Below are 284,965 nucleotides of genomic sequence, written 5' to 3' on the forward strand. Positions count from 1 at the left end.
TATCAATATTTCCGCATCATCACGACAGGGGACACAAATGGGCTCCAAACATTGTACCTATGTGGACAACCGAATCCACCCTCGGCATGACCAGTGAACGCTGTAACACTACAGCTCACCACCCGAGTAGATCAGAATGTGGAACCTGTTAGTGGCCAGCCAAACACCTTACATAACACCAGAGACCATATAATATCTATTATATGGTCTCTGATAACACGCATCTGTTAAGTATGCAAGACCCTATACTAGTAGTCCAATCAGCCAGTGTAACATATTGACTGCACCCTTTCCACTCAGACGAATTCATGGCTACAAGACAAACTTCTCACTCAATAAAGCGACAATCCCTTTCCATATCCAATAGAAATATTTGCATAAAGCAGAGTCGATTGTACGATTCCGACTATATCACGACCATGTGTTTATGAATCATATCAAGTAGTAACTCTAAAGTTAGAGTATCCTGCCCCATCGGTGGCACCCGTCACAAACACATGCAAAGGCAAGTCAAATGTTCACCTAAAAAAAACACGGGATTGTATGGTACATGTCAAAATAGTGAATTGCATCGGCCATCATTTTTGGAAATGTTCTCCACATGTCATAAAAATGTTTCGGAAGGTTTACTGAGGCCTTGAATGTTGTAACCTTGATCAAATAACTTCTGAGCAAGAGTCGTATGACGCTTTGAAATCTTGGTAGAAAGAGCATGCTCGATTATATCTCAAAAAGTGTGAAATGTGAACACCAAAGGCTGGAGCTGCTGGAATATTGTTCGAGATATATGCAAAGATCTAAATATGATGCAGTCTCACTGGTCTCCTATATTTCTAGTTCAGGTGGGTAAATCAGTGGAAGGGAATTGTCTATTTGATTGTTATTAAACGATCATCGATCAGATAAGATCATCGATATACCTGAAGCTTAAGTTAAACTTATTGGCCAAATTACCTTGTTTTGACTTTTTCAATCCGAACACAAATTCCGATTCATATGCATAAAGAAACAGATCCGCAAGGAGAGGATCAGAGTTGGTGCCCATTGGGATGCCTACGTCTTGCCTTAATGTCTTAACCCCAAATTGTACGTAGATGTTATCAGTGAGGAAGTCAAGCATTCCACATATTGTTTTCTCAGAATATTTGAGTGGGCATTTGCTTTCATTTTTCACAAATTGTCCTGAACCTCTGAATATAAACTGACGTCCAAAAGAAACTTTACCAACTACAAATATAAATTTCAGACAAAGTATTTTTTTTTTCGATGAAGTCTGTCTAAAACACATAACCTAAATACAACAATAGTGTATGCAGAAATTGTTAATCGTCTGTTACATGTTTGCGAGATAACACGCTAAAAAGTGAAAAACACGTGCACCACGGACAACTGCAAATGCACGTGCGGGTAAGGGTATAAAACGATTGCAACGGCAAGTCAGACATCCACAGTGATAAAAAAACACAAAAGACTCACAGTCGAACAAGGTGAACGAGCCTTGGGTATGGTACAGATGGGAGCCACCCACGCCCATATTGCAAGAACCTTCGGTTGCTCCCGTGTTGCCTTTACCAACTTGATGCAACGTTACAGACAGACAGGGCGGACCGCTGACAGGCCAAGAATAGGCAGACCCAGGGTGACCACGCCCCATGATGACCGGTACTTGCGTACCTTGCACCTCCGAAATCGCTTCCTGACAGTGACGTCATCGGCGACAAATGCCTTAGGTCACAGGGTTAGTCGACAGACAGTGGCCAGGAGACTCAGGGCTCATGGAATCAGGGCTTTTCGACCATACAGAGGACAGCTATTGACAGCACAACATCGTCGTCTGCGATTGAGATGGGCCCGGACTGTACGACGTTGGCAACGACATGACTGGAAGAGGGTTGTCTTCACTGACGAAAGTCGATTCTGTATGTTTAGGGCTGATGGAAGACAACGTGTTTACCGCCGAATGGGTGAACGAACGGCGGCGTGTTGCGTGCAGGAGGTCGTACCATATGATGGAGGGAGTGTCATGGTGTTGGGAGGGATCTGTGGGCAGGAGGGGACACCGCTGGTCATCGTTGACGGAAACTTGACAGCTCAGCGTCACATGGATAACATTCTTCGTCCAGCTGTCCTACCATTTCTCCAACAGCAGCCACTTGGTGTCATTTATCAGCATGACAACGCTAGAGCCCATACAGCCAGAATTGTCACTAACTTCCTCGCAGCCAACAACGTCAACGTCCTGCCGTGGCCTGCACGCTCACCCGGCATGTCCCCCATAGAACACCTCTGGGACTTGATGGATCGTCGTGTTCGACAACGACCACACTCTCCAGCCAACCGGCAAGAAATGATCTTGGCCCTCCAAGAAGAATGGCGTCAAATCCCACGTGACCTCATCAGACGACTGACTGAGTTTTTGCGTGTATTGAGGCATTTGGTGGTCACACACGCTACTAATGACTTGTTATTGAACGTGAGCGATTGTTTATGTACTCTGCCTATTGTCCATGATTCTGAAAGCTCGAGTTTAGTACCACAGCCAACTTTTGGGGGCTCTGACGTCATTCTCGGTAGCGGTATGATTGTCATTTTCAGTGTTGATTATGTTGATGTATTGATCTTCTCGATACACTTTACTTCATGCATGTATGTTTTGTTGTTTTTGAGCAAGAGTGATTTCAAACTCTGGTAAAGTTTCTTTTGGACGTCAGTTTAGATACGTAACTGTATCTATGTTCACCACGTTTTGTAACAAAAGCCCCATGGATCAAGGAATGAAGCTTTTTCTTAAGTTTGTCATGTTGGATAGTGGTATACAAAGTTCAAAAATCAAATGTTATGACAGAACGGAACTTGGTTCTTTACTAAAATTGCAAAAAGTCAAGCAAATCCTTTGAGTTTTTGAGAATCCAAATGGTATTAATTACACTTGTCTCAAATACTTCCTGTGAATCTAAAGAAAGTCCTTCCCTGATTGTTCCAAGCATTTAAGGATTATGGATAGTCTTTGAGACAGGGATTTGGTGGCACATTTGCTTGACCCAGTAATATATCTCTCTTTGTACGGATTCTTATGGAGCTTTGGAATCCAGTACAAAAGAGGAATGGACATGTCTTCTTGTTTTTGAGTCAAGTAAAAAGTTGACATTATTGATTTATGGTTTTGGCAGATTTCTTTCTCAGTTAAAGATAGGAAGCTGCAGATGATTTAACATTAGATTAAGGGTACTCTCCTTGAGGCTCCTCCTTTAGCACAGGCGTTTTCCTGCTCAAATAATCCTTTAAAGCCTGAGCTGAATCGCCCTTAGGGTCTAATATTGCCTTTCAGAATAATGAGTTGGGTTTAACGCCGCTTTTAACAGTATTACAGTCATATCACGGCGTGTCAGCTTAATGTGCTTGGAAAGCCCGAAGTGATGCAGGTAACAGACGTTTACCACTTCGGTGAAACCCACTAGCAAGGGTATGGTGCTGACAAACCGAGAAACATAATCGGGGCGAACCGGGATTCGAAACCACTATCATAGGGTTCTGGCCCAAGGGACGCTACTCTGCACAGCGAACTGGACCTTTTTGTAAATTGCGTAATTGCAGCACTAAAAAGTTATTACTGGTGTTGTTGCCATCTGCAGTTTATAATATGAGTTTAGAATAAGTAACTGTATTAGTAATGAGTTGTTTTATTACTTAAACAATTACCAGAGAAGTAAGGGAATTCTTTACTTAGAGATCAATGAGAGCAGGGGTCACCATGAGGTGTACTGAGAAGTATAGCGCCAATCATCTGATGATCTGAGTAGTAGACTGGAGTCTGGAATGCTACAGCACTGGCATGATCAGTAAACAACACGTCCAGTGTAGCTCCAAGACAATGAATTGGAGAATGAATGAGTTGAGTCATTTTCCACACATTAATGAAATCTTACAGTTTCAGTTTTTCACTCAGATCACAGTTGAATCCTCAGTAACTAGGACATGTTCACATTCATGCAGCTTGGAGAGATCCTGGAGTTTCTGCATGAAGTTAGTAAGTAATGTGACAACCATGTCCATGACACTTTTGGAGGAACATACACACAAGCAATGCAGAACTTGCCAACAAGAAAGGAAATGTATTCAATACTGCGAGATGACATTACATCACAAAGCTGGACGCTGTTCTTGAAACTTGTTGAAACATACACAGCAATACCATGTGTAGTGTCCCCTGGATAGACTTGATATCCTGGCAGGTCTCTTTCACTGTAATCATTGATGTGTGTTTCTGTGAAACACAAAACATCAAGCACAACAACAAACTTACACTGCGGGTGCCCCTGTTTACGTTACCGGCATGCACTGTGAGAAGGTAGGCTGGTTCGGGTGCCCCTGTTCATGTTACCGGCGTGCACTGCGAGGAAGTAGGCTGGTTCGGGCGACACGATTCATGTTACTGGTACCCTGGTTCAGGTACCAATGTTCATGTTACCGGCATGCATTGTGAGGAAGTAGGCTGGTTCAGCGTGCCCCTGTTGATGTTACCACTACCCACTGCGAGGAGGTAGACTGGTTCGGGTGTTCCTGTTCATGTAACCGGTGCCCACTGTGAGGAAGTAGGCTAGTTCGGGTGCCACCATCTTCCCAAGGCAAGTGAGTTAACTGACTATAGAAGTCCAGTTTCCACCCTTGCCGAACTAGGCTGGTATTATGGAGTTAGATTTTGGCTGGACTAACGAGTCTATGCATAGTCCAATCAAAATCGCGCAGCGAAATCGAAATCCGGTTCGTAGAGTGTCATGCAGATTTCGGTCGACTGCAGGATTTGCAAAGCATGTGCACCGCTAACTCGTTGTCAACAGATATTTTCTAAATCTTTTCATGTTTTTAATCAAGGTGCTCGCGTGATGCACTTCGCGATGTAAGACTCGTTTTATCACAATGCAGATCTTGATTATCGATCAGATCGTTTTGTTTGAAACAAATGCATGTGATACGAGAGGTTGAATCTGATTGGTCAATAGGAGAGGCATAGAAAGGACATAACTCGTAATTTCCACTGGTGGCGCTACGATCGAGTCCAGGAATTCCAGCCTAGTTCGGGAAGGGTGGAAACTGGTCTTTTAAAGTCAGTTAACTCTCTTGCCTCGGGAAGATGGGTGCCACTTGTAAATTGTGTTTTCACAATAATTCACCCTGTACCTTGACCAAGCTCCTTTGTCAAGTGGTATACATCTCAATTAGGTAATTATGGTAACGGTTCTCAGACAACCCTGAGTAGATGTTTTTGTAAAATATGTAAACGGTTTCCGAGTTATGCTCTTGCTAAGGAAGCATTCGTAAAAACTCCCAAACTACCAAAAGGCACCAGTTTACCACTAGATCTATTAATATGCCAGGTTTGGAACAAAAATATTGTACGGTTTTCAAGATCTGTGCCAAGTTTGGTAATTTTCAGTGTCGTTGCCATGGAAGCTCGAAAAATATTTTTTCAAAAATCCCAAAGTATCAAAAGACACCAGTTTTCCACTAGACCTATTTATGTGCCTAGTTTGGTGAAGAAATATTGTACGGTTTTCAAGATCTGCTCCGGAAACGAGGACTCCCGCGCGGTGTAGATCGAAAGTCCTGCAAAGCTTGCTGCGTTTTCTTTTGGGATGCCCACCCCATGTTAGCTTACCAAGTTGCCGTGCTTATATGCTTTCAATGACATTCACGTGGTCGCGTGAAGTATTGCGGTGTAAACAAACTGCTTGAGCAAATACAGCGAAATATTATGTTAACAGGCTATTGTCGGTGATTCCGTAATTCAGATCAACAACCCACAACAAACACTGGACTCAACACATGCCGCTTCATTCAATTTATTTGCTGACTGTGTTTCCACTAGACCTATTAATGTGCCAAGTTTGGTGAAGAAATAATGTACGGTTTTCAAGATCTGCTCCGGAAACGAGGACTACCGCCATGTTCAGTCTAAGTCAAAGTCGTTGCCATGGAAACTCGAAAAATATTTCTTTTAAAAAATCCCAAACTATCAAAAGGCACCAGTTCACCACTAGACCTACATATGTTCCAAGTTTGGTTAAGATATTTCTCATGGTTTTTGTGTTCTGAGGTTTTGCAGTAAATTCATCCATCATGAGGTTGCAATATATGTATTGATTTGTACCATTTTGGATGAAGGTACAATGCAGAGCCTTTTGGACCCGTGAAGATCCGGGTTAGAATAGGTCTTCAGCAACTCATGCTTGCTGTAAAAGGCGACTATGCTTGTCGTAAGAGGCGACTAACGGGATCGGGTGGTCAGGCTCGCTGACTTGGTTGATGCATGTCATCGATCCCAATTGCGTGGATCGATGTGCATGATATAAATCACTGGATTGTCTGGTCCAGACTCGATTATTTACAGACCGCCGTCATGTAGCTGGAATACTGCTAAGTGCGATCTTAAAAAACAAACCAACCAAACAACAAGAGCCTTTTGGTGAAGCTGGGGACGTTATAAGTCGAGAAAGTCGAAGATTTAGGCCTTCTGCAGTTTGAAGATCTAACACATCCTTATCCTAAAGACAATACAAGTTGGAAAACTTAGAAGGTAATAAGTTATGAATATGTTTTGGACATTAGTTTCAACACGTTTAATTAAGTGCAAAAGTCTTCCTTATAGATTTAAATATTAAAGATACATGGTCCTGATTGACTGTACTTCTCTCAAGTGATTTTTCCTTCAGGATTTCGTATCATTGATTACATCTTGTTTGCTGCAGAACCAAGTGTTGGGAATAACCCAAGCACATATACTGTGTCAAGCCCTCATTCTACAAGCCCGACAGAATCAACAGGATCTTCGAAGGCTTGAAGTCCAATCATCTTCAAACGTGTGTGCAATCAGGGTCCTAACTGGGCATACAAGCTTCCAATACCAGGGGATGAGCTGCCTGAAGGAGGCCTGCATTTGGACCATGAACAACGATAAGAATCAGAACATGCAACCAAGAAACAATTTGCCTCTTATTGCTCAAAGAATAGGTTCCATACAGTACAGGATATGATTCCATCAAGCAACAAATGATCACCAGAAAGGAAAATTTAAACAAACTTCAGGACAATGTTTATTCCTTAAACTGTAGTGCCAATGACTGTGACAAGGAGTCTGCCATTTCTACAGTTACTTGCGGGAAACAGTGTACAAAGCCAAAGAACTAGACTGATGCCTATGGATGTGTAAATCGGGATCCAGTTGTGCATTCCACAGATCTCCCGGAATTGGAAAAGGTACAGAATGACTAGTTTCTCGGGGACCCAAAAGCGTTTTTATGGATAAACATTGAAGAAATGATGGACAAGACATTCGGTTTACAGAGGGAACTTATCAACCATTCTGACAAAGGTGTAGAAGGCATTCTTCAAGTATGGCCTTTCCTCCAGGCGGAGAATGGGATCCTAAGCCATTCCAAACACTTGTTGGGGTAGATTGCAGAACAGCAATAGCTAATGCCCATGCTGCTATGGGTCCACGCCTTAACAGATTCTTCTTCACTAGTAATTTGTGTCCAAGGATGTAAAGAAGAGTGAGTGAGTGAGTTAATGCTTTACGTCACATCGTGTAAATAAGAAGTGGCTGGAAGTGACAAAGTGCTCAAGACAATGTTTAAGCCTACACCCCAGTGCTTATTTTGTGCTTAATTGAGAGCCTGCAAGAGAAAGAGGAGTGACTGTTTATGGTTGTTGTTGTAATATGTTAATATGTTGTAACAATTTTGTTGCGTTAATTAGAAACCACTAGAGGTGTTGGTGAACACGAAGCATGTCAAATATAAAATACATTTACTTTGGATTTTCTATATAGTTTAATGGGGCTATATTTACGTGCTCATTCAAGGAGCATCGATCCACGCAATTGGGATACGATAGCATGCATCAACCAAGTTAGAGAGCCTGGCCACCCGATCCCGTATGTCGCCTCTTACATCAAGCAAAGTCGCCTTTTGCAAGCATGGGTTGCTGAAGACCTATTCTAACCCTGATCTTCTCACGGGTCCGATGGAAGAGTAGTAATAGAAAATGACAGGTTTTCTCAGTTGTCTGGCAGTTCTGTTTGCCAGCTGTTTCGTGTTCAACATTCAGTACCCCACAGAAGCAGCAGCATCCTTCAGGGGTAATCGTTTTTCTTGTCATCTTCAAAAATTCCAAGAATCAATAATTATTCTATTTGACATAGAAAACAGGAAAAAACATATTTTTCGGAGACTATTATTAGAGTGATGAAAGACTGATGGGACCATATCAAATCCCTTTAATCTCAACAAGTTATTTTTATCGCTGCAAATTTATCTAATACAGTAAACTACGGTTATAACGAAATCAAAGGGACCACCAATTTTAGTTCGTTGTAACCGTAGTTCGTTTTTAACATATATACACCATATATACAGCGAATGGCTTGGACCAATAAAACCAGTTCGTTATATCCTCCAGTTGGTTATAAGCGTGTTCGTTATAAGCGTAGTTTACTGTAATTATAAACTATATCATAGCTCTCATCTCGTCCTTATGTATATGACATTAGTAATTCCAGTGTTGCTGACCGCCTCAGTGGTCTAGTGGTAGAGCGTCTGCCCGGAGAGCGGAAGGTCCGGGGTTCGATCCCCGGCCGCGTCATACCAAAAGACGTTAAAAGATGGTACTTGTTGTTACCCTGTCTGGCGCTCGGCATTAAGGGGCTAAAACAAGGACTGGTCGGCTCGGAGTCAGTATACTGTGTCTGAGTGGGGTATTCATGTTAAACTGCGGCATGGTATCTCAGTGGGCTAGCACTATAAATCGGCATCAGTCCGGACTAGTACAAGCAGCCACACAAACACACACACATACATGCACGTCGCTATATAAGTGCACTAATCTAGGACGCGACGTTAAACCCCATTCCACCACCATCCAGTGTTGCTGAAAAGTGCATCAACCAGTGACAGATTTCACGTTTACTGAATTTGTAATTATTACGTTGAAATAAATCCTAACAAGGGAAACAAGACAAACAAAAAAGTTAATTGTCTGTCAACATAAAGGTCCTCAAAACGATACAGCCAGCTTTGAGTGGAACGTCTGAGACCTGCACCACTTCGGGCTTTCCGCCCACATAAGCTGACATGCCGTGAATCCCCAGAAAGAAGGTGTGTATGTAGCCTTTTCCTGGGTGGCGGTGGCAGGAAGTCCTCTGTGTCTGCCTGAATTACGCCATGTGCGTGGTGACGTTATCTGGCGGCTACAGCCAAAACTCCTTACGACAGGGTCATGCGTTGCTCACTGACAAACAGCTTGTTCTCTCTGTTGTAGCGTTAATCTTAGCATGTTTTTTTGTCACCGCCCAACGGTTTGGGTGTGAATGGACAGTACATTGTTCCTTATATACCGATATTTTTTTAACCAAATTTTCACTTAAAGGTCAAGTTTAACGGAAATGAGGACAGTTGCACGGGCAACAATTACGTGACACTATTCGGGGTTGGTTCCTACGCGTCCAAATTTTTTTGGGTAACGTTTCTTCGTCAGTTTACATCAAAACTTATGCTATTTATTTCTATCATCCACAATCTTAATAACGTTGACCAATTTTCTTTCAATTTGAAGAAGACTGCGCACTGGGCTTTTGCTACACATGGTGTTGAAAAAATAGTTTGTTTGATGTTTAACGCCGCACTCCGGCTATATGACGGCGGTCTGTGAATAATCGAGTCTGGACCAGATAATCTAGTGATTGGCATCATGAGCATCGATCTACGCCACTGGGATACGATGTGTCAACCAAGTTAGCGAGTCTGACCACCCGATCACGTTGGTCACCTCTTAGACAAGCATAGTCGCAATTTACGGCATGCATGGGATGCTGAAGACAAATTGTTTTACACACATTAACCTTGAAGGGATATTCCACTCAAAGCTGTGAAGATTCCGAGGTAGAATAGGTCTTCAGCAACCCATGCTTCTCGAAAAAGGCGACTAACGGGATCGGGTGGTCAGGCTGGCTGACTTGGTTGATGCATGTCATCGATCCCAATTGCGTGGGACCCGTGAAGATTTAGGGGTAAAATAGGTCCTCAGCAACCCATGCTTGTCGTAAAAGGCGACTAACGGGATCGGGTGGTCAGGCTCGCTGACTTGGTGATGGCTCGCTGACTTGGTTGATGCATGTCATCGGTCCCAATTGCGTGGATCGATGCTCATATCAATCACTGGATTGTCTGGTCCAGACTCGATTATTTACAGACCGCCGTCATATAGCTGGAATATTGCTGAGTGCGGCGTTAACCAAACAACCAACAACCAATTGCGTGGATCGATTCTCATGATATTAATCACTGGATTGTCTGGTCCAGCCTTGATTATATACAGACCGCCGTCATATAGCTGGATTATTGCTGAGTGCGGCGTTAACCAACTAACAACCAATTGGGTGGATCGATTCTCATGATATTAATCACTGGATTGTCTGGTCCAGACTTGATTATTTACAGACCGCCGTCATATAGCTGGAATATTGCTGAGTGCGGCTGAGAACAACAAATAGAGCAAACAACCAACAAGAGGAGGAGCAGCAGCCAGGCACTTCATATCAACCACGGCAAGATTGTGCGTCTCATCTCAATGTCCCAAGCTCTGGTTACTCCTAACCAGAAGATGTGCGCCCATATCCTAAAGCAGAAGCACGCAAGGAACGATTTAAAGAGAGGCAGAACACTCATTATGACAAATACTCCTGTAAAGAAACAACTTGAGGAGGAGCTTGCTAAAAAGGAAAATCGAAAAGGTCCCTTAAAGGTGTACACACACACCCAACCCCACCCCCACCCCTCAAGTGTGCAAACGGCAAGCTTCACAGGAGAGTGACACAGACCATGAACCCCTGCCTTCAGAATCCTCTGATGGTGACATTGATGCCAGTGACATGGACGTGGCCGACCCAGATGTTTGGACATTCTGGAAAAACCGACTTGATGGAAGGTAATTTTCTTCTGATGAAATTCAGTGAAATATTACGCTGGGAACACGATACAAAAGGATATATCTTGTCCGACAGCCTACCAAAACAAAATCATCCAGTTCATCTTCCCTGAGAAGGAAGACACTGACACTGCTGCCATTGAAGCTATTGTCGCTAAACTTCCCACGCCACTTTCTGTTGGGGGAACAGCCCGTCCTGCAAAGCAATTTAGATTTGTGATACATGTTTAATGCTACTGGAATTCTTTTCTACAAGCAGTTTGTTGTTAAAAACATGGTCACATGAAAAGAACATTAGAATGTGAATGTTGCTGAATTTCAGTTTGATAAGTAGAGATATTTTGAGCTTATCAAGTAGTTATATGACATGATTGGTTGAATATTTGTCAGGTTATTAACTTTTAGTTAGTGGTTTGTGTAGTTACGGTTTTGAAAAGAACTGGTTATATTTTGACATTTAATTAATTGTTAGTGCAATTAAGGTTCTGAAAAAGAACTGGTTATAATTTGACATTAAATTAGTTGTTTCTTTGTGAAGATAGGATTCTGAGAAAGAATTAGTTCTTTCTTTGTGAAGTTAAAGAGTCCTGAAAAAGAACTAGTTATATACAGACACGATCTGTCCAAATTTCAAACTTCTGTCGCCATGACTTTGTTAATGTCCCAGGATGTGGCCCAATGCACCCCAGGTTTGTTTTGTTTTTAAATCAATGTCTCAGTTAATTTCATGTTTGTGAAATACATTTTTTGTTCAGTGATTTGTTATTTAAGCGTTCATTAGAAGATTTTTATCAATCCATTTCAAGAGGGATAGACTGGACAATACAGATTTTGTCCCAATGCATCCTGGTCTCCCCTATATTTTTGGCAACCAAACCAATATTACGTACTGTTGATCAAATATTTGAGTATGCTCATGGCCCCTCTCTCTCTTTTCGAGGAACTCTTAAATTCCGCGACATATGTGACTGCGGTATGTTTGCCAGTGTCAACATGTCACACGTTCTAAATGAAATTGTGTACACACACTTCAAGGTATAAAATAGCGATTTAAAAATTGTAAGAATTGACATTCCCATTGTTTGAGTTCATTGGGGTTTGCACCTTCATTGAGTGAGGGACAACTGTTGGTTGGTTGGTTTGTTGTATAACCCCGCACTCAGCAATATTCCAGCTATATGACGACGGTCTGTAAATAATCGAGTCTGGACCAGACAATCCAGTGATTTGGACCGATGACATGCATCAACCAAGTCAGCAAGCCTGACCACCCGATCCCGTTAGTCGCCTTTTACGAGGGACAACTGTATGGACGTCGGAACTTTATTGAGACTCACACAAAGTGAAAGTCTATTCTTAAATATGTTTCATATTTATTTAAACTAAGTTAATTACAGAGAAAGCGGTGATAAATATACCAATCTGACTCTTCTGCCATTCCATGCATGTTCCGGTCTCACGAGGCACCGAGAGCGTGAGACCGCGAGATTAGGATGTGAGCGTCACCACTGAACGCGCCACACTGAAGGTAAGTAACGTTTGCCAATGCATTTTAGCAAAGACATTTCGTTTTCAACATGGCCAAATGTCCTTCAGAAACGACCAACACGACGGGTTACCGAAATGAGAAATCATACTTTACGATCGCAAATGCCTCCATAAACCTAGGAAAGAAAATTACCGCTGATGGACCGCTCCTCAACATTGGCACTGGCCGGGCATTTGGCTAGCGACCTTCACACTATGTGGGAGACACAAGGTAGATAAATTGTGTTGTACTGTTCCTTATTTATGAAACAAGTTGAAACGTTTTAAGGTGATTGTATTGGTAATGAGTTCTTGTTTTTATTGAATTTAATACGATTATTTTGTTGATCTAAGTGCACGTTTGTTTCCCCGTCTGTAATCATTTCCTTTTCTCGTGCAGAATTCGAAAATCATTCAGTGTATTTGATCGAAACTTGGCAAATCTATCCGGCACATACTGAAGTGGTGCCTTTTGATATTTTGGGATTTTTCTAATTTTTTTTTTTTTTTTTTTTTATGGAATGAAGCAGGACATAGACTCAATTGGGGATGGGGTTCGTTTCCGGGGCAGAATTCGAAAACCATTCAGTGTATTTGATCGAAAAACCTGGCAAATCTATCAGGCACATACTGAAGTGGTGCCTTTTGCTATTTAGGAATTTTATAAATTTTTATTTTTTACGTTTCCATGGCAACAAGTTGGACTTCTATTAGATTGAAGCCGAATATGTGCTCGTCAGATTTCGGGATCACAATTATGTTCATTAAGTTGCATGTACATTATGCAAACAAAAGTTGTACATGTACACAGTTATGTTTCCCTTACAAAATACAGATGAATTATGTCTCCCCCAGAATGGAGGGAGACATATTGTTTTTGGCACGGTTCCCGTCGGCGTTGGCGTTGGCGTTGGCGTTCCCACCATTTCCTGACCATAACTCAGAAACCGTTTAATATTTTTTCGCGAAACTTTGTATACACATTAACCCAGCACTGAAGTGGTGCCTTTTGCTATTTAGAGATTTTTGACATTTTTATTTTTTCTTGTTCCATGGAGATAAGTTGAACATAGGCTCTGAATGGGGGTAAGCTTTGTTTCCTGACCATAACTCAGAAACCGTTTAATATTTTTTCGCGAAACTTTGTATACACATTGATCCAGCACTGAAGTGGTGCCTTTTGCTATTTAGAGATTTTTGACATTTTTATTTTTTCTCGTTTCCATGGAGATAACTTGAACATAGACTCTGAATGGGGGTAAGCTTTGTTTCCTGACCCTAACTCAGAAACCGTTTAATATTTTTCGCGAAACTTTGTATACACATTAACCCAACACTGAAGTGGTGCCTTTTGCTATTTAGAGATTTTTGACATTTTTATTTTTTCTCGTTTCCATGGAGATAACTTGAACATAGACTCTGAATGGGGGTAAGCTTTGTTTCCTGACCCTAACTCAGAAACCGTTTAATATTTTTCGCGAAACTTTGTATACACATTAACCAAGCACTGAAGTGGTGCCTTTTGCTATTTAGAGATTTTTGACATTTTTATTTTTTCTTGTTCCATGGAGATAAGTTGAACATAGGCTCTGAATGGGGGTAAGCTTTGTTTCCTGACCATAACTCAGAAACCGTTTAATATTTTTCGCGAAACTTTGTATACACATTAACCCAGCACTGAAGTGGTGCCTTTTGCTATTACAGTTTCCATGACATCACATATGTCATTGTGTAGAAGACCTGCAGAGTCAGATACACGGGCAATTACATAACAGAGACTTTCCTTTGTGCCATATAACATTGCTACATCATTTCTGATATGTTGGGGATATTAATATATTTGTGTCCAAACTCTATTAGTACTTTAAGTGGATTTTCTACAAATACTTCAGTAACAAGAAAACTGTGCTACTTAGATGACTACACTGTCAGGTGGGTAAATGATTGAGGGATTAGTGGTGTTGATTAGACGCTGAAGTGGTGCCCATTAGTTGTTTGAAATTTCTAGGAGTTCTATTTTTGTCTCTGTTATTTAGTAATGGAGGGTGGGAATGAAGAGATGGGGTTTAACGTGAAGTAAACGAATGAATGGGGGTTAAGGGAATGGGGGGAGATATGTTTTTACGAGTAAAAACACTTTCTAGTTAGATATATGTCTCTACCTAAAAGACTTTCGAGAGCGTCATTAACCCGTAACCCCATTCCTTGGACAATAGAAATGAAATGCGTTGTAAATATCTTTTAAAAACAACTCGTTTCTTATGACTTTCAATCAAACTGTCGATTAAATTTAATACTGAAGTGCTTGTAAAATAAAGTTTAACTTTCCCGCCAGGAGAGACTAGATATCCAATTATAGTATAGGCTCAGGCAGGAATATACATATTTATGTAGCAATTCTCTATCCATTTAAACTGTATGGTTAACAATTGTGTGTTCTGATGTGAGTTATGTAGTTATCTACTACATTTTTACACAGACAATGAGTCGGACACACACACACACACAGACACACACATAATTTTGACAAAACTATACTTAAGATATACATAACATATTACAATGATAGCTGATTTAATATATGTTATAGATAACACTATTTATTATGTCTCTCCATATGTGTAGTTTACACAAGTACACATATCAACTGTGGTAACGCCAATGGGGGCAGTGGGGTAGCCTAGTGGTTAAACCGTTTGATTGTCAAGTCGAAGACCCAGTTCGATTCCCCACATTGGTACAGTGTGTGAAGCCCATTTCTGGTGTTCCCCGTGATATTACGTGACGTGACGTGAAACCATTCTCACTCACTCACTGACAGAGGTGTTTATCGATTTACTATATGCAAGTACATATATTTGTAGATTTGCACAAGGCAAGAAACACAATTCAAGTTAAACATACATCAAATGTCAAAAGGAACATTTACGGACAACCTTATGACACTAACAATGCATTGGTCTGACGTTGATTAATGAATAATTTGCATACTCGTATTTATGCAAGGGGCCAAAGTATGGTTCTCAGTAGGGAGTGACAACTTGGAGACGATGGCTTGCGGTATATACAGTTTTACTTTATACATGTTGATATATACATACAAAAGACACTATGTGCCAGGTCTGCACATGGTGGTAGTGGTTGTTGTTTAGGTGCCCCGGAGCACCCAGCCTAACCCTAGCTAGGCTAAGGGTAAGACCTTTCTTTTCTCCTTCCTTTACAATCTCTGACTGACTGACTGATATAGAAGATTTAACGTGCGCTTTCCGACTGCAGCGTATTTCGCACACGGGCCTGGCCGGACCATTTAGTGTATTCCGAAAAGGGTGAAAGTGGTGTGTGCAACCCAAGAGGGGACTTTTAGGGGTTGCTTATATTGATTTTTTGAAATTTTTAAATTTGGAATAAATGACGAGGTGGAGGTTGGAGGAGGGAACTAAGGGAGCCGGGTGAGGTGCGTGTTTGTATGTTTATTGGATTTGGGATTGGTAGATTAATTAGTTTTTAGATGCGCTTAATTAGGTCTGTTTTGATTAGGAATACGCCTAGGGCCTTGAAGTTTTCTAGTTTATTTTGAGGGTTTAGTATTTCATCTAGAGTAGGAACCTTATTTAGATTGAGGTTGGTTTGTAGTGTGGTTCTGTGTGTTTGGTAATGGGTGCAGTGGATGAGTGTGTGTTCTGTGGTTTCCGGTTGCTTGCAGTGGGGGCAGTTGCCTGTGGTGAGTCTTTAAGTTGTTTTAGGTGGTTATTTAGGTTCGTGTGTCCTGTTTGGAGTTTTGTAATTAATCTGTCAATTTTTTTAGAGGGGTGTAGGATTTTAGGTTTGGCTAGTGGTTTTCTGAGCACTTTTTTTATTTGGCTAATTGAGTTTTGATATTGATTATGCCATTTTTTGGTTATTTTTTGTTTGTTTACACCGATTTTGAGATGGGTAGGATTAGGCTTATTTCTGTTATTTTGAGAGATAATTTAGCTGCTTTATCGGCGCTTTCATTGCCGTAAATTCCTTCGTGGGCGGGGATCCACAAGAAGGTTATTTGTTTGCCTGCTTTTGTTAGGTTGTTGGAGCTTTTAAGTATTTGGTTTATTAATTTAGGTCGTTTTTTGGTATTTTTGTTTTGGAGGGCTTGTAGTCTTCTAAGGGAGTCAGTGAGAATTAGGATGTTTTTGTTGTTTTTAGATTGTTGGTTATGCAGGGCTGAGGCCATACCCATAAGTTCGGCCGTGAATATAGATTGGTTGTTAGGGAGTCGGTAAGATGGTGTGGATATAACTGGTTGTGTGGTATGGACTCCGAAGCCTGTGTAGTTGGAGATCGGGTCTGAAGATCCGTCATTGTATATGTGACACCAATTTGGCCAATTTTCGTGTATGTATGCAAGTGTGGTTGTTTTAGCTATGTTTGGGTCGGTTTGTTTATTTGGTTAGCTAGCGTTGTGTCTATTTGGGGTATTTTGAGTTTAGGGGTGAAGATATTTGATTTTTTGCAGTTTTGTTTAAGATTTTGAGTTTGGTGTTCATTGAGGTAGTTAGTTATTCTTTGGGATATTGGGGTGAGGAAGGGGTGTTTGCGAGCTAGAGCTTGGTTTCTTGGGCTAATGTTTTGGTTAATTAGGTTTTGGATGAGAGGGTTTGTTTGGGACGCGGCCCAGAAATTAAGGCTTAGCTGTTCCCTGCGTAGATTTAGTGGCACTTCTCCTGTAAGGGCCTGAAGTGAGGTGTAGGAGGTGCCATGTTGGGTGCCGCGTGCGTGTAATTAGTTTAAGGGCTTGGTATTGTATTGAGTCAAGTTTTTTAGATAGAGAGTTGTTTAGGGTATTGTATATGGCGCAGCCGTAGTCTAGTTTTGATCTAATTAGTGTTGTATATGGTGAGAGGAGGGTATCTTTGGAGGCTCCCCAGTTAGAGCCGGTGAGACATCTTAATGTGTTCAGGTCTTTGCTGCATCTAGTTTTTAGGTTTTGGACGTGAGCCTCCCAGGTGAGATGTTCATCGAAAATAAGTCCTAAGAATTTGGCTTGTTTTTGGAATTTGATTGTTTGGTTGTTTAGCTGGAGGATTGGGTAGGCAGGTTTCATGTTTTTATGTTTGAATACTACTCCTGTTGTTTTATCTGAGTTAAGGGAGAAGCCCCATTTGTCTGCACATTGTTGTATTTTATTTAGAGATTTTTTGATTAAGTTTTCTGCCATTTTAATGCTTTTAGTGTGGATCCATAGGGCTCCGTCATCCGCGAATTTTGAAGTGTTTAGTTTAGGGGATAAGCCCTCGAATAGATCATTTAATATTTTATTGAAGAGGGTTGGGCTGAGGATGCTGCCCTGGGGAGTGCCATTTTCTAGGGGACACTGGTCCGATAGCGTATGGTCTGTACCCACGGTAATTTTGCGATTGTTTAGGAAATCTTGGATGAAGTTTATTATTTGGCCTTTTAGTCCTATGTTTTTATAGTTTTTGTATTAGCCTGTGGTGCCATACCATATCGAAAGCTTTAGAGAAGTCGAGGAATATGCCTATGGTGTATTGCTTGTTTAGCTGTCCTGTTTTTATATCCTGTTCTAGTCGGGCAAGGTTATCGAGAGTTGATCGGCCAGGGGTGAAGCCGCTTTGGTCGGGGTTTATGATGTTGTTTTGGCCTAGGTAGTGCTGTAGACTATTTTTAGGCATAAGTTCCATTATTTTGCAGAGATTTGAGGTTAGGGAGATGGGCCTATAGGAGTTTGCCTGATCTGCTGGTTTATTTGGTTTAGGTATTGGGATTACTAGAGCTTCCTTCCATGAGGATGGGACCTGTCCGTTTAGGTAGACTAGGTTGTATAGTTTAAGTAAAGTTTGGAGTAGTTAGGTAGGTAAGTGTTTGATTATTTGGTAAGAGGTGAGGTCTAGGCCAGGGGCTGTTCCTTTTTTTCTATTGTTTAGTACGTGATTTAGTTCTTCTATGGTGTAAGGTTGATTTATTTCTAGGTTGTCTTGTCTGTTTTCTTTGGAGAATTTGGTTTCTTTATTTAGTTTATCTTGGAATTTCTTACTGAAGTTACTGTTGCTACTAACTTTAGAGAAGTGTTTGGCTAGGTTGTTTGCCTTTTGGGTGGGGTAAGTTGAGTTGTTTATATTGGGGCTTTTTTTGTGCCGTTTGATGCCTCGGATGGCGTGAATTTTGTGCCACACCTTCCTAGCGTCGGTGTGGTGGTTTAGCTCCTCACAGAATTTTTTCCAGTTTTTGTTTTTTTGCAGTTTTAACTAGGTTTTGGACTTGGTGGTTAAGTTATTGAGCTGTTTTGAGATGAGAGGGGTCTCGTTTAGCTCTGTTGAAAGCTGATTTGCGTTTTAGTCTAGTTAGCTCTATTTCCTCATTCCACCAAGGGACAGTGGGTTTTCCTGGGTTGGATGATTTGAAGGGGATTGCGGATTTGGATGCGTTGATTATGAAGTTAGTTAGGTTTTGACAGAATGTTTCAGGGTCTGTTGTTTCTAAATCGTTTAGATTAGCTTCGTTGCATAATTCTTGGAATTGGTCCCAGTTGGCGTTTTTGTACTGAAATTTAGGTTCCTGTTTAGGGGTTTGATTTGGTATTTTTAGATTTCCTAAGGTTATAATATATTTATGGGAAAGTGGTTGCTGCCTAGAGGTACTGGGTGGACGTCCCACATCAGACTTTGTGCTAAGTCTGGCGTACATATTGTTAAGTCGATAACCGACATGGCGTTGTGGATTTTGTCGTATCTAGTTGGTTGGTTATTGTTTAATAGTATTAGGTCATTTTTTTCGATCCACTCTGATATTAGTTGTCCATGATTGTCTAGTTTATCTGCAATGCCCCAGGTAGGATGATGGGCATTGAAGTCTCCTAGGAAGATGGTTGATTTATTTCCTAATTGGTAAAGGATATCTAGGTCTGTATCATTCATTGGTTTTAGTGTTGAGTGATAGATGTTAATTATGCTTATTTTTGGGTTATTGATGGTGACTTGGATTCCATTAGCTTCTAGATTAGGAGTGTTTACTTTAACTTCCTCGTAGTTAATATCCTCTCTAAGGTAGATGATTAGACCTCCTCCTGTTCTGCCTGGGATGGTTTTGGACCTGTCGGTTCTTACTGCGTTATAATTTGGTAGGTTGAATTTAGTTTTATGTGAGAATTTGGTTTCTTGAATACAAGCTACATGGTGACCTTTATCTATTTTGAATTTAGCTTTAAGTTCAGAACCATGGCCGGCGAGGCCATTGGCATTCCATTGAAAAATGTTAAGGCCTTCCATTTCAATCTCTCTGGACCAAGGCTTATATAGCCAAGGTCACCTGACATTTAGTAAGTAATAAATATAAATGTAAACAGTAATTCATCAGCAGGATGGCAGATGGTCGATGTACACAAAAATGGGGATTAACAATTAGGATTAGCATCTTATAAATAATAGCAATTAAGTATTTCAAGGCATATAGATGTCATGGCTCCAGGGTAATGAGCCTTTGCAATTAAATGTTCTTCAGACGATGGGTGTCGTAAATCCGTCGCTATGACAACACACTGTAACATCAATCATATACTACCAAAAACAAGTTATAGAACACCAACAATTATAAGATTGTATTTTTGCAAAACAATCAGCCATGACTAATTAACCATAGTCTTCTTAACTTCTTTTGAAAAGTATATATTTAGATTTTAACCTGATTTATTTAGAGCGTATTGCCATGATCTGCCACACGCTTTCGGCGTGATGGTCACATACAACTGAATAGGGCCATAAATATATCATTTACATTTTACGCACAAAATCTGTGGATTGTTTTAAAATTTCCTACGTCTCTACAATAAAATTTTGTTTTAAGTAAATAGTGACAAAAGTTCAACATTACCTCCCAATTGCAGCAGATATCACATGCCCCTATAGTGGTCAAGAGGGGATACTGCTTAACCGCGAGAAAGGGATAGAGCGAGAAAGCGATGTCCCCTCTCGGCCACCATACGTTCTGGATGCACATTTGTTGCGTCTCATAAAACCTTGCTAATGTCTGTTACAAGGTGATTTCCAAACAGAAATTCTAAGGTTAATTCACAGGAAAATTAGTTAAACACCACTCAAGATCAAGAAATAATTAATTATATATCGAAATCACATGGTTTTAGGTATACAATCACAAGAGGCAACACATTGGGTCAAATAGGTGGCAGCAGAAGTAAGAAACAAATGTCAGTGCACTCACGAATGTCCAGAATGTTTGGCAGTCAAATGTCTTGAGAGGCCCGGGCTCCGTTCTTGCATCGGAAACAGCTGGCAGGAAGTCCGAGTTTTCAAATATATATATACAGCAAGTCAGGTCGTAGAAGGCATTGGATCACTCTCTTGTAGGTGGGGGCACGGGTATCCCAGGCGTCTAAGGTGCTGTGCAGAGTTGAACCGGAAACTATGTGGCTTCGAATCAAAGTTCTCCCTGATTATACGTCTAGGTTTGACAGAACCATACTCATGCTCGTGGGTTTCACCAAAGTGGTAAATGTCTGTGACCTGCATCACTTTTGGCTTTCCTCCCACGTTAAGCTGATACGCCGTGATATAACTGGAATACTGTTAAAAGCGGCGTTAAATCCAAACTAATCTAGAAAAAGAAACATTTGACATTTTACGAGCGTCTTATTTGCCACCACTTCCAATAATCTCCTACCACTTATCAATACTGTTGTCTCCAGACATGGCACTGTGAAGGTTAGTACTGTTCAACTGAGTAGTACTTGTTTTTTATCTCACTCGTCATCAACTTTCTAACTCACCCACTCACCCTTAAATGTCAATCTTGCTTATATTTAAGTTTCACAGTTTCACTACTCTAAGGTCTATGTAGGTAATTAGCAAACCTTTATTATGGGCAAGGTGTAAATGGGCCTAGTTGCCCAAACACCTATAAAACCTTTTAATAATCAATCAATCACCCAGCCTTTTTACTTGAATGCAATTAACAGTTTTGACAGCGAATTCCACCTCTATCAAATTTGTTATGATATTCCAAGCTGTAAATATTTCAGTATTACATATATTCAAGAAGCCTTTTCATAACACCCATCCATACTATGATAGTGACGTACAAGTATAGCAGTGTAATCGTACGCTGTTTCTTTGTTCAACTGATAGGTGTAGGTAGATGGATGAGTGACCATCTGGGATCTTTTCTATTGTCGAAATGACAATTAAGGATAGAATAATCTATTTTCTTTCATATGAATGTATCAGTTATAGGAACATGAAGTGCGTTTGACAAATGCTCATGCACAGGCGAGGTGGCATAATGACCGGTTATTGGAAGAATGGAAGAATGGAATTTTTTATTATTAAGGTTTGTGCGCGCACTTGTGATGTGTTTCATTCCAGGTCGCCTTATACACGGAGTATAGGATTTTGGGTTGATTTCGAAGGCCTGTACAGGGGGGTCGTCTTATACGTGGGGTCGCCTTATACACAGCGATATATGGTATAACCTGGTGATTTTAAGATTTTTGAGCCTATCCTATTTTGTTTTTGTGTGTGACAATATTGTTCCATGAAATGCCGCCATTAATATCCAGACTTTCGTAACACAGCTGACGATGTCTGTTTTTGTCAAACTGAGAATCTCATAAATATGAACTAATTGGCAATTTAGTGTGAGACACTTTTAGGGCCTGTTCTATATCTGTCCAATAATTCTCCAACAAGTGAATTTTTCATGGGGAGCAAAGCATTGGCCAAACACTCTATGTTTGCTTGTTTGTTGTTTAACGCCGCACACAGCAATATTCCAGCTATATGACGGCTGTCTGTAAATAATCGAATCTGGACCAGACAATCCAGTGATTGACACCACAAGCATCGATCCACGCAATAGGGATACGATGACATGCATCAACCAAGTCAGCGACCCTGACCACACGATCCCATTAGTCTCCTCTTACGACAAGCATAGTCGCCTTTTACAGCAAGAATGGGTTGCTGAAGACCTACCCTGGATTTTCACGGGTCCCAACACCCTATGTGTTTATTTTGTTGAGATAGTTGGCATGTCCTAATTTGACAGGGTTACCTAGCCTGCCCAGCGGGTTGCAATATTCCACCCATATCAGCCTGTAAATTGAGTCTGGTCCAGAAAACCAGTGAATGACATTGAAGGGTCCAAAGACACTCGATCAACTAAGTCAACTACCCTGGCCATCTTATCCACATATTAATGTTGCCTTTTACGACAAGCTGTGAGAGAGGTGGACCATATTCAAACCTGGGTTCCCACAGGTTGTCAGGAAATGATTTGTTTGTTGTATTTGTCCGCAGTTAGCAATATTCCAGCCTCATCATGACTGTTTGTAAAGGACTGAGTCTGGTCCAGACAAACCAATGGACGGTATAGAGGGGAGCAATGACAGACTGTCAATCAAGTCACTGACCTGGCCATCTTATCCACATATTAAAGTTGCCTTTTACGACAAATATAAGTGATGTGACCTGTTGTAACCCAGGTTTTCTGTTGTGCAAACTAGTTCAGCTATTACCTGCTGCTTATGTCACTATATCATCACTGAACCAGTGAGGCTCAAAGTTGGTCAACAAATATACCTCTAATCATGGTGATGTTGTGGTTAAAAAAAATAATGCAAACCAATTATTTTGAATTTATTTCCTGAAGCGTGAATAGTTAAATAATTATGTAAACATGAGAGATGCAGTACAGTTCTGATGTAAGTAGGATTTGTCTTACACTCAAAATGTTACAAATCGTTTTCGACCGCAAGTATGTCGTATGCCTAACCAATCGACCCTCATTAATTGACTTTGAGCAGAAAGATCTGAATCCCTACTGTGAATGAATGGGTCAAATACCGCAATGAAGCCTTTCTGAAAGCAGGCTGCTGACAGTATTTGTTCCGCATCAAATATAAGATGTTTGGAGACATATCACTTTTGCAATCTATTTCCAGGTGTCGATCCAACTTGGGATATCTGTTTTGTAGTAAATGTGATTGTTTACAGTTTGTCGTGTCATTTCAAATCTGTTTACATAAATTGGATTCAGTACCATTAATGACCTAACTGCATTTCTCAAGTTTTGATTATTAAAGCAAATTAACACAATAAAACGAAATATTATAGAGACACTAAAAATAGATATGTGTTTTAACTAACATCTAACATATTTTGAATTTCAAACAGTTATGTTGGTAAATTTTTAGCAAAATTACCATATTTTCTTGTGTATAGTGCCCATTCTTTGGTACATGTGTCAGGACAAATTGCTGTTTCTTATATTGTGTGCACTGAAAATGTGAAATTGCAATAAGACATCACTAGAAGTGGTGGTATACAATGAACACTTTTTTATAACCAGACAAGGATTTGTTGACATGATACTTCTGGTGTTTCGTGGGGAAAAGTGCGCACTGTACACAAGAAAATATATCACTTGACACTGTTGAATATAATCCAGTTATCCAAGATGGTAGTCTCCTGCACAGTTCTCAGTTTACAGTCTGATAGTCTGAGTGAGGCACCTAATCGCCAGCACACAAAGTCAGCGATCTAACCCCATTCAGCCACCGAGGCTTCCACAAAAATGAAAGCCCGACAACTGGTAGTCTAGATCACATACTTTGTGTACCCCTCTGACAGTAATAAATTGACATTTGTATGCTGGCGATTAGGTGCCTCACTCTTGGGACGCAACCCATGAAAGTATTGGAATCCCAAATATAACTTATGTTATATACATTGTATGTTCAGTTGATAAAGGTAATGTAGAGTCTTATAATGACACATATCAGCTACATTTAGATAATCTCTCAAAACATAATATAATTCTCTTATTAAGATAGGAAATAGTTGAGCACAAGAATTGTTTGTTGCAAGTGGAAATTGAATGTACATGCTTTGGGGCAGAGTAGTACTCGGGTAGACACAATTGTGAATTTCCAGTTTCACCTAAAAATAGAACTACTAGGTTCTGCAGCTCACCTTAATTTTTCTGGAACCTGATATCAGATCAGTGAGGTCACACAATGGTGAAGAAGGTTAAGCAAATAAGCAATATCAGTAACAAACTCTCAAATACAAATTTCCAGGGTAATAAACTCAGGTTTCTGGACAGATGCTGAAAATTATTATTCAAGGGAATATATACACAGAATTTCAGCTTGTTAACCATGTTAACAAAGGAGGTTTCCAAGATGGTTAAACTGCAGAAACACTGGGAAAATAGTGTTATAGATCAACAGTTTTCAAAAGAAAAGACAGACACTAAACAAAAGTTGCTGTCAACATTGATATTCCTTCGAACCCTTAATTCAACACTTAACAAAATATGTTGTCATCATAAGGAGAAACATACGTGTCAAAGTTTCGCGCCCTCAGGCTAGTAATTTCAGAGGAGAAGGTTACAGAGACAATTATGCATTTTGAGATAATTTATGTTAAATTAGGCTCAATATTTAAAATATTAAAAAACAACGGAACATATATGCTGGGCCCAACAACTAACTACATGTGTACCAAGTTTGATTCCATTTTGTATAAAAAATCGGATTACAACACGTTTAGTTGTCATCACTGGTGAAGAAAAGCATGTGAAGTTTCAGCTCCATTGGTTCAGTGGTTCCTGAGGAGATGATTTTTTCAGTGAGACGAAAGGCATTGTCAGACATTTTGGAGCATGTCCACAGTACCAAGATGAAATAAGAGTCAAAATGTGAAAAATAGCAAAAACAAAACATTCATGTTGAGCCACAACTACACATGTACCAAATTACATTCCATTTTGGATAAAAATGGGTCAGTAATGACTAAGAGAAGTTTCAGCTTTTAGTATTATTGATGTGGAAATTTCAAATATCGCAAATAAACCGTAACATATGTTGAGCACTACTACTGACTACACAATACCAAATTTTATTAATACATTTAGAACATGTTGAAAATAAGATTTGAACCTATGAACAAATTGGGGTGGCGAGTAATAAATGTGACGTTTTAGTTATAGTTTCTAAATGTTGCTGAGGAGCATATGTTGATGATGCACTGAGCATGAAGCACACCAGACAAACAGGCCATGACATAAGCTCGCTTGACTTTCAGTCAGGTGAACTTAAAATGAGAGTATGTGAAAATCAAAAGTCAAAGCTGGATCAAAAATCAAAATATACCAAACAACATAGTATTGGGGATTCTGCATAACTAAGAAGAAACAGGTCGATCTGTAAAACATAAAACAAGTAACTAAACGGATGTGGCCTATGCCACATTTTAAGTATTATTTGGCTGCCTCTCAGTGGCCATTGAAGAGACACATCAATGATCTATTTTCAATTCAAAATGAAACTAGAAAGGAAAAAGTTACCAAACACATTACACTGGGCCATTTAATTATCTGAGTGTTTGACCAAGCCATTTTTATATGCCTTTCATGGCCTATTTTTTCATACATTTACAGGGATAATCCAGATAACAGTAAAGGCCCGTCAGTTAAAGAGTTGTTTCGGATTGAGATATGGTTATATTATTAGATCAGAAAGGGCCATTAAAACAAAGAGGAGCTGCCAAGATGTACATTTTGAGAAAGTGAGATACAGATAGGAACCAATAATTTGTGCATTTCTGATAGTGCTCAACTATATCCTTGATAAATGTAACTATGTGGCTCTACGATAAGGCTGCAACAATGATGAATAATACATGTGATACAATGCAGATAAGTCATGACACAATATGTTCTCATCGACATGCGTACGTTACACGCTAATTATTCATTACAAACTATTAGAATCTTCTATTTTTCTAGATCCGGGGTAGAATAGGTCTTTAGCAACCTATGCTTGCCGTAAAAGGTGACTAACGGGATCGGGTGGTCAGGCTTGCCGACTTGGTTGATACATGTCATCGTATTCAAATTGCGTGGATCGATGCTCATGATGTCAATCACTTGATTGTCTGGTCAAAACTCTATTGTTAACAGGCCGCCGTCATACAGCTTGAATATTGCTGATCGCAGCATTAAAAAACACATAACAAACAAATCTATTTTTCAGATTTAGTTGAAATAATGTATGCCCTTGTATAGATGACCATTTGGCTTGTTGAATTATTATATGTTAATCCTTAAGTTGTTTTCCTACCCAATATGTCTGACAATTATCAAAATGTCATGAATAAGCTTTTTTCTGAACTGAATATATCACATTAGATCCAAGGGACATAACTCTATATACTTTGTTGTTTGAGTGTTGGTGGTAGGTTGTTTGAACAGAGTCTAACAGAGGCTTAGTAACAGATGAGAACATACTGAGTGGTATATGCAACTATAAGAATATAAGAAAATATGGAGATAAAACTACACACTACTCAAATATGGAATATATACTTGTCACAATAAGAAGTAAAAAATGTAAAAATATATTCCATGAAGACGGGTGTACGATTGACTTATGGATTTCAACTTCTTCGTTCTTAATGTTCAATGTGATGTTGAGGTACAGAAGCTAGTACTTGCTGGATAAACAAGAAATATATGGTGAAGCTTAAGAACTGCATGGCTGATAGCATTTGAGCAGTTGAGACATGGTTCTTCTTGTAACTTTACATTGCATTGAAAGAAAATGGAAAAGAAGTTGAAATCCTGTCTTCATGGATAATAAAGGTTCATAAAATGACACTCCAAGATATTAAATATAATTATTTGTCAACTATCAATCTCAAATTGCATCGAAGATTTGTTGCAATCTGCTTTGTTTTAATTATGGTCACATCTTGACAAACATTTGGCCTCAGGCACATATTTATGACAAAGATAAGAAAACATCTGCTAACAAGTCACAAAGGACTTGTTTATTTTTTTTAATTCTAGCAAATTTGAATTTATGTAGATTTGTATTTTCTTCTGATTTTCGTGACTTTTGTTTACCTAAAACATATACCCTAAACCTTGTCTTTAGATACATCATGTCAAGTAGAGTGTCTTATTTTGCTCCTTTAAATGTCTTAAGTAATCATAATAGAATTCATTTATAGAATAACAACATATCATCAGCATTAATTAACAAAATCGTATCAAGACATAACTAGCAAATCCCTCAAAGTTGGTAGCTTTACAACTTCAAGTATCCAAATAGGCTAATCAATCTGTTATTTGTAATCATCTACACAGGAGAGAATAGGAAGTTACCAGGACTGCCCGTTTTTTAGTTTCCTTATTTAGCCCATGGGCTTAAAACAGAAAACATCTAATGCTTTTAAGCCCATGGGCTTACAGTAAATTGAAAACTTGATTGATCTCCCATACCAGATGTTCTTCAACAACATGTATTGTATTGTATTGCTTCTATGTGTCCAATTTACATTCTAATGCACCTTAAACACCGTTAAAGGTATCCAGATTTACAAGACCCATGGACCCCTAATGTAGGTGAAATTCTGCTGGTCAGTGTGATATTTTAAACGCATATGACAAACCCGCATTAACTGCAATATTGGTATGTTGTTACTCAACTAAGTAGTCAAAATACGTAATTAAGCCCAGGGCTTAAAAAACGTGCATTTCCGGTATTTGCCAACTGGTAGATATGTAATGTTAATTTAATTTTGAATGAATATATATGATTTCCTGTAAAATGATTTACAACATTATACAACTGGGGAAATCTTGTTTAACGCCATAGTCTGCAGAATTACTGCTTTGTCAGTCCTGGACCAGGCAAACCAAGACTAAAGATGAAATAATACCAAACTAATGTACTTCATCAGGGTATGATGACACAACCAACCAGGACATTTAGTAACCATCAGAGTCACACTGTAGTCAGGTGTTACAACAGGCATTGGTACTTGGTATTGGTGCGGCACCATAAGCCCCACAGAGTAACTAAAATGTTTTGATACATGACAATTACTCTCACAATTAATACATGTTCCTCTGAACTGTTATACACACATCGTAACAGGAAATCCTTCCTATTGGTAAACTTTCATCATCATAAACACATGTGTGACAATGTCACAAGAATTTAATTAAAATAGGCTTGTTATTTACATGGACATTTCCTTAACTTATGTTTTACACAAAATGGAACACAAGTCATCAAGGAAATCCTTCCTTCTGGTTAACTTGCATCATCATCAACACATGTGTAACAATGTCACAAGAATTTCATCAAAATAGGCTTGTTATTTACATGGACATTTCCTTAACTTATGTTTTACACAAAATGGAACACAAGTCATCAAGGAAATCCTTCCTTCTGGTCAACTTGCATCATCATCAACACATATGTAACAATGTCACAAGAATTTCAACAAAATAGGCTTGTTGTTTACATGGACATTTCCTTAACTTATGTTTTACACAAAATGTTTTACACAAAATGGAACACAAGTCATCAAGGAAATCCTTCCTTCTGGTCAACTTGCATCATCATCAACACATGTGTGACATTGTCACAAGAATATCAACAAAATAGGCTTGTTGTTTACATGGACATTTCCTTAACTTATGTTTTACACAAAATGGAACACAAGTCATCAAGGAAATCCTTCCTTCTGGTCAACTTGCATCATCATCAACACATGTGTAACAATGTCACAAGAATTTCATCAAAATAGGCTTGTTATTTACATGGACATTTCCTTAACTTATGTTTTACACAAAATGGACCACAAGTCATCAAGGAAATCCTTCCTTCTGGTCAACTTGCATCATCATCAACACATGTGTAACAATGTCACAAGAATTTCATCAAAATAGGCTTGTTATTTACATGGACATTTCCTTAACTTATGTTTTACACAAAATGGAACACAAGTCATCAAGGAAATCCTTCCTTCTGGTCAACTTGCATCATCATCAACACATGTGTAACAATGTCACAAGAATTTCATCAAAATAGGCTTGTTGCTTACATGGACATTTCCTTAACTTATGTTTTACACAAAATGTTTTACACAAAATGGAACACAAGTCATCAAGGAAATCCTTCCTTCTGGTCAACTTGCATCATCATCAACACATGTGTAACAATGTCACAAGAATTTCATTAAAATAGGCTTGTTGTTTACATGGACATTTCCTTAACTTATGTTTTACACAAAATGTTTTACACGAAATGGAACACAAGTCATCAAGGAAATCCTTCCTTCTGGTCAACTTGCATCATCATCAACACATGTGTAACAATGTCACAAGAATTTCAACAAAATAGGCTTGTTATTTACATTGATATTTCTTTAGCACATATAATCATATATGCAGAAAGTGATATGCAAAAGTCATCAATAAACTGGTTATCTATACTACAACTCTTCAACCTGTTTAAGCAACAAATAAATGTAATATATACAAAGTTAAACAATGGCTCCAACCTAAGCAATGTTAGATTCACAATGTAACACATTGTAAAATAAATGAGAGTGTGGGCTGCAGTCTGATTGGTTGGAAACTGAAATTTGAAGCAGTAAAATCATCTGGAATATTTGCTTAGTATAAATACTTGAAAAATATGGGTTTTTTTTCCTTCTCACTATCATGGGTAGGTTCTGCAAGACATTTTAGAATAGTTTCATTGAAATCATTTAAGTGTGATAACAGCAAGTAAAGAATGTTTTTGTTATTCACTTTTTTATTTAAAAGCTCAATTCAAATTACTTTTGCTGGCTAAAACAGAAAGCGAGACCACACCATAGACGGTATACATTGATAGTTGAGCTAAAATATAGCTTATAAGTAATTAGTCATGTTTTAACAAATTTCAGCATGATTCTTAGGCAGGTATATTTTCAGGAAAAACATTGTGAATATTACTTAAAGTTGTGCACTGGTATAGTATTGTTTTCACTGTGCAACTGTAAAATGCACTCAAACAGACGAGTGGAAATCTCAGTTCCGTTGTTCAAAGCAAACTTAGCGCTACGACTGTCATAAGTCTATGTTAAGGTATAGGAGTTACGATCACCTTAGTGGTAAGATCACTTTGTACAACGGCACCCTGAACTGCAGAAACGATCATGGTGAAAGTGAAAGCTGTAAGACTCAATGCAGTTTTTTCTTGATCAATGTTTCCATGATCCAGTGTATCCAGTTTGGTATTCCATCCGTCTGAGGCTTGGAAATCCAGGCAAGGAAAGAGGGAGACATTCTGTACATTAGACGGACTGGCCACAGCAGTGGATGAGCCCAGTTGGGTGGAACACAATCTACATAGCAGGAGGCCAGCACACCCTCAACAACTAGTGTACCAGACATAGTGAAGGGGGCATACAGGCCTTTTTCAATGCAGAAACAAATATCTGTCACTTCATCTTCTACTAATCTATTATTATTGCTGTCGAGTCTGAAGATGACATTTCCTCTGGTGATCTGTCTAGAAGGAACAGTTACAATCTGGTTGTCATACTTAGTGTAGATATGATGGTCTGGAGAAAGCTTGATAGAAACTTGTCGGGTGATGATGTTGATGAACTCGCTGGTGACATTTGAATTAGCATGACCAAACAAGAAAACAGGGCTGTATGTGATTTCACCATTAGACGATACTGACATGAGTTGTTCTCCAATTTGAATGTCTTTCATAAGAATGGAGCCGTTGGTGTGAGAAACCACTTCAGCATTTTGAGGAAAACAAGCCGGAAATCCAGGAATACAATATCCAAGCAATGACAAGCGGCTCCTGCCCGGAACCTGTGATATGGTTGGTTCATCTTGAACTGTTACATTTGTTGCCTTTACCATAAGATTATCAATCTGCTCAATAATGAATGCAGCTTCTCTCAGTCTTTTCAGCTTGGAGATTTCCATGTTGTTGACAAGGATGAAGCGACCACCAACCTTTTCCAATAACCTTTTAATGATGCCTTCCTCTGACATCATGTGTTCCTTGAACTTCTGTATCTTTGCATCATGTGATTGAATTTCAGGATGAAATGTATCTCCATGTGTAAATACCAGTACAGTGTGATTTGACAATTCCCCTTTGGAGGACACTTCATCCATAATGGCAAAGATTTCCTCTTGTTCTTGAGTGAAGCGCGTGTTCCAGCGCAAAACTACCAAAATTGCATTAGGCCGATGTAATTTGTAGAAGTCCTCAATCTCTTTTCGCAAATTTCCCTGCTTGTTTGGATTTACATGAGGCGTGTCAAGGACTGTGATTCTCCTGGCTCCATAAAATGAATATTTTTCTTGACATAACTTTGTAACAGTCTCACTACATGCATGTGCATCAAATGCATTGTCTCCCAGGATGGTGTTACCAGTTTCACTCTTCCCTTGACCAGTAGTTCCTATTATTACAATGTTCAGGTCTGTAAGTGTTCCATCTGAAATCTAGACAGTTGTACATATTAATTTAAAAGCTTCAAGTCTTATTAATTCTTAATACACTTTCTGGTTAGATTTAAAGAGATTAGTGTGTCTACCAAATAAGATATTATGATGCTGTTATTTGTGCATCTGGTTACACCTAGTTTAAATACAATGCTTTTTCCCCATTACATGTGAGAGGCATCAACAGAATTGTTAATTTAAGTAGAAGAACCTTTGGATTGATGACATGCATCAACGAAGTACGCGAACCTAACCACTTGATCCCGTTAGTCGCCTCTTTCGAAAAGCATAGTCGTCATTTACGGCAAGCATGGGTTGCTGAATACCTATTCTACCCCAGATCTTCACGGGTCCATTATGCTATTGACAAGGCTAGCTCACCTGGTAATGTGTGAGTAATAAATTATTTGATGTTGGAAAAATCAACATGCATGCTGTTACCATGGTTATGTATCAGATGTAAGCAGTGATAAATTGCATTCTTTCTAGACCAAGATCATCTGACCAATAGGCTTGTTTATCGTCTGTAAACATTTGCCATCACAACCAATTTAGCTGAATGTAGTGCCCATTGTACATATTCACAATTCATCATTCCTGTCTTTTCAAACCGTAATGAAGGAAATGTGGGGCCCAATGTTTATAATTCTTGCAAATTCAAAACCTCTATTACATCAGTGCCATAAATCTTGTATTGTGGCTGTCATCACACTATAAAATATTCAGATTTTCAACAGAGGTTCTCTTCACTGTCAACTATCCATAATTAGTTGTGAAACTGACAGTATCTTGCTTCCCAAGCCTTGTATCAACAGCTTGAAGACAGAAAGCTTTAAGTCCTTTGTCTGAGGTTGTACAGTGCACCGACGTCGTTGTATATCACACTGCATTACAGTTTAGACTGGCTTTTTGACCTCTAGTCAACTAGATCATTCTTCACTTATGTGAATGTTGAGTGGTTGTAGTTGCTATTTAGGGCTTAGGTGGTAGTGCAAGATGGAGTCCTCCTTATATCTCCCTAGTGACGACTATCAGAAGTTCATGAAGTTTTAATCCATGGCTAAGAGGAAGGAGGCAGCCAAAAAAGAAGAGGCCTGGATCCTTGGACTGGTTACAGCTTTGATGTTCCTGAAGCCTTCCCTGCGGGCCTTCTCCATCGAAATTGAAAATTTGAGGAAGGAACGGATGCCATCCCAGCTGACTCATTCTCGGATTTAGAGCAAAGGAATATTACGGTGTAAAATTGTTTATGTACTGGTGACATTAGTGACATGAAAAATTTTACGTTCATAAAAATCACAGAAGGAAGTATGCCAATACTGACAAATGAGAGCCATGTTTCAAGTCACACAATTTTATGATGACTTACTCAGCGAAGCGAGATTACTGATTGGTTGTTAATGCAAAACAAGAAATGCGCATATTCATTCATTTGAATGTTTTTCCACAAGAAATATCTCCGATTCTGAGTCAACGCCTGCTGTAATGAGTCTAGGTTCTGCCATTTCAGGATATTCACCACACTTTGGCTGTTCACTTGGCAGTTTGCTCTTATCCAACTCTCTGTCAGCCTATCAGGACAGGATCCAGATTTTTCTGCCCCAAATGATTGTTGGAACCAAGTTGAAAATTCACCCAGTACAGGATATGATGTATCTGGGAGCCAGATTCTAACTACATTGTACATAGAAGAATCGTTTGTTCGCCGAAGGGTCTCAAGTGGTTGCAGATGGTCACCAATATGGCAGATTGACCCAACCAGACTCCTAGAAGGTGGATGTCATTAAAACATGATTTAATGTATTCGCCTGTGTCCCATTAGTATAGTCAACAAACTTGGACATTCTAGTAACCTTCCCTCCAAACTTTATTGGATCGGCTCATTTGGTGGATATGCTGGGCATTGCATTTCTGTTTGCAGAAGACAAACATCACCTCTACAAGAGTGCTTCCAACTTCAGCTGGGGTGCCCATATGGACAGTCTAGTGATACAAGAGATGTGGAGAGCTCACGAGAGACCTTCATATGAATGGTCTAGAGGTGTGAGTGATCTATTCCGCAATCAATGAATGCTCTTATCCTGATGGCTATAGACAACACCATGGTGGTAGTGTACTTACAGTACTTAGTCAAGTGGAGTGAAACACAAGACAACACGTTTATTCGACTTGGTAGACTCAATACATTGCAGGATGTCTGCCCAACACATGGTAAGTAAGCTGAACCTTCTGGTGGACAGTTCATTTAGATAGATCTCTAAACTACAAACTCATGACTTCTCAGGCCTAACGCATGCTGAGGATTGGAGTTCCATTACTATCAGAACCTTATCAGAGTTGGTAGCAAGAATCAATAAATTCTGGAATGGTTAGGACATTGACATTATACATTTCCTGCTCAAAGCAAAGGGATAGATCCATCGGTTTGACATGTATGCCCTATTTGTTCTCTGATTCTATCCAACGGCTACATTGTAGAGGCTTGAAATGTCTCTATTTTTTGCAAAACGGCTTCAGATAGAGATATCGCAAAAGAGTCTGGTAAGATGGTTAAAAACTATGATTTTAGAAAGTTATCAAAACGAAAGGAACTTCCTGTGTTTGGTACTCTTAAAGCCCACAAAATTAGAGCTCTGTCTAGCAGATGACAAGTTGCCAATGGAAATCACCAAACACATTCACTAACCTTTTATCTGGGGTAAATACAGCTAGATCTGAATGGTATCTACAGTCTTGGTCCGGTAATGGAAGAACAGGCCATTATTATAAAGTAGCTCCCCTAGCCAAAGGCTGGGAAAAAAGGTTGTGCGAGGCATGTACTTCCCATGGCAAGTCTTCGAAAGGAAAGTTAAATTTTTATTCCATGTTTTCTAATAAGTGTTGGACAGGTCATAGGTTAACGTCAAGTGATCAGGTCACAGGAATGATGTCAAGACCAATGAAAGTGACATCATCAAAACCGGAAGTGACATCATCAGAACCTGAAGTTACGTCACGGACCTCAGACGAGGTCAGATAGGCGTAGGTAATTACTGTTCAATTGATGACGTCCTAACAAATTGTGGAATGATTTCCATGTATTTGCAAACATTTACATTCAAATGCGTTTAACATGCTTATAACGAACTGACGGATATTGCGAACTTAATTTTTGGTCCCGGCCATTTGCTGTATAGATGTTGTATATATGCTTATAACGAACTAAAATTAGTGGTCCATCGTATTGCAAGGAATACGTGTGCGTTGGGGAGGGCAACAAACACTGATTTTTTACTGCAAATTGTGTGAGTGGCAAATGCTTACTCTGAGAAGTTGGAAGACCATGGATACATGACATTTCAGCTTCTATTTGTCAAGTGGGCGGTCGGGTATCCTAGTGGTTAAAGCGTTCGCTTGTCGCGCCGAAGACCTGGGTTCGATTCCCGACATGGGTACAATGTGTGAAGCTCATTTCTGGTGTCCCCCGCCGTGATATTCCTGGAATACTGCTAAAAGCGGCGTAAAACCATACTCACTCACTCACTATTTGTCACGTCGTGTCAGTACTACTTCCCCCTTCAGTTGGTGAATACTGAGTAAGCACATAGAGTTTAAATATATGAGGATGTTTACACAAGGTGGGATCAATATACAAAGAAACAATACAATGACGAAGGCAATGAGATTAAAGGGAGAGAAACTGAAAACATTGATTGCGATTTTTGGGGGGGAAAGTCCCAGATACATTCAGTCGATTTCCCAAAGAGAAAAATTTGTGATATTCATAGAAAGTATTTAAATGTCTTAGTGAAAGTACTGAAATCACACGCTCCACAACCGGCTTCCAAACAAACCTATTTGGGGGCGTGGCCTAAAGCTACTGGCGCAGCGTTTAACTGATATGTTTGCCGTGTTTATCTATCTTGTGATTCTTAGATTTAATGCACATACTGTTTCTGCTGCTTTCTGTTAATCCTTCTAAACTAACAGCATTGTGTACATTGTTAAAGTGTGAAAAGATCTTTAATCTTGACAGTGTAAGTAATTAAAAATGAATAATCGGTAACTTGCATTTTATTACTAACATCTTGTTTAGGTAATAAACCACACGCTGCCCTCGGTCCTAGATGACAACATCCACACTGCCACCTACCGTACACCCAGTCACACGGACCAGTACATTCACTACATGTCCAACCACCATTTACAGATCAAACAAGCCATACTTGACACCCTCACCCGATGAGCCATCTGCAATCCTGACAGTTTTTTCAAAGAAATCCAGCATCTTTCTCAGCACCATTCATAAAACCCAGAAAAGATCCTGTTTCAAAGTCAAAATCAGCCCCAGTACCCATCTTCATCAACATCCTATACAAAGGCCCTACCAGGGCCTAGATTTTCGAAACGATCTCAGCTGCGATTAATCTTAACAACTTACGTTCAAAGATAAGATATCTTAAGTTGAAGATTAGATACATTTTCGAAATGATGGTAAACCTGTCGCAGATCGCACAAAGATACAATAGCTATCGTGACAGAGAACTCATTTGTATTAGAGATTGAAAACGTGGGGTGTTTCCCAACGATGTCCCAGGGATTTCCAAGCTGCTGACAAAAACAACAACATAGATAAGTGACACGGAATTCATGATCAAATGGGGGCACGGGTGGCCCAGTCTTCTAACGCACCGCGATTTGCTGTGCAGAGTTGCGTCCCTTGGGCACGCCAGAAACCTATGATCGTGGGTTCGAATCCCGGTTCGTGCCGATTATGTTTCTAGGTTTGTCAGCACCATACCCGTGCTCGTGGGTTTCACCGAAGTGGTAAACGTCTGAGACCTGCATCACATCGGGCTTTCCTCCCACTTTAAGCTGACACGCTGCGATATAACTGGAATATTGTTAAAAGCGGCGTTAAACCCAACTCACACACTCACTCACTCATGATCACATTCTCAGGTCACATTGTTTAACACGCAACTATTTGAGTGACGTTCTGTAAATCCTGCATTCGTCCTACATGTAGATATTTTGTTATTATGATAAAATATGCCATGACCACCCAAACACAAATATCATTCGTGTGCCATTTTTCAAACCCAATCAAAAAGTTTAGTGTTACCACACTATATCTTTTAGAAGTGAAATAATGTGCAAAAAGATACTTCAATATTTTCACTTCAAAGTCGAGGACGAAAGTAAGGGACATTATTCTAAATGACATGATCGAACAGCAGGCATTCAGCATTTGAGATGCGTGTTCAAGTCTGATGTTACATGATGTATACTGCGTCAGTTTCACAATGCTGCTTGTTTTTGCATTTATGTCAAAAGTAAAGTTTTTAGAGACGACACCAACAATATACCTGGAAACACTCAAAACAAAAATTGTTCAGATTGAGCGAGTTGTAATGACAATGTAAGCTTAAGTTTATTTGTTATTTATATATCCAATGTGTTTCAGAAATAAACCAAGGACTCAAATACAATAACAAGCTATTTGTATGATGTAATTATTATTTTTTATCTATCTAGATCCATAATTCTTTTCAAAATTTGAAAGTGACACTAATTTTCGTTCACAAAGGGAGATAATTTATGAATTGTCAAGTTATATGTTGTCATATGGAACAGGCCACATACAAATAATGTAATCCTTTTCTATCCTTTTAAATTAAGTAGAGCTAATATACTGATTTGTCTGATTTGATTTAAATCTGGCTGAGGAGCGAAATATCTACATTGTAATGTGTGAAATCTATTCTTGAACGTAGTTCGATGATGTTTGGCATGTCTGATATCATTGCTGAGGGTCATTTAATAGTATTTGTCCAGTATTTATGTTTTTTTAATATAAAACTGGTAAATGTACACTTAAGTTTTATAAAGACCAACATCAATTATTATTTTAAAATCAGTCCATTGAATGTAAAATTCAAAGATTATTTTGGTGAACATGTCTATTTTATATTGGTCAGTAAATTTCATTCATGTCAACATTTTCTGCAAAGATATATTGGAAAGTGAATTTTGGACAATGTTCAAAATATGTTATTATTGACGAAATTTGAAACCCAAACGCGCATGGGAACCCATTTTTTACTTGATTTTTCAAATCGTCATTCTCGAAAATACAATACCAAAATATGTGCTTAACTTTTGCTGTCAAAATATATAAATAATTCTATATTTAATGGCATACATCTATGCATTTAAAGAATGCAGTTATTCAACAGACAATATTTAATCACTTGTTATCAAATATTTGTCTTTCAATAATATAGATAACAGGTGTTGTTTTTAAAACAAAACAAAATACAATTACTTTTGCCAGAAAAACATTAAATTTACTCTTTAAACAAATATACTATATACATATTTGATCAGATGTATTTTCTTGTTAAATCAATAAATTTTAGATGTAAAACCTGATGAGAAACGCTTGTAGTTTTGCACTTCGTCACATATGTAGATTGATAAAATTTTATAAAATGCGAAAATAAAGATTAAGACATTGTCACAAATGCGATCCAGAAAATATAACAGTGGAACTCTGCGCTTTATGAAAACTGTAATACTGAGCAAGGTCTCGCCGGGCGAATACGAAATGAAGCCACTCTCAGAGTATGAACTAAGATAAGCTGCCCCCGAGTTATCAATAAAGTCACGGTCATTACTATAGAACCTGCCCACACCTTCCGTTTTTATCCTTCCCAAATTATCGAAATTTCACGCTTCTTCAGCATGGACTCCATAGTTATGTGAAATCTTTGATGTGTTCTTCGTGTTTTTGAAGTGTCAATTTGAATCACACAGTTGAACCAAAAGAAATGTCAATGTTCGAGTGTACAGCAGATTATTTGTTTGAAAAATATCAATTGCAAAGTATGCCGCCTTCTTGGATGAAGATAAAAGAAATTTACCATAGATATGAGGCTAGATTTGTGACAGTCTTACGATATCTTAGGGATACGACAGTTTCGAAAATAGGCTACGATAGCCTATGATTGCCTTACGACAACTTTACAATATTTTAGGGCTATGATCGTTCGGAAAATCTTGGCCCAGTTCAGCATAGTTCTCACAAAAAACAGCCAACATTGGTGTGACTTTCACCTCCAACAGGGCTTTTAAAAACACTTTACAAGCCAACATTAAAGTTTCGATCCAGCTTACCCCAAACCCCAGGGGAGGTGTGTATGAGATCTCATGCAAATTCGGAGACTTCATGCCACAATAGTAAGAGAAAAGAAGACCTTTATTAAAAAATCTGACATGATATCTCAGGGATCGATTTCGCTACATCAAGCTGCATCAGTGCAGGTAAAACATTTTATCATATAATGGGTAGGTTTCTCGGCAGGATAAACATGATAAAGCCAACAGATAAAAACGTGTCCGTTTGGGTCATATGCGGATAGAGATGCAAATATCAAAGGTCAAGTAGGGACTTCTTTCAGTGTTTATAAACAAACATGGCATCGCCCTCGACATTCAGCGATCGAGTCAGAATTACCCATCGGGAATCTGGATAAACTACAGAGATAATTGCTTTCATTATCAAAAGAACAATCTAATATACTGAAAATCAGTGTCTAACTGCGACGTAGCTAAGGCATTTTATAAGTTTTGGCAACTTTTGAGATATAAATTTCGACACAGTCCACGAGGCCTAGCCAAGTGGGATCAGAAGCCATATCTGTACTTATAGACCTCTTTGGCTTGAACCTTTCTCGACAAATTAAAATAGTTTGAATTGTTACCTTGTTTCGTTTTGTCGCTGTGTGTACTTCTGACTACACTTCTTAACGTTATGACAGGACAGACCGACTGTCAACAACGTCTGACCGTGGCCGTGACGTCTCATACACTAGGGTTAGAGTAGCTTCCCCTTGACAAAGGGCAGTTAGTCTAGCGGACAGACCGATGGATTGCCGCGAAAGACAATTAAGAACAATTGTTGTTTTGCGTGTATGTTGCTTCGCCACTGTATAAGAAAGAGATTTCTGTTGGAACTATTTTTGCTACTGTCAATGTCCGACTGACACATCACTTACCCTGTGACGTAATAAATATTAATGTGTGCATTCCAGGAAAACTCGCAATGTTTAGGTAATGTTTGTGAGAGAGGGAAAGCGATTTTGAAGCACAGAATTAAAGAATGGCATTATATGATAAAGAGGTTATCACGCTTGTGTTTGGGGATGGTAAATATCTTGTATTAGGAATAAACACTATGTATTTAGCTCGCCAAGGCTCGCTAAATACAATGAAAAGCCATATCCGGATTTCCTAAAAATAAAATACTAGACCACATTTTCAAGTCTATTATTTCTTTGAATTTATTATTCAAAATTACTGAAAATACAGTGTTTCAATATTTGATAAAATGGTGCAGCCAATATTTTGGTGATGCAGCCTGATTGATCGCTTGGCTGCACATTGGCCGGGTGGTAATACAGAAGGAAATTGTACCCTGGATCTGCCCTTTCGGAACATCTCATAAAAAATCATGGCAACAAACCCAAGATTCCCCATACCAAAGACGTATATACATCTTTGCCCATACTAACACCAGTCACTGGAAATAGTGGAAACTATTGAACTTTCAAGAAAGTAGCAAGCCATGTATTTTATGCTGGAATATTGCTAAAAGTGACATAAAACCATACTCCCTCACTCACTCTTCGGCATTGTTGTTTAAAGTTTGTATTCTTTAACATCAATTCTAGGTTTGCAAACATGTTCTCTTCTCAGACTGATAACATTCACATTTTCTACCATATCACTGGATCACTGGAAATCATCAGGTGTTCATTAAAAGGGTAAGAATATCCTGCCACTCACACAGTTTGCATAAAAAGATAAGTTTTTGAATTTGGCCAAGAAGTTTAACTAAAGCTTCGGGTAAATTATAATGATCTCCACTCATTTACCAACCTGAACAAGAAACATGGGAGGCCAGTGAGACCACCTCATCAGTTTCATATTTAGATATATGCATAACGATTCAACATTAAGGGGATAAAACATGAATTGTCCAGCTGTGATCATATGGCTGATAAAACTGCACCCAACTACATACACACATACGCATGCACATCGCTATATATGTGAAAATTATCTTGAATGTGACGTTCAACCCAATTTCACATCATGCCCAAGCAAAGACATTACTGATCAATGTGTCAAAATAATCCCAGGGCAGTAAAGGCGATGTATTTGATGTGACATCTGAGATGTGCAAGCATGGTTTCAAAGTCCTTCAAAGTATATAATGCGGGGGGATATAGCGATCAGCCAGTCTGTCTGTCCGTCTGTCCGTAATCATTTCCTTTTCCGGGGCAGAATTCGAAAACCATTCAGTGTATTTGATTGGTGCCTTTTGATATTTTGGGATTTTTCTCATTTTTATTTTTTTAAATATTTATGGAATGAAGTTGGACATAGACTCGATTGGGGATGGGGTTCATTTCCGGGGCAGAATTCGAAAACCATTCAGTGTATTTGATCAAAACTTGGCAAATCTATCAGGCACATACTAAAGTGGTGCCTTTTGATATTTTGGGATTTTTCTCATTTTTATTTTTTTAAATTTTTATGGAATGAAGTTGGACATAGACTCGATTGGGGATGGGGTTCGTTTCCGGGGCAGAATTCGAAAACCATTCAGTGTATTTGATCGAAACTTGGCAAGGCAATCAGGCACATACTGAAGTGGTGCCTTTTGATATTTTGGGATTTTTCTGATTTTTATTTTTTTTAAATTTTATGGAATGAAGTTTGACATAGACTCAATTGGGGAACGGGTTCATTTCCGGGGCAGAATTTGAAAACAATTCAGTGGGTAAACAATGTATGCTTCTTAAAGAACATTCAACTGTTGACTCATTACATACAGAATTGCACATTTACTAGTGGTTACTTTACAGACAGCTGCCGGGGGGATATTATTATTCAAGGCACCTGTGTATATGAACTGTGGACAGATTTCAGTTATGAATGTTTCCACAGTGATTATGGTGTATTTTATGATTAAAGAAACATAGCAACACATGGAGAATTTTGTTCTGATGGTATTTTTGGACAATAATGTTATCTGGAGCAGGATGTAGTTAGGCTTGCGGGTGAAAACAAATTTGAGAATAAAATAATTATGACCTAATTGAAGACTTTTACAAGCAACAATTTGTTAATATCTGTATCTTGCAAAAGTGAAGATGAAAGAGTGGGAAGATGTACCTTCACTTAAATGTTAAAAGCACGACGTAGAAACTGTATCCATGTTGGAATTCCATTCGTCTTTGGCTTGCTCACTGACGCCAGGAGAGATGGACAAAGTCTGTACAATTGTCTAACTGGCCACAGGAGAACATGGGCCCAGCCAGGGGAGATGCAGTTCACATAGCAGGAGGCCAGCACGCCATTGACAACAATGGTTCCCGTCATTGTGAATGGTGCATACAGACCTTTTTCAAAGGATGTACTTATTCTTGTCACCTTTTCTTCCTTCATAACATTGCAATGTTCTGTGAGGAGAATGTCCCCAGTTGCAACATCTTCTGCTGCAGTTTCTACCCAGCACTGGTTCTTCCTTGTGTACAAGTAGTGATCAGGTGAGAGTGTTATTGTGTGATTTTCAGTTTCTATATTTATAAACTTGGCAACAGAAGCCTCCTGCAAGTGTCCAAACAAATAGACTGTGCTGAAGTCATATCCAGTTTTGCCCAACGAAACAAGGACTCTTTGCCCGATCTGCAGACTTGAAAGAGGGATTGTCTCACCAGTCTCAAGTGAGACTCTTGCATCTGCTGGAAAACACTCTCCACTCTTTGCCACTACAGTGTCTGCTACCTTGGCAGCAACCTTTTTTGCAATAACCTTTTTATCCTGGTTCATTTTCTCTTCAATCTCCCACTGTTTCTTAGCTTCTTCAAAGTATTCATTACTGTATTTGTCTTTGTTGCCAATTTTGTCAATAGTGTTGACAATTTCGATCAACTGTTCTCTGAGTTTTCCTGGATCAGAATCCATATTGTTTATCAACACCCACCTCTGTTTGCATTCAGCTAGATACTGTTTTAGATGTCCAGATTGCGACCCCAAATAGTCTTTAAAACTAGTGTGTTCTTTAGTTTTTTTACGTTTCTGCTCAGTGACATATGTATCACCATAGGTAAAAACGAAAACAGCATACTCCATAAGTACTTTCTTTCCAAACATTTTTTTCATCAGTTCTATTGCCATGACTTCCTCTGAAGTCATTTTTGTGTTCCACCTCAGTGTTATAAGAAATGCATCAAATCCATCTGAACCATAGGCTATTGCTTCACCTATTTCTAAAAGAGTTTCTCTTGGATGCCTTGTGTCCATAGTTCCAGGTGTGTCAACCACACAGATAGTTCTTTCTCCAATTGTCTGCTGTTTCTTGTTACAGTCTTTGGTACCCGAGGAAGAAGACGAGAAGACAGTGCACCAGTCCTCCCCTAGAATAGTGTTTGCCAAAGAACTTTTCCCATGTCCAGTTTTCCCCAGGATGCATAAAGTAAGATCACTTCCTTTTGGCATGTCCTCCTCTCGAGTTTTCTGCGTGAAGAGAAATACCGGTTTAAGAAGAAAAAATTAAACTGTGTTCCATAGCTCACCAAGTTAAGTTGTATTATCCACCACAGTCTGTTGCCCGTTTTCAGTCTAAGGATATAAGTTGTAAATATGTGCCCTGTGTGATACTGCGACATCATCTCTGTGGAATAAGTTCAATCAACTATTATTATCCCCCACCCAATGAAGTTGGCGGGGGATATAGAAACGGGCTCTGTCCGTCCGTCCGCCCGCCCGCCCGTCATGTTTCATTTCCGGAGCATAACTCAGAAACCTTTCAATTTATTTTCATGAAACTTTGCAGGTCTGTCAGGTACATGCTGAACTGGTGCCTTTTGCTATTTTATTTTTTTAATTTTTTTTGTTTCCATGGCAACAAGATGGACTTAGGTTCTGTGAGAGTAGGGTTCGTTTCCGGAGCAAAACTCATAAACCATTAAATATATTTTCATGAAACTTTGCAGGTCATTCAGGTACATGCTGAACTGGTGCCTCTTGATATTTAGAAATTTTAGATATTTTTATTTTTTACGTTTCAATGGCAACAAGATGGACTTAGGTTCTGTGAGGGTAGTGTTCGTTTCCAGAGCATAACTCATAAACCGTTAAATATATTTTCATGAAACTTTGCAGGTTAGTCAGGTACATGCTGAACTGGTTTTGTCAGTTTGTACTTCCATCATGTTTTTTTGTGGAGAAGGTTTCATTTTTTTCTTGAACTTCATAGAAATTGTGCCTTGCAGCATTTTATTTTGTTTCTTCGGTATATTTTGCATTTACATCAAATAGATGCTCCCCTGCTGCCTTTTACTCCTTACAAAATTTTGAATATTTTCAAATGTATGTGTTTGTGTGATCAAATGTCACTATTGTTGACATAATATACACTTCATTTCCTGGGCAGGAGACTTGGCCATGTTAGTGGCAAACTCTTCTCTTTTTACAATTTCCATGACAAGTTCCACCTCGGTTAAAAAAGGTTAGGGTTTGTTTCGATTTAATTATGTCATAAATTCCGCAACAGGGGCGGGGGATATAGCCAGGTTAGTTGCAAACTCTTGTAATAATTTGCACCATGAAATTAAGTTGGCAGAAACTGGCATGGACTACCAGTTTGCTCGAGTTTAGTTACCCTCCAATAAAATCTCATGTTACAACTGTGAAAATACTCCAGGGGAGGTTACATAAAAAATGCAATAGGTAGGTGTATATTATGAATTTCCTTTCGTCAAATCTTTGCTTCCTTGTTGCTGAATCTGGATGTTATGAATGTGTTAGCTTACGTTTTTTTATTTAAAATGAACTTAACTTTCCTATTTATTATGGGTGACTACTGGTCTGGAAATCACTATTGCGATAACTATTGATATTGAAAGAAACTATTGCGATAACTATTGATATTGCAAACAACTATTGCAATGAATATCGATAGTTTTCAGTGTATCATTTTAGATGGATTTTAGAGTTGAATCAAACCTTGGAACTGAAGTTTCCTTTGAATGTGATAACCATAACAACAAATAACAAGAGTCATCCGAAGATGACATATCCCCCTGACGTGGCATGTTGGTAAACTGTGTGTACCTTCAAATGTATTTAGATTGGCAAGGAAATCTTTTTCCTTGATGCCAAAACCAGAAATATAATGAAGGTTATAAATATTGGTTCATGTAGCTCAATTTCTGATGATCTCATGAAATTGTAATAACAATAACTTCGCAGATTCGCATATGAATAGCACTGTAGTAGCCTCATGACACAAAGGCATAAAGAGAATGTACTAGGTTATGTAGCTCACATCATATATAGTATATGATATCGGTAAATAGTACACCTTAGAATTATATGTCAGGGGCTACAAAGTAAAAAGACTAAAATCTATAAATAACAAACTGCACTACTAGTGAACATGATTGATATGTGCATAAAGTTTGGTGAATCTCTGTCTCATGGTTTAGAAGATATGCCCCAGATGAGGACATTACCCTAAGTTCATAATTTTTCAATTTAAATTGAAAAAAGAAAGAAAAAGAAAAAATCTGTTAATAGCAAAGGCACCACTACATAAGCTGCTTGATAGGTGTAAAAACTTTTGAGAAGCTAAGTTGTATGGTTCGGGAGATATGGTCCGGACAAGAGCACTACCCTCAAATTCCCTAAGTTCATCATATTTCCATGGAAACGACAAAAATATAACATTCTAAAAATCTCTAAATAGCAAAAGGCACCTCTACTGAGCCTGATTGTTAAGTGTACAAAATTTTGCGAAGCTAGGTTGTACTGTTTAGAAAATATGCTCCGGACAAGAGCACTACCCTCAAATGTCCTAAGTTCATCATATTTCCATGGAAAAAAAATAAAAAATTCTAAAAATCTCTAAATAGCAAAAGGCACTGCTACTGAGCCTAATTGTTAAGTGTACCAAGTTTTGTGAACCTTGGTTGTACGGTTTAGGAAATATGATCCGGACAAACAATGATTACAGACATACAGACGGACGGACATACTGATGGCTATATCCGCTGGTCATTATATGTCGGGGGCGATAAAAAGTAAAGTTTGAGATATGACTGATTTGTTTTTTCTTTACCCAGAAAATTTAAGAAAAAGAAACTTCCACATTACCATGTGTAAATTACTACCACTCATGATCAAAAGAAAAACAGATTTGAACAGCATTGCATGTACAGTAAAATCCCGTTAATCCGACATTGTTGGTTGCATATGATTATGTTGGATTAACAAAATTAGGTAGTATCAACGTTCGTGATCGAAAATCTGACAACTACACGATAGATAACGATTCAAAGATGTTATAATAAAACAAAAGGAACAAGAAAGAAGTGAGCAAAGCTCACATACCCCTGTTATCCCCACTGGTCAACAACAAATAGTAAATAGTTTGTTAATTAATGAAATATTACATATTTCTAACTGATTTTAACTTCAATTTTTTAAAAACTAAGATTGAGTTCCAGTGATAATTGACCCCCCCCCCCCCCCCAAATCTCCCATGTTGCCAGTGTTCACTACGAGGAAGTAGATCACCATGAACACCATTGAATAAAAATTTGATTGAGGAGTTACATAAGAAGAATTATCAAAAGGACCAAAAATTGTTGATATAAAAACACATAAAAAATGGAACAATATCATATAAGAAAATCAATAAATTAATAATTTCCATAATTTCATAAATTCAAACTATCACAAAGCACAGATTCTTATGATGATCTACATGTGTGGAAACAATTTTTGAAAATATATTACTATTAGCTATACAAAACCAGTCATCAAAATTTCTAAATTCCATCATGTTTCCATGAAAACAGCAAAAGAGAAAACTTTCAGAATCTTATCAAAGATAAAAAACATGTAGATAAAAAAGATATAGGCCGTACAAAACACCCACCCTAAAAGTTTAAGTTTCTTAATGTTTCCATGGAAACGGCAAACATTAAAAGTTCAGAATCTTCAAACTAGCAAAAGGCACAAGTACTCATTGTGGTTAATGTGTGTAGAAAGTTTGGTGAAGCTAGGGTGCATAGTTAAAAAGATATAGACCATACAAAACACCCACCCTAAAAGTTTAAGTTTCTTAATGTTTCCATGGTCACATTTCCTTGATAAATGTAGGCATCATCTGTGACCACAGTGTCTCATGGAACTCGTTGTAACAGCAGTAAAAGCTTCTGGCTGACTGATGTGGAAAGAGTTAGAGAAATCAATTGTATTCCACAATTCTGCTGTCACAGGATATTTTCCTGAAATTTCCACTCAGTGCAGAAATATACCTATCTTGCAGAAAGTCACTTTTTGTGCAGAAATTGGGCAGAAGCCGGTTCTTAACATGTAAAAGTTGCATAGGCTTTCTGAAAAGAACAACCGTTATTTGAATTGTACTTTGTTATAATTAAACCATTCCAAATTATTCTTTGAGTTTTTGAGTTATTTTGAAATAAGCAAACAATTTACAAACAATTTTTTAACATTAAGCACGTTGCAGTGATCATTGACACCTCTTAACCCGAAATGGATTGTGTTGTAGAGCCATAGATACATTGTTATGCTCCTTGGATTATTGATTTCAATGGATGCAGACTGCCACAGGAATTCTCCTTGCTAAGTTGCCACGCCCTTTTTTCTTCAATTTTCCTCTCCTTTAATACCTCCCATGATCTTGAAAATTCTAAGGATGACGTGAGGGAATAGCCATACTCCCTTCATTTTAGTGATCTCTCATTGCTGCTCCGAAGCCCTGTGAGACTGTTTGGTTCATAATATTCCCATTTGTTTTTCTAACACTGATGGAAAACTTGCTTAGATGTCAAGTGCGTTTGGGTGTATTTCATGCATTTGGTGAATTTCATTTTGGACTTTTGGAATTTTATCAAACAGTTCCAAATCATACAAAGTTTTCTTGGCTGCGTTTTTGTTCTGATTGTCTAGGATCATATCATCAACCATGCCGTCCTCAACAGCGACAAATCTACCTTGACCATCTTTAGGCTTTGTGTTTAGTTGTCTGCTTTGCCATGCTCAACGATGGTGTTTCGATGACGAAATGTTGTTCAAAGGAAATATTAGATAATCTGCATTCATCACAGTCAAATTCAAATTCAGTACCATCAACCTGTAACCTGTATTATCCATTTGCCAACACTGATATCACTGTAGCACTCCCCCTTTGATACATTGTATCCAACATCAAAGGTATCCATGTTGTTTTTATACACCTGCTGTCAAAAAAAGTCCCACTTCAGTTATCTCATTTACATACTTATGTCATTGGGGTAAGACTCATGTTTTTATGTCATAAGCTTATTTCATGGATAAATGCTTTAGTTAAATTTTATATATATAAAATTAGGAAATATTAATAAAAAAAATGTTTGAATAGAATGTTGATTGAACTTGATTCTGATCTTGATAAAATGCTCTTGGGCGGAAATATATTTCTGAGTGAGAGAATAAATCCCTTATAACCTGCCATGATGAAAACAGGCCCCATATGGATTTCTGAGTGGGCCGGTTCGCCCGATTATGTTTCTAGGTTTGTCAGCAACATCCCCGTGCTCGTGGGTTTCACCGAAGTGGTAAAAGTCTGAGACCTCCATCACTTCGGGCTTTCCTCCCACATTAAGCTGACACGCCGTGATATAACTGGAATACTGTTAGAAGCGGCGTTAAACCCAACTCACTCACTCACTCACTGTCTGATAACCGTTACCATAATTAAACTAATTGAGATGTATACCACTTGACAAAGGAACATGGTCAAGGTATAGGGTGAATTATTGTGAAAACACAATTTGAAAGTGGCACTAGCCTACTTCCTCACAGTGGGTAGTGGTAACATGAACAGGTGCACCTGAACCAACCTACTTCCTCCCAGTGCATGCCGGTAACATGAACAGGGGCACCCGAACACATTGATTTGTTTTACCCCGCACTCGGCAATATTCCAGCTATGACGGAGGTCTGTAAATAATCAAGTCTGAACTAGACGATCCAGTGATTGATATCATGAACATCGATCCACGCCATTGGGATCGATGACATGCATCAGCCAAGTCAGCGAGCCTGACCACCAGATTCCGTTAGTCGCCTCTTACGACAAGCATAGTCGCCTTTTACAGCAAGCAAGAGTTGCTGAAGACCTATTCTAACCCGGATCTTCACGGGTTCAAAAGGCTCTGCATTGTACCTTCATCCAAAATGGTACACATCACTACATATATTGCGACCTCATGATGGATGAATTTACTGCAAAACCTAAAAAATGGCTTCTCAATCATTATTCATGTGTACACTTTTCTACACTTGCATGAACAATTATGTATTGTTTCACCATAATATAGCAAAAAAATAAACTTAGATCATTAGTGTTAACACTACAGTTTGAGATGAGTTAAATAATTATATATTAAACCAGAGTACGACAGGTTGGTTGGTTGGTTTGTTCTTTTACGCCGCACTCAGCAATATTCCAGCTATATGACGGCGGTCTGTAAGTTATCGAGTCTGGACCAGACAGTCCAGTGATTGATATCATGAGCATCGATCCACACAATTGGGATCGATGGCATTCTTAAGTAAGTCAGCGAGCCTGACCACCCGACCCCGTTTGTCGCCTATTACGACAAGCATAGTCGCCTTTTACGGCAAGCGTGGGTTGCTGAAGACCTATTGTACCCCGGATCTTCACAGGGAAGTACGTACTGAACCTCCTTTGTATTCAGTGATGAACATTTAGTAGATAAACGTACTGTGTTTTCAATGTAGAGCTAGGTTACCTGTAGATTTAACCCCGCTAAATTGAATTTGCAACCAAACGCGCAGCTCTACATTGAAAACACAGTTTGTTTATCTCCATTCTACCATGACTAAATAAAAAGCTAACTCTTTGGTGTCAGCAAGTATACTGAGTGAAGCGGCATGTGTTGAGTCCAGTGTTTGTTGTGGGTTGTCGATCTGAATTTCTATTGGATATGGAAAGGGTTTTGTCGCTTTATTCACATTTACATTAAGCTGACACGCTGTGATATGACTGGAATACTCTTAAAAGAGGCGTTAAACCCAACTCACTCACTCCCATTCTGAGTGGGAGAATACAACCCAAAAACCCTGCCTTGAAGCAAAAAGCTGCAATTTGCTTACAAGTCAATGAAAGTCTCTTCGCAAAACAAGTAAACTTCATCTCACAGATATTTGCTATCAGTTTTCAATTTGTTTTTATTTAATGAGTGAATATGTGGTTTTCTATGTCCCGCATAAGGTTTTATACCACAAGCCGTAGGCGGGACGCATGACACCACATATGCTCTCCTCCGTCTTGTGGTATAAAACCTTACGCAGTACGAATAAAACCACATATACCCTGAGTGATACTGCTACAACTTATATATATACACACACACATGGAAAGGAGCACAGCCACAGCTCTAGTGACTTGTACGAGGACAACCTTTTAACAAAATGTGTTATCGATCATACTGGGAAGAGTTCTGTTTGTGATCACTCAACAAAATCTTTCAAAAACGTCTTTCTCTGAAAGCTGAACTAGGCACGCAAGCTGGGAGACAGAAGACTTTCGATACAACTCTACTTTCAAAAACTGTTACAGAGAAAGAATGTATTAAACTGTGACATGAATGGGTGAAGATGGAATATTTCAATGTCTAAACCTGATCATCCTGCAGTAAGAATCTTGAAAGGAGGAACTATTCCAAATGGAAAGTGATTGCAGGATGCCTGTTTGATGGATGTCTATGTAACTGAAAAATAAGCTTTGAAAGAGAAACTTTAAGTTGAATGTGTTGCTGAAATATTTGATGAGCTAGGTGAAAAAGAGGGGCCATCTTATCCTCAATATTTTGCTTGCACCTCTTGATGAATTGCATTATGAAAAAGTATCATCGTATTTGGCAGCGACAGTGTTTCTTGACAGAACAATTCATGCCATAGTTTCTCAAAGTGTTGTGAGTTTGCTTTTATCATTTTAATAATGCCATTCACTTGTAGAATGATTTAGTATTTGACTTGATAAGGGCTGTTTATACTGTTTTGAGTAGACATAGTACCAATGCTATCCACATTTCCTGTCTTGCTAATATTATGAGTCTGATTGGTCAAGCTTTCCACAAACCTTTTCAACTTGTGAATAAGTTTAAGAGGTTCAGCAAGCTGTCATTCATTTCTTGCGTACAGGAGATCCCCCAACAACAATTTTCTCTTCTAGCCTGTAAATCAAGTGGGAAGTTCATGATTACAGGGGATCCTCAACTGGCTTGCGTGTAGAAAAGCCTCAAGCAGAGAAGAGACTAGGTGTGAGTCGTGCACATCCCAAACCCAAGACAGCTTTCAACAAGCTATCTCTCTCCATCAAGTTGTCTAAGTGGAAGGAGGCAGTCAAGAAAATGGTGGATGTTATTTCATCTCTCTCTGTTGCTACTCCAGCTGAGACACCCTCCAGATCGGGAACGCCAAAGACTCCTACTCCACCCATGCTAACTCCCGCCGTAACTATGGATCTTCTAGAACAGATGTTCTTAAGACAGAAGACAGTGAAGGAAGGAGCTACACCATGTACACACCTGCACCAGATCTAGCCATTGGGACTCAATTTCCGAGGAGGGAAAAATTCATAATATTCGTAGAAAGTATTTAAATGTCCAAGTGAAAGTGCGGAAATCATAGGCTCCATAATCGTTCCTCAAAACAAACCAAAGTTATGACGTACTCAAGACACTACCTTCAGGGAACTCTCTAGAAAATAAAGCACAAAAAACCCCTTGCTATATCCAATAGAAATCTCTGCATAAAGCAGAGTTGATTGTTCCATTGGGGAAGGAATCTTTTCAAGCAATCTGATGGAACGATCCACCACTTCATCAACCTGACACTTCAAGACAATTGGGCTTCAGTAGCTGAGGGAGTGGCCGCAGAGAATCCAGACTAGGGGGTCAGGGCAATCACGTTGTATCTACCCCTTCGATCATTAATCGCAAAATTGAAGTTATCATGGTTATATTTACTACTTGAGCGCACACCATAGTGAGGAGCACACTCCGGCGCAGTGATACATAGCATTATGCCACTGCCACAGACCAGACTTTTCTCATGTTTGTAAACAAGCGTGCTTATTCTCTATTCGGAACAGATTGGCCTAATGCAAGCCTTTTGGTGAGTTTTACTTATTATTTTGCATAAAGTTTTTATTCATTATTAAATTGGATTATCGATGTTACCTCCCCTTATGTCATGCTAGAGTTCTCCAACCTGTTAAACTGCTATGGGAGTTACGTCCAATTCTAGGCAGAGTGCCGAGGTGGTCGCTTTTAGGCTTTGCTCCATTTTAGCCATACCCTCCCACCTAGTAGAATTACTGAGGGCATTTTGTATGGGAGATATTTTTGATATGCTTATGAACATATAAAGTTCAATTGTGAGTTTGGGGTTACTCTAAAGTTTGGGAACTAAGTTATTTGTACTACTACTTCCTGTCCTTGCATGGATCACATTGCTAACCCCACTTTGGCAAATTATAAATTTTAGCCTAAAAAATACTCAACAACAAAAGTTCATGTGACACCAATATTTTAGTGTATTTTTCAAACAAGTAAAGTTTGGTATTCAGTATTGTAGTACATGTATGGAATCAAGTCACAAAAACGCAACTGCTACAGAAAAGCATGCATTTCATGCAACAGTTGACTTTCATGCAAGCCCCATGCATTTCACTACTCAAGAATGGGTATTAAAACGTGCGTTAACGGGATTCCATATGCATTGTTTAGCATCGTGCTGGCACACAACCACTCAGAAAAACAACAAAATTACGCAATTATTCAACATTACCAAATGCCACGCCTGTCCGAAAATGAGCGTCTGCGAGCCAATGGTATGCTTGAAGCAGGATCGAGTCAACGTGATGTTGCAAGACAATTTAACATCCACAGAAACACCATTCGGTGTTGTTTATGGCAATGTTGGCAACAGACGAATGCAGTCAGAAACCATCCTCAGAGTGGCATGGTAACGCGTAACCAATAATCAACAAGACAACTGGATTCGAACAACACACTTATGAAATCGATTCCAGCCAGCAACAGTGACTGCAAGAAGCATCCCTGGCCTTCACCTCAGCGACAGCGATAGACGGATTCGGGTGTACCGACGTTGAGGTGAACGTTACATCAATCATTGTGTCATGAAAGAAGATCAGTTCGGGGGCGGCAGTGTTATGGTATGGGGTGGGATTACAGCAAGACAGAGGACCCGTTTGATAGTGGTAGAGGGAATTCTCAATGGACAGTGCTACCGCGACGAGATGATCGGCCCTGTTGTTCTACCGTTTTTGAGTCGTCATGGCCCAGGCATTACCTTTCAACATGACAACGCCCGGCCTCATATTGCTTGACTTGTTCAGGATTCTCTTCAACAAAACAACGTGAAGGTCATACCCTGGCCGGCTCGCTCCCCTGATCTCTCACAAATCGAGCACATGTGGGATGAGATGGATCAGCGCCAACCACGTGTTCGACAGACACTCCAGGAACTTCGAAACATGCTCCAGCAGATATGGACAGATATCCCACAGGACTTTGTGCGACGCCTGGTCCATTCCATGTGACGAAGATGTGTTGCTTGCATCGCAACCAGAGGTGGACACACACGCTATTGATTTTTAAATTGACATTTTGGCATGTTCATGTTTTTTTTATGAAATCACACATTTTCTGAAGTCAGTATGGCAAATTAAACCATTTGAACACTTACAGGAGTCTTTTATCTGTTGCAAACCGAAATTGTTTCAGATTTGGTAAAAAACATATATTTGCATTAAATCTTATTCAATCTCACAGGAACTTTTGTTGTTCAGTATATATGATTGTGTTTGTTTAGTAACTATGCAATGTATATTTCTATGGTGTTGTTTTAATCCACCTGGGTAATACGAGTAAAGCTGATAATGCATCTGTAATGAGAGGCATTCACAAGGGAGTGATTGTGTCCCTTCAGAAGAAAAGTCACAATAAATACATGTTAGGTTCGTAACTTGCAACAATTTGTCAGTTTGTGAATGGTTTTTACAGGCTTCAAAGTTGCAACAGTGATCCCTTGCTGCAACACTACCTTGGGGGTCCAAATAATTGATGAGAGTTATAGACGATCAGCGGTTTGGCCGAGGTGGAGTCGTAGGGGGTAAATGACCAACACAACAGTACATGCTTGCTCTGCCTACCTAACACCAACTACCCTATACGTTTGATAAAATTAGAATATGGTAGTAGTTTATGATTCATAGTGTAACAAAAGATTTATTGCGTGTTGTTTCTAAAAATACCCAGCAAATTCAGGTGAACGAACAGATATAAAAAACTTGGTCAATAACAAATTGAAAATATTTAGATAAAATATTAGTAGACATGATGATTTACATTGTATTGTCTTGGAAACAACACTTGACTGCACACATTTTTTTCTCCCAATCTTCAGATGATTCGGTTGAAAGTTCCCCTATAATATAATTTTAAAGAATTTTGATGAAATGATCGGAAGAATTGTATCTTCAACTACTATTTTATCAGGAGTAATATATTCCAATATCATGTTAATTTAGTTGCAGCTTTACTTCATATATATATATATATATATATATATATATATATATATATATATATATATATACAACCCTAAGCATAACCATTTGGTACAGCTGATCGCTATTTTTCGTATGGAACATTTTGACCTGTCAGCGTCGATGCTCACACGCACTTGATTGCGAAATTTTTGTTGACATATAACAGTCAAACTACAACAAATATGACTTTTAACGAGTCAAAGTATGGTATTTCTGATATATGTATCCATTCTGTCAACTAAAGTTTGTTTCAATGCGTCCATAGTTGTAATCTGACCGTGGTGGCTGTAAATAACGGTGAGTTGTGCGATCTACCCATCTCTTCACACACGATTTTGCCAAAATTAATGTATACAATATTAAATGAAATTTTGAATAAAATTATTAAAATATGTTACAAACATAAATCTAGATATACAACGAACATGTTTTTATAACCAGATAGTATAGGCCTAATAATAGGATTAAATTGCGGATTATAGTTCGCATTTGTTGATTGGTATTTCCAGTGTTGTGTATTCGCAGTGATCAGCTGGTAGACTAAAATTGTGCTTATATTTGGGAGCTATAACCGATTTTTTGCGCTATATTGAAAGGCGCAATAGCGAGTGAAAACGGTAGTTAATTAGTACACAGTGCTACCTCAATTTCAATATATCTAGTGTGAAAAATTTATAGGTAGGTATATGGTGTGGCTACTAAATTTGATGACATTAAATTAGTTAACAATTTAATAATATAGAGGTCCTGGGTCAGATCATAGCACAGCCAAACGCCCATCCACTGAATTAAAATGGATCTTTGATATCAAAACTATCCACCCGCAAGGCACAAACGATAAGATCTAATCCTTGAGTTCCCCCCACCCCTTCACTCTCCAGCTTTGTGTATTGTTGACAGTTATTGATTACTTTTTGATAACATTTGAATTTAGATAAAATTGTAATGGACCAGGGATTTAAGCAAAGTAGATATGTACGTCCAGTACTCACAAATGTAAAGTATGGATGCAGAAAGAAAATATATAGCGTCCTGAGGGACACACATTAAAAGTCATTGTACCAAATCTTGACAAGAAATATAAAATTCCTGTAATTGAGGTTATTATTAATCTTGCATTTCACTACACCATTTCATTGCTTTCAGAACCCTTATTCTTCCTGTAGGAACCCTAGAAATAAGTAATTGGGGGTCAAGGTAAAACCCTGCAGAATATATATTTGACTATGTAGTTATGAAAGATTAATATGATTACTATTTCAGATTGCTGTAGCAATGGAAGTCCCACACACACACACACACCCCACACACCCCCACACCCCACACCCCCAAGAATACTTTGGGCATGAGTACCGAAAGATCTACCCCAAAACAGGTACATGTTCAGGTTGTTTGTGGTCAAGTTACAAGTGCATGAGAAACCTTTCCATTGTAAAATAACAGGGTTGCAGACTAAATATAAATTTCCCCCTGACCACAGGACTGGTTACGTTAAAATCTTACCAGTCCTTATAAAAAAATGCCAGTCACAATTTTTCTGTTGTTTTAAGAAAATCTTTAGGCTGCTGTGCATATTTGAGCCTCAATACTGCTTAAGAAATTGGAGGGCATCATAAAGTGAAGTAGAACAGTTCATTAAAATAGTATTTTTAGTATCTTGATTAAGTGAAGTTATTGGAGGAAGGGAGAGAGAGTTCACAGACCAAACACAACAACATTTTTTTCTACAGTCCGTTTGACTCCAAATGAGAACGATGAATTGCAAAATAACTCGAAATCCAGAAAAGTGTATGAAACATCAATACGGTACTTGACCATGAATACCCTGTACCCAACAAAATCTGAATTTTGTTTATTTTAAGACCCATGACGGATGACGTTCTTTAAGAAACTATCATGTAATTTTGTATAGAAATGTGTACATGACACGTAGGGGGGACAAACCGTGGAAGGCACAGCGCAAGCACGCATGCACTGCACGTTCTGTGGTAGGGGAAATGACAGAGCGTTAGAGGGGCCGTCTCATGATAATTTCAGTCGCAATCTGACTCGCTCATGCCATAGATCTCGTCGTCGGAACTGCTGGTGCCTGAACCGATTGCCACTATTATAGGTTGGACTGTTGCTGGCCATAGTCCATCTCGTGACCAATAACGTGGCTCTATCTCGTCAACGACTATGGCCACACAACGCCTCCATCTTTCTACTGTTACCCGACCAAGGGATTCCATTACGAGTTGATCAACATCTCGTAATTTGAACGTTGTGTTCGATCGTCCAACGTCACCCTTGACGATGCCCCATACCAACTCGATTGGATTCAGGTCGCAGTGATAAGGTGGCAGTCGTAAGACAGCGTGACCCGGACCCTTGATGTAACTGTCAACTTTATACACGGGGTCAGGTTTCATAGTTTTGATGATTTCATAGAGCTGTGGTTTCGTTGCTCTAGAAGGAAAGGTAATGTTCCTCGGTTGTAGCCAAGTAACCATGTCTCCTTTACGGTTATTAGAGGTTGGAGTCTTGCTTTCTGGATCCTGCACACTATGATACGGTGCATTGTCCATGACAATGAGAGACTTGGTAGGCAAAGCAGGGACTAATATACATTGCTGTTCATTTCTGTGTGGTAGTCCCTGTTGTCTTTGGGCTTGGCTCTAAAGACGAGGTCACAGTCTGGGAGAAAACCCTGACTAGCAGAACCAGCATGGAGAACTATGAGCCTTTCACCCTTTCCCATTGGGAACTTTCTACCAGACTCCTTACAGTCACCACTGGGTACCCACTGACTGCTGGCTGTGTGTGACGCATTTACCCATGTCTCATCTAAGAAGACGGGCTCATATCCTTCTTCACGTTTCTGCTTGATGGTACGACGGTAATGATTTCGGTAATGACACAACACAGCCCTATTTTCTCCAGTTATCTTTTTGTATTTGTAACCAAATGTATGCAACAGCTGCCATAGTTTATACTTTGTAACACGTAAATCATGGTCAGTTTCAAGGTGTTTCTTCAAAATTCTTAGGGACTGGTACTTATTTTCTGAGTGCAGTTTAACAATTGCACGTCTGACTTGATCCCTCTGAAAACTGTCTAATTTATCAACCTTGCGTGGTTTTGACATGTTCCCTACCTCCTTGGCCTGACTATTTGTATCTCGTCGACTAACAACATTTTTAAGTTTCTGAGGGGACATACCAAGAGCTTTTGAAGCTCGTTTCAAGAATTTATTAATTGCATAAAAAGGCTTTGCTCTTTCTGCTTCACTTCTAAAGAAATCATACACATTCAACATCAATTGTTTAACATCTGCTGAGTAGCGCATCTTGTCATTGAATGAACACGGTCACTGTGTAGCACGTGCAGACCGTGCTTGCGCTGTTCCTTCCACGGTTTGTCCCCCTACGTGTCATGTACACATTTCTATACAAAATTACATGATAGTTTCTTAAAGAACTTCATCCGTCATGGGTCTTAAATTAAACAAAATTCAGATTTTGTTGGGTACAGGGTATTCATGGTCAAGTACCGTATTGATGTTTCATACACTTTTCTTGATTTCGAGTTATTTTGCAATTCATCGTTCTCATTTGGAGTCAAACGGACTGTAACTCCACGCGGTTGTAATGACCAAGGGAGGTAACTCCCTAGTCATACATGAATATAATATCACTAATTACGGTGGTGACCACCTTTTTCTCTTCTTCTTGAAAAGAATTAGGCAAAATGATAACGTGCTAAATGAGTACTGAAACAAGTCCAACCCTGACACTTTGACTAGAATACATAATGTTGACATGGAATGAATTAAGACTGTCTCTGTAAAACTTGAAATGAACACATAAAACACTGAAAAAATTTGTCCATCATGTAATTTTTAAACCTGCTTGGAAGTTGCCACTCACGTCCGGGTCAGTCAAAGTCATTAGGTGAAGCAACAGCTTCTGTTGCCGAGACGTCATCGCTGCTGGCCACAGGAGACTTTGAAGCAGGGGGATCATGAAGAGGTGTGGATATTTCAGGTGGAATTTCGAGTGTATCTCATCACATGAACCACGCTTATTTGGAAGTATGTCATCATTGGAGGCAGGTACAGGTGTGTCATGTGTACTTCTGTTGGCCCCACAAATGAAGCTACTTTGTAACATTCCAAAGTTTTTACTCAATATGAGGAACTTCGCAGTTGAGAACCCCTAAATTTTTAAACTTATCCTATCTCACACTATGCATTTCTCCCTCTTCTTTCAATCCTTAGTGGAAAACATGCTTAAAAAAGGTTTCCAGCTTCTAAAAAAGAATTCACCCGAACACACCTAGCTTCACCATAGTCACTTCCGAACAAACTGAGTCACGCACGTTCTTCATGCTGGTTGACCTACACATGCTGAACATGTGATTTCCCAAGCCAGCTCATTCATTCTCTTTCCAATCGCCACGCTGTGGTGACGTGCTTGTTGGAGATTCTTTGATTTTCTCTTACAAATTGACATACGGATGTTTCAAGTTCGATATTGCATCATGGATGAACAATCTGCACACCGTCCTCCCCGTCAACGAGTTTTTTCACCGTCTGATCTGCATGATACTTGCTCCGACTGTTGGTGATGCTAAGGAACATCTTCACGATGTGCTCAGTTCATCGATTTGTCCAATGAGTCGTTCAGTCTTCACTTGCATAAATGAGAGCAAGAGTGCGTGAGTATGGTTTTACGCCTCTTTCAGCAATATTCCAGCAATATCACGGCGGGGGACACCAGAAATGGGCTTCACACATTGTACCCATGTTGGGAATCAACCCGGGTCTTCGGCGTGACGAATGAACGCTATAACCACTAGGCTACCCGACCGCCCCCAGAGAGCAAGACCACCTTGAGAAATCAACAGAAAAAACGGCTTAACTGAAGAAAACACCTTCCAAGAAATCTAATAAGTTGGCAAAACCTTCAACTTCGACAAGTGAGACTGATTCACACTCTTTGATTCCTGTCTTTGATTCCTTCAATTGATGACGAAGGCGTGTCAGTTTTTTATCCAATGACGTCTGACTGCTCAACCAGGTTTGATGAACCGCCCTTTGACAATTTCGGCAAACCAACCCTTGGGTGCGGACATTCCAAAGGTTCTCTCGGCTCTTTTGGATCCTTCCGAACCTGCCTGCTGTTTACTATCGGCCACAGTCATGCTTGCTTAAACGAAGCCTACTGGGCTTCTGGAATTCCTTGTCACCCTCTTCTTCGGCCGTTGATAATCTGAAGCAGGTTTCATCTTTGGGTATTCTGTCCGTCCCTGATCCATGGTTCCTGTCATGAGACGTCTCCACTAGATCTATCTTCAGATTCATCGAACTCCTTTCACAACCATGCGAGTCTCACTCTCAAGAGGGCTCTCGCAAAGATCTGCCATCCCCCAATCAAGTTCAACCTACGAAGTCTTGACATTCGGGAAAACTTCCTTCTTCAGTTCAAGTGTTGGACTTGAATCAGCGATCTTCGATGGATTGGCAAACCCAGGATCGGGATCTGTACTCTCTGGCTTGTTGATCTCAAGATCAGCAAATCCTCCCACACTCGCCATACTTACTTCTTAGGGTCAGGACTCCTCTTCGGATTGACGCAACACCAGGGTTCGACGAACGTCTGCAGACAGGCATTCATCGAAGATTCAGCCTTCCTCCAAGGATTGACGAACTTCACAGGATCACCGTGATTCTCCTGATCGATGTTCTCCCACGGTTCATCGAACCTCCACCAAACAATACTCCTCCAAGCATCGGCGATCTGGGCTCGGTCCTCTATCCTTCGTCTCTCTACCCATCGAGACATTTTGGACTAATGGTTTGACTCGGTTGCCGAACATAATGCAGACTCACTTGGACAATCGTTTCAGTTTACTCCTTTCTCCTAATCCAGTCATCCGGATTCTCGCCTGCATGACTGATCACGCTCCTTTGATTATCATAACCAGCAGCGTCAAGATTTGCCATGAAATACCAATGCGGTGCACGATTGGGAATTGTATCCACAGTATATGGTCACCTTTCCTCCTTGGTGAGGATATTCTTATGATCCTGCCTATCCGGAATACCGTCTACAACCGACCTATGCCTCCCATCCCCTCCCTAGCAGAAGTCCTTCTCCCCTTCTAAGAACATGCATGACGCTTCTGCTCCTTTACGTTACTTGCGTTCCCCATCTCCTCCGGTTTTGGCGTACTCCTGCCACGACTGTACCAGATCCTACAGTTTTCCACATCATCACTTCCTACTTCGCAGAACACTACTGATGTAATAACCAAACAACAGCTTCAGTCTCTTCTACAAACTATGACCTCAGCTTGTCAGACTGGTTCCCCTCTGGACATTATGGCTCCCATTCCGGATCTGCATTAAACAATGACGTCGACAGCCACCTCTGCCTCGCTTCTTGATTTGGTACAAGAGGACGATCTTTGAAATCGTCACACTTCCCCTGACTCTTCCTCCGGCAGTTTGGACACTGTAGAAATGGCTACGGCCCTAGTCTGGGTCGCGTATAAACTTTAAAGAGTACTTCAACTGAAGAAACTTTGTCTTCCTTTGTTGTCTCTTGGCTATGTCGCCTACCATGACACTGAAGAATGATTGAATCAGATTGGTTTAAAAGTGTTTTCCTTTTTGCTACGGAAACCCTTTTAAATATATACCGATCGTCTACATTTCGATTCTTAAAAAATGGCTGCCGATCAATCACCCAAAGGCACTGTAAAACGAATCGATATTTCCTCTATGACACAAGCCAGGTCTCTAATACACGCTCGGTCAACAGCTCTTGTGAAATTCATAGACTGTCTCACCGTCTCATAGAGGAAATATGGTTGTTTGATATCAGATGCTTTTGGCGACGATATGATGTTCTAGGACATAACCCTGTTTGCTTCGATGATCAGATTTCAAGACTTTACGGAGGCATATCTTTTGCTTGCAAATGAAATGTGTATGAAACTGTCAGGGACATGTTAGATGGTGAACAGACTCGGAGCAGGCAATTTCGTCATTGACACAACCGACAATGAAAGTAAACAACATGTTATTTACAAGCCTTTTAATGATCAATATTCATTTAGTGGATTGATGCTTATGATGTCAACCGCTGGATTGTCTGGTCCAGACTAGATTATTTACAGACCACCGTCATATAGCTGGAATATTGCTAAGTGCAGTGTTAAACAACAAACATTACCATCTCCGTGAACCACCACCGCAAGAATTTGGCAGGACGGGATTTGAAAGTCCTCCCTTCAAAAGGCCACGAAAAAAGTGGCACGACATCACCGAAGGCACTGGATCATAACTTATTGTTTGTTTGTTTGTTGTTTGAGAGTGGTCTGTAAATAATTTGTTGTTTGAGAGTGGTCTGTAAATAATCAAGTCTGCACCAGACAATCCAGTGATTAACATTATGAGCATAAAACCACGCAATTGGGATACGATGACATGCTCATTACTTATCAAACTTAATGAAATTAATTTCAGAACATGCACAATTAAGAAAATCATACAAGAACCACTGTTTCTAGTCCTCAGCTGTCTAATTGCTTTCACTAGCTGGCTTTGAATCCGTGAAATCTTGAATTTGATAGGTCAAATCAGATTCCTCATTTCAAAATAACCTGATCATTTGCAGCAAAAAAGCGGCTGTTCAGTCATACTCCAGTTCTATTTACCAGCAGGCTCATTCCCAGTAAATCTAAAGCTCTCAGTTTCAAATTAAGATAAGAGGTATCTACTCTAAATCAAATTTCAAAACACAGTAGGTTTATCTCCTAATTACACTCCCTACCAGGCCGTTCCTAGCGTCTAATTTGGACAGCGCTTTTGGATCTTTCAGTCGATTACGCGATCGAATGCAGTCTCCTCATTTTGTGTCAACCGAGATGGGTACTCATGGCCAATCTGCCCATGGAACGTTTGTTCTCCTGGTCTTCAGTGGATGACAGGGATTTGGTTCACCTTGATACTATGGTTCGTAGAATGCTGCCCCTAGTCTGTACCATTCTTTTGATGACGGAGGCTCTCCACTCGGTACTGGATCATACCTCTTCGCTGGAAGAAGCCTGCAATCGTGCTGCAGTTGACCTGATCTAGAACAAGGTGGCGGGCATTTTGGATCTAATGGCCCATCATGTGGGGTCCATCACCACTTCAATGTTGTGTACCGTATTTTCTTGAGTATAGTGCGCACCCAAGTATAATGGGCATCCCCCCTCTAGTGGATTCAGTATTTTGGAGGTGAAAAAATCAAAAAAATTGCGCAGAAAAAAAATACTTCAGCAAATTCTGGTAAACGAACGGGTGAAAAGAAAATTGGCCAGTATAAATTTTAAATTTAAGATAAAAAATCACCAGACATGTTGAATTACCGTTTAAATTGTCTTTTTTTGTTCTGCTAGGCATTGTTTTACATGCAGGGATTAAGATTATGCCTTGTGTATATTCTCATAAACTAAGCCGGAAAAGCAATGAGCTGTACACACATTTTCTTAAAATCTACCAGTGATTTGCTTAAAAATTACCCAATGATATAACTTTAAAAGATTTTGATGCAAGGATCGGGAAAAAATTGTTTTTCTGAACAATTTATCTCTTCTGCCCCCAGCTGTTACAGTATTTCCAACACCTGTCGGTGGAAGATTGAGTTTCTTCAAGGGCAATCCTAGATGATCCTTTTGTACTTTGCCTGCTATGAGATGGTAATTTTCTGCCCCTCATTGCGACGCCATCTACAATGTGCTGGCTTCTTCCTTGCCTAACAACTTCCCATGCTCACGAAAGCCATAGATATGTTATTAACAAAAAACGCAATAGAATGTCTGGGCACCGCGCTGACAACTCAGGGCATCTATTCTCCAATCCTTCTGGTCCCATGAAAGGACAGTCCTCAGCTCTGTCAATTTTCAACATGAGACTTTCAGTTGATTTGCCACAGTTGATCTCTTTGCGACCCGCTATGGTGGTTCTTATCTCCCATTCGACACCCTCAGGCTTGGGACCATGAAGTGTTAGCAATATCGTGGGAGGGCCTACACCTATACGTCTTTCCCCCACAGGTCCTGCATAAGATAGCATCCACTAGTCACCTCACACTGCTTTTGGTCATGCCTTATTACCCAGCCCGGAGTTTGTTCAGCATGCTCATCCAACTCGCAGACAGAAGGTTTAATCACCTACCTTTAAGGGTCGAAACTCCTTCAGCCTCACTCTCAGCTGCTTCACTTGTTGCTTGACACCGCAATCTGTGCATTTGGCGCATTTACAGAAATCCCTTGTTGCAAATGGTTACTCATTCTCACTCACTCACTCAACCATCTTTGTGAAGTGTTATATCCCTATTCAAGAACCTTGTCTTATAGACACTAGACAGTGATACCAAACATGGTTTCGTATCCTTGTTTGGCTCCAGATTCTTCTTGTATAGCCTATGCTTGTTACCTTTGTTGTTAGGTTAGGGAGTTGCGCCCCACCTTCCAACCATGGGACAAATGAATAGTGTGAGATTGGATAAGTTTTAAAGATTGTAAATTTTACAATAAGTTGTATATTTATATACTTATCCTATCTCAAATTCTTTCCAAATCAAGATTTTGGCTTGATGTATCAAAACTTCAGCATGTTTTTGGGGTTGATCACGTTTGAATATTTTTGGGCACAGCCACATGTTGCACAAATGCCGAAACTGTCGCTATTTTCAGTATGCCATACTTCTGTAAGTAACGGTAATTTTTAATGTATGATATCTCGATGAAAAATGCACCAAATTTAGATATTTTGTATCATTTTAAGTGTTTCAACACCAGTCAACAAGAAGTGTTACTGCTATGACACCATGTTCCCAGAGACGCTTGTGTGATAGATGAAGCCAACATTTATCAAAGAAAATATCTGCTTGGAAAACATCTTTGATACTACATGTCATACACCATTTGAAAGGTCTACCTGTTGTTTATAAATATGAAGGTTATGTTTATCACATTATTTAAATAATGCATTTACAACTTAATTAAGTTCGTTGTAAATAAAAAATGTAAGCTAACACAATTATAACGTCCAGATTAAGGACCAAGGAAGCGGAAATTTAACTATTTTCGGCAAATATAAAATTTAATAAAATCCACGAATAAGAACTTAAATGTAAGTTTGACAACTTTTACATATCTTTTTTTAGTTTATTTATTACTTTGTATATTCTATTTAAAGATTTGTTTGAAAAGTCTTTATTTTGCTCTTTGACATGTTCGATGTGGACCAGCTGTCGAAGTGTGTGAGAATTTATTTTCAATAGTGAATAAATTTTTATCAATGAAAAAGGATAAATTGAAATGGAATACATATTTCAGACATTCTGAAATGTGATAGATTTCATAAATGAATGATACGGCAGGTCTGGGGACTCGGGGGACTCGAGGCCAATGGTATTTAACATGCCTCTACTGAATATGGCCATGCAATTTTCCAGTTTCGTGGGCGACAATTGTCGTAACACACACTCCCGTACTATTGTTCCAACACGCAGTCTAAAGTCGAAATTGATTTAGGGTTATTTAGTTTTTGTACACCCATCACAGTTTTTGTCCAATCATGGACATATGTATTACTAGTAGTAGAAAATATATGACCATCTGCAGGATGGCTGGGACAAAAAAAGTTTGTTATATCCGTCAGTTCGTAATAAGCATGTTCTTCATAAACATAATTTACTGTAGTTGTAATGGAAATTCTACCTGTTCATACATATAATGGTCAAAAATATTATGGTATCAGAACAATTTCTAGAAAATTTATGCAAACAACTAACTGTTGTTGGTTCACATTAAAATTCATTTGACTAATCTGTGATCATGGTGATTGGATAAGACATTTCAATTATTCATTCACAGGACTAGACATTACTACTAGGGCAGCACCTGACAGTAAAAGTAAACCCACTTTCCCAAAGAAGTCAAGATCTTCAAATATAACCAGTTATAAAGTGAAGAAATCACCAGACAAGTCATTATCGAAGAAGAAGAGGAGTGACAAAAAGTCCACACAGAAGTATCTCACCAGCAGAGTTGCAGATTTGAGAGACGTAATGGCAGTCTCTCTGACAAAACATCAAAGCTCTGTTGCCTATTCCTAACATCAGTCCTGCCTCGTTTCAATGGCCAACACCGAATTTAAGGAGGAGGAACAAGTTGCATGGTACCCAAGATCAGTTCGTAAGAGACCTGATCAGCAGATTGGTGACGATAGATGCAATCAAGAAGGCTGGGAGCCTGTCCAATGTGAAATTGACAGATCCTAATAATCAGTAATCTAATGACCACCTATTCCATAGGACCAAAGGTCAAGAAGTGTAACACAAGAACTGCATCAATCTCAGAGAATTTAAACATGATGTCAGGAAGTACTTGGAGAAAGCAAGAGTACACGTTAGAGAAGTTCCTTCTTGGTGATGAGGTCCTCTTCCATGTGGCTGACATCAGGAGAAGAACAGAGTTTGACTTAAACTCTATTGTTTATCTCACAAAGAGATTTCCATGCCTCAAGTTTGATCTGAGTCAGCTTGAACATCGGTTTGTGACTTTTCAGGTAACTATGATTAAACTTGTGATAAGTTAGCTTGATAAAATTGATGTGATTGAGAGTGATTATGATGAAAGTAATGTGTGATTAATGTTCAACAATGAGCAAGTCTTGTCCTGAATATATTTCCATAATGTATTAACATTTGTGATTCATATAGTTATTATGTACATATTAAAATAAAAAAATGCAGCAAAGAGGGTTTGGGTGATCCTGGCACAGTCAGGCTGGTTAGGCTCATCATCAGCTCAGGGCCCTTGACCCCTCTACATGCAGCCCAGACAGCGAATGGGACTTCTCCCAGGAAGCGCTGCCTAGTCAAACCCACCCAGAGCTTTTGGGAGACTGTGAAGACACCCCAACACTGCGGCCTTCTGCATTACCCAGATTGTCAGAGGGGCTGAATTCCTGGCAGCAAACCCAGGTACTCTCTTCCAATGTCAGTCAACAGATTGCTAGGTACCAAACCTTAGGCACCTACAAAAATGGGAGTCAGACAACATGGTACTTGGGATGCAAGTGTGACATTTCGAAAGCGAGGTTTGCCTATTTGCCATGTTTTTTCTCAATCTTGTCAATCACATTACTGTCAAGAGGGACAGAAAAGTCAATGATATAAATGATTTCATTGGATTTATGGAAAAGGACAAGATCAGGTTTGTTGGCCTGGATATGTCTGAGGCTGTATACAGGCCTATTCCAAAGGATTTTGTATTTATCGTTTTCCATGACGCCCTCTACATATTCAGGACTTGTGAAGATCCGGGGTAGAATAGGTCTTCAGCAACCCATGCTTGCCGTAAAAGGTGACTATGCTTGTCGTAAAAGGCGACTAACGGGATCGGGTGGTCAGGATCGCTGTCTTAGTTGATGCATGTCATCAATCCCAATTGCGTGGATCAATGCTCATAATATCACTCACTGGATTGTCTGGTCCAGACTAGATTATTTACAGACCACAGTCATAAAGCTGGAATATTGCTGAGTGCGGCGTGAAACAACTAACCAAACCAACTACATATTCAGGGTCGTAACATGGGTGGACCTCTGTGTCAAAACTACAAGCATGGTGAAGACGGTAATAAATTGATCGAGCTACAAGCATGGATAAGACGGTAATAAATTGATCGGGCAATAAAATTATTAGGGCTCCAAGCCGAAAGGCTGTAGAGCCCTATTGTAATCGTTCGATTTATTAGGGCTCCAAGCCGAAAGGCTGTAGAGCCCTATTGTAATCGTTCGATTTATTATTATTAGGGCTCCAAGCCGAAAGGCTTTAACCACTGGCTCGATTTGGTTCAAATTTTGTATGTGTGTGCAAGTGAGGTGAGGTGAAATTGGGTTTAACGTCGCGTCCAAGATTATTGCACTTATATAGCGACGTGCATGCACGTGTATGTGTGTGTGTGGCTGCTTGTACTAGTCCGGACTGATGCAGATTTATAGTGCTAGCTCACTGAGATACCATGCCGCAGTTTAACATGAATACCCCACTCAGACACAGTATACTGACTCTGAGCCGACCAGTCCTTGTTTTAACCCCTTAATGCCGAGCGCCAGACAGGGTAACAACAAGTACAATCTTTTAACGTCTTTTTGTATGACGCGGCCCGGGATCGAACCCTGAACCTTCCGCTCTCCGGGCGGACGCTCTACCACAAGACCACGGAGGCGGTCTGTGTGCAAGTAGTTAGGTACCAGATACCACAAAAATTCCAAGGCCGTAGGCCCAATGGCCAAGGGCAGATAACTGAAAAACAAGTATTTTTGGAAGATATATTTCGCCTTATTGCTCCGCAACCGCTTGTCCGATTACTTTCAAACTTTACACATGTCTGCTGCTTCGGGTGCTTAACATTTTCTGTTCTTTGATCTTGGTCATTGGTCACGTGGTTTGGCAGCCATATTGGATTCAAAGTTTTTACAGGGTTTTGGGGGTACCTGTCTTCAAATCCTATCTCCTCTGAATCCAATGCATGAAATGCATCCAAACTTTCTGAGTACTGTCTCCATACATATCACATCAAACTTTGTTAGCCGATTTTGGATATCTTTTTTAGTTGCTGCCATATTGGATTCAAGGTTTTCAAAGGGTTTTTTGGGTACCTGTCTTCAAATACTATCTCCTCTGAATCCACTGCATGAAATGCTTTCAAACTTTCTGAGAATTGTCTCCATACATAACACACCAAACTCTGTTAGCCGTTTTTGGATATCTGGCTTAGTGACGGCTCTGTTTGATTTTGATTTTGATGATTTCTTTCACCGAATTTTTCCTTTATATAAAGATCACATCTTGTAAGGTTCTCCACAGAAACTATTGAAAGTTTACATGAAGTTAGTGTGCCATATGTACCTCATCTTTTGTTCTTGGTTGCATGCTAAAAGTAACCCCGCCTGGTGGTAATATTGACAAAATACCGAAAACATCGCTCAGAAAACTCAGGATTATTTCCCTTTGACCGTCAAGTGTCTTTTGCAGTATGTATACTACCCTTGAAGATGAGGGTTAGAATTGGTCTTCAGCAACCCATGCTTGTCTCAAGAGGCGATTTCGGGATTCGAACATTGTCTGGGTGGTAAATGGGTTTAGAACACTCTGGTTAACTCTGGCACACACCAATTTCGTAGTGGTGATGTCCTGCAAACGGTGACTATCTTTTGACGGAGTTGGTACAAGCAAACCCTTTCAGGATTCGAACATGAGGATTCGAGGTCGGAAATGGGTTAAGAACACACTGGGACATAAGTGGGGATGTCTCACAAGCGGTTCATTACATTTAACGGCGTTGGTACAGGCAAACCATTTGAGGATTCGAACATGGTCGAAGTCAAACATGGGTTAAGAACACACTGGGACACATGTGGTGATGTCTGACAAGCGGTTCATTACAATTGACGGCGTTGGTACAGGCAAACCCTTTGAGGATTCGAACATGAGGATTCGAGGTCGGAAATGGGTTAAGAACACACTAGGACATATGTGGGGATGTCTCACAAGCGGTTCATTACATTTAACGGCGTTGGTACAGGCAAACCATTTGAGGATTCGAACATGGTCGAAGTCAAACATTGGTTAAGAACACACTGGGACACACATGGTGATGTCTGACAAGCGGTTCATTACATTTGACGGCGTTGTCACAGGCTAACCATTTGAGGATTCGAACATGGTCGAAGTCAAACATTGGTTAAGAAAACACTGGGACACATGTGGTGATGTCTGACAAGCGGTTCATTACATTTGACGGCGTTGGTACAGGCAAACCATTTGAGGATTCGAACATGGTCGAAGTCAAACATTGGTTAAGAACACACTGGGACACACATGGTGATGTCTGACAAGCGGTTCATTACATTTGACGGCGTTGTCACAGGCTAACCATTTGAGGATTCGAACATGGTCGAAGTCAAACATTGGTTAAGAAAACACTGGGACACATGTGGTGATGTCTGACAAGCGGTTCATTACATTTGACGGCGTTGGTACAGGCAAGCCATTTGAGGATTCGAACATGGACGAGGTCGGAAACAGGTTTAGCACTTTATCTCAGCAATACGACATAAACCCTGACGAACTCAGAACACTCATCCATTTGACTGGAGCTCAACTGACAAAGAAGTTACAGTCTGGTTAAGAGTCACCAAGCCGAAAAGCTGAAGAGTCCCAGTGCTATCGTTCGATTTAATATTATTATTATTCCGCCGATTTTTGTACCAGAGCTAGAATAATAACCACTGCCTCGATTCCATTCAATTTTTTTATGTGTATCCAGATACCACACAAATTCCAAGGCCGTAGGCCCAAAGACCAAGGGCAGATAACTGAAAAATAAGCAATTTTAAAAGCTATATTTTGCCCTATTGCTTCGCAACCGCTTGTCCAATTACTTTCAAACTTTAGATGTGTCTGCTGCTTTGGGTGCTTGACATTTGATGTTCTTTGACTTTGGTCATTGGTCACGTGGTTTGGCAGCCATATTGGATTCAAGGTTTTCACATTGTCTTTTGGGTACCTGTCTTTAAATGCATACTCCTCTGAATCCATTGCATGAAATGTTTTCACACTTTCTGAGAATGGTCTCCATACATAGCACATCAAACTCTGTTAGCCGATTTTGGATATCTTTTAAATCGACGGGCCTATTGGATTTTGATTTTGATAAAAAAAATTCACCGAAACTTTACTTTAAAGATCATATCTTGTAAGGTTCCCCACAGAAAATATTGAAAGTTTTCATGAAGTTAGTGTGCCATATGCATCTTATTGTTTTGTTCTTGGTTGCATGCTAAAAGTAACACCTTTGGTGGTAATATTTGATTAATATTTGGGACACCCCTGGAACACGCCAATTTCGTTGTGGAATTGGTACAAGCAAACCCTTAATGGATTCGAACATGTCCGAGGTCGGAAATGGGGTAAGAACAGACTTGGACACCCCGGCACACGACAATTTCGTAGCGGCGATACCCTACAAGTGGTGCCTACATTTGAGGGATTTGGTACAAGGAAACCCTTTGAGGATTCGAACATGGACGTTTGTGTACAGTATACCTTGGAGCCCGCCATTGCTGCTTTGCAGCTATATTTTTTATTATTAATATTTAAGTTTAGGTTGAGGCATTGCCAAATTTGATGCACTGGCTGAGTTCACGGTATGTCTGTTGTCGATATCTCACTAAAATTCAGATTGTGAGCGGATCTTCGGTTTCATTACTGTCGAAAACGCAGTTCAAGCCTATACTCTTGGAACAAAAACACAGAATAACCTTTAAGTGCATAAGGTAAAATGTTGTCAAAAGGAGAACATGCATTTAAGTCCAATATATCAAGTGCACTAATGGAGAAGGCTAAGAGAGCAATGTACAATTCATTCATGAAATAAAACCTTTTAATGTTTTACATGTGTTAACTTTTTTCAAATCAAGGTCAGTCCTATGAACTTGAGTAAATGGTTTTTGATTACAATCATAGACAATGGCATTAGATGGGAGTTTAAGGGAAAGTGGTCTTCGATGACCAGAAAAGGCAGAAAACTGCTATTTTGTAAAAGAGATATTAGGTGTATCGGTATGTGTATCTTTGGTATAAATATAATTGTGTTTTTATGAATAAGTAAATGTTGTGTAAAAGTATGAAATGTTGGGAAGAGAAAGTTGTCAAACATAACCAAAATGTCACTAACTATGCATCATGTAAAGAATGCAAAATTGTCTTGGGGGAAGGATTCACAAGTTCCCCCCCCCCCCTCGAGATATTTTGTTCACTCCAAAACTGGATAAATTCACTGAGGTCACAAACTTTGGACTCACTTGTACAGATGCCACCTAATTTGATACAAGAACTCAATGGGCGTTCTGCTTCATCTGTTCACGGATGTGTTCGCTTGGGTTGGTGAGCCCAAATGGACGATCTGATGACTCAAGGCTTGTGAAATGTTTCCAAGAAAGAACTCCTCATCAGTTGCCAGGTGATGAAGGCAATCCATTACACCCTCAAGGCTTGGGAGTCTGTACTGTTCTGCTTCTCGATATATTTGGTAGCAAGAGGGGAACCAAGTCCAGTTCCTCTATGATCAGAAATTTGCAGATGTTTGCCTTGGCAGACTCCATCAGCTGCTGGATGGTTGGTTGGTTGGTTTGTTGTTTAACGCCGCACTCAGAAATATTCCAGTTATATGACGGCGGTCTGTAAATAATCGAGTCTGGACCAGACAATCCAGTGATTAATATCATGAGCATGGATCCACGCAATTAGGATTCAAAGCGCCATCCTTTGGATTATTCAGGTATTAATAATTCCATGGATGTTGGTCCGTTTTGCTCCTGTAGATCATCTATATCACCTCCTATGTCTGATTTGCGCTCTCAGATACTACCTAGCAGCCATAGACACACACAAGATGTATAGGAGAAGACATAAAACTTAATTCAATGTAAAACACTTTGACAAAGATACCAACTGAGGCTACGGTTTCTGGGTGGCTAAAATCAACTATTGCAGACAGATATCATCAAGCTCAAGCATCTACACCCATATTTGGGTCTGTACAGCTCATGAGATTAGACTCTTCGCTACAAGCCTTGCCTCATGGACAGCTGTGTGGGTTGCACAAGTTGTGTCCAGCTGCCATTGGAGGGGGTCTCACAACACGTTCACTACCTTTTACTTACATGATATACAACCTGATTTGTAAGGGATCCTTTCCAAGGGACCTATAGTGACACCCAAAACTATCATATCCAAGTAGTCCTCACTCCTTGTGAACAAAAGGTCTTGGGGGAGGGGAGGGGCAAGAGTCCCACACCAGATCCAGAAGGTAAGTAGTCTAATTCTAACAAAACTTCTACCTTTATTACACATCTGCCATAAATCCTGTATTTTTGCTTCAATGACAATAACTAAAATTATCATATTTTCAATAGACATCCTCTTCACTGTCAATCATAGAATTAATTGCCGCCAAGTAGTCTCGTAACTACCCACGCCATGACGTCATAATGGCGGAAATATTCTTTTTTTCCTGTGTGTGCGCTAGAGTTAACACCTACTATAATAGTAATAACAATCTAGCACTTGACAGTAAGTCACATTAACCTAAGATTCTACTAAGTTTTCTATAATAACAGACATATAAGTATAAATTAATAATGCTGCAGGAGAGATAAACATGCACGTAAGTATAGCCGGTGTTTGGTGATTTTGTGAGGTCGTCATGTTGTCTCCCTCTACCCCAGGTTGCAAGAAGTGTGGCCGATTCATGGTCACGAGAGATCCTCATGAAAACTGCACGAAATTCAGAGTCACAGACTGCAGCAAGGAGAAGAGATGTGAGCAATGCAGTATCACATCTGAGAAGATCTCCAAGATGACAGAGGCCGTGACTAAGGCCAAGAGGCATGAGGCTGCCAAGAAGAAAGTTGAAAACAACAAGATAACTGAAAACTCAGTTTCCACTCCAGCGCCTCCAGCCGAACCACCATCTCCTGTACTCACCATGGGTCTGATCCACCAATTGTTCAAAGAACAGCAGAAGATGGTGAAGGGCATGCTCGAGACGAAGCTCTCAGCAATGGACACGGAGATAGGCAAGATCAAAGAGATAGCCCTGGCAAACACTATCTGATCTTCATCCATGGCCTTAGGCTGATCTACTAAAGATCAACCGACCAGCAAAGTTTAAGCCAGCAGGCTTTACCCTGCCATGGGACATGGGACAATAGTATCCAAAGTATCCATGGACTGGCCGTCCACCGCAACCAAGCCATCCACCCACACCAGCCAGATGCCGTACAGAAGTCACATGGACCTTATGGGCCTGCCTTCAATGGTAATCCAGCCTACTGATAAGCCGTCCAGCAAGCCAGCCGTTAAGACTCCATGGGTCATCTACCCACGGCTACCCAGCCGACTGACCACAGATTACTGTATGACGTTCATCAACTAATGGCTCAGTTACACTGGCAAGGTTGTTGACCAGTTGACTGATAACATTCACGGGCTCGAGCATTATGAATGACTACCTTTACCACCTATGAAACAGAAGTTATATAGGAGACACGAGGCTAAACATCCAGAATTCCCAAGTATGGATGAAGACTTCTACAAGTTGCTGTGCAATCCCCACACATATGATGCGTTATCGCCATCGCGGTTCAAGGATTTGACATCGGTCTCCAGATACACTATGGATATTAGAGCTTATATGAATAGGTTTCTTGCCAGCATCAGACACATCATCCCATCTTTACAACCATCCTATGAAGGTATTAAGTCGGAAACACCCATGGCTATTAGGACCGATCAAGTCGAACTCATCCATAGTCTCGATTGTCAGGATGCAGGATACTCTCCTCCCAAGTCTGGACATCTACACAACTTCTGAGGCTACAACGTCAACAACTTTTAGCCAAGATCAGATCCAGAGCCGTGTCAAAGCAAACCAAGAAGTTCATGATGACACAACATATATCAGCGACTACAACATTCAACGGAAAATTGAAAGACGTCATAGATGAAGTTAAACAAGACACGCAGAACGTTTCCAAACTTCAACTATTGGCTTAGCTGCTAAAGCTCATGAATCGTCCCGTTCACAGAAGCGGCCCTGGGATTATAAATCATCAGCGTCAAAACAACCTCCTAAGAAGAAGCTTGTCCCCTCCGGGAAGGATTCATACCAACTGAGGCGGTGACAGTCTTCCCAGGATTCCTTTCCAAGATTACAAGAAACAGAGATATAATCGCCGTGGAAGATCAGGAGCAAGAGGTGAACGCAAGTTCTGACTTCCTTACCACACCCTCCGACGTTATAGACCCTTTCAACCTGGTTATGTCTATGAACTGCAATTTATGCCTACCAGGATAGCAATAGCCTCTTGGCTATTCACCAGGATAACAGCCCAAGTCATCAAGTTCGCTCAACTCCAGCTAGTTCGAATCCATGGCTATCTGGACGATTTCCTAGTGGCAGACCAAGGAAAAGATCAGCTACATCAGAACATGATATTCTTGTGCAACTTATGACCTACCTAGGCTTCCTAGTCAATCCATCCAAGTCAGAGATTACTCCGGTTCAAGACATTATATACATCGGAGCAAGATTCTAGCTAGACAGAGGATATCTATGCCGACCAGAGGATCAATTCGATAAGACCATAAATATGATTCAATCACTTTCAAGGCAACTCAGCAAGTCGCTGAGGTGGTGGATGTCTCTGCTAGGCAACTTAATGTCTCTACAGGATACTACCTTCAGAGGAAGGCTAATGCTATGTCCTCTACAGACATGGGTCAGCTATATACGATATCACAGCCTAGAGTTCGAGACTCCGTTACTTCCCAGATTACTATGAGACCTCCATTGGTGGAATTACAGAGAACATGTGATGAGTGGCATCCCTCTGACTTATCCGACGCCATAACACCATCTATTCACAAGATACGGGATGGGGAGCCCATATGGACGATCTCACAGTACAGGGATTGTCGAACACAGAGGAGAACAACCTTCATATCAACTGCAGGGAAATGAAGGCCATATATTTTGCCATCCTGGAATGGAGGATACATCATCTATCATCCATTCTCATAGCCACGGACAACACCACAGCAGTGGCCTATATTCAGAAGCAGGGAAGAACCAGATCCAGCTCCCCGATGATGGTGTATACACGATTGTTTGGCTTGGCAGACTCTTTCAATTACAGGATGGAAGCGAGACATATACCTGGGAAACTGAACATACAGGCCGACAGTCTTCCACGTTGGGGGAGAATAGTGGCAACAGAATGGATATTACATCCACAGATCGTCACCTTGATAACCAAGTTATGGGATATACCACTTATAGATCTATTCGCCACCTGCCAGAACAACCAACTTCCGGTTTATGTCAGCCAAGTTCCCGACCCAAGAGCTCACCAGATCAACGCTCTTTCGATGGATTGGCTGAATCTATTCACCTATGCATTCCCACCATGGTCTGTCTACTAGACAATGTCATCCACAAGGTGGAGGAGATGGATTGTGTAATAATACTGATAGCTCCTATGAGTTCACTCTTGATTATTCTGTCTATTTGGTGTAGGATGGATGAGAAGAACCTTAAATAGCAAATATCACCATTAGACTGGAAGTCACATAATTACCGGAAGTGATAGAATAACCGGACGTGACGTCAGCACTGGAAATAGCAGAACAGGGTCCTTCTAACCAGGAAATAACGTCTTTGGGGTAGTAATAGACCTAGAGAGACGTCATTACCAAAAAGGGAAGTGACGTCAGAACCGGAAGTAAGGTCAGAACCGGAAGTGACATAATCATCGGTATTAAAAGTCACAAATCCAGGTTTATTACGATCAAGAACAGCAAATATGACGGTAAGTCTAGAGAAAATATCACATATTTGACTGATTCTTGACACAGTTCTGATTTTCAAGTCCTCAAGGGGAATTTCAGAGGAAATTATCTCAAGTAGGATTAGAATCAGTACATAATGGTTTCCAGAAGAGGACTGCTGTCAGTTGCACAGGGAGTTACGAGAGGCAGATCCCACCGGGGTCCCTCTGTTATATTCTGGCATATATGTTTAGTGGTAGAAGTTTCGTAAGAATTATCGAAACAGTAGTTTATCATTGTTAATAATTCTAAGAATACTACCTCTATCACATACGAATTACTGCCTCCCACCTCCCCAATTCATCTACCTCTAGTACTAGATGAGGGAAAAAAGTGATATTGTAGTTACGAGACTACTTGCCGGCAACTAATTGTGTAATTGACAGTGAAGAGGACGTCTTTTGAAAATATGAAAATTTTAGTTAGTGTGATTGAAGCCAAACTACAGGATTTATGGCAGATATGTAATGGAGGTAGTATTCTTTGAATTATTAACAATGATAAACTATTGGTTGATATTTGATGACTGTTATCTACTGAGTGTAGTACAGGCCAAAGGGCCAATAGCTGAGTCATGGGTTTAGTCACAGACATTCATATCAGTGTGTCCGGAAGAGATATATTAACCGAAAGTGATGTCATAACTGGACGTTCAGTCCTGAGGTCCATTCACGAGTATCCATAAACTACTGTTAACGGTGTATAGAACCCTCCAAACCCTCTTGTATATTCTGGCAATTATGTAATAGAGGTATGACAAGAATGATCAAAACTGAAATGATATTTAATATAGTTAATCTAATTTAATTAAGTCTTAGAATACTACCTATATTACATCAGGAGTACTCCCTCACACCTCCCAAATGATCTGCATCCAGTTAGCAGGTACCTGCCTTGCACTTGCAAGATATGCTAGATATGCACAGCTATGTGGGTACTACTACTCATGTCATGTGACCCGTGAAGATCCGGGGTAGAATAGGTCTTCAGCAACCCATGCTTGCCATAAAGAGAGACTATGCTTGTCGTAAGAGGCGACTAACGGGATCAGGTGTTCAGGCTCGCTGAATTTGTTGATACATGTCATCGTATCCCAATTTCGTGGATCGATGCTCATGATGTCAATCACTGGATTGTCTGGTCCAGACGCAATTTTTTACAGACCACCACCATATAGCTGGAATATTGCTGAGTGAGGTGTTAAACAGCATGATACAAACAAACAAATCTACTACTGTGGTTGACATCTGTTGAAAATCTGAAGTTTTAGTTATGGTGTATTTACAGTCAAAATACAGGATTTATGGCAATGATGTAATGGAGATAGTAGTCTTAGAATTATTAACTAGGTATTGTTTTGATATCTCCTAGAAATTACATCACAATGCCATGCATCATATGCAGACAATTGTGACATCATGGTTACCATGACACCACTGAAGCTGGTTAGCTGAACTGTTTACACTCAGGTTATTATTGTTTAGAGACTAAAAACATATTTAAGAATGATTTTGGATGATAAAAAGAATCTCACATTCATGACATTTAACATCATAAATACATCAGTATATAGCGTTCCGTTCGTCCGTCCTTCCGTCCGAGCTTTTGTACGGCCCATAACTTTTTAACCATGCACCCTAGCTTCACCAAACTTGCTACACACATTGACCACAATGAGTACTTGTGCCTTTTGCTAGTTTGAAGATTCTGATTTTTTTATTTTTGCTGTTTCCATGGAAACATTAGAAACTAAATCTTTTAGGGTGGGTGTTTTGTACGGCCCATAACTTTTTAACCATGCACCCTAGCTTCACCAAACTTGCTACACACATTTACCACAATGAGTACCTGTGCCTTTTTGCTAGTTTTAAGATTCTGAATTTTTTATTTTTGCCGTTTCCATGGAATCATGGTGAAACATAAATTTTGGGTAGAGTTTTTGTACGATCCATGTTTACAATATTATGTATCCTAGCTTCAGTATACTTGCTGCATTAACCGCTATGATTGTTTTTTTTTATCTTTTATCAGATTCTGAAAGTTTTGTCTTTTGCTGTTTTCATGGAAGCATGATGGAATTTAGAAATTTTGATGACTGGTTTTGTATAGCTAATATATTTTCAAAAAATGTTTCCACACATGAAGATCATCATAAGTATCTGTGTTTTGTGATAGTTTGAATTTATGAATTCTTTACCATATCTGTTAAGGCTAGATGAAAATTATTAATTTATTGATTTTCTTATATGATATTGTTCCATTTTTAATGTGTTTTTATATCAACAATTTTTGGTTCTTTGATAATTCTTCTCATGTAACTCCTCAATCAATTTTTTTTTTAAAGGCGTTCATCGGGATCTACTTCCTCGTAGTGAACACTGGTAACATGGGAGATTGGGGGGGGGGGGGAATTGTCACTGGAACTCAATCTTAGTTTTTGAAACATTGAAGTTAAAATCAGTTAGAAATATGTAATATTTCATTAATTAACAAACTATTTACTATTTTTTGTTGACCAGCGGGGATAACGGGGATATGTGAGCTTTGCTCACTTCTTTCTTGTTACATCAACATTAATCAATACGCTCACCTTTTCACGAGCGCCTGGTATCATTACTATCTGATAGTGATTCATATTTAAGCACATGCACAGGACACAGTCAGAATCGTACAAACCCACTTTTATTATTATAATATTAAATTTGTAATCCCCCGGCATATAATGCGGGGGGATATATAGTGATCAGCCAGTCTGTCTGTCCGTAATCATTTCCTTTTCCGGGGCAGAATTCGAAAACCATTCAGTGTATTTGATCGAAACTTGGCAAATCTATCAGGCACATACAGAAGTGATGCCTTTTGATACTTTGGGATTTTTCTCATTTTTATTTTTTTAAATTTTCATGGAATGAAGTTGGACATAGACTCAATTGGGGATGGGGTTCGTTTCCGGGGCAGAATTCGAAAACCATTCAGTGTATTTGATCGAAACTTGGCAAAGCTATCAGGCGCATACTGAAGTGGTGCCTTTGGATATTTTGGGATTTTTCTCATTTTTATTTTTTTAAATTTTTATGGAATGAAGTTGGACATAGACTCAATTGGGGATGGGGTTCGTTTCCGGGGCAGAATTCAAAAACCATTCAGTGTATTTGATCGAAACTTGGCAAAGCTATCAGGCACATACTTAAGGGGTGTCTTTTGATATTATATTTTTTACAAATTTTTATTTTTTACAATTTTTATGGAAAGAAGTTGGACCTAGACTCCATTGGGGAGCGAGTTCGTTTCCAGGCCAGAATTCGAAAACCATTCAGTGGGTAAACAATGTATGCTTCTTAAAGAACATTCAACTGTTGACTTATTACCTACAGAATTGCACATTTACTAGTGGTTACTTTACAGACAGCTGCCGGGGGGATATGTCATTTTTCTGATGACTCTTGTTACTTTTACTTACTATTATGATACAAAATCTTCCAGGTCTTAGTACACAGTATCAGTAAAAGTGAACAGTAACTTGCAATCAATGATACCACTCTTCCTGATGACAATGGCATGTTACAGACTATGATCTTCTATAGATGATTTGTCTCTTGCTCACTTTGCATTTTATATTTTTGGCTTGCATTGTCCATTTTCTCTCCTCGCTGGAGAAAACCAGTGAATCAAGCTGGGGTATTGTATGTGAAATATAAGCGCCAAGACCCTTTTGATTTTCATAAGAAATCTTTACTACAAGCAGAGTGACTGAGTGTGTGAGTTGGGTTAACGCCGCTTTTAACAGTATTCCAGTTATATCACGGCATGTCAGCTTAATGTGGGAGGAAAGCCCGCAGTGATGCAGGTCTCAGACGGTTACCACTTCGGTGAAACCCACGAGCATGGGTATGGTGCTGACAAACCTAGAAACATAATTGGGGCGAATCAGGATTCAAACCCACTATCATAGGTTTCTGGCGTGCCCAAGGGACGCAACTCTGCACAGCAAATCGCGTCACCTTAGACGACTGGGCCACCCGTGCCCCCTACTACAAGCAGAGAATATTGTATGATTCAGAATACATGTATATCATGTGTATGTGTTTATGCATTTTGAGAAAGAGCATGTCATGTTTTTTAATCGAAACATTGTCAGTGCTATATATTAGGGCCATATAGCTGATGGCCCACATAATGTCTTCCTTTTTATGCATTTTCAAATGTATGGCTTTTTGTGAATGAGGCGTTATAGGCAACACACTGTAACTCCTCCACATGCTGCCTTGATACATTATTGCAAAGGAACACCATGGTATTGTGAGGGAACACTGTGGTACATAGAGTACAGAATATGAGGATTAAGGAAATCCAATACATTGGAATTGAACCTACCTTTGGGCAAGCACAGGTTCTTATAAATTTATTGACTTCTCGGTGAAAACCACCAGCTCCTTTCATCTTGTCGGATGATCTTGCTTCCTTTATTTTATCTGCGGTCTGCTGTGGAGATGTTATATCAATTTCTGATATGGCTCCCATCAAAAGCTCAAGGGCTTCATCAATTCTCTTCTCAAGATGAAGGGCTTCATCAATTCTCTTCTCAAGATGACGTGCATCTGTTTCAAGTTCAGGTTCAAGGTCATCTTCTTCTTCATGTAAGAAAGAATGTAATTTGTTTTTGGCAATTTGAACATCGTCCAACTCTTCTTCAAGAAACTTAATTTGTAAAGTATATGCACCTGACTTCAAAAGAGCAGGAATAGTTGCATCAAGGTAGTGCAAGGGAACAATTTCACACTTGCATGGTACTCCTTTGTTATCATTTGGCTGTTGAACTTCGGTCTTGAAAGTATCCAGTGCTCGTAGCATACCATCAATGTCCCTGGGCATTTCACCTTTTGGAGTTGTAGAATAATATTCAATGTCAATTTCTGAACTGCTTTTCATGTCCTGTTCCAGTTTTTTAAATGCTGCCTGTGCTTTTGCATCAATGATTCCATGTGTGGCTAAACCTCCCTGCGATTTACCTTTAACTTCTTTCATTTGATGAGCATCACTGCCTTTGATACTAATCCTCACGACCAGATCCCCTCCATATATCATGCTTCTGATGTAATGAGTACCATTGACATTTGTAGCCCAACCTTCTTTTGGTGTAGCATCATCCATGGACACTGTCACCTGCATGATAAAGATATATGTTTAAACATACTTTCTTTGAACAAGACCGAGTTGGGCACCCAGCACCCTATTGTTTTTCGTAAGAAGCAACTACATGGGACAATGCTCATGACATCAACAGCTATACTAGGCACCAAGAGAAACTGCCTATGATAAATGCCTGTTTATGACCAGGATACTCAAAAGTTTGTTTTTTTAATATGAAGAGCACACAATGAGTGTTTAGCTACCAGGTGGTCAGAAAAACACTTTTATTAAAAAAAAAATCGATGTCTATGCTGCGAACAGGAATGGCGCAAAGCGAAGTTGCGAGACATTTTAATGATCATCTAAATGCAATATCATCTCTTTGGAGACGTTATGTGCGACAAGGCATCATATACAATCTGGTCATCCATATGTTAGACTATTTAGGTTGTTGAAGGACACAGTAGGAACCAGAACTGGTACTGAACTTTCTCCAGAGATGTTTCAGACTGATTACGAGTCAGCAGTCATAAGTGCCATTGCAGATTTTTTTCCTGATAGTTATGTGAGGGGTTGTCTGTTTCACTATTCACAAGCTTTGTGGCGTCAGGTAGTTGAGAGAGGTATTGTACGAGAATACACGAACATAGACAATGACAATGACAATGAGGTGTAGACAAAGTGGTCAGTTCCCAGGTCGGGTTTAGGTGTTAACTGACATGCCATGTCGGCAAGATTTAAAACTTTAATTGTGTATGCCATGTCGGCAAGATTTGAAACTTTAATTGTGTATGCCATTTCGGCAATGTGGGAACTATGGTGAATTATGGATTATATGAAACATTCACTGGATCTTGTCCGGAAATGATGGAATATTACAGTATAAAGTAACACTGATTTTATTATGATTGATACTTGTTATTGCTGTTTGTGAATGATATGAAGCTTGATCAAACTGCCAGTATTAAATTGTTTTTTAATTGTTGTGTGGTCTCTCCTTGTTATGAATAGAAACTGTTATATAGAGTGGATACACTCGTAACAACACAACAAATCAACATTTTCAAGTACCGGTAATTCAATGTATTTTAAAAGCTAATAATCATCTTTAGAAATGGATGTTGATATGACATGTTATTAATAGCATGAAAGAGAATCTTCTTTATTTTGATTGGTTATTGATGTATTTTAGAGCTTTTAGAATGACATTTGCTTCCTGTTGTGAAAATGGATCAGTTTTCAAGCAATATGGATCTATATATAGTCATGGATCCAATGGCAGTGGCGCTGGCAACTGTGTCAAGTTCCTTGGCTACATCTGTAAATATGGATTTGTATGTTTTATTGTAGAAGCTTTTTAGCTGATTATATTCTTATTGATAATTAGTTGCTTTGTTTCAGATTTCTTTAGTTTAGTTAAAGTTATGTCCACCTCTGGCTCTACCAACTGCCATGATGGAGAACCACAGTAACGTCAGCCAGATCGTTCTACGGATGTTTCAGTGACTGATTTCTGTTGATGTCTACTCACAAGGCAGTGCATGTTATGGGATACTATATCATAGTTTACATCATCATGACAATGAAATATAATTTTGGTTAAAATTAGGTCCGACGTTCTTTGTTATTTGTTCAATATATAGAGGTTATCACGCGAGTGTGTTTAGGGATGGTAAATATCCTGCATTAGGAATAAACATTGTATTTAGCGAGCCTTGGCGAGCTAAATACATAGTGTTTATTCCTAATACAGGATATTTACCATCCCGAAAGACACAAGCGTGATAACCTCTTTATCATAAAATGTCAATCTCTAATTTTGTACTTCAAAATCGCTTTCCCTCTCTCGCAAACATTACCGAAACATTGCGAGTTTTCCTGGAATGCGCGCATTAATATTTATTACGTCAAAGGGTAAGTGATGTGTCAGTCGGACAGTGACAGTAGCCAATATAGTACCAACTGAAATCTATTTCTTATACAGTGGCGAAGCAACATAAACGCAAAACAACAATTGTTTTTAATTGCCTTTCGCGGCAATCCATCGGTCTGTCCGCTAGAGTAACTGCCCTTTGTCAAAGGGAAGCTACTCTAACCCTAGTCTATGAGACGTCACGGCCACGGTCAGACGTTGTTGACAGTCGGTCTGTCCTGTCATAACGTTAAGAAGTGTAGTCAGATGTACACACAGCGACAAAATGAAACAAGGTAACAATTCAAACATATTTCGGCTAAATCCAACTATTTTAATTTGTGGAGAAGGTTTCAAGCCGCAGAGATCTACAAGCACAGATATGGCTACTGATCCCGCTTGGCTAGGCCTCGTGCCCTCGTAAAATTGTTTCGAAATTTATATCTCCAAAGTTGTCAAAACTTATAAAATGCCACATCTACGTCACAGTTAGACACTGATTTTCAGTATATTAGACTGTGCTTTTGATAATGATAGCAATTATCCCTGTAGTTTATCCAGATTCCTGATATAGTAAATTCTGACTCGATCGCTGAATGACGAGGGCGACGCCATGTTTGTTTATGAACAGTGAAAGTAGTCCCTACTTGACCTTTGATATTTGCATCTCTATCCGCATATGTCCCCAACGGATATCGTTTTCATCCGTTGGCTTTATCCTGCCGAGAAACCTACCCATTATATGATAAATATATATTGCTTGCTAATTGCGGACACATCACAGCGCAAAACGCATTAATTCTGAAGTTATCTCTAGGTGTTTGAAACATAAATGTCAATCTCTACCTTAGCGGCCAAAGCTTTACATAACTGGTCACACTGCATCAGCAATATAATCTGATAAAAAGAGGTCCAGTTGTATAATGTTGGGTTGACCATATTTGCTTGATTCCATAGGTGACACCGGATATCCGAATATAACGGACATGTCAAGAAATGACATTCATCTTCGGTAGTATACAAGACACAATAATAACATTTACGTTCCAGTAGTGGAGTCGGTGAGCCTCGGAATTGACCTTGTTCTTTCTCCACTGGTAATGAACCACATTACTTGGTTTCAATGATGGAAATAGTACATACACCCACTAAAACATGTTTCACAAATACACAAACAAACAACCCTATGCTCTATTCAATAAATAGGGTAGAAAGAGTGATATTATCACGTGTCTCGAATTCCCTTATGCCGACCAAGAATTAAATCAACCAGGACAACCAGTGTTTTTTTTCTGTGCAATATATTTACATTTAGTACTAACTACTAAATGACTTTATCGCGCGTATCCAAACCATGGGCTAATTACGTCTGTAACCCAATCACCCCTCGTAACTCAATCACCCCGGGTCACCACTCGGCACCGTGCCCGGGGAATAATCCCGCGCAAGCATCATCCCGCCCTTTGTTAGTCCGTCATTCGCGAACAGCCCTTCCCCAAGTACACACCTGTGTCACCGTATCTAATCGCTTTCGCTTTGTACGTTTCCTTTGTACCCAGTCGCGACCGTTTCGCCGATTACGCTTCGAATACCATCTATTCCAACACTCGCCTTATCGCATTTACACAATCGCGACCGTTTCGCCGATTACGCTTTGAATACCATCTATTTCAGCACTCGCCGTATCGCATTTATTCCGTTCTACTCCCGAACTTCACCCTCGGGACAATTTTACGCTTGTGGAATACCAACTCACCACCTTGACCTTTCGTGATGCGTCCCAAGAGAAGAGCAGCCGTCAACCACAAGCTTGTGAGGGGAGCCAAGCAGGCCAGGACAACCAGAAGACAAACCCTGGGAGTACACATTGTACAGGAGGCAACAGCTGATGGTGAGTCTGCCAGTTACGGAAATATCGAAGGTGGCAACAGAATTAACGTACAATCGGCGCAGCTTGTAAATGCCGCGCAGGCTGCCAACTCGGCTACCAAGGTAAACGAGCAACTGAAAAAAATACTCCAGTTGCTGGAACATTCAGCGCCCGGCCCGGTTAGCGCAAATAAACAGGTAAGGCTTGGTTTTAGTTCTCCCGCCATTTCGCCCAACATAGGGAGAATCCCCGATGCTCACAACGAGGCCGACGGTGACGCGGCTTGGCCAGCCAATCACATCGCAGGATACGGGGATTCCCTTTCCTTCCGTGCGGACGGAATAGACGCGCATGTCAAACAACAGGTGAGGGAAAAAATATTGGCGTGGCGAGTATGTCGACCTCGGCACAATCCTACCAAACACCGAGGGAAGTCACGAGGACGGTACGATTACCATGGCGTACGACTCCTCAGGTAAGGTAATTTTTAAACCAATAAAGCAGCAACCAAAGCGCCTGCCCCTGGCAAGCTGGACTTCAGCTTTCCACATTTTCATGTGTATATATGTTAGTAGGCACTCCGAGGTCCACACAACCCAGGGGTTGCTGTCCTACATGGAAACCATAAGAACGGCGACACTTCGATTCGGGGGGGATGCCTGGTCAACCTACGACCAACAATTCCGACACAGAATGTCAAGGGACCCCTCACGACGCTGGGACAACATCGACGGGGAGTTGTGGCTGAAGTACATGGTAACACAGCCGGTACTACAACCAGAATCATGCGGACGGGGCGCAACGACACGCGTACAGGGGGACATCGCCAGTCAGGTGTGCTGGGATTTCAAAAAATTTGGCTGTAGCAGGGTCAACTGTAAGTACACTCACAAATGCGGTAAGTGTGGCAAACATTCCCATAGCACTAGGACCTGCTTTCGAGGGAATGGGGTCCAACCGACCCCATACAAGCCCAATCAGCCTTTTCCTAACAGAAAACCAGCCGTCAAGGCAGGTAAATTCAATGGCCCCTTCTCCCGTGGATCTCAAGGAAATGGCACCCTGGTTACGCCAATATGCTAGGGTCAATTACAGAGATGCAAATTATTTATGGGTAGGTTTTAGCTCTGGCTTTAAGCTCGAGTTCCAGGGAAGCCGCACGGGTCGCCTGGCACGAAACTTGCGATCAGCCACGCACCAAGACACGGCAGGCTACGTGAAACAAGAACTACAAAAGGAAGTCAACCTTGGCAGGATGGCGGGCCCCTTCAAGGACACCCCCCTAGACAACCTCCAAGTATCCCCAATAGGCCTGGTGCCCAAGATGCAGCCAGGATATGGTCAGCACCTGGGTAAGCATGCGGAGGAATTCCGTCTCATTCACCATCTATCCTATCCCAGGGGTAAATCTATAAATGACTTCATAGACACAGAGGCCTGCTCCGTTGTGTACGCCAGATTTGATGAAGCTACCCATATGGTTCAACAACTGGGAAAGGGAGCACTACTAGCAAAATTCGAAATTCAGTCGGCCTTTAGAATTATACCAGTCCACCCATCCGATTTCGAGCTGCTAGGCATCAGATTCGAAGGTGAGTTCTATTTCGATAAATGCTTACTATTTGGCTGCTCCATATCTTGCGCCATATTTGAAACGTTTAGTACCTTCTTGCAATGGTGCATGCAATCGCATCTTCCAACGTGTCCGATCATGCATTACCTGGATGACTTCCTAACGGGGGGCACAGCAGGCACCAGCCACTGCTCAGACAACCTCAACGGATGCGTGAATACACTAGAACAGCTTGGGGTTCCTATTGCGCACGACAAGACGGTGGGCCCCACAACCAAACTGACATTCCTAGGGCTGGAAATCGACACCATTGCAATGCAGATCAGAATCCCAGAGTCCAAGATCAAGGAGGCAACAAGGGAAATCCAAGACATCCTGTCAACAGGTAACATCAAGGTCACAAAAAGGGCCCTTCAGTCCCTCATAGGCAAGCTTAACTTTATGTGCAGGGCTATACCAATGGCAAGGGCATTCAGCCGCAGGCTAATCGATCTGCTTAGCAAAGGTAAGCAACCATTTCACCACATTAGGATTACCAGCTGGGTCAAGGAAGACCTACAAATGTGGTTAACATTTCTTACGAGTTATAACGGCATTTCAGTGTTTCAGGACCAACTATGGGTGGACAGCAATTTCGTCCAGCTGTTTTCAGATACAGTGGGTGGCGCCGGCTTTGGGGCCTACATGCAGGGCAAATGGTTTAACGGTGCATGGACAACAGTTACAATGTCATTTATACCAGTTTGGATGGTGGGATCCAGCTACATGGCCAGGGCACGGCAGTACTTGCTCCTGAAGGGCACCAGTCCGAACCAACCGAGGATGCTGTGGCTGGCACGAGGGGGGATGAGGTGGAAGGAGCTGGACACCATTCTGGATGCACAGGCCAAGGCGACACGGCGCAGCCACAGAGCCCTCATCATTCACCTGGGCTCCAACGACCTGTGCTCGGTCAAGGGCAGCCAACTCTACCTTGACATGGTGGCATCAATCCTTCGGATACAACTCCAGTTCCTGACACCAAGATCATCATATCCTCAATGCTGCCCAGGCGCTACTGGCACGATGCCAGGGACCCATTAAAGATCGAGGGGATGCGGAAGAATATCAACCGCCGACTGGCCAACCGAGTCAAAGAGCTCGGCGGTACAATAGTGCCACATCCCCAGATCCTGGCATCAGACGAGACATGGTACGCCTGGGAGGGCGTCCACCTCAGTGACAAAGGACTGTGTGTGTTTACGGACAATTTATTGCATGCCCTGGCGCTTGTTTTGCGCCAGTATGGATATTATCTCCACAGGTTAGTGTTTCCTTTCAGTACATAGGCAAGCCGGGCAACAATGCTATCTCAGCGTATCGCGTGGTCGTGGGTGTGGGGTAGCACTCTGGTGCTTTGTGGCGGGGTTCTTGTGGGCTACACTGCTAGTAACAAATTAACTTGCTTCCAAATTAATACTCGTGCTTAAGGCTACCTGCTTTTCAGCGGGAACCTTTCCGGGGTTACCTGCTTCTCAGTGGGAACCTTGTCTTACCCGATGTTTCAGCCGGGGAATCGTAAAATAACATACGTTCAGGCAAACAATTGCCACGTATATGGGCCCAGCGGCGGAAGTCGTCTTGTCAAGCGGTAGCTGACAGTTGGGTCCGCGTCGGGAGCCGCACAATGGTTTTGCTAATGGGGCCGGGCAGTGGGATCTGCTTTGGCCGGCTACCTGGGGCCGGGCAGCGGTAGTCTGACTTAGGCCAGCAGCGTGGAGCTGCTTTTGGCAGCGTGGAGCTGCTTTTGGCAGCGTGGGAGTTGCCAAGCAATGGTAGCGGTTAAATATGCTACCGTGGGGGCCGGACAGCGGTAGCAGTCTCAGGCCAGCAGCGCTAGCTGCAATCGCCGTTGGCCACGCGCGTGGCCATGGCAACGGTAGCATTTTGGTATACACAATTAGCAGCTAAGTAGCCCACTAGTACCTGCACACCCTCGGCCATTTAACCCAATCTCATCTTCTGTTTTTATTATAGGCATGGGCATCCACGGCTCGGTGGCCCGTGCCTCTCCTTGGCATATCGCGGGATAATTACATTTAGTACTAACTACTAAATGACTTTATCGCGCGTATCCAAACCATGGGCTAATTACGTCTGTAACCCAATCACCCCCTCGTAACTCAATCACCCCGGGTCACCGCTCGGCACCGTGCCCGGGGAATAATCCCGCGCAAGCATCATCCCGCCCTTTGTTAGTCCGTCATTCGCGAACAGCCCTTCCCCAAGTACACACGTGTGTCACCGTATCTAATCGCTTTCCCACCTACCATTCAGTGTATTTGATCGAAACTTGGCAAAGCTATCAGGCACATACTCAAGTGGTGCTTTTTGATATTTTGGGATTTTTCTAATTTTTATTTTTTAAAATGTTTATGGAATGAAGTTGGACATAGACTAAATTGGGGATGGGGTTCGTTTCCAGGGCGTTTTCCGGGGCAGAAATCGAAAACCATTCAGTGTATTTGATCGAAACTTGGCAAATCTATCAGGCACATACTGAAGTGGTGCCTTTTGATATTTTGGGATTTTTCTCATTTTTATTTTTTTTAAATGTTTATGGAATGAAGATTGACATAGACTCAATTGGGGATGGGGTTCGTTTCCGGGGCAGAATTCTAAAACCATTCAGTGTATTTGATCGAAACTTGGCAAAGCTATCAGGCACATACTGAAGTGGTGCCTTTTGATATTTTGGGATCTTTCTAAATTTTTAATTTTTTTCAAATATTTATCCCCCCGGCATATAATGCGGGGGGATATAGCGATCAACCAGTCTGTCTGTCCGTCCGTCTGTCCGTCCGTAATCATTTCCTTTTCCGGGGCAGAATTCGAAAACCATTCAGTGTATTTGATCGAAACTTGGCAAATCTATCAGGCACATACTGAAGTGGTGCCTTTTGATATTTTGGGATTTTTCTAATTTTTATTTTTTTAATTTTTTTATGGAATGAAGTTGGACATAGACTAAATTGGGGATGGGGTTCGTTTCCAGGGCACAATTCAAAAACCATTCAGTGTATTTGATCAAAACTTGGCAAAGCTATCAGGCACATACTCAAGTGGTGCTTTTTGATATTTTGGGATTTTTCTAATTTTTATTTTTTTAATTTTTTTATGGAATGAAGTTGGACATAGACTCAATTGGGGATGGGGTTCGTTTCCAGGGCGTTTTCCGGGGCAGAAATCGAAAACCATTCAGTGTATTTGATCGAAACTTGGCAAATCTATCAGGCACATACTGAAGTGGTGCCTTTTGATATTTTGGGATTTTTCTAATTTTTATTTTTTTTAAATTTGTATGGACTGAAGTTGGACATAGACTCAATTGGGGATGGGGTTAGTTTCCGGAGCAGAAATCGAAAACCATTCAGTGTATTTGATCGAAACTTGGCAAATCTATCAAGCACATACTGAAGTGGTGCCTTTTGATATTTTGGGATTTTTCTAATTTTTATTTTTTTAAATTGTTATGGAATGAAGTTGGACATAGACTCAATTGGGGATGGGGTTCGTTTCCAGGGCACAATTCAAAAACCATTCAGTGTATTTGATCAAAACTTGGCAAAGCTATCAGGCACATACTCAAGTGGTGCTTTTTGATATTTTGGGATTTTTCTAATTTTTATTTTTTTAAATTTTTTATTGAATGAAGTTGGACATAGACTAAATTGGGGATGGGGTTCGTTTCCAGGGCGTTTTCCGGGGCAGAAATCGAAAACCATTCAGTGTATTTGATCGAAACTTGGCAAATCTATCAGGCACATACTGAAGTGGTGCCTTTTGATATTTTGGGATTTTTCTAATTTTTATTTTTTTAAATTTGTATGGACTGAAGTTGGACATAGACTCAATTGGGGATGGGGTTCGTTTCCGGGGCAGAATTCGAAAACCATTCAGTGTATTTGATCGAAACTTGGCAAAGCTATCAGGCACATACTGAAGTGGTGCCTTTTGATATTTTGGGATTTTTCTAATTTTTATTTTTTTAAATTGTTATGGAATGAAGTTGGACATAGACTCAATTGGGGATGGGGTTCGTTTCCAGGGCACAATTCAAAAACCATTCAGTGTATTTGATCGAAACTTGGCAAAGCTATCAGGCACATACTGAAGTGGTGCTTTTTGATATTTTGGGATTTTTCTAATTTTTATTTTTTAAAATGTTTATGGAATGAAGTTGGACATAGACTAAATTGGGGATGGGGTTCGTTTCCAGGGCGTTTTCCGGGGCAGAAATCGAAAACCATTCAGTGTATTTGATCGAAACTTGGCAAATCTATCAGGCACATACTGAAGTGGTGCCTTTTGAAATTTTGGGATTTTTCTCATTTTTATTTTTTTAAATTGTTATGGAATGAAGTTGGACATAGACTCAATTGGGGATGGGGTTCGTTTCCGGGGCAGAATTCGAAAACCATTCAGTGTATTTGATCGAAACTTGGCAAATCTATCAGGCACATACTGAAGTGGTGCCTTTTGATATTTTGGGATTTTTCTAATTTTTATTTTTTTAAATTGTTATGGAATGAAGTTGGACATAGACTAAATTGGGGATGGGGTTCGTTTCCGGGGCAGAATTCGAAAACCATTCAGTGTATTTGATCGAAACTTGGCAAATCTATCAGGCACATACTGAAGTGGTGCCTTTTGATATTTTGGGATTTTTCTAATTTTTATTTTTTTAAATTGTTATGGAATGAAGTTGGACATAGACTCAATTGGGGATGGGGTTCGTTTCCAGGGCACAATTCAAAAACCATTCAGTGTATTTGATCGAAACTTGGCAAAGCTATCAGGCACATACTCAAGTGGTGCTTTTTGATATTTTGGGATTTTTCTAATTTTTATTTTTTAAAATGTTTATGGAATGAAGTTGGACATAGACTAAATTGGGGATGGGGTTCGTTTCCAGGGCGTTTTCCGGGGCAGAAATCGAAAACCATTAAGTGTATTTGATCGAAACTTGGCAAATCTATCAGGCACATACTGAAGTGGTGCCTTTTGATATTTTGGGATTTTTCTAATTTTTATTTTTTTAAATGTTTATGGAATGAAGATTGACATAGACTCAATTGGGGATGGGGTTCGTTTCCGGGGCAGAATTCTAAAACCATTCAGTGTATTTGATCGAAACTTGGCAAAGCTATCAGGCACATACTGAAGTGGTGCCTTTTGATATTTTGGGATCTTTCTAAATTTTTAATTTTTTTTTAATATTTATCCCCCCGGCATATAATGCGGGGGGATATAGCGATCAACCAGTCTGTCTGTCCGTCCGTCTGTCCGTGCGTAATCATTTCCTTTTCCGGGGCAGAATTCGAAAACCATTCAGTGTATTTGATCGAAACTTGGCAAATCTATCAGGCACATACTGAAGTGGTGCCTTTTGATATTTTGGGATCTTTCTAAATTTTTTTATTTTTTTTTATTTTTTTCCCCCCGGCATATAATGCGGGGGGATATAGCGATCAACCAGTCTGTCTGTACGTCCGTCTGTCCATCCGTAATCATTTCCTTTTCCGGGGCAGAATTCGAAAACCATTCAGTGTATTTGATCGAAACTTGGCAAATCTATCAGGCACATACTGAAGTGGTGCCTTTTGATATTTTGGGATTTTTCTCATTTTTATTTTTTTAAATTGTTATGGAATGAAGTTGGACATAGACTCAATTGGGGATGGGGTTCGTTTCCAGGGCACAATTCAAAAACCATTCAGTGTATTTGATCGAAACTTGGCAAAGCTATCAGGCACATACTGAAGTGGTGCTTTTTGATATTTTGGGATTTTTCTAATTTTTATTTTTTAAAATGTTTATGGAATGAAGTTGGACATAGACTAAATTGGGGATGGGGTTCGTTTCCAGGGCGTTTTCCGGGGCAGAAATCGAAAACCATTCAGTGTATTTGATCGAAACTTGGCAAATCTATCAGGCACATACTGAAGTGGTGCCTTTTGATATTTTGGGATTTTTCTAATTTTTATTTTTTTAAATTGTTATGGAATGAAGTTGGACATAGTCTCAATTGGGGATGGGGTTCGTTTCCGGGGCAGAAATCGAAAACCATTCAGTGTATTTGATCGAAACTTGGCAAATCTATCAAGCACATACTGAAGTGGTGCCTTTTGATATTTTGGGATTTTTCTCATTTTTATTTTTTTAAATTGTTATGGAATGAAGTTGGACATAGACTCAATTGGGGATGGGGTTCGTTTCCAGGGCACAATTCAAAAACCATTCAGTGTATTTGATCAAAACTTGGCAAAGCTATCAGGCACATACTCAAGTGGTGCTTTTTGATATTTTGGGATTTTTCTAATTTTTATTTTTTTAAATTTTTTATGGAATGAAGTTGGACATAGACTAAATTTTGGGATGGGGTTCGTTTCCAGGGCGTTTTCCGGGGCAGAAATCGAAAACCATTCAGTGTATTTGATCGAAACTTGGCAAATCTATCAGGCACATACTGAAGTGGTGCCTTTTGATATTTTGGGATTTTTCTAATTTTTATTTTTTAAAATTTGTATGGACTGAAGTTGGACATAGACTCAATTGGGGATGGGGTTCGTTTCCGGGACAGAATTCGAAAACCATTCAGTGTATTTGATCGAAACTTGGCAAAGCTATCAGGCACATACTGAAGTGGTGCCTTTTGATATTTTGGGATTTTTCTCATTTTTATTTTTTTAAATTGTTATGGAATGAAGTTGGACATAGACTCAATTGGGGATGGGGTTCGTTTCCAGGGCACAATTCAAAAACCATTCAGTGTATTTGATCGAAACTTGGCAAAGCTATCAGGCACATACTCAAGTGGTGCTTTTTGATATTTTGGGATTTTTCTAATTTTTATTTTTTAAAATGTTTATGGAATGAAGTTGGACATAGACTAAATTGGGGATGGGGTTCGTTTCCAGGGCGTTTTCCGGGGCAGAAATCGAAAACCATTCAGTGTATTTGATCGAAACTTGGCAAATCTATCAGGCACATACTGAAGTGGTGCCTTTTGATATTTTGGGATTTTTCTAATTTTTATTTTTTTAAATTGTTATGGAATGAAGTTGGACATAGACTCAATTGGGGATGGGGTTCGTTTCCGGGGCAGAATTCGAAAACCATTCAGTGTATTTGATTGAAACTTGGCAAATCTATCAGGCACATACTGAAGTGGTGCCTTTTGATATTTTGGGATTTTTCTAATTTTTATTTTTTTAAATTGTTATGGAATGAAGTTGGACATAGACTCAATTGGGGATGGGGTTCGTTTCCAGGGCACAATTCAAAAACCATTCAGTGTATTTGATCGAAACTTGGCAAAGCTATCAGGCACATACTCAAGTGGTGCTTTTTGATATTTTGGGATTTTTCTAATTTTTATTTTTTTAAATGTTTATGGAATGAAGTTGGACATAGACTAAATTGGGGATGGGGTTCGTTTCCAGGGCGTTTTCCGGGGCAGAAATCGAAAACCTTTCAGTGTATTTGATCGAAACTTGGCAAATCTATCAGGCACATACTGAAGTGGTGCCTTTTGATATTTTGGGATTTTTCTAATTTTTATTTTTTTAAATTTGTATGGACTGAAGTTGGACATAGACTCAATTGGGGATGGGGTTCGTTTCCGGGGCAGAATTCGAAAACCATTCAGTGTATTTGATCGAAACTTGGCAAATCTATCAGGCACATACTGAAGTGGTGCCTTTTGATATTTTGGGATTTTTCTAATTTTTATTTTTTTAAATTGTTATGGAATGAAGTTGGACATAGACTCAATTGGGGATGGGGTTCGTTTCCAGGGCACAATTCAAAAACCATTCAGTGTATTTGATCGAAACTTGGCAAATCTATCAGGCACATACTGAAGTGGTGCCTTTTGATATTTTGGGATTTTTCTAATTTTTATTTTTTAAAATGTTTATGGAATGAAGATGGACATAGACTCAATTGGGGATGGGGTTCGTTTCCGGGGCAGAATTCGAAAACCATTCAGTGTATTTGATCGAAACTTGGCAAAGCTATCAGGCACATACTGAAGTGGTGCCTTTTGATATTTTGGGATCTTTCTAAAAAAAAATTTTTTTAATTTTTATCCCCCCGGCATACAATACGGGGGGATATAGCGATCAACCAGTCTGTCTGTCCGTCCGTCTGTCCGTCCGTAATCATTTCCTTTTCCGGGGCAGAATTCGAAGTCCATTCAGTGTATTTGATCGAAACTTGGCAAATCTATCAGGCACATACTGAAGTGGTGCCTTTTGATATTTTGGGATTTTTCTAATTTTTATTTTTTTAAATTTGTATGGACTGAAGTTGGACATAGACTCAATTGGGGATGGGGTTCGTTTCCGGGGCAGAATTCGAAAACCATTCAGTGTATTTGATCGAAACTTGGCAAATCTATCAGGCACATACTGAAGTGGTGCCTTTTGATATTTTGGGATTTTTCTAATTTTTATTTTTTTAAATTGTTATGGAATGAAGTTGGACATAGACTCAATTGGGGATGGGGTTCGTTTCCAGGGCACAATTCAAAAACCATTCAGTGTATTTGATCGAAACTTGGCAAAGCTATCAGGCACATACTCAAGTGGTGCTTTTTGATATTTTGGGATTTTTCTAATTTTTATTTTTTAAAATGTTTATGGAATGAAGTTGGACATAGACTAAATTGGGGATGGGGTTCGTTTCCAGGGCGTTTTCCGGGGCAGAAATCGAAAACCATTCAGTGTATTTGATCGAAACTTGGCAAATCTATCAGGCACATACTGAAGTGGTGCCTTTTGATATTTTGGGATTTTTCTAATTTTTATTTTTTTAAATTTGTATGGACTGAAGTTGGACATAGACTAAATTGGGGATGGGGTTCGTTTCCGGGGCAGAATTCGAAAACCATTCAGTGTATTTGATCGAAACTTGGCAAATCTATCAGGCACATACTGAAGTGGTGCCTTTTGATATTTTGGGATTTTTCTAATTTTTATTTTTTTAAATTGTTATGGAATGAAGTTGGACATAGACTCAATTGGGGATGGGGTTCGTTTCCAGGGCACAATTCAAAAACCATTCAGTGTATTTGATCGAAACTTGGCAAATCTATCAGGCACATACTGAAGTGGTGCCTTTTGATATTTTGGGATTTTTCTAATTTTTATTTTTTAAAATGTTTATGGAATGAAGTTGGACATAGACTAAATTGGGGATGGGGTTCGTTTCCAGGGCGTTTTCCGGGGCAGAAATCGAAAACCATTCAGTGTATTTGATCGAAACTTGGCAAATCTATCAGGCACATACTGAAGTGGTGCCTTTTGATATTTTGGGATTTTTCTAATTTTTATTTTTTTAAATGTTTATGGAATGAAGATTGACATAGACTCAATTGGGGATGGGGCTCGTTTCCGGGGCAGAATTCTAAAACCATTCAGTGTATTTGATCGAAACTTGGCAAAGCTATCAGGCACATACTGAAGTGGTGCCTTTTGATATTTTGGGATCTTTCTAAATTTTTAATTTTTTTAAATATTTATCCCCCCGGCATATAATGCGGGGGGATATAGCGATCAACCAGTCTGTCTGTCCGTCCGTAATCATTTCCTTTTCCGGGGCAGAATTCGAAAACCATTCAGTGTATTTGATCGAAACTTGGCAAATCTATCAGGCACATACTGAAGTGGTGCCTTTTGATATTTTGGGATCTTTTTTTTTAATTTTCCCCCCCCCCGGCATATAATGCGGGGGGGATATAGCGATCAACCAGTCTGTCTGTCCGTCCGTCTGTCCGTCCGTAATCATTTCCTTTTCCGGGGCAGAATTCGAAAACCATTCAGTGTATTTGATCGAAACTTGGCAAAGCTATCAGGCACATACTGAAGTGGTGCCTTTTGATATTTTGGGATTTTTCTAATTTTTATTTTTTTAAATTTTTATGGAATGAAGTTGGACATAGACTCAATTGGGGATGGGGTTCGTTTCCGGGGCAGAAATCGAAAACCATTCAGTGTATTTGATCGAAACTTGGCAAAGCTATCAGGCACATACTCAAGTGGTGCCTTTTGATATTTTGGGATTTTTCTCATTTTTATTTTTTTTAAATTGTTATGGAATGAAGTTGGACATAAACTCAATTGGGGATGGGGTTCGTTTCCGGGGCAGAATTCGAAAACCATTCAGTGTATTTGATCGAAACTTGGCAAAGCTATCAGGCACATACTGAAGTGGTGCCTTTTGATATTTTGGGATCTTTCTAAAAAAAAATTTTTTTTAATTTTTATCCCCCCGGCATACAATGCGGGGGGATATAGCGATCAACCAGTCTGTCTGTCCGTCCGTCTGTCCGTCCGTAATCATTTCCTTTTCCGGGGCAGAATTCGAAGTCCATTCAGTGTATTTGATCGAAACTTGGCAAATCTATCAGGCACATACTGAAGTGGTGCCTTTTGATATTTTGGGATTTTTCTAATTTTTATTTTTTTAAATTGTTATGGAATGAAGTTGGACATAGACTCAATTGGGGATGGGGTTCGTTTCCAGGGCACAATTCAAAAACCATTCAGTGTATTTGATCAAAACTTGGCAAAGCTATCAGGCACATACTCAAGTGGTGCTTTTTGATGTTTTGGGATTTTTCTAATTTTTATTTTTTTATTTTTTTTATGGAATGAAGTTGGACATAGACTAAATTGGGGATGGGGTTCGTTTCCAGGGCGTTTTCCGGGGCAGAAATCGAAAACCATTCAGTGTATTTGATCGAAACTTGGCAAATCTATCAGGCACATACTGAAGTGGTGCCTTTTGATATTTTGGGATTTTTCTAATTTTTATTTTTTTAAATTTGTATGGACTGAAGTTGGACATAGATTCAATTGGGGATGGGGTTCGTTTCCGGGGCAGAATTCGAAAACCATTCAGTGTATTTGATCGAAACTTGGCAAATCTATCAGGCACATACTGAAGTGGTGCCTTTTGATATTTTGGGATTTTTCTAATTTTTATTTTTTTAAATTGTTATGGAATGAAGTTGGACATAGACTCAATTGGGGATGGGGTTCGTTTCCAGGGCACAATTCAAAAACCATTCAGTGTATTTGATCGAAACTTGGCAAAGCTATCAGGCACATACTCAAGTGGTGCTTTTTGATATTTTGGGATTTTTATAATTTTTATTTTTTAAAATGTTTATGGAATGAAGTTGGACATAGACTAAATTGGGGATGGGGTTCGTTTCCAGGGCGTTTTCCGAGGCAGAAATCGAAAACCATTCAGTGTATTTGATCGAAACTTGGCAAATCTATTAGGCACATACTGAAGTGGTGCCTTTTGATATTTTGGGATTTTTCTAATTTTTATTTTTTTAAATGTTTATGGAATGAAGATTGACATAGACTCAATTGGGGATGGGGCTCGTTTCCGGGTCAGAATTCTAAAACCATTCAGTGTATTTGATCGAAACTTGGCAAAGCTATCAGGCACATACTGAAGTGGTGCCTTTTGATATTTTGGGATCTTTCTAAATTTTAAAAAAAAATTTAATATTTATCCCCCCGGCATATAATGCGGGGGGATATAGCGATCAACCAGTCTGTCTGTCCGTCCGTCTGTCCGTCCGTAATCATTTCCTTTTCCGGGGCAGAATTCGAAAACCATTCAGTGTATTTGATCGAAACTTGGCAAATCTATCAGGCACATACTGAAGTGGTGCCTTTTGATATTTTGGGATCTTTCTAAAAAAATTTAATTTTTTTAATTTTTCCCCCCCCGGCATATAATGCGGGGGGATATAGCGATCAACCAGTCTGTCTGTCCGTCCGTCTGTCCGTCCGTCCGTAATCATTTCCTTTTCCGGGGCAGAATTCGAAAACCATTCAGTGTATTTGATCGAAACTTGGCAAATCTATCAGGCACATACTGAAGTGGTGCCTTTTGATATTTTGGGATTTTTCTAATTTTTATTTTTTTAAATTTTTATGGAATGAAGTTGGACATAGAGTCAATTGGGGATGGGGTTCGTTTCCGGGGCAGAAATCGAAAACCATTCAGTGTATTTGATCGAAACTTGGCAAAGCTATCAGGCACATACTGAAGTGGTGCCTTTTGATATTTTGGGATTTTTCGAATTTTTATTTTTTTAAATTGTTATGGATGAAGTTGGACATAAACTCAATTGGGGATGGGGTTCGTTTCCAGGGCAGAAATCGAAAACCATTCAGTGTATTTGATCGAAACTTGGCAAAGCTATCAGGCACATACTGAAGTGGTGCCTTTTGATATTTTGGGATCTTTCTAAATTTTTAATTTTTTTTAAATATTTATCCCCCCGGCATATAATGCGGGGGGATATAGCGATCAACCAGTCTGTCTGTCCGTCCGTAATCATTTCCTTTTCCGGGGCAGAATTCGAAAACCATTCAGTGTATTTGATCGAAACTTGGCAAATCTATCAGGCACATACTGAAGTGGTGCCTTTTGATATTTTGGGATCTTTTTTTTTAATTTTTCCCCCCCCGGCATATAATGCGGGGGGGATATAGCGATCAACCAGTCTGTCTGTCCGTCCGTCTGTCCGTCCGTAATCATTTCCTTTTCCGGGGCAGAATTCGAAAACCATTCAGTGTATTTGATCGAAACTTGGCAAAGCTATCAGGCACATACTGAAGTGGTGCCTTTTGATATTTTGGGATTTTTCTAATTTTTATTTTTTTAAATTTTTATGGAATGAAGTTGGACATAGACTCAATTGGGGATGGGGTTCGTTTCCGGGGCAGAAATCGAAAACCATTCAGTGTATTTGATCGAAACTTGGCAAAGCTATCAGGCACATACTCAAGTGGTGCCTTTTGATATTTTGGGATTTTTCTCATTTTTATTTTTTTAAATTGTTATGGAATGAAGTTGGACATAAACTCAATTGGGGATGGGGTTCGTTTCCGGGGCAGAATTCGAAAACCATTCAGTGTATTTGATCGAAACTTGGCAAAGCTATCAGGCACATACTGAAGTGGTGCCTTTTGATATTTTGGGATCTTTCTAAAAAAAAATTTTTTTTAATTTTTATCCCCCCGGCATACAATGCGGGGGGATATAGCGATCAACCAGTCTGTCTGTCCGTCCGTCTGTCCGTCCGTAATCATTTCCTTTTCCGGGGCAGAATTCGAAGTCCATTCAGTGTATTTGATCGAAACTTGGCAAATCTATCAGGCACATACTGAAGTGGTGCCTTTTGATATTTTGGGATTTTTCTAATTTTTATTTTTTTAAATTGTTATGGAATGAAGTTGGACATAGACTCAATTGGGGATGGGGTTCGTTTCCAGGGCACAATTCAAAAACCATTCAGTGTATTTGATCAAAACTTGGCAAAGCTATCAGGCACATACTCAAGTGGTGCTTTTTGATGTTTTGGGATTTTTCTAATTTTTATTTTTTTATTTTTTTTATGGAATGAAGTTGGACATAGACTAAATTGGGGATGGGGTTCGTTTCCAGGGCGTTTTCCGGGGCAGAAATCGAAAACCATTCAGTGTATTTGATCGAAACTTGGCAAATCTATCAGGCACATACTGAAGTGGTGCCTTTTGATATTTTGGGATTTTTCTAATTTTTATTTTTTTAAATTTGTATGGACTGAAGTTGGACATAGATTCAATTGGGGATGGGGTTCGTTTCCGGGGCAGAATTCGAAAACCATTCAGTGTATTTGATCGAAACTTGGCAAATCTATCAGGCACATACTGAAGTGGTGCCTTTTGATATTTTGGGATTTTTCTAATTTTTATTTTTTTAAATTGTTATGGAATGAAGTTGGACATAGACTCAATTGGGGATGGGGTTCGTTTCCAGGGCACAATTCAAAAACCATTCAGTGTATTTGATCGAAACTTGGCAAAGCTATCAGGCACATACTCAAGTGGTGCTTTTTGATATTTTGGGATTTTTATAATTTTTATTTTTTAAAATGTTTATGGAATGAAGTTGGACATAGACTAAATTGGGGATGGGGTTCGTTTCCAGGGCGTTTTCCGAGGCAGAAATCGAAAACCATTCAGTGTATTTGATCGAAACTTGGCAAATCTATTAGGCACATACTGAAGTGGTGCCTTTTGATATTTTGGGATTTTTCTAATTTTTATTTTTTTAAATGTTTATGGAATGAAGATTGACATAGACTCAATTGGGGATGGGGCTCGTTTCCGGGTCAGAATTCTAAAACCATTCAGTGTATTTGATCGAAACTTGGCAAAGCTATCAGGCACATACTGAAGTGGTGCCTTTTGATATTTTGGGATCTTTCTAAATTTTAAAAAAATTTTTAATATTTATCCCCCCGGCATATAATGCGGGGGGATATAGCGATCAACCAGTCTGTCTGTCCGTCCGTCTGTCCGTCCGTAATCATTTCCTTTTCCGGGGCAGAATTCGAAAACCATTCAGTGTATTTGATCGAAACTTGGCAAATCTATCAGGCACATACTGAAGTGGTGCCTTTTGATATTTTGGGATCTTTCTAAAAAAATTTAATTTTTTTAATTTTTCCCCCCCCGGCATATAATGCGGGGGGATATAGCGATCAACCAGTCTGTCTGTCCGTCCGTCTGTCCGTCCGTCCGTAATCATTTCCTTTTCCGGGGCAGAATTCGAAAACCATTCAGTGTATTTGATCGAAACTTGGCAAATCTATCAGGCACATACTGAAGTGGTGCCTTTTGATATTTTGGGATTTTTCTAATTTTTATTTTTTTAAATTTTTATGGAATGAAGTTGGACATAGAGTCAATTGGGGATGGGGTTCGTTTCCGGGGCAGAAATCGAAAACCATTCAGTGTATTTGATCGAAACTTGGCAAAGCTATCAGGCACATACTGAAGTGGTGCCTTTTGATATTTTGGGATTTTTCGAATTTTTATTTTTTTAAATTGTTATGGATGAAGTTGGACATAAACTCAATTGGGGATGGGGTTCGTTTCCAGGGCAGAAATCGAAAACCATTCAGTGTATTTGATCGAAACTTGGCAAAGCTATCAGGCACATACTGAAGTGGTGCCTTTTGATATTTTGGGATTTTTCTAATTTTTATTTTTTTAAATTGTTATGGAATGAAGTTGGACATAGACTAAATTGGGGATGGGGTTCGTTTCCAGGGCGTTTTCCGGGGCAGCAATCGAAAACCATTCAGTGTATTTGATCGAAACTTGGCAAATCTATCAGGCACATACTGAAGTGGTGCCTTTTGATATTTTGGGATCTTTCTAAAAAAAAAATTTTTTTAATTTTTTCCCCCCCGGCATGTAATGCGGGGGGATATAGCGATCAACCAGTCTGTCTGTCCGTCCGTCTGTCCGTCCGTAATCATTTCCTTTTCCGGGGCAGAATTCGAAGTCCATTCAGTGTATTTGATCGAAACTTGGCAAATCTATCAGGCACATACTGAAGTGGTGCCTTTTGATATTTTGGGATTTTTCTAATTTTTATTTTTTTAAATTTGTATGGACTGAAGTTGGACATAGATTCAATTGGGGATGGGGTTCGTTTCCGGGGCAGAATTCGAAAACCATTCAGTGTATTTGATCGAAACTTGGCAAATCTATCAGGCACATACTCAAGTGGTGCTTTTTGATATTTTGGGATTTTTCTAATTTTTATTTTTTTAATTTTTTTATGGAATGAAGTTGGACATAGACTAAATTGGGGATGGGGTTCGTTTCCAGGGCAGAAATCGAAAACCATTCAGTGTATTTGATCGAAACTTGGCAAATCTATCAGGCACATACTGAAGTGGTGCCTTTTGATATTTTGGGATTTTTCTAATTTTTATTTTTTTTAAATTGTTATGGAATGAAGTTGGACATAGACTAAATTGGGGATGGGGTTCGTTTCCCCATAGACATAGACTCAATCCAGGGCACAATTCAAAAACCATTCAGTGTATTTGATCGAAACTTGGCAAAGCTATCAGGCACATACTCAAGTGGTGCTTTTTGATATTTTGGGATTTTTCTAATTTTTATTTTTTAAAATGTTTATGGAATGAAGTTGGACATAGACTAAATTGGGGATGGGGTTCGTTTCCAGGGCGTTTTCCGGGGCAGAAATCGAAAACCATTCAGTGTATTTGATCGAAACTTGGCAAATCTATCAGGCACATACTGAAGTGGTGCCTTTTGATATTTTGGGATTTTTCTAATTTTTATTTTTTTAAATGTTTATGGAATGAAGATGGACATAGACTCAATTGGGGATGGGGCTCGTTTCCGGGGCAGAATTCGAAAACCATTCAGTGTATTTGATCGAAACTTGGCAAATCTATCAGGCACATACTGAAGTGGTGCTTTTTGATATTTTGGGATCTTTCTAAAAAAAATTAATTTTTTTAATTTCCCCCCCCCCCCCCGGCATATAATGCGGGGGGATATAGCGATCAACCAGTCTGTCTGTCCGTTCGTCTGTCCGTCCGTAATCATTTCCTTTTCCGGGGCAGAATTCGAAATCCATTCAGTGTATTTGATCGAAACTTGGCAAATCTATCAGGCACATACTGAAGTGGTGCCTTTTGATATTTTGGGATTTTTCTAATTTTTATTTTTTTAAATTGTTATGGAATGAAGTTGGACATAGACTAAATTGGGGATGGGGTTCGTTTCCGGGGCAGAAATCGAAAACCATTCAGTGTATTTGATCGAAACTTGGCAAAGCTATCAGCCACATACTCAAGTGGTGCCTTTTGATATTTTGGGATTTTTCGAATTTTTATTTTTTTAAATTGTTATGGAATGAAGTTGGACATAAACTCAATTGGGGATGGGGTTCGTTTCCAGGGCAGAAATCGAAAACCATTCAGTGTATTTGATCGAAACTTGGCAAAGCTATCAGGCACATACTGAAGTGGTGCCTTTTGATATTTTGGGATTTTTCTAATTTTTATTTTTTTAAATTTTTATGGAATGAAGTTGGACATAGACTCAATTGGGGATGGGGTTCGTTTCCGGGGCAGAAATCGAAAACCATTCAGTGTATTTGATCGAAACTTGGCAAAGCTATCAGGCACATACTCAAGTGGTGCCTTTTGATATTTTGGGATTTTTCTCATTTTTATTTTTTTAAATTGTTATGGAATGAAGTTGGACATAAACTCAATTGGGGATGGGGTTCGTTTCCGGGGCAGAATTCGAAAACCATTCAGTGTATTTGATCGAAACTTGGCAAAGCTATCAGGCACATACTGAAGTGGTGCCTTTTGATATTTTGGGATCTTTCTAAAAAAAAATTTTTTTTAATTTTTATCCCCCCGGCATACAATGCGGGGGGATATAGCGATCAACCAGTCTGTCTGTCCGTCCGTCTGTCCGTCCGTAATCATTTCCTTTTCCGGGGCAGAATTCGAAGTCCATTCAGTGTATTTGATCGAAACTTGGCAAATCTATCAGGCACATACTGAAGTGGTGCCTTTTGATATTTTGGGATTTTTCTAATTTTTATTTTTTTAAATTGTTATGGAATGAAGTTGGACATAGACTCAATTGGGGATGGGGTTCGTTTCCAGGGCACAATTCAAAAACCATTCAGTGTATTTGATCAAAACTTGGCAAAGCTATCAGGCACATACTCAAGTGGTGCTTTTTGATGTTTTGGGATTTTTCTAATTTTTATTTTTTTATTTTTTTTATGGAATGAAGTTGGACATAGACTAAATTGGGGATGGGGTTCGTTTCCAGGGCGTTTTCCGGGGCAGAAATCGAAAACCATTCAGTGTATTTGATCGAAACTTGGCAAATCTATCAGGCACATACTGAAGTGGTGCCTTTTGATATTTTGGGATTTTTCTAATTTTTATTTTTTTAAATTTGTATGGACTGAAGTTGGACATAGATTCAATTGGGGATGGGGTTCGTTTCCGGGGCAGAATTCGAAAACCATTCAGTGTATTTGATCGAAACTTGGCAAATCTATCAGGCACATACTGAAGTGGTGCCTTTTGATATTTTGGGATTTTTCTAATTTTTATTTTTTTAAATTGTTATGGAATGAAGTTGGACATAGACTCAATTGGGGATGGGGTTCGTTTCCAGGGCACAATTCAAAAACCATTCAGTGTATTTGATCGAAACTTGGCAAAGCTATCAGGCACATACTCAAGTGGTGCTTTTTGATATTTTGGGATTTTTATAATTTTTATTTTTTAAAATGTTTATGGAATGAAGTTGGACATAGACTAAATTGGGGATGGGGTTCGTTTCCAGGGCGTTTTCCGAGGCAGAAATCGAAAACCATTCAGTGTATTTGATCGAAACTTGGCAAATCTATTAGGCACATACTGAAGTGGTGCCTTTTGATATTTTGGGATTTTTCTAATTTTTATTTTTTTAAATGTTTATGGAATGAAGATTGACATAGACTCAATTGGGGATGGGGCTCGTTTCCGGGTCAGAATTCTAAAACCATTCAGTGTATTTGATCGAAACTTGGCAAAGCTATCAGGCACATACTGAAGTGGTGCCTTTTGATATTTTGGGATCTTTCTAAATTTTAAAAAAATTTTTAATATTTATCCCCCCGGCATATAATGCGGGGGGATATAGCGATCAACCAGTCTGTCTGTCCGTCCGTCTGTCCGTCCGTAATCATTTCCTTTTCCGGGGCAGAATTCGAAAACCATTCAGTGTATTTGATCGAAACTTGGCAAATCTATCAGGCACATACTGAAGTGGTGCCTTTTGATATTTTGGGATCTTTCTAAAAAAATTTAATTTTTTTAATTTTTCCCCCCCCGGCATATAATGCGGGGGGATATAGCGATCAACCAGTCTGTCTGTCCGTCCGTCTGTCCGTCCGTCCGTAATCATTTCCTTTTCCGGGGCAGAATTCGAAAACCATTCAGTGTATTTGATCGAAACTTGGCAAATCTATCAGGCACATACTGAAGTGGTGCCTTTTGATATTTTGGGATTTTTCTAATTTTTATTTTTTTAAATTTTTATGGAATGAAGTTGGACATAGAGTCAATTGGGGATGGGGTTCGTTTCCGGGGCAGAAATCGAAAACCATTCAGTGTATTTGATCGAAACTTGGCAAAGCTATCAGGCACATACTGAAGTGGTGCCTTTTGATATTTTGGGATTTTTCGAATTTTTATTTTTTTAAATTGTTATGGATGAAGTTGGACATAAACTCAATTGGGGATGGGGTTCGTTTCCAGGGCAGAAATCGAAAACCATTCAGTGTATTTGATCGAAACTTGGCAAAGCTATCAGGCACATACTGAAGTGGTGCCTTTTGATATTTTGGGATTTTTCTAATTTTTATTTTTTTAAATTGTTATGGAATGAAGTTGGACATAGACTAAATTGGGGATGGGGTTCGTTTCCAGGGCGTTTTCCGGGGCAGCAATCGAAAACCATTCAGTGTATTTGATCGAAACTTGGCAAATCTATCAGGCACATACTGAAGTGGTGCCTTTTGATATTTTGGGATCTTTCTAAAAAAAAAATTTTTTTAATTTTTTCCCCCCCGGCATGTAATGCGGGGGGATATAGCGATCAACCAGTCTGTCTGTCCGTCCGTCTGTCCGTCCGTAATCATTTCCTTTTCCGGGGCAGAATTCGAAGTCCATTCAGTGTATTTGATCGAAACTTGGCAAATCTATCAGGCACATACTGAAGTGGTGCCTTTTGATATTTTGGGATTTTTCTAATTTTTATTTTTTTAAATTTGTATGGACTGAAGTTGGACATAGATTCAATTGGGGATGGGGTTCGTTTCCGGGGCAGAATTCGAAAACCATTCAGTGTATTTGATCGAAACTTGGCAAATCTATCAGGCACATACTCAAGTGGTGCTTTTTGATATTTTGGGATTTTTCTAATTTTTATTTTTTTAATTTTTTTATGGAATGAAGTTGGACATAGACTAAATTGGGGATGGGGTTCGTTTCCAGGGCAGAAATCGAAAACCATTCAGTGTATTTGATCGAAACTTGGCAAATCTATCAGGCACATACTGAAGTGGTGCCTTTTGATATTTTGGGATTTTTCTAATTTTTATTTTTTTTAAATTGTTATGGAATGAAGTTGGACATAGACTAAATTGGGGATGGGGTTCGTTTCCCCATAGACATAGACTCAATCCAGGGCACAATTCAAAAACCATTCAGTGTATTTGATCGAAACTTGGCAAAGCTATCAGGCACATACTCAAGTGGTGCTTTTTGATATTTTGGGATTTTTCTAATTTTTATTTTTTAAAATGTTTATGGAATGAAGTTGGACATAGACTAAATTGGGGATGGGGTTCGTTTCCAGGGCGTTTTCCGGGGCAGAAATCGAAAACCATTCAGTGTATTTGATCGAAACTTGGCAAATCTATCAGGCACATACTGAAGTGGTGCCTTTTGATATTTTGGGATTTTTCTAATTTTTATTTTTTTAAATGTTTATGGAATGAAGATGGACATAGACTCAATTGGGGATGGGGCTCGTTTCCGGGGCAGAATTCGAAAACCATTCAGTGTATTTGATCGAAACTTGGCAAATCTATCAGGCACATACTGAAGTGGTGCTTTTTGATATTTTGGGATCTTTCTAAAAAAAATTAATTTTTTTAATTTCCCCCCCCCCCCCCGGCATATAATGCGGGGGGATATAGCGATCAACCAGTCTGTCTGTCCGTTCGTCTGTCCGTCCGTAATCATTTCCTTTTCCGGGGCAGAATTCGAAATCCATTCAGTGTATTTGATCGAAACTTGGCAAATCTATCAGGCACATACTGAAGTGGTGCCTTTTGATATTTTGGGATTTTTCTAATTTTTATTTTTTTAAATTGTTATGGAATGAAGTTGGACATAGACTAAATTGGGGATGGGGTTCGTTTCCGGGGCAGAAATCGAAAACCATTCAGTGTATTTGATCGAAACTTGGCAAAGCTATCAGCCACATACTCAAGTGGTGCCTTTTGATATTTTGGGATTTTTCGAATTTTTATTTTTTTAAATTGTTATGGAATGAAGTTGGACATAAACTCAATTGGGGATGGGGTTCGTTTCCAGGGCAGAAATCGAAAACCATTCAGTGTATTTGATCGAAACTTGGCAAAGCTATCAGGCACATACTGAAGTGGTGCCTTTTGATATTTTGGGATTTTTCTAATTTTTATTTTTTAAAATGTTTATGGAATGAAGATGGACATAGACTCAATTGGGGATGGGGTTCGTTTCCGGGGCAGAATTCGAAACCATTCAGTGTATTTGATCGAAACTTGGCAAAGCTATCAGGCACATACTGAAGTGGTGCCTTTTGATATTTGGGGATCTTTCTAAAAAGAAAAATGTTTTAATTTTTATCCCCCGGCATACAATGCGGGGGATATAGCGATCAACCAGTCTGTCTGTCCGTCCGTCTGTCCGTCCGTAATCATTTCCTTTTCCGGGGCAGAATTCGAAATCCATTCAGTGTATTTGATCGAAACTTGGCAGATCTATCAGGCACATACTGAAGTGGTGCCTTTTGATATTTTGGGATTTTTGTAATTTTTATTTTTTTTTAATTTTTATGGAATGAAGTTGGACATAGACTCAATTGGGGATGGGGTTCGTTTCCGGGGCAGAAATCGAAAACCATTCAGTGTATTTGATCGAAACTTGGCAAATCTATCAGGCACACAGGAAGTGGTGCCTTTTGTTATTTTGGGATTTTTCGAATTTTTATTTTTTTAAATTGTTATGGAATGAAGTTGGACATAGACTCAATTGGGGATGGGGTTCGTTTCCAGGGCAGAATTCTAAAACCATTCAGTGTATTTGATCGAAACTTGACAAAGCTATCAGGCACATACTGAAGTGGTGCCTTTTGATATTTTGGGATCTTTCTAAATTTTTTTAATTTTTTAAATTTTTTCCCCCCCCGGCATATAATGCGGGGGGATAGAGCGATCAACCAGTCTGTCTGTCCGTCCGTCTGTCCGTCCGTAATCATTTCCTTTTCCGGGGCAGAATTCGAAATCCATTCAGTGTATTTGATCGAAACTTGGCAGATCTATCAGGCACATACTGAAGTGGTGCCTTTTGATATTTTGGGATTTTTGTAATTTTTATTTTTTTTTAATTTTTATGGAATGAAGTTGGACATAGACTCAATTGGGGATGGGGTTCGTTTCCGGGGCAGAAATCGAAAACCATTCAGTGTATTTGATCGAAACTTGGCAAATCTATCAGGCACATACTGAAGTGGTGCCTTTTGATATTTTGGGATTTTTCGAATTTTTATTTTTTTTAAATTGTTATGGAATGAAGTTGGACATAAACTCAATTGGGGACGGGGTTCGTTTCCAGGGCACAATTCAAAAACCATTCAGTGTATTTGATCGAAACTTGGCAAAGCTATCAGGCACATACTGAAGTGGTGCCTTTTGATATTTTTGGATTTTTCTAATTTTTATTTTTTTAAATTTTTATGGAATGAAGTTGGACATAGACTCAATTGGGGATGGGGTTAGTTTCCGGGCCAGAATTCGAAAACCATTCAATGGGTAAACAATGTATGCTTCTAAAAGAACATTCAACTGTTGACTCATTACTTACAGAATTGCACATTTACTAGTGGTTACTTTACAGACAGCTGCCGTGGGGATAAGTCATCTTTCTGATGACTCTTGTTTATATTTGGAGAAAATGTCTATCTGCCTTTGTTTGTTTGAATACAGCAATTAACCAGAGGATGTAAAATCTTTCCTTTTTACATCATGATCCGAGTCACATTAATGTGAGGTTCTCATCGCCAACAGCCAAAATAACCTTTCACTTGAAATTCAGGAAGTTCCATTTGAGGTCTACTGATAAAAAAATTATTGATTGATGAGGAACCTCAATCACTGAAGAACAGTCTGAATGGAAGGCAGATGTATGCATACTGAAATTGACACAGTATGGATATTTCTTTTCTTAGAATTGTTTTTATAATGTCGATAAGAAGTGTCATTTTCCTTATCATTTGAACAGATATACCTTTTTCAAAAACTAAAAGTAATGAATATATATGTTGAACAAAAAGATTCTAATAAATAGCCAAAGACATGCTGTTGGTGTTCATAAAAGACTTTAAAAATTGTGTAAGTTATTTTTATGTCATTTATGACAATGTTTAAAACTCTTGGTACGAGTCTGTAAATATATTCATGACGTATATCAAGTCGCTTTGCTTCTCAAACGAATTTTTAAAAATCAGCAGAAGAAAAATAAAGTTGGCCTGGTTCTTTTATGACGTGCAATAGAAGCAGGGGGGATTCATTAGATCGATGCCCCATTTTCCACAGCGGATGGAAAAAACTATGTTATTTATATTATTTCAATGTCGGAATGGAGATGAGGAACTCAGACAAAACACGGACAGCCTTACACACTTCGAAACGATGTTCAGATAAATATTTGTTCACAATAATTCTGTCATGTGCGTGAAAATGGATTTCAACATTATTTTCATCAAGATTATTTCGCGCATCCGAATTGGATGCCAGATTGTGTTTAAAAACTTGTGCTCGAAGTGTATCCAAATCCACCGGACAAAAAATACATGGGACACATGTGGATCTAATAATCAAACTCAGTTTTGTGTGTGAACATTATGTGAAAGAAAAGGAAATCCGTAATTACAATTGTCATGGAATATATGTTGGTCAAAACATAGATCTAGTTTTATTTCGTAACTTATTTGTCAGTTAGTTATGTGCATTGTTAGGCCTATATGTTGATACACGTGACACATTAATATATTGTTGTCAAGCTTAGAAATATTGGTGCAACTCCTGGTGATTGAAATAAGGCCTCTTCCTAAACACTAGTTGAAAAATCTATGGAATAATTTAAGTTTCAAAAAAGTAATCTGTGGTATAACTCTTGTATGCAAGTGACAAAAACTAAACATATAAGCTACACAAATGTCTATGTCATTTTCGGATTTAACTGAGATAATCTTGTCGCTAATACTTGTTTAACTAACGTTCATTTCATATTCATGTATCGTTACTGTTACATTTACCGAAGACACGTGAAGATCCGGCTTAGAATAGGTCTTCAGAAACCTATGCTTGCCGTAACAGGCGACTATGCGTGTCGTAACAGGCGACTATACGTGTATGTTGGGGCTAGACTAGACTTCAAATAGACTTCCTGGATATGGAATATTATGCTGTCCAAACGTAAGAAATGTGTCTACGCCCTGAGTGACACAACCTAAAAGTAAAAGCAACTTAAATACACCAAATCGCATTATACTTTGAAAACAAAGTAATGGTTTTGAACAGAACTATTACAAATAGGAATTAAATAAGTTCACTTGACTTTCAGTCAGTCAGTGAGCTAAAACGAAAGAATGAATAGATTTTTTAAAATTGGCGTCATCTTTTATTTCCAATCAACCTTACCGTTTCTACTTGAGCTCTGGCTAGTATCTCCATTACGTTATCTTGTAAACGATCCTCTTTAAGATATGATCCCACACCTTCCACATCAATGATGCCTGCCTTTGCTTTCAGGGAAATATCCCCCGATATTCCAAGGATGTTGTTGACATCGCTCGATTTCTTAATCACCGAGTACTTGACTGTGTTTGAATGACGTTCAACAGTCGAAGTTTTGGCTATGTCATCCGGAGAAAATATGTTTAGACCACAAGCAAATGTTCGCATATCAAATACCCGGCCAATGGTCATTCCTGGCTGGTAGAGGACCGTTGTAGCCATTTTTCTGTAAAAACAAAAGACCAAACACAGATAAGTCCAATATGTATGGAATAATTAACAGGCAAAACGCATTTAAACCTATAGAGATAAATTATGGATAACAACTTCATTTCCTTTAAAGGCGACGTTTCTGTATAGATCCTTATACCGTTGTACTTGCTTGACAACGGTATAAGGATCTATACCGAAACGTCGCCTTTACAGTAAATAAAAAAGTTGTTATCCATAAATTATCTCTCCTTTGTCATCTATCAATCTCTAAGTAATGCCTATCAAACAATGCATTGAAACCTATTATTCTGAGCAAAACGTCAGAAAGCTGCACTGTAGAAATAATCACAGAACGAGTCACGCACTGGTCACTGACAAAATTGCAATCGGCAAATTGTTTACAGCAATCGTAGTTGAAATATCTGATCACTTTTACGTAGAAGTAGTTGTGTTGTACTTGATTTGAATTTGCAATGCTAATATTATACACCATTTTGTGTTTATCAGCATAAAACACATACCTTACAAGTGTGATTATTCCGACATGCGGCACAACCAACAACCACAGCGTGCGCACCTGTCCCGCTTTGATCTAGCAACTTATAGTACTCATTTTGAAATCACGAGTCACGCCGAACTATATCTGAGCCAATGATTGCAACCCTCTGCACTCGTGATCAAAACCTGGCTCATCTGATGTGCAAAGTACGCGGGTAGGAAAACGTTTTTATCGGGGAATTGCAGTCACATGTTATAATGAGGTGTCCGCCTCGGGCCAGTTTAGTTTAGATCGACGCAGTTAGACAGGCAGGTATTCTATTAGTTTGTTTTTTTCTTCAACGCCACACTCAGCAATATTCCAGCTATATGATGGCGGTCTGTAAATAATCGAGTCTGGACCAGGCACCGATCCACGCAACCGGTATAACTTGACATGTAACAATATGGGCGGATACAGTTTTTTTAAAAGGAGGGTAGCACAATTAAGATCTATTTATTGTCTTTGGTGGTAATTTATACAGAAATAAAGATTTGTTTTCGAAGTAAAGGGGGGGGTCTCAAGATGTCTCAAGCTACTGTCTGGATACCACCCAAATATATATTTTTTGTTTTTTTGTTTCTTGTTTTACGCCGCACTCAGCAATATTCCAACTATATGACGTCGGTCTGTAAATAATCGAGTCTGGTCCAGACAGTCCAGTGATTGATATCATGAACATAGATCCACGCAATTGGGATCGATGACATGCATCAACCAAGTCATTTGCACCCAGAGACAATAAAGCATATCAGCGTCGTCAAACATATCATCGTTCATAATGAACATGCATTTGTTTACGTGTGTGGCTTTTATGGTACTGTGAGAGATCTGGTCTCTGTGCTCGTCTCTTTCCCTCTCCAAATGTATGTATCATTCTCTAGCAGACGTTTTATAACAATAGCACTCAGCAATTTTTCAGCTATGTAACGGCGGTCTGTACAAAATCGAGTCTGGACCAGACAATCCAGTGATTAACATCATGAGCGTCGATCTACGCAGCATAAACCAAGTCAGCGAGTCTGACCACCCGATCCCGTTAGTCGCCTTTTACGGCAAGCATGGTTTCTGGAGACCTATTCTAGCCCGGATCCTCACGGGCCAGCTGTTACAGTAAGCCCAGCTTCGTAAGAGTCTTCCTGTCTAATCTGCCTGTCCCTATACAAGTGTACTTAAACAAAACAAAACAATACAAGTGAATTTGGATTCAGAACTTTGTATTTATGTCAGGTACAGACCAATATGAACAGAGTCAATGTCAAATTAGTTGCCGTGGAAATGAACATTAATCTAAAGAATCCCTAAATAACCTGGTCTTTGTGTGCAAACAGTTTCAAGAAAGAATACCAATCAAGTAAGGATAAGATATATGGATGAACAACTTCTTTATGAGAATTAGGAACGAAGTTTCGGTGTAGGTTCTAACACAGTTATCAAGTGATGTACAGAGTACTGTTGACAAGTATATAAATAGTTGCGAGCAGTTTTTTTACATCAATACACAATGCCATTTAGAAAGTGGTCAAATGTAACAAATGTTATGTATGTGATAGCACTTCCTTAGTACAGTACAGATTCTCGTACTTTTGGGGGGTTGAGATCCGTCCGGGATTCGAACCCACACTGCCAGAGTGAGTCACCTTATCGCCAGGACACATGATGAATAGGAAATGGGTGTTCAACGCCACTGCAGCCGGTTATAACTAGGAATGAAGTCTGCATCCGCTTATGATATGGTATGACGTCACGCTAAAAATAGATGTCAGTCGCCATGGACCAGTGTATTTCAAGGTGTGGTGCAAGAGGGGAAATCCCCCGCTATAGATAGATCAACGGTTACACATTCAAATATGGCCTAATAAGTATCAAAATCTGTAGAATAGTATGTATGAAATTCCTTTGAAATAGTGAGGAAACAATGTAGTCAGTTCTTTTATGTTTACATTAGTTGCATAGGTAAAGGAGAATTGTTTTGTTACTGTAAACAGAGTGATGAACTAGGTCACATAACAGCCTTGTCCATTGAATGCAATCAGTTGTGTAAATGTGTTACATTTTTGAAAGAATCTTCTCTTCTTCTCGTGATTTACTAACTGCAATAGTATATTTAATAAACTGGTAAGTTTAACAACTCATGTTCTGATCATTTTGCGATCCCGTTTGACAGCTTCTGAACTTACAAAAAACACGTGAGTAACAAATGAGATATACAATACATTGGAAAGATAACATAATGCTTTTCAGTGGTATTTTAAGTTTATAAACACAATACTGCGAAAAAGTAATTAACAAGTAAATACATAAGCAAATATTCTTACACACTGGCGCACTAAACATATCTCCATTCATTGTGTGCATGCTGTGAAGTTCTAAATTTTGTCAGTCATGAAAAATATACTTTAACCAGGTTTCGAAGCCAAGATACACCTAACACTCTAACTCGCAATTATCTCCTTGTTTTCTCAAAATGGCGAGCGTGACAGTGACCAAGTCGGAAGTGAGCAATGTCACGTGGTCTTGACGCCGCGTGCAATCTACCGGCAGGAAAGTAAATTCGTAGTTCTACCGTTTTTATTAGTTTCAAGAAAATCAGTGATGGTACTCTCGTGTCACTTGATGTTCTGGTTCATGAATCACTTGATTGTCTGATTTGTTTACAGGCTTACATTGCAGGAGTAAGGCTGTGCGGCGTCAGACAATAAATTGTTTTATGCAAATTGTATGAATGCCGGGTGCTACCTTTTCGCGAACACCTGGTGTCATCACTGATTTTCAGTGGTCCATTTATATAATTCCCACAGTTCATTGCCTTTTACGCCAAGCGGATTTCTATTACGACAGAACATCTGGGATGGTTATTCTCTTGCATTGACAATTTAGCTTTACTAACCCATTCTGGCTGCTGTTACTAATTAAGTTAGTAGAATTAACTAAACTTTTTTCTCAGTGTAGCAATAGCACAGGCGCGTTGAAGCGTCACATTTACACCAACTAGAATGTTTTTGGTTTGGTTTGGTCGTTGTTTTACGCCGCACTCAGCAATATTCCAGCTATATGACGGCGGTCGGTAAATAATCGAGTCTGGACCAGACAATCCAGTGATTTACATCATGAACATCGATCCACGCAATTGGGATCGATGACATGCATCAACCAAGTCAGCAAGTCTGACCATCCGATCCCGTAAGTCACCTTTTACGACAAGCATAGTCACCTTTTACGGCTAGCATGGGTTGCTGAAGACCTATTCTATCCCGGAATTTTCACGGATCCAACTAGAATGTACACCAATCCTAAAACCAACCCTATAAGACGAGTGGAGGTAGTGCCACCACAACCACTTACATGACACAATAACACAGTTGCAACACCTGTGCAAGATATGAAGATAAACCACACACGGACGTCAAATCACCAGTTATTACTACAATAACAGCACAGGGAACATCAACACCATATAACAGGCAACACAATGTGCAAAGTGTTTAACCAAATTATGAAAAACGAATAAAAGCGCTGTTGTTACTTAATCACATTGTTTTCAGTATGAGTTACCTGTAGATTTGAGTGAGTGAGTTTTACGCCGCTTTAACAGATATTCTAGCAATATCCAGACGGGGGACACCAGGAACAGGCTTCACACAGTGTACCCATGTGAGGAGTCGAAACCAGGCCTCCGGTGAGAATGGCGAACGCCTTAACCACCAGGCTACCAGACCGCCACGTCTAGATTGGAATTTGGAAACTTTCAGTGGCCAGCCAAACATCTGACATGACGGTCATGTGTTCCGAACAAGTCATGTCCTTCAATGACACACTGAGATTTTATGAACTCGACATACCCTTAGACCTAGTAGGGGCGGTCGGGTAGCCTAGTAGTTAAAGCGTTCGCTCGTCACGCCGAAGATCCGGGTTCGATTTCCGACATGGGTACAATGTGTGAAGCCCATTTCTGGTGTCCCCCGCTGTGATATTGCTGGAATATTGCTAAAAGCGGCGTAAAACCATACTCACTCACTCACTCATTTAACAAGGGTATTTTCACACCTCGCTGTTCGCTTACACTTACTTCTTTAATGAAAATTGTGTGACTGTGCTACTGGTAGGAGTGAGTGAGTATCGTTCTACGCCGCTTTTAGCATGTGTAAGCAATATCACAGCGGGGGACAACGCAAATGTGCTTCACACATTGTAACCATGTCGGGAATCTCACTCACTCACTCACTCACTCACTTAGACCTGGTTCACGGTCTAGACTAGATCTGGACATTCTTACCTTTTGAGTCCACCCACTAGTAATATATTGTCTATAAAACATAAAGGGGCGGTCGGGTAGCCTAGTGGTTAAAGCGTTCGCTCGTCACGCCGAAGACCCGGGTTCGATTCCCGACACGGGTACAATGTGTGAAGCCCATTTCTGGTGTCCCCCGCCGTGATATTGCTGGAATATTGCTAAAAGCGGCGTAAAACCAAACTCACTCACTCATTCACCATAAAACATAAACTGCGTTTTGGTTTTCCCTTGCCATTGATGCCCAGAAGATGGCCTCCAAGTGATTGACTCGCAAATAAAGCATGGTAAAGAAAACAGACAAGTTCAGTTTACCACCAGGAAACACATCCTAGTAGTAGCTTTGTTTGAACATGAGTGAGAGGTGTGACGTGACAGAATAGGATGACAGGTAACTCTAAAAATAGGCTGCCACATTGTTTTCCTGTGGGGAGACGAACCCAGGACTAATTCGGAGAAGTGACACAATACCCTACGGACAATATATGTATTATAATGTTCAGCTATAATTATACTGTTTTTTCCAAATCTGGTAGCATCAATATTTGATAGTGATTCATAGACACCTGCTTCTCATGTCCGGTTGATTTTATGTATTATTGACAAAAAGATATAAACAGTGGGATTTGTCTTTTCTAAATGAGTACGGTTGATAAACATGTATCTCATTAGAGGCTACGTACACACGGAATATTGTTTTGGTTGCTTTTAACGAAAGCAACACAATCTTTTCCATTATCATGCTGCTGGGTAGGTGTTGTAACCAATGCTCCTGGTAATAACATTAAGTTTTCATAAACTAAGGTAGTTTAACTCACATTTCATTTCATAAGTTATTTTAATGTATTTACATGTCTTTGAGACATTCCCTAGTACTTTGACTGGATATAAAGGTGGCCTTGGATCACGCATGCGGCAAGCATGTTTGACCCACATTATGTCATTGTTCTTACCCCCGCTACAGGGCCATGTCAACGATAACAACTACATGATAACAATGGAGAAAATATTTCTATTCTGACATGAAATATTACAAAGCTGCCATTTTAAGTTATGTCAGTGATTATCCTGCTGTTATCACCAACGTATGTCGCGTGATTGTGTGTTCATTGGAAAATCATTGTGGAAGACGAACCAGTGCATGCTCTGTCTACAAATATTTAAAAGAGGGTCATACGACGCTTGATCAAACTTTTTGAAAACATGCAGCAAGATTATAAATGACATTCAAGGTCTCCGTAAAACTTTCATAAAGTTTATGGTAGACATGTAGTGTTACCAAAATAATGTCCTATGTAATTCCCTATTTGACTTTTCTTACACACCTGTGGGCGAGAAAGCCATTTGAGATAACTGTTATCAAACATGTGTGTGAGGTGGAATTCCAGGCCCGCGATTGGTTATGACCTGAGGTCAGATTATGACGGAGAACTTTACTGATTGTAATTCATTGATAAGTTGCTCGTGATTCAGTCGAATGTTCATGACCTGAGGTCAAATTATGACGGACAACTTTACTGATTGTAATTCATTGATAAGTTGCTCGTGCTTCAGTCGAAAGTTCACCTACGTCTGTGTTGAACGTTATTAATTTTAGAGTGTAGACCCCCTGGATGCCACATACACATAAATGTCCCTCCTCTTCAACCCTCACTTCGAAGTCGAATAAAATTAAAAAGAAACTACGCACACTGATACAATTCTCTGTTTTGAATTTGGTGGGAAATACCCTCTTCTGTGATATCATTCAGTGTCTTTTTAGGAAGAGCAAAACATCTGAAAGTGACCCAGGAAAATTCAGTACATAGTAAATCTCGGCATTTTTGACACATAACTAAATCACCATTCATGGCGTTATTTACTCTGTGTTTCAAAAATCTAAATATCGGATATTTACTCGAAGAATTGAATTTTCAAAATAGATTATTAGTGATCATGGGTATCTGTTTGTCATTTACTCACTAATGATAATTTTGAAACGTCGCCTAGAATTGTTTAGAATATTTAGGAAAATACGCCGAAGAGAACGTTCCGCCATATTGGATAGTGTTTACAAAATCACGTTTCAAGTGCCGATTATTATTCAGAGTCCCGTATTAGATCACGTATATTTCCCTGAATTCCTCATACAATTTAGAATCAAATGACAAATGGTCTTTGTCACCAATACAAATTATTTAGATGAAACTAAACGAAATAAATGAGGGGTGTAGACGAACACTGTACTTGTTGACGAACACTGTACTTGTTGAAATATAAAAGCGAATTCAGATTTTACACTGTGTAGTATTTTCTCCTATTAGAGCTATCCATTCGTATAATATTACATACATTGGCTCACGCGTTTGACACTATTCATGGGAAGAGTATCATATCACGAATTATGGAATTAAAAATATAAACAACACAATGATCAAGTAAATTCAACAGAAATCGTGAACGTTTTCGTCCTGACGCCATGACTGACTGAAAGTCACGCACAACGACGGCGGTAGTTATCTGCATTTCTGACGAATTCTCTGGGTTACATTGGAAAACATAAAACAAATAACAGTACGCAGATTGTCAGAATATTTCTGATTACTTACATGACAGTTATGAACATGTATATACGATCCCTCAATCAACGAAAATCCTCCTCTGGAAATCCCGCGAAATTGCTATTTTATAATAAAAGTCAGTCACCGGTATTGATGTCATAGGGGAGTAAACATTGTTGTACATATTTGGTAATTTCTTTGAGGTGAATTTTTTTCACTCATGCGGCATCATGCGGGTTCTTTGACCTTATCAGTTTGCATTATCATCATCATCATCATCATTATAATCAACAGTTCGCGGAAACGTTTTTAGGTTTAGGTGTAGGGTCACAATATTTATGAATAGTAAGCAGTACGTCGGATGACGTCACTCGTTGTGTTATTTATGTATTAATGCGCATTATGTATTAATGCGCCACTGCGATCATGAGAATAGACAAAATGCATCGATTCGATGCTAAAGAGATGCGATTTTAGGGTGTGTAAGAAACAGATTACTGCACTCGTGCCTGTCAGATACCATTTATCTTACAACTCGTTGTTTAAAGCGTATTTCGCGTGTTATATACGTTTTGAAACAACTCATTGTAAGATAAATGGTATCTGACAGGCACTCGTCTAGTAATCTCTATGTACCATATGTTCCTGTGGTTGTTCGGGTGAACGCTTCACTTGCCTTTGCATGTGTTTGTTCGGAGGACTCCCTCACCTTTTCGCAAACACTTGGTATCATCACCATTGTGATTCATAAACACATGCTTATGATATTGTCGCGATCGTACGGCGGTGGAGTAGCCGAAGGCCCGGGTTCGATTCCCTACATGTGTACAATGTGTGAAGCCCGTTTCTGGTGTCCCCCGCCGTAATGTTGCTGGAATATAACTAAAAGCGGCGTGAAACAAAACTGACTCAAGCAACAGTTGCAAACACACGCAAACAAACTTGTGTTAGTAAGCATATAGCCTTCAACTGGTTCGTCCCTGCTATTTCGCTACATACAGACGATTACAATTTGTGGAAACATCAAGAAAACGGGTAATCCACTCTGAGAGAGCAAAGGTCGGCTACGTAAAGGATTGACTGTAAGATCAGGCAGGCTGGTATGTGGCTCGTAGTCTTCCGTCGACATAGTCACGGGACGTGACGGGTTTATATTTGTTGGACCCATCCAGACACTCAATAACAACCTCATCGTCAGGATCCACAAACAGGGCAACAGACTGTCGACAACAAGCCTTCATCTTCTCGTGGTGTGGGATGATCACTCGGTGGACCTGGTGACATGAGACAATTGTGGTATGCAGTTCACATATGCAGTGTGTACAGTCTGCTTGTGAAGATCTAATGAAGCAATAGACTGTTTTAATTAGGATCCAATTAGTTTGTTACTGCTGTTTAATCCTCTTAATCATGTTATCCTTATCCTTACTGTACATCTAGCTTCATAACCCCCGTGCTTCATCACCTGTGTGCTATTTGTTATTTTTACTGTACATCTGGCTTCATCATCTGTGTGCTATTTGTTATCCTTACTGTACATTTGGCTTCATTACCCCTGTGATTCATTACCATGTGCTATTTGTTATCCTTACTGTACATCTGGCTTCATCATCTGTGTGCTATTTGTTATCCTAACTGTACATTTGGCTTCATTACCCCTGTGCTTCATCAGCTGTGTGCTATTTGTTATCCTTACTGTACATCTGGCTTCATTACCCCTGTGCTATTTGTTATTCTCACTGTACATCTGGCTTCATTACCATGTGCTATTTGTTATCCTAACTGTACATTTGGCTTCATTACCCCTGTGATTCATTACCTGTGTGCTATTTGTTATCCTAACTGTACATCTGGCTTCATTACCCCTGTGATTCATTACCATGGGCTATTTGTTATTCTTACTGTACATCTGGCTTCATCACCTGTGTGCTATTTGTTATCCTTACTGTACATCTGGCTTCATCACCTGTGTGCTATTTGTTATCCTTACTGTACATCTCGCTTCATCACCTGTGTGCTATTTGTTATCCTTACTGTACATCTGGCTTCATCATCTATGTGCTATTTGTTATCCTTACTGTACATCTGGCTTCATCACCTGTGTGCTATTTGTTATCCTAACTGTACATTTGGCTTCATCATCTATGTGCTATTTGTTATCCTTACTGTACATCTGGCTTCATCACCTGTGTGCTATTTGTTATCCTAACTGTACATTTGGCTTCATTACCCCTTTGATTCATTACCATGGGCTATTTGTTATCCTTACTGTACATCTGGCTTCATCATCTATGTGCTATTTGTTATCCTTACTGTACATCTCGCTTCATCACCTGTGTGCTATTTGTTATCCTTACTGTACATCTGGCTTCATCACCTGTGTGCTATTTGTTATCCTTACTGTACATCTCGCTTCATTACCCGTGTGCTATTTGTTATCCTAACTGTACATTTGGCTTCATCATCTATGTGCTATTTGTTATCCTTACTGTACATCTGGCTTCATTACCCGTGTGCTATTTGTTATCCTTACTGTACATGTGGCTTCGTCATCTATGTGCTATTTGTTATCCTTACTGTACATCTCGCTTCATCACCTGTGTGCTATTTGTTATCCTTACTGTACATCTGGCTTCATCATCTATGTGCTATTTGTTATCCTTACTGTACATCTGGCTTCATCACCTGTGTGCTATTTGTTATCCTAACTGTACATTTGGCTTCATCATCTATGTGCTATTTGTTATCCTTACTTTACACCTGGCGTCATCACCTGTGTGCTATTTGTTATCCTAACTGTACATTTGGCTTCATTACCCCTGTGATTCATTACCATGGGCTATTTGTTATCCTTACTGTACATCTGGCTTCATCATCTATGTGCTATTTGTTATCCTTACTGTACATCTGGCTTCATCACCTGTGTGCTATTTGTTATCCTTACTGTACATCTGGCTTTATTACCCCTGTGCTATTTGTTATCCTTACTGTACATCACGCTTCATCACCTGTGTGCTATTTGTTATCCTTACTGTACATCTGGCTTCATCATCTATGTGCTATTTGTTATCCTTACTGTACATCTCGCTTCATTACCCGTGTGCTATTTGTTATCCTAACTGTACATTTGGCTTCATCATCTATGTGCTATTTGTTATCCTTACTGTACATCTGGCTTCATTACCCGTGTGCTATTTGTTATCCTTACTGTACATGTGGCTTCATCATCTATGTGCTATTTGTTATCCTTACTGTACATCTCGCTTCATCACCTGTGTGCTATTTGTTATCCTAACTGTACATCTGGCTTCATCACCTGTGTGCTATTTGTTATCCTAACTGTACATTTGGCTTCATCATCTATGTGCTATTTGTTATCCTTACTTTACACTTGGCTTCATCACCTGTGTGCTATTTGTTATCCTAACTGTACATTTGGCTTCATTACCCCTGTGATTCATTACCATGGGCTATTTGTTATCCTTACTGTACATCTGCCTTCATCATCTATGTGCTATTTGTTATCCTTACTGTACATCTGGCTTCATCACCTGTGTGCTATTTGTTATCCTTACTGTACATCTGGCTTCATCATCTATGTGCTATTTGTTATCCTTACTGTACATCTGGCTTCATCACCTGTGTGCTATTTGTTATCCTTACTGTACATCTGGCTTCATCATCTATGTGCTATTTGTTATCCTTACTGTACATCTGGCTTCATCATCTATGTGCTATTTGTTATCCTTACTGTACATCTGGCTTCATCACCTGTGTGCTATTTGTTATCCTTACTGTACATCTGGCTTCATCATCTATGTGCTATTTGTTATCCTTACTGTACATCTGGCTTCATTACCCGTGTGCTATTTGTTATCCTTACTGTACATGTGGTTTCATCATCTATGTGCTATTTGTTATCCTTACTGTACATCTCGCTTCATCACCTGTGTGCTATTTGTTATCCTTACTGTACATCTGGCTTCATCACCTGTGTGCTATTTGTTATCCTAACTGTACATTTGGCTTCATCATCTATGTGCTATTTGTTATCCTTACTTTACACCTGGCTTCATCACCTGTGTGCTATTTGTTATCCTAACTGTACATTTGGCTTCATTACCCCTGTGATTCATTACCATGGGCTATTTGTTATCCTTACTGTACATCTGGCTTCATCATCTATGTGCTATTTGTTATCCTTACTGTACATCTGGCTTCATCACCTGTGTGCTATTTGTTATCCTTACTGTACATCTGGCTTCATCATCTATGTGCTATTTGTTATCCTTACTGTACATCTGGCTTCATCACCTGTGTGCTATTTGTTATCCTTACTGTACATATGGCTTCATCATCTATGTGCTATTTGTTATCCTTACTGTACATCTGGCTTCATCACCTGTGTGCTATTTGTTATCCTTACTGTACATCTGGCTTCATCATCTATCTGCTATTTGTTATCCTTACTGTACATCTGGCTTCATCACCTGTGTGCTATTTGTTATCCTTACTGTACATCTGGCTTCATCATCTATGTGCTATTTGTTATCCTTACTGTACATCTCGCTTCATCACCTGTGTGCTATTTGTTATCCTAACTGTACATCTGGCTTCATTACCCCTGTGATTCATTACCATGTGCTATTTGTTATCCTAACTGTACATCTGGCTTCATCACTTGTGTGCTATTTGTTATCCTTACTGTACATTTCGCTTCATCACCTGTGTGCTATTTGTTATCCTTACTGTACATCTGGCTTCATCACCTGTGTGCTATTTGTTATCCTTACTGTACATCTCGCTTCTTCACCTGTGTGCTATTTGTTATCCTTACTGTACATCTAGCTTCATCATCTATGTGCTATTTGTTATCCTTACTGTACATCTCGCTTCATCACCTGTGTGCTATTTGTTATCCTAACTGTACATTTGGCTTCATTACCCCTGTGATTCATTACCATGGGCTATTTGTTATCCTTACTGTACATCTGGCTTCATCATCTGTGTGCTATTTGTTATCCTTACTATACATCTGGCTTCATTACCCGTGTGATTCATCAGCTGTGTGCTATTTGTTATCCTAACTGTACATCTGGCTTCATCACCTGTGTGCTATTTGTTATTCTTACTGTACATCTGGCTTCATTACCCGTGTGATTCATTACCTTGTGCTATTTGTTATCCTTACTGTACATCTCGCTTCATCATCTATGTGCTATTTGTTATCCTTACTGTACAGCTGGCTTCATTACCCCTGTGCTTCATCAGCTGTGTGCTATTTGTTATCCTAACTGTACATCTGGCTTCATTACCCCTGTGCTATTTGTTATTCTCACTGTACATCTAGCTTCATTACCATGTGCTATTTGTTATCCTAACTGTACATTTGGCTTCATTACCCCTGTGATTCATTACCATGGGCTATTTGTTATCCTTACTGTACATCTGGCTTCATCACCTGTGTGCTATTTGTTATCCTTACTATACATCTAGCTTCATTACCCCTGTGCTATTTGTTATTCTTACTGTACATCTGGCTTCATTACCATGTGCTATTTGTTATCCTAACTGTACATTTGGCTTCATTACCCCTGTGCTTCATCAGCTGTGTGCTATTTGTTATCCTTACTGTACATCTGGCTTCATCAGCTGTGTGCTATTTGTTATCCTTACTGTACATCTCGCTTCATCACCTGTGTGCTATTTGTTATCCTTACTGTACATCTTGCTTCATTACCCGTGTGCTTAATCACCATGTGCTATGTGTTATCCTTACTGTACATCTGGATTCATTACCCCCGTGCTATTTGTTATTCTTACTGTACATCTGGCTTCATTACCATGTGCTATTTGTTATCCTAACTGTACATTTGGCTTCGTTACCCCTGTGCTTAATCAGCTGTTTGCTATTTGTTATCCTTACTCTACAGCTGGCTTCATCATCTGTGTGCTATTTGTTATCCTTACTGTACATCTGGCTTCATCACCTGTGTGCTATTTGTTATTCTTACTGTACATCTGTCTTCATTACCCGTGTAATTCATTACCATGTGCTATTTGTTATCCTTACTGTACATCTGGCTTCATCACCTGTGTGCTATTTGTTATCCTAACTGTACATCTGGCTTCATTACCCGTGTGACTCATTACCATGTGCTATTTGTTATCCTTACTGTACATCTCGCTTCATCACCTGTGTGCTATTTGTTATTCTTACTGTACATCTGGCTTCATCACCTGTGTGCTATTTGTTATTCTTACTGTACATCTGGCTTCATTACCCGTGTGATTCATTACCATGTGCTATTTGTTATCCTTACTGTACATCTCGCTTCATCACCTGTGTGCTATTTGTTATCCTAACTGTACATCTGGCTTCATTACCCGTGTGATTCATTACCATGTGCTATTTGTTATCCTTACTGTACATCACGCTTCATCACCTGTGTGCTATTTGTTATCCTAACTGTACATCTGGCTTCATCACCTGTGTGCTATTTGTTATTCATACTGTACATCTGGCTTCATTACCCCTGTGATTCATTACCATGTGCTATTTGTTATCCTTACTGTACAGCTGGCTTCATCATCTGTGTGCTATTTGTTATCCTTACTGTACATCTGGCTTCATTACCCGTGTGATTCATTACCATGTGCTATTTGTTATACTTACTGTACATCACGCTTCATCACCTGTGTGCTATTTGTTATCCTAACTGTACATCTGGCTTCATCACCTGTGTGCTATTTGTTATTCTTACTGTACATCTGGCTTCATTACCCGTGTGATTCATTACCATGTGCTATTTGTTATCCTTACTGTACATCTCGCTTCATCACCTGTGTGCTATTTGTTATCCTAACTGTACATCTGGCTTCATTACCCGTGTGATTCATTACCATGTGCTATTTGTTATCCTTACTGTACATCACGCTTCATCACCTGTGTGCTATTTGTTATCCTAACTGTACATCTGGCTTCATCACCTGTGTGCTATTTGTTATTCTTACTGTACATCTGGCTTCATTACCCCTGTGATTCATTACCATGTGCTATTTGTTATCCTTACTTTACAGCTGGCTTCATCATCTGTGTGCTATTTGTTATCCTAACTGTACATCTGGCTTCATCACCTGTGTGCTATTTGTTATTCTTACTGTACATCTGTCTTCATTACCCGTGTGATTCATTACCATGTGCTATTTGTTATCCTTACTGTACATCTCGCTTCATCACCTGTGTGCTATTTGTTATCCTAACTGTACATCTGGCTTCATCACCTGTGTGCTATTTGTTATCCTTACTGTACATCTGGCTTCATTACCCCTGTGATTCATTACCATGTGCTATTTGTTATCCTTACTGTACATCTGGCTTCATCATCTGTGTGCTATTTGTTATCCTTACTGTACATCTGGCTTCATCAGCTGTGTGCTATTTGTTATCCTTACTGTACATCTGCCTTCATCATCTGTGTGCTATTTGTTCTTCTTACTGTACATCTGTCTTCATTACCCGTGTGATTCATTACCATGTGCTATTTGTTATCCTTACTTTACATCTCGCTTCATCACCTGTGTGCTATTTGTTATTCTTACTGTACATCTCGCTTCATCACCTGTGTGCTATTTGTTATTCTTACTGTACATCTGGCTTCATCACCTGTGTGCTATTTGTTATCCTTACTGTACATCTGGCTTCATCACCTGTGTGCTATTTGTTATTCTTACTGTACATCTGGCTTCATTACCCGTGTGATTCATTACCATGTGCTATTTGTTATCCTTACTGTACATCTCGCTTCATCACCTGTGTGCTATTTGTTATCCTAACTGTACATCTGGCTTCATTACCCGTGTGATTCATTACCATGTGCTATTTGTTATCCTTACTGTACATCACGCTTCATCACCTGTGTGCTATTTGTTATCCTAACTGTACATCTGGCTTCATCACCTGTGTGCTATTTGTTATTCTTACTGTACATCTGGCTTCATTACCCCTGTGATTCATTACCATGTGCTATTTGTTATCCTTACTTTACAGCTGGCTTCATCATCTGTGTGCTATTTGTTATCCTAACTGTACATCTGGCTTCATCACCTGTGTGCTATTTGTTATTCTTACTGTACATCTGTCTTCATTACCCGTGTGATTCATTACCATGTGCTATTTGTTATCCTTACTGTACATCTCGCTTCATCACCTGTGTGCTATTTGTTATCCTAACTGTACATCTGGCTTCATCACCTGTGTGCTATTTGTTATCCTTACTGTACATCTGGCTTCATTACCCCTGTGATTCATTACCATGTGCTATTTGTTATCCTTACTGTACATCTGGCTTCATCATCTGTGTGCTATTTGTTATCCTTACTGTACATCTGGCTTCATCAGCTGTGTGCTATTTGTTATCCTTACTGTACATCTGCCTTCATCATCTGTGTGCTATTTGTTCTTCTTACTGTACATCTGTCTTCATTACCCGTGTGATTCATTACCATGTGCTATTTGTTATCCTTACTTTACATCTCGCTTCATCACCTGTGTGCTATTTGTTATTCTTACTGTACATCTCGCTTCATCACCTGTGTGCTATTTGTTATTCTTACTGTACATCTGGCTTCATCACCTGTGTGCTATTTGTTATCCTTACTGTACATCTGGCTTCATCACCTGTGTGCTATTTGTTATTCTTACTGTACATCTGTCTTCATTACCCGTGTGATTCATTTCCATGTGCTATTTGCTATCCTTACTGTACATCTGGCTTCATCACCTGTGTGCTATTTGTTATCCTTACTGTACATCTCGCTTCATCACCTGTGTGCTATTTGTTATCCTTACTGTACATCTCGCTTCATCATCTATGTGCTATTTGTTATCCTTACTGTACATCTCGCTTCATCACCTGTGTGCTATTTGTTATCCTAACTGTACATCTGGCTTCATTACCCCTGTGATTCATTACCATGTGCTATTTGTTATCCTTACTGTGCATCTCGCTTCATCATCTATGTGCTATTTGTTATCGTTACTGTACATCTCGCTTCATCACCTGTGTGCTATTTGTTATCCTAACTGTACATCTGGCTTCATTACCCCTGTGATTCATTACCATGTGCTATTTGTTATCCTTACTGTACATCTCGCTTCATCATCTATGTGCTATTTGTTATCCTTACTGTACATCTCGCTTCATCACCTGTGTGCTATTTGTTATTTTTACTGTACATCTGGCTTCATCACCTGTGTGCTATTTGTTATTCTTACTGTACATCTGGCTTCATTACCCCTGTGATTCATTACCATGTGCTATTTGTTATCCTTAGTGTACATCTGGCTTCATCATCTATGTGCTATTTGTTATCCTTACTGTACATCTCGCTTCATCACCTGTGTGCTATTTGTTATTTTAACTGTACATCTGGCTTCATCACCTGTGTGCTGTTTGTTATCCTAACTGTACATCTGGCTTCATTACCCGTGTGATTCATTACCATGTGCTATTTGTTATCCTTACTGTACATCACGCTTCATCACCTGTGTGCTATTTGTTATCCTAACTGTACATCTGGCTTCATCACCTGTGTGCTATTTGTTATTCTTACTGTACATCTGGCTTCATTACCCCTGTGATTCATTACCATGTGCTATTTGTTATCCTTACTGTACAGCTGGCTTCATCATCTGTGTGCTATTTGTTATCCTAACTGTACATCTGGCTTCATTACCCGTGTGATTCATTACCATGTGCTATTTGTTATCCTTACTGTACATCACGCTTCATCACCTGTGTGCTATTTGTTATCCTAACTGTACATCTGGCTTCATCACCTGTGTGCTATTTGTTATTCTTACTGTACATCTGGCTTCATTACCCGTGTGATTCATTACCATGTGCTATTTGTTATCCTTACTGTACATCTCGCTTCATCACCTGTGTCCTATTTGTTATCCTAACTGTACATCTGGCTTCATTACCCGTGTGATTCATTACCATGTGCTATTTCTTATCCTTACTGTACATCACGCTTCATCACATGTGTGCTATTTGTTATCCTAACTGTACATCTGGCTTCATCACCTGTGTGCTATTTGTTATTCTTACTGTACATCTGGCTTCATTACCCCTGTGATTCATGACCATGTGCTATTTGTTATCCTTACTTTACAGCTGGCTTCATCATCTGTGTGCTATTTGTTATCCTAACTGTACATCTGGCTTCATCACCTGTGTGCTATTTGTTATTCTTACTGTACATCTGTCTTCATTACCCGTGTGATTCATTACCATGTGCTATTTGTTATCCTTACTGTACATCTGGCTTCATCACCTGTGTGCTATTTGTTATCCTAACTGTACATCTGGCTTCATCACCTGTGTGCTATTTGTTATCCTTACTGTACATCTGGCTTCATTACCCCTGTGATTCATTACCATGTGCTATTTGTTATCCTTACTGTACATCTGGCTTCATCACCTGTGTGCTATTTGTTATCCTTACTGTACAACTGGCTTCATCACCTGTGTGCTATTTGTTATCCTTACTGTACATCTGGCTTCATCACCTGTGTGCTATTTGTTATTCTTACTGTACATCTGTCTTCATTACCCGTGTGATTCATTACCATGTGCTATTTGTTATCCTTACTTTACATCTCGCTTCATCACCTGTGTGCTATTTGTTATTCTTACTGTACATCTCGCTTCATCACCTGTGTGCTATTTGTTATTCTTACTGTACATCTGGCTTCATCACCTGTGTGCTATTTGTTATCCTTACTGTACATCTGGCTTCATCACCTGTGTGCTATTTGTTATCCTTACTGTACATCTCGCTTCATCACCTGTGTGCTATTTGTTATCCTTACTGTACATCTCGCTTCATCATCTATGTGCTATTTGTTATCCTTACTGTACATCTCGCTTCATCACCTGTGTGCTATTTGTTATCCTAACTGTACATCTGGCTTCATTACCCCTGTGATTCATTACCATGTGCTATTTGTTATCCTTACTGTGCATCTCGCTTCATCATCTATGTGCTATTTGTTATCGTTACTGTACATCTCGCTTCATCACCTGTGTGCTATTTGTTATCCTAACTGTACATCTGGCTTCATTACCCCTGTGATTCATTACCATGTGCTATTTGTTATCCTTACTGTACATCTCGCTTCATCATCTATGTGCTATTTGTTATCCTTACTGTACATCTCGCTTCATCACCTGTGTGCTATTTGTTATTTTTACTGTACATCTGGCTTCATCACCTGTGTGCTATTTGTTATTCTTACTGTACATCTGGCTTCATTACCCCTGTGATTCATTACCATGTGCTATTTGTTATCCTTAGTGTACATCTGGCTTCATCATCTATGTGCTATTTGTTATCCTTACTGTACATCTCGCTTCATCACCTGTGTGCTATTTGTTATTTTTACTGTACATCTGGCTTCATCACCTGTGTGCTATTTGTTATCCTAACTGTACATCTGGCTTCATTACCCGTGTGATTCATTACCATGTGCTATTTCTTATCCTTACTGTACATCTGTCTTCATTACCCGTGTGATTCATTACCATGTGCTATTTGTTATGCTTACTGTACATCTGGCTTCATCACCTATGTGCTATTTGTTATCCTAACTGTACATCTGTCTTCATTACCCGTGTGATTCATTACCATGTGCTATTTGTTATCCTTACTGTACATCTGGCTTCATCACCTGTGTGCTATTTGTTATCCTAACTGTACATCTGGCTTCATCACCTGTGTGCTATTTGTTATCCTTACTGTACATCTGGCTTCATTACCCCTGTGATTCATTACCATGTGCTATTTGTTATCCTTACTGTACATCTGGCTTCATCACCTGTGTGCTATTTGTTATCCTTACTGTACAACTGGCTTCATCACCTGTGTGCTATTTGTTATCCTTACTGTACATCTGGCTTCATCACCTGTGTGCTATTTGTTATTCTTACTGTACATCTGTCTTCATTACCCGTGTGATTCATTACCATGTGCTATTTGTTATCCTTACTTTACATCTCGCTTCATCACCTGTGTGCTATTTGTTATTCTTACTGTACATCTCGCTTCATCACCTGTGTGCTATTTGTTATTCTTACTGTACATCTGGCTTCATCACCTGTGTGCTATTTGTTATCCTTACTGTACATCTGGCTTCATCACCTGTGTGCTATTTGTTATCCTTACTGTACATCTCGCTTCATCACCTGTGTGCTATTTGTTATCCTTACTGTACATCTCGCTTCATCATCTATGTGCTATTTGTTATCCTTACTGTACATCTCGCTTCATCACCTGTGTGCTATTTGTTATCCTAACTGTACATCTGGCTTCATTACCCCTGTGATTCATTACCATGTGCTATTTGTTATCCTTACTGTGCATCTCGCTTCATCATCTATGTGCTATTTGTTATCGTTACTGTACATCTCGCTTCATCACCTGTGTGCTATTTGTTATCCTAACTGTACATCTGGCTTCATTACCCCTGTGATTCATTACCATGTGCTATTTGTTATCCTTACTGTACATCTCGCTTCATCATCTATGTGCTATTTGTTATCCTTACTGTACATCTCGCTTCATCACCTGTGTGCTATTTGTTATTTTTACTGTACATCTGGCTTCATCACCTGTGTGCTATTTGTTATTCTTACTGTACATCTGGCTTCATTACCCCTGTGATTCATTACCATGTGCTATTTGTTATCCTTAGTGTACATCTGGCTTCATCATCTATGTGCTATTTGTTATCCTTACTGTACATCTCGCTTCATCACCTGTGTGCTATTTGTTATTTTTACTGTACATCTGGCTTCATCACCTGTGTGCTATTTGTTATCCTAACTGTACATCTGGCTTCATTACCCGTGTGATTCATTACCATGTGCTATTTCTTATCCTTACTGTACATCTGTCTTCATTACCCGTGTGATTCATTACCATGTGCTATTTGTTATGCTTACTGTACATCTGGCTTCATCACCTATGTGCTATTTGTTATCCTAACTGTACATCTGTCTTCATTACCCGTGTGATTCATTACCATGTGCTATTTGTTATCCTTACTGTACATCTCGCTTCATCACCTGTGTGCTATTTGTTATCCTAACTGTACATCTGGCTTCATCACCTGTGTGCTATTTGTTATCCTTACTGTACATCTGGCTTCATTACCCCTGTGATTCATTACCATGTGCTATTTGTTATCCTTACTGTACAGCTGGCTTCATCATCTGTGTGCTATTTGTTATCCTTACTGTACATCTGGCTTCATCACCTGTGTGCTATTTGTTATTCTTACTGTACATCTGTCTTCATTACCCGTGTGATTCATTTCCATGTGCTATTTGTTATCCTTACTGTACATCTGGCTTCATCACCTGTGTGCTATTTGTTATCCTTACTGTACATCTCGCTTCATCACCTGTGTGCTATTTGTTATCCTTACTGTACATCTCGCTTCATCATCTATGTGCTATTTGTTATCCTTACTGTACATCTGGCTTCATCACCTGTGTGCTATTTGTTATCCTAACTGTACATCTGGCTTCATTACCCCTGTGATTCATTACCATGTGCTATTTGTTATCCTTACTGTGCATCTCGCTTCATCATCTATGTGCTATTTGTTATCCTTACTGTACATCTCGCTTCATCACCTGTGTGCTATTTGTTATCCTAACTGTACATCTGGCTTCATTACCCCTTTGATTCATTACCATGTGCTATTTGTTATCCTTACTGTACATCTGGCTTCATCATCTATGTGCTATTTGTTATTCTTACTGTACATCTGGCTTCATCACCTGTGTGCTATTTGTTATCCTTACTGTACATCTGGCTTCATCACCTGTGTGCTATTTGTTATCCTTACTGTACATCTCGCTTCATCACCTGTGTGCTATTTGTTATCCTTACTGTACATCTCGCTTCATCATCTATGTGCTATTTGTTATCCTTACTGTACATCTCGCTTCATCACCTGTGTGCTATTTGTTATCCTAACTGTACATCTGGCTTCATTACCCCTGTGATTCATTACCATGTGCTATTTGTTATCCTTACTGTGCATCTCGCTTCATCATCTATGTGCTATTTGTTATCGTTACTGTACATCTCGCTTCATCACCTGTGTGCTATTTGTTATCCTAACTGTACATCTGGCTTCATTACCCCTGTGATTCATTACCATGTGCTATTTGTTATCCTTACTGTACATCTCGCTTCATCATCTATGTGCTATTTGTTATCCTTACTGTACATCTCGCTTCATCACCTGTGTGCTATTTGTTATTTTTACTGTACATCTGGCTTCATCACCTGTGTGCTATTTGTTATTCTTACTGTACATCTGGCTTCATTACCCCTGTGATTCATTACCATGTGCTATTTGTTATCCTTAGTGTACATCTGGCTTCATCATCTATGTGCTATTTGTTATCCTTACTGTACATCTCGCTTCATCACCTGTGTGCTATTTGTTATTTTTACTGTACATCTGGCTTCATCACCTGTGTGCTATTTGTTATCCTAACTGTACATCTGGCTTCATTACCCGTGTGATTCATTACCATGTGCTATTTCTTATCCTTACTGTACATCTGTCTTCATTACCCGTGTGATTCATTACCATGTGCTATTTGTTATGCTTACTGTACATCTGGCTTCATCACCTATGTGCTATTTGTTATCCTAACTGTACATCTGTCTTCATTACCCGTGTGATTCATTACCATGTGCTATTTGTTATCCTTACTGTACATCTCGCTTCATCACCTGTGTGCTATTTGTTATCCTAACTGTACATCTGGCTTCATCACCTGTGTGCTATTTGTTATCCTTACTGTACATCTGGCTTCATTACCCCTGTGATTCATTACCATGTGCTATTTGTTATCCTTACTGTACAGCTGGCTTCATCATCTGTGTGCTATTTGTTATCCTTACTGTACATCTGGCTTCATCACCTGTGTGCTATTTGTTATTCTTACTGTACATCTGTCTTCATTACCCGTGTGATTCATTTCCATGTGCTATTTGTTATCCTTACTGTACATCTGGCTTCATCACCTGTGTGCTATTTGTTATCCTTACTGTACATCTCGCTTCATCACCTGTGTGCTATTTGTTATCCTTACTGTACATCTCGCTTCATCATCTATGTGCTATTTGTTATCCTTACTGTACATCTGGCTTCATCACCTGTGTGCTATTTGTTATCCTAACTGTACATCTGGCTTCATTACCCCTGTGATTCATTACCATGTGCTATTTGTTATCCTTACTGTGCATCTCGCTTCATCATCTATGTGCTATTTGTTATCCTTACTGTACATCTCGCTTCATCACCTGTGTGCTATTTGTTATCCTAACTGTACATCTGGCTTCATTACCCCTTTGATTCATTACCATGTGCTATTTGTTATCCTTACTGTACATCTGGCTTCATCATCTATGTGCTATTTGTTATCCTTACTGTACATCTGGCTTCATCACCTGTGTGCTATTTGTTATCCTTACTGTACATCTGGCTTCATCACCTGTGTGCTATTTGTTATCCTTACTGTACATCTGGCTTCATCTTCTATGTGCTATTTGTTATCCTTACTGTACATCTGGCTTCATCACCTGTGTGCTATTTGTTATCCTTACTGTACATCTGGCTTCATCATCTATGTGCTATTTGTTATCCTTACTGTACATCTGGCTTCATCACCTGTGTGCTATTTGTTATCCTAACTGTACATCTGGATTCATCACTTGTGTGCTATTTGTTATCCTTACTGTACATTTCGCTTCATCACCTGTGTGCTATTTCTTATCCTTACTGTACATCTGGCTTCATCACCTGTGTGCTATTTGTTATCCTTACTGTACATCTCGCTTCATCACCTGTGTGCTATTTGTTATTTTTACTGTACATCTGGCTTCATCACCTGTGTGCTATTTGTTATTCTTACTGTACATCTGGCTTCATTACCCCTGTGATTCATTACCATGTGCTATTTGTTATCCTTAGTGTACATCTGGCTTCATCATCTATGTGCTATTTGTTATCCTTACTGTACATCTCGCTTCATCACCTGTGTGCTATTTGTTATTTTTACTGTACATCTGGCTTCATCACCTGTGTGCTATTTGTTATCCTAACTGTACATCTGGCTTCATTACCCGTGTGATTCATTACCATGTGCTATTTCTTATCCTTACTGTACATCTGTCTTCATTACCCGTGTGATTCATTACCATGTGCTATTTGTTATGCTTACTGTACATCTGGCTTCATCACCTATGTGCTATTTGTTATCCTAACTGTACATCTGGCTTCATTACCCGTGTGATTCATTACCATGTGCTATTTTTTATCCTTACTGTACATCTCGCTTCATCACCTGTGTGCTATTTGTTATCCTAACTGTACATCTGGCTTCATCACCTGTGTGCTATTTGTTATTCTTACTGTACATCTGGCTTCATTACCCGTGTGATTCATTACCATGTGCTATTTGTTATCCTTACTGTACATCTCGCTTCATCATCTATGTGCTATTTGTTATCCTTACTGTACATCTCGCTTCATCACCTGTGTGCTATTTGTTATCCTAACTGTACATCTGGCTTCATTACCCGTGTGATTCATTACCATGTGCTATTTGTTATCCTTACTGTACATCACGCTTCATCACCTGTGTGCTATTTGTTATCCTAACTGTACATCTGGCTTCATCACCTGTGTGCTATTTGTTATTCTTACTGTACATCTGGCTTCATTACCCCTGTGATTCATTACCATGTGCTATTTGTTATCCTTACTGTACAGCTGGCTTCATCATCTGTGTGCTATTTGTTATCCTAACTGTACATCTGGCTTCATCACCTGTGTGCTATTTGTTATTCTTACTGTACATCTGTCTTCATTACCCGTGTGATTCATTACCATGTGCTATTTGTTATCCTTACTGTACATCTCGCTTCATCACCTGTGTGCTATTTGTTATCCTAACTGTACATCTGGCTTCATCACCTGTGTGCTATTTGTTATCCTTACTGTACATCTGGCTTCATTACCCCTGTGATTCATTACCATGTGCTATTTGTTATCCTTACTGTACAGCTGGCTTCATCATCTGTGTGCTATTTGTTATCCTTACTGTACATCTGGCTTCATCACCTGTGTGCTATTTGTTATTCTTACTGTACATCTGTCTTCATTACCCGTGTGATTCATTTCCATGTGCTATTTGTTATCCTTACTGTACATCTGGCTTCATCACCTGTGTGCTATTTGTTATCCTTACTGTACATCTCGCTTCATCACCTGTGTGCTATTTGTTATCCTTACTGTACATCTCGCTTCATCATCTATGTGCTATTTGTTATCCTTACTGTACATCTGGCTTCATCACCTGTGTGCTATTTGTTATCCTAACTGTACATCTGGCTTCATTACCCCTGTGATTCATTACCATGTGCTATTTGTTATCCTTACTGTGCATCTCGCTTCATCATCTATGTGCTATTTGTTATCCTTACTGTACATCTCGCTTCATCACCTGTGTGCTATTTGTTATCCTAACTGTACATCTGGCTTCATTACCCCTTTGATTCATTACCATGTGCTATTTGTTATCCTTACTGTACATCTGGCTTCATCATCTATGTGCTATTTGTTATCCTTACTGTACATCTGGCTTCATCACCTGTGTGCTATTTGTTATCCTTACTGTACATCTGGCTTCATCACCTGTGTGCTATTTGTTATCCTTACTGTACATCTGGCTTCATCTTCTATGTGCTATTTGTTATCCTTACTGTACATCTGGCTTCATCACCTGTGTGCTATTTGTTATCCTTACTGTACATCTGGCTTCATCATCTATGTGCTATTTGTTATCCTTACTGTACATCTGGCTTCATCACCTGTGTGCTATTTGTTATCCTAACTGTACATCTGGATTCATCACTTGTGTGCTATTTGTTATCCTTACTGTACATTTCGCTTCATCACCTGTGTGCTATTTCTTATCCTTACTGTACATCTGGCTTCATCACCTGTGTGCTATTTGTTATCCTTACTGTACATCTCGCTTCATCACCTGTGTGCTATTTGTTATCCTTACTGTACATCTAGCTTCATCATCTATGTGCTATTTGTTATCCTTACTGTACATCTCGCTTCATCACCTGTGTGCTATTTGTTATCCTAACTGTACATTTGGCTTCATTACCCCTGTGATTCATTACCATGGGCTATTTGTTATCCTTACTGTACATCTGGCTTCATCACCTGTGTGCTATTTGTTATCCTTACTGTACATCTGGCTTCATCATCTATGTGCTATTTGTTATCCTTACTGTACATCTGGCTTCATCACCTGTGTGCTATTTGTTATCCTAACTGTACATCTGGCTTCATTACCCCTGTGATTCATTACCATGTGCTATTTGTTATCCTTACTGTGCATCTCGCTTCATCATCTATGTGCTATTTGTTATCCTTACTGTACATCTCGCTTCATCACCTGTGTGCTATTTGTTATCCTAACTGTACATCTGGCTTCATTACCCCTTTGATTCATTACCATGTGCTATTTGTTATCCTTACTGTACATCTGGCTTCATCATCTATGTGCTATTTGTTATCCTTACTGTACATCTGGCTTCATCACCTGTGTGCTATTTGTTATCCTTACTGTACATCTGGCTTCATCACCTGTGTGCTATTTGTTATCCTTACTGTACATCTGGCTTCATCTTCTATGTGCTATTTGTTATCCTTACTGTACATCTGGCTTCATCACCTGTGTGCTATTTGTTATCCTTACTGTACATCTGGCTTCATCATCTATGTGCTATTTGTTATCCTTACTGTACATCTGGCTTCATCACCTGTGTGCTATTTGTTATCCTAACTGTACATCTGGATTCATCACTTGTGTGCTATTTGTTATCCTTACTGTACATTTCGCTTCATCACCTGTGTGCTATTTCTTATCCTTACTGTACATCTGGCTTCATCACCTGTGTGCTATTTGTTATCCTTACTGTACATCTCGCTTCATCACCTGTGTGCTATTTGTTATCCTTACTGTACATCTAGCTTCATCATCTATGTGCTATTTGTTATCCTTACTGTACATCTCGCTTCATCACCTGTGTGCTATTTGTTATCCTAACTGTACATTTGGCTTCATTACCCCTGTGATTCATTACCATGGGCTATTTGTTATCCTTACTGTACATCTGGCTTCATCATCTGTGTGCTATTTGTTATCCTTACTGTACATCTGGCTTCATCATCTATGTGCTATTTGTTATCCTTACTGTACATCTGGCTTCATCACCTGTGTGCTATTTGTTATCCTAACTGTACATCTGGCTTCATTACCCCTGTGATTCATTACCATGTGCTATTTGTTATCCTAACTGTACATCTGGCTTCATCACTTTTGTGCTATTTGTTATCCTTACTGTACATTTCGCTTCATCACCTGTGTGCTATTTGTTATCCTTACTGTACATCTGGCTTCATCACCTGTGTGCTATTTGTTATCCTTACTGTACATCTCGCTTCATCACCTGTGTGCTATTTGTTATCCTTACTGTACATCTAGCTTCATCATCTATGTGCTATTTGTTATCCTTACTGTACATCTCGCTTCATCACCTGTGTGCTATTTGTTATCCTAACTGTACATTTGGCTTCATTACCCCTTTGATTCATTACCAAGGGCTATTTGTTATCCTTACTGTACATCTGGCTTCATCATCTGTGTGCTATTTGTTATCCTTACTATACATCTGGCTTCATTACCCGTGTCATTCATCAGCTGTGTGCTATTTGTTATCCTAACTGTACATCTGGCTTCATCACCTGTGTGCTATTTGTTATTCTTACTGTACATCTGGCTTCATTACCCGTGTGATTCATTACCATGTGCTATTTGTTATCCTTACTGTACATCTCGCTTCATCATCTATGTGCTATTTGTTATCCTTACTGTACAGCTGGCTTCATTACCCCTGTGCTTCATCAGCTGTGTGCCATTTGTTATCCTAACTGTACATCTGGCTTCATTACCCCTGTGCTATTTGTTATTCTCACTGTACATCTAGCTTCATTACCATGTGCTATTTGTTATCCTAACTGTACATTTGGCTTCATTACCCCTGTGATTCATTACCATGTGCTATTTGTTATCCTTACTGTACATCTGGCTTCATCACCTGTGTGCTATTTGTTATCCTTACTGTACATCTAGCTTCATTACCCCTGTGCTATTTGTCATTCTTACTGTACATCTGGCTTCATTACCATGTGCTATTTGTTATCCTAACTGTACATTTGGCTTCATTACCCCTGTGCTTCATCAGCTGTGTGCTATTTCTTATCCTTACTGTACATCTGGCTTCATCAGCTGTGTGCTATTTGTTATCCTTACTGTACATCTCGCTTCATCACCTGTGTGCTATTTGTTATCCTTACTGTACATCTGGCTTCATTACCCGTGTGCTTAATCACCATGTGCTATGTGTTATCCTTACTGTACATCTAGCTTCATTACCCCTGTGCTATTTGTTATTCTTACTGTACATCTGGCTTCATTACCATATGCTATTTGTTATCCTAACTGTACATTTGGCTTCGTTACCCCTGTGCTTCATCAGCTGTATGCTATTTGTTATCCTTACTCTACAGCTGTCTTCATCATCTGTGTGCTATTTGTTATCCTTACCGTACATCTGGCTACATCACCTGTGTGCTATTTGTTATTCTTACTGTACATCTGTCTTCATTACCCGTGTGATTCATTACCATGTGCTATTTGTTATCCTTACTGTACATCTGGCTTCATCACCTGTGTGCTATTTGTTATCCTAACTGTACATCTGGCTTCATTACCCGTGTGATTCATTACCATGTGCTATTTCTTATCCTTACTGTACATCTCGCTTCATCACCTGTGTGCTATTTGTTATTCTTACTGTACATCTGGCTTCATCACCTGTGTGCTATTTGTTATTCTTACTGTACATCTGGCTTCATTACCCGTGTGATTCATTACCATGTGCTATTTGTTATCCTTACTGTACATCTCGCTTCATCACCTGTGTGCTATTTGTTATCCTAACTGGCTTCATTACCCGTGTGATTCATTACCATGTGCTATTTGTTATCCTTACTGTACATCACGCTTCATCACCTGTGTGCTATTTGTTATCCTAACTGTACATCTGGCTTCATCACCTGTGTGCTATTTGTTATTCTTACTGTACATCTGGCTTCATTACCCCTGTGATTCATTACCATGTGGTATTTGTTATCCTTACTGTACAGCTGGCTTCATCATGTGTGTGCTATTTGTGATCCTAACTGTACATCTGGCTTCATTACCCGTGTGATTCATTACCAAATGCTATTTGTTATCCTTACTGTACATCACGCTTCATCACCTGTGTGCTATTTGTTATCCTAACTGTACATCTGGCTTCATCACCTGTGTGCTATTTGTTATTCTTACTGTACATCTGGCTTCATTACCCCTGTGATTCATTACCATGTGCTATTTGTTATCCTTACTGTACAGCTGGCTTCATCATCTGTGTGCTATTTGTTATCCTAACTGTACATCTCGCTTCATCACCTGTGTGCTATTTGTTATTCTTACTGTACATCTGTCTTCATTACCCGTGTGATTCATTACGATGTGCTATTTGTTATCCTTACTGTACATCTCGCTTCATCACCTGTGTGCTATTTGTTATCCTAACTGTACATCTGGCTTCATCACCTGTGTGCTATTTGTTATCCTTACTGTACATCTGGCTTCATTACCCCTGTGATTCATTACCATGTGCTATTTGTTATCCTTACTGTACAGCTGGCTTCATCATCTGTGTGCTATTTGTTATCCTTACTGTACATCTGGCTTCATCACCTGTGTGCTATTTGTTATTCTTACTGTACATCTGTCTTCATTACCCGTGTGATTCATTACCATGTGCTATTTGTTATCCTTACTGTACATCTGGCTTCATCACCTGTGTGCTATTTGTTATCCTTACTGTACATCTGGCTTCATCACCTGTGTGCTATTTGTTATTCTTACTGTACATCTGTCTTCATTACCCGTGTGATTCATTACCATGTGCTATTTGTTATCCTTACTTTACATCTCGCTTCATCACCTGTGTGCTATTTGGTATTCTTACTGTACATCTCGCTTCATCACCTGTGTGCTATTTGTTATTCTTACTGTACATCTGGCTTCATCACCTGTGTGCTATTTGTTATCCTTACTGTACATCTGGCTTCATCACCTGTGTGCTATTTGTTATTCTTACTGTAAATCTGTATTCATTACCCGTGTGATTCATTTCCATGTGCTATTTGTTATCCTTACTGTACATCTGGCTTCATCACCTGTGTGCTATTTGTTATTATTACTGTACATCTGGCTTCATCACCTGTGTGCTATTTGTTATCCTAACTGTACATCTGGCTTCATTACCCGTGTGATTCATTACCATGTGCTATTTGTTATCCTTACTGTACATCTGTCTTCATTACCCGTGTGATTCATTACCATGTGCTATTTGTTATGCTTACTGTACATCTGGCTTCATCACCTATGTGTTATTTGTTATCCTAACTGTACATCTGGCTTCATTACCCGTGTGATTCATTACCATGTGCTATTTGTTATCCTTACTGTACATCTCGCTTCATCACCTGTGTGCTATTTGTTATCCTAACTGTACATCTGGCTTCATCACCTGTGTGCTATTTGTTATTCTTACTGTACATCTGGCTTCATTACCCGTGTGATTCATTACCATGTGCTACTTGTTATCCTTACTGTACATCTCGCTTCATCATCTATGTGCTATTTGTTATCCTTACTGTACATCTCGCTTCATCACCTGTGTGCTATTTGTTATCCTAACTGTACATCTGGCTTCATTACCCGTGTGATTCATTACCATGTGCTATTTGTTATCCTTACTGTACATCACGCTTCATCACCTGTGTGCTATTTGTTATCCTAACTGTACATCTGGCTTCATCACCTGTGTGCTATTTGTTATTCTTACTGTACATCTGGCTTCATTACCCCTGTGATTCATTACCATGTGCTATTTGTTATCCTTACTGTACAGCTGGCTTCATCATCTGTGTGCTATTTGTTATCCTAACTGTACATCTGGCTTCATCACCTGTGTGCTATTTGTTATTCTTACTGTACATCTGGCTTCATCACCTGTGTGATTCATTACCATGTGCTATTTGTTATCCTTACTGTACATCTCGCTTCATCACCTGTGTGCTATTTGTTATTCTTACTGTACATCTCGCTTCATCACCTGTGTTCTATTTGTCATTCTTACTGTACATCTGGCTTCATCACCTGTGTGCTATTTGTTATCCTTACTGTACATCTGGCTTCATCACCTGTGTGCTATTTGTTATTCTTATTGTACATCTGTCTTCATTACCCGTGTGATTCATTTCCATGTGCTATTTGTTATCCTTACTGTACATCTGGCTTCATCACCTGTGTGCTATTTGTTATCCTTACTGTACATCTCGCTTCATCACCTGTGTGCTATTTGTTATCCTTACTGTACATCTCGCTTCATCATCTATGTGCTATTTGTTATCCTTACTGTACATCTCGCTTCATCACCTGTGTTCTATTTGTTATCCTAACTGTACATCTGGCTTCATTACCCCTGTGATTCATTACCATGTGCTATTTGTTATCCTTACTGTGCATCTCGCTTCATCATCTATGTGCTATTTGTTATCCTTACTGTACATCTCGCTTCATCACCTGTGTGCTATTTGTTATCCTAACTGTACATCTGGCTTCATCATCTGTGTGCTATTTGTTATTCTTACTGTACATCTGGCTTCATTACCTGTGTGCTATTTGTTATCCTTTCTGTACATCTGGCTTCATTACCTGTGTGCTATTTGTTATTCTTACTGTACATCTGGCTTCATCGCCTGTGTGCTATTTGTTATCCTAACTGTACATCTGGCTTCATCATCTATGTGCTATTTGTTATCCTTACTGTACATCTGGCTTCATCGCCTGTGTGCTATTTGTTATCCTAACTGTACATCTGGCTTCATCATCTATGTGCTATTTGTTATCCTAACTGTACATCTGGCTTCATCATCTATGTGCTATTTGTTATTCTTACTGTACATCTTGCTTCATCACCTGTGTGCTATTTGTTATCCTAACTGTACATCTGGCTTCATTACCCGTGTGATTCATTACCATGTGCTATTTGTTATCCTTACTGTACAGCTGGCTTCATCGCCTGTGTGCTATTTGTTATCCTTACTGTACATCTCGCTTCATCACCTGTGTGCTATTTGTTATTTTTACTGTACATCTGGCTTCATCACCTGTGTGCTATTTGTTATCCTAACTGTACATCTGGCTTCATTACCCGTGTGATTCATTACCATGTGCTATTTGTTATCCTTACTGTACATCTGTCTTCATTACCCGTGTGATTCATTACCATGTGCTATTTGTTATCCTTACTGTACATCTGGCTTCATCACCTGTGTGCTATTTGTTATCCTAACTGTACATCTGGCTTCATTACCCGTGTGATTCATTACCATGTGCTATTTGTTATCCTTACTGTACATCTCGCTTCATCACCTGTGTGCTATTTGTTATCCTAACTGTACATCTGGCTTCATCACCTGTGTGCTATTTGTTATTCTTACTGTACATCTGGCTTCATTACCCGTGTGATTCATTATCATGTGCTATTTGTTATCCTTACTGTACATCTCGCTTCATCATCTATGTGCTATTTGTTATCCTTACTGTACATCTCGCTTCATCACCTGTGGGCTATTTGTTATCCTAACTGTACATCTGGCTTCATTACCCGTGTGATTCATTACCATGTGCTATTTGTTATCCTTACTGTACATCACGCTTCATCACCTGTGTGCTATTTGTTATCCTAACTGTACATCTGGCTTCATCGCCTGTGTGCTATTTGTTATCCTAACTGTACATCTGGCTTCATCATCTATGTGCTATTTGTTGTCCTAACTGTACATCTGGCTTCATCATCTATGTGCTATTTGTTATTCTTACTGTACATCTGGCTTCATCACCTGTGTGCTATTTGTTATCCTAACTGTACATCTGGCTTCATTACCCGTGTGATTCATTACCATGTGCTATTTGTTAACCTTACTGTACAGCTGGCTTCATCGCCTGTGTGCTATTTGTTATCCTTACTGTACATCTCGCTTCATCACCTGTGTGCTATTTGTTATTTTTACTGTACATCTGGCTTCATCACCTGTGTGCTATTTGTTATCCTAACTGTACATCTGGCTTCATTACCCGTGTGATTCATTACCATGTGCTATTTGTTATCCTTACTGTACATCTGTCTTCATTACCCGTGTGATTCATTACCATGTGCTATTTGTTATCCTTACTGTACATCTGGCTTCATCACCTGTGTGCTATTTGTTATCCTAACTGTACATCTGGCTTCATTACCCGTGTGATTCATTACCATGTGCTATTTGTTATCCTTACTGTACATCTCGCTTCATCACCTGTGTGCTATTTGTTATCCTAACTGTACATCTGGCTTCATCACCTGTGTGCTATTTGTTATTCTTACTGTACATCTGGCTTCATTACCCGTGTGATTCATTATCATGTGCTATTTGTTGTCCTTACTGTACATCTCGCTTCATCATCTATGTGCTATTTGTTATCCTTACTGTACATCTCGCTTCATCACCTGTGGGCTATTTGTTATCCTAACTGTACATCTGGCTTCATTACCCGTGTGATTCATTACCATGTGCTATTTGTTATCCTTACTGTACATCACGCTTCATCACCTGTGTGCTATTTGTTATCCTAACTGTTCATCTGGCTTCATCACCTGTGTGCTATTTGTTATTCTTACTGTACATCTGGCTTCATTACCCCTGTGATTCATTACCATGTGCTATTTGTTATCCTTACTGTACAGCTGGCTTCATCATCTGTGTGCTATTTGTTATCCTAACTGTACATCTGGCTTCATCACCTGTGTGCTATTTCTTATTCTTACTGTACATCTGTCTTCATTACCCGTGTGATTCATTACCATGTGCTATTTGTTATCCTTACTGTACATCTCGCTTCATCACCTGTGTGCTATTTGTTATCCTAACTGTACATCTGGCTTCATCACCTGTGTGCTATTTGTTATCCTTACTGTACATCTGGCTTCATTACCCCTGTGATTCATTACCATGTGCTATTTGTTATCCTTACTGTACAGCTGGCTTCATCATCTGTGTGCTATTTGTTATCCTTACTGTACATCTCGCTTCATCACCTGTGTGCTATTTGTTATTCTTACTGTACATCTGTCTTCATTACTCGTGTGATTCATTACCATGTGCTATTTGTTATCCTTACTGTACATCTCGCTTCATCACCTGTGTGCTATTTGTTATCCTTACTGTACATCTGGCTTCAGCAGCTGTGTGCTATTTGTTATCCTTACTGTACATCTGGCTTCATCACCTGTGTGCTATTTGTTATTCTTACTGTACATCTGTCTTCATTACCCGTGTGATTCATTTCCATGTGCTATTTGTTATCCTTACTGTACATCTGGCTTCATCACCTGTGTGCTATTTGTTATCCTTACTGTACATCTCGCTTCATCACCTGTGTGCTATTTGTTATCCTTACTGTACATCTCGCTTCAACATCTATGTGCTATTTGTTATCCTTACTGTACATCTCGCTTCATCACCTGTGTGCTATTTGTTATCCTAACTGTACATCTGGCTTCATTACCCCTGTGATTCATTACCATGTGCTATTTGTTATCCTTACTGTGCATCTCGCTTCATCATCTATGTGCTATTTGTTATCCTTACTGTACATCTCGCTTCATCACCTGTGTGCTATTTGTTATCCTAACTGTACATCTGGCTTCATTACCCCTTTGATTCATTACCATGTGCTATTTGTTATCCTTACTGTACATCTCTCTTCATCATCTATGTGCTATTTGTGATCCTTACTGTACATCTCGCTTCATCACCTGTGTGCTATTTGTTATTTTTACTGTACATCTGGCTTCATCATCTATGTGCTATTTGTTATTCTTACTGTACATCTGGCTTCATTACCCCTGTGATTCATTACCATGTGCTATTTGTTATCCTTACTGTACATCTCGCTTCATCATCTATGTGCTATTTGTTATCCTTACTGTACATCTCGCTTCATCACCTGTGTGCTATTTGTTATCCTTACTGTACATCTGGCTTCATCACCTGTGTGCTATTTGTTATCCTTACTGTACATATGGCTTTATTACCCCTGTGCTATTTGTTATCCTTACTGTACATCTGGCTTCATCACCTGTGTGCTATTTGTTATCCTTACTGTACATATGGCTTTATTACCCCTGTGCTATTTGTTATCCTTACTGTACATCTCGCTTCATCATCTATGTGCTATTTGTTATCCTTACTGTACATCTCGCTTCATCACCTGTGTGCTATTTGTTATCCTTACTGTACATCTGGCTTTATTACCCCTGTGCTATTTGTTATCCTTACTGTACATCACGCTTCATCACCTGTGTGCTATTTGTTATTCTTACTGCACATCTGGCTTCATCACCTGTGTGTTTCATCACCTGTGTGCTATTTGTTATCCTTACTGTACATCTGGCTTTATTACCCCTGTGCTATTTGTTATCCTTACTGTACATCACACTTCATCACCTGTGTGCTATTTGTTATTCTTACTGTACATCTGGCTTCATTACCTGTGTGCTATTTGTTATCCTTACTGCACATCTGGCTTCATTACCTGTGTGCTATTTGTTATTCTTACTGTACATCTGGCTTCATCACCTGTGTGCTATTTGTTATTCTTACTGCACATCTGGCTTCATCATCTATGTGCTATTTGTTATCCTTACTGCACATCTGGCTTCATCACCTGTGTGCTATTTGTTATTCTTACTGCACATCTGGCTTCATCACCTGTGTGCTATTTGTTATTCTTACTGTACATCTGGCTTCATCATCTATGTGCTATTTGTTATCCTTACTGTACATCTGGCTTCATCACCTGTGTGCTATTTGTTATTCTTCCTGCACATCTGGCTTCATCATCTATGTGCTATTTGTTATCCTTACTGTACATCTGGCTTCATCATCTATGTGCTATTTGTTATCCTTACTGTACATCTGGCTTCATCATCTATGTGCTATTTGTTATCCTTACTGTACATATGGCTTTATTACCCCTGTGCTATTTGTTATCCTTACTGTACATCTGGCTTCATCACCTGTGTGCTATTTGTTATCCTTACTGTACATATGGCTTTATTACCCCTGTGCTATTTGTTATCCTTACTGTACATCTCGCTTCATCATCTATGTGCTATTTGTTATCCTTACTGTACATCTGGCTTCATCACCTGTGTGCTGTTTGTTATCCTTACTGTACATCTGGCTTTATTACCCCTGTGCTATTTGTTATCCTTACTGTACATCACGCTTCATCACCTGTGTGCTATTTGTTATTCTTACTGCACATCTGGCTTCATCACCTGTGTGCTATTTGTGATCCTAACTGTACATCTGGCTTCATCATCTGTGTGCTATTTGTTATTCTTACTGTACATTTGGCTTCATTACCTGTGTGCTATTTGTTATCCTTTCTGTACATCTGGCTTCATTACCTGTGTGCTATTTGTTATTCTTACTGTACATCTGGCTTCATCGCCTGTGTGCTATTTGTTATCCTAACTGTACATCTGGCTTCATCATCTATGTGCTATTTGTTATCCTTACTGTACATCTGGCTTAATCGCCTGTGTGCTATTTGTTATCCTAACTGTACATCTGGCTTCATCATCTATGTGCTATTCGTTATCCTAACTGTACATCTGGCTTCATCATCTATGTGCTATTTGTTATTCTTACTGTACATCTCGCTTCATCACCTGTGTGCTATTTGTTATCCTAACTGTACATCTGGCTTCATTACCCGTGTGATTCATTACCATGTGCTATTTGTTATCCTTACTGTACAGCTGGCTTCATCGCCTGTGTGCTATTTGTTATCCTTACTGTACATCTCGCTTCATCACCTGTGTGCTATTTGTTATCCTAACTGTACATCTGGCTTCATTACCCCTGTGATTCATTACCATGTGCTATTTGTTATCCTTACTGTACATCTGGCTTCATCACCTGTGTGCTATTTGTTATTTTTACTGTACATCTGGCTTCATCACCTGTGTGCTATTTGTTATCCTAACTGTACATCTGGCTTCATTACCCGTGTGATTCATTACCATGTGCTATTTGTTATCCTTACTGTACATCTGTCTTCATTACCCGTGTGATTCATTACCATGTGCTATTTGTTATCCTTACTGTACATCTGGCTTCATCACCTGTGTGCTATTTGTTATCCTAACTGTACATCTGGCTTCATTACCCGTGTGATTCATTACCATGTGCTATTTGTTATCCTTACTGTACATCTCGCTTCATCACCTGTGTGCTATTTGTTATCCTAACTGTACATCTGGCTTCATCACCTGTGTGCTATTTGTTATTCTTACTGTACATCTGGCTTCATTACCCGTGTGATTCATTATCATGTGCTATTTGTTATCCTTACTGTACATCTCGCTTCATCATCTATGTGCTATTTGTTATCCTTACTGTACATCTCGCTTCATCACCTGTGTGCTATTTGTTATCCTTACTGTACATCACGCTTCATCACCTGTGTGCTATTTGTTATCCTAACTGTTCATCTGGCTTCATCACCTGTGTGCTATTTGTTATTCTTACTGTACATCTGGCTTCATTACCCCTGTGATTCATTACCATGTGCTATTTGTTATCCTTACTGTACAGCTGGCTTCATCATCTGTGTGCTATTTGTTATCCTAACTGTACATCTGGCTTCATCACCTGTCTGCTATTTGTTATTCTTACTGTACATCTGTCTTCATTACCCGTGTGATTCATTACCATGTGCTATTTGTTATCCTTACTGTACATCTCGCTTCATCACCTGTGTGCTATTTGTTATCCTAACTGTACATCTGGCTTCATCACCTGTGTGCTATTTGTTATCCTTACTGTACATCTGGCTTCATTACCCCTGTGATTCATTACCATGTGCTATTTGTTATCCTTACTGTACAGCTGGCTTCATCATCTGTGTGCTATTTGTTATTCTTACTGTACATCACGCTTCATCAGCTGTGTGCTATTTGTTATTCTTACTGTACATCTGGCTTCATCACCTGTGTGCTATTTGTTATCCTTACTGTACATCTGGCTTCATTACCCGTGTGATTCATTACCATGTGCTATTTGTTATGCTTACTGTACATCTGGCTTCATCACCTATGTGCTATTTGTTATCCTAACTGTACATCTGGCTTCATTACCCGTGTGATTCATTACCATGTGCTATTTGTTATCCTTACTGTACATCTCGCTTCATCACCTGTGTGCTATTTGTTATCCTAACTGTACATCTGGCTTCATCACCTGTGTGCTATTTGTTATTCTTACTGTACATCTGGCTTCATTACCCGTGTGATTCATTACCATGTGCTATTTGTTATCCTTACTGTACATCTCGCTTCATCACCTGTGTGCTATTTGTTATCCTTACTGTACATCTCGCTTCATCACCTGTGTGCTATTTGTTATCCTAACTGTACATCTGGCTTCATTACCCGTGTGATTCATTACCATGTGCTATTTGTTATCCTTACTGTACATCACGCTTCATCACCTGTGTGCTATTTGTTATCCTAACTGTACATCTGGCTTCATCACCTGTGTGCTATTTGTTATTCTTACTGTACATCTGGCTTCATTACCCCTGTGATTCATTACCATGTGCTATTTGTTATCCTTACTGTACATCTGGCTTCATCACCTGTGTGATTCATTACCATGTGCTATTTGTTATCCTTACTGTACATCTCGCTTCATCACCTGTGTGCTATTTGTTATTCTTACTGTACATCTCGCTTCATCACCTGTGTTCTATTTGTCATTCTTACTGTACATCTGGCTTCATCACCTGTGTGCTATTTGTTATCCTTACTGTACATCTGGCTTCATCACCTGTGTGCTATTTGTTATTCTTATTGTACATCTGTCTTCATTACCCGTGTGATTCATTTCCATGTGCTATTTGTTATCCTTACTGTACATCTGGCTTCATCACCTGTGTGCTATTTGTTATCCTTACTGTACATCTCGCTTCATCACCTGTGTGCTATTTGTTATCCTTACTGTACATCTCGCTTCATCATCTATGTGCTATTTGTTATCCTTACTGTACATCTCGCTTCATCACCTGTGTTCTATTTGTTACCCTAACTGTACATCTGGCTTCATTACCCCTGTGATTCATTACCATGTGCTATTTGTTATCCTTACTGTGCATCTCGCTTCATCATCTATGTGCTATTTGTTATCCTTACTGTACATCTCGCTTCATCACCTGTGTGCTATTTGTTATCCTAACTGTACATCTGGCTTCATCATCTGTGTGCTATTTGTTATTCTTACTGTACATCTGGCTTCATTACCTGTGTGCTATTTGTTATCCTTTCTGTACATCTGGCTTCATTACCTGTGTGCTATTTGTTATTCTTACTGTACATCTGGCTTCATCGCCTGTGTGCTATTTGTTATCCTAACTGTACATCTGGCTTCATCATCTATGTGCTATTTGTTATCCTTACTGTACATCTGGCTTCATCGCCTGTGTGCTATTTGTTATCCTAACTGTACATCTGGCTTCATCATCTATGTGCTATTTGTTATCCTAACTGTACATCTGGCTTCATCATCTATGTGCTATTTGTTATTCTTACTGTACATCTCGCTTCATCACCTGTGTGCTATTTGTTATCCTAACTGTACATCTGGCTTCATTACCCGTGTGATTCATTTCCATGTGCTATTTGTTATCCTTACTGTACAGCTGGCTTCATCGCCTGTGTGCTATTTGTTATCCTTACTGTACATCTCGCTTCATCACCTGTGTGCTATTTGTTATCCTAACTGTACATCTGGCTTCATTACCCCTGTGATTCATTACCATGTGCTATTTGTTATCCTTACTGTACATCTCGCTTCATCACCTGTGTGCTATTTGTTATTTTTACTGTACATCTGGCTTCATCACCTGTGTGCTATTTGTTATCCTAACTGTACATCTGGCTTCATTACCCGTGTGATTCATTACCATGTGCTATTTGTTATCCTTACTGTACATCTCGCTTCATCACCTGTGTGCTATTTGTTATCCTAACTGTACATCTGGCTTCATCACCTGTGTGCTATTTGTTATTCTTACTGTACATCTGGCTTCATTACCCGTGTGATTCATTATCATGTGCTATTTGTTATCCTTACTGTACATCTCGCTTCATCATCTATGTGCTATTTGTTATCCTTACTGTACATCTCGCTTCATCACCTGTGGGCTATTTGTTATCCTAACTGTACATCTGGCTTCATTACCCGTGTTATTCATTACCATGTGCTATTTGTTATCCTTACTGTACATCACGCTTCATCACCTGTGTGCTATTTGTTATCCTAACTGTTCATCTGGCTTCATCACCTGTGTGCTATTTGTTATTCTTACTGTACATCTGGCTTCATTACCCCTGTGATTCATTACCATGTGCTATTTGTTATCCTTACTGTACAGATGGCTTCATCATCTGTGTGCTATTTGTTATCCTAACTGTACATCTGGCTTCATCACCTGTGTGCTATTTCTTATTCTTACTGTACATCTGTCTTCATTACCCGTGTGATTCATTACCATGTGCTATTTGTTATCCTTACTGTACATCTCGCTTCATCACCTGTGTGCTATTTGTTATCCTAACTGTACATCTGGCTTCATCACCTGTGTGCTATTTGTTATCCTTACTGTACATCTGGCTTCATTACCCCTGTGATTCATTACCATGTGCTATTTGTTATCCTTACTGTACAGCTGGCTTCATCATCTGTGTGCTATTTGTTATCCTTAATGTACATCTCGCTTCATCACCTGTGTGCTATTTGTTATTCTTACTGTACATCTGTCTTCATTACTCGTGTGATTCATTACCATGTGCTATTTGTTATCCTTACTGTACATCTCGCTTCATCACCTGTGTGCTATTTGTTATCCTTACTGTACATCTGGCTTCAGCAGCTGTGTGCTATTTGTTATCCTTACTGTACATCTCGCTTCATCACCTGTGTGCTATTTGTTATTTTTACTGTACATCTGGCTTCATCATCTATGTGCTATTTGTTATTCTTACTGTACATCTGGCTTCATTACCCCTGTGATTCATTACCATGTGCTATTTGTTATCCTTACTGTACATCTGGCTTCATCATCTATGTGCTATTTGTTATCCTTACTGTACATCTCGCTTCATCACCTGTGTGCTATTTGTTATTTTTACTGTACATCTGGCTTCATCACCTGTGTGCTATTTGTTATCCTAACTGTACATCTGGCTTCATTACCCGTGTGATTCATTACCATGTGCTATTTGTTATCCTTACTGTACATCTCGCTTCATCACCTGTGTGCTATTTGTTATCCTTAATGTACATCTGGCTTCATTACCCCTGTGATTCATTACCATGTGCTATTTGTTATCCTTACTGTACATCTGACTTCATCACCTGTGTGCTATTTGTTATTCTTACTGTACATCTGGCTTCATTACCCGTGTGATTCATTACCATGTGCTATTTGTTATCCTTACTGTACATCTCGCTTCATCACCTGTGTGCTATTTGTTATCCTTACTGTACATCTGGCTTCATTACCCCTGTGATTCATTACCATGTGCTATTTGTTATCCTTACTGTACATCTCGCTTCATCACCTGTGTGCTATTTGTTATCCTAACTGTACATCTGGCTTCATTACCCCTGTGATTCATTACCATGTGCTATTTGTTATCCTTACTGTACATCTCGCTTCATCACCTGTGTACTATTTGTTATCCTTACTGTACATCTGGCTTCATCACCTGTGTGCTATTTGTTATCCTAACTGTACATCTGGCTTCATTACCCCTGTGATTCATTACCATGTGCTATTTGTTATCCTTACTGTACATCTCGCTTCATCACCTGTGTGCTATTTGTTATCCTTACTGTACATCTCGCTTCATCACCTGTGTGCTATTTGTTATTTTTACTGTACATCTGGCTTCATCACCTGTGTGCTTTTTGTTATCCTAACTGTACATCTGGCTTCATTACCCCTGTGATTCATTACCATGTGCTATTTGTTATCCTTACTGTACATCTCGCTTCATCACCTGTGTGCTATTTGTTATCCTACCTGTACATCTGGCTTCATCACCTGTGTGCTCTTTGTTATTCTTACTGTACATCTGGCTTCATCACCTGTGTGCTCTTTGTTATTCTTACTGTACATCTGGCTTCATCACCTGTGTGCTCTTTGTTATTCTTACTGTACATCTGGCTTCATTTCCCGTGTGATTCATTACCATGTGCTATTTGTTATCCTTACTGTACATCTCGCTTCATCACCTGTGTGCTATTTGTTATCCTTACTGTACATCTGGCTTCATTACCCGTGTGATTCATTACCATGTGCTATTTGTTATCCTTACTGTACATCTCGCTTCATCACCTGTGTGCTATTTGTTATGCTTACTGTACATCTCGCTTCATCACCTGTGTGCTATTTGTTATCCTAACTGTACATCTGGCTTCATTACCCCTGTGATTCATTACCATGTGCTATTTGTTATCCTTACTGTACATCTCGCTTCATCATCTATGTGCTATTTGTTATCCTTACTGTACATCTCGCTTCATCACCTGTGTGCTATTTGTTATCCTTACTGTACATCTGGCTTCATCACCTGTGTGCTATTTGTTATCCTTACTGTACATATGGCTTTATTACCCCTGTGCTATTTGTTATCCTTACTGTACATCTGGCTTCATCACCTGTGTGCTATTTGTTATCCTTACTGTACATATGGCTTTATTACCCCTGTGCTATTTGTTATCCTTACTGTACATCTCGCTTCATCATCTATGTGCTATTTGTTATCCTTACTGTACATCTCGCTTCATCACCTGTGTGCTATTTGTTATCCTTACTGTACATCTGGCTTTATTACCCCTGTGCTATTTGTTATCCTTACTGTACATCTGGCTTCATTACCCGTGTGATTCATTACCATGTGCTATTTGTTATCCTTACTGTACATCTCGCTTCATCACCTGTGTGCTATTTGTTATCCTAACTGTACATCTGGCTTCATCACCTGTGTGCTATTTGTTATTCTTACTGTACATCTGGCTTCATTACCCGTGTGATTCATTATCATGTGCTATTTGTTATCCTTACTGTACATCACACTTCATCACCTGTGTGCTATTTGTTATTCTTACTGTACATCTGGCTTCATTACCTGTGTGCTATTTGTTATCCTTACTGCACATCTGGCTTCATTACCTGTGTGCTATTTGTTATTCTTACTGTACATCTGGCTTCATCACCTGTGTGCTATTTGTTATTCTTACTGCACATCTGGCTTCATCATCTATGTGCTATTTGTTATCCTTACTGCACATCTGGCTTCATCACCTGTGTGCTATTTGTTATTCTTACTGCACATCTGGCTTCATCACCTGTGTGCTATTTGTTATTCTTACTGTACATCTGGCTTCATCATCTAGGTGCTATTTGTTATCCTTACTGTACATCTGGCTTCATCACCTGTGTGCTATTTGTTATTCTTACTGCACATCTGGCTTCATCATCTATGTGCTATTTGTTATCCTTACTGTACATCTGGCTTCATCATCTATGTGCTATTTGTTATCCTTACTGTACATCTGGCTTCATCATCTATGTGCTATTTGTTATCCTTACTGTACATATGGCTTTATTACCCCTGTGCTATTTGTTATCCTTACTGTACATCTGGCTCCATCACCTGTGTGCTATTTGTTATCCTTACTGTACATATGGCTTTATTACCCCTGTGCTATTTGTTATCCTTACTGTACATCTCGATTCATCATCTATGTGCTATTTGTTATCCTTACTGTACATCTCGCTTCATCACCTGTGTGCTGTTTGTTATCCTTACTGTACATCTGGCTTTATTACCCCTGTGCTATTTGTTATCCTTACTGTACATCACGCTTCATCACCTGTGTGCTATTTGTTATTCTTACTGCACATCTGGCTTCATCACCTGTGTGCTATTTGTGATCCTAACTGTACATCTGGCTTCATCATCTGTGTGCTATTTGTTATTCTTACTGTACATCTGGCTTCATTACCTGTGTGCTATTTGTTATCCTTTCTGTACATCTGGCTTCATTACCTGTGTGCTATTTGTTATTCTTACTGTACATCTGGCTTCATCGCCTGTGTGCTATTTGTTATCCTAACTGTACATCTGGCTTCATCATCTATGTGCTATTTGTTATCCTTACTGTACATCTGGCTTCATCGCCTGTGTGCTATTTGTTATCCTAACTGTACATCTGGCTTCATCATCTATGTGCTATTTGTTATCCTAACTGTACATCTGGCTTCATCATCTATGTGCTATTTGTTATCCTTACTGTACAGCTGGCTTCATCATCTGTGTGCTATTTGTTATCCTAACTGTACATCTGGCTTCATCACCTGTGTGCTATTTGTTATTCTTACTGTACATCTGGCTTCATCACCTGTGTGATTCATTACCATGTGCTATTTGTTATCCTTACTGTACATCTCGCTTCATCACCTGTGTGCTATTTGTTATTCTTACTGTACATCTCGCTTCATCACCTGTGTTCTATTTGTCATTCTTACTGTACATCTGGCTTCATCACCTGTGTGCTATTTGTTATCCTTACTGTACATCTGGCTTCATCACCTGTGTGCTATTTGTTATTCTTATTGTACATCTGTCTTCATTACCCGTGTGATTCATTTCCATGTGCTATTTGTTATCCTTACTGTACATCTGGCTTCATCACCTGTGTGCTATTTGTTATCCTTACTGTACATCTCGCTTCATCACCTGTGTGCTATTTGTTATCCTTACTGTACATCTCGCTTCATCATCTATGTGCTATTTGTTATCCTTACTGTACATCTCGCTTCATCACCTGTGTTCTATTTGTTATCCTAACTGTACATCTGGCTTCATTACCCCTGTGATTCATTACCATGTGCTATTTGTTAGTCTTACTGTGCATCTCGCTTCATCATCTATGTGCTATTTGTTATCCTTACTGTACATCTCGCTTCATCACCTGTGTGCTATTTGTTATCCTAACTGTACATCTGGCTTCATCATCTGTGTGCTATTTGTTATTCTTACTGTACATCTGGCTTCATTACCTGTGTGCTATTTGTTATCCTTTCTGTACATCTGGCTTCATTACCTGTGTGCTATTTGTTATTCTTACTGTACATCTGGCTTCATCGCCTGTGTGCTATTTGTTATCCTAACTGTACATCTGGCTTCATCATCTATGTGCTATTTGTTATCCTTACTGTACATCTGGCTTCATCGCCTGTGTGCTATTTGTTATCCTAACTGTTCATCTGGCTTCATCATCTATGTGCTATTTGTTATCCTAACTGTACATCTGGCTTCATCATCTATGTGCTATTTGTTATTCTTACTGTACATCTCGCTTCATCACCTGTGTGCTATTTGTTATCCTAACTGTACATCTGGCTTCATTACCCGTGTGATTCATTACCATGTGCTATTTGTTATCCTTACTGTACAGCTGGCTTCATCGCCTGTGTGCTATTTGTTATCCTTACTGTACATCTCGCTTCATCACCTGTGTGCTATTTGTTATCCTAACTGTACATCTGGCTTCATTACCCCTGTGATTCATTACCATGTGCTATTTGTTATCCTTACTGTACATCTCGCTTCATCACCTGTGTGCTATTTGTTATTTTTACTGTACATCTGGCTTCATCACCTGTGTGCTATTTGTTATCCTAACTGTACATCTGGCTTCATTACCCGTGTGATTCATTACCATGTGCTATTTGTTATCCTTACTGTACATCTGTCTTCATTACCCGTGTGATTCATTACCATGTGCTATTTGTTATCCTTACTGTACATCTGGCTTCATCACCTGTGTGCTATTTGTTATCCTAACTGTACATCTGGCTTCATTACCCGTGTGATTCATTACCATGTGCTATTTGTTATCCTTACTGTACATCTCGCTTCATCACCTGTGTGCTATTTGTTATCCTAACTGTACATCTGGCTTCATCACCTGTGTGCTATTTGTTATTCTTACTGTACATCTGGCTTCATTACCCGTGTGATTCATTATCATGTGCTATTTGTTATCCTTACTGTACATCTCGCTTCATCATCTGTGTGCTATTTGTTATCCTTACTGTACATCTCGCTTCATCACCTGTGGGCTATTTGTTATCCTAACTGTACATCTGGCTTCATTACCCGTGTGATTCATTACCATGTGCTATTTGTTATCCTTACTGTACATCTCGCTTCATCACCTGTGTGCTATTTGTTATTCTTACTGTACATCTCGCTTCATCACCTGTGTTCTATTTGTCATTCTTACTGTACATCTGGCTTCATCACCTGTGTGCTATTTGTTATCCTTACTGTACATCTGGCTTCATCACCTGTGTGCTATTTGTTATTCTTATTGTACATCTGTCTTCATTACCCGTGTGATTCATTTCCATGTGCTATTTGTTATCCTTACTGTACATCTGGCTTCATCACCTGTGTGCTATTTGTTATCCTTACTGTACATCTCGCTTCATCACCTGTGTGCTATTTGTTATCCTTACTGTACATCTCGCTTCATCATCTATGTGCTATTTGTTATCCTTACTGTACATCTCGCTTCATCACCTGTGTTCTATTTGTTATCCTAACTGTACATCTGGCTTCATTACCCCTGTGATTCATTACCATGTGCTATTTGTTAGTCTTACTGTGCATCACGCTTCATCATCTATGTGCTATTTGTTATCCTTACTGTACATCTCGCTTCATCACCTGTGTGCTATTTGTTATCCTAACTGTACATCTGGCTTCATCATCTGTGTGCTATTTGTTATTCTTACTGTACATCTGGCTTCATTACCTGTGTGCTATTTGTTATCCTTTCTGTACATCTGGCTTCATTACCTGTGTGCTATTTGTTATTCTTACTGTACATCTGGCTTCATCGCCTGTGTGCTATTTGTTATCCTAACTGTACATCTGGCTTCATCATCTATGTGCTATTTGTTATCCTTACTGTACATCTGGCTTCATCGCCTGTGTGCTATTTGTTATCCTAACTGTACATCTGGCTTCATCATCTATGTGCTATTTGTTATCCTAACTGTACATCTGGCTTCATCATCTATGTGCTATTTGTTATTCTTACTGTACATCTCGCTTCATCACCTGTGTGCTATTTGTTATCCTAACTGTACATCTGGCTTCATTACCCGTGTGATTCATTACCATGTGCTATTTGTTATCCTTACTGTACAGCTGGCTTCATCGCCTGTGTGCTATTTGTTATCCTTACTGTACATCTCGCTTCATCACCTGTGTGCTATTTGTTATCCTAACTGTACATCTGGCTTCATTACCCCTGTGATTCATTACCATGTGCTATTTGTTATCCTTACTGTACATCTCGCTTCATCACCTGTGTGCTATTTGTTATTTTTACTGTACATCTGGCTTCATCACCTGTGTGCTATTTGTTATCCTAACTGTACATCTGGCTTCATTACCCGTGTGATTCATTACCATGTGCTATTTGTTATCCTTACTGTACATCTGTCTTCATTACCCGTGTGATTCATTACCATGTGCTATTTGTTATCCTTACTGTACATCTGGCTTCATCACCTGTGTGCTATTTGTTATCCTAACTGTACATCTGGCTTCATTACCCGTGTGATTCATTACCATGTGCTATTTGTTATCCTTACTGTACATCTCGCTTCATCACCTGTGTGCTATTTGTTATCCTAACTGTACATCTGGCTTCATCACCTGTGTGCTATTTGTTATTCTTACTGTACATCTGGCTTCATTACCCGTGTGATTCATTATCATGTGCTATTTGTTATCCTTACTGTACATCTCGCTTCATCATCTGTGTGCTATTTGTTATCCTTACTGTACATCTCGCTTCATCACCTGTGGGCTATTTGTTATCCTAACTGTACATCTGGCTTCATTACCCGTGTGATTCATTACCATGTGCTATTTGTTATCCTTACTGTACATCACGCTTCATCACCTGTGTGCTATTTGTTATCCTAACTGTTCATCTGGCTTCATCACCTGTGTGCTATTTGTTATTCTTACTGTACATCTGGCTTCATTACCCCTGTGATTCATTACCATGTGCTATTTGTTATCCTTACTGTACAGCTGGCTTCATCATCTGTGTGCTATTTGTTATCCTAACTGTACATCTGGCTTCATCACCTGTGTGCTATTTCTTATTCTTACTGTACATCTGTCTTCATTACCCGTGTGATTCATTACCATGTGCTATTTGTTATCCTTACTGTACATCTCGCTTCATCACCTGTGTGCTATTTGTTATCCTAACTGTACATCTGGCTTCATCACCTGTGTGCTATTTGTTATCCTTACTGTACATCTGGCTTCATTACCCCTGTGATTCATTACCATGTGCTATTTGTTATCCTTACTGTACAGCTGGCTTCATCATCTGTGTGCTATTTGTTATCCTTACTGTACATCTCGCTTCATCACCTGTGTGCTATTTGTTATTCTTACTGTACATCTGTCTTCATTACTCGTGTGATTCATTACCATGTGCTATTTGTTATCCTTACTGTACATCTCGCTTCATCACCTGTGTGCTATTTGTTATCCTTACTGTACATCTGGCTTCAGCAGCTGTGTGCTATTTGTTATCCTTACTGTACATCTGGCTTCATCACCTGTGTGCTATTTGTTATTCTTACTGTACATCTGTCTTCATTACCCGTGTGATTCATTTCCATGTGCTATTTGTTATCCTTACTGTACATCTGGCTTCATCACCTGTGTGCCATTTGTTATCCTTACTGTACATCTCGCTTCATCACCTGTGTGCTATTTGTTATCCTTACTGTACATCTCGCTTCATCATCTATGTGCTATTTGTTATCCTTACTGTACATCTCGCTTCATCACCTGTGTGCTATTTGTTATCCTGACTGTACATCTGGCTTCATTACCCCTGTGATTCATTACCATGTGCTATTTGTTATCCTTACTGTGCATCTCGCTTCATCGTCTATGTGCTATTTGTTATCCTTACTGTACATCTCGCTTCATCACCTGTGTGCTATTTGTTATCCTAACTGTACATCTGGCTTCATTACCCCTTTGATTCATTACCATGTGCTATTTGTTATCCTTACTGTACATCTCTCTTCATCATCTATGTGCTATTTGTTATCCTTACTGTACATCTCGCTTCATCACCTGTGTGCTATTTGTTATTTTTACTGTACATCTGGCTTCATCATCTATGTGCTATTTGTTATTCTTACTGTACATCTGGCTTCATTACCCCTGTGATTCATTACCATGTGCTATTTGTTATCCTTACTGTACATCTGGCTTCATCATCTATGTGCTATTTGTTATCCTTACTGTACATCTCTCTTCATCACCTGTGTGCTATTTGTTATTTTTACTGTACATCTGGCTTCATCACCTGTGTGCTATTTGTTATCCTAACTGTACATCTGGCTTCATTACCCGTGTGATTTATTACCATGTGCTATTTGTTATCCTTACTGTACATCTCGCTTCATCACCTGTGTGCTATTTGTTATCCTTACTGTACATCTGGCTTCATTACCCCTGTGATTCATTACCATGTGCTATTTGTTATCCTTACTGTACATCTGACTTCATCACCTGTGTGCTATTTGTTATTCTTACTGTACATCTGGCTTCATTACCCGTGTGATTCATTACCATGTGCTATTTGTTATCCTTACTGTACATCTCGCTTCATCACCTGTGTGCTATTTGTTATCCTTACTGTACATCTGGCTTCATTACCCCTGTGATTCATTACCATGTGCTATTTGTTATCCTTACTGTACATCTCGCTTCATCACCTGTGTGCTATTTGTTATCCTAACTGTACATCTGGCTTCATTACCCCTGTGATTCATTACCATGTGCTATTTGTTATCCTTACTGTACATCTCGCTTCATCACCTGTGTACTATTTGTTATCCTTACTGTACATCTGGCTTCATCACCTGTGTGCTATTTGTTATCCTAACTGTACATCTGGCTTCATTACCCCTGTGATTCATTACCATGTGCTATTTGTTATCCTTACTGTACATCTCGCTTCATCACCTGTGTGCTATTTGTTATCCTACCTGTACATCTGGCTTCATCACCTGTGTGCTCTTTGTTATTCTTACTGTACATCTGGCTTTATCACCTGTGTGCTCTTTGTTATTCTTACTGTACATCTGGCTTCATCACCTGTGTGCTCTTTGTTATTCTTACTGTACATCTGGCTTCATTTCCCGTGTGATTCATTACCATGTGCTATTTGTTATCCTTACTGTACATCTCGCTTCATCACCTGTGTGCTATTTGTTATCCTTACTGTACATCTGGCTTCATTACCCGTGTGATTCATTACCATGTGCTATTTGTTATCCTTACTGTACATCTCGCTTCATCACCTGTGTGCTATTTGTTATGCTTACTGTACATCTCGCTTCATCACCTGTGTGCTATTTGTTATCCTAACTGTACATCTGGCTTCATTACCCCTGTGATTCATTACCATGTGCTATTTGTTATCCTTACTGTACATCTCGCTTCATCATCTATGTGCTATTTGTTATCCTTACTGTACATCTCGCTTCATCACCTGTGTGCTATTTGTTATCCTTACTGTACATCTGGCTTCATCACCTGTGTGCTATTTGTTATCCTTACTGTACATATGGCTTCATTACCCCTGTGCTATTTGTTATCCTTACTGTACATCTGGCTTCATCACCTGTGTGCTATTTGTTATCCTTACTGTACATATGGCTTTATTACCCCTGTGCTATTTGTTATCCTTACTGTACATCTCGCTTCATCATCTATGTGCTATTTGTTATCCTTACTGTACATCTCGCTTCATCACCTGTGTGCTATTTGTTATCCTTACTGTACATCTGGCTTTATTACCCCTGTGCTATTTGTTATCCTTACTGTACATCACGCTTCATCACCTGTGTGCTATTTGTTATTCTTACTGCACATCTGGCTTCATCACCTGTGTGTTTCATCACCTGTGTGCTATTTGTTATCCTTACTGTACATCTGGCTTTATTACCCCTGTGCTATTTGTTATCCTTACTGTACATCTGGCTTCATCACCTGTGTGCTATTTGTTATTCTTACTGTACATCTGGCTTCATTACCTGTGTGCTATTTGTTATCCTTACTGCACATCTGGCTTCATTACCTGTGTGCTATTTGTTATTCTTACTGTACATCTGGCTTCATCACCTGTGTGCTATTTGTTATTCTTACTGCACATCTGGCTTCATCATCTATGTGCTATTTGTTATCCTTACTGTACATCTGGCTTCATCATCTATGTGCTATTTGTTATCCTTACTGTACATCTGGCTTCATCATCTATGTGCTATTTGTTATCCTTACTGTACATATGGCTTTATTACCCCTGTGCTATTTGTTATCCTTACTGTACATCTGGCTTCATCACTTGTGTGCTATTTGTTATCCTTACTGTACATATGGCTTTATTACCCCTGTGCTATTTGTTATCCTTACTGTACATCTCGCTTCATCATCTATGTGCTATTTGTTATCCTTACTGTACATCTCGCTTCATCACCTGTGTGCTGTTTGTTATCCTTACTGTACATCTGGCTTTATTACCCCTGTGCTATTTGTTATCCTTACTGTACATCACGCTTCATCACCTGTGTGCTATTTGTTATTCTTACTGCACATCTGGCTTCATCACCTGTGTGCTATTTGTGATCCTAACTGTACATCTGGCTTCATCATCTGTGTGCTATTTGTTATTCTTACTGTACATCTGGCTTCATTACCTGTGTGCTATTTGTTATCCTTTCTGTACATCTGGCTTCATTACCTGTGTGCTATTTGTTATTCTTACTGTACACCTGGCTTCATCGCCTGTGTGCTATTTGTTATCCTAACTGTACATCTGGCTTCATCATCTATGTGCTATTTGTTATTCTTACTGTACATCTCGCTTCATCACCTGTGTGCTATTTGTTATCCTAACTGTACATCTGGCTTCATTACCCGTGTGATTCATTACCATGTGCTATTTGCTATCCTTACTGTACAGCTGGCTTCATCGCCTGTGTGCTATTTCTTATCCTTACTGTACATCTCGCTTCATCACCTGTGTGCTATTTGTTATCCTAACTGTACATCTGGCTTCATTACCCCTGTGATTCATTACCATGTGCTATTTGTTATCCTTACTGTACATCTCGCTTCATCACCTGTGTGCTATTTGTTATTTTTACTGTACATCTGGCTTCATCACCTGTGTGCTATTTGTTATCCTAACTGTACATCTGGCTTCATTACCCGTGTGATTCATTACCATGTGCTATTTGTTATCCTTACTGTACATCTGTCTTCATTACCCGTGTGATTCATTACCATGTGCTATTTGTTATCCTTACTGTACATCTGGCTTCATCACCTGTGTGCTATTTGTTATCCTAACTGTACATCTGGCTTCATTACCCGTGTGATTCATTACCATGTGCTATTTGTTATCCTTACTGTACATCTCGCTTCATCACCTGTGTGCTATTTGTTATCCTTACTGTACATCTGGCTTCATCACCTGTGTGCTATTTGTTATTCTTACTGTACATCTGGCTTCATTACCCGTGTGATTCATTATCATGTGCTATTTGTTATCCTTACTGTACATCTCGCTTCATCATCTATGTGCTATTTGTTATCCTTACTGTACATCTCGCTTCATCACCTGTGTGCTATTTGTTATCCTTACTGTACATCACGCTTCATCACCTGTGTGCTATTTGTTATCCTAACTGTTCATCTGGCTTCATCACCTGTGTGCTATTTGTTATTCTTACTGTACATCTGGCTTCATTACCCCTGTGATTCATTACCATGTGCTATTTGTTATCCTTACTGTACAGCTGGCTTCATCATCTGTGTGCTATTTGTTATCCTAACTGTACATCTGGCTTCATCACCTGTGTGCTATTTGTTATTCTTACTGTACATCTGTCTTCATTACCCGTGTGGTTCATTACCATGTGCTATTTGTTATCCTTACTGTACATCTCGCTTCATCACCTGTGTGCTATTTGTTATCCTAACTGTACATCTGGCTTCATCACCTGTGTGCTATTTGTTATCCTTACTGTACATCTGGCTTCATTACCCCTGTGATTCATTACCATGTGCTATTTGTTATCCTTACTGTACAGCTGGCTTCATCATCTGTGTGCTATTTGTTATTCTTACTGTACATCACGCTTCATCACCTGTGTGCTATTTGTTATTCTTACTGTACATCTGGCTTCATCACCTGTGTGCTATTTGTTATCCTTACTGTACATCTGGCTTCATCACCTGTGTGCTATTTGTTATTCTTATTGTACATCTGTCTTCATTACCCGTGTGATTCATTTCCATGTGCTATTTGTTATCCTTACTGTACATCTGGCTTCATCACCTGTGTGCTATTTGTTATCCTTACTGTACATCTCGCTTCATCACCTGTGTGCTATTTGTTATTCTTACTGTACATCTGGCTTCATCACCTGTGTGCTATTTGTTATTCTTACTGCACATCTGGCTTTATCATCTATGTGCTATTTGTTATCCTTACTGCACATCTGGCTTCATCACCTGTGTGCTATTTGTTATTCTTACTGCACATCTGGCTTCATCACCTGTGTGCTATTTGTTATTCTTACTGTACATCTGGCTTCATCATCTAGGTGCTATTTGTTATCCTTACTGTACATCTGGCTTCATCACCTGTGTGCTATTTGTTATTCTTACTGCACATCTGGCTTCATCATCTATGTGCTATTTGTTATCCTGACTGTACATCTGGCTTCATCATCTATGTGCTATTTGTTATCCTTACTGTACATCTGGCTTCATCATCTATGTGCTATTTGTTATCCTTACTGTACATATGGCTTTATTACCCCTGTGCTATTTGTTATCCTTACTGTACATCTGGCTTCATCACTTGTGTGCTATTTGTTATCCTTACTGTACATATGGCTTTATTACCCCTGTGCTATTTGTTATCCTTACTGTACATCTCGCTTCATCATCTATGTGCTATTTGTTATCCTTACTGTACATCTCGCTTCATCACCTGTGTGCTGTTTGTTATCCTTACTGTACATCTGGCTTTATTACCCCTGTGCTATTTGTTATCCTTACTGTACATCACGCTTCATCACCTGTGTGCTATTTGTTATTCTTACTGCACATCTGGCTTCATCACCTGTGTGCTATTTGTGATCCTAACTGTACATCTGGCTTCATCATCTGTGTGCTATTTGTTATTCTTACTGTACATCTGGCTTCATTACCTGTGTGCTATTTGTTATCCTTTCTGTACATCTGGCTTCATTACCTGTGTGCTATTTGTTATCCTTACTGTACACCTGGCTTCATCGCCTGTGTGCTATTTGTTATCCTAACTGTACATCTGGCTTCATCATCTATGTGCTATTTGTTATCCTTACTGTACATCTGGCTTCATCGCCTGTGTGCTATTTGTTATCCTAACTGTACATCTGGCTTCATCATCTATGTGCTATTTGTTATCCTAACTGTACATCTGGCTTCATCATCTATGTGCTATTTGTTATTCTTACTGTACATCTCGCTTCATCACCTGTGTGCTATTTGTTATCCTAACTGTACATCTGGCTTCATTACCCGTGTGATTCATTACCATGTGCTATTTGTTATCCTTACTGTACAGCTGGCTTCATCGCCTGTGTGCTATTTCTTATCCTTACTGTACATCTCGCTTCATCACCTGTGTGCTATTTGTTATCCTAACTGTACATCTTGCTTCATTACCCCTGTGATTCATTACCATGTGCTATTTGTTATCCTTACTGTACATCTCGCTTCATCACCTGTGTGCTATTTGTTATTTTTACTGTACATCTGGCTTCATCACCTGTGTGCTATTTGTTATCCTAACTGTACATCTGGCTTCATTACCCGTGTGATTCATTACCATGTGCTATTTGTTATCCTTACTGTACATCTGTCTTCATTACCCGTGTGATTCATTACCATGTGCTATTTGTTATCCTTACTGTACATCTGGCTTCATCACCTGTGTGCTATTTGTTATCCTAACTGTACATCTGGCTTCATTACCCGTGTGATTCATTACCATGTGCTATTTGTTATCCTTACTGTACATCTGGCTTCATCACCTGTGTGCTATTTGTTATCCTTACTGTACATCTGGCTTCATCACCTGTGTGCTATTTGTTATTCTTACTGTACATCTGGCTTCATTACCCGTGTGATTCATTATCATGTGCTATTTGTTATCCTTACTGTACATCTCGCTTCATCATCTATGTGCTATTTGTTATCCTTACTGTACATCTCGCTTCATCACCTGTGTGCTATTTGTTATCCTTACTGTACATCACGCTTCATCACCTGTGTGCTATTTGTTATCCTAACTGTTCATCTGGCTTCATCACCTGTGTGCTATTTGTTATTCTTACTGTACATCTGGCTTCATTACCCCTGTGATTCATTACCATGTGCTATTTGTTATCCTTACTGTACAGCTGGCTTCATCATCTGTGTGCTATTTGTTATCCTAACTGTACATCTGGCTTCATCACCTGTGTGCTATTTGTTATTCTTACTGTACATCTGTCTTCATTACCCGTGTGGTTCATTACCATGTGCTATTTGTTATCCTTACTGTACATCTCGCTTCATCACCTGTGTGCTATTTGTTATCCTAACTGTACATCTGGCTTCATCACCTGTGTGCTATTTGTTATCCTTACTGTACATCTGGCTTCATTACCCCTGTGATTCATTACCATGTGCTATTTGTTATCCTTACTGTACAGCTGGCTTCATCATCTGTGTGCTATTTGTTATTCTTACTGTACATCACGCTTCATCACCTGTGTGCTATTTGTTATTCTTACTGTACATCTGGCTTCATCACCTGTGTGCTATTTGTTATCCTTACTGTACATCTGGCTTCATCACCTGTGTGCTATTTGTTATTCTTATTGTACATCTGTCTTCATTACCCGTGTGATTCATTTCCATCTGCTATTTGTTATCCTTACTGTACATCTGGCTTCATCACCTGTGTGCTATTTGTTATCCTTACTGTACATCTCGCTTCATCACCTGTGTGCTATTTGTTATCCTTACTGTACATCTCGCTTCATCATCTATGTGCTATTTGTTATCCTTACTGTACATCTGGCTTCATCACCTGTGTGCTATTTGTTATCCTAACTGTACATCTGCCTTCATTACCCCTGTGATTCATTACCATGTGCTATTTGTTATCCTTACTGTGCATCTCGCTTCATCATCTATGTGCTATTTGTTATCCTTACTGTACATCTCGCTTCATCACCTGTGTGCTATTTGTTATCCTAACTGTACATCTGGCTTCATTACCCCTTTGATTCATTACCATGTGCTATTTGTTATCCTTACTGTACATCTCGCTTCATCATCTATGTGCTATTTGTTATCCTTACTGTACATCTCGCTTCATCACCTGTGTGCTATTTGTTATTTTTACTGTACTTCTGGCTTCATCATCTATGTGCTATTTGTTATTCTAACTGTACATCTGGCTTCATTACCCCTGTGATTCATTACCATGTGCTATTTGTTATCCTTACTGTACATCTGGCTTCATCATCTATGTGCTATTTGTTATCCTTACTGTACATCTCGCTTCATCACCTGTGTGCTATTTGTTATTTTTACTGTACATCTGGCTTCATCACCTGTGTGCTATTTGTTATCCTAACTGTACATCTGGCTTCATTACCCGTGTGATTCATTACCATGTGCTATTTGTTATCCTTACTGTACATCTCGCTTCATCACCTGTGTGCTATTTGTTATCCTTACTGTACATCTGGCTTCATTACCCCTGTGATTCATTACCATGTGCTATTTGTTATCCTTACTGTACATCTGGCTTCATCACCTGTGTGCTATTTGTTATTCTTACTGTACATCTGGCTTCATTACCCGTGTGATTCATTACCATGTGCTATTTGTTATCCTTACTGTACATCTCGCTTCATCACCTGCGTGCTATTTGTTATCCTTACTGTACATCTGGCTTCATTACCCCTGTGATTCATTACCATGTGCTATTTGTTATCCTTACTGTACATCTCGCTTCATCACCTGTGTGCTATTTGTTATCCTAACTGTACATCTGGCTTCATTACCCCTGTGATTCATTACCATGTGCTATTTGTTATCCTTACTGTACATCTCGCTTCATCTCCTGTGTACTATTTGTTATCCTTACTGTACATCTGGCTTCATCACCTGTGTGCTATTTGTTATCCTAACTGTACATCTGGCTTCATTACCCGTGTGATTCATTACCATGTGCTATTTGTTATCCTTACTGTACATCTCGCTTCATCACCTGTGTGCTATTTGTTATCCTTACTGTACATCTCGCTTCATCACCTGTGTGCTATTTGTTATCCTAACTGTACATCTGGCTTCATCACCTGTGTGCTATTTGTTATCCTTACTGTACATCTCGCTTCATCTCCTGTGTACTATTTGTTATCCTTACTGTACATCTGGCTTCATCACCTGTGTGCTATTTGTTATCCTAACTGTACATCTGGCTTCATTACCCGTGTGATTCATTACCATGTGCTATTTGTTATCCTTACTGTACATCTCGCTTCATCACCTGTGTGCTATTTGTTATCCTTACTGTACATCTCGCTTCATCACCTGTGTGCTATTTGTTATCCTAACTGTACATCTGGCTTCATCACCTGTGTGCTATTTGTTATCCTAACTGTACATCTGGCTTCATTACCCCTGTGATTCATTACCATGTGCTATTTGTTATCCTTACTGTACATCTCGCTTCATCACCTGTGTGCTATTTGTTATCCTACCTGTACATCTGCCTTCATCACCTGTGTGCTCTTTGTTATTCTTACTGTACATCTGGCTTCATCACCTGTGTGCCCTTTGTTATTCTTACTGTACATCTGGCTTCATTTCCCGTGTGATTCATTACCATGTGCTATTTGTTATCCTGTGTGCTATTTGTTATCCTTACTGTACATCTGGCTTCATTACCCGTGTGATTCATTACCATGTGCTATTTCTTATCCTTACTGTACATCTGGCTTCATCACCTGTGTGCTATTTGTTATGCTTACTGTACATCTCGCTTCATCACCTGTGTGCTATTTGTTATCCTTACTGTACATCTGGCTTCATCACCTGTGTGCTATTTGTTATCCTAACTGTACATCTGGCTTCATTACCCGTGTGATTCATTACCATGTGCTATTTGTTATCCTTACTGTACATCTCGCTTCATCACCTGTGTGCTATTTGTTATCCTAACTGTACATCTGGCTTCATTACCCCTGTGATTCATTACCATGTGCTATTTGTTATCCTTACTGTACATCTCGCTTCATCACCTGTGTGCTATTTGTTATCCTAACTGTACATCTGGCTTCATTACCCCTGTGATTCATTACCATGTGCTATTTGTTATCCTTACTGTACAGCTGGCTTCATCATCTGTGTGCTATTTGTTATCCTTACTGTACATCTGGCTTCATCACCTGTGTGCTATTTGTTATCCTAACTGTACATCTGGCTTCATTACCCCTGTGATTCATTACCATGTGCTATTTGTTATCCTTACTGTACATCTCGCTTCATCACCTGTGTGCTATTTGTTATCCTTACTGTACATCTCGCTTCATCACCTGTGTGCTATTTGTTATTTTTACTGTACATCTAGCTTCATCACCTGTGTGCTATTTGTTATCCTAACTGTACATCTGGCTTCATTACCCCTGTGATTCATTACCATGTGCTATTTGTTATCCTTACTGTACATCTCGCTTCATCACCTGTGTGCTATTTGTTATCCTAACTGTACATCTGGCTTCATCACCTGTGTGCTATTTGTTATTCTTACTGTACATCTCGCTTTATCACCTGTGTGCTATTTGTTATTCTTACTGTACATCTGGCTTCATTACCCGTGTGATTCATTACCATGTGCTATTTGTTATCCTTACTGTACATCTGGCTTCATCACCTGTGTGCTATTTGTTATCCTTACTGTACATCTGGCTTCATTACCCGTGTGATTCATTACCATGTGCTATTTGTTATCCTTACTGTACATCTCGCTTCATCACCTGTGTGCTATTTGTTATGCTTACTGTACATCTCGCTTCATCACCTGTGTGCTATTTGTTATCCTTACTGTACATCTCGCTTCATCACCTGTGTGATATTTGTTATCCTAACTGAACATCTGGCTTCATTACCCGTGTGATTCATTACCATGTGCTATTTGTTATCCTTACTGTACATCTCGCTTCATCACCTGTGTGCTATTTGTTATTCTTACTGTACATCTGGCTTCATTACCCCTGTGCTTCATCACCTGTGTGCTATTTGTTATTCTAACTGTACATCTGGCTTCATTACCCGTGTGATTCATTACCATGTGCTATTTGTTATCCTTACTGTACATCTCGCTTCATCACCTGTGTGCTATTTGTTATCCTAACTGTACATCTGGCTTCATTACCCGTGTGATTCATTACCATGTGCTATTTGTTATTTTTACTGTACATCTGGCTTCATCACCTGTGTGGTATTTGTTATCCTTACTGTACATCTGGCTTCATTACCCCTGTGCTATTTGTTATTCTTACTGTACATCTGGCTTCATTACCATGTGCTATTCTTTATCCTAACTGTACATTTGGCTTCATTCCCCTTTTGCTTCATCATCTGTGTGCTATTTGTTATCCTTACTGTACATCTGGCTTCATCACCTGTGTGCTATTTGTTATCCTAACTGTACATTTGGCTTCATTACCCCTCTGCTTCATCAGCTGTGTGCTATTTGTTATCCTTACTGTACATCTGGCTTCATCACCGGTGTGCTATTTGTTATTCTTACTGTACAGCTGGCTTCATTACCCCTGTGCTTCATCAACTGTGTCCTATTTGTTATCCTTACTGTACATCTGGCTTCATTACCCCTGTGCTATTTGTTATCCTTACTGTACATCTGGCTTCATTACCATGTGCTATTTGTTATCCTAACTGTACATTTGGCTTTATTACCCCTGTGCTTCATCAGCTGTGTGCTATTTGTTATCCTTACTGTACATCTGGCTTTATCACCTGTGTGCTATTTGTTTTCCTTACTGTACATCTGGCTTCATTACCCCTGTGATTCATTACCATGTGCTATTTCTTTTCCTTACTGTACATCTGGTTTCATCATCTGTGTGCTTTTTGTTATCCTAACTGTACATTTGCCTTCATTACCCCTGTGCTTCATCAGCTGTGTGCTATTTGTTATCCTTAATGTACATCTGGCTTCATTACCCCTGTGCTATTTGTTATTCTTACTCTACATCTGGCTTTATTACCATGTGCTATTTGTTATCCTAACTGTATATTTGGCTTCATTACCCCTGTGCTTCATCAGCTGTGTGCTATTTGTTATGCTAACTGTACATCTCGCTTCATTACCTGTGTGCTTAATCACCATGTGCTATTTGTTATCCTTACTGTACATCTGGCTTCATTACCGTGTGCTATTTGTTATTCTTACTGTACATCTGGCTTCATTACCATGTGCTATTTGTTATCCTAACTGTACATTTGGCTTCATTACCCCTGTGCTTCATCAGCTATGTGCTATTTGTTATCCTTACTGTACATCTGGCTTCATTAGCTGTGTGCTATTTGTTATCCTTACTGTACATCTGGCTTCATTACCCCTGTGATTCATTACCATGTGCTATTTTTTATCCTTACTGTACATCTGGCTTCATCATCTATGTGCTATTTGTTATCCTTACTGTACATCTGGCTTCATCACCTGTGTGCTATTTGTTATTCTTACTGTACATCTGGCTTCATTACCCGTGTGTTTTATAACCATGGGCTATTTGTTATCCTTACAGTACATCTGGCTTCATCACCTGTGTGCTATTTGTTATCCTTACTGTACATGTGGCTTCATTACCCGTGTGATTCATTACCATGTGCTATTTGTTATTCTTACTGTATATCTGGCTTTATTACCATGTGCTATTTGTTATCCTAACTGTATATTTGGCTTCATTACCCCTGTGCTTCATCACCTGTGTGCTATTTGTTATCCTTACTGTACATCTCGCTTCATCATCTATGTGCTATTTGTTATCCTTACTGTACATCTGGCTTCATCACCTGTGTGCTATTTGTTATTCTTACTGCACATCTGGCTTCATCATCTATGTGCTATTTGTTATCCTTACTGTACATCTGGCTTCATCATCTATGTGCTATTTGTTATCCTTACTGTACATCTGGCTTCATCATCTGTGTGCTATTTGTTATCCTTACTGTACATATGGCTTTATTACCCCTGTGCTATTTGTTATCCTTACTGTACATCTGGCTTCATCACCTGTGTGCTATTTGTTATCCTTACTGTACATATGGCTTTATTACCCCTGTGCTATTTGTTATCCTTACTGTACATCTCGCTTCATCATCTATGTGCTATTTGTTATCCTTACTGTACATCTCGCTTCATCACCTGTGTGCTGTTTGTTATCCTTACTGTACATCTGGCTTTATTACCCCTGTGCTATTTGTTATCCTTACTGTACATCACGCTTCATCACCTGTGTGCTATTTGTTATTCTTACTGCACATCTGGCTTCATCACCTGTGTGCTATTTGTGATCCTAACTGTACATCTGGCTTCATCATCTGTGTGCTATTTGTTATTCTTACTGTACATCTGGCTTCATTACCTGTGTGCTATTTGTTATCCTTTCTGTACATCTGGCTTCATTACCTGTGTGCTATCTGTTATTCTTACTGTACATCTGGCTTCATCGCCTGTGTGCTATTTGTTATCCTAACTGTACATCTGGCTTCATCATCTATGTGCTATTTGTTATCCTTACTGTACATCTGACTTCATCGCCTGTGTGCTATTTGTTATCCTAACTGTACATCTGGCTTCATCATCTATGTGCTATTTGTTATCCTAACTGTACATCTGGCTTCATCATCTATGTGCTATTTGTTATTCTTACTGTACATCTCGCTTCATCACCTGTGTGCTATTTGTTATCCTAACTGTACATCTGGCTTCATTACCCGTGTGATTCATTACCATGTGCTATTTGTTATCCTTACTGTACAGCTGGCTTCATCGCCTGTGTGCTATTTGTTATCCTTACTGTACATCTCGCTTCATCACCTGTGTGCTATTTGTTATCCTAACTGTACATCTGGCTTCATTACCCCTGTGATTCATTACCATGTGCTATTTGTTATCCTTACTGTACATCTCGCTTCATCACCTGTGTGCTATTTGTTATTTTTACTGTACATCTGGCTTCATCACCTGTGTGCTATTTGTTATCCTAACTGTACATCTGGCTTCATTACCCGTGTGATTCATTACCATGTGCTATTTGTTATCCTTACTGTACATCTGTCTTCATTACCCGTGTGATTCATTACCATGTGCTATTTGTTATCCTTACTGTACATCTGGCTTCATCACCTGTGTGCTATTTGTTATCCTAACTGTACATCTGGCTTCATTACCCGTGTGATTCATTACCATGTGCTATTTGTTATCCTTACTGTACATCTCGCTTCATCACCTGTGTGCTATTTGTTATCCTAACTGTACATCTGGCTTCATCACCTGTGTGCTATTTGTTATTCTTACTGTACATCTGGCTTCATTACCCGTGTGATTCATTATCATGTGCTATTTGTTATCCTTACTGTACATCTCGCTTCATCATCTATGTGCTATTTGTTAACCTTACTGTACATCTCGCTTCATCACCTGTGTGCTATTTGTTATCCTTACTGTACATCACGCTTCATCACCTGTGTGCTATTTGTTATCCTAACTGTTCATCTGGCTTCATCACCTGTGTGCTATTTGTTATTCTTACTGTACATCTGGCTTCATTACCCCTGTGATTCATTACCATGTGCTATTTGTTATCCTTACTGTACAGCTGGCTTCATCATCTGTGTGCTATTTGTTATCCTAACTGTACATCTGGCTTCATCACCTGTGTGCTATTTGTTATTCTTACTGTACATCTGTCTTCATTACCCGTGTGATTCATTACCATGTGCTATTTGTTATCCTTACTGTACATCTCGCTTCATCACCTGTGTGCTATTTGTTATCCTTACTGTACATCTGGCTTCATCACCTGTGTGCTATTTGTTATCCTTACTGTACATCTGGCTTCATTACCCCTGTGATTCATTACCATGTGCTATTTGTTATCCTTACTGTACAGCTGGCTTCATCATCTGTGTGCTATTTGTTATCCTTACTGTACATCTCGCTTCATCACCTGTGTGCTATTTGTTATTCTTACTGTACATCTGTCTTCATTACTCGTGTGATTCATTACCATGTGCTATTTGTTATCCTTACTGTACATCTCGCTTCATCACCTGTGTGCTATTTGTTATCCTTACTGTACATCTGGCTTCAGCAGCTGTGTGCTATTTGTTATCCTTACTGTACATCTGGCTTCATCACCTGTGTGCTATTTGTTATTCTTACTGTACATCTGTCTTCATTACCCGTGTGATTCATTACCATGTGCTATTTGTTATCCTTACTGTACATCTCGCTTCATCACCTGTGTGCTATTTGTTATTCTTACTGTACATCACGCTTCACCACCTGTGTGCTATTTGTTATTCTTACTGTACATCTGGCTTCATCACCTGTGTGCTATTTGTTATCCTTACTGTACATCTGGCTTCATCACCTGTGTGCTATTTGTTATTCTTATTGTACATCTGTCTTCATTACCCGTGTGATTCATTTCCATGTGCTATTTGTTATCCTTACTGTACATCTGGCTTCATCACCTGTGTGCTATTTGTTATCCTTACTGTACATCTCGCTTCATCACCTGTGTGCTATTTGTTATCCTTACTGTACATCTCGCTTCATCACCTGTGTGCTATTTGTTATCCTAACTGTACATCTGGCTTCATTACCCCTGTGATTCATTACCATGTGCTATTTGTTATCCTTACTGTACATCTCGCTTCATCACCTGTGTGCTATTTGTTATCCTAACTGTACATCTGGCTTCATTACCCCTGTGATTCATTACCATGTGCTATTTGTTATCCTTACTGTACAGCTGGCTTCATCATCTGTGTGCTATTTGTTATCCTTACTGTACATCTGGCTTCATCACCTGTGTGCTATTTGTTATCCTAACTGTACATCTGGCTTCATTACCCCTGTGATTCATTACCATGTGCTATTTGTTATCCTTACTGTACATCTCGCTTCATCACCTGTGTGCTATTTGTTATCCTTACTGTACATCTCGCTTCATCACCTGTGTGCTATTTGTTATTTTTACTGTACATCTGGCTTCATCACCTGTGTGCTATTTGTTATCCTAACTGTACATCTGGCTTCATTACCCCTGTGATTCATTACCATGTGCTATTTGTTATCCTTACTGTACATCTCGCTTCATCACCTGTGTGCTATTTGTTATCCTAACTGTACATCTGGCTTCATCACCTGTGTGCTCTTTGTTATTCTTACTGTACATCTCGCTTCATCACCTGTGTGCTATTTGTTATTCTTACTGTACATCTGGCTTCATTACCCGTGTGATTCATTACCATGTGCTATTTGTTATCCTTACTGTACATCTGGCTTCATCACCTGTGTGCTATTTGTTATCCTTACTGTACATCTGGCTTCATTACCCGTGTGATTCATTACCATGTGCTATTTGTTATGCTTACTGTACATCTCGCTTCATCACCTGTGTGCTATTTGTTATCCTTACTGTACATCTCGCTTCATCACCTGTGTGCTATTTGTTATCCTAACTGTACATCTGGCTTCATTACCCGTGTGACTCATTACCATGTGCTATTTGTTATCCTTACTGTACATCTCGCTTCATCACCTGTGTGCTATTTGTTATTCTTACTGTACATCTGGCTTCATTACCCCTGTGCTTCATCACCTGTGTGCTATTTGTTATTCTTACTGTACATCTGGCTTCATTACCCGTGTGATTCATTACCATGTGCTATTTGTTATCCTTACTGTACATCTGGCTTCATCACCTGTGTGCTATTTGTTATCCTTACTGTACATCTCGCTTCATCACCTGTGTGCTATTTGTTATCCTTACTGTACATCTCGCTTCATCACCTGTGTGCTATTTGTTATCCTAACTGTACATCTGGCTTCATTACCCCTGTGATTCATTACCATGTGCTATTTGTTATCCTTACTGTACATCTCGCTTCATCACCTGTGTGCTATTTGTTATCCTAACTGTACATCTGGCTTCATTACCCCTGTGATTCATTACCATGTGCTATTTGTTATCCTTACTGTACAGCTGGCTTCATCATCTGTGTGCTATTTGTTATCCTTACTGTACATCTGGCTTCATCACCTGTGTGCTATTTGTTATCCTAACTGTACATCTGGCTTCATTACCCCTGTGATTCATTACCATGTGCTATTTGTTATCCTTACTGTACATCTCGCTTCATCACCTGTGTGCTATTTGTTATCCTTACTGTACATCTCGCTTCATCACCTGTGTGCTATTTGTTATTTTTACTGTACATCTGGCTTCATCACCTGTGTGCTATTTGTTATCCTAACTGTACATCTGGCTTCATTACCCCTGTGATTCATTACCATGTGCTATTTGTTATCCTTACTGTACATCTGGCTTCATCACCTGTGTGCTATTTGTTATCCTAACTGTACATCTGGCTTCATCACCTGTGTGCTCTTTGTTATTCTTACTGTACATCTCGCTTCATCACCTGTGTGCTATTTGTTATTCTTACTGTACATCTGGCTTCATTACCCGTGTGATTCATTACCATGTGCTATTTGTTATCCTTACTGTACATCTGGCTTCATCACCTGTGTGCTATTTGTTATCCTTACTGTACATCTGGCTTCATTACCCGTGTGATTCATTACCATGTGCTATTTGTTATGCTTACTGTACATCTCGCTTCATCACCTGTGTGCTATTTGTTATCCTTACTGTACATCTCGCTTCATCACCTGTGTGCTATTTGTTATCCTAACTGTACATCTGGCTTCATTACCCGTGTGACTCATTACCATGTGCTATTTGTTATCCTTACTGTACATCTCGCTTCATCACCTGTGTGCTATTTGTTATTCTTACTGTACATCTGGCTTCATTACCCCTGTGCTTCATCACCTGTGTGCTATTTGTTATTCTTACTGTACATCTGGCTTCATTACCCGTGTGATTCATTACCATGTGCTATTTGTTATCCTTACTGTACATCTGGCTTCATCACCTGTGTGCTATTTGTTATCCTTACTGTACATCTCGCTTCATCACCTGTGTGCTATTTGTTATCCTTACTGTACATCTCGCTTCATCACCTGTGTGCTATTTGTTATCCTAACTGTACATCTGGCTTCATTACCCCTGTGATTCATTACCATGTGCTATTTGTTATCCTTACTGTACATCTCGCTTCATCACCTGTGTGCTATTTGTTATCCTAACTGTACATCTGGCTTCATTACCCCTGTGATTCATTACCATGTGCTATTTGTTATCCTTACTGTACAGCTGGCTTCATCATCTGTGTGCTATTTGTTATCCTTACTGTACATCTGGCTTCATCACCTGTGTGCTATTTGTTATCCTAACTGTACATCTGGCTTCATTACCCCTGTGATTCATTACCATGTGCTATTTGTTATCCTTACTGTACATCTCGCTTCATCACCTGTGTGCTATTTGTTATCCTTACTGTACATCTCGCTTCATCACCTGTGTGCTATTTGTTATTTTTACTGTACATCTGGCTTCATCACCTGTGTGCTATTTGTTATCCTAACTGTACATCTGGCTTCATTACCCCTGTGATTCATTACCATGTGCTATTTGTTATCCTTACTGTACATCTGGCTTCATCACCTGTGTGCTATTTGTTATCCTAACTGTACATCTGGCTTCATCACCTGTGTGCTCTTTGTTATTCTTACTGTACATCTCGCTTCATCACCTGTGTGCTATTTGTTATTCTTACTGTACATCTGGCTTCATTACCCGTGTGATTCATTACCATGTGCTATTTGTTATCCTTACTGTACATCTGGCTTCATCACCTGTGTGCTATTTGTTATCCTTACTGTACATCTGGCTTCATTACCCGTGTGATTCATTACCATGTGCTATTTGTTATGCTTACTGTACATCTCGCTTCATCACCTGTGTGCTATTTGTTATCCTTACTGTACATCTCGCTTCATCACCTGTGTGCTATTTGTTATCCTAACTGTACATCTGGCTTTATTACCCGTGTGACTCATTACCATGTGCTATTTGTTATCCTTACTGTACATCTCGCTTCATCACCTGTGTGCTATTTGTTATTCTTACTGTACATCTGGCTTCATTACCCCTGTGCTTCATCACCTGTGTGCTATTTGTTATTCTTACTGTACATCTGGCTTCATTACCCGTGTGATTCATTACCATGTGCTATTTGTTATCCTTACTGTACATCTCGCTTCATCACCTGTGTGCTATTTGTTATCCTAACTGTACATCTGGCTTCATTACCCGTGTGATTCATTACCATGTGCTATTTGTTATTTTTACTGTACATCTGGCTTCATCACCTGTGTGGTATTTGTTATCCTTACTGTACATCTGGCTTCATTACCCCTGTGCTATTTGTTATTCTTACTGTACATCTGGCTTCATTACCATGTGCTATTCTTTATCCTAACTGTACATTTGGCTTCATTACCCTTTTGCTTCATCATCTGTGTGCTATTTGTTATTCTTACTGTACATCTGGCTTCATCACCTGTGTGCTATTTGTTATCCTAACTGTACATTTGGCTTCATTACCCCTCTGCTTCATCAGCTGTGTGCTATTTGTTATCCTTACTGTACATCTGGCTTCATCACCTGTGTGCTATTTGTTATTCTTACTGTACAGCTGGCTTCATTACCCCTGTGCTTCATCATCTGTGTCCTATTTGTTATCCTTACTGTACATCTGGCTTCATTACCCCTGTGCTATTTGTTATCCTTACTGTACATCTGGCTTCATTACCATGTGCTATTTGTTATCCTAACTGTACATTTGGCTTTATTACCCCTGTGCTTCATCAGCTGTGTGCTATTTGTTATCCTTACTGTACATCTGGCTTTATCACCTGTGTGCTATTTGTTATCCTAACTGTACATCTGGCTTCATTACCCCTGTGATTCATTACCATGTGCTATTTCTTATCCTTACTGTACATCTGGTTTCATCATCTGTGTGCTTTTTGTTATCCTAACTGTACATTTGCCTTCATTACCCCTGTGCTTCATCAGCTGTGTGCTATTTGTTATCCTTAATGTACATCTGGCTTCATTACCCCTGTGCTATTTGTTATTCTTACTCTACATCTGGCTTCATTACCATGTGCTATTTGTTATCCTAACTGTATATTTGGCTTCATTACCCCTGTGCTTCATCAGCTGTGTGCTATTTGTTATGCTAACTGTACATCTCGCTTCATTACCTGTGTGCTTAATCACCATGTGCTATTTGTTATCCTTACTGTACATCTGGCTTCATTACCGTGTGCTATTTGTTATTCTTACTGTACATCTGGCTTCATTACCATGTGCTATTTGTTATCCTAACTGTACATTTGGCTTCATTACCCCTGTGCTTCATCAGCTATGTGCTATTTGTTATCCTTACTGTACATCTGGCTTCATTAGCTGTGTGCTATTTGTTATCTTTACTGTACATCTGGCTTCATTACCCCTGTGATTCATTACCATGTGCTATTTTTTATCCTTACTGTACATCTGGCTTCATCATCTATGTGCTATTTGTTATCCTTACTGTACATCTGGCTTCATCACCTGTGTGCTATTTGTTATTCTTACTGTACATCTGGCTTCATTACCCGTGTGTTTTATAACCATGGGCTATTTGTTATCCTTACAGTACATCTGGCTTCATCACCTGTGTGCTATTTGTTATCCTTACTGTACATGTGGCTTCATTACCCCTGTGCTATTTGTTATTCTTACTGTATATCTGGCTTTATTACCATGTGCTATTTGTTATCCTAACTGTATATTTGGCTTCATTACCCCTGTGCTTCATCAGCTGTGTGCTATTTGTTATCCTTACTGTACATCTGGCTTCATTACCCCTGTGATTCATTACCATGTGCTATTTTTTATCCTTACTGTACATCTGGCTTCATCATCTATGAGCTATTTGTTATCCTTACTGTACATCTGGCTTCATCACCTGTGTGCTACTTGTTATTCTTACTGTACATCTGGCTTCATTACCGTGTGCTTAATTACCATGTGCTATTTGTTATTTTTACTGTACATCTGGCTTCCTTACCCGTGTGCTATTTGTTATCCTTACTGTACATCTGGCTTCATTACCGTGTGCTTAATTACCATGTGCTGTTTGTTATTCTTACTGTACATCTGGCTTCATCATCTGTGTGCTATTTGTTATCCTTACTGTACATTTGGCTTCATTACCCCTGTGCTTCATTACCTGTGCTATTTGTTATCCTTACTGTACATCTGGCTTCATAACCCGTGTGATTCATTACCGTGTGCTATTTGTTATCCTTACTGTACATCTGGCTTCATCATCTGTGTGCTATTTGTTATCCTTACTGTACATCTCGCTTCATTAACCCTGTGATTCATTACCATGGGCTATTTGTTATTCTTACTGTACATCTGGCTTCATCATCTATGTGCTATTTGTTATCCTTACTGTACATCTGGCTTCATTACCCGTGTGATTCATTACCATGTGCTATTTGTTATCCTTACTGTACATCTGGCTTCATCATCTGTGTGCTATTTGTTATCCTTACTGTACATCTCGCTTCATTAACCCTGTGATTCATTACCCATGGGCTATTTGTTATTCTTACTGTATATCTGGCTTTATTACCATGTGCTATTTGTTATCCTAACTGTATATTTGGCTTCATTACCCCTGTGCTTCATCAGCTGTGTGCTATTTGTTATCCTTACTGTACATCTGGCTTCATTACCCCTGTGATTCATTACCATGTGCTATTTTTTATCCTTACTGTACATCTGGCTTCATCATCTATGAGCTATTTGTTATCCTTACTGTACATCTGGCTTCATCACCTGTGTGCTATTTGTTATTCTTACTGTACATCTGGCTTCATTACCGTGTGCTTAATTACCATGTGCTATTTGTTATTTTTACTGTACATCTGGCTTCCTTACCCGTGTGCTATTTGTTATCCTTACTGTACATCTGGCTTCATTACCGTGTGCTTAATTACCATGTGCTGTTTGTTATTCTTACTGTACATCTGGCTTCATCATCTGTGTGCTATTTGTTATCCTTACTGTACATTTGGCTTCATTACCCCTGTGCTTCATTACCTGTGCTATTTGTTATCCTTACTGTACATCTGGCTTCATAACCCGTGTGATTCATTACCGTGTGCTATTTGTTATCCTTACTGTACATCTGGCTTCATCATCTGTGTGCTATTTGTTATCCTTACTGTACATCTCGCTTCATTAACCCTGTGATTCATTACCATGGGCTATTTGTTATTCTTACTGTACATCTGGCTTCATCATCTATGTGCTATTTGTTATCCTTACTGTACATCTGGCTTCATTACCCGTGTGATTCATTACCATGTGCTATTTGTTATCCTTACTGTACATCTGGCTTCATCATCTGTGTGCTATTTGTTATCCTTACTGTACATCTCGCTTCATTAACCCTGTGATTCATTACCATGGGCTATTTGTTATTCTTACTGTACATCTGGCTTCATCATCTATGTGCTATTTGTTATCCTTACTGTACATTTGGCTTCATTACCTGTGTGCTATTTGTTATCCTTACTGTACATCTGGCTTCATTACCGTGTGCTTAATTACCATGTGCTATTTGTTATTTTTACTGTACATCTGGCTTCCTTACCCGTGTGCTATTTGTTATCCTTACTGTACATCTGGCTTCATTACCGTGTGCTTAATTACCATGTGCTATTTGTTATTCTTACTGTACATCTGGCTTCATCATCTGTGTGCTATTTGTTATCCTTACTGTACATTTGGCTTCATTACCCCTGTGCTTCATTACCTGTGCTATTTGTTATCCTTACTGTACATCTGGCTTCATAACCCGTGTGATTCATTACCGTGTGCTATTTGTTATCCTTACTGTACATCTGGCTTCATCATCTGTGTGCTATTTGTTATCCTTACTGTACATCTCGCTTCATTAACCCTGTGATTCATTACCATGGGCTATTTGTTATTCTTACTGTACATCTGGCTTCATCATCTATGTGCTATTTGTTATCCTTACTGTACATCTGGCTTCATTACCCGTGTGATTCATTACCATGTGCTATTTGTTATCCTTACTGTACATCTGGCTTCATCATCTGTGTGCTATTTGTTATCCTTACTGTACATCTCGCTTCATTAACCCTGTGATTCATTACCATGGGCTATTTGTTATTCTTACTGTACATCTGGCTTCATCATCTATGTGCTATTTGTTATCCTTACTGTACATTTGGCTTCATTACCTGTGTGCTATTTGTTATCCTTACTGTACATCTGGCTTCATTACCGTGTGCTTAATTACCATGTGCTATTTGTTATTTTTACTGTACATCTGGCTTCCTTACCCGTGTGCTATTTGTTATCCTTACTGTACATCTGGCTTCATTACCGTGTGCTTAATTACCATGTGCTATTTGTTATTCTTACTGTACATCTGGCTTCATCATCTGTGTGCTATTTGTTATCCTTACTGTACATTTGGCTTCATTACCCCTGTGCTTCATTACCTGTGCTATTTGTTATCCTTACTGTACATCTGGCTTCATTACCCGTGTGATTCATTACCGTGTGCTATTTGTTATCCTTACTGTACATCTGGCTTCATCATCTGTGTGCTATTTGTTATCCTTACTGTACATCTCGCTTCATTAACCCTGTGATTCATTACCATGGGCTATTTGTTATTCTTACTGTACATCTGGCTTCATCATCTATGTGCTATTTGTTATCCTTACTGTACATCTGGCTTCATTACCCGTGTGATTCATTACCATGTGCTATTTGTTATCCTTACTGTACATCTGGCTTCATCATCTGTGTGCTATTTGTTATCCTTACTGTACATCTCGCTTCATTAACCCTGTGATTCATTACCATGGGCTATTTGTTATTCTTACTGTACATCTGGCTTCATCATCTATGTGCTATTTGTTATCCTTACTGTACATTTGGCTTCATTACCTGTGTGCTATTTGTTATCCTTACTGTACATCTCGCTTCATTAACCCTGTGATTCATTACCATGGGCTATTTGTTATTCTTACTGTACATCTGGCTTCATCAGCTATGTGCTATTTGTTATCCTTACTGTACATCTGGCTTCATCATCTGTGTGCTATTTGTTATCCTTACTGTACATCTGGCTTCATAACCCCTGTGCTATTTGTTATTCTTACTGTACATCTGGCTTTATTACCATGTGCTCTTTGTTATCCTAACTGTATATTTGGCTTCATAACCCGTGTGCTTCATCAGCTGTGTGCTATTTGTTATCCTTACTATACATCTGGCTTCATCATCTATGTGCTATTTGTTATCCTTACTGTACATCTGGCTTCATTAACCCTGTGATTCATTACCATGGGCTATTTGTTATTCTTACTGTACATCTGGCTTCATCATCTATGTGCTATTTGTTATTCTTACTGTACATCTGGCTTCATTAACCCTGTGATTCATTACCATGGGCTATTTGTTATTTTTACTGTACATCTGGCTTCATTAACCCTGTGATTCATTACCATGGGCTATTTGTTATTTTTACTGTACATCTGGCTTCATTAACCCTGTGATTCATTACCATGGGCTATTTGTTATTTTTACTGTACATCTGGCTTCATTAACCCTGTGATTCATTACCGTGTGCTATTTGTTATCCTTACTGTACATCTGGCTTCATCATCTGTGTGCTATTTGTTATCCTTACTGTACATCTCGCTTCATTAACCCTGTGATTCATTACCATGGGCTATTTGTTATTCTTACTGTACATCTGGCTTCATCATCTATGTGCTATTTGTTATCCTTACTGTACATCTGGCTTTATCATCTATGTGCTATTTGTTATCCTTACTGTACATTTGGCTTCATTAACCGTGTGATTCATTACCATGTGCTATTTGTTATCCTTACTGTACATCTGGCTTCATCATCTATGTGCTATTTGTTATCCTTACTATACATTTGGCTTCATCATCTATGTGCTATTTGTTATCCTTACTGTTCATCTGGCTTCATTAACCCTGTGATTCATTACCATGTGCTATTTGTTATTTTTACTGTGCATTTGGCTTCATTACCCCTGCGCTTCATTACCATGGGCTATTTGTTATTCTTACTGTACATCTGGCTCCATCACCTGTGTGCTATTTGTTATCCTTACTGTACATCTGGCTTCATTACCCGTGTGCTATTTGCTATCCTTACTGTACATCTGGCTTCATTACCCCTGTGCTATTTGTTATCCTTACTGTTCAGCTTGCTTCGTAACCTGTGCTTTTTGTTATTCTTACTGTTCATCTTGCTTCGTAACCTGTGTGCTATTTGTTATTCTTACTGTACATCTGGCTTCATCCAATGACCTGTATGCTACTTGTTATCTATTACCTTGTTATCTATTGTTGTCAATTTAATCTGCTGCTTATCCCAACATATCATGCATATATACCTCTCATCACTTGGTTGTTGTCACTCCAGCTTCATAATAACGTAAGAATATACATTGAAATGTTGCTATATGCAATAAACAAGAGGTTTTTTATCCATAAAGTTGAACGTTTTCTTCTAGAATGCAAAGCACCAGACGTATTGGCATATGCTTTAAGTTGATTATGTCCCTCAACAGACACAGCACTTTTATGGAAGTCAGTCGGAAGTCAAATATTCCTGACAAGGTGGACGTGGTTTTCTGTACATATTAACTGGCTAACGTGGGTAGATTGGACAATTTATGGTACCAGAAATTAAACATGTAAAACATGTTACAACCAAATTTATTCATAACATACCGTAGCTTTTAGTTTGTCGGCGGTCCATCTCTGCATGAGGTCTCCAATATTGACGACTATAGTGCCTTCAATTGGAATGACTGGCATGAACGCTCCAATTGGTGAAACAATCTGTGAATAGAAACAGTTTGAGTAGGATCTAACAGTGTAGAACGTAACCATGACAGTGTAGACCGTAACCATAACACTGTAGACTGTAACCATGACAGTGTGGACCGTAACCATGACAGAGTGGACCATAACCATAACAGTGTAGACTGTAACCATGACAGTGTAGACCGTAACCATGACAGTGTGGACCGTAACCATGACAGAGTGGACCATAACCATAACACTGTAGCCTGTAACCATGACAGTGTGGACCGTAACCATGACAGAGTGGACCATAACCATAACACTGTAGACCGTAACCATGACAGTGTGGACCGTAACCATGACAGAGTGGACCATAACCATAACACTGTAGACCGTAACCATGACAGTGTAGACCGTAACCATGACAGAGTGGACCATAACCATAACACTGTAGACTGTAACCATGACAGAGTGGACTGTAACCATGACAGAGTGGACTGTAACCACGACAGTGTGGATTGTAACTATAACACTGTAGACTGTAACCATAACACTGTAGACTGTAATCATGACAGGGTGGACTGTAACCATAACACTGTAGACTGTAACCATGACAGTGTGGACTGTAACCATGACACTGTAGAACATAACCATGACAGCGTGGACCGTAACCATAACACTGTAGACCGTAACCATGACAGTGTGGACCGTAACCATGACACTTTAAAGACCAAGAAAGCAGTGCCTGTGTGTAAGTGCTGATTATTATAAACACTTTGATTGAGGCATCATGACATGTGATCATCACCATCAACTACATACTCGCACAATACACACCTCCAGCCCACCACACTGGTCCTGAAATAGGAGGGTTACAGTCCCGTAGTCGCTGTGCTCGCCACACCTCAACTGGCCAGGCTTTACAGCTGAAGTTAAGAATAGACACATAAAGATAAGTCACACACGCAATAAGTCACAAACAACAAGTAAGAACGAAGCGTGATTTATGATATACTTAGTGAGAAAGACTGAGTATTCTGAAGTTGAGAAAAGTGATATTTTCACTGCACTGAACACAACACTTGATATTTCACTGCAGTGAAGATAACACTTTGACGGAACTGTTGTCATACAAGAGTTACCTCCCCTCAAATTGTCTCCTTTTACCGTCAGAGACTTGCCCGTACACAAACTGGTGACGTCGTTTTTACGTTAGTTCCACATTGACAAGGCAACATAATGACAAATGGTCATTTATGGAGTTAATATCGCTTCTTGCCGTTTGTTATTCTCTCGAAAATGCTTCATCATAAACTGCAATTTCTCGCATCAGAAAGTGGGAGAGATATGACAATCCGTATTTGGAGAAAAGGTACAGATAATAAAGATGGTGAAAATATATCCGGTAAATGCCAAACTTGACCCACCTGTTCGAAAAATGGACTTGTCCGACATTTCCGAGATTCTATTCAGGGAGTCAACATTATTTAATTTTGGTATATGTTTTTAAAGCTTGAACATTGTATCAACATCCTTAAAGAGGCTGTACATAATGTTGATATCTCATATAAGACATAAACGACAGCGCCCTTCATCATTTATTCTCCCTGCATTTATTTTTTTATTGTAATCAACTCAAACTCTTCGTTTATTTCTTAAATGATACACACAAGTGAAGACACATTCAAGGTTCATTTCACATGGGGAAGGGAACCCGCTTCCTCTGTGTAAGTAATATAGATGACGTAGGTACTGGGCAACCCCACCTGGACCAGACCTAGATCCTGAAAAGGCTCCATGTAAGCATTTTCAAGGCCTAGGTCTTGTCCAGTACCCCCATCATCTATACTACTGTGTAACAAGACAACGCATTATCTAATTGAACGTTCCATACATACAGGCCCCCGCAGGTAGAATAGGATAGTATAGGCTTCTTAGGGTACCGGGGCTCTTCTTGCTTCCAAAGCTTTGATGACAATTACGGAGAAAATTCCTATCCTGTAAACAGATTGCATATACACTGCTTTAGCTCATCGTATAAGCTCAACTCATCACCAAGAAAAGTAGCAATAGGGTGGGTGATAAGGTTGGTTGGTTTGCTTGTTGCTTGTCTAGCTATATGAGGGCGGTCTGTAAATAATCGAGTTTAGACCAGACACCCAAGTCATTCACATCATGAGCATCGATCCAGGCAATTGGGATAAGATGACATGCATCAATCAAGTCAGCCGTTTCCGTTAGTCGCCTCTTACAACAAGCATAGCCGCCTCTTACGGCAAGCATTGGTTACTGAAGACCTATTCTAACCCAATACACAGAGATGTGACAAAAAGCCACTAGGACAGCCCAATACACAGCCATATGGCACAAGCCATCAATCTCCCAAGGGTCAAACCTACCGACGACCCAATACACAGCCATATGACACTAGCCATTAATCTCCCAAGGGTCAAACCTACGGACAGCCCAATACACAGCCACATGACACTAGCCATTAATCTCCCAAGGGTCAAACCTACGGACAGCCCAATACACAGCCATATGACACTAGCCATCAATCTCCCAAGGGTCAAACCTACGGACAGCCCAATACACAGCCATATGACACTAGCCATCAATCTCCCAAGGGTCAAACCTACGGACAGCCCAATACACAGCCATATGACACTAGCCATTAATCTCCCAAGGGTCAAACCTACCGACAGCCCAATACACAGCCATATGACACAAGCCATCAATCTCCCAAGGGTCAAACCTACGGACAGCCCAATACACAGCCATATGACACTAGCCATCAATCTCCCAAGGGTCAAACCTACCGACAGCCCAATACACAGCCATATGACACTAGCCATCAATCTCCCAAGGGTCAAACCTACGGACAGCCCAATACACAGCCATATGACACTAGCCATCAATCTCCCAAGGGTCAAACCTACCGACAGCCCAATACACAGCCATATGACACTAGCCATCAATCTCCCAAGGGTCAAACCTACCGACAGCCCAATACACAGCCATATGACACTAGCCATTAATCTCCCAAGGGTCAAACCTACGGACAGCCCAATACACAGCCATATGACACTAGCCATCAATCTCCCAAGGGTCAAACCTACCGACAGCCCAATACACAGCCATATGACACTAGCCATTAATCTCCAAAGGGTCAAACCTACGGACAGCCCAATACACAGCCATATGACACAAGCCATTAATCTCCCAAGGGTCAAACCTACGGACAGCCCAATACACAGCCATATGACACTAGCCATCAATCTCCCAAGGGTCAAACCTACGGACAGCCCAATACACAGCCATATGACACTAGCCATCAATCTCCCAAGGGTCAAACCTACCGACAGCCCAATACACAGCCATATGACACTAGCCATCAATCTCCCAAGGGTCAAACCTACCGACAGCCCAATACACAGCCATATGACACTAGCCATTAATCTCCCAAGGGTCAAACCTACGGACAGCCCAATACACAGCCATATGACACTAGCCATCAATCTCCCAAGGGTCAAACCTACCGACAGCCCAATACACAGCCATATGACACTAGCCATTAATCTCCAAAGGGTCAAACCTACGGACAGCCCAATACACAGCCATATGACACAAGCCATTAATCTCCCAAGGGTCAAACCTACCGACAACCCAATACAAAGCGATATGACGTCAAGGATCCGGAGTGCCAGCTTGGTGCTCTGCTCAAAGAACTCTCCATAAGCAGCCTCCATTCCAGGCACACTGACTGGCCATTGCTGAAAGTAAAGTATAGTCTCACAGTAATCTACTGTACATCTACTTTGTATCACACTCATGTATTTACTGCACTTCACTTTTCATATGGCCACACCTTTACCTGTACCTTGTGCCACTTCTGATTTAGAGCCATGATTTTTGTATTCATTCAGTTTAGGCCTCAAAGACCATTATTATTAATATAGGTGATCATTCATAACTTTAATGTCGTGTCTTAAAAATTGCCAAAGTTGTCATGAATGCGTTCTAAACAGAGAACATGATGTGATCACCATCAAAAAACTAAAAAACACATACAATTTGATGACATTGAAAGCTATTACTATTTACATGTTTTATGTGGTAACATGACTTCTTTGTGTACTTACAATGTCAAGAGATCCTTCATATGACTTGTAGTTAAAAAATTCCTTGAGGTCTCCCGGCTTTGACACATCCAATCTACAGCATTAAATTTATGTTCCTAATGACAGTGACATAATCATCAAAATATAAAGCACTACTGAATGCCGGGTGGTTTAAAGTGACAACATTAACACCAGCTACCTTGTATTGGTCACAATAACGAACCATGTAACAACCTTGACCAGAGCAGGATCTGTGTTGCCAATTCTAGTTGGATGCCCTTTGGCCATGCACTGTCCATGACTGCATATGATACAACAAATGTATATGGGATATATAGTACACGTATATCATCACATCTATGCAGTTCATTTCCACGGTTCAACATTAAATAACCTTGAGTTACTTGAGGCAATGAAGTGGAACGTAGATAATAAATGCCATAATACATATAGTATATCATGCACGTAACAGACTTATGTATGTATTTCATTCCACTGTTTCACATTAAATATCCTCCACTTTTGGGGGCTTTGAAACATAATATAGGGACACAAGGCCTGCATCTTAGTATCATATACCGCAGATCTATGAAAGTAATATCAAGACACTCCACACAAAGTCGATACCACGTGCAGCGCTACAATAACACAGATGTGGGCATGATTTTGTAATGCCGTGTCTAAAGGGAATGTGTACATTGTTGTAGACAAAGCCTGGAGTAAATTGTTTGATAGGCATTACTTAGAAGTTGACGGATGACAAGATAGACACAATTTTATGGATTACAACTTCTTTAATACTGTGAAAAGCGACGTTTCGGTATAGATCCTTATAACGGTATAAGGATCTATACCGAAACGTCGCTTTTCACAGTATTAAAGAAGTTGTTATCCATAAAATTGTGTCTATCTTGTAAGCCTGGAGTGGTGACTCATACCGTTCCATTGCAAAAGCTTGGTATCCATGGAATCCACCGGTCCGAGATGCACATGTTGTCTTTACTGATGTCGGTTGGGTAAAGAAAGTTTTGTTAATCCTAAAGAACTCGTCAATCTGAAACAAATGGGAAAATCAGTTTGTAGATGTTTCTGTGCCATATATCTATCAGTAATTTTTGTTGAGGTAAGGTATAGTGCTTAAGAATATTAACATTTGTGGACTCACATTATACAGAACAGTAGCGAAAATATTCTTGAACACACACTGTATATATTTGGAGTGATAGAAGTGTGATATGCTGCCAAATGTATATACTAGTATTTTCATTTAAGGATTGACTTTGTGTAAGTTCATTTGATGAAGCAGCATAGAGTGGCCCTCACTCTTTGAATGTTCATATTCCAAAGAACGCACACAAAGGGAAAGTGAATCTTTATATATTTATTCTATTACTATTTTGTTACCTTGAAGTATGTAGAACAATACACAATCTTATGTAGTGACTGCATGTTTTCACTGTTGGGCATGCAACAACCAGCTGTATCGAGGAATGAAATAGTTCCTCAAGAGAAGAAGTGACATGAGCGTATGTAACATTGTTGTATGGTGACATATGTTGTAGTTTGTCTACAACATATATATTCAAATAATATCATTATTAGTAGAGTCAGGTCTGTTAAGAACTACCTCAGTAAGTCAGTCACAATTACAGCGCGTCGTAATACATTCACATTAAGCACAAGACACCAAAATGGCCGACACAATAAACGTGATGGGACAGATTTCAGAAGTTGTTAATAAACCTGTGACGATTACTTGTGTTAGTTGGCATTGATCAGTTGGCCGATCATTGAAATATGATGGTAGAAATGTGTCAAATAGATACTAAGGTAAATTCGTAGACTGCGGTAGACAGTCACTGTCAGTCAAGACACTGATCGAGTCGATACTATGATAGTTTAGATCTGCATTGCTTCGTTTTGTTTACTAGGATGGGTCGTAGCTTGGATATATGTGAACGATCTTAATACCAAACGCATGAATTTCTCAATATATGCACAATCATGAGTTCATGATCAAAGGGTCTTAACTATCAGAAACTACGCTTGTGTATGTATTCGTGCTTCGGAATTCTCAGGGGTTTCACCAGGAATGTGGAAGTAGTCCCTCAGTGTTTGTGTCATTTCAAGAACACAGTCTCGTGAAACACTATGGGCGTCAAATTGTGTCGTTAAAACGCTTACGAAAGTCGGTTTCTCGGTCATGTGATCGACCCTCGCCCGAAGACGGTAATCCATGTGAACTTCTCATTAAAAAATATATATGAGATTTAGAATGGTACATTTATTAATGAAACAAACAAGCCCAGAACCACCTATCCAACCTTCAATATAAATGAGGTAACGTTTAACCCCACTTTGAACAGTATCTCACTGACTAGAGTAAGCTTAATGTGTGAAGAAATCCCAAAGAATCGCACTAGATGTTTACTACTTGGGTTAATCCGTGACCACATGTATAGTGCTGGCATACAAAGAACTTGAATTAGGACGAAGCTTGCATTCGACCCAGCTGTCGGAGGGATTCTGCCACAAGAAAAGGGACGCTACTCTTACAGCGATTTGCGGTGCCTTAGATCACTGTGTCATCCTTCAGAGCTGATATGGCTGATTCGTGGTATTGAATGACAGATAGGGTACAAAAACAACAATTGTCACATAGTGTTAAATAAAAGCTCCTGACAAATTTGGAATGCGTACATATCAAAACACTGTAATTTGAAAGGTGTAAAGGTGCAACATGCACTGTACATTAGGGTAAGCCTTTAACATGAGTTATGAAAAGCTCTGTCTGCGAACAACATTGAAGACGTCCTAATCGTACGTGACTGAAGCAATTTAGGTAGGCCGAAGGTGTGTCATTTCAAGAATACAGTCTGGTGAAATACTATGGACGTCAAATTCTGTCGTTCAAACGCTTACGAAAGTCAGTTTCTCGGTCATGTGATCGGCCCTCGCCCGAAGACGGTAATTCATGTGAAGTTCTCATTAATTCTATTTTATGAATTTTAGAATGGTACATTTATTAATGAAACAAACCAGCGTCAGAACCACCTGTCCAACCTTCAATATAAATGAGGTAACGTTTAACCCCACTTTGAACAGTATTTCACTGACTAGAGTAAGCTTGATGTGCGAAGAAATCCCAAAGAATTGGGACCGAACATATATTTTCTCTCTGTGTGTAGTGACCCGTGAAGATCAAGGGTAGAACCCATGCTTGCCGTAAAAACCGACAATGCTTGACGTGAGAGGCTACTAACGGGATGGGGTGGTCAGGCTCGCTGACTTGCTTGATGCATGGCATCGTATCCTAATTCCGTTGGTCGATGCTCATGATGTGAATCACTGCATTGTCTGGGCCAGACTCGATTATTTACGTCATATAGCTGGAATATTGATGAGTGCGGCGTTAAACAACAAATAGAAAACAAACAAACGTAATAATGTTCATGAATCACACAATCATGTAACGGAATGAGCAGTGTATAAACGCATTAGATTTATATACAAATATTGGTATTTGGTGGTTATATTGAATTTCCGCACATTAACTACAAGGGAGATAACTCATTGACTTCTTGTGAAACAACTGGTTTGGGTAAATCCTGAGAGGGATATGAATAAGTATATTCAGACAATAACAATCAACATTGATATCTAAACTCGCCAAACCATAGCATTTAACAGATAAATATTGATATTTAGTGGTTATATTGGATTAATGCAAATGATTGAGTATTCTACATGCATCCTTGGGTCTGTTTACCCCAATGTAGAAGTTCAAATCATTCAAATATGTCATCAGAGATCAACAGTGTGTTCATAATCTATGTCTTGTCGGCGAGCTTGGAATTTTGGGCCACTAGGAGGTGGTATTAGTATCAGCTATACCTCAGTGAGTTAGTGTGCCAAATTATATGCATATAAGTCCTAGCACACTGTTTTATAGTTAAAAGATTTAACAGTGTAAACACACATTTAGGAAACTTGTTGGCCATCTTGTAATAGGCTGCCATCTTGAATGTTTGCACATTTGTCAATAGTAGAAAACGTTCTCTAGTTGTGAATATGTTTTCAGAAACATAACATGGCTATTGCGCAATACAACACATGCTTTTTTCATCATAATATTGAACCTCATCTGAAATATGGAAGATATATTGATAATTGGCGATCATATTGGATTATGCAAATTAGACATATTTCATAAACTAGGATTGCTTGTGACTTTTAGTATGTTGTTCTTGAGACCTTGTAGAAATGCATTGTGGTAAAATAAATTCGGTTGCAATTTGTTCCAAGTTGAGTAAAAAAATGGCCTAGATTGCCAGGACTATAAAGGGGAATCCCCTCAGAGGCGGAATTTGTTCTTTGGGGACGATTTCGCCTGTCGTTTTTATCGACCGTTTTATCTATTTCCCATTTTCAAATTTATTTTTTGTCAAGCATTTCTGATTAAGAATGCCCTAAAGTAATAAATTCTGCAAAGTTCCCATGTTGAGTTTACTTGATCTTTAAACATAGACAGTTTCAAGATATACACGAAATACATAAATAATTACACTAAAATACAACATATAGACTTGAGACTTCATTCTTTATGTCCATAATAATAATAGTAGTTTTCTCTAACGAGCCAAGGATGTGGGGCATAATTTCAATGTCAGTGTTAATTCTGTTCATGGTTCTGTACTGTTGGACGGTACAGAAATGAGTATCAACCAGGCGAAGTGCCATGTCGAATCGGCCCAGAGAGAGGCCATGCTTCTGAACGACCACTGCATCGAGTTTATGTGCAGTGTGTTGAGAAGATCAGCAATCCTGCAGAGTCATTTGCTTGGATGAAGTCGGCTGGCCTGAAAGCTAAACAGAAGGCTTCTGTTTGCTGGTCAAGGCCAGTCACTTCCCACTCGAAACCGTCAATGTGTGATTTTGCATCAACATGTAAATATGAAATGTAGCTTATGCAATGAATTTAATGAGACTGTCCAACACATTGTCAGTGGATGCCCAGCTTTAGCACAGACACGGTATCTTAAGCGACATGATGGTGTAGCTCGGTCATCGTATTACCGTCTTCGCCATGCTTGTGGTTTTGACACTGAGGTCCATCCATGGTACGACCCAGAATATGTAGAGGGCGTCATGGAAAATGATAAATACAAAATTCTTTGGAATATGCCCGTTTACAGTCTCAGACGTATCCAGGCCAACATGCCGGATCTTGTCCTTTTTGATAAATCCAATGAAATCATTTAAATCATTAAATTTTCTGTCCCTATTGACAGTAATGTGATTGACAAGATTCAGGGAAAAACGGCAAATATTCAGACCTCGCTTTCGAAATATCACGCTTGCATCCCATGTACCAAGTTGTCCGACTCCCCATTGTTCTCGTTGCCTTAGTTTTGGTACCTCCCAATCTGCTGACTGACATTGGGAGAGTACCCGGGTTTGCTACCAGGAATATAGCCCTTCTGACAATCTGGGTAATGCAGAAGGCTGCAGTGTTGGGGACTCTTCACATACTCCGAAAAGTTCCGGGAAGGGTTTGACAAGGCAGCGGTTCCTAGGAGAAGTCCCATTCGCTGTCTAGGCTGCGTGTAGAGTGGACAAGGGCCCTGAACTGATGATGAGCCTAACAAGCCTGACTGTGCCAGGATCACCCAAACCCTCTTTGCTGCATTTTTTAAAATTTTAATCTGTAAATGGTAATAATTATAATGTATCGTCTGTGCTTGGCGATTTCTGGAAACAACGATTTTTCTTTGTAAGAAATATGTCTAAATATTATTACCCTTCATGACTAAATATTATTACCCTGCATGACCAATTTCGATGGTGTTAAGAAATATGATGCAAAAACTAATCACACAATTTGTAACAGATGAACATATAAATGTCCTGACAGTTTATGTTTGTGAGAAATATGTTTAATATTATTACCCAGCATTATCATTTTCTATGGCATTAAGAGATATGATGCTAATATTATTCATCTGCCCATACGCAATTTCCAATTAATATGTAACTGGCATGTCACCTACGAATGTTTATTATGCCTAAGTATCTCACCGAGCGAGTCCAATTTATGGGAAGGGTTTGACAAGGCAGCGGTTCCTGGGCGAAGTCCCATTCGCTGTCTAGGCTGCGTGTAGAATGGACAGGGCCCTGAGCTGATGATGAGCCTAACAAGCCTGACTGTGCCAGGATCACCCAAACCCTCTTTGCTGCATTTTTTTAAATTTTAATCTGTAAATGGTAATAATTATAATGTATCGTCTGTGCTTGGCGATTTCTGGAAACAACGGGTTTTTTTTGTAAGAAATATGTCTAAATATTATTACCCTTCATGACTAAATATTATTACCCTGCATGACCAATTTCGATGGTGTTAAGAAATATGATGCAAAAACTAATCACAATTTGTAACAGATGAACAGATAAATGTCCTGACAGTTTATGTTTGTGAGAAATATGTTCAATATTATTACCCAGCATTATCATTTTCTATGGCATTAAGAGATATGATGCTAATATTATTCATCTGCCCATACGCAATTTCCAATAAATATTTAACTGGCATGTCACCTGCGAATGTTAATTATGCCTAAGTATCTCACCGAGCGAGTCCAATTTCATTTTTCACCAGTTTCAGTGGTATTGTCATGACGTCATACAAAGAATAATAGCATGACAAAGTATAGAATATCCGACCTGTGAAGATCGAGGTTACAATCGGTCTTCAGCGACCCATGCTTCCGTAAAAAGTGACTATACTTGTCGTGAGAGGCGACTAACGGGATCGGGTGATCAGACTCGCGGACTTGGTTGATGCATGTCATCGTATTCCAATTGAGTGGATCGATGCTCATGATGCCATTCACCAGATTGGCTGATCCGGACTCGATGATTTACAGACCGCCGTCATATAGCTGGAATATTGCTGAGCGCGGAGTTTAATAACAAACAAACAAAGCATTTTCAAACCATAATTAATTTAGCCAAACGCTACATGATATCTTCAGGCAAACAGAATCACTATATCAACGGCCAGGATGGGCCTCGTTGGCCCAGTTGGCTTAGGTACTACGATGGAACCTATAGCTTCTGACCTCTGATCAGCGATGGTTCGACACCCAGCTCCAGCTACATGGGAAGGGCTGTCGAAAGTCGGTGGTTCAGCCCGGGCTCTACTGTTTTCTCCGCCTATCAACACAGGCCACTGTCATATACGTGAAATATTCCAAACAGCTGCGTAGAGCAATAATAAAAATAATAATGGTTGAGGTATCTTAATATACTTACATCTAATCCCCTTAGTATCCCCCGCCCAACAAAGTTGGCGGGGGATATAGAAACGGGCCCCGTCCGTCCGTCCGTCCGTCCGTCACGTTTTGTTTCCGGAGCATAACTCATAAACCGTTCAATATTTTTTCATCAAACTTTGCAGGTCTGTCAGGTACAAGCTGAACTGGTGCCTTTTGCTATTTAGAAATTTTAGATATTTTACATGGCAACAAGATGGATTAAGGTTCTGTCAGGGTAGGGTTTGTTTCCGGAGCATAACTCATAAACCGTTTTCCATGACAAGTTCCACCACGGTTAGAAAAGGTTAGGGTTTGTTTAGATTTAATTATGTCATAAGTTCTGCAACAGGGGCAGGGGATATAGCCACGTTAGTGGCAAACTCTTGTTTGTCAGGCTGTGTCAACTGCACAAGACATTCCACTAAAACAATCAGTTTGCAAACTGACAGCATGTCATTTTTTCCCCCAAGGGATACTAGTATAACTCTCGTCCAAACTCTTTAACACTTAACCAAAAGCTCGATCAACATTACAAGGGGGGTGGGCCGAAAACTAGTCCATATTTTCATAAAACATCGAGCTACCTTGAACCGACAAGAAGGTTATGTTAACAGTCGGATACACCACCTAGCATACGGGAAACCCATTAACCGTTATTCTGATTTCATCTGTCTTTTTATATTTGTTTGAAGGGATAAAGGTGCGTCTTGTTATGGTAGTCGTATGTATTTGCCTTGAAGTCATAACTCACAGTGAACTACGGTTTAAACGAACTCAAGGGGCCACGAATTTTAGTTCGTTATAACCGTAGTTCGTTATGAGCATACATACAGCATGTCAACAGAAACTATACAGCAAATGGACGGGATCAAAACTCATTTCGCTAGATCCGCCAGTTCGTTATAAGCATGTTCGTCATAAAAGTAGTTTACTGTATGGATGATGAAAGCAGGGGTCCTAGCTAAAACGGCTCCGGGATACATTTAGATTCGTTATGAACACGGCCACGTCAGCTTCAGCTAAATGTACCAGGAGACGCCGTAGCATGTATGTAGTACGAGGTAGACCTTGATATAAATACCATGATAAGAGGGTTGCCACAAACATATGTGTTTTGATAAATAATAAATTTGTGTTCTAGATAATGGTGATGGAATGTTTAAACATTATTTTAAAGCAAAAACATTGACCACAAGGCATTAGACCAACATATGTACATTTCTCCCACTTTGAAAATGACAGATTTGGTGGTAGGTCTGTTTTGGTTTGGAAAAGAATAAACATGTGAATATGTTCATTTGTAATCTTTTCTAACTATTCGGATGCCATTTCAAGGATGTACAACTTTTGAACACGAATAACATATTGGCTTTGTAAAAGTTAATTAAAAAATATGCCAGTGGCCCTGTACTATTGTGATGAATATACAGCACTGATGGGGTCGTAAACCACATCTTCAGCAACCCGTGCTTGTCATAAGAGGCGACTATGCCTGTCGTTATAGGCGACTAACGGGATCGGGTGGTCAGGCTCGCTGACTTGGTCGATGCATGTCATCGTATCCCCATATGCGTGGATCGATGCTCATGATGTGAATCACTGGATTGTCTGGTCCAGACTCGATTATTTACATACCGCCGTCATTTATGTAGAGCATTTATGTTCAAGCTCGACTTCACTTCAACACTGATTCTAAAGGACATGTTCCTCCGTTCCGCAAAGGCCCCGTGGTCTTCGTGTCTACCAATGACCATTATCTCACTTACCTTCTCTTGTGGCAATCCGTGATTTTTAATGTATAGAAACCCGACTGTGCTCAATGCGTGGTAGACGTTGGCTGCAAGTGTTTCTAAATCCGAATCCGCCACTGATTCCTTGTTTGTTATTTGCAAACCATAGGCAGAGAAATCTATTATCGGCACTGTATCTTCCATTATGTCAGTCACTTGTGAAAAGCAGGCAGTACTGAGCCTATATCTAACGCTGAGACTTATATACCAATGCGTGTGGTTATGTTGTATTAATGCTGTGGCTTGTTATTGCTGGAGCTGGGAGGTATAAAAATGTATGCCACCATTCCATCTGTTGCACGGCATCTGGCACCAAGGTAAGGGCCAATTGTGTCATTATTTAAGAAATAAATAGCGATTGGGAGTTTTGTATCGTACAATAAAACACTGCAGGGAGAATACACCACGAGGGGCGCTTGATATTGCTATCTCATACAAGAAATAAACGACTCGCGGTCGTTGTTTATCGTACAATAAAACACTGCATGGAGAATAAGGCACGTGGGTCGATATGAAAGGGACCCAACAGATGATTGGCGCTGATAGATGATACCAGACAATGGGAGCCAACACTTAATTTATTATAGATAAGTTATTGGTAATTGGCACTGGGCAAACGCGGGTGGGGTGGGGTGGGGGGTGGGGGGGTGGGGTTACTTAGCACTGATAGATGAAAGAATGGACATAGCAAGGGGGAAAATTGAAGCCAGCTAGGTAATTAGCCCCGACTAAGCAATAAGTCCCAATCACTAGGCAGATAGTGCCTGGTCACGGTTCATGACTGGCTGATGTCTCCTGCTGTCAATGGCTTCTTGTAGTTGTCTTTGTCGCCAGTTGTTGTTGTTGGTAGACAGGCCTTTGGCGGCTTCCCACATGATGTTATGGTTTTCGTTCTTCAGGATATGTTCGGAAATAGCGGATTTTAGGTCGAGTTTGTTAACAGAGGTCCGATGTTATTTGAGTCTTGTGTTGAGGCGTCTAAGGGTATCGATCACCAATGTTCTGGTGGCCACAGTTGAAGGGTATCTGGTATATACATCCTCGGGGGTTGGGACTTGCGGTGCTTGTGTCTCTGCCATTGGCTTGTAGATGGGTCTTGATGGACTTGCCGCTAGAGAAGGTGACATCTATGTAGGCTTTGTTCTTGATAAAGCGGGAATCTGATGAGTGACAGGGCCTTGGTAGGGTATGGTGACTCTGATGGGCGAAGGAGCTGGTTTGGGCCTGGGGTTGGAGTCCTTGAGGGTCTTGCGGATGGTTTTGGAGACTAGGTGGGCAGATATAGCTGTTGAGGGAGGTGAATGTTTCCTTGAGATGGTCCAGTTCACTGCTTAGGGCATCAGGGTGACAAATGGATTTGGCACGTCGGGTGAGGGTGGCGATGATGGCTTGTTTTATCTGGAGATGGTGGCAGGAGTTGTAGTGGATGTACTGGTTTGTGTGTGTGGGCTTGGAGTACACTGATGTTCTTAGTGCATCATCTGTGGTTTGGGGGAACACGTCTAGGAAAGGAAGATGTTGATTAGTGTCGGTTTCCATGGTGAACTGGATTCTCTGGTGCTGGGCGTTGAGATGTTTAAGGAGCTCTGTGGGGTCGTTCTGGTGGGCTATGGTGGTGAATGTGGGGATGGAATGGTGCTGTGGAGAGGGGTGATTCTTCGAATGATGTCGTGGAGATTTCAGTGATGAGAGGAGATAGAGGGGAGCCGATAGGTCCTCCTGATGTGTATCACTTCTAAATGCCTTTCAAAGACGTAAGTATTTATTGTCTGAAGCCAAACAGCTGCACTCTGGTCAAGCGACGAAGACCTGGAAACAAACCATCTCCACTGGCCACGTGATGAGAATGTAGCAGCCACTTTCACAGCACACGTGATCAGTATGTAGGAGCCACTTTCACAGCCAACGTGATCAGTATGTAGTGGCCACTTTCACAGCCCACGTGATCAGTATGTAGAAGCCACTTTCACAGCCCACATGGTCAGTATGTAGCATCCACTTTCACAGCCCACTTGATCAGTATGTAGAAGCCACTTTCACAGCCCACGTGATCAGTATGTAGCAGCCACTTTCACAGCACACGTGATCAGTATGTAGAAGCCACTTTCACAGCCCACGTGATCAGTATGTAGTGGCCACTTTCACAGCCCACGTGATCAGTATGTAGTGGCCACTTTCACATGATCAGTATGTAGCAGCCACTTTCACATGATCAGTATGTAGCAGCCACTTTCACAGCCCACGTGATCAGTATGTAGTGGCCGCTTTAACAGCCCACGTAATCAGTATGTAGAAGCCACTTTCACAGCCCACGTGATCAGTATGTAGTGGCCACTTTCACAGCCCACGTGATCAGTATGTAGGAGCCACTTTCACAGCACACGTGATCAGTATGTAGGAGTCACTACCACAGCCCATGTCATCAGTATGTAGGAGCCACTTTCACAGCCCACGTGATCAGTATGTAGGAGCCACTTTCACAGCCCACGTGATCAGTATGTAGAAGCCACTTTCACAACCCACGTGATCATATGTAGGAGTCACTACCACAGCCCACGTGATCAGTATGTAGCAGCCACTTTCACGGCCCACGTGATCAGTATGTAGAAGCCACTTTAACAGCCCACGTGATCAGTATGTAGGAGCCACTTTCACAGCCCACGTGTTCAGTATGTAGCAGGCACTTTCACAGCCCACGTGATCAGTATGTACGAGCCACTTTCACAGCCCACGTGATCAGTATGTAGGAGCCGCTTTAACAGCCCACGTGATCAGTATGCAGGAGCCACTTTAACAGCCCACGTGATCAGTATGTAGTGGCCACTTTCACAGCCCACGTGATCAGTATGTAGGAGCCGCTTTAACAGCCCACGTGATCAGGATGTAGGAGCCACTTTCACAGCCAACGTGATAAGTATATGGGAGCCGCTTTAACAGCCCACGTGATCAGTATGTAGGAGCCACTTTCACAGCCCACGTGATCAGTATGTAGGAGCCACTTTCACAGCACACGTGATCAGTATGTAGGAGTCACTACCACAGCCCATGTCATCAGTATGTAGGAGCCACTTTCACAGCCCACGTGATCAGTATGTAGGAGCCACTTTCACAGCCCACGTGATCAGTATGTAGAAGCCACTTTCACAACCCACGTGATCATATGTAGGAGTCACTACCACAGCCCACGTGATCAGTATGTAGCAGCCACTTTCACGTCCCACGTGATCAGTATGTAGAAGCCACTTTAACAGCCCACGTGATCAGTATGTAGGAGCCACTTTCACAGCCCACGTGTTCAGTATCTAGCAGCCACTTTCACAGCCCACGTGATCAGTATGTAGGAGCCACTTTCACAGCCCACGTGATCAGTATGTAGGAGCCGCTTTAACAGCCCACGTGATCAGTATGCAGGAGCCACTTTAACAGCCCACGTGATCAGTATGTAGTGGCCACTTTCACAGCCCACGTGATCAGTATGTAGGAGCCGCTTTAACAGCCCACGTGATCAGTATGTAGGAGCCGCTTTCACAGCCCACGTGATCAGTATGTAGTGGCCACTTTCACATGATCAGTATGTAGCAGCCACTTTCACATGATCAGTATGTAGCAGCCACTTTCACAGCCCACGTGATCAGTATGTAGTGGCCGCTTTAACAGCCCACGTGATCAGTATGTAGGAGCCACTTTCACAGCCCACATGATCAGTATGTAGAAGCCACTTTCACAGCCCACGTGATCAGTATGTAGAAGCCACTTTCACAACCCACGTGATCATATGTAGGAGTCACTACCACAGCCCATGTGATCAGTATGTAGGAGCCACTTTCACAGCCCACGTGATCATATGTAGGAGTCACTACCACAGCCCATGTGATCAGTATGTAGAAGCCACTTTCACAGCCCACGTGATCATATGTAGGAGTCACTACCACAGCCCACGTGATCAGTATGTAGGAGCCGCTTTAACAGCCCACGTGATCAGTATGTAGGAGCCACTTTCACAGCCCACGTGATCAGTATGTAGAAGCCACTTTCACAGCCCACGTGATCAGTATGTAGAAGCCACTTTCACAACCCACGTGATCATATGTAGGAGTCACTACCACAGCCCATGTGATCAGTATGTAGGAGCCACTTTCACAGCCCACATGATCAGTATGTAGGAGCCACTTTCACAGCCCACGTGTTCAGTATGTAGCAGCCACTTTCACAGCCCACGTGATCAGTATGTAGGAGCCACTTTCACAGCCAACGTGATCAGTATGTAGTGGCCACTTTCACAGCCCACGTGATCAGTATGTAGAAGCCACTTTCACAGCCCACATGGTCAGTATGTAGCATCCACTTTCACAGCCCACTTGATCAGTATGTAGAAGCCACTTTCACAGCCCACGTGATCAGTATGTAGCAGCCACTTTCACAGCCCACGTGATCAGTATGTAGAAGCCACTTTCACAGCCCACGTGATCAGTATGTAGTGGCCACTTTCACAGCCCACGTGATCAGTATGTAGTGGCCACTTTCACATGATCAGTATGTAGCAGCCACTTTCACATGATCAGTATGTAGCAGCCACTTTCACAGCCCACGTGATCAGTATGTAGTGGCCGCTTTAACAGCCCACGTGATCAGTATGTAGGAGCCACTTTCACAGCCCACATGATCAGTATGTAGGAGCCACTTTCACAGCCCACGTGTTCAGTATGTAGCAGCCACTTTCACAGCCCACGTGATCAGTATGTAGAAGCCACTTTCACAGCCCACGTGATCAGTATGTAGTGGCCACTTTCACAGCCCACATGATCAGTATGTAGCAGCCACTTTAACAGCCCACGTGATCAGTATGTAGGGGCCACTTTCACAGCCAACGTGATCAGTATGTAGTGGCCACTTTCACAGCCCACGTGATCAGTATGTAGAAGCCACTTTCACAGCCCACATGGTCAGTATGTAGCATCCACTTTCACAGCCCACTTGATCAGTATGTAGAAGCCACTTTCACAGCCCACGTGATCAGTATGTAGCAGCCACTTTCACAGCCCACGTGATCAGTATGTAGGAGCCACTTTCACAGCCCACGTGATCAGTATGTAGTGGCCACTTTCACAGCCCACGTGATCAGTATGTAGTGGCCACTTTCACATGATCAGTATGTAGCAGCCACTTTCACATGATCAGTATGTAGCAGCCACTTTCACAGCCCACGTGATCAGTATGTAGTGGCCGCTTTAACAGCCCACGTGATCAGTATGTAGAAGCCACTTTCACAGCCCACGTGATCAGTATGTAGTGGCCACTTTCACAGCCCACGTGATCAGTATGTAGGAGGCACTTTCACAGCACACGTGATCAGTATGTAGGAGTCACTACCACAGCCCATGTCATCAGTATGTAGGAGCCACTTTCACAGCCCACGTGATCAGTATGTAGGAGCCACTTTCACAGCCCACGTGATCAGTATGTAGAAGCCACTTTCACAACCCACGTGATCATATGTAGGAGTCACTACCACAGCCCACGTGATCAGTATGTAGCAGCCACTTTCACAGCCCACGTGATCAGTATGTAGAAGCCACTTTAACAGCCCACGTGATCAGTATGTAGGAGCCACTTTCACAGCCCACGTGTTCAGTATGTAGCAGCCATTTTCACAGCCCACGTGATCAGTATGTAGGAGCCACTTTCACAGCCCACGTGATCAGTATGTAGGAGCCACTTTCACAGCCCACGTGATCATATGTAGGAGTCACTACCACAGCCCACGTGATCAGTATGTAGCAGCCACTTTCACGTCCCACGTGATCAGTATGTAGAAGCCACTTTAACAGCCCACGTGATCAGTATGTAGGAGCCACTTTCACAGCCCACGTGTTCAGTATGTAGCAGCCACTTTCACAGCCCACGTGATCAGTATGTAGGAGCCACTTTCACAGCCCACGTGATCAGTATGTAGGAGCCGCTTTAACAGCCCACGTGATCAGTATGCAGGAGCCACTTTAACAGCCCACGTGATCAGTATGTAGTGGCCACTTTCACAGCCCACGTGATCAGTATGTAGGAGCCGCTTTAACAGCCCACGTGATCAGGATGTAGGAGCCACTTTCACAGCCAACGTGATCAGTATGTAGAAGCCACTTTCACAGCCCACGTGATCAGTATGTAGAAGCCACTTTCACAACCCACGTGATCATATGTAGGAGTCACTACCACAGCCCATGTGATCAGTATGTAGGAGCCACTTTCACAGCCCACATGATCAGTATGTAGGAGCCACTTTCACAGCCCACGTGTTCAGTATGTAGCAGCCACTTTCACAGCCCACGTGATCAGTATGTAGGAGCCACTTTCACAGCCAACGTGATCAGTATGTAGTGGCCACTTTCACAGCCCACGTGATCAGTATGTAGAAGCCACTTTCACAGCCCACATGGTCAGTATGTAGCATCCACTTTCACAGCCCACTTGATCAGTATGTAGAAGCCACTTTCACAGCCCACGTGATCAGTATGTAGCAGCCACTTTCACAGCACACGTGATCAGTATGTAGAAGCCACTTTCACAGCCCACGTGATCAGTATGTAGTGGCCACTTTCACAGCCCACGTGATCAGTATGTAGTGGCCACTTTCACATGATCAGTATGTAGCAGCCACTTTCACATGATCAGTATGTAGCAGCCACTTTCACAGCCCACGTGATCAGTATGTAGTGGCCGCTTTAACAGCCCACGTGATCAGTATGTAGGAGCCACTTTCACAGCCCACATGATCAGTATGTAGAAGCCACTTTCACAGCCCACGTGATCAGTATGTAGAAGCCACTTTCACAACCCACGTGATCATATGTAGGAGTCACTACCACAGCCCATGTGATCAGTATGTAGGAGCCACTTTCACAGCCCACGTGATCATATGTAGGAGTCACTACCACAGCCCATGTGATCAGTATGTAGAAGCCACTTTCACAGCCCACGTGATCATATGTAGGAGTCACTACCACAGCCCATGTGATCAGTATGTAGGAGCCGCTTTAACAGCCCACGTGATCAGTATGTAGGAGCCACTTTCACAGCCCACGTGATCAGTATGTAGAAGCCACTTTCACAGCCCACGTGATCAGTATGTAGAAGCCACTTTCACAACCCACGTGATCATATGTAGGAGTCACTACCACAGCCCATGTGATCAGTATGTAGGAGCCACTTTCACAGCCCACATGATCAGTATGTAGGAGCCACTTTCACAGCCCACGTGTTCAGTATGTAGCAGCCACTTTCACAGCCCACGTGATCAGTATGTAGGAGCCACTTTCACAGCCAACGTGATCAGTATGTAGTGGCCACTTTCACAGCCCACGTGATCAGTATGTAGAAGCCACTTTCACAGCCCACATGGTCAGTATGTAGCATCCACTTTCACAGCCCACTTGATCAGTATGTAGAAGCCACTTTCACAGCCCACGTGATCAGTATGTAGCAGCCACTTTCACAGCCCACGTGATCAGTATGTAGAAGCCACTTTCACAGCCCACGTGATCAGTATGTAGTGGCCACTTTCACAGCCCACGTGATCAGTATGTAGTGGCCACTTTCACATGATCAGTATGTAGCAGCCACTTTCACATGATCAGTATGTAGCAGCCACTTTCACAGCCCACGTGATCAGTATGTAGTGGCCGCTTTAACAGCCCACGTGATCAGTATGTAGGAGCCACTTTCACAGCCCACATGATCAGTATGTAGGAGCCACTTTCACAGCCCACGTGTTCAGTATGTAGCAGCCACTTTCACAGCCCACGTGATCAGTATGTAGAAGCCACTTTCACAGCCCACGTGATCAGTATGTAGTGGCCACTTTCACAGCCCACATGATCAGTATGTAGCAGCCACTTTAACAGCCCACGTGATCAGTATGTAGGAGCCACTTTCACAGCCAACGTGATCAGTATGTAGTGGCCACTTTCACAGCCCACGTGATCAGTATGTAGAAGCCACTTTCACAGCCCACATGGTCAGTATGTAGCATCCACTTTCACAGCCCACTTGATCAGTATGTAGAAGCCACTTTCACAGCCCACGTGATCAGTATGTAGCAGCCACTTTCACAGCCCACGTGATCAGTATGTAGGAGCCACTTTCACAGCCCACGTGATCAGTATGTAGTGGCCACTTTCACAGCCCACGTGATCAGTATGTAGTGGCCACTTTCACATGATCAGTATGTAGTGGCCACTTTCACATGATCAGTATGTAGCAGCCACTTTCACAGCCCACGTGATCAGTATGTAGTGGCCGCTTTAACAGCCCACGTGATCAGTATGTAGAAGCCACTTTCACAGCCCACGTGATCAGTATGTAGTGGCCACTTTCACAGCCCACGTGATCAGTATGTAGGAGGCACTTTCACAGCACACGTGATCAGTATGTAGGAGTCACTACCACAGCCCATGTCATCAGTATGTAGGAGCCACTTTCACAGCCCACGTGATCAGTATGTAGGAGCCACTTTCACAGCCCACGTGATCAGTATGTAGAAGCCACTTTCACAACCCACGTGATCATATGTAGGAGTCACTACCACAGCCCACGTGATCAGTATGTAGCAGCCACTTTCACAGCCCACGTGATCAGTATGTAGAAGCCACTTTAACAGCCCACGTGATCAGTATGTAGGAGCCACTTTCACAGCCCACGTGTTCAGTATGTAGCAGCCATTTTCACAGCCCACGTGATCAGTATGTAGGAGCCACTTTCACAGCCCACGTGATCAGTATGTAGGAGCCGCTTTAACAGCCCACGTGATCATTATGTAGGAGCCACTTTAACAGCCCACGTGATCAGTATGTAGTGGCCACTTTCACAGCCCACGTGATCAGTATGTAGGAGCCGCTTTAACAGCCCACGTGATCAGGATGTAGGAGCCACTTTCACAGCCAACGTGATCAGTATGTAGGAGCCGCTTTAACAGCCCACGTGATCAGTATGTAGGAGCCACTTTCACAGCCCACGTGATCAGTATGTAGAAGCCACTTTCACAGCCCACGTGATCAGTATGTAGAAGCCACTTTCACAGCCCACGTGATCATATGTAGGAGTCACTACCACAGCCCACGTGATCAGTATGTAGGAGCCACTTTCACAGCCCACTTGATCAGTATGTAGGAGCCACTTTCACAGCCCACGTGTTCAGTATGTAGCAGCCACTTTCACAGCCCACGTGATCAGTATGTAGCAGCCACTTTCACAGCCCACGTGATCAGTATGTAGTGGCCACTTTCACAGCCCACATGATCAGTATGTAGCAGCCACTTTAACAGCCCACGTGATCAGTATGTAGAAGCCACTTTCACAGCCCACGTGATCAGTATGTAGGAGCCGCTTTAACAGCGTGCGTGATCAGTATGTATGAGCCACTTTCAAAGCCCACATGATCAGTATGTAGGAGCCGCTTTCACAGCCCACGTGATCAGTATGTAGTGGCCACTTTCACAGCTCACGTGATCAGTATGTAGGAGCCGCTTTAACAGCCAACGTGATCAGAATGTAGGAGCCGCTTTAACAGCCCACGTGATCAGTATGTAGGAGCCACTTTCACAGCCCACGTGATCAGTATGTAGGAGCCACTTTCACAGCCCACGTGATCAGTATGTAGGAGCCGCTTTCACAGCCCACGTGATCAGTAAGTAGGAATCACTACCACAGCCAACGTGATCAGTATGTAGGAGTAACTTTAAGAGCCCACGTGATCAGTATGTAGGAGCCGCTTTAACAGCCCACGTGATCATTATGTAGGAGCCACTTTAACAGCCCACGTGATCAGTATGTAGTGGCCACTTTCACAGCCCACGTGATCAGTATGTAGGAGCCGCTTTAACAGCCCACGTGATCAGGATGTAGGAGCCACTTTCACAGCCAACGTGATCAGTATGTAGGAGCCACTTTCACAGCCCACGTGATCAGTATGTAGGAGTCACTTTCACAGCCCACGTGATCAGTAAGTAGGAGTCACTACCACAGCCCACGTGATCAGTATGTAGGAGTCACTACCACAGCCCACGTGATCAGTATGTAGGAGCCACTTTCACAGCCCACGTGATCAGTATGTAGGAGACATGTTCACTTACCATACGTACTGCCCAACAGTAGCAGTTGATTAAATGTATTCGAATTATCCTGGGTGGGTCTTTTCAAGTTTTGAGATCCTCTTGTCGCGCTACAGCAAGAGACACATATGGTCCATGTCGTACTGCTAATGTATATGCAGTTTTAAGTGCCTCGTCTTTTTCAAGTATATGTGGCACGGCCATATTAAGCCATGTTATTATCTACAGGAATATTTATCAATTCTATTATATAATTTAATACCTGAGATGACTTGGTCATAGAATATACAACCAGCAGATATTAGATTTCATAAAGATCCATTCTTGCCACGTAGACATTAGCATACACGAAGGAGAAGTTGATTTACTTCTGAAAGTGTTTTTTTTCACAACTGACATGAAATGTGATCTTTTCAAAGGACAATGATTAGTCTTATTTACGTAGAGCAGACAATATCTGCAACAGCACTACCCGAAATGTTTGAGCTGAGATACTGCTCACTGGTCTCCTGTATTTTCTGTTCAGGTGGGTAATCACATCTAAGCATTGTAATTACATGATATGATATTAATATGGTATGATAAAACATGATATGACTACTCGTTAGATGATCAGCAAATGTGCCTTGATATATTAGAGGCTGAAGTACAGTAACTACATTGTGCCTGTGTTCGAAGGAAATCATGCTGTTGGTTCTGAGGAGGAAACTGTTCCCATATGGGGTCAAGGGTTACCTTTTTATCATACACCATAAATCTATTGTAAACAGTATTTATGTGAAGTTACAAGTAACAGTGATTTATTATTTAGTGGTTCTCAATCATGCGCTTCGCTTAGGACCGGAAGTGCTAGTTTTAGAACGTTCGTCGGTCGCAACAGCGACATTGGTCCCGTGGTTCCCCAAATTGTTTTTTTAGCATTGCATGCTATATCAAGTCGAACTTCAGCCATCCATAGTGTAAGTTTATTAATTATATCGTTAAGAACCTTTTAGATATGTTTTGGATGTAACTTATGTTATATTTTGTGTTTATTCAGTATGTGAAAATTCTAGTGTCATGTAGTATCAGAAACCACGTGTAAACTTTATGATGCGCATTTGAAATCACCACATAGTTTTTATAGATGTTCACTGAAGCTTAATGATTGCTCTGGCGCTTCTTTCAGTATTTATGCTATGCTAGGATGATTCGGATTTATATGAAGTCCACCACATGGTAGCACAAGTACCCACGTACATGAGTGTTTTCCTTATTGCTTAAGGGGTAATTCCTTTGTTTTGTTTTGTTGTAGCCTTTTATCAAATACATCCATGCACACACGTTTGGGGAAGACAGTACATTTTATTTGCAAGTGAATGCAATACATTTTCACCCTGTTTGGAAGCTAGCCGAGTAGACGAGCAGACGACGCACTAAGGGACGTAACACCAATATCTTACCACCCGGGCTGAAATCGATGGCCCATTAAAAATGCATCGACGAGTATTGTAGCTAAAATGGATAGACTTATCATTAAACCGTAGTTTGAAAGCATCACAGCATTTTTCCGTGCAGTTTGTGAACGTACTGTTAATGAGTTGCGAAGGTGAGTTTAGCCTTTAAAAGCGCTGATTTATGTCACTTAAATGTGGATAATACAGCTGTTTGAGAGTATGTACCCAATTTTATTTTATATATTTTTTGTCGTACCTAAACCGCGATATTACAGCAATGTTACTAAAACTGTAAACATTCCTCCCTATTTGTAATGAATTAGACAATAACTCTAAAACAGATTGTAGGAAGCTGTGGGCTGTTGTGGTTTAATTTGTGGGGTGTGTGGTTACACTCCACTCTGTGTACCGGCAACTGAAGGCTGAGCAGGAACTCTCCCGTCGCGGTTCTTCGGCTGCAATGAAAAGAAGCCGTGTTTAAACATTGATTGCCATATGTATAATGCATCACGCAAATGACGGGCCTAGCTGATATGGTAAATATAATGCAATGTATTAGCACTTACCGTTCCTTCTGTACCAGTGTTCTAGGAGTTGAAAATCTGACTCCATCTTCAATATGGACATGTTGAATTCATTTAGATGGAAATACAGGTGTCTGAAAAGCGGCCAGTTGAAGTACAGCTCTACTGTAAGATAACTCAGAATTCTTCGTGTGACTGGAAACATGTGGGCGATGTTCAGGAAGATGATTGCTGCAGATTGCATATTTGGTTACTTTGTGGTGATAGTCGGGACGGTATTTACACTTTGGCCGGTGTCCCGGTATAAACTCTCCCCCGTACAAATTCTCCCCCCGGAGAGTTTATACCGGTACAGATTCTCCCCCGGAGAATCTGTTCTGAAATAAAATCTCCCCCGGGCGGATATGTTTCGCGCCCCCCTCAGTATAAAGTCTCCCCCCTGATTATTCGGTTTGTTGCAATGTCTTTCAGTACTATATTCTTTAAATAGTTATCTTTAATGTAAGGAGGGTTACTTTAAAAAATAGATTATGAAATATGGTCATAATGAATTGATATTTCAGCATATTTTATTTGGTAACTGTACCTTCCATCCTAAAATAATTATAAGACATAATCACACCAAACAAATTTGAATGAAATGACTTAATGTAACAAATACATGTACGGTTACTGTTGTAACAGAATTCAGAAATCTTATTAATCCTCGCAAACATTCGGTTTTACCACTAACTACGTAAAAACTGTCAACATACCCACGCGCGCCTCCAGCTCAGGCTGTCCGTTATACTCTGATTTCAGATCTAAAATATATTCCTTAATACAGGCTACGATTTGAAAATGGTATCAGTGTAATATCAGTGGCTAGAATATCATGGTGCAAGCAGGTTTCTGTTAAACATACAACATCATAACTATCTAATTCAGCACTGATAAAATCTACTTTGTCTTTAAGACTGCGTACGTTTAGATATATAATCTTTAAATCTGGACTATGCAAAGGTCCTGGATTCGGATGGATATCACCGCAGCCGAAGAGAAAAAAGTAAAACTAAGAATGATAATCGGAAATTAGATAAACATATTTAAACTAGAAATTATGTCCAATGAACATGATGTATTGAAGCAATTGACCTTGAATTTGTTTTCCAAAATATGCTATCATGCTTATGAAAGTGCTATCCATAAATACAGAGTTTGTTGTTTCTAATACAGTTTTTGTTGTCTGTATACATGTTTTTAAATACCAGTTTGAGTCTACATGTGAACACAATCGAATGTAAGTCTAAGAACAAAATATGAACTAATTCTCAAGAACTCCTTCATCTTTGACTGACTGATGTATTTTCAATCTTTATTCAGCACTGAAGAGACACCATGCTATAGTACGAAGCATTAAGTTTATGAAAAATCAGCATTGATTTTGACTCCATAAACTGTCATAAAGTATTCATAAAGTATCAGGGGTCATTTCAACTTGCAAAATGATTGACATAGTCCTTTATAGAGCGAGGATTTGGCTGTTTTCCCACCCGATTGACTGATATTACATGGTTTAGAACGGTACAATGAATGGTTAAGCATGCATATTACACTAATACGCGATATTTCATAAGAACATAAAACATAAAACCAATATTTATGAGTCTACATATTGATATAAGACTTTATCACTGTATCCAATTCCAAAATTTTAGATATAAACTTAGGACAGTTCAGTTTGCAATTCTTCAACCTTTAATTCATCACAGGATGTGTAGCTAGACGACGGGAATCTATAGTCTTGACTGTGTTTTCTTTGATGAGAATGTTTCTCACCGACCTTAGTGTGTAGGGGTGTGATATCCTGGGCAGGAAATGACAGTGTTTTGACTACTCCTCTTTCATTAATTAACGTGTTGGGCATCCCTAATGAACCTTTACTAATTCATGTTAAACCAACACAGGATGTTTTCTGGAAGTGGACAATCGCGAATGGCATAGGGCTGACACGACACGTGTTAATAACTTCTTAAGTTACTAAACAATCTTTGTACCTAACGACTAGCATATAAACATCGTCTCTGATTTGACCGTGACGGGGCTTCTCCCTTAACTCAGAAAAAACAACAGGAATAGTATTCAAACATAAAAACATGAAACCCGCCTCCCCAATCCTCCAGCTAAACAACCAAACAATCAAATTTCAAAAACAAACCAAATTCTTAGGACTTATTTTCGATGAACATCTCACCTGGGATGCTCACATCCAAAACCTAACAACTAAATGCAGTAAAGACCTAAACACCCTAAGATGCCTCACTGGCTCAAACTGGGGAGCCTCCAAAGATACCCTCCTCTCACTCTACATATCACTAATTAGATCAAAACTAGACTACGGCTGCGCCATATACAACACCCTAAACAACTCTCTATCTAAAAAACTTGACTCAATACAATATCAGGCTCTCAAACTAATTACACGCACCCAACATGGCACCTCCTACACTTCACTTCAGGCCTTAACAGGAGAAATGCCACTAAGTCTACGCAGGGAACAGCTAAGCTTAAATTTCTGGGCCGCATCCTAATCAAACCCTCTGATCCAAAACTTAATAAACCAAAATATCAGCCCCAAAAACCAAGCTCTAGCTCGTAAACACCCCTTACTTACCCCAATATCCCAAAGAATAACAAACTACCTAAATGAACACCAAATAAAAAATCTTAAACAAAACTGCAAACAATCAAATATCTTCACCCCTAAACTTAAAATACCCAAAATAGACACAACACTAGCTAGCCAAATAAATAAACAAACCGACCCAAACATAGCTAAAACCACCACACTAGCATACATACACGAAAATTGGCCAAATTGGTGTCACATTTACACGGACGGATCTTCAGATCCGACCTCCAAACACACAGGTTTCGGAGTCCATACCACACAACCAACTAAAATTACACAATCCTTCCGACTCCCAAACAACCAATCAATATTCACGGCAGAACTAATGGGCATGGCCTCAGCCCTCCATAGTCAAGAATCCAAAAACCACAATAAAATCCTAATACTTACCGACTCCCTAAGTGGACTGCAAGCCCTCCAAAACAAAAATACCAAAAACCGACCTAAATTAATAAATCTAATACTTAAAAGCTCCAACGTCCTAACTAACGCAGGCAAACAAATAACCTTCTTGTGGATACCCGCCCACGTAGGAATAAACGGTAATGAAAACGCCGATAAGGCAGCTAAACAATCCCTCAAAATCCCAGAAAGAAGCTTAAACCTACCCATCTCAAAATCAGAAATTAAAAGTGTAAACAAGCAAAAAATCACCAAAAAATGGCATAACCTATATCTAAACTCAAATAGCCAAATCAAAAAAGTACTCAGCAAACCACTAACCAAACCAAAAATTCACCATCCATCAAAAAAAATCGACAGAGTAATCACTAAACTCCAAACAGGACACACCAACCTAAATAACCACCTAAAAAAAATTAAAAAACATACTACAGGTAACTGCCCACACTGCAAACAACTAGAAACCCCAGAACACGCACTCATCTACTGCACACACTACCTAACACATCGAACCGCATTACAAACCACCCTCAATCTAAACAAGGCTCTCACTCTAGAAGCAATACTAAACCCACAAAATAAACTAGAAAACTTCAAGGCCTTAGGCGTATTCTTAATCAAAACGGAACTAATAAAACGCATCTAAAAACACTATAATCCACCAAATCAAAATTACATAAACACACAAACATCCACCATACCCAGCTCCCTTAGTTCTCCTCCCCTACCCCATCGGCATCTATTCCAAATCTCAAAATTCCCAAATTCTATATAAGCAACCCCTAAAGCCCCCTCTTGGGTTGCACACACCACTTTCGCCCCTTTCGGAAACACATTAAATGGCCTGGCCGGGCCCGTGTGCGAAATACGCATCAGTCGGAAAGCGCACGTTAAATCTCCAAAGTAAGTAAGTAAGTAAGTAAGTTGACCGTGTGCTATCCACACAATCTTACCGACTCCCTAACAACCAATCTATATTCACGGCCGAACTTATGGGCATGGCCTCAGCCCTGCATAACCAACAATCAAAAAACAACAAAAAGATCCTAATTCTCACTGACTCGCTTAGTGGGCTACAAAGCCCTCCAAAACAAAAATACCAAAAAACGACCTAAATTAATAAACCAAATACGTAAAAGCTCCAACGACCTAACAAAAGCAGGCTAACAATCTAGAAATAAACCAACCCTTCAAAATGGAGGAGCTCCTCTACGTAATCCAAAACAGGAAAAAGGGCACAGCCCCAGGATAAGACCTAACTTCTTAACAAATAATTTAAAAAAAACACCTAAAACTATATCCTACTCCCTGGAAACAGGCCCTAGTCATACCAATCCCTAAACCTAATAAACCAGCTAATCAAGCTAACTCATATCGACCAATATCTCAACTTCAAACTTATGCAAAGTAATGGAATCAATGGCTAAAAATAGATTACAACATTACCTAACCCAAAATAACATCAACTATTGAACTGCATGGCAAGTATTTATAAAACGGGGGGTGATTTTATTTCGTAGGGTGGGGGAGAGTTTATTTCGAGAGGGGCGGAACTGTACCGGTATAAATTCGCCGGGGGGAGACTTTATTCTGGGGGCGAATATATTTCGTGACACCGGCATTGGTTATATAGATTCTTTAGATGCGACTGTATGCATTTAGGTAGATTAACGCATTGTCGTCGCCAAGGCACTAATTAAAATAATCCCTATCATAAGGGTTGACCAGTGATCATGAGTCGGAGGGACACGAGTTCGAGATAAACTGATCATTATCATTTGAATGATAAAGCCACTGGCCAGATCCTGCCCAGTTACTGATCAGATCCTGGCCAGATGCTGTCCAGTTACCGACCAGATCCTGTCCACATACTGACCAGATGCTGACAAGATGCAGGGAATTATGAACACCCACTTACATTGAATGTACGAACATACTTATACTTATTATTAGCTGTTTAACTTATAGCCGTACTCGGCTTTAATATCCGAATAAACAACAAAATAGTAGCGTATACGTTTTTAAAGCCTTTTATGCCAACACCAAGAGTGTACGATATCATCGTTTATTGTACAATCATCGGTGAAACTGTTTAAAATGGAGTTGTGTCGACACCGATAATATAGAAAATACAGACAATAGTAACCGCAAACAAGGCTATCGTGACATTGAAGCTTTCTACTAGAATATTTGTACACGCGTCTACCGTATAGATATTTAAAACTATTGAATTCAGCATGCATAAGCGAATTATTCAAACCGAATGAATCAAAACTTTCTATGGTATCCTTATTCGGTACGTAAAAGCAAATCCAGTGTAATCCCAAATGGGAAGCTGGCGCTATGTACATAAAATCCTTCAGCGGTTTTTGATTGAGCATAATGGTGTCGTATGCCATTTCGTTTTTTTTTTATATCGGTAGGTTGATGCTTACTTCTTCTAATTTTAGTGCTGATTTGGTTGCTTTGTCTGCGTGTTCGTTGCCAAACACTCCAACTCGTGCAGGGATCCAAACTATTTCTATGTCTTTACCTAGTTTACGTAGCTTGTTGGCGCTTTTAATTATCTGTTGTATTAGTTTTGGGGGCTTTTTTGTGTTTTTGTTTTTTATGGCCTGGAGCCCACTAAATGAATCTGAGAGGATTATGGTTTTTTGGTGTCTATTTATTTGATTGCTGTGCAGGACTGTTACTATCTCCATTAATTCGGCTGTGAAAATTGATTGTTCATTTGGGAGCCCATATGATTGTGTTTCTTTTGGGGGTTCGTTGATATGGATGCCGAATCCTGTGCGTTTTGATTCCGGGTCAAAAGACCCGTCTGTGTAAATGTGACACCAATTTGGACATTTTTCGTGAGTGTATGTTAATGTGATTGATTTAGCGGTATTTGAATTAGTTTCTTTATTAAGTCTGGTGAAGAGAGATATGTCGATTTGGCGGGGGGGGGGGGGGGGGGGTGGAGTTTGGGTGTGAAGGTGTTATTTGGGACTGTGTTTAACTGTAAATAATTTAGGTTGTGTGTATTTCGGTAATATATTATGCGTTGAGAGATTGATGTTAATTGAGGGTTTTTGCGAGCTAGAGCTTGGAGTCTGGGGCTCTTGTTAGTTTTAAGGATCTGTTGGATTTCCCCTTTTTGTTGAGTTGAGGTCCAGTAATTTATTGTCAGATATTCTCGGCGTATATCCAGGGGTATTTCGCCTGTTCGTGCCTGTAGCGATATGCGCGGCGTGCCATGCTGAGTGCGTGTGATTATCTTGAGAGCTTGATATTGAATTGAGTTGAGTTTATCGCTTAATGAGGAGTTTAAGGTGTTATATATTTGGCATCCCTAGTCTATTTTTGATCTAATTAGCGATTTGTAAAGAGATAGATCTTCTTGGAGGCACCCCTACTTGGAACCTGCCAGGCAGCGTAGTGTGTTTAGGTTTTTAGTGCATCTATTTGTTAGGTTTTTAATGTGAACACCCCCGGTGAGGTGTTCAGCAAAGATTAGTCCAAGGAATTTGGTTTCTTTGTGGGATTGTATGTTGTTGTTTTTCTGTTTAGTTGTAGTTTTGGGGTGTTTGTACGAATACTGTCCCTGTGTTTTTTTCGGTATTCAGTGAGAAACCCCATTTATTTACCCATATTTGAATTTTATTTAATGCTTTCTGCAATAATGTTTGAGCCGTACTTATGCTTCTAGAGCGGACCCAGAGAGCTCCATCATGCGCGTATTTGGAAGTTTGAAATTTATTGGGTATTCCCACGAATAGGTAATTAATAATAACGTTGAAAAGTGTTGGGCTTAGAATGCTACCTTGGGGTGTGCCTTTTCTAAGGGACACTGATCCGATAGCATTTGGTCGATACCAACGGTTATTTTGCGATTAGTCAGGAAGTCTTGGATATAGTTTATTATTTAGCCTTTATGTCCTTTTTTTTTTTTTAGTTTTTGTTTTAGCCCGTTATGTCATACCGTATCGAAAGCTTCAGAGAAGTCTAGAAATATGGGTCCCACGATTTACAACCTCGTTGACACCACGCCATGACGATATCGAATGATTAGGGCGAGGTAATTTCGCGTATTAACACCTCTTAAGGTCGGCAGTGTCACTCTTTATACCCGTACAGTTGGGCTAAGAGTTCTGATTTTATATGTAGAGCCGACCTTTAAGGCCTAACAGCGGTACCACGAGACAATGCGTGTAGACCTCTAGGGTTAACCTCTTATAATACTAACATCGTTATACTGTCCCCTTTAAGACAACGGATGTAACGTTATGGACAAACACTCGCGAGTTATTTTGACAGATATATACCGTAACGTAGTGCTTTAAGGTAACGCGTGTTTGCATTACGAGTAAGGTATGTATACATCTATTGCCCCGTCAAATATGATCGATGTATGTTTATTCTTGAAAACGTTATTGCCGATGTGACGTAAAGCATTAACTCACTCACTCTTGAAAACGTATAGACGGCGCGGGAACAAAGTTGTCTGGATGTTCAAAGCTATAGGTAAAGGGCACATTGCTACCATGGTCATGGCGTAGGTTTGAGTGCGGGTCATTGACCCGGAACTGTCACGTGATTGTCCGGCGTAGGACGTTCATTTGTTATCCGGCTGGTCACGTGATTTTGATCGCCGGACTGTCATCGCCGTTTAATCATTTGCGGCTCGAGCTGTTGGAGATATCGGACGTGGAAATGGATTCTTCAGATTTAAGCGCGGATTGCGACGCTCGTGTCGACTACGGATGTAAATGTTTGGATGCGGATAGTTGTCGGAGTTCGTGGACAGTGGGATCGGATATTATGGATATTCCCGATCATCCTTCCTACAGGTATTTAAAAAACCGTTTAGATACCTACTACAAATGTCCTATTCAAATTAAGCAGACTCCTCTCGAGCTTACCAGGTGCGGGTTATTCTACACGGAAATGCACGATTGTGTTCAGTGCTATATGTGCGGTATTAAATTGCACAAATGGAAATATGAAGACAAATTCTTACCAGAAGATAGAAGACATTCCCCCAACTGCGTCTACCTGAAGACCGTATTTGGCTCACCATCCACGACGATCTAAGACGTCGTCAACATCCACGTGTACAGCGTTCGCACAGGTTCCTTATGGAACCACCAAATCTTTCTCTATTTCTTTTTTTTTCAGCTGGAGAATTTCACTTTGTAATTTTAGAACTTCTTTTTATTATTATTGCATACACTAAGTCTAGAATAGCATTCACTAGGTTTAATTATTTTGCAGGCAAAAATCAGCCAATCAGAGGACAGGGTAAAATATACGTCATCGTTACTCCGAGGTGGGGGATAAATGTTTTGCGGCAGAAATCAGCCAATGAAAGGCAGAGATATACGACGTCATTACTCTGGGTTGGGGGTGGGGGAGGGAGACCCTGCGGGTAGAAATCAGCCAGTGAGAGGACAGAAATATATGACGTCATTACTCTGGGTTTGGGAAGTGGGGGAGGGGAACCCTGCGGGCAGAAATCAGCCAATGAGAGGGCTGCAATTAAAAAACGGGCATAAGTGCACTATATACTACTAGCGAGCCTGACCACTCGGTCCCGTTAGTCGCCTCTTCTGACAAGTATAGTCGCCTTTTACGGCAAGCATGGTTTCTGAAGACCTATTCTACCCCGTATACTCATGGGTCAGCTGTTACAGTAAGCCCAGCTTCATAAGAGTCTTCCTATCTAATCTGCCTGTCCCTATACAAGTGTACTTAAACAAAACAAAACAATACAAGGGAATTTGGATTCAGAACTTTGTATTCTGTCAGGTACAGACCAATATGAACAGAGTCAATGTCAGGTTAGTTGTCGTGGTAATGAACATAAATCTAAAAATCCCTAAATAGCAAAAGGCACCGGTTGACAACCTGGTCTTTGTGTGCGAACAGTTTCGGGAAAGAATACCAATCAAGTAAGGATAAGATACATGGATGAACAACATCTTTATGAGAATTAGGAGCGAAGATTCGGTGTATGTTCTGACACCTACTGTTATCAAGTGATGTGCAGAGTACTTTTGACAAGTATATAAAGAGGTACGAGGCAGTTTTTTTACATGAATACACAATGCCATTTAGATGCATTTGGGATAACATTTTCTTAGTACAGTACAGATGCTCCTACTTTTGGGGTTGAGTCCCGCCCGGGATTCGAACCCACACTGCAAGAGTGAGGCACCTAATCGCCAGCACACAAAGTCAGCGATCTAACCCACTCGGCCACCGAGGCTGCCACAAAAATGAAAGTGGATCGAATGCTTTGATTTCCGCCCTCAAACTGTAAATCACCTAGTGTAGAATTTGAAAATGTGATAAAATGGATTGTTATTTTGTCCTTGATCGTTTGGGGTTCTCGCACCTGCCCATTGACAGCTTGTGTCGCGCACCCCTACTCACCGTCTGTTGCTTCCCGCCCACACGTTGAAATGTTGTTGAGTGTTTCTGATTTGATAGGAATGATTTTGAGCAAGAATGCCATAAAGTCTTTGACTACATTTTAAGTCTAGTGTCGTGTACAACATGTCCAAAAAAATTAAACATACATAATCTAAGAACTAGTTTCTAGAGTATACTAAAATATCTGTTTGTATTGCGCCTTTAATTAATCTCAGTTCAATATAAGTGTATTGATTTTCTCCCCATGTGTACACTGTATTACTTAACATCAGCTACACAACCGCATGCAACAGAGACCCTTTACACACTACTATGGTTTGTTGCCAGGGTATACCCGGAAGATAGATGTCAGCAATAGTCATTGTGAAGAGGTGTAGGAATTTATCATAGTTCAGTGCGATCAATAAAATAGTATTGCTTGCTTAAAGGTGTTTCGGTTGGTGGTTAGATGGTACATATTATAGCATCATAATCTCTAACGTTGACTTGTCGTTGTCGTTTTGAGATGGATCTTTGGATTGAAAATGTTTTGTCACTCCACTTCAAACATGAACAGTTTTGGCGATAACGACAATTGAAATCAATATTTTTAGGGTAGAAGGCTTGTGCCCAAATTCCATCTCCATGCATAAGCAATAGCACAGGCGTCCTGCGTTTGTTGACGATATCCATGTATTACAATGACAAAAGTAGTAAATGTATTTCAGTGTCCAGTCATACATTACACTGTTAAGAGATGTTAGTACCCAGGTGGTAGATATTTGCTAAGTAGACTAGTAGGTAGCCTATCGTAGATTAATACATTTACAAATCAGCTAGAACAGATTACTTTACATATTTCAAAGAATCTTCTTCTCGTGATTTACTAACTGCAATAATATATGTACTAAACTGGTAAGTTTAACAACTCATGTTTTGATCATTTTGCGATTCCGTTTGACAGCTTCTGAACTTGCAAAAAAAACAAGTGAATAACAAATGAGATATACAATACAGTGGAAAGATAACATAATGATTTTCAGAGGCATTTTAAGTTTATAAACACAATACTGCGAAAACGTAATTGACATAAGCAAATATCCTTTCACACTGGCACACGTAACAAATCTCCTTTCATTGTGTGCATGCTGTGAAGTTCTAAATTTTGTCATGACAAATATACTTTAACACGGTTACAAAGCCAAGATATACCGAACACTCTCACTCGCAATTATCTCCTTGTTTACTCAAAATGGCGAGCGTGACAGTGACAAAGGCGGAAGAGAGCAATGTCACGTGGTCTTGACGCCGCGTGCAATCTACCAGCAGGAAAGTAAATTCGTTGTTCTACCGTTTTTATTAGTTTCAAGAAAATCAGTAATGGTACTCTCGTGTCACTTGGTGTTGTGGTTCATGAAGCACTTGATTGTCTGGTTTGTTTACAGGCTTACATTGCATGAGTAAGGCTGTGCGGCGTCAGCCAATAAATTGTTTTATGCAAATTGTATGAAGGCCGGGTGCTACCTTTTAGCGAACACCTGGTGTCATCACTGATTTTCGATCCATTCATATAATTCCCACATGCCATTACCTTTTACGCCAAGCGGATCTCTATTTCGACAGAACATCTAGGATGGTCATTCTCTTGCATTGACAATTTAGTTTTACTAACCCTTTCTGACTTGACCCGTGAAGATTCCGGGATAGAATCGGTCTTCAGCAACCCATGCTTGCCGTAAAAGGTGACTATGCTTGTCGTACAAGGCGACTAACGGGATCGGGTGGTCAGGCTCGCTGACTTGGTTGATGCATGTCATCGATCTCAATTGCGCGGATCGATGCTCACGATATTTATCACTGGATTGTCTGGTCCAGACTCGATTATTTACAGACCGCCGTCATATAGCTGGAATATTGCTGAGTGCGGCATTTAACAACAAATCAACCAACTAACCAACCCTTCTGACTGCTGTTGCTAATTAAGTTAGTAGAATTAACTAAACTTTTTTCTCAGTGTAGCAATAGCACAGGCGGCGTTGAAGCGTCACATTTACACCAACTAGAATTTACACCAATCCTAAAAACCAACCATATAAGACGAGTGAAGGTAGTGAGTGCCACCACAACCCCTTACCTGACAGAATAACACTGTTGCAACACCTGTGCAATATATGAACATATACCACACACGGACGTCAAATCACCAGCTATTACTACAACAACAGCACAGGGAACATAAACGCCATATAACAGGCAACACAATGTGCAAAATGTTTAACCAAATTATGAAAAACGAATAAAAGTGCTCTTGTTACTTAATCACATTGTTTTCAGTATGAGTTACCTGTAGATTTGAGTGAGTGAGTTTTACGCCGCTTTGACAGATATTCTAGCAATATCCAGACGGGGGACACCAGGAACGGTCTTCACACAGCGCACCCATGTGAGGAGTCGAAACCAGGCCTTCGGTGAGAAGGACGAACGCTTTAACCCCCAAACAGTGGGATTTGTCTTTTCTAAATTTGTACGGTAAACATGTATATCGTTAGCAGCTACGTTCACACGGAATATTGTTTTGGTTGGTTTTAACGAAAGCAACACAATCTTTTCCATAATCATGCTGCTGGGTGGGTGTTGTAACCAATGCTTCTGGTAATAACATTAAGTTTTCATAAACTACGGTTGTTTAACTCACATTTCATTTCATAACTTATTTTATTGTATTTACATGTCTTTGGGGACCCGTGAAGATTCCGGGGTAGAATAGGTCTTCGCAACCCATGCTTGCCGTAAAAGGTGACTATGCTTGTCGTAAAAGGCGACTAACGGGATCGGGTGGTCAGGCTCGCTGACTTGGTTGATGCATGTCATCGATCCCAATTTCGTGGATCGATGCTCATTTTAGAGCACCCCCTTGATGTCACATACATTTAAATGTCCCTTCTCTTCAACTCTCACTTCGAAGTCGAATAAGATTCAAAATAAACTACGAACACTGATACAATTCACTGTTTTGAATTTGGTGGGAAATACCCTCTTCTGTGATATAATTCAATGTCTTTTTAGGCAAAGCAAAAAATCTGAAAGTGACCCACGAAAATTCAGTACATAGTAAATCTCGGCATTTTTTTACACATAACTAAATCACCATTCATGGCGTTATTTACTCTGTGTTTCAAAAAACTAAACATCGGATATTAACTCGAAGAATTGAATTTTAAAAATAGATTATTAGTGATCATGGGTATGTGTTTGTCATTTACTCACTAATGGTAATTTTGAAACGTCGCCTAGAATTGTTTAGAATATTTAGGAAAAATACGCCGAACGTTCCGCCATATTGGATAGTGTTTACACAATCACGTTTCAAGTGCCGATTATTATTGAGAGTCCCGTATTAGATCACGTATATTTCCCTGAATTCCTCATACATGTTAGAACCAAATGACAAATGGTCTTTGTCACCAATACAAATTATTTAGATGAAACTAAACGAAATAAATGAGGGGTGTAGACGAACACGGTACTTATTGACGAACAGTGTACTTGTTGAAATATAAAAACAAATTCAGATTTTACACTGTGTAGTATTTTCTCCTATTAAAGCTATCCATTCGTCTAATATTGCATCCAATGGCTCACGCGTTTGAGACTATTCATGGGAAGAGTATTATGGAATTACACATATCAACAACACAATGATCAAGTAAATTCAACAGAAATCGTAAAAGTTTCCGCCCTGAGTGACGCCATGATTGACGGAAAGTCACGCACAACGACGGCGGTAGTTATCTGCATTTCTGACTAATTCTCTTGGTTACATTATAACCACCAGTTCGCCGAAACGTTTTTTAGGTTTAGGTGTAGGGTCACATTTTTAATGAATAGTAAGCAGTACGTCGGAAGACGTTAGTCATGACGGCACCATTCAGGTTCTTTGATCTTATCAGTTTGCATTATCATCATCATCATTATAATCACCAGTTCGCCGAAACGTTTTTAGGTTAAGGTGTAGGGTCACATTATTAATGAATAGTAAGCAGTACATCGGATGACGACACTCATTGTGTTATGCATTAATGCGCCAGTGCGATCATGAGAATAGACAAAATGCATCGATTGGATGCTAAAGAGATGCGATTTTAGGGTGTGTAAGAAACAGATTACTGCACTCGTGCCTGTCAGATACCATTTATCTTACAACTCGTTGTTTAAAGCGTATTTCGCGCGTTATATACGTTTTGAAACAACTCATTGTAAGATAAATGGTATCTGACAGACACTCGTCTAGTAATCTCTATGTACCATATGTTCCTGTGGTTGTTCGGGTGAACGCTTCACTTGCCTTTGCATGTGTTTGTTCGGAGGACTCCCTCACCTTTTCGCAAACACTTGGTATCATCACCATTGTGATTCATAAACACATGCTTATGATATTGTCGCGATCGTACGACGGTGGAGTAGCCGAAGACCCGGGTTCGATTCCCTACATGTGTACAATGTGTGAAGCCCGTTTCTGGTGTCCCCCGCCGTAATGCTGCTGTAAATATTACTAAAAGCGGCGTGAAACCAAACTGACTCAAGCAACAGTCGCAAACACACGCAAACAAACTTGTGTTAGTAAGCATATAGCCTTCAACAGGTTAGTCCCTGCTATTTCGCTACATACAGACGATTACAATTTGTGGAAACATCAAGAAAACGGGTACATTAGTAATCCACTCTGAGAGAGCAAAGGTCGGCTTCGTAAAGGATTGACTGTAAGATCAGGCAGGCTGGTATGTGGCTCGTAGTCTTCCGCCGACATAGTCACGGGACGTGACGGGTTTATATTTGTTGGACCCATCCAGACACTCAATAACAACCTCATCGTCAGGATCCACAAACAGGGCAACAGACTGTCGACAACAAGCCTTCATCTTCTCGTGGTGTGGGATGATCACTCGGTGGACCTGGTGACATGAGACAATTGTGGTATGCAGTTTACATATGCAGTGTGTACAGTCTGCTTGTGGGGATCTAATAAAGCAATAGACTGTTTCAATTAGGATCCAATTAGTTTGTTACTGCTGTTTAATCCTCTTAATCATGTTATCCTTATCCTTACTGTACATCTAGCTTCATAACCCCTGTGCTTCATCACCTGTGTGCTATTTGTTATCCTTACTGTACATCTGGCTTCATCACCTGTGTGCTATTTGTTATCCTTACCGTACATCTGGCTTCACTACCCGTGTGCTTCATCACCCGTGTGCTATTTGTTATCCTTACTGTACATCTGGCTTCATTACCTGTGTGCTTCACTACCTGTGTGCTATTTGTTATCCTTACTGTACATCTGGCTTCATCACCTGTGTGTTATTTGTTATTCTTACTGTACATCTGGCTTCACTACCTGTGTACTATTTGTTATCCTTACTGTACATCTGGCTTCATCACCCGTGTGTTATTTGTTATCCTTACTGTACATCTGGCTTCACTACCTGTGTGCTATTTGTTATCCTTACTGTACATCTGGCTTCATCACCTGTGAGCTATTTTTTATTCATACTGTACATCTGGCTTCATTACCCGTGTGCTTCATTACCATGTACTATTTGTTATCCATACTGTACATCTGGCTTCATTACCCATGTGCTTCATTACCATGTGCTATTTGTTATCCTTACAGTACATCTGGCTTCACTACCCCTGTGCTTCATCACCTGTGTGCTATTTGTTATCCTTACTGTACATCTAGCTTCATCAACTGTGTGCTATTTGTTATCCTTACTGTACATGTGGCTTCATTACCTGTGTGCTATTTGTTATCCTTACTGTACATCTGGCTTCACTACCCATGTGCTTCATCACCTGTGTGCTATTTGTTATTCTTACTGTACATCTGGCTTCATCACCTGTGTGATATTTGTTATCCTAACTGTACATTTGGCTTCATTACCCCTTTGCTTCATCACCTGTGTGCTATTTGTTATTTTTACTGTACATTTGGCTTCATTACCCCTGTGCTTCATTACCATGGGCTATATGTTAATCTTATTGTACATCTGGCTTCATTACCTGTGTGCTTCATCACCTGTGTGCTATTTGTTATCCTTACTGTACATCTAGCTTCATCAACTGTGTGCTATTTGTTATTCTAACTGTACATCTGGCTTCATCACCTGTTTGCTATTTGTTATCCTTACTGTACATCTAGCTTCATCAACTGTGTGCTATTTGTTATCCTTACTGTACATGTGGCTTCATTTCCCGTGTGCTATTTGTTATTCTTACTGTACATCTGGCTTCATTACCCGTGTGCTATTTGTTATACTTACTGTTCATCTTGCTTCGTAACCTGTGTGCTATTTGTTATTCTTACTGTACATCTGGCTTCATCACCTGTGTGATATTTGTTATTCTTACTGTACATCTGGCTTCATTACCTGTGTACTATTTGTTATCCTTACTGTACATCTGGCTTCATCACCTGTTTGCTATTTGTTATCCTTACTGTACATCTAGCTTCATCAACTGTGTGCTATTTGTTATCCTTACTGTACATCTGGCTTCATTACCTGTGTGCTATTTGTTATCCTTACTGTACATCTGGCTTCACTACCCATGTGCTTCATCACCTGTGTGCTATTTGTTATTCTTACTGTACATCTGGCTTCATCACCTGTGTGATATTTGTTATCCTAACTGTACATTTGGCTTCATTACCCCTTTGCTTCATCATCTGTGTGCTATTTGTTATTTTTACTGTACATTTGGCTTCATCACCCGTGTGTTATTTGTTATCCTTACTGTACATCTGGCTTCACTACCTGTGTGCTATTTGTTATCCTTACTGTACATCTGGCTTCACTACCCATGTGCTTCATCACCTGTGTGCTATTTGTTATTCTTACTGTACATCTGGCTTCATCACCTGTTTGATATTTGTTATCCTAACTGTACATTTGGCTTCATTACCCCTTTGCTTCATCACCTGTGTGCTATTTGTTATTTTTACTGTACATTTGGCTTCATTACCCCTGTGCTTCATTACCATGGGCTATATCTTAATCTTATTGTACATCTGGCTTCATTACCTGTGTGCTTCATCACCTGTGTGCTATTTGTTATCCTTACTGTACATCTAGCTTCATCAACTGTGTGCTATTTGTTATTCTAACTGTACATCTGGCTTCATCACCTGTTTGCTATTTGTTATCCTTACTGTACATCTAGCTTCATCAACTGTGTGCTATTTGTTATCCTTACTGTACATTTGGCTTCATTTCCCGTGTGCTATTTGTTATTCTTACTGTACATCTGGCTGCATTACCCGTGAGCTATTTGTTATACTTACTGTTGATCTTGCTTCGTAACCTGTGTGCTATTTGTTATTCTTACTGTACATCTGGCTTCATCACCTGTGTGCTATTTGTTATTCTTACTGTACATCTGGCTTCATCACCTGTGTGATATTTGTTATTCTTACTGTACATCTGGCTTCATTACCTGTGTACTATTTGTTATCCTTACTGTACATCTGGCTTCATCACCTGTTTGCTATTTGTTATCCTTACTGTACATCTAGCTTCATCAACTGTGTGCTATTTGTTATCCTTACTGTACATGTGGCTTCATTACCCGTGGGCTATTTGTTATCCTTACTGTTCATCTTGCTTCATCAACTGTGTGCTATTTGTTATCCTTACTGTACATCTGCCTTCATTACCTGTGTGCTATTTGTTATCCTTACTGTACATCTGGCTTCATCACCTGTTTGCTATTTGTTATCCTTACTGTACATCTAGCTTCATCAACTGTGTGCTATTTGTTATCCTTACTGTACATGTGGCTTCATTACCTGTGTGCTATTTGTTATCCTTACTGTACATCTAGCTTCATCAACTGTGTGCTATTAGTTATCCTTACTGTACATGTGGCTTCATTACCCGTGTGCTATTTGTTATCCTTACTGTTCATCTTGCTTCGTAACCTGTGTGCTATTTGTTATTCTTACTGTACGTCTGCCTTCATCACCTGTTTGTTATCCTTACTGTACATCTAGCTTCATCAACTGTGTGCTATTTGTTATCCTTACTGTACATGTGGCTTCATTACCCGTGTGCTATTTGTTATCCTTACTGTTCATCTTGCTTCGTAACCTGTGTGCTATTTGTTATTCTTACTGTACATCTGCCTTCATCACCTGTTTGTTATCCTTACTGTACATCTAGCTTCATCAACTGTGTGCTATTTGTTATCCTTACTGTACATCTAGCTTCATCAACTGTGTGCTGTTTGTTATCCTTACTGTACATCTGACTTCATTACCTGTTTGTTATCCTTACTGTACATCTAGCTTCATCAACTGTGTGCTATTTGTTATCCTTACTGTACATCTGGCTTCATTAACTGTGTGCTATTTGTTATCCTTACTGTACATCTGACTTCATTACCTGTTTGTTATCCTTACTGTACATCTAGCTTCATCAACTGTGTGCTGTTTGTTATCCTTACTGTACATCTAGCTTCATCAACTGTGTGCTGTTTGTTATCCTTACTGTACATCTGGCTTCATTACCTGTTTGTTATCCTTACTGTACATCTAGCTTCATCAACTGTGTGTTATATGTTATTCTTACTGTACATCTAGCTTCATCAACTGTGTGCTGTTTGTTATCCTTACTGTACATCTGGCTATCTGTGTGCTATTTGTTATCCTTACTGTACATGTGGCTTCATTACCCGTATGCTATTTGTTATCCTTACTGTTCATCTTGCTTCGTAACCTGTTTGCTATTTGTTATCTTTACTGTACATCTGGCTTCACTACCTGTATGCTATTTGTTATCCTTACTGTACATCTGGCTTGATCACCTGTTTCCTATTTGTTATCCTTACTGTTCATCTTGCTTCGTAACCTGTGTGCTATTTGTTATTCTTACTGTACATCTGGCTTCATTACCAATGTGCTATTTGTTATCCTTACTGTACATGTGGCTTCATTACCCGTGTGCTATTTGTTATCCTTACTGTACATCTTGCTTCGTAACCTGTGTGCTATTATTGATCCTTACTGTACATATGGCTTCATTACCCGTGTGCTATTTGTTATCCTTACTGGACATCTGGCTTCATTACCCCTGTGCTATTTGTTATCCTTACTGTACACCTGGCTTCATTACCCCTGTGCTATTTGTTAACCTTACTGTTCATCTTGCTTCGTAACCTGTGTGCTATTTGTTATCCTTACTGTACATCTAGCTTTGTTACCCGTGTGCTATTTGTTATCCTTACTGTACATCTGGCTTCATCACCTGTGTGCTATTTGTTATTCTTACTGTTCATCTTGCTTCGTAACCTGTGTGCTATTTGTTATCCTTACTGTACATCTAGCTTCATTACCCGTGTGCTATTTGTTATCCTTACTGTACATCTGGCTTCATTACCCCTGTGCTATTTGTTAACCTTACTGTTCATCTTGCTTCGTAACCTGTGTGCTATTTGTTATTCTTACTGTACATCTGGCTTCATTACCCCTGTGCTATTTGTCATCCTTACTGTACATCTGGCTTCATTACCTGTGTGCTATTTGTTATCCTTCCTGTACATCTGGCTTCATCACCTGTGTGCTATTTGTTATCCTTACTGTACATCTAGCTTTGTTACCCGTGTGCTATTTGTTATCCTTACTGTACATCTGGCTTCATCACCTGTGTGCTATTTGTTATTCTTACTGTTCATCTTGCTTCGTAACCTGTGTGCTATTTGTTATCCTTACTGTACATCTAGCTTCATTACCCGTGTGCTATTTGTTATCCTTACTGTACATCTGGCTTCATTACCCCTGTGCTATTTGTTAACCTTACTGTTCATCTTGCTTCGTAACCTGTGTGCTATTTGTTATTCTTACTGTACATCTGGCTTCATTACCCCTGTGCTATTTGTCATCCTTACTGTACATCTGGCTTCATTACCTGTGTGCTATTTGTTATCCTTCCTGTACATCTGGCTTCATCACCTGTGTGCTATTTGTTATTCTTACTGTTCATCTTGCTTCGTAACCTGTGTGCTATTTGTTATCCTTACTGTACATCTAGCTTCATTACCCGTGTGCTATTTGTTATCCTTACTGTACATCTGGCTTCATTACCCGTGTGCTATTTGTTATCCTTACTGGACATCTGGCTTCATTACCCGTGTGCTATTTGTTATCCTTACTGGACATCTGGCTTCATTACCCGTGTGCTATTTGTTATCCTTACTGTACATCTGGCTTCATCCAATCACCTGTATTCTACTTGTTATCTATTATCTTGTTGTCAATTTAATCTGCTGCTTATCCCAACATATCATACATATATACCTCTCATCACTTGGTTGTTGTCACTCCAGCTTCATAATAACGTATACATTGAAACGTTGCTATATGCAATAAACAAGAGGTTTTTTATCCATAAAGTTGAACGTTTTTTTCTAGAATGCAAAGCACCAGACAGTACGTATTAGCATATGCTTTAAGTTGATTATGTCCCTCAACAGACACAGCAGTTTTATGGAAGTCGGTCGGAAGCTATAAATATGCCTGACAAGGTGGACGTGGTTTTCTGTACATATTAACTGGCTAACGTGGGTAGATTGGACAATTTATGGTACTAGAAATTAAACATGTAAAACATGTTACAACCAAATTTATTCATAACATACCGTAGCTTTTAGTTTGTCGGCGGTCCATCTCTGCATGAGGTCTCCAATATTGACGACTATAGTGCCTTCAATTGGAATGACTGGCATGAACTCTCCAATTGGTGAAACAATCTGTGAATAGAAACAGTTTGAGTAGGATCTAACAGTGTAGACCGTAACCATGACAGTGTAGACCGTAACCATAACACTGTAGACTGTAACCATGACACTGTAGACTGTAATCATGACAGGGTGGACCGTTACCATAACACTGTAGACTGTAACCATGACAGTGTAGACCGTAACCATAACACTGTAGACTGTAACCATGACAGGGTGGACCGTAACCATGACGGAGTGGACCATAACCATGACAGTGTGGACCATAACCATAACACTGTAGAACGTAACCATGACAGTATGGACTGTAACCACGACAGTGTGGATTGTAACTATAACACTGTAGACTGTAACCATAACACTCTAGACCGTAACCATGACAGAGTGGACCATAACCATGACAGTGTGGACCGTAACCATAACACTGTAGACCGTAACCATGACAGTGTAGACTGTAACCACGACAGTGTGGATTGTAACTATAACACTGTAGACTGTAACCATAACACTATAGACCGTAACCATAACACTGTAGACCGTAACCATGACAGGGTGGACCGTAACCATGACAGAATGGACCATAACCATGACAGTGTGGACTGTAACCATGACAGAGTGGACCGCAACCATGACAGTGTTGACCATAACCATAACACTGTAGACCGTAACCATGACAGTGTGGACTGTAACCACGACAGTGTGGATTGTAACTATAACACTGTAGACTGTTACCATAACACTGTAGACTGTAACCATAACACTGTAGACTGTAACAATAACGCATTAGACTGTAACCATGACACTGTAGACTGTAACCACAACGCTGTAGACTGTACCCATGACAGTGTAGACTGTAATCATGACAGTGTGGACTGTAACCACGACAGTGTGGATTGTAACGATAACACTGTAGACTGTAGCCATAACACTGTAGACTGTAATCATGAGAGGGTGGACTGTAACCACGACAGTGTGGATTGTAACTATAACACTGTAGACTGTAACCAAACACTGTAGACTGTAATCATGACAGGGTGGACTGTAACCATAACACTGTAGACTGTAATCATGACAGGGTGGACTGTAACCATAACACTGTAGACTGTAATCATGACAGGGTAGACTGTAACCATAACACTGTAGACTGTAACCATGACAGTATGGACCGTAACCATGACACTTTAAAGACCAAGAAAGCAGTGCCTGTGTGTAAGTGCTGATTATTATAAACAGTTTGATTGAGGCATCATGACATGTGATCACCACCATCAACTACATACTCGCACAATACACACCTCCAGCCCACCACACTGGTCCTGAAATAGGAGGGTTACAGTCCCGTAGTCGCTGTGTTCGCCACACCTCAACTGACCAGGCTTTACAGCTGAAGTTAAGAATAGACACATACAGATAGATACGCAATAAGTCACAAACAACAAGTAAGAACGAAGCGTGATTTATGATACACTTCAGAGTGAAAGACTGAGTATTCTGAAGTTGAGAAAAGTGATATTTTCATTGCAGTGAACATAACATTTGGTAGCTCACTGCAGTGAACACAACACTTGATATTTCACTGCAGTGAAGATAACACTTTGACGGAACTGTTGTCATACAACAGTTACCTCCCCTCAATTTTTCTCCTTTTACCGTTAGAGACGGTACACAAACTGGTGACGTCGTTTTTACGTTAGTTCCACATTGACAAGGCAACATAATGACGGATGGTCATTTATGGAGTTAATATCGCTTCTTGCCGTTTGTTATTCTCTCGAAAATGTTTTATCATAAACAGCAATTTCTCGCATCAGAAAGTGGGAGAGATATGACAATCCGTATTTGGAGAAAAGGTACAGATAATAAAGATGGTGAAAATATCCGGTAAATGCCAAACTTAACCCACCTGTTCATAAAATGGACTTGTCCGACATTTCCGAGATTCTATTCAGCGAGTCAACATTATTATGATTTGGGTAAATGTTTTTAAAGCTTAAACATTGTATCAACATCCTTAGAGAGGCTGTACATAATGTTGATATCTCATATAAGACATAAACGACAGCGCCCTTCATCGTTTATTCTCCCTGCAGTTTTTTTTTATTGTAATAATCTCAAACTCTTCATTTATTTCTGAAATAATACACACATGTGGAGACACATTCAAGGTTCATTTCACATGGGGAAGGGAACCCGCTTCCTCAGCGTAAGTAATATAGATGACGTAGGTGCTGGGCAACCCCACCTGGACCAGACCTAGACCCTGAAAATGCACCATGTAAGCACTTTCAAGGCCTAGGTGTTGTCCAGTACCCCCATCATCTATACTACTGTGTAACAAGACAACGCATTATCTAATTGAACATTCCATACATACAGGCCCCCGCAGGTAGAATAGGATAGTATAGGCTTCTTAGGGTACCGGGGCTCTTCTTGCTTCCAAAGCTTTGGTGACAATTACGGAGGAAATTCCTATCCTGTAAAGAGATTGCATATACGTTGCTTTAGCTCACCGTATTAGCTCAACTCATCACCAAGAAAAGTAACAATAGGGTGGGTGATAAGGTTGGTTGGTTTGCTTGTTGCTTGTCTAGCTATATGAAGGCAACTGTTAATAATCGAGTCTAGACCAGACACCCAAGTCATTCACATCATGAGCAGCGATCAAGGCAATTGGTATAAGATGACATGCATCAATCAAGTCAGCCGTTTCCGTTAGTCGCCTCTTACAACAAGCATAGTCGCCTCTTACGGCAAGCATGGGTTACTGAAGACCTATTCTAACCCAATACACAGAGATGTGACAAAAAGCCACTAGGACAGCCCAATACACAGCCATAGGACACAAGCCATTAATCTCCTAAGGGTCAAACCTACCGACAACCCAATACAAAGCGATATGACGTCAAGGATCCGGAGTGCCAGCTTGGTGCTCTGCTCATAGAACTCTCCATAAGCAGTCTCCATTCCAGGCACACTGACTGGCCATTGCTGAAAGTAAAGTATAGTCTCACAGTAATCTACTGTACATCTACTTTGTATCACACTCATGTATTTACTGCACTTCACTTTTCATATGGCCACACCTTTACCTGTACTTTGTGCCACTTCTGATTTAGAGCCATGATTTTCGTATTCATTCAGTTTAGGCCTCAAAGACCATTATTATTAATATAGGTGATCATTCATAACTTTAATGTCGTGTCTTAAAAATTGCCAACCTCTGATATTATTTGTTGTGTTTTTAATGATTGATCGTCTAGAAAAAAACTTCAAAAGCGTGGATTCAAGGACAGATACCTGCATTTACTCCATAAAATGGTTACACAAAGTTGTCATGAATGCGTTCTAAACAGAGAACATGATGTGATCACCATCAAAAAAACTTAAAAACACATACAATTTGATGACATTGAAAGCTATTACTATTTACATGTTTTATGTGGTAACATGACTTCTTTGTGTACTTACAATGTCAAAAGATCCTTCATATGACTTGTAGTTAAAAGATTCCTTGAGGTCTCCCGGCTTTGACACATCCAATCTACAGCATTAAATTTATGTTCCTAATGACAGTGACATAATCATCAGAATATAAAGCACTTCTGAAATGCCGGATGGTTTAAAGTGACAACATAAACACCAGCTACCTTGTATTGGTCACAATAACGAACCATGTAACAACCTTGACCAGAGCAGGATCTGTGTTGCCAATTCTAGTTGGATGCCCTTTGGCCATGCACTGTCCATGACTGCATATGATACAACAAATGTATATGGGATATATAGTACACGTATATCATCACATCTATGCAGTTCATTTCCACGGTTCAACATTAAATAACCTTGAGTTACTTGAGGCAATGAAGTGGAACGTAGATAATAAATGCCATAATACATATAGTATATCATGCACGTAACAAACTTATGTATGTATTTCATTCCACTGTTTCACATTAAATATCCTCCACTTTTGGGGGCTTTGAAACATAATATAGGGACACAAGGCCTGCATCTTAGTATCATATACGTTAGATCTATGAAAGTAATATCATGACACTCCACACAAAGTCGATACCACGTGTAGCGCTACAATAACACAGATGTGGGCATGATTTTGTAATGCCGTGTCTAAAGGGAATGTGTACATTGTTGTAGACTAAGCCTGGAGTAAATTGTTTGATAGGCATTACTTAGAAGTTGACGGATGACAAGATAGACACAATTTTATGGATTACAACTTCTTTAATACTGTGAAAAGCGACGTTTCGGTATAGATCCTTATAACGGTAAAAAGCGACGTTTCGGTATAGATCCTTATAACGGTATAAGGATCTATACCGAAACGTCGCTTTTCACAGTATTAAAGAAGTTATATCCATAAAATTGTGTCTATCTTGTAAGCCTGGAGTGGTGACTCATACCGTTCCATTGCAAAAGCTTGGTATCCATGGAATCCACCGGTCCGAGATGCACATGTTGTCTTTACTGATGTCGGTTGGGTAAAGAAAGTTTTGTTAATCCTAAAGAACTCGTCAATCTGAAACAAATGGGAAAATCAGTTTGTAGATGTTTCTGTGCCATATATCTATCAGTAATTTTTGTTGAGGTAAGGTATAGTGCTTAAGAATATTAACATTTGTGGACTCACATTATACAGAGCAGTAGCGAAAATATTCTTGAACATGATTATGCACACACTGTATATATTTGGAGTGATAGAAGTGTGATATGCTGCCAAATGTATATACTAGTATTTCATTTAAGAATTGACTTTGTGTGAGTTCATTTGATGAAGCAGCATAGATAGGCCCTCACTCTTTGAATGTTCATATTCCAAAGAACGCAGACAAAGTGAAAGTGAATCTTTATATATTTATTCTATTACTATTTTGTTACCTTGAAGTATGTAGAACAATACACAATCTTATGTAGTGACTGCATGTTTTCACTGTTGGGCATGCAACAACCAGCTGTATCGAGGAATGAAATAGTTCCTCAAGAGAAGAAGTGACATGAGCGTATGTAACATTGTTGTATGGTGACATATGTTGTAGTTTGTCTACAACATATATATTCAAATAATATCATTATTAGTAGAGTCAGGTCTGTTAAGAACTACCTCAGTAAGTCAGTCACAATTACAGCGCGTCGTAATACATTCACATTAAGCACAAGACACCAAAATGGCCGACACAATAAACGTGATGGGACAGATTTCAGAAGTTGTTAATAAACCTATGACGATTACTTGTGTTAGTTGGCATTGATCAGTTGGCCGATCATTGAAATATGATTGTAGAAATGTGTCAAATAGATACTAAGGTAAATTCGTAGACTGCGGTAGACAGTCACTGTCAGTCTAGACACAGATCGAGTCGATACTATGATAGTTTAGATCTGCATTGCTTCGTTTTGTTCACTAGGATGGGTCGTAGCTTGGATATATGTGAACGATCTTAATACCAAACGCATGAATTTCTCAATATATGCACAATCATGAGTTCATGATCAAAGGGTCTTAACTATCAGAAACTACGCTTGTGTATGTATTCGTGCTTCGGAATTCTCAGGGGTTTTACCAGGAATGTGGAAGTAGTCCCTCAGTGTTTGTGTCATTTCAAGAATACAGTCTCGTGAAACACTATGGGCGTCAAACTGTGTCGTTCAAACGCTTACGAAAGTCGGTTTCTCGGTCATGTGATCGGCCCTCGCCCGAAGACGGTAATTCATGTGAAGTTCTCATTAATTCTTTTTTATGAATTTTAGAATGAGACATTTATTAATGAAACAAACCAGCGTCAGAACCACCTGTCCAACCTTCAATATAAATGAGGTAACGTTTAACCCCACTTTGAACAGTATTTCACTGACTAGAGTAAGCTTGATGTGCGAAGAAATCCCAAAGAATTGGGACCGAACATATATTTTCTCTCTGTGTGTAGTGACCCGTGAAGATCAAGGGTAGAACCCATGCTTGCCGTAAAAACCGACAATGCTTGACGTGAGAGGCGACTAACAGTACTGGGTGGTCAGGCTCGCTGACTTGCTTGATGCATGGCATCGTATCCTAATTCCGTTGGTCGATGCTCATGATGTGAATCACTGCATTGTCTGGTCCAGACTCGATTATTTACGTCATATAGCTGGAATATTGATGAGTGCGGCGTTAAACAACAAATAGAAAACAAACAAACGTAATAATGTTCATGAATCACACAATCATGTAACGGAATGAGCAGTGTATAAACGCATTAGATTTATATACAAATATTGGTATTTGGTGGTTATATTGAATTTCCGCACATTAACTACAAGGGAGATAACTCAATGACTTCTTGTGAAACAACTGGTTTGGGTAAATCCTGAGAGGGATATTAATAAGTATATTCAGACAATAACAATCAACATTGATATCTAAACTCGCCAAACCATAGCATTTAACAGATAAATATTGATATTTAGTGGTTATATTGGATTAATGCAAATGATTGAGTATTCTACATGCATCCTTGGGTCTGTTTACCCCAATGTAGAAGTTCAAATCATCTATACCTATACCTATCTATCAGCTATACCTCAGTGAGTTAGTGTGCCAAATTATATGCATATAAGTCCTAGCACACTGTTTTATAGTTAAAAGATTTAACAGTGTAAACACACATTTAGGAAACTTGTTGGCCATCTTGTAATTGGCTGCCATCTTGAATGTTTGCACATTTGTCAATAGTAGAAAACGTTCTCTAGTTGTGAATATGTTTTCAGAAACATAACATGGCTATTGCGCAATACAACACATGCTTTTTTCATCAAAATATTGAACCTCATCTGAAATATGGAAGATATATTGATAATTGGCGATCATATTGGATTATGCAAATTAGACATATTTCATAAACTAGGATTGCTTGTGACTTTTAGTATGTTGTTCTTGAGACCTTGTAGAAATGCATTGTGGTAAAATAAATTCTGTTGCAATTTGTTCCAAGTTGAGTAAAAAAATGGCCTAGATTGCCAGGACTATAAAGGGGAATCCCCTCAGAGGCGGAATTTGTCCTTTGGGGACGATTTCGCCTGTCGATTTTATCGTCCGTTTTATCTATTTCCCATTTTCAAATTTATTTTTTGTCAAGCATTTCTGATTAAGAATGCCCTAAAGTAATAAATTCTGCAAAGTTCCCATGTTGAGTTTACTTGATCTTTAAACATAGACAGTTTCAAGATATACACGAAATACATAAATAATTACACTAAAATACAACATATAGACTTGAGACTTCATTCTTTATGTCCATAATAATAATAGTAGTTTTTTCTAACGAGCCAAGGATGTGGGGCATAATTTCAATGTCAGTGTTAATTCTGTTCATGGTTCTGTACTGTTGGACGGTACAGAAATGAGTATCAACCAGGCGAAGTGCCATGTCGAATCGGCCCAGAGAGAGGCCATGCTTCTGAACGACCACTGCATCGAGTTTATGTGCAGTGTGTTGAGAAGATCAGCAATCCTGCAGAGTCATTTGCTTGGATGAAGTCGGCTGGCCTGAAAGCTAAACAGAAGGCTTCTGTTTGCTGGTCAAGGCCAGTCACTTCCCACTCGAAACCGTCAATGTGTGATTTTGCATCAACATGTAAATATGAAATGTAGCTTATGCAATGAATTTAATGAGCCTGTCCAACACATTGTCAGTGGATGCCCAGCTTTAGCACAGACACGGTATCTTACGCGACATGATGGTGTAGCTCGGTCATCGTATTACCGTCTTCGCCATGCTTGTGGTTTTGACACTGAGGTCCACCCATGGTACGACCCAGAATATGTAGAGGGCGTCATGGAAAATGATAAATACAAAATTCTTTGGAATATGCCCGTTTACAGTCTCAGACGTATCCAGGCCAACATGCCGGATCTTGTCCTTTTTGATAAATCCAATGAAATCATTTAAATCTTTAAATTTTCTGTCCCTATTGACAGTAATGTAATTGACAAGATTCAGGGAAAAACGGCAAATATTCAGACCTCGCTTTCGAAATATCACGCTTGCATCCTATGTACCAAGTTGTCCGACTCCCCATTGTTCTCGTTGCCTTAGGTTTGGTACCTCCCAATCTGCTGACTGACATTGGGAGAGTACCCGGGTTTGCTACCAGGAATATAGCCCTTCTGACAATCTGGGTAATGCAGAAGGCTGCAGTGTTGGGGAGTCTTCACATACTCCGAAAAGTTCCGGGAAGGGTTTGACAAGGCAGCGGTTCCTAGGAGAAGTCCCATTCGCTGTCTAGGCTGCGTGTAGAGTGGACAAGGGCCCTGAACTGATGATGAGCCTAACAAGCCTGACTGTGCTAGGATCACCCAAACCCTCTTTGCTGCATTTTTTTTATTTTAATCTGTAAATGGTAATAATTATAATGTATCGTCTGTGCTTGGCGATTTCTGGAAACAACGGGGTTTTTTTGTAAGAAATATGTCTAAATATTATTACCCTGCATGACCAATTTCGATGGTGTTAAGAAATATGATGCAAAAACTAATCACAATTTGTAACAGATGAACAGATAAATGTCCTGACAGTTTATGTTTGTGAGAAATATGTTTAATATTATTACCCAGCATAATCATTTTCTATGGCATTAAGAGATATGATGCTAATATTATTCATCTGCCCATACGCAATTTCCAATAAATATTTAACTGGCATGTCACCTGCGAATGTTAATTATGCCTAAGTATCTCACCGAGCGAGTCCAATTAATGGGAAGGGTTTGACAAGGCAGCGGTTCCTGGGCGAAGTCCCATTCGCTTTCTAGGCTGCGTGTAGAGTGGACAAGGGCCCTGAACTGATGATGAGCCTAACAAGCCTGACTGTGCCAGGATCACCCAAACCCTCTTTGCTGCATTTTTTTTATTTTAATCTGTAAATGGTAATAATTATAATGTATCGTCTGTGCTTGGCGATTTCTGGAAACAACGATTTTTTCTTTGTAAGAAATATGTCTAAATATTATTACCCTTCATGACTAAATATTATTACCCTGCATGACCAATTTCGATGGTGTTAAGAAATATGATGCAAAAACTAATCACACAATTTGTAACAGATGAACAGATACATGTCCTGACAGTTTATGTTTGTGAGAAATATGTTTAATATTATTACCCAGCATAATCATTTTCTATGGCATTAAGAGATATGATGCTAATATTATTCATCTGCCCATACGCAATTTCCAATAAATATTTAACTGGCATGTCACCTGCGAATGTTAATTATGCCTAAGTATCTCACCGAGCGAGTCCAATTTCAATTTTCACCAGTTTCAGTGGTATTGTCATGACGTCATACACAGAATAATAGCATGACAAAGTATAGAATATCCGACCTGTGAAGATCGAGGTTACAATCGGTCTTCAGCGACCCATGCTTCCGTAAAAAGTGACTATGCTTGTCGTGAGAGGCGACTAACGGGATCGGGTGATCAGACTCGCGGACTTGGTTGATGCATGTCATCGTATTCCAATTGAGTGGATCGATGCTCATGATGCCATTCACCAGATTGGCTGATCCGGACTCGATGATTTACAGACCGCCGTCATATAGCTGGAATATTGCTGAGCGCGGAGTTTAATAACAAACAAACAAAGCATTTTCAAACCATAATTAATTTAGCCAAACGCTACATGATATCTTCAGGCAAACAGAATCACTATATCAACGGCCAGGATGGGCCTCGTTTGCCCAGTTGGCTTAGGTACTACGATGGAACCTATAGCTTCTGACCTCTGATCAGCGATGGTTCGACACCCAGCTCCAGCTACATGGGAAGGGCTGTCGAAAGTCGGTGGTTCAGCCCGGGCTCTACTGTTTTCTCCGCCTATCAACACAGGCCACTGTCATATACATGAAATATTCCAAACAGCTGCGTAGAGCAATAATAAAAATAATAATGGTTGAGGTATCTTAATATACTTACATCTAATCCCCTTAGTATCCCCCGCCCAACGAAGTTGACGGGGGATATAGAAACGGGCCCTGTCCGTCCGTCCGTCCGTCCGTCACGTTTTGTTTCCGGAGCATAACTCATAAACCGTTCAATATTTTATCATCAAACTTTGCAGGTCTGTCAGGTACAAGCTGAACTGGTGCCTTTTGCTATATAGAAATTTTAGATATTTTACATGGCAACAAGATGGACTAAGGTTCTGTCAGGGTAGGGTTTGTTTCCGGAGCATAACTCATAAACCGTTTTCCATGACAAGTTCCACCTCGGTTAGAAAAGGTTAGGGTTTGTTTAGATTTAATTATGTCATAAGTTCTGCAACAGGGGCAGGGGATATAGCCACGTTAGTGGCAAACTCTTGTTTGTCAGGCTGTGTCAACTGCACAAGACATTCCACTAAAACAATCAGTTTGCAAACTGACAGCATGTCATTTTTTCCCCCAAGGGATACTAGTATAACTCTCGTCCAAACTCTTTAACACTTAACCAAAAGCTCGATCAACATTACAAGGGGGGTGGGCCGAAAACTAGTCCATATTTTCATAAAACGTCGAGCTACCTTGAACCGACAAGAAGGTTATGTTAACAGTCGGATACACCACCTAGCATACGGGAAACCCATTAACCGTTATTCTGATTTCATCTGTCCCTTTATATTTGTTCGAAGGGATAAAGATGCGTCTTGTTATGGTGGTTGTATGTATTTGCCTTGAAGTCATAACTCACAGTGAACTACGGTTTAAACGAACTCAAGGGGCCACTAATTTTAGTTCGTTATAACCGTAGTTCGTTATGAGCATACATACAGCATGTCAACAGAAACTATACAGCAAATGGACGGGATCAAAACTCATTTCGCTAGATCCGCCAGTTCGTTATAAGCATGTTCGTTATAAAAGTAGTTTACTGTATGGATGATGAAAGCAGGGGTCCTAGCTAAAACGGCTCCGGGGATACATTTAGATTCGTTATGAACACGGCCACGTCAGCTTCAGCTAAATGTAACAGAAGACGCCGTAGCATGTATGTAGTATGAGGTAGACCTTGATATAAATACCATGATAAGAGGGTTGCCACAAACATATGTGTTTTGATAAATAATAAATTTGTGTTCTAGATAATGGTGATGGAATGTTTAAACATTATTTTAAAGCAAAAACATTGACCACAAGGCATTAGACCAACATATGTACATTTCTCCGTCTTTGAAAATGACAGATTTGGTGGTAGGACTGTTTTGGTTTGGAAAAGAATAAACATGTGAATATGTTCATTTGTAATCTTTTCTAACTATTCGGATCCCATTTCAAGGATGTACAACTTTTGAACACGAATAACATATTGGCTTTGTAAAAGTTAATTAAAAAATATGCCAGTGGCCCTGTACTATTGTGATGAATATACAGCACTGATGGGGTCGTAAACCAAATCTTCAGCAACCCGTGCTTGTCATAAGAGGCGACTATGCCTGTCGTTATAGGCGACTAACGGGATCGGGTGGTCAGGCTCGCTGACTTGGTTGATGCATGTCATCGTATCCCCATATGCGTGGATCGATGCTCATGATGTGAATCACTGGATTGTCTGGTCCAGACTCGATTATTTACATACCGCCGTCATTTATGTAGAGCATTTATGTTCAAGCTCGACTTCCCTTCAACACTGATTCTAAAGGACATGTTCCTCCGTTCCCGTGGTCTTCGTGTCAACCAATGACCATTATCTCACTTACCTTCTCTTGTGGCAATCCGTGATTTTTAATGTATAGAAACCCGACTGTGCTCAATGCGTGGTAGACGTTGGCTGCAAGTGTTTCTAAATCCGAATCCGCCACTGATTCCTTGTTTGTTATTTGCAAACCATAGACAGAGAAATCTATTATCGGCACTGTATCTTCCATCATGTCAGTCACTTGTGAAAAGCAGGCAGTACTGAGACTATATCTAACGCTGAGACTTATATACCAATGCGTGATGTTATGTTGTATTAATGCTGTGGCTTGTTATTGCTGGAGCTTGGAGGTATAAAAATGTATGCCACCATTCCATCTGTAGCACGGCATCTGGCACCAAGGTAAGGGCCAATTGTGTCATTAGGTAAGAAATAAATAACGATTGGGAGTTTTGTATCGTACAATAAAACACTGCAGGGAGAATAAACCATGAGGGGCGCATGAGATTGCTATGTGCTTGTGTCTCTGCCCTTGGCTTGTAGATGGGTCTTGATGGACTTGCCGCTAGAGAAGGTGACATCTATGTAGGCTTTGTTCTTGATGAAGCGGGAATCTGATGAGTGACAGGGCCTTGGTAGGGTATGGTGACTCTGATGGGCGAAGGAGCTGGTTTGGGCCTGGGGTTGGAGTCCTTGAGGGTCTTGCGGATGGTTTTGGAGACTTGGTGGGCAGATATAGCTGTTGAGGGAGGTGAATGTTTCCTTGAGATGGTCCAGTTCACTGCTTAGGGCATCAGGGTGACAAATGGATTTGGCACGTCGGGTGAGGGTGGCGATGATGGCTTGTTTTATCTGGAGATGGTGGCAGGAGTTGTAGTGGATGTACTGGTTTGTGTGTGTTGGCTTGCGGTACACTGATGTTCTTAGTGCATCATCTGTGGTTTGGGGGGACACGTCTAGGAAAGGAAGATGTTGATTAGTGTCGGTTTTCATGGTGAACTGGATTCTCTGGTGCTCGGCGTTGAGATGTTCAAGGAACTCTGTGGGGTCGTTCTGGTGGGCTATGGTGGTGAATGTGTCGTCTACGTTTCGGTACCAGCAGAGGGGATGGAATGGTGCTGTGGAGAGGGGTGATTCTTCGAGGGATGTCGTGGAGATTTCAGTGATGAGAGGAGATAGGGAGGTGCCCATAGGTCCTCCTGATGTGTATCACTTCTAAATGCCTTTCAAAGACGTAAGTATTCTGACGCCAAACAGCTGCACTCTGGCCAAGCGACGAAGACCTGGAAACAAACCATCTCCACTGGCCACGTGATGAGAATGTAGGAGACATGTTCACTGGCCACGTGATCAGTTTGTAGGAGTCACTTTCACAGCCCACGTGATCAATATGTAGGAGTCACTTTCACTGCCCACGTGATCAATATGTAGGAGTCACTTTCAAAGCCCACGTGATCAATATGTAGGAGTCACTTTCACAGCCCACGTGATCAATATGTAGGAGCCACTTTCACAGCCCACGTGATCAATATGTAGGAGCCATTGTCACAGCCCACGTGATCAGTATGTAGTGGCCACTTTCACAGCCCACGTGATCAGTATGTAGGAGTCACTTCCACAGCCCACGTTATCAGTAAGTAGGAATCACTACCACAGACCACGTGATCAGTATGTAGGAGCCACTTTCACAGCCCACGTGATCAGTATGTAAGAGTCACTTCCACAGCCCACGTTATCAGTATGTAGGAATCACTACCACAGCCCACGTGATCAGTATGTAGTGGCCACTTTCACAGCCCACGTGATCAGTATGTAGGAGTCACTTCCACAGCCCACGTGATCAGTATGTAGCAGCCACTTTCACAGCCCACGTGATCAGTATGTAGCAGCCACTTCCACAGCCCACGTGATCAGTATGTAGCAGCCACTTCCACAGCCCACGTGATCAGTATGTAGCAGCCACTTCCACAGCCCACGTGATCAGTATGTAGCAGCCACTTCCACAGCCCACGTGATCAGTATGTAGGAGCCACTTTCACGGCCCACGTGATCAGTATGTAGCAGCCACTTCCACAGCCCACGTGATCAGTATGTAGCAGCCACTTCCACAGCCCACGTGATCAGTATGTAGGAGCCACTTCCACAGCCCACGTGATCAGTATGTAGCAGCCACTTCCACAGCCCACGTGATCAGTATGTAGGAGCCACTTCCACAGCCCACGTGATCAGTATGTAGCAGCCACTTCCACAGCCCACGTGATCAGTATGTAGCAGCCACTTCCACAGCCCACGTGATCAGTATGTAGCAGTCACTTCCACAGCCCACGTGATCAATATGTAGGAGCCACTGTCACAGCCCACGTGATCAGTATGTAGCAGCCACTTCCACAGCCCACGTGATCAGTATGTAGGAGCCACTTCCACAGCCCACGTGATCAGTATGTAGGAATCACTACCACAGCCCACGTGATCAGTATGTAGCAGCCACTTCCACAGCCCACGTGATCAGTATGTAGCAGCCACTTTCACAGCCCACGTGATCAGTATGTAGCAGCCACTTCCACAGCCCACGTGATCAGTATGTAGCAGCCACTTCCACAGCCCACGTGATCAGTATGTAGCAGCCACTTTCACAGCCCACGTGATCAGTATGTAGGAGTCACTTCCACAGCCCACGTGATCAATATGTAGGAGCCACTGTCACAGCCCACGTGATCAGTATGTAGCAGCCACTTCCACAGCCCACGTGATCAGTATGTAGCAGCCACTTCCACAGCCCACGTGATCAGTATGTAGGAGCCACTTTCACAGCCCACGTGATCAATATGTAGGAGCCACTGTCACAGCCCACGTGATCAGTATGTAGCAGCCACTTCCACAGCCCACGTGATCAGTATGTAGCAGCCACTTTCACAGCCCACGTGATCAGTATGTAGGAGTCACTTCCACAGCCCACGTGATCAATATGTAGGAGCCACTGTCACAGCCCACGTGATCAGTATGTAGCAGCCACTTCCACAGCCCACGTGATCAGTATGTAGCAGCCACTTCCACAGCCCACGTGATCAGTATGTAGGAGCCACTTTCACAGCCCACGTGATCAATATGTAGGAGCCACTTCCACAGCCCACGTGATCAGTATGTAGCAGCCACTTCCACAGCCCACGTGATCAGTATGTAGCAGCCACTTCCACAGCCCACGTGATCAGTATGTAGCAGCCACTTCCACAGCCCACGTGATCAGTATGTAGGAGCCACTTCCACAGCCCACGTGATCAGTATGTAGCAGCCACTTCCACAGCCCACGTGATCAGTATGTAGCAGCCACTTTCACAGCCCACGTGATCAGTATGTAGGAATCACTACCACAGCCCACGTGATCAGTATGTAGCAGCCACTTCCACAGCCCACGTGATCAGTATGTAGCAGCCACTTTCACAGCCCACGTGATCAGTATGTAGCAGCCACTTTCACAGCCCACGTGATCAGTATGTAGCAGCCACTTCCACAGCCCACGTGATCAGTATGTAGCAGCCACTTCCACAGCCCACGTGATCAGTATGTAGCAGCCACTTCCACAGCCCACGTGATCAGTATGTAGCAGCCACTTCCACAGCCCACGTGATCAGTATGTAGGAGCCACTTCCACAGCCCACGTGATCAATATGTAGGAGCCACTTTCACAGCCCACGTGATCAGTATGTAGCAGCCACTTCCACAGCCCACGTGATCAGTATGTAGCAGCCACTTTCACAGCCCACGTGATCAGTATGTAGCAGCCACTTCCACAGCCCACGTGATCAGTATGTAGCAGCCACTTCCACAGCCCACGTGATCAGTATGTAGCAGCCACTTTCACAGCCCACGTGATCAGTATGTAGCAGCCACTTTCACAGCCCACGTGATCAGTATGTAGCAGCCACTTCCACAGCCCACGTGATCAGTATGTAGGAGCCACTTCCACAGCCCACGTGATCAGTATGTAGCAGCCACTTCCACAGCCCACGTGATCAGTATGTAGCAGCCACTTTCACAGCCCACGTGATCAGTATGTAGGAATCACTACCACAGCCCACGTGATCAGTATGTAGCAGCCACTTCCACAGCCCACGTGATCAGTATGTAGCAGCCACTTTCACAGCCCACGTGATCAGTATGTAGCAGCCACTTTCACAGCCCACGTGATCAGTATGTAGCAGCCACTTCCACAGCCCACGTGATCAGTATGTAGCAGCCACTTCCACAGCCCACGTGATCAGTATGTAGCAGCCACTTCCACAGCCCACGTGATCAGTATGTAGCAGCCACTTCCACAGCCCACGTGATCAGTATGTAGGAGCCACTTCCACAGCCCACGTGATCAATATGTAGGAGCCACTTTCACAGCCCACGTGATCAGTATGTAGCAGCCACTTCCACAGCCCACGTGATCAGTATGTAGCAGCCACTTTCACAGCCCACGTGATCAGTATGTAGCAGCCACTTCCACAGCCCACGTGATCAGTATGTAGCAGCCACTTTCACAGCCCACGTGATCAGTATGTAGCAGCCACTTTCACAGCCCACGTGATCAGTATGTAGCAGCCACTTCCACAGCCCACGTGATCAATATGTAGGAGCCACTGTCACAGCCCACGTGATCAGTATGTAGGAGACATGTTCACTTACCGTACGTACTGCCCAACAGTAGCAGTTGATTAAATGTATTCGAATTATCCTGGATGGGTCTTTTCAAGTTTTGAGATAATTTTGTCGCGCTACAGCAAGAGACACATATGGTCCATGTCGTACTGCTAATGTATATGCAGTTTTAAGTGCCTCGTCTATTTCAAGTATATGTGGCACGGCCATATTAAGCCATGTTATTATCTACAGGAATATTTATCAATTCTATTATATAATTAAATACCTCAGATGACGTGGTCATAGTATATACAACCAGTAGATATTAGATTTCATAAAGATCCATTCTTGCCACGTAGACATTAGCATACACGAAGGAGAAGTTGATTTACTTCTGAAAGTGTCATTTTTCACAACTGACATGAAATGTGATCTTTTCAAAGGACAATGATTAGTCTTATTTACGTAGAGCAGACAATATCTGCAACAGCACTACCCGAAATGTTTGAGCTGAGATACTGCTCACTGGTCTCCTGTATTTTCTGTTCAGGTGGGTAATCACATCTAAGCTTTGTAATTACATGGTATGATATTAATATGGTATGATAAAACATGATATGACTACTCGTTAGATCAGCAAATGTGCCTTGATATATTAGAGGCTGAAGTACAGTAACTACATTGTGCCTGTGTTCGAAGGAAATCATGCTGTTGGTTCTGAGGAGGACACTGTTCCCATATGGGGTCAAGGGTTACCTTTTTATCATACACCATAAATCTATTGTAAACAGTATTTATGTGCCGTTACAAGTAACAGTGATTTATTATTTAGTGGTACTCAATCATGCGCTTCGCTTAGGACCGGAAGTGCTAGTTTTAGAACGTTCGTCGGTCGCAACAGCGACATTGGTCCCGTGGGTTCCCCAAATTGTTTTTTAGCATTGCATGCTATATCAAGTCGAACTTCAGCCATCCATAGTGTAAGTTTATTAATTATATCGTCAAGAACCTTTTAGATATGTTTTGGATGTAACTTATGTTATATTTTGTGTTTATTCAGTATGTGAAAATTCTAGTGTCATGTAGTAACAGAAACCACGTGTCAATTTTATGATGCGCACTTGAAATCACCACATAGTTTTTATAGATGTTCACTGAAGCTCTGGCGCTTCTTTCAGTATTTATGCTATGCTAGGATGATTCGGACTTATATGAAGTCCACCACATGGTAGTATAAGTACCCACGTACATTGGTGTTTTCCTAATTGCAAAAGGGGTAATGCCTTTGTTTTGTTTTGTTGAAGCTTTTTACCAAATACATCCATGCACACTGGCGTGCGCAGAAGTAATTAACTTATAAATCTTGGATCTCAATTTTGTCCAATATTTTACAAGACTGTGCCTCAGTGTTGGATCGGTAAACTGAGGACTGCTAGAACCTAAATCACGTTTGGGGAAGACAGTACAATTTATTTGCAAGTGAATGCAATACATTTTCACCTTGTTTGGAAGCTAGCCAATTAGACGAGCAGACGACGCACTAAGGGACGTAACATCAATTTCTTACCACCCGGGCTGATATCGATGGCCCATTAAAATCGACGAGTATTGTAGCTAAAATGGATAGACTTATCATTAAACCGTCCGCATGTTATCAGAAATGATCGGGGCACTGTAACTTGATAATCCCCTCATATTGTTTGACGATGGGCCATTATCACGCCCGTTGTTATAGGGATAGGTGACGTCACATACAATAGTGACGTCATATTTTTTTCTATGACGTTTTCCATATCTGTAAAGGTGGGTCAGTGACATTTGTGTTGATTGCACTAAATGTTTCAAAACCGATATTGTTTATTTTTATTCGATAACAAATTCTGTCCATTTTAGCTATAAAAACGGTAACGCTATTTTTCAGGGCATTATCATTTGCCCACTGTGATATGACCGTCTCTAGGTTTGCTCTATCGCACATGCAAAATGCCTCAACTCGTTGATGTGTATATGATACTATGTTATATATTATCATGCTTATTGTATACCGCGTTAATATCATGCTATATTAATACAATGCCATGTTATATATCATGCTAGCTGGAATAGTGCGGCGTTAAACAACAAACAAACAAATATATATCATGCTAGTATCATCGAATGTGTGCTCAAATGAAACAATTTTCTGTATCATATGTCATTGTAATGAAGATAAACTGTTTTTCAATGATTTATTTTAAAAAACTCAACAGGAATTTGTTATGCTTACACTTCAAATCTTCAAATAGTGCCGTCATTATCGACTTTATAGCATTTACAGAATGATTGTGAATGAAATGTCATGGTGACACCAGACAGTGAGCGTTGTAATGCTGTGTGTTTCCACCCACTGTACAAGCATACAATATGAACCTGTTTACTGAGCTGACAATCAATGTAACAGCAGTTAACAAATATTAATTATGAACTTGGTTATCACGACACGTTCTAAACTGAATCGTGCACAATATCTTCAAAACTATTTGCATGACAACATCTTAATCGATTCGTGTTCACTGAAAGGTAGTTGTCAAACACTCCATGCAATTCTACTTTCGTTATGCGTAATTCTTTCTCAGAACCGAGAAAGATCATTATTAGGCATGCATGACAACTCACCATGTATCGATTACACACAACAGATGTTGCTGGCAACCATACAGGAACCGTGACCGTATGCTTTACAAAGTGTTTCATATAAATGCGTCTAATGTGAATAATATTTATCATTTGGGGCGCGGGGACCAGGGGTTTGGTTGGGGCAGAGAAAATCAGGGGTGGGTAGCCAAAGATATGACAGTCTCTTGGTGAGGGCCAAAAACAAATTATATATATATATATATATACAGAGGCCTTACAAAGGCGGGTCATTATTTTCAGAACGTTAGTGCACAGAACACATGCCTTGACAAGTCAACAGTGGATTTCCCGATACGTAATGTCGGCTATTTTAAGCGCCAGGCACGCTCGTATGTGAATCGACCATAGTGATCGTAGTTGATCAATAAATGTGCCTGATACATAAGAGGCTGAAGTACAGTAGCCAACCGCATTTTGCCTGTGTTCCTAGGGAATCACCATCATGCTGCTGGTTCTAAAGACCACGCTGTTCTTATATATGTTAGGACTCGACACAAGCATACATCAGAGTGAGTACTCAATTGTTGCATGCTTTAGAAGGATGGTTGACAAGGTTCTAAAATGTTGTTTTGTAAACACCAAGTGTTTGTCTCTGTGTGTTTGTCCGTGCGTGTCTCTGTGTGATTGTCCGTGCATGTCTCTGTGTTTGTCCGTGCGTGTCTCTGTGTGTTTGTCCGTGCGTGTCTCTGTGTGTTTGTCCGTGCGTGTCTCTGTGTGTTTGTCCGTGCGTGTCTCTGTGTGTTTGTCGGTGCGTGACTCTGTGTGTTTGTCCGTGCGTGTCTCTGTGTGTTTGTCCGTGCATGTCTCTGTGTGTTTGTCCGTGCGTGTCTCTGTGTGTTTGTCCGTGCATGTCTTTGTGTGTTTGTCCGTGCATGTATCTGTGTGTTTGTCCGTGCGTGTCTCTGTGTGTTTGTCCGTGCGTGTCTCTGTGTGTTTGTCCGTGCCCGTCTCTGTGTGTTTGTCCGTGCATCTCTCTGAGTGTTTGTCCGTGCCCATCTATGTGTGTTTGTCCGTGCCTGTCTCTGTGTGTTTGTCCGTGCGTGTCTCTGTGTGTTTGTCCGTGCATGTCTCTGTGTGTTTGTCCGTGCGTGTCTCTGTGTGTTTGTCCGTGTGTTTCTCTGTGTGTTTGTCCGTGCATGCCTCTGTGTGTTTGTCCGTGCGTGTCTCTGTGCGTTTGTCCGTGTGTGTCTCTGTGTGTTTGTCCGTGCGTGTCTCTGTGTGTTTTTCCGTGCGTGTCTCTGTGTGTTTGTCCGTGCATGTCTCTGTGTGTTTGTCCGTGCGCGTCTCTGTGCGTTTGTCCGTGTGTGTCTCTGTGTGTTTGTCCGTGCGTATCTCTGTGTGTTTGTCCGTGCGTGTCTCTGTGTGTTTGTCCGTGCGTGTCTCTGTGTGTTTGTCCGTGCGTGTCTCTGTGTGTTTGTCCGTGCGTGTCTCTGTGTGTTTGTCCGTGTGTGTCTCCGTGTGTTTGTCCGTGTGTGTCTCTGTGTGTTTGTCCGTGCGTGTCTCTGTGTGTTTGTCCGTGCGTGTCTCTGTGTGTTTGTCCGTGCGTGTATCTGTGTGTTTGTCCGTGCGTGTCTCTGTGTGTTTGTCCGTGCGTATCTCTGTGTGTTTGCTTCTTGCGGGAAGACATGGCCCACGTCAAAACAGAGTATTGCACCAGAAATGTCAGTCACATTTTGAAATGTCCTCCTCATGTTGTACATAAAGCGTTTTGTAATATTCCTTAATAGAGCATGCTTGAGTGTATCTTAAAAGTTGTGAAATGTAGATATCAAAGGTTGCATAATATGGAATATTGCTCGACATGAAGGGAAAGTTGACCTTGGAAACTTGAAGTCAACCCTCTCGTCAAATAGTCTTGTGGAAAGTATTTTGGTTTTTGTGCAAATAACTAAATGAGGATGTTTCACTGTCCATCTTTATTCCTAGTTCAGGTGGTTAAGTCAGTGTGAAAGTCATGTAAGAACTCAGTGTGGAACTCTGTGTGGAAGTCAGTGTGGAAGCCAATGTGGAAGACAGTGTTGAAGTCAGCGTGGAAGTCAGTGTGGAAGTCAATGTAGAAGTCAGTGTGTTATCGATGTGGTATTCCATTATTTCACATACTGTTTTCTCAGTACACTTCAGGTGGCCTTTTCTTTCATTTTTGACAAATTCTCCCGAACCTTTAACACAGATATGCAACTGGACAAATCTACGGTCAACATGTTCAGTAACAAATGTCCCATTGCTTAAGGAATGGATTTCTGTGTGTAGTGTGGGATATCGGTGTCCAACGTTGTACTGACATCAATGAAAACATCAGGGTTATTCTTTGAGACAGGGATTCAATGAGACATTTGCTGGACACAGCAATAGTGTTCTTTCGCGCATGTCTTGGCTCGTGTGATAATCCGTCATTATCCTCGATACTGTATCCATGGCAATATTAAAAACTACTGCTGACTGCTAAAGATATGGCCTCGCGTAAACTAGGGGAGGTGGAGCAGCCAAGTGGTAAACGTGTTCGCTCGTCACGTTGAAGAGCAGGGTTCGATCCCCCACATGGGTACAATGTGTGAAGCCAATTTCTGGTATTCCCCGATGATGTTGCTGGAATATTGCTCAAAGCGGCGTAAAACCAAACTGACTCACTCATTCGAGAATACTGAATCTGTCAAGATAGCTATTATACCGAACAACTGGTGTGAAATTATTATTCCGCAATGTTAGTTATAGAGAAACAGCGCTTGGTATGGGGAAATGAATCATTAATGCGCAAAAGACAAATTGAAGGAATGCACCATAATGATAGACCCGTGAAGATCCGGGGTAGAATAGGTCTTCAGCAACCCACGCTTGCCGTAAAAAGCGACTATGCTTGTCGTAAGAGGCGACTAACGGGTTCGGGTGGTCAGACTTGCTGACTTGGTTGATGCATGTCATTGCATCCCAATTGCGTGGATCGATGTTCATAATGTCAATCACTGGGTTATCTTGTTCAGACTCGATTATTTACAGACCACCGTCATATAGCTGGAATAGTGCTGAGTGCGGCGTTAAAAAACAAACAATATAAACATAACATGCCTACGGACAAATGGCTTCATGGGGCATTTTCCCGTGTTAAATATGTTGAGTTTACTCAACAGAAATCCTGGCAAATGGCATGCATGTGCCCTACCAGCGGGGCATGAGTCTTGGTAGAATATACGACCTGCGCACATTCTCTCTCGGGCTTGACATCTTCACGGATGGGGCTAAGCCACAGACAGTAGAGTCACATCAGAACACAATTCGCTACTCCGTCATACAGAAGAGTGCGGATGTCAGGAACGTTCTCGATGTCAGCCGGTACATTTCTCTCAATGTCAAGGCCGGAATTTTGACCCTGGACGGGATATGGTCATATTTGAGAGAGGACAGATCTCAAGTAAACACACTGGACATTCTGGTTGCAGTACATGTGGAAACAGTATGTATATACAGGCTTACATTGGTTGCTTAAAACCCGTTAGAATTGATCTTAAAACCCAAGCTGGTCGTAAGAGTCGACTAACGGGATCGGGTGGTCAGGCTTGCTGACTTGGTTGATGCATGTCGTGTTTGCATAAATCGCTTGTCAAATGTTAGCATTAGGTCTGAACCATATTTAGACTAGGACGAGGGTGTGAACATCAAATTATGAGACATAAAACCATAGCAGCAAAGTCGGCCATCTAGTGTTATCTCAAAGTACACCCTACTCGCTTGGCCTTTTGATTATTAAACAATACAATATCATGCTTCTGTCACCTTTTCCCCTAGTTAACTACAATCCTGACTGAGAAGGAGAAGAAGCCTGGCTTGAATGAAAACCAAATGGGAACCCATTACATTAGCAGTCTGACATATGGAGGAGACATGATTGTCAGGATCAGGATTGTGGGATCTGACTCTCGTCACTTTGAGGAAATCAAAGCAACAGTTGATGCTCGTCTCAGTGAATGGGGAATAGTTGACATGGCCACTAGAAACAATTTTAAAAGACTTGAGGAAGATTTGAAATCTAACTCAAGAATTGAAATGGCATATTATTCAAACGAAATAAATATGAAAAAGCCAACAAACGTAAGCGGCATGCTTGATGCACTGGACAACTTCAAGGGTGAAGTGATGAAGTTGAATGGCGGAAAAGGTGTACCTGTCATGTGTGAGCTGGTCGCACTTAGTGTCCTGGATCCCCAACTGCCGCAAGTGCTGAAGGACAAGAGCCTGGACGTCCAGCTGTCTCGCCTGGAGTATCAGTATGATGACGTCCTTCAGGCTCGGATGAGACTACACAGACTGGTTGATGGGATAAATTATACTAGTTTGAATAATCAACAAGAACAAAAATTGCTCCAACTACAAGACCGCATCGATGGTGTAATTACAGTTTTCAATGACGTCATATCAAAATTTGATGTAACAAAAAGCGAAGGTTCATCTCAGACAAAACAGTCCTTTGACATGTATGAGGAAAACAGAAGGCTAGGGAACTTCATGCAGGAGGTTGTTGCATTAGAGCAACAACTTAGTCTCCAGGTATGTGTCTTGGTTGTGGGTCCATAATTACGTAATATATACTTTGACACATATATAACCATCATCTCTTGTCAAGTATCTCTATATTTTAGATGTTAAGACTTAGATGAGTTATCAAAATACTTGTTTTACAATTCATTGCAAAAGGGACCGGTGAAGATCTGGGGTAGAATATGTCTTCAGGAATTCATCCTTGCCGTCAAAGGCAACTATGCTTGTGGTAAAAGGCGACTAACAGGATCGGATGGTCAGGATCGCTGACTTTGTTGATGCATGTCATCGTATCCAAATTGCGTGGATCAATGCTCATGATGTCAATAACTGAATTGTCTGTTCCATACTCGATTATTTACAGACTAGCATCATATCGCTGAAATAGTGCTGAGTGTGGCGTTAAACAACAAACCAACCAACCAATCATTGCAAAAGGTGATTGTAAACAGATGCAACAAAACCCTTTACATATTACAGAAATTTCTTCTGAAAGCAGAGTCGATTGTACGCGTCCGACTATATCATTTGTATGTAATTATCAATCACTGAAACATAATGGTTTTGCAACTTCAAAAATGAAAAGGGAGAGGTGTTTCATATTTTATCTCTTCGTTCTTGAAAAATATATACTTACACTTTGTGTGTGAATAGCATGTGACCATCTTTGAAGCAAATGCAATGACAAACATTTATGCCCATTTAGGCAATATTTTGGGCAGATAAACCTTATGAGCCTTTAGTGAGTGAGTGAGTATGGTTTTACGCCGCTTTTAGCAATATTCCAGCAATATCACGGCAGGGGACACCAGAAATGGGCTTCACACATTGTACCCATGTCGGGAATCGAACCCGGGTCTTCGGTGTGACGAGCGAACGCTTTAACCACTAGGCTACCCGACCGCCCTTATGAGCCTTTAACTGATGGAATAACGTCACCAGTCTGTCATGTAAAACTAAGCAGGTTCACATCGGTAGACCTTGCTTTGTCCATACTGACATCGGTATTGTTCACGCAACAGTCTACCAATGTATTTTCATGGTGTTTTCATGTGTTCTCTCATTCAGAATGGAACTAGTACTGCATTTAAGGATCTTCCACAAGGAAGCAGATTAGATCTCGTCTTGATCGGGAAGAAAGGACATGGCAAAAGTGCAACTGCGAATTCCATTTTGGGACAAGACTTATTTCTTTCAAAAATGTCATCGAATCTGGTAACAACTAAATGCCAAAAAGAATGTGGAGTAGTTGGGGGGCGAGAGATATGTCTGATCGATACACCTGGCATCATGGATACCTCCGTCAATGAGGACACACTGGAAGAAACGCTGCAGGAAATTGCATCTGCCATTCCAAAGAGCTCTGATGGAGTACATGCATTTCTCTTAGTGTTGAGCATACAGGCGCGCATGACACCTGAAGAATATATGACTATACACATGCTGAAGAAGCTGTTTGGTGAACATGTTCTGATGAGTCACACAATAGTTGTGTTCACACATGCTGACAGCTTTTACAGAAACCACGGGAAGAGCGGTCTGAAGATCGATGATTACATCAATGAACAAAATGGCAGTTTGGTAAAGCTTTTAAGTGAATGTAACAAGAGATATGTTCTTTTTGACAACACGGAATCTGATAAAGGCAAATTACGCAACGAAGTTGCAGAACTTACAGTCATCATCGATCAGCTAAACATAGGTCAGAAGTATACAAATGATCTTTTAGAAACGGCGGCACAAATACGGGAAGAAGAGAAAGCTAAAGACAAAATGAGAATTGAGAAGGACACAGAAGAAGAAATAGAAAGAATCGTCGCCGAAAGACTAGCACAAAAAGCAAAGGAAGAAGCCTATAGCTGCTTTCCTGGTGGTGCTACATTGATACTTGAAGATGGTCAGACAATAAAAATGAAGAATGTTCGTGTTGGTGATAGGGTCCTGTCCTTAACTGACAATGGGAAAATTGATTATTCTGAGGTGTACTTGATTATCCATTCCGATGAGTATAGAATGAACAACTACATCAACATCTCGACTACAAAGCATCACATACAATCGTCACATGATCATCACGTCTACTTGGTGTCTGGTGGAACAAAACACACAGTGCCTGCAGCTCAGGTTAAGTTAGCAGATCGTGTGCTCATCTACAACCACGAGAAGACACTTTTTGAGGAGGAGGTTGTGACAGGGTTGTCCACGTCAACAGAGATCGGTGCGTTCGCTCCTTTTACCATGTCTGGAACCATAGTCGTCAACGGTGTGCTGGCCTCCTGCTATGTGGACTGTGTCCCTCCCCGCTGGGCGCATCCTCTACTGTGGCCAGTCAGACAGCTCTACAGCTTGTCGTCTCAGTATCAGCCTGGCTCCACACCCCTGGCAAAGACGGCGTCCCCATCTGGGTCAACTGGTACATGGACAATGTCATCCCTCAACTCCACAACGAGGAACAAATCAGCACGATCGAGTTTTAGACTAAAGTACACACATACGTTTGATGAGAGTATATATTTTGCCTCTTAATCTCAGTTTGACATAACACACTAGTGCCATGAATATTCATTATGTATTTCACTGACCATACTTAACATTAGCATGCACTATGCAGGTACAGCATTTGATTCATCATAAGAGTGACAACAATCTATTCAATCGCATTGATGTGCAAGTCTCCTTGGGGTAGAATATATCTTAAATAGTTCTTGTTCATCGGATTTAAGCTGAACAGCTTCACATTTATGAATCTTGTAAATAAAGTATTCTGATTATTTAAGAATTCAACGTCAGTTTGGATGGGTTCATTGAAGTGTGAACGATTTAAAAGCGCTGGTTAAACTGTGAACCTCCGAGCTTATAATTTCATACTTTGTACTTTACTGGTCTTGCCGAATAATATCGTAACAATATTTGCTTACACGTCCTCTTGTTTCGCCGAGGAACATTGCGACAATGTTATTTTGTCGGTATTTGCCGGCTCTCGGTCACATACCTTTCCCCACTCATGCTCAGTTACGCAAAGAAAAATAGTTCTTTAAATATATACAACATAATCGAGAAATATGGCAACATAAGTTCATTCTCCAAACAAATGTACAAACAATATTTGGGATAAATCAAATCTTAAAAATATTATTAGGTTACAGCAAGGTGAACAAAAATTTAAACATGGCCTCGATGCACCGAGGCGAGGTCAACCTTCAAGCGCGGATTTATGTATGACGTCATATAAGTTTGTAAAGAGGTGCATTTTGAGTCGAACGTGTGCATGAGGATGAAATTTATACTTACTGCTGTTAAATGACGTTTATGGAGCAGTTACGGAAAACACCCTGACGCGTGAACCTTCTCATGGCACTAGCAAATTGGGAATTTCGCCGATTTATGAAAGTGTTCCTTTTGTTTAGATAATTGCAAACCAATTCGGACGATGCGGAAAGGGCTGTTGGGGATTGAACCGAGTGCTCTGAAACTTGTGTGTTTTGTGTTAATTTTCAACGTCAGGGTGTGTTATATTTGGAGTTTGGGATTTGTCGTGTGTGCTGTAATACTTTGCTTAGCTGGTGTTTCTTGAGATGGACCTACTGTATGACCTGATGTCAGCTTCATTTCTCTCCTCGTGTGCCGCCGCTTCTCGTCCATGGTTTCTCAAAATCCTAGATTATTTTTACGCAATGCGATAGTGAATCGGGTTTTAGTTTGTGATTGATCAGGAGCAGTCGCGTTTGCTCTGTCAGCGGCCACATCTGAGCAGGGTACGACTTTGTTTTCATGCGTGCTAGATTCCTGTCATTTCCGAAAACAAGGCATCAAAGTCAATATCGCTCAATAAATCAATTTCGTTCACCTCGGTAATTTTACAGAATTAATTTTCTTCACTTGAGTTACTAGTATTGAAAGATAGCCATTCCATATCCAAATCACCGTAAGGACAATCCATTTTGTTTCATGTAGCAGCTAGACGACATCAAACACCAGAACCAAAGCATTTATTTATAAGTCAGATGAAATGTTACAAGACCAGACAAAAATACTCAATTAATTATATTGCTGATAAATACAGGAATTAAAAAGAAAACAGAAAAAACGAGTTGATCATAAACCCCGATCGAGAATTCAGTGAAATCCTGGAAAGTATTCCCGTTCACATGATCAATTTCACACAAAAAATTGTTCACATCGTGTGAACTTCATTTGTCCGTTCACAGGTGTGTGAACTCCAAATGTCCGACCACGTGACTACCTCTTCAGTTAATCAGCCTAAAAAGAAACAGTGTAAATTTCAAAATGAAATTGTCTGTGTATGTTCTTCTTGCTTAAAGGGAAAGTGCGTTTACATGCAGCAGGAATTATACGTCCATAAGACATGTTTAAACAATTGAAAACATTGTCTATTAAGGTCGACGGACTAAATGTATATCGAACTGTTAACCTATTGGACTGTCCAGGTCTTGTGAAATTAGATGCTGGCGTTCATTGTTCCATTTTTCCACTTGATTTTAAAGTGTATCTTTGCAGTGCAATTTCTATAATTTAAAAAATTATAAAAAAACGTGTGTACCATGAAATATGTTTTTAAGCCTTCACCTATATTACTCCCACTGAGTACGCACGCACACACACACAAACGCACACACAGTATTTTATACTGACTTAACGGCATTACAACAGACCAAAGCGCAGCTTTTGAAATGTAAATGGCTGCCTGTGCCAGATCGAGCTTTCAAAGTAACCTGGCCTACAGGTGTTGTTTCTAATCAGGATACCAGCCAAGTCAGCGAGCCCTACAACCCCATACCGTTGGTTGTCTCTTACATCCTGCATAGGTTACTGGGGTGTTATATTCTTACCCGGAATCAATAGAAGCCCTAGGGCACGTTGCAAGTCACGAATCGCTTAGAGAAAGCAAATTTATCGTTCATCCCGGGATCTGCAACAGTTCCAAGTGCTTGCCCACTCTTCCAAAATGGAGGGGCAACTACCACTTGGTTGCCTTGCCTTAATGAAGAACGTAATACAAATGGCTCGATGACGAACAGATGAAATTTATGACTACTTTGAAGATGTGGAGCAGACGGGGTGTTAGCTGCCTTTGATCATTTCCCCGTTGATGCAGTCAAGAATTTCTTGTTCCGCTGTCAAAGTCAGCCGCCATTTCGGTTTGAGAAAGAAGCGACCTCAGCCAGTGATTGTTTCTCTTACAAGCAGCTGAAAGTAAGTGCACTGTTGTAAGGCGAATCGCTTTACATCGCTTGCAAGCGGTTGGTGCTTTGCAACGCACCCCGTGATTACAGAACACTGATTATGAATTCATCATAGAAAAACAAGGAACGCCTTTCTTCATACAATGCAGGTTACAAATCATTTTGTTTGTTGTTTAATGCCGCACGAAGCAATATTGCAGCAATGTCACGGTGGTGTGTAAACAATCGACAATACACCAGACACTGTGATATACACCATGAGCATCGATCTATGCAACTGGGATACGATGACATGCATGAACCAAACAGCATGACCACCTGATCCCGTTCGTTGCTTCTTACAACAAGCAGGTTACTGAAGTCCAGTCCTAACCCGGATCGTCACGGGTTGCACATTAGAGGCATGTGATCAAATGTATATTGATAGGCATTTTCTGCTAGTCAATGTATATTGCATTTCTGCGAATTTATACGAGTGAATAAAAACTGAGGTTGTACAAATACTACTGTTGTTGTTACTATAAGTAGTAGTAGTAGTAGTTGTGGTGTTGGTAGTGAGTGAGTTTGCTTTTAAAGCGCTTTAAGCTTTATTCCAGCAATATCACGGCGGGAGATACCAGAAATGGGCTTAACACATTGTACTCCAGTCTGGAATCGAACCTGGGTCTTCGGCGTGACGAGCGAACGCTTTAACCACTACATTACCCCCGTAGTAGTAGTAAACTGGTCTGAGTTTCGCGAGCTGTTATGGCTGATCGATCACTAAGTGCATGAAATCAATTTTGAGACAATAGCCACCAGTCTTCTTTTTTTAGCGCCACATTATCCTCTATATAATATATATGTGTTGACACACGTTTCGTCAGGGACTGTTGGTTGAGTAAGCGAAGAGCCTTCAGCTACCAACTGCCTCTCCACTTGATTGAAAAGAAACGGTGCTGACGTGGAACATCGGCCGCCATGGTGCAAGTACTACGGAATATGTTGTTCCTGTGCGTGGTAGGCATCATACATGACTGTGAGTACTCAATATGTAACATGGCTGTTAACGCATACCTCCATGTACTATGGATATGCACCCTCCAAAGTTAATCAGCCGTTAAGTTATCTAATTATGAAATTACATTGTTTTTTGATAATATAAGTGGTGTCAGACAGGGATGCCCATTGAGTCCCCTGTTGTTTTCTTAATGTTTTGGTTGAGCTAGAACTTATGTCGCAATCTTCAGGACAGAGAGGTATTTTTGTTGGACAGGGCTTTGTTGATATTTTGTTGTTTTCCCCTACACCCCTGTGTCAGACTGGACGGGGGGCACAACAATGGCGTACAGGATTTTGTTGTGTACAACTGCTCTTGTCACAATATGGACTGTGGGATCGATCACTGCATCATCTATGGAATATGCGATGTCTACATTGGATTTTGTGCCGCCAACGTGTTTCATGAGATATATATGAATGTACAGGACAAGGCAACCTTGTTTACAGACCCAAAACTGGACAGTATCCAAAAAGTTAGGAGACACCCGTTTGTTTCACTGCTACTGGTTGCCGGTGACAGAATTGAACCCGGGACCTACTGGTGGGGACTTCGCAGGATTGGAATCAGCCATTATAAATCAGATTAAGGAATCTGAAGACAGGCTATCAAGAGACATACGATCTTTGAGAGAAGAAGTTCATTCGATCAAGGCAGAGGTATGTGAACTAAGAACAGAAGTCAGTGTGAACAGAGAAGAACAGGCTATTCTCAGACTAGATGTTGACGAAGTATCCAACAAAGTAGATGAACTGTATTACTGGTCTGACAGTATTAGTGAGCTAGAGTCTAGAGTAGAACATCAGGAAAGACAGAGCAGACGAAATAATTTGATTGTATATGGGGTACCAGAGGGAGTAGAAGAATCTTATAAAGTGTGCAAGGAAAAGATACTAGACATTTTTAATAGAGCCAGGAATAAGAATCCTGCATATGGGGAACTTGCTGATAGAGACATAGAACGTGCACACAGGATATCCAGCAAAACAACAAATAAACCCCGCCCTCTTATAGTGAAAATGGCACACTGGGATGATAAAATCCAAACACTTGGATTCAGGGATACCCTGAGAGAAATGGGATATGGTGTGGCTAATGACTTAACATATTTCCAGCGACAAGAGCTAGGCAGGTTACAACGTGAAAATCCAGATAAGAGGTTTTTTTATAAAGGAGGCAAACTTGTCGAGGATGTGAAGAAGGATAGTGAGATGAGAGATAGCCAAGAGACACCAGAGAGAACTACAGCACACAGACGGGAGAGAAGGGATAGCCAGAACATCAGAACATCACCCTCACAAGGACATAGACGGGGAGGTTCACACACAGGACCACGACTTCTGAGTTCTCGCGCTAAGGCCTGGGACAGGACAGCAACCCACTAGGGGTGCGACGAGAACCGAGCGTGATTGTAGGAAGCCTCATGTAGATACGACAGATGATGTCGATGATTGTACATTTAAAAATCGAACATTTGTTTTCTGGAATGTATCAGGACTTAATTCTAAATTAACTGATCAGGATTTTACCGATTATTTAAACTCATTTGACTTCATCGGCATAACAGAAACATGGATGAAAGATATAGACATAAGTTTGATATTTCCAGGATTCAAGCTATGGATCAAAGAAGCTGAAAAGATTTCCAACTTTGGTAGACTTTCTGGTGGTATTGCCATATTAGTTAGACAGCAGCTTGTTAAATATGTAAAATGGTCTAAAGTTTACGACAGTGGCATTTTTATGCTGTTAGATAAAACCGTATTTGGATTTAAAAAAGATTTGCTATATTCATGTGTCTATGTTCACCCTGAATGTTCGACTTGGTACACCAACCCTTTGAGGCAATGCAAAAATAGTATACAAATATTACAAAGTGACTTACTTGATACACTAGCACATTGTGATGATGTTTATTTGATGATTGGGGGAGACTTGAATGCCAGAACTAGCACGGAATCTGATTTTGTAGAAGATGATATTCTTGAATATCTCGAGGGTCATGATAACAGTGTATGGGGATTTCTGTTAGACAATTTCAGCTTAAAAAGATTTTCTGTGGATTTATCTTTGAATAATTTTGGTAAGAGCTTACTAGATTTATGCAGTATACTAAATATACATATTATGAATGGAAGGTGCGGGTCAGACGCCGGGGTGGGAGATTTTACTTTTATAGGAAATCAGGGTGCGAGTGTGGTGGATTATGTTATTGCCTCGTCCGAGTTGTTTGATATGTGCCATAGCTTTGACATTCCGTCTCGAGCCGAGTCATCACACCTTCCTGTCACGACTAGTTTACGTACGCTTCTAGTAAATGACCCAATGCCACGCAATACACGTAACAATGCTTCCTTCAAATTTGTGTGGGTTGAAGAGAAGGCTGAACAGTTTAGAATAAACCTTATTTCTGGGACTGCGAATGATTTACTGGAGAAGGCTGTAGATGTAGCATTTGTTAATGTTGAAGAAAGTATTGGGTATATCACTGAAGCTGTTATTATTGTTGCATCAGATATGAAGAAAATAAATGAGGACTGTAAATATGATCAACAATGGTTTGATAGCGAATGCCAGCTACTTAAAAAGGAGCGATGTAGACGTTTAAATAACTTTAGAAAGAATAAGGATAGAGGATCACTAACCGACTATAATAGAGTAAGAAATCAGTACAACGATGTTTGTAGGAAAAAAAAGACAGAATATTTCGAACAAAAACAGAAACTGTTGGAATCAAGCATAGATAATTCTAAAACATTTTGGTCATCGCTAAAAGCCATTAAACCAAATAGATATTGCAAAAATGATATTGATATTCAAGCCTGGTTTGAGCATTTCCAGGAACTGTTTTCAGTTCCATTTAGCCATGACAATAACAATTTATTTGACATGGAATCCATGGAAGATAAAGTTGACAGCGTAACAGATGATATTCTTGAATGTCCAATATCTAGAGAGGAAATTTTGAAATATCCAACCTTAAAGATAATAAGGCATCTGGAAATGATAATGTGATAGCAGAGTTTTTTAAACATTCCTCAGACATTTTAATACCATATTTGGAACTAATTTTTAATATCCTTTTAGAGAGATCATATTTTCCAGATAATTGGACAGTTGGCATTATTGTCCCTCTTCACAAACAGGGCGCAACCAGCGATGTTAATAATTACAGAGGCATAACTCTCCTAAGTACATTCAGTAAAATATTTACTTCAATTATTAACAAGAGACTTGTTTTCTGGGCGGATTCTTTGGATAAGATAAGTGAGTCACATGCAGGTTTTAGAAAAGGATACTCCACCACTGACAATGCTTTTATCCTATATTCTATAATTCAGAGATATCTATCAGTGAAACGAGGGAAGCTATATGCTGTATTCGTAGATTTTGCGAAAGCTTTTGACTCTGTGAAAAGGGATAACTTGTGGTCATACTTTCAAAGACATGGGCTAAGTAGCAAAATTGGAAAGTTATTGTGCTCTCTATATAAAAATGTGAAGGTATGTGTACGGAACAATGGCGCTATATCGAATACTTTTGTAAGTAGCAGGGGTGTCCGACAAGGGTGTATATTAAGTCCCTTCTTATTTACCTTTTTCATAAATGATTTGGCATATCAAATCCAAAAAAATTGCACTGATGGAATACAACTGCACCCCGAAACTATTAAATTATTTCTGCTTCTTTTCGCTGACGATATAGTCATGTTCTCGAGCACAATACCTGGCCTGCAAAAGCAAATACATGTATTAGAGAGTTATTGTGACGAGTCAAAACTTACTGTAAATATGGATAAAACCAAAGTTGTAGTTATTAAAAATGGTGGTAACATATCCAGAAAAGAAAAATGGTTTTACAGAAGGAAGCCTGTAGAAGTTGTTCCATTTTATAAATACTTAGGCTTGTGTTTTACAAGTAGATTAACTTGGTCAAGGAATGCACATAACATTTCATTGCAAGCCAAGAAAATTTTTGTAGGCATATTAAAAAGTCTTAGAGTTCTGGACAATGTTACATATGATGTTTATTTTAAAATATTTGATACAAAAATAAGCCCGATGCTATTGTATGGATCCGAAATTTGGGGCCTAGAACATTTGGATGTTATTGAGAAAATACATTTATATGCATGTAAACGGTTCTTGGGGGTAAAATCTAGCACAGAAAACGCAAGGGTATATGGTGAATGCGGACGGTTATCCATGTTTATTAATAGTTATTTAAAGGTTATTAAATACTGGGTTAAGCTATTAAATATGCCATCTTCAAGATACCCGAAAAAATGTTATAATATGATGCTTCTCTACGACAGCCATGGGAAACAAAATTGGGCATCAAAAGTTAAAAACATGTTATACGAATGTGGATATGGTTATATTTGGTTACAGCAACATGTAGATATGCCACAACATTTCTTCTCCCGTTTGACACAGACTTTAAAAGATATGTACATTCAAAAATGGCATTGTTCTTTGTTTAGTTCTAGAAAAGCAAACTATTACACTACATTTAAGACTACTATTATATTAGAACCTTATCTATTAAGTGTAAATTTACATAAGTTTAGAACAGCTCTTTCTCGATTCCGTTGTGGCTCACGTGATCTATTTATTGAAACAGGCAGATATGAAGGTATTGCAAGAGAACACAGACTTTGTAGGATGTGTAAAACTCATTGTAATGAAGATGAATATCACTTTTTATGTGTATGTCCAGTGTATGAAGATTTAAGAGCAAAATATCTAAATAACTATTTCTACCGCAACCCAAACGGTAACAAATTTTGTAAATTAATGACTCGTGATTGTACAGAAACTATTAGAAATCTGTCAATGTTCATTTATCATGCCATGAAACTAAGAAAATGTATGAAATTGTAACACGCCCCACACATTGTACTATAGGCCTTTGGCCTCATAAGTACCATGAATAAAGATTGATTGATTGATTGATTGATTGATTGTTATTATATGCAGATGACTTATGTTTATTTGATGACAGCGTTATTGGTCTACAGAGAAAGATTGATATACTGAAAACATTTTGCTTGAAATGGGTATTGCATGTAAACTTGGATAAAACCGAAATTTTAGTTTTCAGGAATGGTGGCAAACTTAGAAATACAGAGAGTTGGAAATTGGGAAACATTAATATTAAAGTTTCTACTTATTACAGCTACCTGGGATTAATATTTTCAAACCGTTTGTGTTGGACTACGGGCGTCAATACACTGGTGAATAAGGCTAATAAAACTCTCTTTGCATTGAAGCAAATAAGAATTAGTTTTAAGAATATTCCTATCTCAGCCTAAGATTTTTTATATGCTAATAAAGCCCATTTTGTTGTACTCATCAGAAGTGTTTGGCTTTAACAAAATGCCAGCAGTTGAAAAATTTCATGTGAATTTTTGTAAGTTTGTTTTGGGTGTTGGAAATCATGTCACAAGTGCAGCAGTATTAGGAGATTGTAGTAGATATGGGTTGTATGTTGATTACCATAAAAAGATGTATTAACTATTGGTTACATTTATTATATTTACCTAATACTAGATACCCAAAGCAATGTTACATACTATCGAAGTCTCTAGGTGATGCCGGTCGCATTACATGGGTCACATATCTTTAAAAAATGTTATTTGATTATGGATTGGGATTTGTTTGGATTTCGCAAGAAGTTGGTGATTGTAAAATATTTATTGATACCTTTGTTCAAAGACTAAAAGATTGTTATCAACAAGAATGGTATAGTAAAGTTTGTGAATCTCGTAAATTAATATTCTATAAAGAATGTACGTTACTTTTGAACGTTGAATTCTATTTAACAAATTTATCTAGCCAACGTTATAGACATATTATTTTTCTGTTACGATCTGGTGAGCTACCCTTGATGAACAATATTGGTAGATGCTGTGGTGTGGAATATTCTCAAATAATTTGTAATTATTGTGACATGCAAGCTGTTGAAGATGAGTTCCATTGCATGTTAGTATGTCCATATTATAAGCATTTAAGAAACAGATATTTCCCAAAATATTATTGTCAAAACCCATGTTTAAGAAAATTGTACTCTCTAGTGTCATGCAATAAGCAATTGATGTTGATTAATTGTGCACAGTTTTTATACAACTCTCTATCTGTTAGACAAAACGCACATCTGTCTCAAAATTGATTTTTGTAATTTATTGTACGTGGGCCAACGGCCTTTCTTCCGAAATAAACTTTGAACTTGAATTTGTGAGTACTCAAATGTAGAATGGTTGTTAACGCATACCCTGTATCCATATGACTTTTCTTTGACTAACGCTGTACACTGTAACATGCCACCTCGTGGACAAGACTGAGTGAATGTTTGTGGGTGATGAAAGGAAATCAATATACGACGTTCAAAACCTTCAGCCATACAACAAATATAAGTTACTGTGGGACCATATTGAGATCCAAATCGTTACACTGTTCGCTGAAGTCGAAAATATATATATTAGGCCCACAGAAGGCATAACATGTTCAGTGTTGTGTACAGGCCGGCTTTCAAATGTGTCCTTGGTAAGAAATGAGATTTACCTCCCTTACCGTGACGATGGTTGTAAAGCATGATTAGTATTTAATCATATCTATCAATCCAGCATGAGATGACATGGTGTTTATGGGCATGTGAAATCGGTGGCTGTTTTATACAGCCTTGTTCGTTTCATAACCACCTTTGGATAGTTTACACGAGTAATGAGTGAGATGGGTTTAACGCCACTTTTAACAATATTCCAGTTATATCGCGGCGTGTTAGCTTAATGTGGGAGGAAAGCCCGAAGTGATGCAGGTCTCAGACGTTTACCACTTCGGTGAAACCCACGAGCACGGGTATGGTGCTGACAAACCTAGAAACATAATCGGGGCGAACAGGGATTCGAACCCATAATCATAGGTTTCTGGCGTTTCATAGAACTCAACACCTTTCGCTGGTTGACAGAGATTATCCCTGATAGAACCCAACATCTTTCTCAGGTATACAGTGAATATCTCTTATGGAATCCCACACCTTTCGCTGGTTGACAGTGAATTTCCCTTATAGAACCCCACACCTTTCGCTGGTTGACAGGGAATATGCCTTATAGAACCCCACACCTTTCGCTGGTTGACAGGGATTATCCCTTATAGAACCCAACACCTTCCGCTGGTTGACAGGGATTATCCCTTATAGAACCCCACACCTTTCGCTGGTTGACAGGGAATATCGCTTATAGAACCCCACACCTTTCGCTGGTTGACAGTGAATATCCCTTATAGAACCCCATATCTTTCGCTAGTTGACAGTGAATATCCCTTATGGAACCCCACACCTTTCTGAGGTATACAGTGAATATCCCTTATAAAACCCAACACCTTTCTCGGGTATACTCGTCACGATATGGCTGTAATATTGCCGATGTGACGTTAAATTGTAACTCATTCACTCACTTAGGTAAACAGTGAATATCCCTTATAGGACCCCAAACCTTTCGCTGGTTAACAGGGAATATCCCTTATAAAACTGTAACCGTGGTTGTGTTGGCCGATAGTAGAGTAGGCGATCTACTGGCCAAATAATCACAAACAGCTGTAGGGGGTGAGGCTGATGACGTTTATTTTATTGTTATGTACGAATGTACGTACGTACTTAATTCAGCCTGAGGTGAGGTGAAATTGTGTTTTAAGTCGCGTCAAAGATTATTACATTTATATAGCGACGTGCATGCACGTGTATGTATGTGTGTGGCTGCTTGTACTAGTCCGGACTGATGCCGATTTATAGTGCTAGCTCACTGAGATACCACTAAGACACAGTTTACTGACTCCGAGCCGACCAGTCCATGTTTTAGCCCTTTAATGCCGAGCCCCAGACAGGGTAGCAACAAGTACCATCTTTTAACGTCTTTTGGTATGACGCGGTCGGGGATCGAACCCCAGACTTTCCGCTCTCCGGGCTGACGCTCTACCATTAGACCACGTAGGCGGTCTAATTCAGCCTGAAACAATGAAAGTACAACATAAGCAAATATAACATAGAAATAAATATATACAATCCGTTATAGTTACTCTTTAAATTTCTGAAATATCTATATCACTTCCATTAAATGAATAGCACTTACTTTACATTACACAATACATCAGACGTATCCGTACAATACATCAATACACAGATACAAAATATATTAAAATGATAATAAAGTGATAATGAACATTACATACCAGATAGGTGAAACCTGAACTGGTAATACCGGAAACAATTATTGCACGGTGAACGTTGCCACTGGGAAATCTGCATAATAAAGAAATACAAATGCAGAATACTATATACAAGTGATATCCTATGGTAAAATAGTGTATAAAATTATATAGTACAACAGCCACTCATATTAGACATACAACACTCATACACCTGCACTTACCAACATACATCAAGCATACAGATATACATTTACTTTCCATTACTGTACACAGGGGTTTATAATACTTAGTGATGGAATGAATGTTTAACGTATAATACATAACCAATATTATAACTTATAATATATTCTTATAATGTAAATATCGTAATAAACGAATCAGTTAAAATGGTAACAAGGCCATATAACCTTACTACTAACTAATAAATCTTTACTAAAAGTTATGCACATAAGGACTTGAGCCTGCCACAGAACCCAACACCTTTCTCAGGTTTACATTGAATATCCTTTATAGAACCCCACACCTTTCGCTAGTTGACAGTGAATATCCCTCACATAAACCCCACACGTTTCTCTAGTGTACAGGGAGTATCCCTTACAGGGCCCCGTGACTTTTGGCTGTTATTCGGTAAACATCACTTACAGATCCCTATACTCTAATCACATATGTCAGCTAAATAACATCATCCAGAACAGACATCTGAAAGCGTGTCAAGGATGTTTACTGTTGGTGATCATGTTGCTGTGAAAATATTAGGAGAACATAAGATTCAGAAACATCATTTCAAATCTGGATTTGTGGTATCCAAGTGTTATGGTGAGTTCCTGCAAGTCAAGTCATCAGGCGGTTCATCGAGAGAAACAGTTGTCGTAAAACCTTTCTTGAGAGGATATATCCCTTGCGTGTCTCTAGTATAAAGTGAATATCCCTTACAGAACCCCAAACCTTTGTCACTATACATTGAATATCCCTCACAGAACCCCAAACTTTTGTCTAGTATACAGTGAATATCCCTTAAAGAACCCCTAACGTTAACCCCACGAGTTTGTTTACTATGCATTATTTTTTTACAATCCTGAATATGTATTTAGTGTACGTTGATATCTTCTTTATTCGTTGTGAATTAGATAGAGGATGTACAGAAGCAACCTTGATCTATAATAATTCATTTTCCTTAAACACTCCAGCTTCAAGCCTCCACGTACCTTGTCAGCTTGCCATGCCTCTTGGCAGGACATTCGACCTTCGCACTATGTCTCCTGGGCTTGACATCTTCACAGGCAAAACTCTGAAAACGACAAAGACAATGGAACGACACCAGAACACAATTCGCTACTCTGTCATAAAGAAAAGTCAAGATATCAGGAATGTTGTTGATGTTAGCAGTGATGTATCTCTAAGGGTGAAAGCTGGACTCATGAAGCTGGAAGGAATAGGGCCATATTTAACCGAAGACCGATCTCAGGAAAACACACTGGAGATTGTGGTTACAGCCCATGTAGAAATGGTAAATATACGGTCAGACATAAAGGATAGAGTAAGAGAGAGAGAGAGAAGGGGGGGGGGGGTAGAACAAAGAGCATGTGTACATATAATTTTCATAATGAATATTGTTAGGTGAAACTTTTAGACTCCGAGATAATAAATATATGAAATTCTGTTGTTGTATTAAGACCTTCATTATCCTGTACAATGTAATAAACATAAATATTTGTTTTAATTGTGTGCAACAATTGTAATGACACCGTTGCCAAAGAGCTATTCACGTTAACATGTAAACTTCAGTACACAAAAAAACAGCTTGTCTCCGGCTCACTTATACTTTTATTAATGATGAATATATCTATAGTTATCCATGTTTCAATATTTTATCCCGATTAGGTAACTGAAACCTTGACTGATATAGGAACAAGACCCGGTTGGAATAAGAACATCATTGGTACCCATTATGTACGTAGCATTACATATGGTGGAGATTTGATTTCTAGGATTAGGATTGTTGAGTCTAATTCCCGTCGCTTGGATGAAATCAAGACTAAAGTTGAGGCTCGACTCAATTCATTCGGCATTGTTGATGCAGCTGCTACAAAAGGGTTTAAACGACTTGAGAAAGATTTGAAAGATAGTTCAAGAATTGAAATAACTTATTTTGCAAATGAAATCAAAGGGAAATTGCCAACAGATGTTAGCGGCATGCTTGAGGCCTTAGACAACTTCAAAGTTGAAGTGATGAAGTTGAATGGCGGAAAAGGTGTACCTATCATGTGTGAACTGGTCGCACTTAGTGTCCTGGATCCCCAACTGCCGCAAGTGCTGAAGGACAAGAGCCTGGACGTCCAGCTGTCTCGCCTGGAGGATCAGTATGATGACGTCCTTCAGGCTCGGACGAGACTACACAGACTGGTTGATGGGATAAATTATACTAGTTTGAATAATCAACAAAAACAAAAATTGCTCCAACTACAAGACCGCATTGATGATGTAATTACAGTTTTCAATGATGTCATATCAAAACTTGATGTGACAAACAGTGATGGTATATCTCTGACGAAGACAGCATTCGACATGTATAAGAAGAAGAAACACACAGTCGTGAACTTCAGGCGAGAGGTTGAAACACTCGAACAACAGTTTCGCCAACATATGGTATGGTGTTTCTGTTACTTTTAAGCGTATTCCCAGTTATGCAGACATTTTTCAGAGCCTAACTTAATTTAACCTGAACATATATATTTATATATACCACGTTATAATGTTTTACAGGCCCTTTCACGTATGTTGAAATGTAAATTACTGGATTTGTCCAGTATTACTATAACCGTTTCCTTCTGTTCTTAATTCAATGGAAATCCAAACTGCCGAATATTGCCTTCTTACAACTGGCTGTGAGGGCAGAAAAAATGTAATAATATACATTTATTACCTACGAGGGGAAACATATCAGGGTTCATAAAAATTATTTATTACCCACGTGGTGAAGATACAGGTGGTAAGATACTAAATCCGTACGTCACACGTGTGTCGTACAAGGTTGACCCTGTTTTATTCCTTTTGATTGAATAACCGTGACCTCTGTCACGACGGGACTACTTTTTTCATTCATAAAAAATCGCAAGACGTCATTTATTTTGCAACTACAAGGTAGAACTGAAGCAATCTCATGTGAACGAAGGATATTAACAAACACTCTATAAAACCAAATAAGATTGTCACTCGCATCAAATTCGGTTTGCATCCTATATAAGTTATGCATTTAGCTTCCACAGACATTATTTAATCGAGCTATATCCATTTACAATGTACGACTACTGTTCAATAGATCGAGGGTCCCAATAAGTGTGAAGCACCCGACTAATTTCGCAACTTCCAATGATTTAAGGTAAAAGGATAAGCGTGGTGAAATGAAGTCAGTTTAAACTATCTGGACAGATATCTAGACTTACTTGGGATGATCCGGCTGTGCAATCAGTGTCCTCTTCGAAGCCTATTTTGTGGCACTGTTTCGGGAGTTGTTTGTTCACGACTGCACAACCAGATCACTCAAAGTGAACATTTCCGATACAAATCATTCAAAATCTCGTATGAAGTATGCCTGTTTTCTGATTATGTGGCCCAAAATATCCCAAAGATGAACAATAACATTCCCTAGCTCTAGCGTAAAACGCTGAGTACATCACGGTTGTCTCTCCTTATTCTGGTGGTGACCTTGCCATTTGTTCGAAGCTGACATGCAAGCAGACTTGAGCGTGTTGATTTTTTACGTCTTCAGTAAAGGGTGCTACAGTAAACATGAATGTCTTTGGCGAACACTCTGATTTCCCTCTTCCAAAATGGTACGGACATGATATAAATTCAGCTGAAAGATCAAGGAAACCGAACAATTTTGAATGCACAGACGGGACCCCGGCAGCGCGAGTGACCGACTGTTGGTCAGATATTCAAAGCGCAGCGCAAATGTGACTTTTCAAATTTTCTTTTAGGGTGCCCTGCGTACTAACAACATGGCGCTTGAATTGTCATAAGTTGAAGACATTCTTCCAAAAGGATCTTGAGCTGTTTTGTTTTCAAACACAACTGCAGGCGCATGTTGTAAATGCGTATGCATAGGAATGTAAACAATACCCATATTTGGGCATATATCAATATTCATGCGCAACCAGATTTTGCAACCGGTTTCAGTTTGGTCTGTCAACGAACAAAAGTTGTTATGTATTTACACTTACATACAAATTTTACGTGAACTTTCTCTCGCTCAGATATCATAGAAAGTCCACTCGTTTCGTAGAAAAGGTATCTAACGAGATAGAGTGTAGTATTCTCTATATGTGCCCTTTGGTCATATCACGTCAAGAGACATTAGTGTATTGTTTCCATCATCCGGGCGGCATTGTTAATGTGACTGTTATTGTGACGGGAGGTTGGGATGACGTCACATTACACACGACGTCATAGGTGAGGAATGTTGACGTCATTCCACAAATTGTTGCAAAAAGAATGTCTAAATTCGTCTCTGTATGTAGACATCTTCTTTGGTAATAAATAGGACATTATATTCGTGTTCATGTCATACTATGTTTACGACATAAACGATGATATAATATCCTCTAAATCATAAGGAAAATAACTAGGTGTGGCAATTTTTCTAAAGCCTTGAGACTTGACAACCCAAATGCAACTTTGAAATGCAACACAAACATTTCAAATTAAGTTCAAATAAATCTGTGGTTTGATAGTACATTTACAGATACGTCCTGCTACAGACTTCACCACCTCTATAGATCTGTATTTAGCATCTTTGACAGACGTACAAATGCAAACATGGATAGCCATTATTTCATATTCTTATTAGCATATTGCTTTTGGGTGGCATTAAGAAGTTGCATATGTTACCAATGACAAAATAGCTTCTTACGCTTCTTTATTACAAGCATGACGACATTTCCATATATTTTCGCACACCAATATCTGTAAACTAACTTTGTAATATCTACATTGCTGCCAACATAAACAAAGGAGTTTCCATAATATCTTGTCATTTGAGCAAATATCCTTTTTCTGCCTTCAGCAAATGAACTTTGTACTTTCAAGTTAGGTCGTTCAGTTGTTGAGGTGCAATAAATATAAACACAAAATAGATTTGTCGAAGCGAGACAAGACAAATACAAATATAAGACTTTAACAAGATGTCCACTTTTATGTTCATACTGACTTCAATTTTCAATTGGTGATTTGGATAACACGTTTGGTGGTTTTAAATTTTCAGACCGGGCATAGCCGTGCGGTTCTAAACGATCTACCTGAAGGGGAAACACTTGATCTTGTCTTGGTGGGAAAAACTGGACATGGCAAAAGTGCCACTGGAAATTGGATTCTTGGAAAAGACTTATTTATCTCAAGAATGTCATCAACCTCGGTAACGCAAACATGCCAGAGGGAGTGTCGAGTAGTAGGAGGGAGGAGGATATGCGTGGTCGACACACCTGGCACCATGGATACAGAGGAACACGAGAAAACGCTAATGGAAATTACCACAGCCATTGCCATGAGTCCTGACGGATTCCATGCATTCTTACTCGTGTTTAACATAATTGCACGCATAACACCCGAAGAAAGGATGGCAGTAATGATGCTAAAAACGTTATTTGGAAAAGATATTCTTAAGGATTACACAGTAATCGTTCTCACTCATGGAGACAGCTTTCACAGGAATTACAAGAAGACAATTGAGGAGTACATTGAAGCTGAGGGTGGAGAGTTGGCACAATTGATTAGTGAATGTGGCTACAGATACATCCTTTTCAACAACGTGGAAGAGGATAAAGGGAAAATACGTGATGACATAATAGAACTAGTATATATAGTAGACCAGCTACACAAAGGCCAGAAGTATACAAATGATCTTTTTGAAGAAGCCAAAATGATACAGGAAAAAGAGAAACAAATCCAACGGAGGAGAAATATGGAAATAACGGAAGAAGAAATTGAAAGAGCGGTGGCAAAAAAGTTAGCAGAAAAGGCAAAGGAGGAGGGAAGAAGCTGCTTCCCTGGCCATACCACGGTGGTGCTTGAAGGTGGTCACACAGTTAACATGAAGGATATTCGTGTTGGTGACAGAGTCCTGTCTTTAACTGATCAGGGGAACATTGATTATTCTGAGGTGTACTTGATTATCCATTCTGATGAGTATAGAATGAACAACTACATCAACATCTCGACTACAAAGCATTACATACAATCGTCACCCGATCATCACATCTACTTGGTGTCTGATGGAACAAAGCACACAGTGCCTGCAGCTCAGGTTAAGTTAGCAGATCGTGTGCTTATCTACAACCACGAGAAGACACTCTTTGAGGAGGAGGTTGTGACAGGGCTGTCCACGTCAACAGAGATTGGTGTGTTCGCTCCTCTTACCATGTCTGGAACCATAGTCGTCAACGGTGTGCTGGCCTCCTGCTATGTGGACTGTGTCCCTCCCCGCTGGGCTCATCCTCTACTGTGGCCAGTCAGACAGCTCTACTGCTTGTCTCCTTCAGTGTCAGCTTGGCTCCACACCCCTGGCAAAGATGGCGTCCCCATCTGGGTCAACTGGTACATGGACAATGTCATTCCTCAACACAGCAACGAGGAACAAATCAGCACTATCGAGTTTTAGACTAAAGTAGACACATACATTTGATGAGAGTATATATTTTGCTTATTTATCTCACTGATCGTACTTAACATAAGCATGGACTATGCAGGTACAGCATGTGATTCGGCAATGAAATGGTGTTTTAACCTTTTATTGTGTTGAATTAAATTAAATAAACCTGTATGGCTGCTGTATTCTACAGCTCTGCATAACGACTTGATCTCTGCGTGGAGTTTTATTTTATTTTAACTTCTACTGGTTCTGAGTAGTATAGTCTAAGTCCGCAGGAACCCCTTTTGGTTGATCCGGTTGATCCAGGCGGATGCGAAGGTGATTGGCTGATCCAAGTCACGTGATCGGATAGGATGACTCATGCATCAACAGCGCCTCAGGAAAGGGCGGGGAATGAAAGGTGTGTGTTTATAAGACAGAAAAGAATTCGTAAGTAAACAAAAAGTAAAGGGTATTCAATAGAGCTATGCGTATGGCGTGCTGCCCTGAATAGACAAGCAGCCCAGTTTTGAATTGAGCGCGCTTGACAACTCACGTGACCACGTCGTTTCAAATTGTTTATTGGTCATAATGGTTTCGTTAATTTCAGGCGTTAGTAGAAATTACAATTAGTGTACAACTCACGTAGTCGTTTCAAATTGACCGCTGGTTTGATGAATGCAGGGTGTGTGTTGAAAGTACAAGTACCACAATAGAGACGGGTTATGTCAACACGATATACGCCGGGTAATGTAGGTAAGGGGAAGAAAAATATACGTCTAGCTGGATCAAATTCATCTTATACGGTCTACACGTTGTACACCATGAACGTTAGACAACCTGCATAGAAAAAAATATATAGATGAAATAGATAAGACTACGCAATCAGCGAGCTAGCGGTGTCGTTTAGGTTTAACGCGCAAGAACGAGCTAATGTATAGCAGAGAGACTAAGCGACCGGCCGCCTATAACAATGTCAACACTACCCCGGCCTTACAATTAATGTTAACATACCAGCCTCGCCTGAAGCTTCCCATTCATAAATTGTGTGACCAGTGTCCCGTATTTATGATACGTTAGGAAACATGTGTTGTACATTTGTTATTTTAAAAGGGAGTTATTTCAGAGAGGATATGTATGGGTATTCCCCCTCATTTAAACCTTTCTTTCGTTGGTGTCTATTAAACGTATCCGGTATTTAATACATTTGAATGATGAAGGAAAGTATGTGCGTTAGATGTTTTACCTATATCCGAACACGAATGTATGACACCTTTCAATAGACCAATTACAGTTCGACACGCAACATGACGATGAGCGTGGTTAGCAGTTCATATTTATAAACACATCGTAAATGACAGATTTCTGATGAATGAACTCGCCCGCACACATGTCTATAGGGTTATGTTCGCCCGAACTGTAAACAGTGACAGATTGATAACAGGAAGGGTGTGTGGAATGCACTCGTCCTTGTAAGGGTAAAATACGCGTTTAAACTCACCATTTAAACGATGACATTACCTTTTTAGATGTATTGGTATCAGTGAGTGAGTGAATTTAGTTTACGCCACACTCGGCATTATTCCAGCTCTAGGACGGTGGCCTGTCAATAAACGAGCTTGGACCAGACAATCAAGTGATCAACAGCATGAGCAGCGATCTGTGCAACTAGGATCCGATGGCACGTGTCATCCGAGTCGGCGAGACTGACCAACCGATCCCCGCCGTCAGTCGCCGATAAGCATGGGTTACTGAAGGTCGATTCTATAACCCGGGACCTTCACGGGTGTAGTATGACGAAGACTATATACTAATATGCCAAAAACTGAGAAAAAAACCAAACAATTCATTCGTATCATTTATTGATTCGAGTCAATCGGTTCCATACAAAGCCGTGATATACGAATGGACAATAGTATTCACTCTGGAACATTATTTAGTCACTCGTATACACATGCTTGCTGCTGCTGTTCGAAGGCCCTTTTGTTTAAACAGCGAGTCCATGTTTTGAAACACATTTCGCACTGTTGAATGTTTCCTTGTCTACGCTGGTTGAAGGTTGAATGGTTGTCTATAGTCTATGCTTTATCCATTGCTTGTAACGATTTCCGTCCAGGAGGTCCCAGTTTCACCATTCCTCTCACGTACAGGGAAATTCGGCGTTTCTCATCGTTCAAACGCCTCAGTTTACGAGGTGTTTTCAAAATATGAATCAAACTAGACGCATGCGTAGGCTCGGCATTCTCTTCTGACTGTTAGACTGATATAGTAGTGATGGGTATTTATGCCTAATCGTTCTACTCACGATCATCATCATCATCCTCGTCATCACCGTCGTTATCCTCTGCAACGCTATCAGATTCAGTCTCACTTTCTATTTCCGGCATATCCATCAAAGGCAGGATCTCTTTCATCTTGGGTTTTAGGAGGAGTTTGATTTTATTTTTGAGAACGGATTGTTCCGTGGAACGATTCATGTCTCCCAGGTTGTATAGCATGTTTTGAAACAGAGGTGCCTCTTTAAAGTACGTGGTATATTCCATCGCATAGTTGAGAGTACTATGCACTAGATCCTCCCACCTCAGTTTCAATCTTCTCTCAATCCATTCTTACGTTCGTCCCTGTCGCTCGTACTGTTTTTTCTGCAGTTTCATCTTGTCATGAAACGTATCGTACACCTGCTTCCAGATGCGTTGTAAGCCTACATTTTGCCACTCCTCGGCTTCCATATTAGTGAATGTTGACTTTCCACGTGGAGGTTTGACGGCAAGACCACTGCCTTTCTGGGAAGAGGCTAGGTCGTCAAAGTCACTGTCATCGTCATCACTCTCGAGTCTGGCACGCTTTCTCTTAGGTTGAAGGCTATTGGCCGGACACCAGTGTTTGATATGTCGCTGTAGATCGTGCATGTTATCTATCAGCACCCCGCAATCTGCGCAAGCCGTGGCCATAGTCAATGATGTCTCACTACTTGTGTCTGAATCGGTTTCAATTGGAGTGAGCTGATGTTGGGGCAATCTCTCTTCTTGTGTCAGAGGACGATCCAGAGATTCTGTCGTAGTCAACTTCTCCCTACGCAGATCAGGTTCAGACTGTGCTGTTGTTCTCCTGTTTTCCTCATTTATGAGGTTAACATGCAGTCGATCCTTATCTTTGGTGGTAGGTTTTAGATCGATGGTGAGTTGTCCATAGGGTGTTTCAGTAACCTTTTCATACATAGCCATAAAGTGATCCATATGTTCGGGGAAAATTCTACGAGCGAAGCGTTTGATTTGCTGTTTATCTATGGGGGAATGAAACAGGGTGACATAATGCGCGTTCAAAGCAATGTCTCTCGATTCTTTACCTCTCGGAAACAGATTTTGTATCAGGAGAAAGATCAATACATTCTTGTGATGTGAGGTTTGAGTAAACAGCCGCGAAATACGCTTGTCGTGCTTTGCTTCGGCCAGGAAATCATCCAGGACCAACACGTTCTGTTGACGAGCATCAAAGTAATCCTCGTCCAAGATATCGTAGGGAATTCCTTTGACAAAGGTCAGCTGAGGCAGCTGCTCACCGAGGTCCTGATATAATGGCTGCCATTGAGTATAACACCAAACGATGCGGGTAGGTTGGGGTTGGATCAGGCCATGCCGGAGAACATGAGAGGTAAACACAGACTTTCCACAACCACTGGGTCCCACAACGAGCGCATTTGAGGGAATCAGGAACTTGAATTGTTCTCGAAGATAAGATATACATGGTAAATGAGGCAGCCACGAGTGGACTTGCGATGGTGGCGGCGGCGGCGGATGTGCTTGTAACGGCGGGTTGGCTTGACGCAGCGGCGGCGGTGGGTGGACTTGCGGCGGCGGCGGCGTTAGCGGGTGGGCTTGTAATGGCGAATGGACTTGCGGCGGCGGGTGGGCTTGTAACAGCGGCGGTATGCTATGTTTATTTCTCCTGTGTCGTAACATGACATCTCTCCTTGAAAACATTTTTTCACAGTCCGGACAGGTGGCAACCCCCATGGTGATCCAATACGGTGTGCGATTAGAGGGTATGAAGCTTTCTTTTATACCCTTGACTCTGTTGACGCTTCAAGGCAGCAAGTGCCCGTTCCACCACAGCCTTCACCTCCGACACATGTTGTATTTTCATGGGTTGGGGTGTTGTCTTCGATCCCTGTTTGGTTTCATCGTTTTGATTTTAGGTGTTACCTGTCTTCAGCATCGACTTCTTGGCTGCTTGTGGTTTCTTTCTCTGTTGTGATTTTCTCAACGTAGTCTTCCTAAATATATCTCTAGGGTCAAGTCTAATCTCTGATGCTTTCTTCATGTTGTTCACGTCCAATCCGTTTGCTGGCGAGAGTAAAACTGTTTGTCGGGCTACACTACTGTAGAGTTTATACTGTCTTACACGGAATCTTGGAAGACACTCTTTTCTTCACAGCACACTTGTGAGTATGTTAAAAAAGCGATCATGTTAGTATATAGTCTTCGTCATACTACACCCGTGAAGGTCCCGGGTTATAGAATGGACCTTCAGTAACCCATGCTTATCGGCGACTGACCAACCGATCCCCGTCAGTCGCCGATAAGCATGGGTTACTGAAGGTCCATTCTATAAGCGTCAACAGAGTCAAGGGTATAAAAGAAAGCTTCATACCCTCTAATCGCACACCGTATTGGATCACCATGGGGGTTGCCACCTGTCCGGACTGTGAAAAAATGTTTTCAAGGAGAGATGTCATGTTACGACACAGGAGAAATAAACATAGCATACCGCCGCTGTTACAAGCCCACCCGCCGCCGCAAGTCCATTAGCCATTACAAGCCCACCCGCTAACGCCGCCGCCGCCCCAAGTCCACCCACCGCCGCCGCTGCGTCAAGCCAACCCGTCGTTACAAGCACATCCGCCGCCGCCGCCGCCATCGCAAGTCCACTCGTGGCTGCCTCATTTACCATGTATATCTGATCTTCGAGAACAATTCAAGTTCCTGATTCCCTCAAATGCGCTCGTTGTGGGACCCAGTGGTTGTGGAAAGTCTGTGTTTACCTCTCATGTTCCCCCGGCATGGCCTGATCCAACCCCAACCTACCCGCATCGTTTGGTGTTATACTCAATGGCAGCCATTATATCAGGACCTCGGTGAGCAGCTGCCTCAGCTGACCTTTGTCAAAGGAATTCCCTACGATATCTTGGACGAGGATTACTTTGATGCTCGTCAACAGAACGTGTTGGTCCTGGATGATTTCCTGGCCGAAGCAAAGCACGACAAGCGTATTTCGCGGCTGTTTACTCAAACCTCACATCACAAGAATGTATTGATCTTTCTCCTGATACAAATCTGTTTCCGAGAGGTAAAGAATCGAGAGACATTGCTTTGAACGCGCATTATGTCACCCTGTTTCATTCCCCCATAGATAAACAGCAAATCAAACGCTTCGCTCGTAGAATTTTCCCCGAACATATGGATCACTTTATGGCTATGTATGAAAAGGTTACTGAAACACCCTATGGACAACTCACCATCGATCTAAAACCTACCACCAAAGATAAGGATCGACTGCATGTTAACCTCATAAATGAGGAAAACAGGAGAACAACAGCACAGTCTGAACCTGATCTGCGTAGGGAGAAGTTGACTACGACAGAATCTCTGGATCGTCCTCTGACACAAGAAGAGAGATTGCCCCAACATCAGCTCACTCCAATTGAAACCGATTCAGACACGAGTAGTGAGACATCATTGACTATGGCCACGGCTTGCGCAGATTGCGGGGTGCTGATAGATAACATGCACGATCTACAGCGACATATCAAACACTGGTGTCCGGCCAATAGCCTTCAACCTAAGAGAAAGCGTGCCAGACTCGAGAGTGATGACGATGACAGTGACTTTGACGACCTAGCCTCTTCCCAGAAAGGCAGTGGTCTTGCCGTCAAACCTCCACGTGGAAAGTCAACATTCACTTATATGGAAGCCGAGGAGTGGCAAAATGTAGGCTTACAACGCATCTGGAAGCAGGTGTACGATACGTTTCATGACAAGATGAAACTGCAGAAAAAACAGTACGAGCGACAGGGACGAACGCAAGAATGGATTGAGAGAAGATTGAAACTGAGGTGGGAGGATCTAGTGCGTAGTACTCTCAACTATGCGATGGAATATACCACGTACTTTAAAGAGGCACCTCTGTTTCAAAACATGCTATACAACCTGGGAGACATGAATCGTTCCACGGAACAATCCGTTCTCAAAAATAAAATCAAACTCCTCCTAAAACCCAAGATGAAAGAGATCCTGCCTTTGATGGATATGCCGGAAATAGAAAGTGAGACTGAATCTGATAGCCTTGCAGAGGATAACGACGGTGATGACGAGGAGGATGATGATGATCGTGAGTAGAACGATTAGGCATAAATACCCATCACTACTATATCAGTATAACAGTCAGAAGAGAATGCCGAGTCAACGCCACGCGTCTAGTTTGATTCATATTTTGAAAACACCTCGTAAACTGAGGCGTTTGAACGATAAGAAACGCCGAATTTCCCTGTACGTGAGAGGAATGGTGAAACTGGGACCTCCTGGACGGAAATCGTTACAAGCAATGGATAAAGCATAGACTATAGACAACCATTCAACCTTAAACCAGCGTAGACAAGGAAACATTCAACAGTGCGAAATGTGTTTCAAAACATGGACTCATTGTTTAAACAATAGGGCCTTCGAGCAGCAGCAGCAGCATGTGTATATTAGTGACTAAATAATGTTCCAGAGTGAATACTATTGTCCATTCGTATATCACGGCTTTGTATGGAACCGATTGACTCGAATCAATAAATGATACGAATGAATTGTTTGGGTTTTTACTCAGTTTTTGGCATATTAGTATATAGTCTTCGTCATACTACACCCGTGAAGGTCCCGGGTTATAGAATCGACCTTCAGTAACCCATGCTTATCGGCGACTGACGGCGGGGATCGGTTGGTCAGTCTCGCCGACTCGGATGACACGTGCCATCGGATCCTAGTTGCACAGATCGCTGCTCATGCTGTTGATCACTTGATTGTCTGGTCCAAGCTCGTTTATTGACAGACCACCGTCCTAGAGCTGGAATAATGCCGAGTGTGGCGTAAACTAAATTCACTCACTCACTGATACCAATACATCTAAAAAAGTAATGTCATCGTTTAAATGGTGAGTTTAAACGCGTATTTTACCCTTACAAGGACGAGTGCATTCCACACACCCTTCCTGTTATCAATCTGTCACTGTTTACAGTTCGGGCGAACATAACCCTATAGACATGTGTGCGGGCGAGTTCATTCATCAGAAATCTGTCATTTACGATGTGTTTATAAATATGAACTGCTAACCACGCTCATCGTCATGTTGCGTGTCGTGGTTAGAACCGTAATTGATCTATTGAAAGGTGTCATACATTCGTGTTCGGATATAGGTCAAACATCTAAACGCACATACTTTCCTACATCATTCAAATGTATTAAATACCGGATACGTTTAATAGACACCAACGAAAGAAAGGTTTAAATGAGGGGGAATACCCATACATATCCTCTCTGAAATAACTCCCTTTTAAATAACAAATGTACAACACATGTTTCCTAACGTATCATAAATACGGGACACTGGTCACACAATTTATGAATGGGAAGCTTCAGGCGAGGCTGGTATGTTAACATTAATTGTAAGGCCGGGGTAGTGTTGACATTGTTATGGGCGGCCGGTCGCTTAGTCTCTCTGCTATACATTAGCTCGTTCTTGCGCGTTAAACGTAAACGACACCGCTAGCTCGCTGATTGCGTAGTCTTATCTATTTCGTCTATATATTTTTTTCTATGCAGGTTGTCTAACGTTCATGGTGTACAACGTGTAGACCGTATAAGATGAATTTGATCCAGCTAGACGTATATTTTTCTTCCCCTTACCTACATTACCCGGCGTCTTATAAACACACACCTTTCATTCCCCGCCCTTTCCCGACGCGCTGTTGATGCATGAGTCATCCTATCCGATCACGTGACTTCGATCAGCCAATCACCTTCGCATCCGCCTGGATCAACCGGATCAACCAAAAGGGGTTCCTGCGGACTTAGACTATACTACTGTTGTGGGGTAGAGTAGGTAGCTTGGGTCGGTCCTTTGTTCAATACAGCTTGCGCCTGATGGCCTTGTTTCAAATACTAACACCAAGCATTTAACCAGCACACCAGCCACTACACCTTGACCATGCGGACAACAAATATCTGCTTTGTGTAGTATTTTTAACTGAGACCGTCCAAATAGGTTAGAAATGTTTCTATACGTATTGTTATAATGTACTTGCATCTATTTGTCTAATCAGCTGTAGTGTTACACAGTCTTAATACATATTTCGATAGGTCATTGCTTCCAGTGCAGCTACGAAGTCACGCGGTAAGCAGAAGAAGTACTATGACCCGAAGGCTAGAGCTGCTGTTCTAGCATTAGGCGACCGAGTACTTGTCAAGGTAGTGGCTTTTGATGGTAGACACAAGTTGGCCAACAGATGACCGATGTATACATTGTGCTTGCCCAGCCGAATCCATCCATACCAGTGTATACAGTTGGTAATGAGTGTGGAGAAGGACAGAAGCGGACATTACACAGGAACGTGTTACTTCCAATTGGATCCATCCCACAGACTGAGAACAAAGAGCAATCCATACCTCGGCCAAAGAGAGTACATCCATCAAGTACAGCTCCAAGACCAACACCAAGGAGTGTGGAGAAGGACAAAAGCGGACATTACACAGAACTTGTTACTTCCAATTGGATCCATCCCACAGACTGAGAACCAAGAGCCATCCATACCTCGGCCAAGGAGAGTACATCCATCAAGTACAGCTCCAAGACCACGACAGAAGACTATAGCACCGACTGTGACCATCCCAGCCGACGAGGCTGATGCAGACAGACCAGGATCTGATTGTGAATCAGGAAGTGAGGATGATTGTATTGCATATCTCTCCCATGAATCCTCGGAATCTTCAGAGTCAGCAGTTTCTCCAGCTGATAGGCCACCTGAAGCAGCAGCAGTAGAGGAGAATCAGAATGATGAGATGACTGCAGTCGCTGAGGGAGATCAAGAGGAGGACACAGGGGATGCTCAGGAGGAACTACCCTCTGGTGAATCACTCACTCATCCTGAAGATCAAAACTCTCATTCTCGTGTGAGGTCATCTACACCACCTGTCCCCCAACCTCGGCGGTCTGATCGACAGCGGACACAACCACAGTGGATGACAAGTGGAGATTATGTTCTGTCAGCCATTGCACAGCCGGACTGGCTAACGAGAGCCAATTATCTCAA

General features: G+C 40.2%; 7 protein-coding genes and 1 long non-coding RNA gene across 16 annotated transcripts; 2 read left to right on the plus strand and 6 right to left on the minus strand.

The window, feature by feature from the left end:
- Window positions 1-29,449: 29,449 nt before the first annotated feature.
- Window positions 29,450-31,825, minus strand: LOC125373416 (sonic hedgehog protein-like). The gene has a single exon (XM_048384470.1). The coding sequence runs from the start codon at window positions 31,498-31,500 to the stop codon at window positions 30,541-30,543; it is 960 nt and encodes a 319-aa protein (XP_048240427.1). The 5' UTR covers window positions 31,501-31,825; the 3' UTR covers window positions 29,450-30,540.
- Window positions 31,608-114,921, minus strand: LOC124133511. Of its 3 annotated transcripts, none has more exons than XM_048384469.1 (5): window positions 113,420-114,921; window positions 110,989-111,310; window positions 80,440-81,228; window positions 42,058-43,401; window positions 31,608-31,833 (listed from the first exon to the last, which is right to left on the minus strand). In XM_048384469.1, the coding sequence occupies exons 1-4, from the start codon at window positions 113,491-113,493 to the stop codon at window positions 42,064-42,066; spliced, it is 2,523 nt and encodes an 840-aa protein (XP_048240426.1). In that variant the 5' UTR covers window positions 113,494-114,921; the 3' UTR covers window positions 31,608-31,833; window positions 42,058-42,063. The 3 variants fall into 3 exon arrangements, with proteins under 3 accessions (XP_048240426.1, XP_046353868.1, XP_046353869.1); XM_046497912.2 differs by lacking the exon at window positions 113,420-114,921 and adding an exon at window positions 111,819-111,974; XM_046497913.2 differs by lacking the exon at window positions 113,420-114,921 and adding an exon at window positions 111,824-111,949.
- Window positions 43,250-66,361, plus strand: LOC124133512. Its single transcript, XR_006860951.1, has 2 exons — window positions 43,250-43,360; window positions 65,477-66,361. It is a non-coding gene; the product is annotated as an uncharacterized LOC124133512 (long non-coding RNA).
- A 4,439-nt stretch (window positions 114,922-119,360) lies between the features above and the next one.
- LOC124128547 (UPF0676 protein C1494.01-like) lies at window positions 119,361-198,878 on the minus strand. The gene is made up of 8 exons (XM_048383775.1): window positions 198,711-198,878; window positions 190,570-190,685; window positions 189,653-189,725; window positions 189,170-189,283; window positions 187,409-187,508; window positions 186,348-186,436; window positions 185,436-185,546; window positions 119,361-119,940 (listed from the first exon to the last, which is right to left on the minus strand). Exons 1-8 carry the CDS (start codon window positions 198,876-198,878, stop codon window positions 119,755-119,757), a joined length of 957 nt encoding a protein of 318 aa, XP_048239732.1. The 3' UTR covers window positions 119,361-119,754.
- Window positions 198,879-225,023: 26,145 nt separating this feature from the next.
- On the minus strand, window positions 225,024-232,427 carry LOC125372886 (UPF0676 protein C1494.01-like). The gene is made up of 3 exons (XM_048383589.1): window positions 232,347-232,427; window positions 230,953-231,063; window positions 225,024-225,215 (listed from the first exon to the last, which is right to left on the minus strand). Exons 2-3 carry the CDS (start codon window positions 231,037-231,039, stop codon window positions 225,030-225,032), a joined length of 273 nt encoding a protein of 90 aa, XP_048239546.1. The 5' UTR covers window positions 231,040-231,063; window positions 232,347-232,427; the 3' UTR covers window positions 225,024-225,029.
- A 1,927-nt stretch (window positions 232,428-234,354) lies between these two features.
- Window positions 234,355-242,964, minus strand: LOC124128548 (2-oxoglutarate-Fe(II) type oxidoreductase ppzC-like). Its single transcript, XM_048383776.1, has 4 exons — window positions 242,780-242,964; window positions 235,473-235,588; window positions 234,520-234,592; window positions 234,355-234,396 (listed from the first exon to the last, which is right to left on the minus strand). The coding sequence occupies exons 1-4, from the start codon at window positions 242,948-242,950 to the stop codon at window positions 234,355-234,357; spliced, it is 402 nt and encodes a 133-aa protein (XP_048239733.1). The 5' UTR covers window positions 242,951-242,964.
- Window positions 242,965-243,228: 264 nt separating this feature from the next.
- Window positions 243,229-243,909, minus strand: LOC124110877. Its single transcript, XM_046470343.2, has one exon. It carries the CDS (start codon window positions 243,907-243,909, stop codon window positions 243,229-243,231), a length of 681 nt encoding a protein of 226 aa, XP_046326299.2.
- A 4,278-nt stretch (window positions 243,910-248,187) lies between these two features.
- Window positions 248,188-275,848, plus strand: LOC124133516. Of its 7 annotated transcripts, XM_046497920.1 has the most exons (6): window positions 248,264-248,321; window positions 250,448-250,526; window positions 260,618-260,769; window positions 270,182-270,501; window positions 270,876-271,640; window positions 274,258-275,848. In XM_046497920.1, the coding sequence occupies exons 3-6, from the start codon at window positions 260,712-260,714 to the stop codon at window positions 275,647-275,649; spliced, it is 2,535 nt and encodes an 844-aa protein (XP_046353876.1). In that variant the 5' UTR covers window positions 248,264-248,321; window positions 250,448-250,526; window positions 260,618-260,711; the 3' UTR covers window positions 275,650-275,848. The 7 variants fall into 7 exon arrangements, with proteins under 7 accessions (XP_046353881.1, XP_046353877.1, XP_048239523.1 ...); XM_046497925.2 differs by lacking the exons at window positions 260,618-260,769; window positions 270,182-270,501; window positions 270,876-271,640; window positions 274,258-275,848 and adding exons at window positions 253,143-253,465; window positions 253,798-254,556; window positions 255,616-257,323 and having other exon boundaries at window positions 248,188-248,321; XM_046497921.1 differs by lacking the exon at window positions 250,448-250,526 and having other exon boundaries at window positions 248,218-248,321.
- Window positions 275,849-284,965: the final 9,117 nt, after the last annotated feature.

Source organism: Haliotis rufescens, unplaced genomic scaffold (genome assembly GCF_023055435.1).
Source record: "Haliotis rufescens isolate VD_foot unplaced genomic scaffold, xgHalRufe1.0.p SCAF_5, whole genome shotgun sequence".
NCBI classification, from domain to species: domain Eukaryota; kingdom Metazoa; phylum Mollusca; class Gastropoda; order Lepetellida; family Haliotidae; genus Haliotis; species Haliotis rufescens.

What these genes read in the sequence shown, in the direction of transcription:
- LOC125373416 (XM_048384470.1), bottom strand. Translation starts at nt 31,500, where the DNA reads ATGGATGAAGTGTCCTCCAAAGGGGAATTGTCAAATCACACTGTACTG.
- LOC124133511 (XM_048384469.1), bottom strand. Translation starts at nt 113,493, where the DNA reads ATGTGTCCTGGCGATAAGGTGACTCACTCTGGCAGTGTGGGTTCGAAT. An exon ending in CCAGAGCTCAAGTAGAAACG is followed by an intron (nt 81,229 to 110,988) that starts GTAAGGTTGATT and finishes TTTATCATGCAG; the next exon opens with GTGACAGTGTCCATGGATGA. An exon ending in GAACCTGTGCTTGCCCAAAG is followed by an intron (nt 43,402 to 80,439) that starts GTAGGTTCAATT and finishes CTCTTCACGCAG; the next exon opens with AAAACTCGAGAGGAGGACAT.
- LOC124128547 (XM_048383775.1), bottom strand. Translation starts at nt 198,878, where the DNA reads ATGGAAGATACAGTGCCGATAATAGATTTCTCTGCCTATGGTTTGCAA. An exon ending in ACGGATTGCCACAAGAGAAG is followed by an intron (nt 190,686 to 198,710) that starts GTAAGTGAGATA and finishes CATTTGTTTCAG; the next exon opens with ATTGACGAGTTCTTTAGGAT. An exon ending in ATGAAGGATCTCTTGACATT is followed by an intron (nt 189,284 to 189,652) that starts GTAAGTACACAA and finishes CTTTACTTTCAG; the next exon opens with CAATGGCCAGTCAGTGTGCC.
- LOC125372886 (XM_048383589.1), bottom strand. Translation starts at nt 231,039, where the DNA reads ATGCCAGTCATTCCAATTGAAGGCACTATAGTCGTCAATATTGGAGAC. An exon ending in CCGACAAACTAAAAGCTACG is followed by an intron (nt 225,216 to 230,952) that starts GTATGTTATGAA and finishes TCATGTCACCAG; the next exon opens with GTCCACCGAGTGATCATCCC.
- LOC124128548 (XM_048383776.1), bottom strand. Translation starts at nt 242,950, where the DNA reads ATGATGGAAGATACAGTGCCGATAATAGATTTCTCTGTCTATGGTTTG. An exon ending in ACGGATTGCCACAAGAGAAG is followed by an intron (nt 235,589 to 242,779) that starts GTAAGTGAGATA and finishes CATTTGTTTCAG; the next exon opens with ATTGACGAGTTCTTTAGGAT. An exon ending in CAAGCTTTTGCAATGGAACG is followed by an intron (nt 234,593 to 235,472) that starts GTATGAGTCACC and finishes TTAATGCTGTAG; the next exon opens with ATTGGATGTGTCAAAGCCGG.
- LOC124110877 (XM_046470343.2), bottom strand. Translation starts at nt 243,909, where the DNA reads ATGGGCACCTCCCTATCTCCTCTCATCACTGAAATCTCCACGACATCC.
- LOC124133516 (XM_046497925.2), top strand. Translation starts at nt 250,460, where the DNA reads ATGCTGCTGGTTCTAAAGACCACGCTGTTCTTATATATGTTAGGACTC. An exon ending in CGACACAAGCATACATCAGA is followed by an intron (nt 250,527 to 253,142) that starts GTGAGTACTCAA and finishes TTTACTCAACAG; the next exon opens with AAATCCTGGCAAATGGCATG. An exon ending in AGCAACAACTTAGTCTCCAG is followed by an intron (nt 254,557 to 255,615) that starts GTATGTGTCTTG and finishes TCTCTCATTCAG; the next exon opens with AATGGAACTAGTACTGCATT.